Source organism: Ursus americanus, chromosome 32 (genome assembly GCF_024610735.1).
Source record: "Ursus americanus isolate L20-20 chromosome 32, mUrsAme1.1.p, whole genome shotgun sequence".
In the NCBI taxonomy this organism is placed as follows: domain Eukaryota; kingdom Metazoa; phylum Chordata; class Mammalia; order Carnivora; family Ursidae; genus Ursus; species Ursus americanus.
The window spans coordinates 34,723,412-35,011,769 of record NC_142158.1 but is presented as its reverse complement, the minus strand read 5'-3'; the positions used below and the strand labels follow the sequence as shown (position 1 = coordinate 35,011,769).

General features: G+C 46.5%; 2 protein-coding genes across 12 annotated transcripts; one reads left to right on the top strand and one right to left on the bottom strand.

The window, feature by feature from the left end:
- Positions 1-125,988: 125,988 nt before the first annotated feature.
- On the top strand, positions 125,989-163,252 carry MOCS1 (molybdenum cofactor synthesis 1). Of its 4 annotated transcripts, none has more exons than XM_087858220.1 (11): positions 125,989-126,187; positions 133,243-133,369; positions 134,754-134,921; positions 153,131-153,295; positions 155,450-155,511; positions 155,860-155,971; positions 156,387-156,499; positions 156,932-157,042; positions 159,287-159,407; positions 159,909-159,956; positions 161,715-163,252. In XM_087858220.1, exons 1-11 carry the CDS (start codon positions 126,065-126,067, stop codon positions 162,473-162,475), a joined length of 1,911 nt encoding a protein of 636 aa, XP_087714346.1. In that variant the 5' UTR covers positions 125,989-126,064; the 3' UTR covers positions 162,476-163,252. The 4 variants fall into 4 exon arrangements, with proteins under 4 accessions (XP_087714346.1, XP_087714349.1, XP_087714347.1 ...); XM_087858223.1 differs by having other exon boundaries at positions 159,909-159,971; positions 161,715-161,855; XM_087858221.1 differs by lacking the exon at positions 159,909-159,956.
- A 631-nt stretch (positions 163,253-163,883) lies between these two features.
- On the bottom strand, positions 163,884-287,993 carry DAAM2 (dishevelled associated activator of morphogenesis 2). Of its 8 annotated transcripts, XM_087858217.1 has the most exons (29): positions 287,835-287,938; positions 278,846-278,905; positions 277,247-277,489; positions 276,026-276,085; positions 225,450-225,677; positions 218,351-218,440; positions 215,052-215,126; positions 214,504-214,598; positions 211,304-211,637; positions 210,349-210,459; positions 209,097-209,200; positions 207,912-207,978; positions 206,728-206,845; positions 204,559-204,697; positions 196,040-196,098; positions 195,719-195,903; positions 194,831-195,127; positions 188,730-188,837; positions 186,355-186,381; positions 185,219-185,325; positions 183,928-184,012; positions 181,717-181,823; positions 181,540-181,628; positions 170,919-171,087; positions 170,654-170,761; positions 169,687-169,747; positions 168,402-168,533; positions 167,183-167,353; positions 163,884-166,958 (listed from the first exon to the last, which is right to left on the bottom strand). In XM_087858217.1, the coding sequence occupies exons 5-29, from the start codon at positions 225,615-225,617 to the stop codon at positions 166,737-166,739; spliced, it is 3,228 nt and encodes a 1,075-aa protein (XP_087714343.1). In that variant the 5' UTR covers positions 225,618-225,677; positions 276,026-276,085; positions 277,247-277,489; positions 278,846-278,905; positions 287,835-287,938; the 3' UTR covers positions 163,884-166,736. The 8 variants fall into 8 exon arrangements, with proteins under 8 accessions (XP_087714343.1, XP_045642241.2, XP_087714344.1 ...); XM_045786285.2 differs by lacking the exon at positions 276,026-276,085; XM_087858218.1 differs by lacking the exons at positions 278,846-278,905; positions 287,835-287,938 and having other exon boundaries at positions 277,247-278,802.
- Positions 287,994-288,358: the final 365 nt, after the last annotated feature.

Here is a 288,358-nt window from a genome sequence, read left to right as displayed (position 1 = left end):
AAGAAATTCCTAAGTGACTGGACCCAGAGGTGGGCATTCTCCCCCTCGCAGTCCTCAGGGGTGGGGGTGGGGTATGTATGGGGGGGCAGGCAGTGGACATGATCCCTGCTTCTTGGAATGGAAAGCCAGAATTAGAATAAAATACACATATAAATGTGTGTCTGGTGTCTTTGTCTTGGTTGCTGGTACTGAAGTGCAGGGCATAAGGACCCCATTTCTGTGCAACTTTCTGCTGCCTGTAGAATTGAAGGAAGGGAAGGGCACTGATTTCAACCTGTCATCGGTTTCTTTTCCAGAATCCCTCTTGATTAAATTGCCAGTACAGGTGCACGGTTACAGACACAGGCATGCAACTCGAAGGCACCCACTTTAGTGTATCTATTTGGAAAGGTAGCTCAGGGAAATGAAGGAAAATGGCTCTAATTATTTTCCTGTTAGGGGACAAAAATATGAGAATGCCACCCTCTTGCTTAGGAGTCTCCTCATTTACTTAAGGAAAACAGAGCAAACATTCTCACTCAGGACGTGTTGCTTCCTGCATATAGTGATTGCTAGAAATGCCAGGAACCTCAAAATGTCTGTTGGAAAAGAGGTGGAGGCCCAGTGTGATGACTGGGAATAGAGCAGTAGGCAGTCACGTGGGCTCATCCTGAACTTACCTCAAGGGATGTCTTTTGATTTTTTGTTTTTAAAGGAAATCACTTAAAGAGAAAAAATAACAATAATAACAGGAAGAAAATAATTTATGATAATAATAATAAGTATTAGAGGAATACTAACTGGCATATACACATATATAAAAGTACCACACTGCAGTATTTGTGACTGAAGAATTGCGCGAGAGGCAGCGTTAAATGGTGTGAAAATGTGGGAAACCTCATATTTAGCGTATAGACAACAGGAAGAATAGAGGGTTGCTCAGAGCAGCTATAGAGCCATGGGGAACTACTGAAATTAGGATTTTCCCAATAACATTAGCTTTCTGCTGAAGACTTCCAATGGCATCTTAGAGTTACTCTGTCACCAGTGAACCCTCCAGAAACAACAGATAAGGAAGACATGATTTTTGACCTCAAGTTCTGAGGGGAAAGGTATGTAGATAAACAGGAAGATAAAGACAGCTTCTCGTCTAATATGTGTTTTTATTTCCTGGATTTGTACAGTTTAAAATGTTTTCTCCTATTCTTTTTCTCTTTTCTCTCTTATCCTGTGGAATTTGAGGACGCAAATTGCCAACAGTTTTAAATAAATAGGGGTTTTAGAATTTTTGAATGGTTTGAAAATAATCTTTTTTTTTTTTCAGGAAAAAAATGCATTGCTGCCAGGTGTTTTTTAAAGCTCTGTTTAATAAAAACTACGTGAGTATTTAAACACAGGTTTAAACTTTAAATACATAACTTTAATGACAAACTGAGTACAGGAGTCTGAAAGGGAGATCTAAAGTTATTTTTATGTTTAGAAATTGAATTTACTTTTATGAAATAAAAAGAAAACACTTGTAGGGCTGTTTCATGGTATAGCAGTTTCAGAACTGGTAGGAAGGAAATAAGGTATTTGCTAAAATGAAAGGCATTTTTTATTTCTGAAAACATGCTCTGTAGCTACTGAGATTTGATGTGATTTTGGACCCCTTGAAAACTGGTTTTATCATTTCCATAAGCAGTGACCCCTTTCTAATCTTCAAATTAAGTGTTATTTAAGCTATTCATTTGGCCAATGACCAGATTACTTGCCCAGTCCAGCTTCCACAAGGAGTGGGGAACGGTCTATGGTTTTTTGTTTTTGTTTTTTTTCACATCTTGCCTGCGGATATGTACTTTCATTGAGCTCCTTATTTACAAATTTTCAGTAATAAGTGTCTGCGCCGTTTTCAGTAGCACGGTTTTGGAGGAGAGTGATTTGAGGCTTTCATATTAATGGGGTGTAGAATTTCCTCCCCATGTTAAGGGCTGCCCCTAGAGGGCGCGCATCAGCCAGCAGTGGAAGCAAGAAGCCCCCAGTCTCTTGCAACAGGACCAGACTAGTGGTCTCCAGGGGCAGAGCACAACAGGCCTATGAAATGGTTGAAATAGACGCCCTTTACAGTTTTTCTGCATTCTCTCACCTAGTGGTCTCTCAGGTATTAACAATAATAGTTTTTAACAGTGGCAGAGTTCAGTTATTTGATCCTTTGTATTGGCGCTTGCAATCTTTACAATTATGAATTAGGAAGTATTAATTGGGAAAATGAAGGCAAATTACATCTAAATATTCTGTTGGTTTTTAGACATTATGTTTCTGGATTTTCTTCATGTTTGGGTTTTACAGAATCGTTTTTGAATCAGTTTGATTTAATGGGAAGTCTACTTAATACATAGATGACCCTGGGCAAATTTAATAAGATTTTTTTTCTCATCTGTAAAACGGGCGCCTGGAGCCCATTTCACAAGGGTTCTGTGATACTTGAGTGAGGGTGTTTGTGAAGGAATCTGGCCAATAAGAATTGCTAAAGAATATATTAAGTCAGAATTAAACACTTTAATATTTTAATACTTTTTCTTCTCCTTAGGTATTTTATATTATGTATGTCTTGTTTAATCATTTATGTAAAAAAAATAAGTAGAAAAAATTTCTCTCTCTGAAAAGTTTTACAGTTTTCTGCTCATCAAGAATAAAGACATTCTTTTTGAATCTTCTGTGTCCAATGAAATTAAATGTAAGACAGAAAGCAGAAGGTATTTTCTGACATAGGGTGTTTGTAGCTTCGGTTCTAAGGTCAGTAATTTATTGAAGGCTTTTAACACCCACCACTATATACACACCTGTCCAGTGGATCAGCTTCACCAGTTCAAGGAAAAAAACCCTACTCTATTAATTGTGATCATTTTAAATATTAAGCACACTCTTTTATTAACAAGAAAGTAAAAGCTTTGGGGGCACCTGGGTGGCTCAGTCATTAAGCGTCTGCCTTCGGCTCAGGTCATGATCCCAGAGTTCTGGGATCAAGCCCCAGGTCAGGCTCCCTGCTCAGCGGGAAGCCTGCTTCTCCCTCTCCCACTCCCCCTGTTTGTGTTTCCTCTCTCACTGCCAAATAAATAAATAAAAATCTTAAAATAAATACATAAATAAAAGCTTTGTAAATTTTACGTTACTCTTTGCTCCTATTTTGATTTTGGTAGGAAATCAAGTGTTCATCCATAGCTTTTTTTATTTTATTTTAAAGATTTTAATTAATTTATTTGAGAGAGAGCAAGTGAGAGAGAAAGCACAACGGGGGAAGGGGCAGAGGCAAGGAGAGAAGCAGACTCTCTGCTGAGCCAGGCAGATGTGGGGCTCAATCCAAGGGTCCTGGGATCATGACCCAAGCCAAAGATGGTTGCTTAGCCACCTGAGCCACCCAGGCGCCCCTCATCTGTAGCTATTAAGTGCAGGAGAAAGATGCTGTCAAGACACCTAGGACTGATCGCAAAATTGACTCTGGAAAAGTTGAGCTCCTTTTATGAGAGTGTAAACTAAACCCACCTCTCTGTTAGGCTTTGATGATTTGATTGATGATTAATTAGGAGATTTATATCTTGCTGAAGGAATAAAACCTAAAGTTGCCAGGGGCGCCTGGGTAGCGCAGTCGTTAAGCGTCTGCCTTCGACTCAGGGCGTGATCCTGGCGATCTGGGATCGAGCCCCACATCAGGCTCCTCCGCTATGAGCCTGCTTCTTCCTCTCCCACTCCCCCTGCTGTGTTCCCTCTCTTGCTGGCTGTCTCTATCGCTGTCAAATAAATAAATAAAATCTTTAAAAAAAAAAAAAAACTAAAGTTGCCAGATCTCAGTGTGTTCACCCTGTGAAGTCACAGTAATGCAGGCGCTCCTTTTCATACTCAAAGATCGGGAGAAGTCATGTCAGTGGCCGGCAAAATGGAACAGGGCCCAGTGGAACCTCTTCCTGGTTTCTGTGTCCCTTTCCGTGAGGTGGTTATACTCTTTAGTTCTGGGAAAAATTCTTTGCTTGGCCAGACAAACCCAGTGTTCCAGGCTGAGCCCAAGCCAAGACCAAGTCAGCTCATGGTCCGTGAAAGTTCTTTGGTGCTGGCCACCGAAACACTCTCTCTGGGACACCCAGAACAGTGGCTTGTTCTCCTCCAAACTTCTCATTTCAAATGACTGACTCTCTCCAGCCTCCCAGCCAGGTACAACCATCCTTGTCCACTGGTGAATCTGACCCCACCAATCCTGCATGAGTAAAATAAAATAAGAGCTCATTTCTTTGTCTTTCTCATTGCAGTGAGGGCACCCCATAACTCTACAGTATCTGTTCGTGTAAGCCTGGCCATGTGAGTCAGTCCCCCTAGGGACTCCCACATTTATAGCACCAAAAGCCTAGAGCACCTGTGCTGTATTCTCATTTTACATCAAACCACGGGGTTTGAGCTGGTCTCCAACAGCCAAGTACAGTCCTGACCATGTGGCGGATGGGTCAGAGGGAACTAGCCAACAGTTTAGACTTTTTCCCAATATGCTGTTCCTGGACTCTTTTGTTCCCCAGATGGAGGGCCACCTCCATTCTATGAAAGTGGAGGTAGAAGTTGTGACGGGTAGGGTGGGATTTGATGAAGTAGGAACCTACCAGTCCTGCTACCAGCCTCTAAGCCAGAGGTCAGCAGACTTTTTCTGGAAAGGGACTAATAAAAACGATCTTAATCTTGGCAGGCCATATGGTCCTGTCACAGTTCAGCTTGGTCATTGTATTGTGAAAGCAGCCATGGACAACATATAAACGAACGGCAGTGTCTGTGTTCCCAGTGAAAGTGTATTTATGCAGATAGGTGGTGGGCGCTGTGGGCTACCATTGGCTGCCTCTGCTCTAGACCATCCCACCCCCGCTGGCTTCACAGAAACATGGCCAATGAAGCACCCTTCTGACTATACGGACCAAGATCCGGGAATAAAAGAGAACAGATATCTGCTTACCTTGCTCAAATCCTCATTAGGGCCAACTGTTGCCCCTGGAAGCTTCTGAAGTCTTAATAGAGGGCAGGACTGTCATATGCAGGCAGCTCTCTCACAGCGGCAGGGGAAGAAGGCCACCATCCGGAATGGATTAGGAGCCCACTCCTTGCACATTTGTAGACTAACGCTTTGTCCATTTTGGTGGGCCTGTGGGCAGTGGGCTTCTTCATAGAACAGGCGTTTCCCCATAGACTATTGGCAAGAGTGACATTGTTTTTTTTCCTCCTTCCTTAGCTGCACTGCAAAATGTATGCTCAGTGGAAAATTCTCCAATTAACACTTAATCAAGTGGCCCAACAGACCACTTTTCCTCTCAGCTGGCCTCCAGCTTTGAAGATAATCACTGGCACCCAGACAGGAAGTCCCAGGGCTCAGCCATGGGTTGGGGGCTCTCCTGTAAAGCCACAGCAATAGCCCCGGTCACCCTATTCTATACCTCCTGATTTGCCTTGGATGTGGCAGCCTTTAGAACACTGGGCCAAATACTGTAAACCATTGAGGGTTTGCCTTCTTGAATGCTCCTGTGTGGGTACACGATAAGATCCTTGTTGCGATGTCTTTGCTGAGACCAGCATGCCCCAGCGAAGTTAAGCTTGACCAAAACCCGAGAGCATGTTAGCATTTGCCGTGGGATTGACAAGACAGAGCTGCACTTGGTGGTCTGCTGAATCATTCTACATGTTGTCATTAAATGGATCCTTCCAGGATTGTTCAGATGGTTGGACGGTTGTGTTTGAGAATGGTAATTCCTGCTTCAAATCCTGAATGATAACTCGTATGTGTATACATTTCCTTCTAAGAGGGAAGATCTGCCCTGTAGATGTTACTTCTTTACTCTTCATTTTCCTTCTGTCGAACTTTAAATAATGTGGCCTATAAAACTGAAAAAGCAGCAAAAATAAAATGTCTTTTGGTAATGATTTCAATATTACTGTTTCCCCCTTTTTTTTGTTTTTGATAAATTGCAGTTTTTGTGCGTGACCACTAATGTAAGACCGTGGTCTTTTCTTCTATATTAAAATAAGAGAGCTTGTTTCTTTTCAATCCTTCTACTCACTTAACCCAAATTTTGCTCTTTCATGCCTCTTTCATCACATTTCTTTCATCCATTTCTAGAGCTTTCTGATCTAACCTGCTACTCGACTTACCGATCTTCAACATTTGTGATGAAGTGGAGAGGGAAGGTTACCAGCCTACTGCTTCAAGCCCAAACTCCTTTGCTGGCATCTCGCCCCCAACCTCTTCCTTCCCTTTCTCTGCCTCCAGCCCTTGCCTTCAAATAGGTAAAAAAATAAGTCTCCTGCTCCCACCCCAGACTCCCGGCACTGCTCCTCTGAAGCAGCCATGATTAATAGTTTGCTTGGGGTTTTTCAGAAATTCCTCTGTACGTGCAAACATACAGGCCCCTTTCCTTGTTAAAGAAGTGGTATGTGGTGTCCAGTCAACGTTTTGTATTTTGTGCTCTTCATTCACTCCTACCTCTTGAAGATTGTTCTACATCAGCACATGTGGGTTGACCCCAAACCTTTTCATGCCTCATGGGTAGTTTCCAGAGTCTTCCATGCTCAGCTCCACCTTTTCCCAGTAACCATGAATCGTCATTGGTCTCCAGTATCCTCGGATGGTGTCAGGATTGCTTTCTCCCATCCCTCAAGAGGTGTGTCCCTCTCTGCCCTGATGCCACAAGTTTCCTTCCTGTGTGCTTGATGTTTTAATATGGCACATCCTTCAGGGCCCAGCTCATCCTGTGCTTTACTAACATTTCTCGAGATTGTGCTAGTCAGGTTAGCACTTAGTTGTTCCCTTTGTGTCATCTTCTTTCCCTCTGATGGAGCCGATGGTCCCTCTGGGCAGCCCCTCTGACCTTCCTGTTCCTCCAAAGTGCCTAGCACAGTGCCAAGAACTAACTTCATTGGATTCTTCCTCAAAGGCATGGTCACATCCATCGCTTTCCCTTTCCTATTGTGAGCACTTATAGGGAAGGGGAATTCTGGTCTGCTTTTGAGATTGTTCACATCCCATATTGAGTCATTCTGATGCTCCCCCCAAACAGTAAAGGCCAGGGCTAAGTGTTTTTTTTTTTTTTAATTTTTTTAAAGACTTTATTTATTTATTTGAGAGAGAGAGCACAAGTGGGAGAAGAGACGGAGAGGGAGAAGTAGATTCCCCGCTGAGGAGGGAGCCCCATGTGGCGTTCCATACTAGGACCCTAGGATCATGACCTGAGCTGAAGGCACTCGCTTAGCCGACGAACCACCCAGGCACCCCCAGGGCTGAGTTTTATAGTTTTATGGACCTCTATTTATTGTCATTCTATTTTTTAATGATTTTTTATTATGTTAGTCACCATACAGTACATCCCCGGTTTCCGATGTAAAGTTCGACGATTCATTAGTTGCGTATAACACCCAGTGCACCATGCAATATGTGCCCTCCTTACTATCCATCACCAGCCTATCCCATTCCCCCACCCCCTCCACTCTGAAGCCCTCAGTTTGTTTCTCAGAGTCCATAGTCTCTCATGCTTCATTCCCCCTTCTGATTACCCCCCTTTTTTATCCCTTTCTACCCCTACCAATCTTCCTAGTTCTTATCTTCCATAGATGAGAGAAATCGTATGATAATTGTCTTTCTCTGCTTGAATTATTTCACTTAGCATTATATCCTCCAGTGCCGTCCATGTTGCAGCAAATGTTGAGAACTCGTTCCTTCTGATAGCTTAGTAATAGTCCATTGTATATATGGACCACAACTTCTGAATCCAGTCATCTGTTGAAGGGCATCTCGGTTCCTTCCACGATTTAGCTATTGTGGACAATGCTGCTATGAACATTGGGGTGCATATGCCCCTCCTCTTCACTATGTCTGTATCTTTGGGGTAAATACCCAGTAGTGCAATGGCTGGGTCATAGGGTAGCTCACTTTTTAACTTTTTAAGGGACCTCCACACTGTTTTCCAGAGTGGCTGTACCAACTTGCATTCCCACCAACAATGTAAGGGGATCCCTTTCTCCACATCCTCTCCAGCAATTGTTGTTTCTTGCCTTGTCAATCTTTGCCATTCTAACTGGAATAAGGTGGTATCTTAGTGTGGTCTTGATTTGAATTTCCCTGATGGCTAATGATTTTGAACATTTTTTCCTGTGTCTGTTAGTCATTTGTATGTCATCGTTGGAAAAGTGTCTGTTCATATCTTCTGCCCATTTTATGATTTGTTGATTTGTTTCAGCCCCAGGGCACGAGTGATGCAGCACCCGCGTGCAGCCCAGAAGCCCTGCTTTGTGCAGCCTGTGAGCAGAAAGGTCTATTTCTCCGTGAGAGACAGCTTTAAGACTTGCTGGAGCTCCTCCTCCTCCCCTGGAGCCAGAGCTCCCACTCCTCCAGCTCTTTGGCAGACAGCTCCATGGCCAGCTGCGAGTCACTATCAAAACGGCTCCTCTCACTTGAGGCTCCAGGGCACAGGCCTTCTGAGCTGGTGAGCAGGATCTTCTGGATGGCCCTGTGGGGAAAAAGAGGTGGAAAAAAGCAGCCCATTACCAGCAGCATCAGGGCCACAGCAGCACCTGCATTTACCTGTCCCCTGAGAGCACACCATGCGGAGCACTTTATATGCGCCCCACGGCCACGTTGCCATTCAGTCCCCTGTGGCTCTGGAGGTGTGGGTGCCGTGTATAGGTGAGAAATCCGAGGGTCAGGGAGGTGAACAAACCCGCTCAGGGTCTCCTCCCAGCTCCTCCTCCACTGTCTTCCCATTGATGTGTCCTAGGGCTCAGCCCAGGAAACAGGAGCTCTTTAAGGCCTGGCGTCTGTCTTGTCCACCTCTGGTCGATCAGCACCCTACACAGGACCTGGTCTTCTGCAGGTGATGGAGCCCGCGTGAGAGAAGAAACAAACCCCAAATACATCCTGAAGAGGCCCCGCTGCTGCTTCCCCCGTCCAGGTGGCAGTCTCCTCCTCTTAGGAAGGTGCCTATTACAACACTGGGTCCACCCTCTGCTGAGGCCAATGTGCGTGATGTGATCTATTGCTAAGTTTTTGTGTGGTTTTGTTTTGTTTTGGGGGGGTTTTGTTGTTGTTGTTATTGTTGTTGTTGTTGCTGCTGCTTAAAAATGGCCTCAAAATCCACTTAGGAGAGTCTACAGCCACACAAAGGGAACTGCACTTGAGTGACAGACTGTATGAGCCACTGCAAGTTTCAGAACAGCCGGATTAAATGTTGTGACCAATTGAGAAACACTGGTGTCTGTTATGAGTTGTACTCAGTGTGACCACAATACTGTCACTGTCTAGAAAACACACTCAAATCCTTAGATTTCAAATGGTGCTGGGCCCCATGAGAGGCAGGAAACCAGGAGTACAGTAGAGCAGATCAACAGAACTAGAAGCTGGTTCTTTGAAAGAATCAATAAAACTGACAAACCACTGGCAAACTTCTCCAAAAGAATAGAGAAAGGACCCAAATTAATAAAATTATCAATGAAAAAGGAGAGGTCAGAGCCAACGCCAAGGAAATTGGAAGAATTATTAGAAACTTTTACCAACAGCTATATGCCAATAAATTAAGCAATCTGGAAGAGATGGAGGCCTTCCTGGAAACCTATAAACTACCAAGACTGAAACAGGAAGAAATTGATTTCTTAAACAGGCCAATTAATTATGAAGAGATTGAGTCAGTGATAAACAACCTTCCAAATAACAAAACTCCAGGCCCGGATAGTTTTCCTGGGGAATTCTACCAAACATTCAAAGAAGAAATAATACCTATTCTCCTAAAGCTATTACAAAAAATAGAAACAGAAGGTAAGCTACCAAACTCATTCTATGAAGCCAATATTACCTTGATCCCCAAACCAGGCAAAGACCCCATCAAAAAGGAGAATTACAGACTGATTTCCCTAATGAATATGGATGCCAAAATCCTCAACAAGATCCTGGCTAATAGGATCCAAAAGTACATTAAAAGGATTATCCATCCAACATAATAAAAAAATATTATAAAAAAATAAGTGTTCTGTAAGTGTTCAAGCAGCTGCTGCCTCTAGAGAGGGGGCTTCGACGGCCACAGAGCAGGGAGGGTAGAGGTGTACTTGTCCTTTACGTGGGAGGATGCATTACCGCTCCTCAGGAATGCCAGTTCCCTCCTGGTTCTGGTGAGGAGGCAGGACCAGAGACCGGCTTGGGCTCGGGGGGTTGCTGGGGAAGCAAGCCGGCAAACCAACATCCTGGCCTTGGCCTCCCTTCCCTGTGCATGCCCTTCTCTGCCTGTGGAGCTTGTTTCTGCCAGGATAGAAGGGACCAGACTCTGATGCAGATGACAAGATAACATCACGCCTTTATCTCCCCCACCCCCCAGCAGACCCACATGGAGACACACAAAGGCGCTTGGCTGTCTTCCCTAGGAACCCTGCCTGGGGAGCCTTCCTGCTCTCCCACATCTTCTCAGGGGCATGCACCCATCCCTGGAGGAGAGGCATCATTTATTGGAGGGACTTAATTAAAAGGGGCTCAGAACAGGATTGAGGGTCAACCCAGGTCAGAGTGCTCTTGGTTTCAGACTCTGAGGGAGGGAGGCTGACTTCTGGGGGTGGAGGGACAGCTGCATGTTCCGGGCAATGGTGGGGCTCAGCTCGGCTCTCTGGAGGGCCAAGGTCAGTTTGGCTCTGCCATGGCCATGCCCTACACGCTGGAAACTCAGTCCTGCACCATCCGTCTTGTCCCGCGGGCCTCCTCAGACACCCCTTCCCTACCTCTGCTCCCACTGAACCCAAAAGGCATACTGAGTTGGCCCTTGCATGGCTGCCCACTGTAAGATCCTGAGACGGTATATCAAATGTTTGGCAAGAGTCACTGAGTGGAATGACTGAGGCTGTTCTCCCCACCCCATACCCACTTGACTGTCTGAGACTTGGCTTCTTGGTCACCTGCTCTGTGAGTCTCCTCTGCACCTGCCAGGGCACCCAGCACCGGGGACATGGCAGTATCAGCCACACCTGCAACCCCCATCCTGCCTTCTGGGGAGCCCTCTGCTGCATGTTCTCTGGCCTCCTGTTGGTCTGTCTGAAGTCCATGGTAGACCCTTACCCAGCTTTCCGGATCACACTGGATTGATGGCCTCTCAGTATCCCAACCACCATAACAAGAAAATGTTTATCAGCAAACCACCCACACATGGAAAGCCCCCCCGCTGCCCCACCCCAGCCCAGGGCCCCCCAAGCCCCGGAGTCTGTGCAGCTCAGTGACTCTGTGGTTCTGGGGGCAGTACCATGCAAACACAAGGCAGTCAACTGTGAAGAGAAACTGCAAATTTCAAAGGAGGAAGGTAACAGGATAGGTGCATCAAAAGAAAGGATTTAATATCAAAGGATTAGGACAGGCCTTTAGGAACCTGGAGAGGCCCTTGAATGTTTTTGTTTTTGTTTTTGTTTTTTCCAAAACAAGCCAGGTCTGCTGGAGCCTGAGCCTTGTAAGGGCAAAGGGAGTCTTCAGTGTCCTGCTCACTGGCTTGCAATTTCCTCAAAGACTCGCCAACAAAATCAGCTTGCTGTGTTTGCTTCCATGTGCTAAAAATCAGTGCTACTCCCAAACAGAACCCCAGTTGTGTTAAATGTAAGATTAAAGTATGAGCCACAGAGACAACCACAGTTTCTCTAGGGGCCTGTCCTGGCGACAGGCACCTTGCGTGTGCAGAAGGGGAATCTCCGCGTGAGGCGGAGAAGCTGGAAGGGTCCCCCGAACCTCTCTGCTGGTCCCCAGCGCACCCAAGGACTCATGTTAGGACCCATGCTCCCAGGTTATAAAAGAGGAAGATGGAAACGTGTGGAATGAGTACCCAGCGCTGCTGAGGGTTCAGGTTTGCAGCCCGGGATCTAAGCCCCAGCATCTTGAAGCAAGAGCGACCCTCCTCTCCTAAAAGTTGGCCTGCCACTGGGCCTGGCAGGATTGGCACCCAAAAGCACAAGGGATCTTGGGGTCTGCTCCTGAGGTGGGAGACAATGGATAAGAACCACCTGGAGCTTTCAGGGGATCTCAACTCAATCACTTCCCTGTGCTTCTGTCAAACGGCAAAACTGAGGAGTGGTTCGTGAATGAGAAAAACGGGGAAACCTCTCTTTGAGTACAAACTGAGGGCTTCAGAGGGGGGTGGGGGAATGGGGTAGGCTGGTCATGGGTAGTAAGGAGGGCACATATTGCATGGTGCACTGGGTGTTATACACAACTAATGAACCATGGAACTTTACATCGAAAACTAGGGATGTACTGTATGGTGACTAACGTAATATAATAAAAAACTATTCTTATAAAAAAAAAAACACCTGGTTACCCTTTGACCTTATAAATTATTCAAGTTCTAGGATGCTAATGAATCATAGGGGTTTGGAAGCCAATCAAAGGAACCTCTGTTCCACTTGTGAGCCCTTGAAGTAGATTCACAGCGAGAGGCTTTGGAGTGCTCCGAGCTGTCTGCTGCTCACGGAACCCCAGTGCTCAGCAGCCACTGCCCTCTCTCCCCGGGGTGACCCCTTCCTGGCTCGGGATGAAGTGGGGCCTCTCTGTGGGAGCCCATGTCTGCGGGTCCAAAGGCGGCAGCTATGGAAGATGCCCGTGTCTGCGCGCCTGCCTGGGTCCCAGCTGGCTCACCGTCCTGCAGCATGGTCACCTCGTCCATCTTTGCACTAAAGTCACTGTCCCCGATGTCATTGGTGGCTTTCAGGCTCAGCTTGTAGGAAGTAAAGGGCCTCAGCCTGAAACACAGAAGAGCCACGAGGGCCTGAGCCCCTCGCCTTTGTCCTGTTCCCAGCTCTGGCCACAGGGAGCGGGCAGCCAGGAGGAAGAGGCACTCAGTGACCACGGAATCTGTCCTGCCCAGAGAGGGGCCCTCAGGCAGCCGGCGCTGTCCTCACAGCCTGCCCCCAGGAACAGAGGGCTTTCTGGGTGGAGGGGAGTGGGGAATGTCCAGGTGGGCCCAGGCTGGCGGTTCTACTCGGGGCCCCTCCTGTCATTAGAGCTTCTCCTGCAAAGCAAATCACCGCTCTCTGAGGGATGCGAGAATTTCTCAGGAGGAGCTGATTACCACAGCCCTCCCAGGATTCAGAGCCAGAAAAGAGGGCCTACCTAACCACTTCCTTGCTCGCCCAGAAGTGCCCCTTCGTGGGGGTCTCCCCTGGCCAGGCCCACCTGGCTCCAAAGACCATCTCTGCCTGCCCCTCGTTTCTACACTTGTCTGGCCGGCAACAGCGCCACGCCCTGGACAGGCAGTGCCCGGGTTCACTGCACAGCAGTTCTGTCTGCTGGACTTGCTGTGATTCCCATTGCAAGGACGAGAAAATCGAGGCCCAGTCCCATTAAGGCCCTTGCCCCCTACCAGAGGATAGGCCAGAGGCTTGGCAGGGGCTGGAAGAGGATCTTGTGTTGGGGCAACCTCTCTGCCGTACCTGAGACACAGGTAATGCCAGTTGTCCATGGGGGAAAATGTCCCCGCTTGCCTGCTGATGGGGATTTAAGGGGCACGAATACTCTGGGTGCGTGGCTCGTTGCCACCGCTCAGGCCTCCCTCCTTCCCTCCGTTGATGGTCTCCTGTGCTGAGCTCTGTACCACACACACTCCAGACAGACTTCTAAGCAGAGGATGTTCCAGTCTTCCTTGGGTCACTGGCTGGCCTGCTCCTGTGGCTTTCCTTGCCATTACTTCTGAAGGAGCAGATGAGGAGACCCCCCCCCCCACCCCTGCCCCGCTGGCAACAGCTCTGTTTCAGGCAAGGCTCTGCCCCTGTGTCCATCTCCCAGACCAGGAGAGCAGGAGTGGCTCTGGACTCTGCCTGCTTCCTCAGCTACCAGTGGGCAAACCCTCACCGCCTCTATGCTGGGCCTCTGTCCTCCCTCCCAGGCCAACCTGTAAACTCGTGGGTTTCAAACCGAGCACCGTGGAACCCCTGGAGGCTCTGAGGGATCCTCTAGGAGACCAGAGGGTTCCCATGCCTCCCGAGTCAGACAACAGCAGCCCCACTTCCATCTGATTTGCAAATGGGGTCTGGGTAATCCTTTGCCTAGAGGAAGGTTCCTGTGTTTTCAAAGGCTGATAACTATCTTTGGACACTGGATCAGAAGAATCTTCCTCTAACTGTTTCATATGACCTCCTGCCTAAGATGGGAGTACAGTGGTTCTCTGTCGGCCGGCACCTCAAAGGATGCTCTCGTGCCAGCTTGCCCTACTACGGCTGGTCCGTGACCGCAGGTCTGTCTCCTGACCTCTCTGTGCCCCCATTCCACAGCTGGAGAAGGCATGCCAGGCGACCTTGCTTTGGCCCTGGCTTTCCTGGGGGTGCTTCCAAAGTTCCATCCTTAAGAATGCTCTTTGTTCCTGGTTTCTGGGAGAGCTATCCTTTATAAAGTTAAAACAAATTGTTTCCTATCTGTTTCTGGCTTCCTAGGAACTATTTTATCTAATTCTGGTGACAAGCACATGGTTTTCTCCTTGGGTTCCTGCCTCAACCACCTGAGGCCCCATATTTGCATTAGCTTCTCTTTCTTAGATTAGACGGTGGCCCAGGGCGGTTGTCAGGAATGTGCACTCTGAAGCCCAACAGCCTACATGCTAACCCCCACATAGCCTTGGGCAGGTCAGTGAGCCAGAAGCATCTCACCTGGGCTGACAAAAGCACTGAGATCATGAGGCGGTCATGCAGCTTCAGTTCAGAAGCAGCACAGGAAAGAGACTCTAGTACCCAGGGCGCTCTCACTGCATCCTGGCTGCTCTCCTTATCATCAGGACCCTCTGGCAGCAGCTCAAGTGGCTCCAGGAAGAGCCCGTGCCCTGCACACTGTCCTCTAGGCCCATCCATCCCCTCACCAACCCCACCATGATTTGTAAGTAACCGTTCCCCTCCTGGATGACTGTCTGCCTTCCCCCACAGGAACAGGGACCAAAGTGGTCTACTTTACTGCTGTGCCCTCAGCACCAAGAACAAGGCCCCGCACCTAGGAGGCACTTGGTGAGGAAGGGAGGAGGAGAGGAAGGAAGGGGAGGGAGGGAGGGAGGGAGGAAGGAATGGGGTAAGACTCGGGAGGGGTGAATGAGAGGACGCTCGTCACCATCAACATGGTATCTGGCACATGTCAGCGTGCCAGAAACGACCCTCGTCCTTGTATTTAGTGCTCGTGTTCACCTAGCATGTTACCTTGAGGACATGTGTCAGACGTGTCATCGATCCCTCCATGTTTAGCACCTACTGTTCTCTAATGCTTTGTTTTGGAATCTGAGGCAGGGCCGCCTCCTCCATTCTCACCCCAGCACACACAGCAGGGGTGCAGTTCACACACTTCAGACAGCTGGAAGTGTGTCCGCCAGGGTCTGAGGTCAAGGGGAGGGTTCATGGAGAGCAGGAAGCAGAGTTCCCAGCTTTAGGCCTGTTTCCCGGGCTCGTGTCATTTACAGGACTGTTAGCTGTCTCGGGGGCCACAGGGCACACCCAGGGGCTGAGCTGCAGGAGCACCCTCTCCTCGGGGTAGGAAGCCCACTAGGTGCCCTAAAAACAGACCAAGAGGGACCCAGCAGCAGTGAAGGGAGCTCCATGGGAGGTGACAACAGTCCCAGTGTCCCCTCTCCTGGGCCCTGGGCCCCTGCAAGTTCACCCAGCCCTTCCTCCTCATTCCTGCATAGCCAGTCCTTGAGACCCCTGGTCTACCTCCCAGTCCTGAACTGGCCTCCACCCGCCCCCGGGCTCTTGCCGTGCTCCCCCCTGAGGCACAGCAGGACTTCAGGGCTGGTGACCTGTGAAGAAAGGCACAAACCATCCTGGACCCTCTTCCTCAACCCCTCTCACTTCCCCCAGTTCTATTCCCTGTTTTCACGCCAGGCCCACATCAGGGTCGGCCCAACCAGAATCCAGAGTCTGGTCCTGGCATCTAAGCCTGGGGAAGACCTCAAACTTCTCTGAGCCTCCCTTTATTCATCTGTGAGAATGGCGGTACCGGTACCCGGCCCTCCCAGGGCTGCCATGACAGTCACAGGACATGACCCCCTCATGGAATAGGCAATTCCTACATGTGACCTCCTCTTTCTTGTCTTCCCAAAGTCCTCCTCTACCCCTGCCCACAGTGACCTCGTTGTCCCCAGATGCATCTGCCACGCACAGACTCCCTTGGCCTTTCCCACTCAGCACCCTCTACCCACCAGCTTTCTGCCATCCACCCTTGAAACTGGCTGGATTTAGGTAAATGTTTGAGGTAACACCTTTTCCTAAACTCCAGCTGTCTGGGGAGGGAACAGGTCGGTGGCTCAGGACGCTCACTGTCCAAGCTCGCAGGAAGCAAGCACAGTTAGAAACCAAGCTTGTGCTTGACCTGCCTGTTCAGCTCCACAGCCAAAGTACTCGGGTGGGGGTGGCACGGAGGCGGCTTCCTGTCCCTGTCCCTGCCATAGAGCTGGAGGCAGAGTCTCATACACAGAAGGAGCTCCCTACATTCATTTGCCTGGTTTGGTTATGAAAATAAAGCCTGAGTCCTGATCATTTTAGAGGCTACCTACCGCTGCCTTTATGCCTCATCTATTCAGAACTCGTGATTAGCATCACAAAGATCAAAGAATATTAAACCCATGCAGGATATCCCTGGCCATTTAAATTAACCTGACTTTTCACGTGGCTTTATTTTTTAAAATGGCATGGAAGAAGCAAAGAAAGAACCCCGTGGAGATGGGGCCAGCATCCTGACTTGAACTGAATCCCTCTAGTTTCACACAGTAATCCCCTTCTGGCCCTCCTGGTTGGGTCCATCGCATCGCCCTGGGGACACGCAGAGGAACAGCAGGCCCTGTTATCAGTGGATACACGGCTGTCAGCTGAGCTCATACTGCTGCTGTCCCATCCTAGTAACACCCAGAATGCCTGTGCGGCTCTGGGCCCACGGGCCTTCTCCTCCTCTATGGTACTGCATGTCTGAGGGATGCAGCCCCGATATGTCCCTCAACCCACAACCTCCCTACTGCTCCAGACCCACACCCTCTAAATGTGGGGATGGCCACTTGATGTAGATGGCGAAACTTTTTGCTTTGAAACTTTTATGTTTTCTGGTCATTGGCAGATTTCAAGCAATTGGCAAACGTAAAATGTAAAAAGAACGTCAAGAAAGAGGAGGATAAAGTTGCTCTGAGGCTGTTGAACAGGAGGGAGGCCACACCACGGCCACGTGCAAAGCACTGCTTTCCTAGAAACTCGGCCCATGGCTTGCATCTGCTGACGAGTGGAAGAGACCCTGGAGGGGACGGACCACAGCGTCTCCCACACCAAATCAAACTGTCTGCCGGGAAACATGGACCCCTCCTTTCCAACATGACGTCCCCTGCTCACCATTGTCTGTTTGATCTCAGGAAGCTCCAGGACAGAAAAGGCCATTAGAGTTCCTTTTTCTCCTGTCTTTCACATGGCTACCCAAATGGGGTGACTCCCTGTGATGCCCAGTGCTGACCACACCCACGTGTGCATCACGTGGCACCCCAGTCACATGCTTACACCTTGAACCCAGGAGAGGGAGCTCCTTTTCTCTCTAAACTTTGCCTTTGCCCCATGTCAGAGGCAGAGACAGAGCCACATGCCAGCCCCTACTCCTCCCCCACAGCTTGAACTGCACTGGGGGAGAGGGTGCCTGAGGATCAAGGCCGGTGCAGGAACCCCCCCACCCTGGCTGCTCCTTTCCCTTGGCTGAGGTTCAGCAGCATGCAGAAGCTGAGCTGGGCAGCCTTGCAAAGGAGGTGCACCCGTGGGAGGTGCTGGGGCTGCAGGCGAACATGACCTTTGCGATCCTCAGCTCTCCTCTACAGAATGGGGACAATGATCTCCCCCCCACTGGGCTAACATGTGGGCTCGATGAGAAATGTGAGATTTCACAGCACAGTGATCAGAATGGGGGGGGGGATCAGTACATGGTGTTCTATCTGAAAGGTGAGAGGAACATTGGCCAGCCTGGGAATGGGGTATAGGCCTCCTCCATCATCCCAATGAGAGGTGCTGGCCAGGGTCCTGGAACCCTCAGAGCAGGTGGGACACGCTCCTTCGTGGCCCCCTCACAGCCTGACGTGAGCTTCAGGGAATGTGACCACAGTCAGGGCCAGAGGAGGAGGACAGGAAAGATGCGAGGCCAGCTCCCCAGACAGGCCTGCCCACCAGAAAGACCCAGGGGGCTTCTACAGGGTGGCGTGAGCCTGCACAGCCCAGGCCTGCTTGTGGAGACACAAGGCCTGAGGTCACTTCTGAGAATCCTCACCTAGATGGTTCGATAGCCCTGGTCCCCTATGAGCCATCATAAAGGAGAATGCCCTGGTCTCCAACCATAGCGCAGGGGGGGTGCCCTCATCCCCCACTGCAGAGGGGGCTACCTTGGTCCCCCACTGTAGAGGGGGTGCCCTGCTCTTCCACCATAGGAAGGGGGGTGCCCTGGTCCGTTACTGCAGAGGGGAGGGTGTCCTGGTCCCTCACTGCAGAGGGGGTGCTCTGGTCCCTCACTGTAGAAGGGGGTGGGAACATGAGGAGGGGCCCCAATGAGGCTGTAGGTGCCAAGAACTTAGCTGTGGTGGTTGGCACCACTCCCCTCCACCTTTGCTTGGTGGTTCCCTCAGCAGCTGGATAAATGCTGGGTTCTCAAGGTGCAGTGTGGATGCCTCTGCCATTTCCCTCATCAGCCATCCCTAATGGATGACAGAACAAGTCTGCCTTGCTGACTAGGACAGAGAGCACAAAGAGAAGGTGCAACTCTCTCAGCCTGTGACACCCCTTCCCCCCACCTCCCCCTCCTCCACATCTGCCTCTCAGGGGAGAGGGCACTAGAGCCCATACTTCCAGGCTCCCTGGCCCCATCATCTGTGCCTCATCCATCTCTGGAACCTGGGGTATGCACATAACATGCACAGGGCATGCCCAGAGGACAGACCCAGGGCAGAGGCCAGAGCGGCTCCAGGAGGTGGGAGTCCTAGTCCCTGGTACAGGGAGTGTGCACTAGAAGAGAGCTCAGCTGTCCGGGTGCGTCTCTGGCCCACACATATTCCCTGCTCTGTTCCCTGGGGAGGGCGCGCCTGGCTCTGGGTACCTTTCAACAGCACAGGCTTTGGCCTTGTGGCGGATGGGTGAGGAGTAGGTCTGCTGCTCTCCCCGGGGCAGCTGTCACACCTGCACAGTGAAGTAGTGGATGGGGGGGGGGGGCGCCATCGCTGCCCGGGACCCACTGGAGCTGGAGGCTGTGCGCAGTCACTTCTGACTGTGACACCAGGAGTTCTCAGGTGGGGGGGGGGGGCACTGGACGCTCTGCAACCAAAACAGAACAGACCAGGGACACGTGACCGGCTGCTTCTCCAGGAAGGCACCATGTCAGCTCAAGCATAAGGATGCGGGCTGCCCATGAGGACAGAGAACAGGGAGGTCATTCCCAGTTCTGCAGGCACCTGTGGCTCCCTCACAGCCAACTCTGGACCTGCCCCAGCCTGGACCTCACGGGAGACCCTGGCTTGCTCCCAAAGCGCTGCTCTCTCCTGCCGGAGACAGTTGGACAGACAGGAGGATGAGCCCACATGTGCTCCGTGGCAAACACACATCCCTACAACATCTCGAAGTTGACACCTGGGCTCTGCTGAGCACATCCAGGCCCCTGTGGACTCTCCCTGTGATCTCAGGCTCAGTGCATCTGTCATGCTGACTCCTTCTTCCTGGAAGCCAACCCGAGCCTGAAACACAGACGGTGTCCCACTCGGCTCCTCCAGGGCGTGTCACCGCCGCTCTGTCCCCACAGTGCTGGCGACTGGGAGTGCAGAGCGCAGGGAGCGGGGACCTGGCTCCCGAGCACGGATCGTTCCCAGCATGCATCTCCCTGTCCCATCAATTGCAGCAGAGGAACCCCACAGTGGAAGGAATAATTGATTAATTGTTTATCATGAAGAAAGTGCTGAATTTCCCTACGGGGCTGCATCAACTCTGAGGAAGATGGCAAGAGCCTTTGGGAGAGGCACTCAGGGCCCTGAGCATGCCCAGACAAGGGGGAGCCTGAGGACCTGGGCCAAAGCTGCAGGAGGGGTTCTCCTGGCGCCTGTCCCCGGTCTCGTCAACCCCACCCCTGCGCTGGCAGCTGCAGGTCAGACAGCGCTATGTGCCAAAAGCCAGGGGCCAAATATGCATGGCTGTCTCTCCACCCACCTCAAGCTTTGGCGTCTCCAGTGTCTTCAAGGCTTCCTTCCTCCAGTTAGCAGTAGAGGTAACCTTTGTCAGAGGAGGGGCTGTGCATTTCTCTGCATCCTTGGGGGACTGAGGCTCGGCGGTTGAGGTCAGGGGACTCACAGCAGGCTACGGCCTTCCCCTGGAATGTGTGGAGCCCTGGAAGCTCCGAAGCCACAGATGGGGGACACCAGAGTCCCCCCGTTGGCCATCGCAAGGGTCAGCCGTGTGCCTGGGCCAAGCAGCCCTGTCCTGAGCAGCCGGGTCTTCCAGCCGGGGCAGCCTCCGAGCAGGTGCCAGAGCTCAGTGGGCCCTTCCACCTTGTGGGGCTTCAGCTTCCCCAGCTGCTCAGCCTGTTTGTGAGGGAATTTGAGAGAGCAGTAAGCCGCAGTGCCTGGAAGGTGGCCAGAGCGTGGTACAGGCTCAGTGCACGCTAGGCTCCTTTGCCTTCTACCTGTTGTAGGTTTCAGATCGGCCCTTGGGATGGTTTTCCAAGCACTCTGGGCTCAATTCATGCCTCCCTAAGACTGTCTAGATCTTCTCCTAGAGTGATCCCGCAGGCCACGGGGACACTGGCTCACATTCTGAGTGCAGCCATGGCACCAGCTCTGTCCCCAGAGTTCTGCGGACCATGCTGGCCCTCAGGCTTCCCAACAGGCCACCTGGTGAGTGCAGGGAACAGAGAGGGGAAGGGCCTTGCCTAAGGTCACACAGCTCCAGAGCCTGATGCTTGGGGAATCCCAGAGCCCACCCATTTACTCTGTGCGCAAGCACCTTCCTGTCATCCTCTTCCCTGAGACCTCTGGGTCTGGCCCTGATCTCCCAACCTGGAGTTGGGGCGGCCCTGGGGAGGGAGCCTGCTGAGGCAGATTCCAGAGTGAGGCTGGAGGGCATGTCAGGCGCTCACTGAGATGGGAACCCACAGCAGATTTCTGTAGGTGGAGGAGACTGAGTGTCTGTGGAGGGTGTCCACGTCACGGCCTCACAGCTGTGTCCCCGGCAAATGACTGAATCCGTCTGGGCCCCACTTCTGTAGAACTGGGGCTCACAGCACTTTGTTCCCCAGGCCTTTGTGAGGATAAACCAAGACAATGTACAATAAACATCTCACCAGTGCTTGGAACAGAAGCAGTGTCCATGGAGAAAGATCTCCCTATGACTGCTGGGTAGAAAACTTGTTTATTGAGCCCCTGCTGAGCTGGGCACCTGGTTTTGAACATCAGCAATCAAGTGCCTAGCTTCAGGGAGCTGCACTCCAACAGGATGACTCAGAGCCACCCTGGGCCAGTTACACAACCTCGCTGAGCCACGTCTCCAGCTTTAAACCTGGGACACTCCTGTCTTTCTGGTAAATGTCGGGCTGTGCAGACATGCGACAGTGCAGGGCCTGACCCAGGAAGCCATGGACCCAGCAAGTTCATGGCTCCCATTTAGGCCCAGCTCTCCTCCCCACAGCACCACAACAGTGGACTTGGGCCCCGGGGTCGTACGTCTCTTCTCAGTGGTGATGACGGTGGCCACCTGCAGCAGCCCATAGTGGTGTTTCGTCTTGGCCAAAAGCCTGAAGATGTATGCCGACTCCAGGGCCAGCTTGGCTGCTGTGAACTGCCTCACCGTGGTCCCCACCTCCACTGTCGTGAACGTGCTGGGGCTGTTGCTGGCCGGGCGGTAGGGGATCTGGTACCCTGTGGGCAGGGCAGGAGGACCACACATTGGTCATGTCCCCCTCTCAGACCCCGCATTCCTGCCACCCTGCCACCACCGCTCTGCTTTCTTTTCCCGACATTCTTCCTCCTCTGCCAGCATCTGAGAGGGAGGGCACAGCCGTGGTGATGGATGGAGACTCTGAGTGCTGGGCCCCCATGACCCTCGTTCCCCTTCATCCTTCCCGCCACCAAGATGTGGACACAGTTTCATCTTCCCCAGGGCTGTTGGAGCTGAGAGAACATGGCAGGAACCAACCAGTGCTCCTGAGGGGCAGGCCCAGTGCTCCCTGCTTTTTCTCTTCCTCCTCACCCCTCCTGCCACCCCCCCCCCCCTTATCCTCCCAAGGGCCCAGGGCAGTGCCTCCTCCTAGAATGTTCCTTCAAGTGTGCCCTTCTCCCACGGTTACATGTCTTTCCTCTCAGTCATCCTCCCTGTCTGTCCACAGATCCCAGCTTTGGGAATGGGAGCTGGTGCAAGCTCAGCATTGACCCCTGCTGTCGGCCCCTCCTCTGCGACCACCCCCAGGAAACCCCAGCATGGCCCCCATCCTGGGGGTTCCCCTGCAAATAATAACCCCCTGCCAAGGAAGCAGTGGGGTGCATGTTCTCAGTTCTGGGGGGCTTCCGCAGCTCTGAATGGCTCCTAAAACTCCTTGGTTTTCAAGGGATTGCGGTTGATGAGATGTTATGAATGACCAAGCCTCCCAACCAGGCTGTGCCAGACCGCCTCCACGCATGTCTGAAGCGGCAATGCCAACTGTCAGAACCAGCCCGGGACCCAGCTGTGCTCCTGCCCTGATTAAAACCAGAGCTGGTGGGGTGCGGTGGCATCCACAAACACAGAAGACAGCCAACCTGCTCATTGACAGATGACGTGGGCCTCAAAGTCGGGAAGTCGTGGGGTCCAGAAAGAACTTGTGTTTACTCAATAGATGTGTGCCCCACGAACCCAGAAAGCTCTGGATCAGCAGAGGGGCTTCTTGGGTCTGTGACAGCAAGGGCAGAGTGGTGACAACGGTTACTGTCCCCATGGACTGTGCTCAGTCAGCCTCCAGGCCTCCCGGGTCCCTTTCTGCAGCCACCTATCACAGTCAGTCCCTCCCAAATGTCCCCTGGGGGACACACTGCCCCTCCTGAGGACCATGGCTCCACAGTCGGACCCGCAGCAGCTTGCCTCCCCTGGGCCTCTTTGCTCTGAACTGTCCTCCCTTCTGTTCATCAGCAACAGGCAGGAGCCTGTTTGGGTCCATCCAGCCAACTCCTGGTGGACCTGCCATCCCAGAGCCGACCTAGGAAAAATTCCTCAACCCCTCAAACTGTGAGGAGTGCCCTCCACTCTCTGTTCTGCTCACCACCTGCTTGCTTACAGGCCACATGCCTTGATGAGACCCTGGACTCCCTGGATACCTGGAAGGCATCTGTCTTGGCCTCCCCGCAAAGTCTTTGGAGTGGCAGGGTTTCAGGGCCCTGAGGTGGAATTATGCAATATTGGTCTTTCTCTCCGTGCTTTATCTCACAGAGCATAATATGTTTTCAAGGTCCGTCCATGTTGGGGCATATTTCAAAATTGAATTCCTTTATAGACCTCCAGTTAATAAAAGTGTATCGATATTGTTTGCTAATTATAACAAATGCACCACATCCATATAAGATGTTATTAGTGGAGGAATTGGGGTCGGGGGCGTGGGTTATGGGAACTTTCTATGTTATCTGTTCAACTCTTAGATTGTCTAAACCTCCTGTTGTCAATAATGCCTATTAATTTTTTTAAAATCCAAGAACACTCTTTCAGGGAGAGATCTGTGTCAGCCAATATTGGTTCGAACATCAGCTAAAGGTCTGTACGTTAGCTAAAGATGTTGTTTACAGGTAAAGGTGAGCCCATTCTTGAGTTAGAAATGCCCGTTGACTGCTGGAGTTACAGCGATACTGACTGACTTGATCATTTGCCTTTACATACAGAAGAGAAGAATGTGGCTTCACATTTTGATGGTTTTCTCTTACATACGGGTCACTGAATAAAGTAGCATCATTCTTCTTGAATGAACCTAATGAGTCCATTCCCACAGTACCTTCAACTGGGTCATTGGTAGGGTGCCCCCTGTTGTTTGGCCAGAAGCAGAGTTTTCAGAATCATTGCTTCGGGTCAGGTGATACTCTTGACTTCAGGCAGGAGCCGCGAGCACCTGAGAAAGTTACGTACACCCCTCTGTGTCTCATTTGCCTGTTCTGAGATGTTGAAATGTGACTGTGGCCTACTTATTAGAATTATGTTATGAGGCTAAAAGTAATTAAACACAAGGAAAGCCTTAAGAAAAATAAAATAAATGACTGGTGTTTCATAATCACCCTAAGTGTTCAATCACTGAGCAACTGCAAGAATAAGGTAGACACTTGGTGGTGGTGGAATCCAGAGAGGGGACGTGGATGGCTCCACAGCAAGAGAGGATGGACGCTCACTCTTAGCTTTGCATGGGGAGGATGCTTTACTGCTCATGGACAATACCTGTTACCATCTCCTGTAATCCTCAGGTCAGCCCTATTGAGGTGGGTGGGGGCAGAGCAGGGGCTGTAAGCCATATTCTAGTGGGAGGCACTGAAACGTAGAGAGATTAAGTGACATGCCAAGAGTTACCAGTCACTTTTGCCAACATTAGAGATAGATTTCTTACAGGCTTTTTCTATTTATGCACTTCCCACCAAAGGGAACACTGTTCTCATTTGAGGCAGACGTAGCAATTCCTCCAAGTCATGTGCCTGAATCATTACAAGTGGCCTCGGTTTGGAGCTGACACAGGAGTTGGAATGTCCAACCTTGGTGATTAATTTCATTTGATGAAATCGAAGTTCCCAGAGGGACATACCATGGGGGGTCCGCGGACGGATGGCACATCCAGCAGTCAGAAACCCAGGAGTGACGTCAGGGATGTTCTGACCTATCAAGGGTAATAATTAGTAGAATGATTAGAATAAGAAAACGGGAGTAAAGGGGTCATTCTGGGTGAATGGCAACAAGGGTTTATGGAAAATGAGAAGAATTATTTTAACTGAGCAGATACAAAACAGAAAAAGAATTAAATGGGAGTCTTGACCCAATATCTTGTGTGGAAACTGCCCACTAGCCATCACAATTTGTTCTGAAAATCTTGGGGCAGCTGCCTGCTTCTGAAGACTGGCTATTTCCAGAGGATCTCTGAGAAGCCTCAGTTTGAGTAGCCCTCTAATTGTGTGAAATTCTGATTTTTTAAATTATTTTATTTATTTTAGTGGAGACATGTGAAGCCAAGGGTGAACTCCCAGGAGTTACACTGCTTTGTTTTTAAACAGTACCTGAAGGGGTCCCTTCAGGGGATATGTAAGGGCAGTTTTTCTCTGATGTCTCTTCCTGAGGTTGAAGATCATGAAGAGGCTTCCAGGAAGATTTCAGGGATGGAGGCCTGAAGCTGTTGGTGAAAACCTTGGGCACTATTACAAGAGCTCTTTGCAATATGCTGCCATGTCTGCACGTAGTAGGGTAGTGCAATCTAGTCTGGGTAATGAAATTCCTAGAGATAAGGAACTTCCAGCTACTCATTTAGTGGGAGAGCCCGTGTGTTCCCAAGGGAATAGACTGGAGAGCCATCATCACTAGTGTGTATTTGCACCCAGGGAGCTCACAGGTTTCTAAAAGTTTTGCTACTTTTAATGGAAGGATGAAAATGTTTTGCCCACTTGAAACAGTTTATGTCTTAAATAATGAACTGTGTTCCAGCAAAATTGTAATTTCTTGTGAAACTCGATATTTCTTTTTGGCCAAGGTTGAGAGCAAGTAAAGAGAACCCTTTTTAGAGGCTTTTTTGTTTTCTGGACAAAGTCGGAGATCATTCACACGTTATATAAGAACTGAATTATAAGGGAAACTTAGATTTCCTTTTCCAGTCTTGATTGAGCACATGGGAAAAGGAGAGGGGCCTTCAGTGAACTCCTGGGCCATGACTGTCCAGGTATGCCACTGTTCTGTCCAGGAGAGAAAAAAAAGGATATACCCTTCTGGTCTCTTAATGAAACAACTTTATATTCAGAATTTCTTTTGGAGGCCTCAACATAGCATCCAAAATGTGCTGCCCATTGGGCTTCCTCCTTTCCGATGATGCTTCTCAAATGAATGATTTTGCTCCAATCAGGTTGTCTAGAGTTGGCCTTGAAAAGCCAAGTCATCATTGGTGAAGTCGTGGGGAACAAGAATTCGGATTGTGATGAATGTACACATGAGCATCAGACATTTTTTTCTGGAAGAGGAGAGGGGTTAGGTTTAGAGGATTCCCAAGAGAGCTGGTGACAGTTGGTAGAAATAGAACATTTGTGCATCTCATGCCTTGGGCCCCAAAAATGACAGGGCTGAAGAGAGAGATGATAGATTTGAAGATCCAAGAACATCAAGTGCCGGGAGGAGCCCAGGTTCTGCAGGAGGAGGATCATAAAAAGCAGGAAAGAGGAACTTGGCCAAAGCTACAAAAAGGACCTTCTCAATAAGAGAGAGGAGATGGATGCCTGGGTGGCAAAGGCGGGTAAGCATGTGACTCCTGATTTTGGCTCAGGTCATGATCTCTGGGTCCTGGGGTCAAGTCCCATGTCAGGCTCTGCCCTCAGTGGGGATTCTGCTTTGGGGTCTCCCTCTCTCTCTTCCTCTGTCCCTCCCCCACTCGTGCCATCTCAGTCTCTCCCAAAATAAAATAAATAAATCTTTACAAAAAAAAGAGTATAAAAATGAAAGAGGAAATAAATTACATGCGGATGGTGGATCTATGGGTCCGAGTCTTCGCATCCTGAGAAGTCGTCTTCCTTACGGACGACAGTGGGCATTGTCATGGCCTGGTCTTGGGAAAGGAAAGTGGACAATCAGGGTGAAGTGAGGACTCAGGCCACTGCCCCCGGGATTGTGTCCCCGACCCCAAAACTCAATGCTGCCCTCAGCTCCACAGTCCCCCCACTTCACCACCCATGGGGCCGTGATCCCTTTACCTCACTGATGAGAAAGGCGTCCAGGGTCTCTGGGCCCTTCCCAGCCCTCAGATTTCATAACTGGGACCAGGAAGCAGTGCCTGTCAGCCCATTCTTTCAAGAGGCAGCCACGGTGGTGCCCATGACTTTCTGTCCCCATGATTTCCTACCTTCCTCTGCTCCCTCCTGCTACCCTCCCTCCTCTCTCCCTGAATCATTAATTTCTTATTTCCCTTCTCCTGTCACCTCCAACAACCAGACTGTTCTCTGCAATGGGAACAGTGGAGGAACGATGATGGGTTTACTGACATGCTCCCTAGTCAATCAGTTGATCAATGAGCCAATGCAGCTAACATGGAGGTGGCTGCCACGGGTCTGGGGTGATGCTGGGCCATGAGAGTGACCATCAGCTGGGCAATCAAGTAGACTGCCCCATGCCTGGGCTCATCTTGGGCACTTGACACACACTTCCTATTGATGACAGCCCGTAAGTGTCCTAGCCCAGAGAGGAGATGAATGTGACAGTAGAGGTAATGGTACTTGTCCGAATTCCCCTAGTCTGTCAGTGGGGTGATGGGCATTCTCCAGCTGGTGTGGCCACATAAACACCAGTACCTGCAGTGTTCACCAAAGACCCTGAGACCTGGAAGGACTAGGGGAGGCCCCGAGCAGATGGATGGAAGGTCCGAGGGTGGGCCGTGACCACGATGTGGGGACCAGGCCCGTCGCTGTCAGTGGAATCTGACAGGAGCAAAGATCCTGGCCCCGCTTCCCAGAGCCTCTGTCCTGGGCCCAGTCAGTCCCAGGAGACCAGCTCAGAGGGACCGTGAGAGCCAGTGTGTGCTGCCAGCCCAACAGCCTTCACACAGTCCTCTAGAATTCCCGTCAGCCAGGGAGGGTCTGTGGGCAGCTGCATATGAGCCTCTCTCCCATGGAGCCAAGTGAAGGTCTTGCTCTGCTCCCAGTATAAGGGATGTGGTGAGGAGAAGAGAGAAATGTGCTCCAGGATGTGCCTCTCACCTCACCTCTGCAGCAGAATGCCTCGGGGAGTATTGCTCGCTATGAATGGGGTTAGAGCATATGGAGGCATTAGGTTCCCAGGCATGAGCTGAGGGCCACCGCTTGGCCTCCCGCGGTAATAGGGCTATAATGTGTGCTCTGTGACGAGATTTCTTTATCTCGTCTTTTCGTTTCGTTTCTTTTCTTTTAATTTCTTTTCTTTCTTTCTTTCTTTTTTTTTTTTCTTTTTTTTGAGAATGTGGACAATGGCCATTGTGCAGTGGCAGTGGAATACACCTCCTGGAGCAATATGCAATCTCTCTCTCGCTCTTTCCATCTCTCCCTCTCCCTCTCTGCATCCCTCGTTCTGTGTCTGACTCTCCCTGTCTCCCACAAAAAAATACAATCATATCACATAGAGCCACAAAAGACACCCCAAACCCAAGCCTCACACACACACACACACACCACACACAGGGAATACAATGGCTTCCTAGGAGTGTAGACACATGGACACACTTTTTCACCTGGGAAATCTCTGGTGCCCCACACCCCCACAACCCAATCAGGGTGGCTCGCCAGATGGCGGATTGCAAAGATGCCCCACCTGCATTAACATCTAGAGTTTTATCTCAGGAAGACGCTGATTCCAGAATATGTACTGCTCTCTCTGGTGGTGGTTGATGGTGTCACCTGCAGGTACAGAAAAGAGGACACCGTGAGGCTCAGGTCATGTTACACACTGTCTGTCTGCATGAGCTTTATTTCCCTCAATGACTTTAGGAACCCAGATGGAACACAGTGGTTGAGTCCAACGACCCCAAAGTAAGTGAACTGGATGCCTTAGGAAGTTGTTTTTCCTCGGGGACATGTCTGTCCAGTCCATTCAGGACGGTGACTACAAAATGCTTCATCCAAGCAGGAGAAAGTGTTACTGAGGGACAGGATCCTACCACAGCGTTTAGAACCACGTTTGGTGTCGCCAATGCTAAATGTCCTCTCGAATCAGCTAACGGTTGGCAGAGACAACCACTCAACGCTCTCCCCACCAGGGAAATTACATATGTAGAATCTCAAAAGTATATATAGCTTTTTACATAAAATCTGTATATAAAAATAATTTCATTTCCATATACAAGCAGTTGACATTAGGAAAATTATTTTTGTTTTAGTATTATGTTCAATTCGCCAACACAGAGTATACTGTCTGAATTTCATCTGAATTTGATTGGAAAGAAACCCAGAAAGCAACATTTGTTCCTTGGGGATAGACAGGCGAGCTCACCTTGGCAAGAGGCAGGCCCTCCTCCTCTGTGATCCTCTGTAAAAGCCATGACCAGACAGCACCATCATCAGTCACATCTAGAAGGACACAGAGTACCTGTCAGCGTATTGGTGGTGCTGCTCAAGAAAGATGCCGGGAGGGGCGCCTGGGTGGCTCAGTTGGTGAACCATCTGCCTTCAGCTCAAGTCAGGACCGCAGGGTCCTGGGATCGAGTCCCAGATGGGGCTTCTTGCTCAGCAAGGGTCTGCTTTTCTCTCTCCCTCTGCCCCTCTCACCTGTTTGTGCTCTCACTCACTCTCTCTCAAATAAATAAAATCTTAAAAAAAAAAAAAAGAATGCCTCGAGGAGTATTGCTCTCTATGAATGGGGTTAGAGCATATGGAGGCATTTGGTTCCCAGGCATGGGCTGAACGCCCCGCTGGGACTCCCGCGGTAATAGGGCTATAATGTTTGCGCTGTGACAAGATTTCTTTATCTCGTCTTGTCTTTTCCTCTCTTTTCTTTTCTTTCTTTCTTTCTTTCTTTTTTTTTTTTTTTTGAGAATGTGGACAATGGGAATTGTGCAGTGGCAGTGGAATACACCTCCTGGAGACATATGCAATCTCTCTCTCACTCTTTCCATCTCTCCCTCTCCCTCTCTGCATCTCTCTGTCTGTGTCTGTGTCTCCCTGTCTCCCACACAATCACACACTCACAATCACACCACATAGAGCCACAAAAGACACCCCAAACCCAAGCCTCATGCACACACACCCGCACCACACACAGGGAATACAGTGGCTTCCTAGGACTGTAGACACAGGGACACACTTTTTCACCTGGGAAATCTCTGGTACTCCACACCCCCACAACCCAATCAGGGCGGCTCGCCAGACTGAGGATTGCAAAGATGCCCCACCTGCAGTAACATCTAGAGTTTTATCTCAGGAAGACGCTGATTCCAGAATATGTACCGCATTCACCGGATGCTCCTGTCACCTGCAGGTACAGAAAAGAGGACACCGTGAGGCTCAGGTCATGTTACACACTGTCTGTCTGCATGAGCTTTATTTCCCTCAATGACTTTAGGAACCCAGATGGAACACAGTGGTTGAGTCCAACGACCCCAAAGTAAGTGAACTGGATGCCTTAGGAAGTTGTTTTTCCTCGGGGACATGTCTGTCCAGTCCATTCAGGATGGTGACTACAAAATGCTTCATCCAAGCAGGAGAAAGTGTTACTCAGGGACAGGATCCTACCATAGCATTTAGAACCATGTTTGGTGTCACCAATGGTAAATGTCCTCTCGAATCAGCTAACGGTTGGCAGAGACAACCACTTAATGCTCTCCCAAAAAGGAAAATTGTATGAGATCTATATGTATAATCTCAAATATACATTGTCTGATTTTCATCTGAATTTGATTGGAAAGAAACCAAGAAAGCAACATCTGTTCCTCGGACAAAGAACTTCTAGCTCACCACGGTGAGAGGTGTGCCTCCGGCGCTGTCTCCTTTGATGGGATCGATGTCTTCCTCCAAGGCATCTAGGACACAGAGTACCCGTCAGCACATTCCTCTTGTTGCTCAAGAATATTCATGGAATGTTGCTGGATATGGACATGAGGCTGGGGTGTATGGAGCCAGCTGGTTTCCAAGCATGGACTGAAGAGCCCCTGCTGGGCCACCCACCACAGTAAGGCTCTAAAGTGCACAGTGTGATAACATGGCTTTGGAGAAGGATGACATCATGCAGTATCTGTCTGACATATCTCCTGGAGAAACACGTTTCTCTCTCTCTCTGTCTCTCTCTCTCTATGTTTCTGTCTTCTCTCTCTCTGTCTCTGTCTTTGTCTCTCTTTCTCTTGCTCTCTCTCTCTCACACACACACACTCACAATCACACTACACAAGACACCTAACCTCCAAGCCTCATGCACACACACCCACACCACCCAGGGGGAAAAATTGGTTTCCTAGGACTGGAGACACATGCACATAGTTTCTCACCTGGAGTCTGCTTTTCCCCACACTCCCAAGCCTCAGTCCTACCAGGAACCTGGAATCAGATGGCTCTCCAGACTGAGGACAGTGAGGACATCCCCCCAACCTGCCTTACCATCTAGAGTTTTTCCTCAGAAAGGGACTGATTCCAGAATACGTACCACCTCCACATGGTTCTGGGGTCACCTGCATTTACAGAAAAGAACACACCCTGAGAGTCAGGTCATATGCATACTGTGTCATCACCGGTTCTCTTGGTGACTATTGAAAACCAAATGAGAAACAGCAGGAAAGACAAAGGCCCGGAAAGGAAGCACAGTGTGCACCCATGGAAAAGGCATGAGCTTTTCCTGGGGGATGGATCTTTCAAATTCCCTGAAGCACAATTACAAAACTCTTAATTCAGGGAGGAAAAACCGCTTCTGAGTAAAAGGTCCCCTACCACACAGTTTACAACCTCCCCTCCCAACACCCCAAGAAAATGGTACCTCACGTCTAAAAACTACACTGTCATGTTGTCATAGCTGAACTCACTTCAAAAAGACGAAACTCAAGTAAGAAACATTTCTTTCTCAGGCAAAGACAGCCAAGCTTACCCTCGATGTGTTGGGCCATGGTGCTTTCTTGCCAAGGTCCTCCTTGGTAGACTCTGAAAGGACACAGAGTAAGTGTCAGTCCATTGTTGGTCCTACTTGGGAATTACTCTGTGATCACTGTTGATATGGACACGGGACAAGACTGTATGGGAGTGACTGGTTAAGAAGCATGGGCTGAGCTGCTGCTGGGCCATTCTCCTTGGTGGGTGAGGAAAAGCAAACAAGAGGATGAGAAAACGAAGGAGAAACAGACCTTTCTAGCTTAAGGCAACCTGGTCGATGTGAGTCAGTTAGTCTACAAAGAGGTCGCCTGGTTGCACACTGTGGTGTCGTGAAGGAGCCCCACCCCTCCCTCTGCCTGTAGCGAAGTCTCTCTATTTGTTCTGCCAGGACAAAGCTCCTCCAACTGGCCATCCGAATAGGAGACAGACTAGAGGACACACAGTACCTTCCCGCCACGGTGCTCTATCTCATGAATGACTCAGAGTGCTCTGCTTGACCTGAACGACAGAACAGTGGAGATGGATGTGGTTGGTTAAACAGCATGCAGTTGCCAATGGCAAGATTTGATTCCTTCTGATGGTTGAGTAATTTACAGTGTATCTATATTACAAACTGAGGGCTGCTGAAGGGGGGGGTTGGTGAGGGATGTGGTTGGTTTAACAGCATGCACTTGCCAATGACAAGATTTGAGTCCTTCAACAGTTGAGTAATATTCCCGTATATCTAGAGAACACACTGAGGCTGCTGAAGTGGGGGGATGGGGTAATTGGGTGATGGGCCTTAAGGAGGACACTTGATGGAATGACAACTGGCTGTTACCGCAACAGATGAACCACTAAGTTCTACCCCTGAAACTACTAATACAGTATATGTTACCTAATTTGAATTTACATTAAAAAAGAAAAGCCTGCAGTTGGCTATTGGTGAGCCCCCTTCTTCATGGAAGGAGATGCAGAGAACAGAAGCAGCAAAGAAGGGAGAAACAGAGTTCTGGCTTTGCCATTGAAGGCAAAGGTACACCTGAAATGAATGGAATATGGTGTGTCAACTCAACTACTTCCATTAAAAAATAATAATGATGAAAAATAAAGACACCCTAAAGACAGAAGATAGTCCAAAATTAAAAAATATGAAATAAATAAAAATAACATCATTAATCTTATGGTATTTTCCCATCCAGTGTGTGTCTCATGTATGTGTTCACTGAGTTGGGTGGCTCTCCGTGCTAGCAGTAATCATCCACTAATGGGATGGTCCTTTACAGTGGGAAGCCTGGGTTCCTCCTGACGTCCTGTACCCCAGCTCTGTAAGAGAGGTGCAGGAAAAAGAGTGGACCCTGGGTTAGTAACCAAATGTTACTTGGAGTTCTTATTTGTCCTTGTTGCTTGGGTGTGTCATTGCCAGCACTGGAGGCTTTCTGGGGCTCAGGGGGATCATGCAATCAAAGAGCATTAAACTATCTCTTGATTCCCGTTCGGGGCCAGCCGCTGAGAAGTGACCCAACACTGAGAGAGATTTACCAGGTTTTTCAATGTTGTGCCTCCCAGTCTCAAAATCTGTGAGCTGGACAGACAGTTTGGACCTTCTGTGTGCTTTTCACACTAAGAGCTATGCCTAAGTCTGCCCTCCATGTGACCACTGAGGCCACCTCATAATGGTAGACAGTACTTGGGATCTCTGTAGACTCATGCAGTTCAGATATATAGGCCTTGGAAAGATCCTGCATGGTTTCTGTTGAACCCATGGCTCAGAGCTATGCTTGTCAGTGTGGGAAGTGCAGTTCAGTATCTCAGAGTAGCAGCATGGGCCCAGCCATCTGGGTGCACATTTTGGCATTTCCACTTAAGAGCTTGTGTGTTTGGGCGCATTCAGCTCTGTGCCTAGTTTCTCCATCTGAAGAGTGCCCTTAGCAAGCAAAGTACTGCATTGGTGGTGAGGGTTGAATGGTTAGTGTAAGTAAAGCATGCCATGGAAATGCTCAGGAAGGTTCCTTGGAGGTGAAATGTCTCATCTGAGATGCCATAACTCCACAAAACTCAGAGCTGCAGTCAAACTCTGCTGTCCAAGCTCCCAGGCCAGTGCTTTCCCCACGACACACACCTGCTTTGCCTAAAAAGGACTCCTTTATGTTAAGCCAGACCCGGTGTTTAAGGAGTCACATAAAGGTCTCAGAAATGCTTTTGCTGACTGCCTGAGGACACACTAAGTGGCCATCTCCCAAAATAATGTGCATGATGCTTCCAGAATGAATTAGTTGCCTGACCTGACAGCTATCTGGTCCAACACGATGAACACCAGTTGACTGGTGGGAAAGAGAGCTTATGTACCTAACATACTCGTGTTCTACAACGTGTGAAACTCTATCATCTTGTGTGATTTCCTCCTCCTACACATGAGCGCCTCAAGCTAAGACCTGTTGCCCAGCCATGCGAAAGACCAGAGCTTTGCCTTTGCACAGTGCGCTGGATGCAGACTCAGGGGACCTGACCTGTGCATTACCTCACAACCACATGAATAGAGGCTCGTGCTTTTCTAAAGCTGGAGCTCTATGTGCACAAGGATGCAATTGTCTACATACAGAAATTCATACGTCTCTTCATCTCAAAATGTTACCTTTTCTTTTTTCTATGTTACTAACTCCCTATGTACATGCGTATCTATCCATCTCTGTCAATGGGTTTCTTGGTCTGTCATTGTGTATGAAAGGCTGGATACTCAATGGATATATGTAAAAACACATATATTCTATATTTTCACTAGTCCATACCTCTGGGAGGGTAACACATTGAGTGAAAGCATATGGCTGATATTTTGTAAACCTCTAACTTAGGATAACAGCCAATGTAAAAGGTGGAATGTCAAAGAAAACGTGTGTTTTGCTACGTAAGCTGACAACTAGACACAGGCTTCTCGGCTGTTTTTGGAGACCTGGTTATATGAATGGAAGCAGCGTGTGCCCAAATATCTTGAAGTCAAGACACATTTCAGGAGAAGGGAGATTGAAGGCACATGAAGACAAAAGTAGAGGGCTCCACATGCAAGGATCATGGCAATCACTGTCCACCCTATGAACAAGAAAAAGCCTGAAGACACTGAAAAATCAACCACTCTCGGATCCATGGAGAGGGGAGGACACAGGACAAACCATGGCCCTGAGGAGACAGGAAAGGGAACACAGGGAATCCAGGTTTCCTGGAGCACAGACTCTCTAGGAGAATATACTGTTTCTCCAGCTCACCTGGAACATTCAGCAAGAGACCACATGCTGGGCCATAAAACACACCCCAACACATCTCAAAGAGTAGAAGCAATACAACAGCTGCTCTCAGACCTCTATGAAATTAAACTAGAGCTCAACCACAGCAAGAAATCTTGGGAAATCCCCAAATAGCTGGAAATTTTTTAAAAAATGGTCAAAGAGGAAGTTTCAAGAGAAGCTTGAAAAGATTTTGAACTAAACGAAATGAAAACATACGTTGACAAAAATGTATGCAAAGGCAGTGCCTGGGAGAATTTATACTACTGAATGTCATCGTGTTGGAAAGTAAGAAAGATTCAAAGTGAATAGGCTTCCTCCTTAGAAAACAAGGCAAAAAAAGAGTCATGTCATATAAAGCAAGTAAGAGAAAAAAAATCATATAATTGCAGATACCAATGAAATGGAACACAAAAAACTCTCAGACAAAATCAACCAAACCAAGACAAAAGCTGGTTCTTTGTAAATATCAGTAAAATGGATAAAGCTCTAGCCTGACTAACCATGAAGAAAGAGGGAAGACACACATTAACATCAGATGAAAGAGGAGACGTCACGTTGAAAGGATTCTAAAGGAATACATGGAAAAATTCTAGGATTCCTGAAAGGAAAGAGGCCAATTCCTTCAAAGTCACAAAACTACCAAAACCCACTGAAAGGAAATAGATGATCTGAACAGGCATGTATCAAAGACATTTAACCGATAGTTAATACATTTCCCAGAAAGGAAGAGCCGGCCCCAGATGGTTTGACTGGTGAATCCTATCAAATCTTACAAAGCAAAACACAGTCCTCCTGTGTCACCCAGCCATCTCACTCCTAGGTATTTACCCGGTTGAGTTGAAAAATGTGTCCACATGAAAACTGGCCCAGGAGTGCTTCTATCGGCTTGATTTATGAACACCAAATCTAGAGGCGACTAAGCTGTCCTACACTAGGTGAACGGAGAAACAACCGGCAATACACCCTTACGATGCAATACGATTTGGTAATAAACAGAGCTGAGCTACCAGAGCACATAGCTGGCTCACTCAGTTAAGCATCCAACTCTTGATTTGGGCTCAGGTCATGATCTCAGGGGCATGATATCCAGCCCCACATCAGACGGGTTCCCTGCTGAGCGTGGAGGCTGCTGAAGATTCTCTCTCCCTCTTCCTCCGCCCCTCCCCACACACTTTCACTCTCTCTCTCAAACAATAATAAAAAGGAGATTAAAAAAAATAATTGAGCTATCAAGTCACAAAAAGACACCGACGAATGTGAACTGCATAGATAAAAATGAAAGAAGTCAGTCTGGAAAAGCAACATGCTTTACAGTTCCAACTAGATGGCATTCTGGAGAAAAGAAAGCTATAGAGATGACAAAAGGTCAATGGTTGCTCGATTTCTAGAGAAAGTGCAAAGGCATGAATAGGTTGAACACAGGATTTTCAAGGCAGTGAAGTAACTCTGTACATGGTGGATACACGACTTTACGCATTTGTCAAAACCCATACTGCTGCACAACACAGAGCAGACCTTCCTAGCGATGCTGGCCTTCAATGAGTATTAATATCGCTACACTGGTTTGTGATTCGTGACATGTGTTCCACACTGATGAAGCTTATAAGGATTGTGGAAATTGTGCACCAAGGGATAAGGATGATAGGGAAACTTTTTATATTATCTGCTCAATTATTATCTTAATCTAAACTTATTCGAAGTAATAACATCTATTCATTAAAAATAATAAAAGATCTATTTTTCCTAATATTTAATAACAGACTAATGTCCATTCGTTAGCTTCACTATACCTACCGTGAAATGTGAACAGACTTGAGTTGCAAATGCCATTTGACTACTGTGGTTATAAACTAATGAGTGACCAGCTAAATTAAAATTTTCACACGTGAAACAAAAATAATATGGCTTGGCATTTTTGTCTTAAGTATGGGACACTGAAAACTAGTGTAATGATTCTTCTTCTTCTTTTTTCTTTTAGAGACAGAGAGTGTGAGCAGAGGAGGGACATAGGGAAAGGGAGAGAGAATCTGAAGCAGCCTCCATACCCAGCATAAAGCCCAACACGGGGCTCAATCTCATGACCCTGACATCATGACCTGGGCCAAAATCAAGAGTTGGACACCACCCAGGTGCCCCTAGAATAATTATTCTTGAATCAACTTAATGAATGAATTTCCACGGTACCTTTGACAGGGTCAGAAGTGGGGTGAACCTTCGGCTTTATTCTCCCGGCCAGCTTCTGGAGACCTAGAGAAAATATGGATGTTTTTTTCACTTTTGTTTTTTGTTTTCTCAGAGACCGTGGGAAATGCATGACAACAGAAAGAGCTGTTGACATCTTGCTATCAGAAGACCATAGAAAAAGGAGTGATAAGTTCATCAGAGTTCAAACTTTTGATCCCATGGTTCATCATTTGCCTAGCAAAGCCACCTGAGTCAGAGAGGGCTTTAGGAATGTCTTAGGGTTCATATAGCCTTCAAATACCCCACAGAGAATGTAAACTGATGCAGTCACTATGAAAACACAATATGGGACTTCATCAAAAAAAATCACAAAAGAACTACCATTACACCCAGCAATCCCACTCTTGGATAAGAAATCCATTTGAATTCAAGTCTAGATTTCAGAGAAATATCTGCCCGTGTTCGGCAGCACTATTTACCAAAGCCAAGCTATAGAGACAACTTAATGTTGAGTGGGGGAGCGGGGACAGGAATGGAGTTGGTTCCTTGGGGAGAGAGGTCCCAGAACACCTGACACCTGCCCAGACACCTGAGATCAAGCCCTGCAGCCCTGAACCAGGGCTCCCTCATCTCTTTCTCATATCCTCCAGCCCCAAGCTATCTGTGGGAGACAGTGGATGCCCTGGGGGAGGTGCCTGAGCCAACAGCAAAGTCCAAATCCTAGCTCACCTTCGCACATCTAGGTTTCAACCCCTGACCCAGAACACAGTGCAGATGCCCCTTGACAAGCCCTTCTGAAGGGCCAGGGGAAGCCCAACTGTGGCCATCCTCCCACAGCATTCACCCTACTAGCTGCCTGACGTGGAGCCTTCCCTGGGACCAGTTGAGCACCCTCAGGGACCAGTGGCCTGCGGGGCTCCCAAGCTGATTCAGAACCCAGGACTTTCCAAACTAATTGTCACATGACAGCTCTACCAAGAATTAGCTTCCCTTCAACTGACCAACCCTGGCTGAGCAGTTCCTGTGAATTAACTGGGAAAATGGCCACCTGGGCTAGTGCTTTGCTGGTTTAATAAATTAAGCCTATGACCTCTAGTATCTCACTGGTATTGATCTAAGTAAGTCTCCAAACTGCCTGGGCTAAGGCCTGGCTAAGAGTGAACTGGGACTGCACTGGCTCTGAATGGGCACCTTCCCTGTTCCTTCCTTCCTCCCCCAGATTCAGTCTTTATAGACTCCTCATCCTTCTCTAGACCCTGAAGTGGGAGGGGACCAAGCCCCACCTCCTTTGAGAGGGACCCCTCAGGGGCGCCTGTGTGGCTCAGTGGGTCACGTGTCTGACCTGGCTCAGGTCATGATCTCAGGGTCCTGGGATCGAGCCGGGCCTCTGTTTCTGCACTCAGCTTGGTGCCTGCTTGTCCCTCTCCTCCCCCCCCCCCATTTCCCCCTTACTCACCACTTCTGCTCTCTCAGTCTCTCTCAAATAAAATCTTTTTTAAAAAAATCAGGGAATGGGGGCGCCTGGGTGGCACAGCGGTTAAGCGTCTGCCTTCGGCTCAGGGCGTGATCCCGGCATTATGGGATCAAGCCCCACATCAGGCTCCTCCGCTAAGGAGCCTGCTTCTTCCTCTCCCACTCCCCCTGCTTGTGTTCCCTCTCTCGCTGGCTGTCTCTATCTCTGTCGAATAAATAAATAAAATCTTTAAAAAAAAAATCAGGGAATGTACACAGGACACATAGAGAGGGACCCTTCCATACCCACACCCTGGAGAAGCTCCCCCATCACGACTCTCCGTAAGGATCACCCAGACCTGCTTTTGCATTTAAATCTATCATCTGCTGTATACTATTTTGCACGTGATAATAAGCAACCTTTTATTGAGAGACTTAGATTCAGATCTAAGCACGACTTTCTGTTGCATTTCATCTCACATCCTTTGTGAGGAAGCTCATCAATTGTTGACGATTTGTTAATAATGAAGTTCTATCATTGAAAACCAAGCACCATTATTCATTTGATGCTGTTTGACTTCTAGTCTTGCTTTGCAAGGCTATGTGTATATAGTCATGAAGCATGGCCTCTCTCCATGCTTGCACTTACTAGCCAACAATGGGAGAGCTCCGGAAGGAGCAAAGGCCCCCACTGGAGCATGGACACTCCCTGGCCCAGCTGGACAAGCGCGTCCAAACAAGGATGATGGGCAGCAGGCTGTTATGAGTGTTTGAGTTCTTGTTGGTCAAGTGTGTAGTTCATGGCATTTAAGCATTTTTTTAGGGCTCATGGGGAGAATGTTATCAAATCTACAACACTACGTCCCCGATTCTTTTCTCTGTTTTTAAAATAAGCTCCATGCCCAACATGGGGACTGAACTCATGACCCTGAGATCAAGAGTCAAATGCTCCACTGGCGGAGCCAGCCAGGCACAGCCCAGCATGCTCCCTATTCTTATTCTATTTGTGCCATGCCCTGAAGAGTGACCATACCATGACACTGATTGGCCAGGAACTGACCAGCTCTGGACAGAAGGTTAATCATGAACTGGTTCTTTGAGTCTTATTTTTCCTTGTCCCAGGAATGTCCCTAAGCTCACAGGATGTCGACATAACTAGGGCTTACTCATACTGACAATGCCATCAAATACCATGAAAGGGTCTCCTCCATTCTGACCAGATTGAGGTCAGGTGCTGAGAAGTAGCCCAGCGTTCAAACAGAGTTTGACTGGCTTCTCCTAAATGGTGCCTCCAAACCCTCAGAATCTTTGAACTGAACACAATCATGGCTTCAAATGGACCAGGCTTTCTATGTCCTTTTCAGATGAATGACCGTGGCAAGATCTGGACTTCTATGGCTCAAGAGCTTCCCTGGGCTATGTGACCACCAAGCTGACCTCATAATGACAAACAGTGTTTGGGATTCCCCTTGGCTCAGGGAATTCCTGACATCCATGCGGATGCTAAAGCTTCTTTGCACAGTAACTACTGATCCCATGGCTGAGTCATAAGTGCAGTTCGGTTCAGTAGTTAGAGCACAAGCACTGGACTGCAGGCCTGGGTTTACCTCCTGGCTCCTTTACTTAGAGGAGTTCATGAACCTGGTCACATTCATCTCTGTGCCTCCGTTCCTCCTCCTGAGGAATAGGGAGAGGAAACAAATCATCACATAAGTGTGTGATGAGCATTGAATGAATGAACACCTGTCACGTGGTCAGAAAGGTGAATTAGAGGGTCTAGATCTTGTCTGAGATCTCACAATTTCACAAGTTCCAGAGCTGGATTCAAATCTGGGAGTCTGAGTTCCCAGACCATTGCTCTGTGACACACAGCTGCTTTGCCTAAATACAAGCATTGTACCCCAACACGATTTCCTTTGGACAGAATCAGAGGCAAACAACAACAACAACAACAAAAACAACAAAAAGCAAACGAGCAAACCTATTGCTGTCTCCCTGAATCCATTCTCTGGGGCCCTTGTCCACAAATATCCATGACTGTTCTCTAGAATGTTCCAGTTGCCTGTCTTAAGGTCAGCAGATCAAATGAGATGAATCCCAGTGTAAAGGAAGGGAGGGTCACTGTTAAAAGTCTTGTGTTTTCAAACATGTGAAACAATGCCATCTTGCATTATTTATTCCTCACACAAATAGAAGTGCCTCCAAACAAACTAGGAGTTCCTGAGACCCTTGTCAACTCATAGAAAAAAAAAAAACATAGCTTAGCTTTTGGGAAGAGATCTGGATGAAAGTTCAGGAGAACTAAGAAACACATTACATCAAAACCACTTTAATGTAGACACATTCTGTTTTCAAGCTACAATCCTATGTGCAAACGAATGCAATCATCTATATATACATATATACTTATATATATAATGTGTGTGTCTCTGCTCTTGTGTCTACATCACCTATTTCCTTTGTGCATCACTAATAATCTGTGTACTTGGTTATCGATCACTCATTAACTCGATCCATTAACCAGTTACCCATCTTTCACCATACATTAAAGGCCGGCTATTCATTGAGCCACCGAGAAAAAAAGGTCATGCTATTGTCACCATACATATGTCTGGGGTGCTGAATGGGAAGGGTGGTAGCATACCATTGAAATCTCTAGAAAATGTCATTTTGGATAACACCCAAAGTTCTTAGAAATGGAAATGTGTGTTTGGGGGTCATAAATTGAAACGTAGACTCTCATATTCTGAGGATCTCTTTGGGGCAACTATTGATAGTTGTCCCCACATGTCCCCAAAATCCTGAAATCCATACCCCTTTGGGGATGAACGGTACAGGGCAGACATTGTAAGACACTGAGAAAACAATGATAAATGTCCTCCATATCAACCTTTCTGGGTTCACTCTAAATTTCAGAAATGCATAATGTGAATATGGAATTTAGGATGCTTAAAAAAACTTAAACGAACATAGACACTGCTGTATTTTCCCCCCTTGAGAACCTAGGGGTGACAAGTGAGGGGTGCAGGATATCATAGGAAGTAGTCCATTGTTCTCCATGGAGGACAAAAACCAAGGCTGCTAGCTCAGTAGAACCACCAACAGTAGAAATCAAGGGATAAAACAAAACCATAAAACATGTGTAGATGAAATTGGGATAGAGGAAATTTTCAACGATGAGAAAAATAGTTTGAGAAAGAGTGAACTGAGTCATAGCAAACAGCATTCAGAAGATCATTACGAACATACCATCACAGCAGGAACCACAGCAGGAACCACAGCAATTTCCCATTCTGAGTTGGAGCAGCAGAGCAAACACCAATCCCTAGGAATGGGTCAGCTCAAAGAGTCCCAGCTGGAAAGGACAGCAGAGGTGTGGCTCAAGTCACCATGGCGACGGTGTCATCATAGACCTTTCAGAGTCAATGCAGCTGCACAGCGGCCAACTTCTGGTGTTGACAGGGGCCTGTCTTCACAGACAAGGGGGGCATGGGAGAGTAAACGTTTTGTTTCGAAAGTGAACCCCAGTCTCACACATTCTCACTCCTTTTTTTTTTAAATAAATGACATGGGGATGACCTGCCACCCCTCCCCCAAATAGCATCACTAGGCAAACTTCAGGGTGAAGAGGGAAAAGAAAAACAGATAGAGAATAAATAGAGGTCCCACTCTTGATTTAAAACACCATCCCCACCCATTCTATCCTCCGGACTCACCAGACATTTCTAGAACAAAGTTTAAAATGGGTCCCAGATGAAATGAAGAGCAGTGTTCACAGAAATTCCATTCTTCAAATCATATTTCTCTAAGCACATACTAATGAAATTATGTCATTCTCTCACCATCTATGCATACTACCTGATTTTTCTCTGTGTGTAGCTGAGAGGACATACTTAGTTACCTCTCAACCTTTGTGAATTTCTTGGTCAGTATGTGTATGTAAAGCAGACTCTTCCCTGAATAATGAGGGGGGAAATATCACTGTATTTTCACCACTGCATTTCTGTAATAGTGAACGGGTTGAGGGCAATACATACAACTAGTACTTTTCTAAATGAAGTACTTTAAATACTCCCCAAAATGCAGGGTTCAGTGTGTGTTCTGGCTCATGGATGGGCACTCAATAGACACAGGATTTTGATCTGTTCATGAAAAGTAGCAATGGAAACGGAAGGAACCAGCTCCAAATATACATAAAGAAGGAAACCTTTTAGAACAAAACCAAGTGCCATGGACTTAACCAAGCAACTGCAATACATGGTAAAAAAAAAAAAAAGTGTATGTAGTCGGGGAACCTGGTGAATCCTTGGACTCTGAATTTTGGCTCAGGTCATGATCTCAGATTCGTGAGATCAAGCCCCAGGAAATAATGGCATAAAACAACCCCTTTACTTTGGTAAAGTACTACTTTGGTAAACCTGGTCACAAGGTTAGGAATTCATCCAGGACACAATGCTGACGTTAGAAAATGAAAGGTTTCAAATATCCACACTCAGGATGATCCCCACTAGGTAGAACTTGGGGTCCATGAAAAGAGCAGCCCTAGGCCCAGTGCCAATAAATAAACGAGGGCTTTCTATTTCTCAAATCCACAATCCAGAATCCAAGTTTTGCAGGCAGTTGGAACTTCCTGTTAGTGAACAGATTCTTTGCAAATGCCCACATCTATTCTTTGCATGTTCCTTGGATCTACTTCCCAGTAGGGTGGCCAGAGGGCAACCAAGGGGAGTCCATGATGCCAAGTGTGTAGCTGAACCTCTTAGCACCTCTTTCGGATTCTATCTGAACCGAATGCCCACTTTGAACACTCTTCAGGGTAGCAGAAATCATGAGGTTGTCATTGGGTGTATCTACATCTGAGGTCATACCCATTGGAGAGAAAAAACAAATTCAGCCACTGGTCAGAATGCAGAGCCTGGACATAGAAGAGGCCCACGTATTCCTTTTGCATTTCAGTGGCTTATCTCTGCTCTTTCCACAGTCAATAAACCTTCCCACAGAAATCTGTCCTGAACATCGAACTCAGGACTCAATTAATGATGCCTATAAGAGAGACCTTGTCTCACGATCATTAAGCAGTGAATCAGTAAAAATGTTGTTAAGGAGGGAAATAAGCAAGACCAGACATAGGGGGCAGTATGATTTTTGAAGCCTTTGCTTTTTTTTTGCACTCTGGGGTAGCCACATCCTTTTCCATATCAAAAGGTTAAGACACACATTAGTATTATCATTTTTCCCCCACAAAGCCAAGAAAAAGGACGGGACTGTGTTACATGTCTTGCGAGGGAAATCAAGAGTCGAGGCAGGTGCTTTAAATAGGGAATAGATTCCACCTGAGGTTTGGCATGGCAGGGAGACCTTCCACAAGGGCACCAATCAAGAGCCCAAAGGAGGTGGGGAAGCAACGGGAAAGGAAGAGTGTATGAGGCGATCGCTCCTCCAAAGAATAGATGTCTCACAAGAAACCGATCTGTCCTGATAATGGACTCTGTCGGGTGGCTCACTTGTATCCAGAGCAGGACTCAACCATCAGTCTTTATCAGAGACCTACCAGGTCACTCTACTCTGCACTTGGGACTGAGGGGCACAGGCCCATAAAATGCCCAAAGTCAGATAATTCCCACCTTTCGTGGGGAACCAACTGTGATATCACAATCTCTGAGTCCTTAGTGAGGAAGGGGGCAGTGGGGTCATTTCGGCATCCATGGCTTCACCTAGGGAATAGCTCTCAGCTAGGCTCCAGATCTTTGATCTTGGAAACCAACTTCCCCGACTGCCAGTTGAACCTGACTCCATTCTTCCAAGAGACCACAGAGCACAGAGGACCCCCATGGGGGGGCTTTATGCAGTCAATTGGTGCAGTGGAGGGAGGAGATGTGTTCATGTTTCAAGTACACCCATGTGCTCTTATTTCTTGACACCAACCACAACCAACTCGCCAAGTTCTCCAACAATTCAATTCATACTCCACGGATTTCAGGGCTCAGTCCCACAAGTCTGTCCCCACTGCAGAGGCCAGTCACAAATGGGGCGTTCAAGCTACCCACACTTCTGCCCAACCACAAGGTCAGGTACTCCTTCAGAATCCCTCCTTAGGGTTGATAATTTCACTAGAATGACTCACATCCACAAGTGGATGGATAAAGAAGATGGGCTCCATGTATACAAAGGAATATGACTCAGCCATTCGAAAGGATGAATTCTTACCACTTACATCGACCTGGACGGAACTGGAGTGTATTATATGGAGTGAAACACAGCAGTCAGAAAGACAAGTATATGGTTTCACTCATAGGTAGACTCTAAGAAACAGTGCAGAGGATCATAGGGGAAGGGAGGGAAAACTGAACTGGAGGTCATCAGAGAGGGAGAAAAACCATGAGAGACATTTAAGTATACGAAACAAACTGAGGGTTGCTGGAGGTGAGGTGGATGGGGGGATGAGGTAATTGGGTGATGGGCATTAAGGGGGGTGCGTGATGCGATGAGCACTGGGGGGTATACACAAATAATATAATATTGAACACTACATCTGAAACTAATGATGTACTATATGCTGCCTAATTGAATTTAAATTTTAAAAAAGGAAAAAACAATTATAAATACACTGTAATAAAAGTTATGTGAATGAAGGGGAAATAAAGATCGACTCAGAAGTCAGGAAAGCACTTTACTTACATCGACCAGTTTATTATAAAGAATACAACTCAGGAAATGCCCAATGGAAGAGATACCTATAGCAAAGAAGGTCTAAAGGGGGTGGGGAGTAGTGGAGAGCTTCCACGCCCTCTCTGGGGGAAAATCACCTTTCCAGAATATTAATGTGTTCACCAACCTCTTGTTCAAGACTTTTTATAACCCAATCTTCAGCCCCCTCCCCTCACAGAAGGCCAGTGGCTGGGGCTGAAATTTCCAGTCCTTGACTCCCACTTTGGTCCTTCTGGTGACCAGCCCCACTGTGATGCCATTTCTGGGCCCCGCCCTATGTCAGCTCTTTAGCCTAAACTCTGGAGAGGTCTGTTGGAGATTTTATGACTAAGAAAAGGCTCTCCTATACCTCAGGAAACTGCAAGGATTTTAGGAGTCCTGTGCCAGGAACCAGAAATTTATTTATTTATTTATTTGTTTGTTTGTTTGTTTATTATTTATTTATTTATTTATTTATTTATTTATTTATAAATTTTCCACAAAGCACTTCTCCAGAAAGGCTAGGCAGACAGAACATTGGCTTGCCTCTTCAAACTACTTCATGGTGGCTTCCCAGAGGGAGAGCACCTGGACAGCTGAATAGCAGGATCATCTGTGATTTAAATGCTATTGTTTCCTGAAATCCTTTCATCCCTAAAGTGGAAATACCTAGTGGGTCCTAACTAAATGTCCTTTCTAGTGCTAAGGAATGAACACACAAAATCAAGGGCACATAGTCCAAACCGAGAGAGATCTGAAATGCCGATTGGAAACCAAGTCTAGAATCTTCACTGGACTTTGAGCTGAGACGGGAGAAGGATCCGAACTTAGGCGGATCCCCAGCTCTGCCTCCCCGTCCTGCCTGGCCCAGACACTAACCCAGAGCAGGGTTGAGTTTAAGGTGTCGTGACAGAGCAGAATTCTCCACCTTCTAGATCAGGGCTCTCTGATAAAAACCTAATGCAAGACACAGACTAGAAACAAGAGCAATGAAAATGGTGAAGTAAATGTAAATGATGTTTTGGGTTTGGTTTTGTTTTATAAGGAGGCTCCTGCCCAGTGTGGAGCCCAAGGCAGAGATTGAACACACAACCATCAAGACCTGAGCTGAGATCAAGAGATGGTCTTTTAACCAACTGAGCCACCCAGGCACACTAAACAATGTATTTTTAATTCACTATCCCCCAAATGTTCACATTTCCACATGTGACACAAGAAAGGTGGCCACATTTCAAGGGCTCAAGAGCCACTCTGAGCTGGTGCTACCATATTGGACAGGGCAGACAGAGATCGTTTACATCACAGAATCCTATTGGCCAGTGCTGTTCAAGCTGTCTCTGGCTATACTGCACTTTGATTTATGAACGTCCTGAAATAATCCACTTCTTCAGACTGAGTGCTGAGACTCACATCTGTGCCTGGGATTCTCAAACCCAGAGTCAATGTGGGACAAAATTACGTACATGTTGCCAGGCATGGGTGGTAGTGGCTCAGTAACAGTTTAATCAACCTCATCTAAACTCTCCATCTTGCTCTCTCCTTAGCCACCCTCTGGAGAATGTGAGAAACCCATGAATGGAATGAGTGATTATCAATCATTTTAATGAATGAAAATAAATTAATGTAGGGCTCCTCTCTACTCGCCTTGACTCCTGTTCTCCAGGCATTTACACGGTGATGAGGCTTCCATTGGCGTTCTCGCTCTCCCTGTATTCACATCCCATCAATGTTTCTTCGGTCTGAGATTATTTTTACTCCATTAAGGGGTACATAATAGAATATTATACCCAGAGGGTGTATCTTCCCAGTTCTCTGGACACATTACATTGGCTTCCAGTGGTCCCCAAGCAGGTAGTGCTTTGGCCCCGAGGGAACACTTGGCAATGTCTGGGTACATTGAAGGTTCCCAACTGTGGGGCAGGTGCTACTGGCATTTGGTGGGTAGAGGCCGGGGATGCTGCTCCACATGCTACCAGGCTCCCTGCAGCTCCCACAAGAGTTCCCTTGCCCCAAATGTCAACAGAGCCAAGGTTGAGAAGCCCTGTCTTAAGCCATGTCTGCTAACCCCCTTTAAGAAAAATGGGGATTCCTAGGGGAGCCCCGCATTGGGCTCTGCATTCAACATGGAGTCTGCTTGAGATTCTCCCTCTCCCTCTGCTCTTCCAACTCACGCTGTCTCTTTCTCTCTCTAAAATATACAAATAAATCATTAAAAAAAAAAGAATGAAAAATGGGGATTCCTCCTGATCTCTTTTAACCCAATATGAAACGGCCAATATCTATCTCTATGGAATTAGTCACAGACCCCACTGATGTAAAAAGGAATACACCTATTCTTATATTTCAATTTTTTCAAAGTAGAGAAAGTGTTTTGGGAAGTGTTCTCTCAAAGCTCCCTCTCTGGACCCAGTCATTTCTCCCCAACTGTTTTTCTCCATGATTGCAAATATGTATTTTCAAGCATTATTAGACAAACTGGAACGGGCCCCAGACCACCCGAAATTGGACAACAGCCTTTCCTTTTTGAAAATTTTGCAAGAGAGCATAATAGAAACAAGATATCTAAAGCTGCAGTAAATCATATCGTGTCTTTTATCCAAACTAAAATTCATATTCGCAGAACAATTATTACTGATCCATTTCACACAATTTTTCACCGCTTGTTAATGCTAATAAAGTGTATGAGTTTTGAATCTGTGGGTGGCTGACCAAAGTGTGACCCCACAGCATGTATAGCCTGTTAGAAGGTTGTGTGCCTCACAGTCAAATCCAACCACCATTTCTAAGTATTGCAACTCATGAGTTTCATATTTGCTTTCTTTTGTTCACCACAAGTTTGGATACATTTGAAAATGTCCAAGAATAATGAGAATTGTAGACTTTACTTCTGAGATGGGAAATTACAAATAATTTTCATAACATCTTCATATTTCCCTTCTTGACATCGTACCACAACTTAGGTAAATGGCCTTTGGTTTATTCTTTGCATAATGTCCAATCAAGTTTTCTCCCTTCAATTATGTTATATTGTATTACATTACTCTTAGATAAGCAGGAAAGCGTAGGGAGCATGAAAATCAAGAGATAATATAAGGGAAATCAGATTGATTTCAAGTTATAAAATTAAATTCTACATCAATCCAGTAATAGCTATTTGTTGTCTACTTTTTGCTGGATACTCCTTGTAGTTGATATCCAAAATCAAGACCACAGACCCAGCTATTAAATTTGTCTCATTCAAAAAGAATTAAGACCACACCCATCCAAAAAGAAAAGAATAGTAACTGATTCTATTAGAAATGTTTATAAGTTGGGTACCTGGGTGCTTCAGTCGGATGGGCGTTGGATTCTTGGTTTCAGCTCAGGTCATGATCTCAGGGTCCTGGGATCCAGCCCTGTGTCAGTTCCACACTCAGGAAGGAGTATGTTCCTCTCTCTCTCTCTCTCTCTCTCTCTCTCTCTGCTCCTCTCCCTGCTTGTGAGTGCTCTCACTCTAAAATAAATAAATAAAATCTTTTTAAAAAGAGAGAAGGGAGAAAGAAGAAGCAGCAGCATTTATAAGTTGTTCTGGGAGAGCAACATAAAGAAATGATTTGTCTTGGGACAAAAGGAAAGGTTCCTACAGGTAGGAATAATTGAGGGGAGACTGGATTTAGCCGAGTTTTGCCATGTCATTAAGGTTTAATGGGGCGCATGGGTAGCTTAGTCACTTCAATGTCTGACTCTTGATTTTGACTCAGGTCATGATCTCAGGGTGGTGCAGTCATTAAGTGTCTGCCTTTGGCTCAGGGTGTGATCCCAGAGGTCTGGGATCAAGCCCCCCATCAGGCTCCTCCGCTGGGAGCCTGCTTCTTCCTCTCCCACTCCCCCTGCTTGTGTTCCCTCTCTCTCTGGCTGTCTCTTTCTGGGTCAAATAAATAAGTAAAATCTTTAAAATAAAACAAAATAAAAAAAGATTCTCTCTCTCCCTCTTCCTCTGCCACTCTCCTCCCTATAAAAAGGATAAAGGTTTCCAGAAAGAAGGCAGTCTGAACATTTACCTATGAGTTTAAACTGCTCTAATTTTTAGTAGTCTTGTGAGGAGCTGGTGGTGAAGATACCCCTCATTATCAAGAGACAGAAATGTTTACTAAACTGAGCAGTTGTGGAATCAGATGGGTCCTTGCCCTCTGCTGGGCATTTCAGATAGTAGAATGGAGGAGGGGGTAAGCCTGGGTGGGGACAGGGAAGAGGGAAGAGCTGGCATAGTTTCCGATGCAGCACCACCTAGCGGCCGGCTGTGTTTGCGACCACTGGACTCACCAAAAGTTCAGGTGTCACTCAAGCCTGAAAATCCACCAGGGCTTTCTCTATTTGAAGAGAAAAACACAAAATAAGTGAGGCACAACAACAAAAACCCCTCAAATTTCTCTGAGGGTTTGCCAAAAAGGATATTTAAAATATGTATAATTTATGAACCGTTGTTATGACCTTCCCATATTTTGAATCTCACATACATTTGGCTTCATGGTTTTGATACACCTGTATTTTTATATTTCACTGTGCAATAAAACATGGTAGCAATAAGAGATTTCTTTTTTTTCGTCACTGAGTGGCAATAAAATCAACGTGAAGAATCCATCTCAGAGGATGGGAACGAAGCAGAGCCAAATGCCATCCCCCTTGCTTGGTTCCCCATGATTCCTTAGCAAATAGGTTGTATGTCCATCAGTCTGGACCTGCGTGTTCTAAATAGCTGAGCTAAAGTGAAAGAGAATTTGTACCGATATTAGTGATGGGTGACTATTAATTAGTAAAGCTGAAGGCTTTAATCTTAAGAAAATATGAGTCGAGTTGAAATTGGAATTTTACCTTCCATGGTGTGGATTAATGATGAAGCATGAATTTTTACAAGTATATATATGGAGTAATATATATGGAGTAATGTTGATGAAGTTAAATACATGACTGATTTTGTCCAGAAGACAAGAAAAAAATTATACTTATTGGCCACAGGCAATTCTTGAAATTTGTAAATACTCAAATTCAAATTTTCTGAACGTGTAGCTCCCTTTGAAATTTTGGTCAATGTGCCACAAAACCATTTGTGGCACAAGCTTTCTGTCATAAGCAAATCGCTTTTCTCCTAGAATTCAATTAAAATGAATCAGATTCAAGAGATGAATGCTGGTATGGTAGGTGGGAAGAGAACCCTTTCACAGAAAGTGCCCCTTGTGGATCATTCTTGTTCCAGAACCGAGTCACCTTTGGAGGGAGTGGGAAACCCGAGAAGAATCTCACAGAGGACACACCCAATCTTGTGCAATTTTGTTTTAACTTCTGAGGGTTCCACAAAAGGCAAATATGAGAGAGCAAAGTCTGGGGAATGAAGTATTTTACTAATACAGCAAGTGTTTCTGAGCCCAACTCAATTCCAAGCACAGCGTGCGCACCTAGAGACACTGGGGGCACTCGGGCTCTCTGCTCCCGGAGCTGTGGGCAGGACTAGATTTTCAATACCCACGCTGGAGAGATGACCAAGTCTTCCTTTTCCTTAACTAGATCATAGCTTGGACTGTCCCACGAGATCCTGAACTGAGCTCCCCATTGACTGCTTCCACCCCTCGTCTGCTGCTCCGGGTCTGAGTGGCGGCCAGGTGGGACCAGCTCCCCGAGCTGGAGGCTCTCTGAGCCGAGTCTGGCAGCATCTGGCAGACGTCTAATGTGACCCACCTGTGTCAATCATAACTTTTCTAGTAGCCACATTACACACAGTAAAAGGAGAAAAGTCAAAAGAATTGTAATTGGAAAAATGGTATCACTCCAACATGCATTTACGTCAATGAGACAGTGTTTTAAAAATCTCAATAAAATAATTTAAGTTCTCTTTCTTATTCTTGTTTCAGCATCCAGTGTGCATTTTACACTCAGAGCACATCTCAATTCAGGTGAGCTGAATTCCAGGTGCTCGAAGGCCACGGGTAGTTGGTGGCTACGATATCAGACACCGCAGATCTGGTTCATTTCACCAGCTCAGGTCAAAGCTGAATGACCAATTGCACCATTTATCCTAAATAGCATCTCAGATATCAGAAGTTCCGGGCCAAGAGTCATTTATTTATATTTATATTCATATTCATATTCATATTCATATTCATATTCATATTTGTATTATGCTATAGGCCATATCCTTGTAGAGGGATGAGAAATACTAGGTACATGACAGGTCTATGCAAGCAAAGAGGATAAAACCTCAAGCCCTCGTGGTCATTTGGGTCATTAGGAAACTCTAGTATACTTCTTATTCCCGAGAGTGGGTCTGGCCGAACATTGTAAAGAACGAAGCAAATGTCTCATCTGCCTAGGTTATCCAGAAAAAGCTATGTACCTGAACTATGCTTATATCCGCGGCCACTAGTGCATCAATTCATGGCAGAAGGAGCCCCATGGGAAAGGTTTGTCGTGTCCCTTCTGCTCTGTGGTCACTCAGAAGAATGAGATCAAGTCACAGGGTCAGTTGGGGGAGCTGGTGTCCAAGATCAGGGATCTGGAGTCCTGGGTTCTGGAACGCGCATCCAGGGACAAGAGGAAGGAATTGGGCCCTGCTAAGTGAGCTGCTGAAACACAGAGTCCAACCGAACCTTCCAGTCCAGAAACTATCCTGTGGGCAAGGAAGCTTCACCACGGTCCCAGGGGAAGGCAGGGAAGCTCCTCTCTATGCAAAGCTCCCACTGGGGAAGTTAATGTACATAACCCCAGGTGAGAAAGGCTAAGTCCCGCCCTCTGGGCCTGTGAGGAGAGGGAGTCTGATGACAGAGGCTGAGAGTGGGGACCCTGCCCCCACCCCACCTGCAGTACGACCCATCCTGACTCCGGCACCTGCACAATGGACAGAGACCTGAAAGTGCCCTCTTTTCCTTGCTCATATTCCTTCTTCTTCCTCACCCATCATCAAACCCTGCCAGTGACTTTCAGGTAAAAGCCAATCAGTACACCTCATGTTAGCGTCATTACTTTTATGCCTTTATATATTCCCGCAAGAAGAGGGGACAGAAGACACTGCTTTTTCAACTATAATACAAGTTGTATTTGGTTTATTTTTTTACAAAAGTGGAAAGCGAAATGTATGCAATTTTAATCCTAACTGCTTAACATATTATGAATTCGCACTGCATGGAATTTCCTTCCCATCTGAGTGCTTTGTTTGGTTCTCATGTACACGAGTCATCTCCAGAGCCTGAGAAACGCTGCCGCGAGGTGACCCAGGCGCTCCACACGTCTCCACAGAGGCAAGAAAGGAAACTAACTTGTCCAAATTCCTCTCCTCTGTCAGGGGGGTGACAGGGGCTCTACAGCAGGTGCGGCCCCACCAACACCCATGCCTGCCAGCGTTTGCCCCCAGAGCCGAGCCCTGAAAGGACTGGGGAGGCCCCAGGCAGGCCTGAGGGGAGGACCCAGGGTGGGCTGTGACCACGAGGTGGGAAGCAGGCCCATCGCTGTGTATCTGGAGCAGCAGGTTTGACAGGAGCAGGGACTCTGGCTCTGGTGCTCAGAGCCTCTGTCCTGGGCCTGGCCAGTCCCAGGAGCTCAGTGGGACCGTGAGAGCCATTGTGTGCAGCCAACCCAGCAGGCTTTACACAGGCCTCTAGAATTCCCGCCAGCTGGGGAGGGTCTACGGGCCACTGCACCCAGGCCTCTCTCCCACGGAGCCAAGTTCAGGTTTTATTCTGATCCCAGGACCGGGGATGTGGGTGAGGAGAGGAGGAGAGAGATGTGCTCCAGGGTGTGCCACCCACCTCACTTCTGCAGCAGGACCCGGGAGCAGTGTGGGAGCCCCACAGGGAACATTCTCTGTGCTGCCCTCCCTGGCAGTGCCCTTTCCCCCAGGGCAGACCTGAGGGCGGCCCCTGCAGGGGCCGGTCCGAGACCCGAAGGTGCATAGGGAGAGGGTCCCCGGCGCCCCCCACACCTGGCTCGCAGGGAAGTGCTCTGTCTCCAGCTCAAGTGTGCGGGACAGACTGTGTGCCACCAGACCGCCTCTGGCAGGGGTCATACCACACTCGACCCGGTAACTTCCCTGCTCAGTTCCCAACACACAAGATTCAAACATGAGCCAGGTTTGCTGCTTGGCAGACGCAGAGCAGAAAAGAGCAGGTCTCGGGGAAAGAGCATCTTAAATAGCAGAGCACACCTGAAACCCATCCACATAATATCTCCTACTATTTTGTCATTGATATATGAAGAAAACAAGACAAACATCACACATATTTACTTCTCTCTGATTTCACAACCCCAGTTTCCCACCTCAGTCTGCAAAGCAGCCAGTGAGCCAGACTGCTCCCGGAAACCTCCTTCCTGGATTCCTACCTGAATGTAGCTCTCTTCGGGAGGAGGGGGCAGCAAGCAGAGAGAGGAGTTGAAATGGGAGAGCAAGGCAGAGGAGAGGGAGGGAAGAAGGAGAGATGAAGGGAAGGAAGGTCAACCACCAGTTTTGATTTTGTGGTTCCTAGTGTGGATGACACAGAGGCGGTCTGTCAGCCCTTCTCACTTTCCAGAAAGTAAATGGAGACTGGATTGTTTGCCAGAGCTCGCTGACATTACGGTGACCACGTTAACTCCAGTAGGTGTAATCTGAGCGCTGAGCACAGGCGAGGCTCTTTTCACAAATCAGCTCCTTAACCCCCCACAGGCCCTGTGATCTAAGTTCCCATCCTACCCACAAGGAAACTGGGTCTCAGAGAGACGAAGTGACCTGCCCAGAGCTGCACAGCACATAACTGGACAGGCTGTAATTCAAACCCAATTCCCAGATTCCAAATGCCAGAGATTTCACTGCCACACTGTCCCACTCTCCAAGGAAATTGCTATTTATTGAGCTCCTACTATATGCTGGGCTCTGTGTGAGGCATGAGGGATACAGGGATGAATAAGACAGAGCCATTCTATGGGCGGCTTGTCATGTGTCATCTGCACTGGGAACCTCGAGGATAGAGCCAACTTGTTCCCAGCATCTAACATGGAACGTGGCCCACAGTGGGGTCTCAGTTGATGTTGGCTGAAGAAATGCACCCACATGTGCCCTTGGTTGCTTTCACTGATGGAGTCCCATGACTGCTGCCCATTTTAAAGCCAGAAAATGGCACGACCAGACTGAAAACCAGAACTCCAGTGTGTCCACTGGAACCAGACTGAGACTGGGAGCTCCGGGAGCACGTGGAGGCGACTGGTGGCTGGCAGTGTTAGAAACACAAAGGACAGACATGCACTGGCCCTGGAAGTGAGGGCTGGGACGCTGGGTGTGGGGCACACAACCTGGGATGCTGAAGGATTGAGCAGCACCAACAGAATCAGAGTAAAAGTGGCCAGAATATCAGTGGAGAACAGTCCGTGATCCCTCTGTTCTGAGACAGAGGCTGAGATTCGGCAACTGCTGCTCTATCAGAAGAGGCACAGCAAACCACCAGGGAAAGCCACCAGAGAACAAAAGCCTGGAAAGACCGGCTCACAGTGTGCCCATCCCCATACTCCCTCGCAGGGGACACGGAGACTATACACAAACAGGGGTGCCTTAGTATCGGCGCGGCAGTCCCCTCCCCCAGAAGGCAGGCTGAAAAATCAAGAAGCCCACATCCCTAAGATCCCTATAAAACAAGGGCGCACAGCCTGGGTCCCGGCCATTAATTTGGGTTCTGGACAACCCGGCAACCTCTCCTCATCAGAATGATGAGAAGGAAAAATTCCCCCCCCAGCAAAGAAAAGACACTGAGTCTGTGGCCTCTGCCACAGAACTAATGGATATGGATATAACCAAATTATCAGAAATGGAGTTCAGAGTAACAATGGTCAAGATGTTGTGCAGACTTGAAAAAAGTATTAACAAAAATGTTAATGAGAATATAGAATCTCTAAGGGCGGAAATGAGAGTGAATCTGGCAGAATTTAAAATTCTATGAGCCAAATGCAGTCAAAACTAGAGGCTCTGACGGCCAGGGTGAATGAGGCAGAAGAACGCATCAGCAAATTGGAGGATGAGTTGTTAGAAGAGAAAGCTAGAATAGATTCTGGACTCAAAAAAATCCATGCTCAGGAATGTAGATTACGGTAGATAACTGACTCAATGAAACATTCCAATGTCAGAATCATCAGCATCCCCGAGGGGGTGGAGAAAAACAGAGGTCTAGAAGAGATATTTGAACAAATTGTAGCTGAAAAGGTCCCTAATCTAGCAAGGGAAACAAACATTTGTGTCCAAGAGGCAGAGAGGACCTATCCCAAGCTAAACCGTGACAAACCTACGCCACGTCACATCATAGTGCATTTCACAAATATTAGATCAAAGGATACAGTATTGAAAGCAGCCAGAGCAAAGAAATTTCTCACGTACCAAGGCAAAGTTATCAGAATTACATCAGACCTGGAATGAGAGAAAGAGTTGGGGGGGGGCATTTTTAAAGCTCTTTCAGAGAAAAACATGCAGCCAAGTATCCTTTATCCAGCAAAGCTGTCATTCAGAATTGATGGAGAGATAAAGACCTTCCAGAATCGCCAGTCATTGAACAATTTTGTAACCACAAAACCAGCCCTACAGGAGATATTAATGGGGGTTCTATAAAAGTGAAAAGGCCCCAAGAGTGATAAAGAACAGAAAGTCACAATCTATAGAAGCAAAGACTTTACAGGCAACATGGCATCATTAAAATCATATCTTTCAATAATCAGTCTCAATGTAAATGGCCTAAATATTCCCATAAAGTGCCACAGGGTTGCAGATTGGATAAAAAGACATGACCCATCCATTTGCTGTCTACGAGAGACTCATTTTGAACCTAAAGATACATTCAGACTGAAAGTAAAGGGATGGAATACCATCTTTCACACCAATGGACCTCAAAAGAAAGCTGGGGTAGCAATTCTCATATCAGACACACTGGATTTTAAACTAAAGACTATAGTTAGAGACACAGAAGGGCACTATATTATTCTTAAAGGATGTATCCAACAAGTAGATATGACAATTATAAATATATATGCCCCCAACAGGGGAGCAACAAGATAACACAAGCCAACTCTTAACCAGAATAAAGAGACATATAGATAAAAATACGTTAATAGTAGGGGAACTCAACACTCCACTATCAGAAATAGACAGAGCACCTAAGCAGAAAATCGACAAAGAAACAAGAGCTTTGAATGCCATACTCGACGAGTTGGACCTCATAGAGATTTATAGAACACTACACCCCAGAACCAAGGAATACTCATTGTACTCTAATGCCCATGGAACATTCTCAAGAATAGACCATGTTCTGGGACACAAAACAGGTCTCAACCGATACCAAAAGACTGAAATTATTCCCTGTATATTCTCAGACCACAATGCTTTGAAATTGGAACTCAAACAAAACTAAAAATTTGGAAGAAACTCAAGCACTTGGAGACTAAGAACCATCCTGCTCAGGAATGATTTGATAAACCAGGAAATTAAAAATCAATTTAAACAATTTATGGAGACCAACGAGAATGAAAACACAATGGTCCAAAACTTATGGGATACTGTAAAGGCAGTCCTAAGGGTAAAATACATAGCCATCCAAGCCTCACTCAAAAGAAGAGAAAAATCTAAAATGCAGTTTTTATATTCTCACCTCAAGAAGCTGGAACAGCAACAGAGTAACAGGCCTAATCCATGCATGAGAAAGCAGTTGATCAAGATTAGAGCAGAGATCAACGAATTAGAAACCAGGAGCACAGTAGAGCAGAACAACAGAACTAGAAGCTGGTTCTTTGAAAGAGTAAATAAAACTGAGAAACCACTGGCAAGACTTATCCAAAAATTAGAGAAAGGACCCAAATTAATAAAAATATGAATGAAAAGGGAGAGGTCACAACCAACATCAATGAAATTGGAAGGATTATTAGAAACTTTTATCAACAGCTTTATGCCAATAAATTAAGCAATCTGGAAGAGATGAAGGACTTCCTGGAAACCTATAAACTACCAAGACTGAAACAGGAAGAAACTGATTTTTTAAACAGGCCAATTAATTATGAAGAGATTGAAACAGTGATTAAAAAAAACTTTCCAAAAAACAAAACTCCAGGACCGGATGGTTTTCCCAGGGAATTCTACCAAACATTCAAAGAAGAAATAGTACTTATTCTCCCAAAGCTATTTCAAAAAATACAAACAGAAGGAAAGCTACCAAACTCATTCTATGACGCCATATTATCTTGATCCCCAAACCAGGCAAAGACCCCATCAAGAAGGAGAATTACAGACCGATTTCCCTAATGAATATGGACACCAAAATTCTCAACAAGATCCTGGCTAATAGAATCCAACAGTACATTAAAAGGATTATCCATCATGACCAGGTGGGATTCATCCCTGGGATGCAAGGGTGGTTCAACATTTGCAAATCTACCAGCATCATAAATTTTATCAGGAAGATAAAAGCCAAAAATCATATGATTCTCATATGATTCGCAAATCGATCAGTGTGATGGATCATATCAACAAGAAAAGAGTCAAGAACCATATGATCCTCTCAATAGATGCAGAAAAAGCATTTGACAAAATATAGCATCCTTTCCTGATTAAAACCCTGCAGAGTGTAGGGATAGAGGGTACATTCCTCAATCTCATAAAAGCCATCTATGAAAAGCCTACAGCAAATATCATTCTCAATGGGGAAAAGCTGGAAGCCTTTCCCTTAAGATCAGGAACACGACAAGGATGCCCACTCTCGCCACTATTATTCAACATAGTACTAGAAGTCCTTGCAACAGCAATCAGACAACAAAAAGGGATAAAAGGTATCCAAATCAGCAAAGAAGAAGTCAAACTGTCTGTCTTCGCAGATGACATGATACTCTTTACAGAAAACCCAAAAGACTCCACTCCCAAATTACTATAAGTTATAGAGCAATTCAGTAACGTGGCGGGATACAAAATCAATGCTCAGAAATCAGTTGCATTTCTGTACACGAATAACGAGAACGAAGAAAGAGAAATTAGGGAATCCATCCCATTTACAATAGCACAAAAAAATCATACATTACCTTGGATTTAACTTAACCAGAGACATAAAGGATCTATATTCTAGAAACTACAAATCACCCTTGAAAGACATTGAAGTAGACACAAAAAGATGGAAAAATATTCCATGTTCAGGGATCGGAAGAATTATCATATTTAAAATGTCCATGCTACCCAGAGCAATCTACACTTTCAGTGCTACCCCAATCAAAATACCAATGACATTTTCAAAGAACTGGAACAAATTGCCCTTAAATTTATATGGAAACAGAAAAGGCCCTGAATCGCCAAGGAATTGTTGAAAGGAAAAACAAAGCTGGGGGTATCACAATGCTGGATTTCAAGCTGTACTACAAAGCTGAGATCACAAAGACAGCCTGGTACCAGCACAAAAACAGACACATAGACCAATGGAACAGAATAGAGAACCCAGAAATGGACCCTCGGCTCTTTGGCAACTAATCTTTGACAAAGCAGGAAAAAACATCCGGTGGAAAAAAGACAGTCTCTTCAATAAATGGTGCTGGGAAAATTGGACAGCTACATGCAAAAGAATGAAACTTGACCACTCTCTCACACCATACACAAAGATAAACTCCAAATGGATGAAAGACCTCGATGTGAGACAGGAAACCATCAAAATCCTAGAGGAGAGCGTACGCAGCAACCTCTACGGCATCAGCCACAGCAAACTTTTTCATGACTCATCTCCAAAGGCAAAAGAAACAAAAGATAAAATGAGCTTGTGGGACTTCATCAAGATAAAAAGCTTCTGCACAGCCAAGGAAGCAGTCAAAAAAACTAAGAGGCAGCCCACGGAATGGGAGAATATATTTGCAAATGATGCTACAGATAAAAGACTGGTATCCAAGATCTACAAAGAACTTCTCAAACTCAATACACGAGAAACAAATAAACAAATCATAAAATGGGCAGAAGATATGAGCAGACACTTTTCCAATGAAGACATACAAACTGCTAACAGACACATGAAAAAATGTTCAAAATCATTAGCTGTCATGGAAATTCAAATCAAAGCCATACGGAGATACCACCTTATGCCAGTTTGAATGGCAAAAATTGACAAGGCAAGAAACAACAATTGTTGGAGAGGATGTGGAGAAAGGGGATTCCTCCTACATTGTTGGTGGGAATGGAAGTTGGTACAGCCACTCTGGAAAACAGTGTGGAGGTCCCTTAAAAAGTTAAAAATTGAGCTACCCTATGATCCAGCCATTGCACTATTGGGTATTTACCCCAGAGATACAGACGTAGTGAAGAGAAGGGCCATATGCACCCCAATGTTCATAGCAGCTCTGTCCACAATAGCTAAATCGTGGAAGGAGCCAAGATGCCCTTCAACAGATGACTGGATTAAGAAGCTGTGGTCCATATAGACAATGGAATATTACTCAGCTCTCAGAAAGAACGATTTCTCAACATTTGCTGCAACATAGACGGCACTGGAGGAGATAATGCTAAGTGAAATAAGTCAAGCAGAGGAAGACAATTATATGATTTCTCTCATCTATGGAACATAAGAACTAGGAAGATCAGTAGGAGAAGGAAGGGATAAAGAAAGGGGGGTAATCAGAGGGGGGAATGAAGCATGAGAGACTATGGACTCTGAGTAAGAAACTGAGGACTTCAGAGGGGAGGGGGGTGGGGGAATTGGGGTAGGCTGGTGATGGGTAGTAAGGAGGGCACATATTGCATGGTGCACTGGGTGTTATACGCAACTAATGAATCATCGAACTTTACATCAGAAACCAGGGATGTACTTTATGGTGACTAACATAATATAATAAAAAATATTTTAAAAAAGACTTCCTTTGATTAAAGGGATCTATTATTACATTCACCTTCACCATTTGAACATGGACTTTTAATGGTTTCCTTTCCAAGCCTTTCTCTTTGCCTTCTTCTTACCTGTGTGAATCCCTGATCCCACGTCACAACATCCCCCCCTACGAGAACACACACACACACACACACACACACACCCCAATGAAAACTGTTTTCTGTACACCATACATCCTGAGCACTGTGAACGTAAATGAGGAAATGCAGACAAGAGAGAAATCAAGCAAATAGTGTAACTCTGAAGGCTGCACATCTACTGAGTGGAGAGAATTGACCAAACATCAGAAACTTGAAAAGAAGGGTTTCCTTTAAAGTTGATTCTTCCTTAGTGGGCTAAACTACCTACGTTCTTTATGGGTATTTCCTCAACTCAAGAGTGCGACAATCCAAAGGCGGTTTTGTGGTAAAAAGTTTGCAGGTGCTGTCTTCACATTTGTTTTTCAAGTACACATATTTCAGGGCACCAGGCTGGCTTGGTCAGTTGGAGGACCACGCGACTGCAACTCTTGATCTGCGGGGGGTCGTGAGTTCCAGCACCACACTGGATGGGTGTGGAGATTACATAAACGAGCAGACGGGCAAAAGGAATTAGAATCGCTATGGTGATAGGCTGGTGATGGGTAGTAAGGAGGGCACATATTGCATGGTGCACTGGGTGTTATACGCAACTAATGAATCATCGAACTTTACATCAAAAACCAGGGATGTACTGTATGGTGACTAACATCATATAATAAAAAAAACATTAAAAAAAAAGAATCGCTACAGTGATTTCAAACAAAACAAACGAAAACAAAACAAAACTCGGAAATAAAGTCATCCCTGGTTTAATACTAATTTCTAGATGCGAGACAGAGACCCTGTGAGGTTGCCAGACAAAGAAACATGTGGATCAATGACACAGAACAGATACCCAAACAGATACGCCCAAGCCCAACAGAAGTTTGACAAATTCTCAAAGGCCACTCGGAGGAAGGATGACCCACCTTCCTGTGACATCAGAGGATGGTAATCAGACATCCACAGACCAAACACGCAGGCAGGCAGGCAGACAAAGGAACAAAAAAGCTGGGGCGCCCGGGTGGCTCAGTCAGTTAAGCATCTGCTTTTGGCTCAGGTCATGATCGAAGGGTCCTGGGATCAAGCCCCCCCCATCGGGGGCTCCCTGCTCACTAGGGAGTTTGCTTCTCTCTCTCTCTCTCTCTCTCTCTCTCTCTCTGACCCTCCTCCCCACTTGTCCCGCCCCCCAAATTGTTTTAATTAAAGAAAGAAGGAAAGCGAGCAAGCAAGCTTTGACTTAAACGGTCACACTTCATCCCTCAGACAAATGTGAACACAAAATGGATCACACACTGACATGGGAAATATTAAACTGGAACACACCTGGGGGGGCAGGGGGGATGACTAGAAGAGAAAAACTGAGGAACTAGGGCCAGGCAAAGAGAGTTTAAGACTTGACACCAGAGGCGTGATCCATGAAAAAGAAATGGAGAGGTGGGAAGTCATCAAAATTAAAAACCTAGGCTCTGTGAAACACCCTCTCAAGAGGGCCAAATGACAAAGGACACACAGAGGCCTGGGGGATTTGTGTGTGTGGGTGGGTGGGGGGCATGTGGCTCAGAGAGAAACAAAATGAGGAAAGGCTCCCAGAGGTTGGATCAGGGTCACCAGGTGAACACGGTACAATCTGTTCAGATGGGAGGTCTGGCACACGGCCAAGGCAAGGAAGAAGACAAAGATTTTAGGGTTAAGTCCCTTTGAACAGGTCGTGTCCATGAGGCTACCGAGTCAGAAAATCAGCTAGGCAGTTTTATGTCTAATTCCGAATGGACATGAAGTCTGGGGTTTATAAGCAGAAAGTCCATAATCGATCACCCAGAGGTGATTAAACCCAGAGAAAAACCATAGCGACAATAGACTCTGTAGGGCCCAGGGTCGAACTACAGCCAGCGGGGGTGGGGGTGGGGGTGGGGGTGGGGGGACACTTCACATTTTAACACCCAGCCTAAGGAGCCCATGCTGAGGAACACTGCCGCTGCGGAGGAGGACCATCAGGAATGGTAGGAACGACAGGAGCAAGACATCACCGGCTGTCAGGAACCACAGAGGGGATGAAAGAACCAGTGAGCCACTTACCCAGACTGCCCTCAAGGAAACCAGAACGTGTCACCCCTAAAAGGTGCCACTTTGGTACGTGGCTTACTATGAATTCAACTCACTGGAGACACAGCAGCTGCAAGAAGGATATTCTGATGCTTCTTTTCTTTGTGAGAGCAAGAGATCGAACTCCCGTGTGAAAGGTACCTGCCCTGGAACCAGGAAGAAGACAGACATTCTTCATCACCAGAGACAAGGGGAGGGGACCGGGAGAATTAGGGTCTGAACAATCCACATCAATAAACCCTCTTCGACTAGCCCGTCTTCCCGGGGACCTCTTACCATGGCCTACCGGCCTGCCTGCCCCTTGCCCAAACCCCTTTGTCTTCTCCATTCTTCACAAATTGGCTGATGCCTTGTCTTTATTCTCGCGTGAAGGCTCTCCTGCCTGTCCATGTAAACATCCACTGGCTGTCGTATGCCCTTCTCCCATGAATCTCTTGTGTTGGTCGCCATCCTAGGCCCAGCCAGAGACCCCCAAGAGGGTAGAGGAGAATCTCTCCTTCCCCGCCCCCCCCCCAGGGCCTAGAGTGTCCAACTGGAAGGTTGGTGTTGGACTTGATGAGGAGAGCGAAGGCAAGAGAAATGAAGTGACAATGAGGTCTCCTTACAACTTGCAGCCCGCTGATAAATCCCTGAGACATACAGGGTGTAACACCCCTACAACTCTCTCAAGGATTTTTTTTAAACATTTTACCAATGAAGATTTGCTGTAGTGTCACTTCACTCTCATAACCACAGACACCCGGGATATGCTAACACCCCTCTATCAACCTGCAGCCCACTGACACACATCTAAAGGGCCTCATGACTCGTGCTTTGCTAAAACAATAGGGACTGACCTTACCTTGACAAGAGCTAGACCTGCAAGGTCTTGGAGACCTTGCTCTCAGTATACACAAATTCCTTAGAGACTTACCTTAGCCCTAACCCCCACTCACTAGAAACTGTATCACCAGTTAACGCCTCACAGTCCCAGCGTGGCTCTTTCCACCCACAGGTCCTGTCCCCATGCTATAATAAAAGCACCTTGTTGGGGCGCCTGGGTGGCACAGCGGTTGAGCGTCTGCCTTCGGCTCAGGGCGTGATCCCGGCGTTACGGGATCAAGCCCCACGTCAGGCTCCTCCACTGTGAGCCTGCTTCTTCCTCTCCCACTCCCCCTGCTTGTGTTCCCTCTCTCGCTGGCTGTCTCTATCTCTGTCAAATAAATAAATAAAATCTTAAAAAAAAAAAAAAGCACCTTGTTGCACCAGAAACATCTCAAGAATTCTTTTTTGACGGCGTGCTTGGCAGCTCCACATCAGGTCTGCTTGTCTGTCTGTTCTTGTGTTTGTTCCTTCGTTCGTGTGTGTGTGTGTATCTGTCCGTCTGTCTAGTGGGGCTTTATTTATTTTTTTAGAGCGATTTTGGGTTCACCGCAAAACTGGCAAATATGGACGGTACCCATATGCCACCTGCTCTGCCATTGCTCACTGCTCCTCGCCCCACCACCCAACATGCAGAGGTGCAGGTGTGCTCCCTCAGAGCTTCCCACTCCCCCATCTGTGCCAGAGCCAGTGTGTTGATTACAATGGATGAATCCACACTGAGGCATCATCATCACCCACTCAGAGTCCAGAGTTTACGCTAGGGTTCACTCTTGGTGTTGTCCATTGTATGGGTTTTGACAAAGGTATCTTACCATCATAGTAGCATACTCAGTAGTTCCACTGCCTTAAAAATCCTCTGTGTTCTGCTTATTCATCACCCCCCCACCCCCAACCCCGCCAAAACCCCTGGCAGCCTACAGATCTTTTTTTTTTCTTCCCTCCCTCCCTTCATCTTTCTTATCATTAGTTTGAATATCATTCGTTTATTATAAAAAAGAGACACGGAAATTATTTATGTAATGCAGGACTGCACAACTTCAGTGGACTGGGTAGTTTCACATGACGCCATTTCAATAATGATTTATTTCAGGCTACATCTTTTCTGAGAATGTCACAATCCATGTCACCTACAACTACTTCGATGCCTCCATACTCTGGGAGAAGAAATTTCTCGCCAACTTTCATGCCAACTGGTTGAGTCTCTCCACCCTTTTCCTTTAGAGCCTCATCCAATAGCTACTCCTGTCGCTTGCAGTCCTTGTCCTGGAGATTTTTATGGGAGCATAATGCCTCCTTTGGTTACAATTTTGGCTGCACTCCTTTGACCTAAAACCCGGTCAAAGAGGGGGAGAAACCCTCTCTAAACGCCTGTCCGGCCATAACGCCATCCGCTGCAGTTTGTACTCTGCTCTCCAGCCTACTGATTTCAGTTCTGCTTCCTCCACAATGTCCCATTTAGTTGGAACCATGAGTTATGTTCACCATTTCAGATTGGCTTCTCTCAGTCAGGAATACACATGTACGGTTCCCCCACCTGGCTCCCCACAGCTACCCATAGTTCCATAGCTTGCTCATTTCTTTCCAGTGCTCCTGAAAAACATTCCATGGCCTGGATGTACCCCAGCCTCTATATCCATTCACCTCCTGAGGGACTTCTTGGTTGCCTCCAAGGTCAGGCAGTTATGAATGAAGCTACCGTGAACGTCTGTGTGCAGGTTTCTGTGCAGACATCAGTTTTCAACTCATTTGGGCCATTGATAAATACCAAGGAGTGGGATTGCTGGGTCGTATGGTAAGAGTGTGTTTAGCTTGGAAAGGCATCGCCCATATTTGTGGCATTTTGTTGGATGATAGCTGAGAGCAGGGCAGCACACTGAAGGAACAAGGTCATGAAGGAGGTAGAATTCAAAGATGCTGGAAAGGAAGATGTCACCAAGGCACGACCTTTACCTCCATCCTCATAGGGTTTGTGGCTGACCCTGAGGATGACATTGACATGAGACAGTTGACCAGGAAAAGGAGCATACAAATTTGTTTCCTACAAGTGTCACATGAAAAAGCCCTCCTGAGGAAACGAAGATCCTGAGAAGGAACAAACCCTAAATGCTTGTATATTGGGTTGAACAAGGAGAGGCAATTGTGGGAGAGTAATTCAACTATGTGGTGAGGCTAAAGGAATGTTAAGGATTTAAAACAGAAGAAAAAGGGGCGCCTGGGTGGCACAGTGGTTAGGTGTCTGCCTTCAGCTCAGGGCGTGATCCCGGCGTTCTGGGATCGAGCCCCACATCAGGCTCCTCCACTATGAGCCTGCTTCTTCCTCTCCCACTCCCCCTGCTTGTTTGTTCCCTCTCTCGCTGGCTGTCTCTATCTCTGTCAAATAAATAAATAAAATCTTAAAAAAAAACAGAAGAAAAGAAAAGAAAACAAAACAAAACAAACAAAAAAGCAAGATCTGTTTGTCCAGAATTCTCATTCTCATTCTGAACTTCCTGTCCTTGAAGATCAGAATGTTATTCATGGGGCACCGGGGTGGCTCAGTCTGTTAAGGTTAAGTGGCTGCCTTCAGCTCAGGTCAGGTCTCTCAACCCCGGCATCCTGGGATCGAGCCCTGCCTTGGCCTCTTTGCCCAGCGGGGAGTCTGCCTTTCCCTCCCCCTTTGTCCCTCCCCCCTACTCATGCGTGGGCTCTCATGCTCTCTCTCTCCTCTTTCTCTCTCTCTCAAATAAATAAAATCTTTTTAAAAACTTAAAAAAAAAAGAATGTCTCTCACTCCCCTTCTGGCATAGGGAAGACATCTTCCAGGGGGATGGGCGGGGGATGCTTCTGGAGAGAAAAGGGGGAGAGTCAGCGCACCCTCCTTGCACCTGCAGGGGGGGTTGTTTGTGTGTGTGTTTGCTGCTGCCGCCGCTGCTGCTTTTTAGAAGTGTCTATCATTCGAAACAGTACTCTGGTTTCCTTTATATCTAAGGCTTATCTTGGGTTTGGGTTTGGACAGAAGGAGGAAGGGCCACATCTTCTTCTGACAGGGTGGAGAAGGAGAAGAGGGGTGCGGGCTTGTGCATGCTCTCTTCCAACTTGGGGTGAGCGGAGGATTCAGATTCAGCTCTTGCCAGATGGGATCTAATTTCTCCATAAACAATCAGGCAAAATATCAGGCAAACAGAGGGTAAGTAAACGTTAGAAGACCATGGACAAGATGGGTTCCAAAGCAATGATTTTATCAGAGGAACATGAATGTCAAAGATTTCCAGGGACCATGTTTATGGATGACTTGGTGTGTAGGTCATTTCAGATTTATGGTGCTACCATCCAGTCACTTTAGCATACTGTGCCCACCTCACATGAGCAGTGTAGTCATGCAAATATAGGCCTAGGGAAAGGTCCACATAGTTATAGCTAAGAAACAATGGCATCACGATAATGCCCTTCGAGTCACATCAGCCTTCCTGAAGATGGAAGCATGAATCAAGGTGGTTATGGTACCATTAGGTAAGGCCTACGAACATATAGCTGAGAAACAACAGTGTACAGGAACCATCTTACAACGTACAATATCTTTGGTTAATGTGGACTCCCTATCATAAGGGGTTGTGGCAACATAATGAAAATGCCATAAACTTATCTGTGAGAAACAACAGTGTACGGGAATCCACTTAGACCTAACATCATCACTCATGAATATGGAAGCATTAACCAAAGTGGTCGTGGAAGCCTGACAAAAGTGCCAGACACTTATCTCCTGGACACAACACTATACAAGGAAAGACTAAAGAACATCATCGTTCACAAGTAAGGAAGGGTTCGGCAAACTGGTTTGGAAACATGAACAATGTTCTACTTTCTTATATGTAATAGAGAACAGTGTCTAGGAACCGTCCTCCAATTAAAGCAACCTCCTTCATAGGTATCCCTTCTCAAAATTGGGTTTGCAGTCCTAGGGAAATGTCCACAGCCTTATCTCTAGGAAACTAGGGTGTCAAGATAATGTCCACCAGGAACATCATCGATTATGAATAGGGAAGCATGAATCAAAGTGGTTGTGGAAGCATTAGGAAAGGTCTACGTACATATCTGTAAGAAACAACAGTGCATAGGAACCGCCCTCAACTAACATCACCCTCATGATTCTACATGCCTTTAAAAAATAGGGGGGTATGAATCACCATACATATATCTAAGAAACAACAGTGTACAGCAAAGAACCCCATAAAACGGACATCACCATTCACGCATATGGAAAAATGAACCAAGGTGCAGGTGGAATCAGAAGGAAAGGACCATATACCTATCCCTAAACAACACCACTTTACAGAATATCATTAACAATTCACATCATCTTTCATGAATATGGAAGCATTAATGAAAACGTTCTGGAATCTTGAGGACTGTGCCCCATCCTTATTGGTAATGAACCACCGTGTATAGGAAAACACCTTCAACTAACATCTGCCTCCTCGATACTGATCCCTATTCAACATTGGGTGTGTAGGCCTAGGGAAAGGCCCACATACTTATAGCTAAGAAACAATGGTGTCTGGATAATACCATTCAAGTCACATCAGCCTTCCTGAAGATGGGAGCATGAATCAAGGTGGTTATGGTACCATTGGGTAAGGCCTGCGAACATATCACTGGGAAACAACAGTGTACAGGAACCATCTTACAACGTACAATATCTTTGGTTAATGTGGAATCCCTATCGTAAGTGGTTGTATCAACAAAACCAAAGTCCCATAAACTTATCTGTAAGAAACATCAGTGTACAGGAACCCACTTAGCCCTAACATCATCATTTATGAATATGGAAGCATTAACCAAAGTGGTGGTGGAATCCTGATGAAAGTGCCAAACACTTATCTCTGAGAACAATGCTATAAAACTAAAGAGCAACGAACATCATCTTTCATGAGTAAGGAACGTTCACCATAGTGGTATGGAAAGATGAACATTGTGCCACATTGTTATATGTAATAGACAACAGTGTCGAGGAACTGTCCTCCAACTAATGCATCCTGATGCATAGGTATCCCTTCGCAAAATTGGGTTTGCAGACCTAGGAAAAAGTCCACGCCCTTTTCTGTAAGAAACAACGGTGTCAAGATAATATCCACCAGTAACATCATCGATTATGAAGAGGGAAGCATGACTCAAAGTGGTTGTGGAAGCATTAGGAAAGTCTACGTACATATCTGTAAGAAACAACAGTGTATAGCAACCGCCCTCAACTAACACCACCTTCATGATTCTACATCCCTTCAGAAAATAGGGGGTGTATGAATCACCAAAGCACTGCATACATATATCTAAGAAACAACGGTGTACAGCAAAGAACCCCTTACAACGGACATCACCATTCATGCATATGGAAACGTGAACCAATGTGGAGGTGGAATCAGAAGGAAAGGACCACATAACTATCCCTAGAAAATACCATTTTACAGAATAGCATTAACAATTAGCGTCATCTTTCACGAATATGGAAGCATTAATCAAAGGTTCTGGAATCTCGAGGACTGTGCCCCATCCTTATTGGTAATGAATCACCGTGTACAGGAAAACACCTTCAACTAACATCAGCCTCCTCAATACTGATCCCTATTCAACATTGGGTGTGTAGGCCTAGGGAAAGGCCCACATACTTATAGCTAAGAAACAATGGTGTCAGGATAATGCCCTTCAAGTCACATCAGCCTTCCTGAAGATGGGAGCATGAATCAAGGTGGTTATGGTACCACTGGGTAAGGCCTGCGAACATATCACTGGGAAAACAACAGTGTACAGGAACCATCTTACAACATACAATATCTTTGGTTAATGTGGAATCCCTATTGTAAGTGGTTGTGGCAACATAACCAAAGTGCCATAAACGTATCAGTAAGATAGAACAGTGTACAGGAACCCACTTAGCCCTAACATCATCATTCATGAATATGGAAGCATTAACCAAATTGGTTGTGGAAGCCTGACAAAAATGACAAACACTTATCTCTGAGACACAACACTATACAAGGAAAGACACAACACTATACAAGGGTGCCATTTGGGACTCCAGAAAGCACTCTGAGAAGGAGAAACCTCAGTGAACACCTGACCCAAGCCCAGAGAAAACCACTTCCAGTGGATCCCCGGCCCCTAAACACTGTGCCGACAGTCTCTCCAGCCCACTCTCCTCAGCCCCGAGAGGGTGGCAGAGCCAGTCGATTGGGCTTTCCATCCTCCTAGGGCCTGACACTAACATTAGGTTGGGTTCTCAGGGCTCCACTCCTAGAGACATGGCACAAAGTTATAGGGATTGGGGAAGCCTGAGCTGGAATGGAGCCTCAGCATGCCACACAGAAAGAAAGCATGCCATCTGGGATGCCAGAGGCTATTAGGAGCAGGAGAAATCTGCACATCCCACAGAGTCAATCCCATCCAACTCCTGCATTCAGGAGAGGCTTGAACGAAAAGCCTGAGCCTTCCCTTCTTCACAACCCACCTACTCAAATCAGGACATGGGAATGGTGAGCTCAAAACCAGGAGATGGTCCCTCCCAGGCTCCTAAACCCTAACCCCAATGCTCGGGTGGTTTCCCAGAGATCATTCCAGGAGCCAGCACCAAACACACAGGGACTGGGGAAACCTGAGCCACCCTTATGAATCAGCATGCCACACAGAGGGAAAACATACCATTTGGACCTGCAGAGGAATGCAGAGCAAGAGAAATAAGAATGCCCACCTGATCCAATCCCAGCGAGCCCCCACTTCCACAGACCCCCTGTGGGCAACTGCTGTGTCTGACATTCAACCCAAAGCATGCCCTCCTCTTAGGCCCCTGGAATGTTACATCGGCTGACTCATCTGAACAGCCATGCCCCTAGACCCGAGCTCTAACTCCACGTTGAGTAGTGTGAGGTCCATTCCCAGACGTCTGGCTCCAAGGACCAGGGAATGGGGACTGCTGAGCAATGTCAGGACACAAAGCCTGCCACACAGAAGAAAAGGGTGCCATTTGGGGCTCCAGAAAGCACTCTGAGAAGGAGAAACCTCAGGGAACACCTGACCCAAGCCCAGAGAAAACCACTTCCAGCATATCCCTGACCCCTAAACACTGTGCCGACAGTCTCTCCAGCCCACTCTCCTCAGCCCTGAGAGGGTGGCAGAGCCAGTCGATTGGGCTTTGCAACCTCCTAGGGCGTGACACTCACCGTAGCTTGGGTACTCAGGGGTCCACTCCTAGAGACATGGCACAAAGATATAGGGATTGGGGAAACCCAGGCCCTATCTGAGGCCTCAGCACACCACACAGAAAGAAAACGTGCCATCTGGGATGCTGAGGGTATTCAGGGGATGAAAAATCTGCATATCCCACTGAGTCAATTCCAGCCAGCTCCCACATTCAGGGTCCCCTTGGACAAAAACCCTGAGCCTTCCCTTCTCCACAACCCACCTACTCAAATCAGGACATGGGAATGGTGAGCTCAAAACCAGGAGATGGTCCTTCCCATGCTCCTGAGCCCTAAGCCAAATGTTCCGTTGGGTTCTCAGAGGTCATTCCAGGAGGCAAACACACAGCGACTGGGGAAACCTGAGCCATACCTGCGAATCAGCATGCCACACAGATGGAAACTGTGCCATTTGGACCTGCAGAAGGAATGCAGAGCAGAAGAAATATGAATTCCCAGCTGTTCCAATCCCAATGATCCCCCACGTTCAAAGCTCCCCTGCCTGCAACTGCTGTGTTTGAGATTCAACCCAAACCACGCCCCCCTCTTAGGCCCCTGGAAGGTCGCATCTGCTGGCTGATCTGTACAGCCATGCCCCTAGACCCACACCTTAACTTTAGTTTGGGGTCTATTAGGTTTATTCCCATACGTGTGTCTCTGAAGCACAGGGATCGGGTACCACTGAGCAATGTCAAGACAGTAGCCTCCCACACAGAACTAAACTGTGCCATTTGGGACTCCAGAAAGTTTTGCGAGAAGAAACCTAAGTGAACACCTGACCTAAGCCCAGCGAACCCCCACTTTCAGCAGAACTCTGGGCCCTCATCCATGACACTGGCACTCTCCTCAACCCACACCCGCCCTTCAGCCTCCAGGTCAGTGTTAGAGCCGGTCGATCGGGCTTTCCATCCTCCCCTCCATGACACTAATCGTAGGTTGGATTCTGAGTGGTCCACTCCCAGAAGTCTGGCTCCAAAGATATGGAGATGGAGAAGCCTGAGTCATACCTGAGGCCTCAGCATGCCACCCAAAGCGAAACCGTTTCATTTGGGACTCCAGAAAGGAGGTCGAGGGGGAGAAATCCTAATGTCTTCTGTACTTGATTCCCTCCATCCCCCACATTCACTGGCCCCTGTCCACAAACCCACTGCTTGACACTTACCCCAACCCATGCCATCAACCCCCCCAGTGTGGAAATTCTAGACACATCCACCCTATCAGAACTCCCATTCTCCTACGCCTTACCACTAACCCTAGTTTTGGTTTTGAGAGGTCCATTCTGAGAAGGCTGGAATGGGAGACATGGCTCCTGAGGGCGGACCTGTGGCCCCCCTCCAGGGCAGGGCATCATCCTCACCTCACAGGGGATCCATGGAAGTGTTCTATCAGGCGACTGATGGGGCTCCCTCCTGATGAACTCGGACACAGAAAGGCAATTACAGATGCTCTCATGTACATACCACATGGGGGAAAAGATACTGAATGCGTAGATACTGAGAACAGATTGGTGGGTTCCTGATTCAGGGGAAGGGGGTGGAACAGGGAAGGTGGTCAAAGATATAGTGTTTGAGTGTTAAAATCCGACAGCCATGGAATGTTCTGTGCAGCACGGAGACTAAAGCGAACCCTGCAGGATGGGGTACAGGTTCCCCAGCTCTTTGAAAGTGCAGTACTCCTAGGAAACCTTTCACAGCAAACAGGGTGTAAAGAAGGAATGACCATTAATTAATATGGAAAAATTAGTGACCATGCTCAGACTCCTAAATTTACTTATTGTTGGCATTTCTTAGGCCCCAGGACGCAACTCCTAGCAGATGCTGAAAATAAATGGAGATAAAGCACAGCAGACGCTCACAGACACAATTCAAAGTGCTGGTGGCTGGACACGGAGAGTGGTTCCCAGGAAGGAGCTGGTTAGGGTGCACGCCGCCTCTGTTGTGCTTCTCCCCAAAACAGATGCTGAATGCAAAGCTCACCGTTCAGCTTTTTTCATGAGGAAAATCCTCTTCAGGTTTCTTCCCATTAGTGAAACCAGGTGATAACAGAGATCTTTCAAAAAAGCCAAGTGTCTTCCTATGAACTTTTAAAAGGTGGGGACACTTGTACTTGAATGTTGCTGAGGGAGGAGATGTGAAAGGTTCTCCTGGACACAAACCTCAGCAGATCCACCGGGAAAGACACCTTCCTCAGCATGCCGAACACGGACTACCTCCTACCCCCAGAAACCTTCTCCTTCCCCTAGCTCAGGACAACCCACAATAGCTGGGAGTTACCCCATTTCCTCCTTTCTCCCATCCCCGATATCTAAGCCATCGGCAAATCCTGTGAGCTCCATCTTCAAGACGTACCCACAATAGGACTCACCACTCCTTCCAAGGCCACCTGTCTGGTCCACACTGGAGCCCATCTCTTGCCTGAGTTCCTGGAAAAGAGTCATCATTGACCTCCCTTGCCCATCCTTAACCCTCTGTCATCTGTTCTCAACCTTGCAGCCAGGATGGCCCAGTGAAACAGGGTCCCATGGGGTCACAGCCCTGCAATGGCTTTCTGTCACACTCTGTCACCTCGCTGATGTCAAGTCCTAAGCTGTCGCCTGTGGCCACAGGGCCATCTGGCAGCTCATCGATGCACCTGGTATGCTCCTGCCCAGGGCCTTTGCACATGATTTCCCTTCTGTTTAGAATGCTCTTCATGTGATATCACTGACCTTCCCTAGATCTTGACTCAAGTATCACCCTCCTAGTGAAGTACCACCTGACCCCTATGTGAATACCAAACACCACCCCCACCTCCCTTTCAGCACCCCCAGCCCTGTCTCCTGCTTTATATTTCCATAGCACTTACTATACTCTCCAGTTCATCTTAGCAGGGAAGAAACTGAGGCATAAACTGATGGCTTCACCACCTACTGTCCCCAATTTCCTGGTCCAAAGCCCTGGGGGAAAAGGTACCCCAAGACTCTTACACAGCCAGGATGCCTGGGACAAGGGGGTCCACCCACCTCCTGCACCCTGAACACCATCAGGTAAGGGAGCCATACAAGGCATCCACCTGCACACGAAACCTGAAACCAGACACCTTCCTCGATGACAGGTGAGCACACACATTTACTCTTCTTCCCTGAGGTGCTCATCCAAGAAAGCTGAGCAGAGACGCTGCCCAGAGCCCAAATCTCCCTCTGGCCAAAATCTTGGGAAACAGACATCTGATCTGACCACCCTGCCAGGCTTGGAACCGCTCAGTGAGTCCTAAGACCCAGAGACTTCTTTCCACTCCAGCTCAATCCTTCTCACAGAGAAGCAAACTCCAGCCTCACAAATGTGCTCATCATTAGCTCTGGAAATCCCTGGGTTGTGTCTACACAGGGGTCCCGTGCAGACCACTCTGCAAATGCCCTAGGGTTGCAAGCCACTTTCAAGCTACCCTAAGAAAGGCAGAAACTGGCCCGATTAGGCAGACCAGCCAAGTGACTCGTGCTGCAAACTCGGACAACATCCTCCCTGAACACCAACGCTTCCGAGTCCAAGCTTCCAACCTTCGCTCACTGGGCACTGAGCACCATGTCAGCATGAACACTGCTCTTTCGATTCACTGGCCTCCCAGGCCTTCCAATCAGAACGAAGCTCCTGTCACCACTCTATTTTCCCTTCAGAGAGAGAGGTCAAATGATGGAATAAAACACTCCCTGTGTACAGCACATTTCTATCCACATAGAATTCCTTGGTCTTTCTCATTCAGGCAGCCCTACAAGACCCACACCAATGACAGATACCACAAGTTCAATCATCACATGTATATTTGACCTTGTGTTGTTCCTTTCGGTAATTTTATCTCAAAGTCAATGTCTCTCTTGCTTTGTTAAAATAATAGTAGATGATATGGTTACCTAAGGATTTGGATCTCCCTTACCAGACAACATGGCTCTGGTCCAGATAAGGATGAAGACACAGCCTCAGCCCATGAAGCAAAGCCAACACCCTCAGGGATCCCAACATGCCTCACGGGTGAAGAGTTCCGATGTTACACGGAGTTGTCTGAGTCCAAACGATACGGGCAACCTCCAGCATTCATTCTCTTTTCTTCATCAATTCCCCAGCTCAAGTTGCAAGTGACTCACCGGGGCAAGCTTCCGGAGCCCCAGATGGGCCTCCAGGTAAGCACCCCCACCCCAGGAGAGGGGGAAACATGAACACCCACAAAGGATTCTTTTAATATTTCACAAGACTGTTTTCCCATTGTTCAATTAAACCCGGAAATAAAAACGCACAGATAGCGCCTTCTACTAGCAGGTCCGATTCACTTCACTGATCGAAATAAGGGCAGGAAATAAAAGAGTAACAGATTTTCTGGGGACCCATAATGTCCATCACCTCAGGTTTGAAACTTCACACACATGCAAGGAAAGAAGCACCACCAAACATCTCGGCCTGGCAACTCTGACAGTCTGAATTGGAGTGACAGGGACAAACAATGAGGCTGTGTGTGCTGGCTGAGGCTGGTGGCCCTGAAGAAGGGGCTCGGCCAGCTCTCCACCTGTGCCTCACCTATTCTCAGCCAGGAACCAACTCGCAGCCCTCACCTGTCACAATGGTCACACGGGAGACCCACGGCCAATCCGGGACCCCGCCCTGCCCACACCCTGCTGCAGAATGCACTCAGCTCTCCTCTGGGACCTGTCACCTCTACCCAGACCTGGAACTCCCCTGTCTGCCACAAAGCTCCAGGATTCCCCCTCTTCTTCCAAAATTACACTGGCCCAAGGCTTTCCTGAGAAAGGGAGAAGGCTACCTAATGAATGGTTCACACCTTCTTTCCCTTTATCTCATATTTCTCTCCACTTACCTTACTACCTGTGCAAACTGTTAAGTGACATATCCATGGAACATGAACGTGCTCTGAGATCTCAATCTTTCATTGCAGCCTTCTCAGGCCTCCTTATGCAATAAAATACCGTATCCCTAGGACAGGGAGTTTTAAAATTATTATTTATGGAATAATACAGTCCAAATCACCTCGTTTTTAGTTGCTCTTCACTAGGCAGAACAGTTTCTGTGTAAAAAGACTTTCCACAGATATGACCTTCCATCAATTCCTTTCTTTTTCTTTTTAAAAAAATTTTTTATTATGTTATGTTAGTCACCATGCACTACATACTTAGTTTTTGATATAGTGTTCCATGATTCATTGTTTGCGTACAACACCCAGGGCTCCATGCAATATGTGCCCTCCTTAATACCCATCACCGGCCTATCCCAATCCCCCACCCCTCCCCTCTGAGGCCCTCAGTTTTTTTCCCAAAGTCCATAGTCTGTCGTGGTTCATTCCCCCTTCTCTTTACCCCACCCTTCATTCTTCCCTTCCTTCTCCTACTGATCTCCCTGCTACTTCTCCTGTTCCATAAATGAGTGAATCCATATGATAATTGCCTTTCTCTGCTTGACTTATTTCACTTTCCAGCAATCTCATAAGGAGGAAACAGAAACTCTGTGGGATAACCTGACTCACCCAGCGTCAGGCAAGCAGTTCCAGAACTCAGCCCAGGACTCCTGTCTCCAAGCCCCTTGAAGCCACCAGCATGCCTCTATCCAAAGGAATTCCCAAAGACTCTCCTGACTCCACCACCAAAGAAACGACAGAGAGAATATGGCACCTCAAAATATCGAGATGATACATCTAGTAAAGCTAGATAGTCAAGCTCAACTTTTAAACAGGGAAAGGCTGCTTTGAATAATTTTGAATTTTTCCTCGACTCTCATTGTAACTCTTTGGATGAAAAGACTAATCAGTGATGAAACATCACCTTTGACAAATGATAAGACATCATCCATATCTGTATCTGATGACAAAAAGCCATCTAACTCTAAATGGTGGCCACTCACCCATATCTTAGGCCCAACTGAATAAACACTGTTAGATATATATCTTAAAAATACACAAAGAGTAAATCTCACCTTCCCTTTCTAATGAAAGAGTGTTTCTAGGAAACAGCTGTTCAAAATACATTCATAAGCAGTCAATGAACAGAGAAAATGGGATCCCCTGCAAAGTGCTCCAAGCTCAGAAACTAAGTACCTCCTTCACCAAATCCAGAACGCTGACAACTATTACTTAAGTTTTACTTCATGGCTCAACTAGAGAAAAGAGAAAAGCCCAGGAGATGGTGGGTTAATGAGAGGTTTACCTCCAGTCCTGATGTGGATATGACATTTCTCCAAATGGACCTGCAGCTTTCTCTGAACGCTGGCGTCCCGTGTCAAGCTGCCTCACTGACTCAGATGCAGATGTTCAAAACCTCGGGCCTCGTGGAGCCAGAGCAGAGAAGTGTTGTCAGCTGGGGAGAAGGCGGCTCCTTGGACCTAAAGCCTGCACACCTGCTGCGGTTTCTGGGAGAAGGGGAAACACAGACTTGTCTCTTAGTAGTAATTATCTTCCAGCCCATTGCCACCATTCCCAGGGAATAGGGAGCACAATGCTGAAGTTAGGTAACAGCTCTGGGGCTTCCTAGCGCCACACCTGTGCCTGAGGGAACAGGGAACACCCTGCTGAACTCGGGGAACTGCTCAAGGTCCATCACCTGCACTGTATCAGGGGACAGGGGGCACCCCACTGAAGTTGGGGACCGTGTGGTCCTTACTCTCGCTCTTGCTGGGGAACATGGGAAACCCTGGAATGTCTGCAACCCATCCCACAAAAGCTCTGCTGAGCGGGTGCCCTGGAGTTCCTGGGTCTGGGGCGTATGGCCAGTTGATGGAGACTGGGCAAAAGAGACTTTTAAGGGAAAAAGAAAACCCAACTGAGTCTTCACGATGAACTCTCTCCACATGCCCTTCCAGAACCCTGCCTCTCACCCGGGGTGCCCCTACTCCCAGACGCCCCCTCCGTGGGCACACAGCACGCACTCACTCAGCCAGCAACTCCACAGGTCAACTCTCTCAGAGCTCCCCTTCCTTGGCTCCTGGTCTGCATCCTCTGGCTGCTCTGGGTCCGCCCACAGAGATGTAGCTCCACCCCCATGGGGTGATTGGTTGGGGAGCGTGGTGCTTCCAGCCCCTTGATTGCCAGGCAACCGCCCCCATGACTCACAACTCTGGGAGCGCAGGGGGTCCAGGAGGCGCCTCCTTGGCTCAATGCCCTGCGCAGGCGTGACTGGGATCATGGGCAGGGCCCCAAACACACACACACACGGCCCCTTCTGTGGACCCCTCTAGCTGCAGACCACCCTCAGAGCCCTGCCCCTTCCCTTCTGCACCAACCCTCCCTGCAGGGGTGTGCCTGGTTCCTGGCAAGGTCAGCTGCTCTCAGACTGTTCCAGCCTTGGGCTTTAGGAAACACAATGCTTTCATGCATGTCCAAGATAATTTTAAGCCCCAAAAGGAATGCTCCATGCAGGAATAGCTTCGCCTTCTTGTCTCACCCATGGAGTGGATAGTGCTTCTCAGACCTTCAAAGCATCCTTCTAGGATGAGCCCATTTGTGCTGGAATTTATATACACATGCTTGGTTCTGCAGGGAAGGGGCCAGGAGGAACAGCCGGCCTTCTGTGCTGTCGCGGTTGTGAACCAGTAACATTTATTTTTCAATTGAAAAAAAAACATAGTGTTATTGTCGACACTAAATGAAGGAAACTTTTAAAACATTTTAGAGAGAAAGAAAGGGAGTTTTATTCAAACCCAAGTCAGGACAGCTGCCTGGGAGACACAATCTTCACAAAGAAGGGAGTGCTCCAGGGAAGGAACATTTAGGGCAGGGTTATGTATTTGTTCTGTTTTGTGTTATGTACAGTTACACATCACGATGAGGAAGAAGATTCCGGAAACTGACAGACTTTTTCTTATGTTTTCAATATGTACAAGTCAGTATGACTTTAATCTTACTGGAGACAGAGAGGTTCTTTTGTGTTCTCACCTTGATGTTGGCAAACGCATTTTTTTGGTTCTCTTTTTCTTTTTGAAGCAGATGGACAATATGTGCTGGGGGCAGAAATAGGGCCCATGCTTTGAGGGTTTGCCTGGTCATTTTGAGCTGGATAAAATGTTAAAGGAGAGCTTCCTTGGGAGGCCAAGATCAGGGCCTATGGATGGGATGAGATAAAAATTACTCTTATCCTTATGATCACTACCAAATGGAGGAACTTGAGATGAAAGCACCTTTCACATAGTACAGAGAAATCAAAAGGACCCCCACAGAAGCTTACCTGCTCCATGGTCAACACAGGTAACAGAGGCGTTCACGGTCTCTGGACTCCTCCCCTTGTCCTGCCCAAATCTCTGAAGCATAGAAATAATTTACAATCAGAATTTTAGACATCTTAGAGGGGCACCTGGGTGGCAAAGCAGTTAAGCGTCTGCCTTTGGCTCAGGGCGTGATCCCGGCATTATGGGATCGAGCCCCACATCAGGCTCCTCCGCTATGAGCCTGCTTCTTCCTCTCCCACTCTCCCTACTTGTGTTCCCTCTCTCGCTGGCTGTATCTATCTCTGTTGAATAAATAAATAAAATCTTTTTTAAAAAAGAATTTTGGACATCTTAGAGATGTCTGGCACCATTCCCTTGGACTACAGAATACAACAGAATAGCTCACTGTCACAACACGAAAGTGCCCCTGGATACACTAAGTTCTTTCTCTGCAACATTTGACTCATGGAAATCATAATCCTAACATAGAAACACTACAATGGTTGGGAAGTAAATAATCAGAGGTAAGGGAATATTTTAGCAATCTTTAGAAGCATTGTCTCATTCTGTAGAAGAGGCTGAGTGTTTTTAAATACTATTTCTGATCTTACAGCACACTCTGAACAGACCAGAGCCTCCATCAATTAAAAAGAGAGTTCTTTCAGTCACTTTAATATCAGAAAAATATTATAGTATCTCTATTCCTAGGGATCTTTAAGTCTCTAACTCAAAGGTCCTCCACTGAGATAATTATCTTCATGATCATGATGGGCAGAGGAGAAAAAGGGCAGCCCAATTCATTCCAGTTGGCCACACAACAAGAAAATCCTAATACTTCCTAGGTTTCCAGATCAAGAAGACCAGAGGTAAGAGCGAAATGGTACCCTGTATGGAAGAACAAGTGATTTGGAGTCAGTTTGGAGATCCCACTTAGGTTTCTGACACTAAAATCCTCTGTAATTCATATCATCTCTGAGCCCTTGTCTAACCATCTAGAAAATGGGACTCATTCTATCTACACCCTAGTTTAGAAGTTTAAGAGGCAGAATGCTACACAGAGCCAGTATGGAGTCTCCCAAGAGCAGGTGCTCAGGAAGCCATAATTACCATTGGGTCTATTTCTTTTCCAGAGAAAAGAACACATGTTGAACCCATTTTTCTAAAAGCTGACTCACAAGATGATTTTCAAACCTTAAGGAAGGTCAAGAAGCTGCTATTGTGTCATACTTCTCTCAGAAATCATGTTGTTAGACTGGTGGGGACAATAGCACCATCATCACTAGGAGTGGGGAGCTTCCCATTTCCATATGGCAATGTTGACTCCCTTAACTCAGGGCCACCATAAAGGACAGCTGGAGGGAGGTGGGGGGGGGGACACAGGCCAAGGCTGCCAGGTGTGGCTGGGACATGCAGAACTCTGATAGGAGGCTTAACTCCTGTCTATGTTAGGATAGCCAGTGCTCTTCAGACACAAAGGGCCATTGTGCATGAGCCCTGATGTAGAAAAGGTGGAAAATATCCATTGCAATTCCCTCTCTGACCATTAGGATATGCAGCAAAGTTACATTGAATTTTTAAACATGGAGGGACATCCTGGTCTTCTTTTCATGAGGACTAAGGCTCTATTCCTTGGTGGCCTAAGAATAGAATCTAGTTACTTTCAGGATTTTAAAATGTACAGATGATTCATGGCCCAATATATCATTTGTTTGGGTAAATAGTCTATGACCACTGGAAAATGAAGTATTCTGCACTTATTATGGAATGTTCCATAGACGTCAATTAAGTCACATTTATTAACAATGTTTTGTCTGCTTTTCCTATCAGATATTGAGAAAGGCATATTAAAATTTCCAAACAAAATTTCCAAAAAAAAAAAAAAGAAAAAGGAGGAAAGCTGTTCGAAAAGGTTGTGTGAAAATGAAAAGAAAGTGCCATCAGTCAATACAGTGAATCAAGTTTGTGTAGAGAGACGGCAACGTTGATCAGTAAAGACACCGGGGTCTCCCAATACGTGTGTTGAAATTTGAGGAAACTGCCATAGACGTAACTCTCAGAAAGAAGAGGGTATGGAAAGGGTCTTCCAAATCCCATCATCTGTCATGATGATGGAAGCATGTTTCAGAGTGGAATGAAAGCGTAAGGAAAGGGCCACTAACCAATCTTTAAGAAAGAACATTGTATTGAAGCCATCTTTCAACTCACGTCTTCAGTCATGAAGATGAAACCGTTTGCACAGGTGTCTAAGAAAACATAAGGAAAGCGCCATATACTGAAGTCTAAGAAAGAACACCATAGAGAAAGCATCTTGCATCTCACAGTCTTGTGTCATGAAAACGGAAGCATGTGTAAAAGTGTGTGCAAAAACAGAAGCATAAAGTGCGTTGCTTCACTCTATAGAAGAACACTGCACAGACACCATGTCTCAACTCACAACTTCTGTTGAGAAGATGGAAGCCTTGGCAAGAGTGTGTGTGAGCACGTAAAGAAAGTGCCATCTACTTAATTCTGAGAACCAAATCTTGTAGATAGAATACAATATCGATCCCACCTCCTGATGAATGAACCAACCAGGGTTTTCTTCCCTGTGTGTTGAAACTTAAGGAAAGTGCCATAAACTTAATAGTAGGTGAGAGCACTGAGTAGATAGCATCTTACAACACACAACTTCTGTCACGAAGACAGAAACTTTTGCAACATTGTGCTGAAAGCATAAGGAAAGTGGCAGAGACAGCTTCAGGAAAGGACCTTACAGAATCCATCCTTCAAGGCACGTTTTCTTTCATGAAGTTGGAACCATTCTCAGAAGTGTGTTTCTCAGCATAAGGTAATTATCCTATGCTTAACTTTACGAAAGAACTCCGTAGAAAACCCTCTGAAACTCGCATCTTCTCTCATGAAGCTGGAAGCATTTGCTCAAGGGTGAGGGAACGTGTAAAGAAATGCCATTTACGAAACTCTGAGCACCAAGCCTCTGTATAGAGAATGCAACTTCAAACATCCTGACGCATGAAGAGACAAGCTTTTTCAAATATCTGTGTTGAACGGTAAGAGAAGTGCCATATGCTTAACACTAAGAAAGAGCACCATCTAGAGACAACCTTCTAAATCACATCTACCTTCATGAAGATGGATGTATTTTCCAAAAGTGTGTATGAAAACCTAAGGAACATGCTACATGCTCAAGTAAGAACACCCTTTGGAAAAGATCTTCCAACTCACATCTTCTGTAATGAAGATGGAAGTACTTGCAGAAGTGTGAGTGAAAGCATAAGGAGAGGTTCTATCTACGTAGTTGTGTGAACCAAGTCTGTGTTGATAGAAGGCAACATCGAACTAACATCGTGACCCATGAATATACACGCGGTTTCCAATACATGTGTGGAAACTTAAGGAAAGGGCAATATACACAAATCTCAGTCAGAACACGGAATGGACACTATCTTCCAAGTCACATCTTCTGTTAGTAAGATGGCAAGTTTTTCAAAAGTGTCTACAAATGCATAAGGAAAGTGTCACCTACTTCACGCTAGGAGAGAACACTCTATATAAAAGCATCTTGCACCTCACATCTGGTGTCATGAAGTGGGAACATTGTGCAAAACTGTGTCTGCAAGCCTAAAGATAATGCCCTTCATTTAACTACATAAGAACACTACACAGAAAGCATCTCTCAACTCACATCTGTCATGAGGAGGAAAGCCTTTTGAAAAGTTTGTGTGAAAAGGAAAAGAAAGTGCTATCTGTCAATTCAGTGAACCACGTTTTTGCAGAGAGACGGTAACATTGATCAGTGAAGAGACGAGGGTTTCCCAATATGTGTGTTGAACCTTAAGGAAACTGCCATAGACATAACTCTCAGTAAGAAGAGGGTTTGGAAAGGGTCTTCCAACTCCCATCATCTGTCATGATGATGGAAGCATGTTTCAGAGTGGGAACAAAAGCATAAAGAAAGGGCCATTAACCAATCTTTAAGAAAGAACACTATATCAAAGTGATCTTTCAACTCACGTCTTCGGTTGTGAAGATGAAATCGTTTACACAGGCGTCTAAGAAAACACAAGGTAAGTGCCATATAGTGAAGTCTAAGAAAGAACACCATAGAGAAAGCATCTTGCATCGCACATTCTGTCATGAAAATGGAAGCATGTGCAAAAGTGTGTATGAAAACATAAACATAAAGCACTTTGCTAAACTCTATAGAAGAACATTGTATAGACACCATGTCTCAGCTCACAACTTCTGTCGTGAAGATGGAAGCCTTGGCAAGAGTGTGTGCAAGCGCGTAAAGAAAGTGCCATCTACTTAATTCTGGGAAACAAATCTGTGAAGACCGAACGCGACATCGACCTAATGTCCTGATGCTCGATGTAACAAGTGTTTCCTGTGTATGCCTGTGTGTGTGTGTGCATGTGCGTGTGTGTGTTGAACCTTAAAGAAAGCGCCAAATAGTTAATACGCAGTCAGAACACTAGATATACAGCATCTTTCAACTCATGTCCTCCGTCGTAAAGATGGAAGCTTTCTCAAAAAGGGTGCCTGAGAGAAAAAGGAAGTGCCGTATTCTTGAGTCTAAGGAAACCCTGTACCAAAAACATCTTTCGAGGGGCATCTTGGGTCATGAAGGTGTAAGCATTGTGAAGAGTGTGAGTGAACGCTTAAAGAAAAGTGCCATCAACTTAATTCTGAGAAGAACGTCTGCAGATAGGGAAGGAACTTCGGACATCCTGATTCATGAAGATACAAGCTTTTTCAAATTTCTGTGTTATCGATGATGAAAGTGGCTTCATAGATTAGCACTAGGTAAGAACACTTTCTAAAAGCACCCTTCCAAATCACATCTTCTTTCATGAGGATGGATGAATTTTCCAAAAGTGTGGATGAAAGCCATAGGTGATGTGCCATATAGAAAACGTTAAGTAAGAAAACCATATCAAAACCCACTTCCAACTCACACCCTCTGTCATGAAGATGGAGGCATTTGCGCAAGTGTTGGCGAAAGCATGCGGAGAGTTCTATCTAATTAATGCTGAGAACCAAGGTGGTGTAGATAGAATACAATACCTAACTAAAACTGTGACTCCTAAAGATACACGTGTTTCCCCCGTCTGTGTGTTGAACCTTAAGTGAAGTGCCGTACATGTAACTCTCAGTAGGAACATCATATAGAACTCTTCCTCCTCCTATATCTTCTGTCATGAAGATGGAAGGATTCTCAATTGTGTGTATGAAAGCACATGGAAAGAGCCATATATTTAACACACAGAGTCAGAAAAATAGAAAGACAGCATCTCCCAACTCATGTGGGTTCGATATTGTATTTTGTCTACACAGACTTGGTTCTCGGAATTAAGTAGACGGCACTTCCTTCACCCTCTAACACCCCCTTTTGTAAATGCTTCCCTCTTCATGACAGGTGATAGGAGCTGAGGGATAGTTTCTATACAGTTTTCTTACACAGCGTAAGCACAGGGCACTACCTTTAGGCTTTTATACACACTTTTGAAATGCTTCCATGATCAGGAAAGAGGGTGTGAGATGCAAGCTGCTTTCTAGAGTGTTCTTTCTTAGAGTGCAGTATACAGCACCACTTTACTTATGTTTTCTCACATACCTTTGCAAATGCTTCCATCTTCAAGGCAGGTGATGTGGGCTGAAAGATGGATTTGATACAAGGTTCTTTTTTCTTTTAAATTTTTTTATTATATTATGTTAGTCACCATACAGTACATCCCTGGTTTCTGATGTAAAGTTCGATGATTCATTAGTTGCACATAACACCTATTGCACCATGCAATATGAGCCCTCCTTACTACCCATCACCAGCCTATCCCATTCCCACAACCCCCTCCCCTCTGAAGCCCTCAGTTTGTTTCTCAGAGTCCATAGTCTCTCATGCTTCATTCCCACTTCTGATTACCCCCCTTTCTTTATCCCTTTCTTCCCCTACCGATCTTCCTGGTTCTTAGGTTCCATAGATGAGAGAAATCATATGATAATTGTCTTTCTCTGCTTGACTTATTTCACTTAGCATTATCTCCTCCAGTGCCGTCCATGTTGCAGCAAATGTTGAGAACTTGTTCTTTCTGATAGCTGAGTAATATTCCATTGTATATATGGACCACAACTTCTTAATCCATTCATTTGATGAAGGGCATCTCGGTTCTTTACACGATTTGGCTATTGTGGACAATGCTGCTATGAACATTGGGGTGCATATGGCCCTTCTCTTTACTACGTCTGTATCTTTGGGGTAAATACCCAGTAATGCAACGGCTGGGTCATAGGGTAGCTCAATTTTTAAATTTTAAGGGACCTCCACACTGATTTCCAGAGTGGCTGTAACAACTTGCATTCCCACCAACAATGTAGGAGGGATTCCCTTTCTCCACATCCTCTCCAGCAATTGTTGTTTCTTGCCTTGTCAATTTTTGCCATTCAAACTGGTGTAACGTGGTATCTTAGTGTGGTTTTGATTTGAATTTCCCTGATGGCTAATGATTTTGAACATTTTTTCATGTGTCTTTTAGCCATTTGTATGTCTTCATTGGAAAAGTGTTTGTTCATATCTTCTGCCCATTTTATGATTCCTTTATTTTTTTCTCATGTATTGACTTTGAGAAGTTCTTTGTAGATCGTGGATACCAGTCTTTTATCTGTAGTGTCATTTGCAAATATCTTCTCCAATTCTGTGGGCTGCCTCTTAGTTTTTTTGACTGTGTCCTTGGCTGTGCAGAAGCTTTTTATCTTGATGAAGTCCCACAAGTTCATTTTTTCTTTTGTTTCTCTTGCCTTTGGAGATGTGTCATGAAAAAGGTTGCTTGGCCAAAGTCGTAGAGGTTGCTGCCTATGTTCTCCTCTAGGATTTTGATGGATTCCTGTCTCACATTGAGGTCTTTCATCCATTTGGAGTTTACTTTGTGTATGATGTAAGAGAGTGGTCAAGTTTCATTCTTTTGCATGTAGCTGTGCAATTTTCCCAGCACCATTTATTGAAGAGACTGTCTTTTTTCCACCGGATGTTTTTTCCTGCTTTGTCAAAGATTAGTTGCCCAAAGAGCTGAGGGTCCATTTCTGGGTTCTCTATTCTGTTCCATTGGTCTATGTGTCTGTTTTTGTGCCAGTACCATGCTGCCTTTGTGATCACAGCTTTGTAGTACAGCTCGAAATCCGGCATTGTGATGCCCCCAGCTTTGTTTTTCCTTCTCAACAGTCCCTTGGAGATTCGGGGCCTTTTCTGGTTCCATACAAATTTAAGGACTATTTGTTCCAGTTCTTTGAAAAATGTCATCGGTATTTTGATCAGAATAGCACTGAAAGTGTAGATTGCTCTGGGTAGCATGGACATTTTAACTATGTTAATTCTTCCGATCCATGAGCATGGAATATTTTTCCATCTTTTTTTGACTTCCACAATGTCTTTCAAGACTGATTTATACTTTCTAGAATATAGATCCTTTATGTCTCAGGTTAAGTTAATTCCAAAGTAACGTATGGTTTTTGGTGCTATTGTGAATGGGATGGATTCCCTAATTTCTCTTTCTTCAGTCTCATTATTCTTGTATAGGAATGCAACTGATTTCTGAGCATTGATTTTGTATCCCGCCACATTACTGAATTGCTCTATAACTTATTGTAATTTGGGGGTGGAGTCTTTTGGGTTTTCTATATAGAGTGTCATGTCATCTGTGAAGACAGACAGTTTGACTTCTTCTTTGCTGATTTGGATACCTTTTATCCCTTTTTGTTGTCTGATTGCTGTTGCAAGGACTTCTAGTACTATGTTGAATAATAGTGGCGAGAGTGGGCATCCTTGTCGTGTTCCTGATCTTAAGGGAAAGGCTTCCAGCTTTTCCCCATTGAGAATGATATTTGCTGTAGGCTTTTCATAGATGGTTTTTATGAGATTGAGGAATGTACCCTCTATCCCTACACTCTGAAGGGTTTTAATCAGGAAAAGATGCTGTATTTTGTCAAATACTTTTTCTGAATATATTGAGAGAATCATATGATTTTTGAATTTTTCTTTCTGGATAAAATCTAAGACACTGATAGATTTGTGAATGTTGAACCACCCTTGTATTCCAGGGATGAGTCTCATTTGGTCATGATGGATAATCCTTTTAATGTACTGTTGGATCCTATTAGCCAGGTTCTTGTTGAGAATTTTGGCATCCATATTAATCAGGGATATCGGTCTGTAATTCTCCCTTTTGGTGGGGTCTTTTCCTGGTTTAGCGATCAAGGTAATACTGGTCTCATAGAATGAGCTTGGTAGTTTTCCTTCCGTTTCTATTTTTTGAAACAGCTTTAGGAGAATAGGTATTATTTTTCTTCTTTGAATGTTTGGTAGAATTCCCCGGGGAATCCATCAGGCCCTGGATTCTTGGTTTTTTTGAGGTTTTTGATCACTGCTTCAATCTCTTCACAATTAATTGGTCTGTTTAAAAAATTAATTTATTCCTGTTTCAGTCTTGGCAGTTTATAGGTTTCCAGGAAGGGATCCATTTATTCCAGGTTGTTTAATTTATTGGCATAAAGGTGTTGATAAAAGTTTCTAATGATCCTATTTCATTGGTGTTGGTTGTGATCTCTCCCCTTTCATTCATATTTTTTTTAATTTGGGTCCTTTTTTATTCTTTTGAATAAGTCTTTCCAGTGGCTTATCGATCTTATTTATTCTTTCAAAGAACCAGATTCTAGTTCTGTTGATCTGCTCTACTATGCTCCCGGTTTCTAGTTCATTGATCTCTTCTCTAATCTTGACCAACCGCTTTCTTGTGCTTTGGTTAGGCCTGTTCTTCTGTTGCTGTTCCAGCTTCTTGAAGTGAGAATATAAAAATTTATTTTAGATTTTTCTCTTCTTTTTAGTGAGGCTTGGATGGCTATGTAGTTTCCCCTTAGGACTGCCTTTGCAGTTCCATAGGTTTTGGACCATTCTGTTTTCATTCTCGTTGGTCTCCATGAATTGTTTAAATTGATTTTTGATTTCCTGGTTTATCTGATCATTCTTAAGCAGGATGGTTCTTAGTTTCCAAAGTGTTTGAGTTTCCTCCAAATTTTTCCTTGTGTTTGAGTTCCAATTTCAAAGCATTGTGGTCTCAGAATATGCAGGGAATAATCTCAGTCTTTTGGTACCAGTTGAGACCTGTTTTGTGGCCCATCATATGATCTTTCTGGAGAACATTCCATGTGCATTCGAAAAGCATGAGTATAATGTTGTTCTGGGGTGTAGTGTTCTGTACATATCTATGAGGTCCATCTGGTCCAGTATGTCATTCAAAGCTCTTTTTTTGTTGTTGTTGGTTTTATGTTTAGGTGATCTGTCTATTGCTGATAGTGGAGTGTTGAGGTCCCCTACTATGAGCGTATTATTATCTCTATGTCTCTTTTTTCTGGTTAAGAGTTGGGTTGTACATCTTGCTGCTCCCCTGTTGGGGGCATATATACTTATAATTGTCATATCCACTTGTTGGATACATCCTTTAAGAATAATATAGTGTCCTTCTGTATCTCTAACTATAGTCTTTAGTTCAAAATCTAATCTGTCTGATATGAGAATTGCTACCCCAGCTTTCTTTTGAGGTCCATTGGCATGAAAGATGGTATTCCATGCCCTTACTTTCATTCTGGATGTATCTTTAGGTTCAAAATGATTCTCTTGTAGACAGCAAATGGATGGGTCATGTCTTATTATCCAATCTGCAAACCTGTGTCATTTATGGGAGCATTTATGCCATTTACATTAAGACTGATTATTGAGAGATATGATTTTAATGATGCCATGTTGCCAGTAAAGTCTTTGTTTCTATTGAATGTGACGTTCTGTTCTGTATCACTCTTGGGGCCTTTTTGCTTTCATAGAACCCCCCTTAATATCTCCTGTAGGGCTGGTTTCATGGTTACGAAGTTGGTCAGTGACTGGCGATTCTGGAAGGTCTTTATCTCTCCATCAATTCTGAATGACAGCCTTACTGGATAGAGGATCCATGGCTGGATGTTTTTCTCTGAAAGAGCTTTATAAATGCCCCCCTCAACACTTTCTCTCATTCCAGGTCTGTGTAGACAGGTCTGATGTAATTCTGATACCTTTGCCTTGGTACATGAGAAATTTCTTTGCCCTGGCCGCTTTCAATACTGTATCCTTGGATCTAATATTTGTGAATTGCACTATGACATGACATGGCATAGGTTTGCTGTCAGCTGGCCCCCTGAGTCGAGCTGGATAGGTACCAGACCATCCTGAACACCCACAGAATCAATGTGAGCACAGGAAGATACATTTAGATCTCTACAAATGAACATCTCCAGCAATGAGTATTGGGGTATGAAGTGGGGAGCCGTGAATCCACTCACAGGTCCTGGCAGATAAAAAGAAGGGAGAGGGAGCTGCCACATTTGGGCACCGGGAAGCAGTAGCTACCTGCACTGGGGAGCGGGCTGACTCGCAGACCGGCACCCGTGAGAGAGCAGACTGAGACCATGAGCCCAGGAACACGCGCAACCAGACTGAAAACCGGAGCTCCGGAGTGTGCAAACCACACTGAAATGGAGCTCCAGAGTGCGCAGGGGTGGCTGGTGGCTGGCGGTGTTAGAAACACAAAAGACAGAGTTGTGCCAGGCCTGGAAGTGAGGGCTGGGACACCGGGTGTGGGGCGCACATCCAGGGATGCTGCAGGGTTGAGCAGCACCAACAGAAATAGGGTTAAAATCTCCAGAAGACCCCAGTGGAGAGCAGTCTGCGATCCCTCTGTTCTGAGACAGAGGCTGGGATTCAGCTACTGCTGCTCTGACTCTTAGAAGAGGCACAGCAAACCACCAGGGAAAGCCACCAAAGAACAAAAGCCTGGAAATACCGGCTCACAGTGTGCCCATCCCCATCCCCACTCGTAGGGGACAGGGAGACTCTACCCAAACATGGTTGCCTGAGTACTGGCGTGGCAGGCCCCTCCCCCAGAAGGCAGGCTGAAAAATCAAGAAGCCCACATCCCTAAGGTTCAAATAAAACAAGTGCACACTGCCTGGGTCCTGGTCAATAATTTGGGCTCTGGGCAACCCTGCAACCTCTCCTCATCAGAATGACAAGAAGGAGAAATACCCCAGCAAAGAAAAGATAATGAGTCTGTGGCCTCTGCCGCAGAACAGATGGATATGGATATAACCAAATTGTCAGAAATGGAGTTCAGAATAACAATGGTCAAGATGATGTGTAGGCTTGAAAAAACTGTTAATGAAAATATTAATGACACTATAGAATCTCTAAGGGCAAAAATGAGAGTGAGTCTGGCAGAAAATAAAAATGTTATGAATCAAATGCTATGAATCAAAACCAGATGCTCTGACGGCCAGGGTGAATGAGGCAGAAGGACGAATCAGCATATTGTAAGTTTGATTCTTTTCCTTCTTTCCCAAGAACCTGGAATTGGGCAATTTTTCTCAACTGTTGATCAGGTGGGGCAAGGGTAGCAAAATGCCAGTTTTCCCCTGTTGCAAGTGCAGCTTTTTGTTCTTACCTTGGTTACCACAGCTTCTTAAGTGGGTTCTGGGGTTCTTACAAAGGGACTTTGGCCCACATATTGTTTATTTAGTGTGGTACTCCCAATTTCTTTTTACCATTTCTGTACATCCCAGCTTTGAACTTTTGCCTCCAATAGCCTGCATCTTTACCTCTTGTTTGGAGGATTGCCCTCAAATTTGGAACCATCTCACCTGCAGGTACAGGGAGTCAGAGGAACCTGGGAGTTTGTCTCCCTGAAGCAGTCCTTAGCTTATGACCATCCCTACCTGAGGCAAAGGAAGCTGGGTATTCCTATCTTTGTACCCATAAAATTTGGAGACCTAGCTTTTACCCTAGAGTTTCCTTGTAGAACCAGGCTGTAGCCGATCTTCTGTGGGACTTTGTCTGAACCCTATACTTGCTTTGATTTCTTCCCTTTCCTTGTCCTGCTTCCCAAACTACTTTGCTATTCTCCTTGGAACTTTTCTTTAATAAATCACGTGTACATATCCTCATGTCAGGGTCTGTTTCTGGGGATGATCCAAAGTATATATTGCATTTATTCCTCAATAAATAGCAACTTATAGGGTATGAAGATTAAAATCAAAACAAAAACTGCATGCTACTCTACCTTAAATATGTCATTATAGATTTTGAGTAGGTTTTTCCTAAGCTCCTGTGTAATTGCACAGGAATTTGGGACAAGGGAAACTACCATGGAGGAGAAAATCCCTTGATTACTGGTCCAATCAGATCCCTAGCAGAAGGATATTGTACATTTCATGGATTTAACTAAAGAGTAATTAATAAAGGGACAATTTAAGGAGGTAGAAGTAAAGTCAAGAGAAATAACAGAATAGTAAGTCAGCAAGAGACCATCAACAGATTGAGCTGTTACTGTTGCCAGGACCTGGAAGGATATGGGGAGGAAGTTATAACTGGAACTTAGTGCAAGCTGTAGTCATGGGAGAAATCACACAGGAGTCGTGGCTTTTGGTAAAGCAACAAAGCCACTGCTAAACATGGTCTGTAAGGAAGTAAGAATGGGGGAATAAACACTCTATCCTTTCATTCTTCTCACCCTCTGAACTCCTGTGGGTCCTTCCATTAGCTGAGTATTCAAGTCAGAAGGCAAGCGTGGATGGCACATCTGTAATTCATTCCAAGGACCTGCTCATTGCCCAGCTGCAGAAACCCAGTTAAAGTTATGCCTGACTGGACAGCCCACATCCAGTGACTGAGCAAGGTGGGTTATAAAGGCCCAGTTATGCCATCCACTCAAAGGACACTAAAATGGACAAGGCTTCAGAAATTCCAGCCAGGCTGGTCAAAGTCTGTTGAGCCTGTGTTTCAGTTTGGTTTCTTTCTGCTTAATCTTGCTTCGTCCTCTCCCTCTCATAGGTGTTGATACCTAGTAAATATTTTGCATCACAAATTCCATTTTAGGGGCGCCTGGGTGGCACAGCGGTTAAACGTCTGCCTTCGGCTCAGGGCGTGATCCCGGAGTTCTGGGATTGAGCCCCACGTCAGGCTCTTCCTCTATGAGCCTGCTTCTTCCTCTCCCACTCCCCTTGTTTGTGTTCCCTCTCTCGCTGGCTGTCTCTCTCTCTGTCGAATAAATAAATAAAATCTTTAAAAAAAAAACAAATTCCATTTTAGTGTCTCCTAAAGAAATCAACCCATGACAGCAAGGGGGATGGGTGCTGCAATCCACATAGATCAGCCTCCTGTGTACACAGCAAGACAGAGAATAGCTCCAGAGAGGTAAACAGAATAACCAATAAATAACCAATAAACTTACACTTAATTCTACTCCTTTGCTTTCAACTGCTCTATACCTTCCCTTAAAGTGTAGAATTAAAGTGAACTCAGTGCCCTATGATCCGAGGGAGCCTAGGCAGTTTGAGGACATGTGCGGGGACTAGGGAGTTGTAGTAAAGTATACATACCCTCACATCCCATCCCTGTCACATACACACACCGTGTGTGTGAGAATCTGTACGCTTTGTCACCATGTCTCCAGTGGCACGGTGCATGCATGTCAGCCCTGTGTGCCACTCCCCACTGTGTGCTGTAAAAGAAAGCCCTACAATGATGCTAAATGATGCAGCTCTAAGTGAGGTGATTAAGCAGTTCAGTGACAGCATCTGCCAGGGATAGGAGGAGGCTTCTGAGGACATGCCTGAGTGAGTTGGAATGGGGTTCTAGTGAAAGTGGCTGGCTGATAACCCACAGGGGTGGTGAATGCCCCTTGTCCTCGGATTGAGCCATGTGCCTGGGGGCAGTGAGCAGTCTCTAGGATGGAGAGCTGTTGGATTGAAGTAAGCTTAAAGCAGAGTCTGTTCTCACTACTATATCATTTGTTCTTAGCCCCTCTGGCTCCTTTGAGTAATTCTGTATTTCATTGACTTTTTTTTTTTTTTTTGCATTTGAACAGTTGTTTTTGTTCTTGATTCTACTCTGAATCCCATCTCCATCACATGGGGAGCTCCTTTAAGGATGGGATTATACCCTCTTTGTGTCATGTTTCTCCATGTTGCAGGGAGATGCTGAAACAGATCTTGGGTTACCAGGTGTTGATTAGGGATCAACAACTATGAAAGGAAGAGAGAGAAAGCAGGATGGGGCGGAGAAAGAATTGAGATTCAGACTCTGACAAAGTCTGGAGGAACCCTACAGGAAGGTCTGCAACCACTGGAGCCCATCAGTATTGGACAGAAATGACTAGGCCTTTATAACCACACTCCTATTACTGGGCATAAATTCCCCAGAAAGTCAGGGCATCAGGTTCCTTCTTGATGGATGTCTCAGTGGAGCATTTCCATGTCTGACGTTTTCTTAGATGAGCCTGTTTCTTGCCAATTCTGTGTTGACTCCAGACAAGGGAAGGGAAAGATAACAATGCCTGGGTCCCTGAGAAAGAAGCAGGTGGGACCCCATAAGGGATCATGGTAGTCCTATTAGATGTGGGATTCATGTGGTCTGGGTCTATATGCAACTTGAACTATTCTTGAATGTCTGGGCTAGAACTAGACTCACAGCTGCCTCTAGCACCTCCACCTCCTTCTTTCCCTAAGCAGCCATATCAAACTGAGACAGCAGGACAGAGACTCATGGGAATCCTCCTTGGGCAGAGCTAGTGATTACAGAAAAGTAAATGCATTAAGGAGCTAGATAATTAGATAAACACCAGTAATTAATTCAGTTAGCAAAGTCACTGTATTTTCCTGAGGGGAGAATGCTGTTTGGGATAATTTTTCCCCTTTATGATCATCTAGAATAGTAGTTCTGCTGTTCTGGAGCTGGAGGAACTGAAGGGCCTTGTCTGTCCTTCATCCATAAGCCATCTCCCAGCCCCCCATGGATTCTCACTTTTGAGTGTCAAGAGCAGGATAACCATTTCAGGCCACCTGTCTGGTCCAGAAGCTGGGGAATGGCTCTAGAGCAGTTGCAGCCCCCTAAGGTTTCCCATAAATCTACTCTTTCTTCACTTTTGGATAGTTGATTGAAGGCTATGCTGTGGCAGGGCTAGACCCCTGGGCCCATTTGCCTTTATCCCCTACCTGACCCCAGTTGTAGCCATTTGTTTGTCACTTATCTTCCTAAGATGCTGTCTGGAAAAGTGAGTCTTGCCTTGCTTTCTGCCTAGCTGTATCTGGAAAGGCAACTGGAGGAGTGCTGGTGTGACACCCCTCAGGACTGAGCTAAGCCCATTCCTATTGGTACTGGGGTCAAACTTCACCAACTCTCAGTATCCTACCTGGCTGGGGATGCCCAGGCTCTGGCCCCAAGAGCCACTCTTTCCAAAGACCTGAATCTGGCTGTGCCATATGCCACCTTTCAGGGTATGGTCCCTTGTTAGGGGCTCTTTCCATGGCCTAAAATACTGCTTATCAAAATAGGGTTGGTGAAACAGATGCTGGTGAACACTAAAGCTACTCCTCGTTCACTCTAGGCACCTGTCAGTAGAAAAACAACCAATTCCCAAAACCTGCCTCCTGCAACCTCTATCAGAGAAGGGAGCTGCCTGACATGTGGTACTGCTGATGCTGAGGCTAATAGAGCTCTGCAGTGTCTCACCTCTCTGGATCTTTGCCAGTGGGGTCCCAACAAGAAATAGGCAGCTCACTTAAATTTGGATCATTCAGTGAGGGCTTATTTCCAAAAGAACTCCTCAAAGCTGGGAGTGAAGTATAGGGGAAAAACAGAAGTAGTCTATAATAAGCAGCAAACTTGTCCTCCTCACCTTGGGGCCCAAAGAGTGAGAAGGAGGGGAGATTACCAGAAATCAAGGAGCAAGTCCTGAAGAAAAAGATCACCTTGAGACTAGCAGTGTCCTTTGGTAGAGGTAACAACCAGATGGAAGTGACCTCCCAACAGGAATAAATCCTGTCCTTCCTTTGTTCCCCTACCCTATGCTGATATCCTACCTGTCCTCCTCAGGGACTGAACTCAACCAGGGACCAGAGGGCAGCAGAAGAGCCTGTTCATCCAGCTCAGCCTCCCACAGCAGAGAGTAGAACTTATCTGGTAGAGTTTTCCTAATTTTCTTTTCATTTAATAAGTATGTGCCTCCATCAGAGCTCATTTTCAAGAGTTAGCTGAAAGCTATTTCTTTATGTGTTTGTATTTGATATCTGTTGCTGTGCAACAAATTGTTCTAAAAGTTAGCAGCTTAACATTCTATCATAGCTTCTGCCCATCAGGAATCTGAGGGCAGCTAAGCTGGGTGGTTCTGGCTTAGGACGTCTCAGGGGACTGCATCATGTGGTCTAGAGGGTCTGCTCCCAAGGTGGCTGACACACACACCCCTGGCTATGGTGACCAACTCATCCTGGCTCACCCAGGACTGTTTATATATTGTCTGTGGCTTCCATGGAATTCCACAATAGAAGCATTGGATAGTGAAGACAGAGAAAACGTGGCCCTCAAATCCTGAAATATTTAGGATCTGTCGTTTTATAGAAAAGTTTACCGATATTGACCATAAGCCCATGGTGAACATCAACTCCAGAGGAAATACAAAGCCTTTCTTCCTTCCTTCCTTTTCTTTCTTCTTTCTTTCTTTCTTTCTTTCTTTCTTTCTTTCTTTCTTTCTTTCTTTCTTTCTTTCTTTCTTTCTTTCTTTCTTTCTTTCTTCTTAGGATATGTCATTAGTTTTCGATGTAGTGCTCCATGATTCATTGCATATAACACCCAGTGTTCCATGCAATTTGTGTTCTCCTTAATACCCTTCACTGGGCTCGCCCATTCCCCCCCCAAAACCCTCAGTTTGTTTCCCAGAGTCCATAGTCTCCATGGTTCATTCCCCCTCTGTTCACCCCCCTTCATTCTTCCATTCCTTCTTCTACCGATCTCCCTGCTATTTCTTAAGTTCCATAAATGAGTGAAACCATATGATAATTGTCTTTCTCTGCTTGACTTATTTCACTTAGCATAATCTCCTCCAGCTCCATCCATGTTGATGCAAATGTTGCATAATGGCTAATATTCCATTGTATATATGGACCACATATTTTTCCATTCATTTGTTGAAGGGCATCTTGGCTCCTTCCACAGTTTGGCTATTGTGCACAATGCAATACAAAGCCTTTCAACTTCCATATTAGTAGCAGGCAGTGTACCTATGTGGCTAGACACCCCAAATACCCCTCAGGACTACACTTAGTTCATCCCTCCGGATATGGGGGCTGGGGTCTCTGAGAGTCTGAAGTATGTCATCTGGCTAGGGATTCCAAGATTCTGCAGCCTGGATATCTTAACTACATAGTATAAAGACTTAAATAGCTACTACCAAAATTGGAATTCTTTTTTTTTATGTAAAGTTCGATGATTCATTAGTTGCATATAACACCCAGTGCACCATGCAATACGTGCCCTCCTTACTACCCATCACCAGCCTATCCCATTCCCCCACCCCCCTCCCCTCTGAGGCCCTCAGTTTGTTTCTCATAGTCCATAGTCTCTCATGCTTCATTCCACCTTCTGATTACTCCCCCTTTCTTTATCCCTTTCTTCCCCTACCGATCTTCCTTGTTCTTATGTTCCATAGATGTGACTTATTTCACTTAGCATTATCTCCTCCAGTGCCGTCCACGTTGCAGCAAATGTTCAGAACTTATACTTTCTGATAGCTGAGTAATATTCCATTGTATATATGGACCACAACTTCTTTTTTTTTAAGATTTTATTTATTTATTTGACAGAGATAGAGACAGCCAGAGAGAGAGGGAACACAAGCAGGGGGAGTGGGAGAGGAAGAGCAGGCTCCCAGCAGAGGAGCCCGATGTGGGGCTCGATCCCATAACGCCGGGATCATGCCCTGAGCCAAAGGCAGGTGCTTAACCGCTGTGCCACCCAGGTGCCCCTGGACCACAACTTCTTTTTTTTTTTTTAAGATTTTATTTATTTATGTGACAGAGAGACAGGCAGCGAGAGAGGGAACACAGCAGGGGAAGTGGGAGAGGAAGAAGCAGGCTCACAGCGGAGGAGCCCGATGTGGGACTCGATCCCGGTACGCCGGGATCACGCCCTGAGCCGAAGGCAGACGCTTTAACGACTGCGCTACCCAGGCGCCCTGGACCACAACTTCTTAATCCAGTCATCTGTTGAAGGGCATCTCGGTTCCTTCCACGATTTGGCTATTGTGGAGAATGCTGCTATGAACATTGGGGTGCATATGGCCCTTCTCTTCACTATGTCTGAATCTTTGGGGTAAATACCCAGTAGTGCAATGGCTGGGTCATAGGGTAGTTCAATTTTTAACTTTTTAAGGGACCTCCACACTGATTTCCAGAGTGGCTGTACCAACTTGCATTCCCATCAATAATGTAGGAGGGATCCCCTTTCTCCACATCCTCTCCAGCAATTGTTGTTTCTTGCCTTGTCAATTTTTGCCATTCAAAATGGCGTAACATGGTATCTTAGTGTGGTTTTGATTTGAATTTCCCTGATGGCTAATGATTTTGAATATTTTTTCATGTGTCTGTTAGCCAATTGTATGTCATCATTGGAAAAGTGTCTATTCATACCTTCTGCCCATTTTATGATTTATTTATTTGTTTCTCGTGTATTGAGTTTGAGAAGTTCTTTGTAGATCTTGGATACCAGTCTTTTATCTGCAGCATCATTTGCAAATATATTCTCCCATTCCGTGAGCTGCCTCTAACTTAACCAGAGACGTAAAGGATCTATATTCTGGAAACTATAAATCACTCTTGAAAGACATTGAGGAAGACACAAAAAGATGGAAAAATATTCCATGCTCATGGATCAGATGAATTAACATAGTTAAAATGTCCATGCTACCCAGAGCAATCTACACTTTCAATGCTATCCCGATCAAAATACCAATGACATTTTTCAAAGAACTGAAACAAATAGTCCTTAAATTTGTATGGAACCAGAAAAGGCCCAGTTCCAAGGAACTGTTGAAAAGGAAAAACAAAGCTAGGGGCATCACAATGCCCGATTTTGAGCTGTACTACAAAGCGGTGATCACAAAGACAGCATGGTACTGGCACAAAAACAGACACATAGACCAATGGAACAGAATAGAGAACCCAGAAATGTACCCTTGGCTCCTTGGGCACTAATCTTTGACAAAACAGGAAAAAACATCCTGTGGAAAAAAGACAGTCTCTTCAAGAAATGGTGCTGGGAAAATTGGACAGCTACATGCAAAAGAATGAAACATGACCACTCTCTCACACCATACACAAAGTAACCTCCAAATGGATGAATGACCTCGATGTGAGACAGGAATCCATCAAAATCCTGGAGAAGAACATAGGCAACCTCTATGACATCGGCCAAAGCAACCTTTTTCATGACACATCTCCAAAGGCAAGAGAAACAAAAGATAAAATGAACTTGTGGGACTTCATCAAGATAAAAAGCTTCCGCACAGCCAAGGAAACAGTCAAAAAAAAGTAACCGGCAGCCCACGGAATGGGAGAATATATTTGCAAATGATGCTACAGATCTAGGGCATATTCTAAGTCTTCAAACTCATTGGCATGGAACTATTCACAGCATTCTTTCTTTTCAAAGCTCTCTGATATATCTATGGTTACAGTTCTTTTTCTGTTCATCATTTTGGTTGTTTGTTCCCCTCTCTCTCTTCTCCTCCCTGCGCCCGCACCCCCACTCCCACCTCCCTTCATTATGTTTGGCAAAAGTTTGTGATAGTTGTCTTTTCAGAAATTTGGATTTTAGGCTTGGTAATACTCTGCTATACCTTTGTTTTGTGAGTGAATTAGTTATTGCTGCCATAATGCTTTATAACAAACCAAAACTCAGAATTTAAACAAGAAGCATTTACTTCTTACTGAAGAAGGTATGAGTCAGCTGCTCTAAGCTGGACTAGGCTGAAATCCAGTCTCTATGCTCCAAGTTGCAGTTCTGTTCAGGCCATATCTTCCTTGGACCAGACCTGCAGCTGTCCAGGAATGCTCTTCTCATGGTGAATGGCAGGTATACAAGAAACCAAACTAAATTGGGCAAACATATGTAAGTCTCCTGTTCCTATCAAATTTTCTAACATTCCCCTGGCTAAACAAATTTTGATGGTGAAGCCCCTTTTCAATTGGTGCAAGGAAGTATATTCTGCCTGATAACTTTGTAGTATTCTCCCATTGTGGGTAAAGGGTGTGGGTGTATAATCCTATTACAGGAAACTGAAGAACTGAGACCAGAAATTCAACCTACTTCAATTAATTGCTGATTTTATCTTTATTATCCCCCATCTAATTACTTTGGACTCTGTTCTCTTCCTAATTTGTGTTGGATGATTAACTCATAAATTGACTTCTTTGAGAATGAGGCTGTAAGTTTCTCTATAGGTACTACCTTATGCACCACGTGAGTTTTTTACATGTAGATTTTTTAAACTTTATCTTATTAAAAAGAATTGGTATTTTTTTTGCCTTTGGCCATATTTTTTATACTAATTTTTTTTATGTTATGTTAGTCACCATACAGTACATCCCAAGGTTTTGATGTAAAGTTCCATGAATCATTACTGGTGTATAATACCCAGTGCATCATGCAATATGTGCCATCCTTAATACCCATCACTGGCCTAACCTGATCCCCCACCCCCCTCCTCTCTGAAGCCCTGTTTGTTTCCCAGAGTCCAGAGTCTCTAATGGTTCATTCCCCATTCTGTTTACCCCCCCTTTCCTTATCCCTTTCTTCTCCTACTGATCTTCCTACTTCTTATGTTCCATAAATGAGTGAAACCATATGATAATTGTTTTTCTCTGCTTACTTATTTCGCTTACCATTATCTCCTCCAGTCCCATCCATGTTGCTGCAAATGATGTAAAATCATTCTTTTTGATGGCTGAGTAATATTCCATTGTATATATGGACCACATCTTCTTAATCCAGTCATCTGTTGAGGGGCATCTCGGCTCCTTCCACAATTTAGCTATTCTGGACAGAGCTGCTATGAACATTGGGGTGCATATGGCCCTTCTCTTCACTACATCTGTATCATTGGGGTAAATACCCAGCAGTGCAATGGCTGGATCATAGTGTAGCTCAATTTTTAACTTTTTAAGGGACCTCCACACTGTTTTCCAGAGTGGCTGTACCAACTTGCATTCCCACCAACAATGTAGGAGTGATCCCCTTTCTCCACATCCTCTCCAACATTTGTTGTTTCCTGCCTTGTCAATTTTTTTCCATTCTAACTGGCATAAGGTGGTATCTCAGTGTGGTTGTGATTTGAATTTCCCTGATGGCTAATGATTTTGAACATTTTTTCATGTGTCTGTTAGCCATTTGTATGTCTTCATTGGAAAAGTGCTTGTTCATATCTTCTGCCCATTTTATGATGTGTTTCTTTGTTTCTTGTGTATTGAGTTTGAGAAGTTCTTTGTAGATCTTGGATACCAGTCTTTTATCTGTAGTGTAATTTGCAAATATCTTCTCCCATTCCGTGGGCTGCCTCTTAGTTTTTTTGACTCTTTTCTTGGCTGTGCAGAGCTTTTTATCTTGATGACGTCCCACAAGTTCATTTTTTCTTTTGTTTCTCTTGCCTTTGGAGATGTGTCATGAAAAGGGTTGCTGTGGCTGATGCCGTAAAGGTTGCTGCCTATGCTCTCCTCTACGATTTTGATGGATTCCTGTCTCACATCGAGGTCTTTCATCCATTTGGAGTTTATCTTTGTGTAAGGTGTGAGAGAGTGGTCAAATTTCATTCTTTTGCATGTAGCTGTCCAATTTTCCCAGCACCATTTATTGAAGAGACTGTCTTTTTTCCACCGGATGTTTTTTCATGCTTTGTCAAAGATTAGTTGCCCAAAGAGCTGAGGGTCCATTTCTGGGTTCTCTATTTTTTTTCATTTTAATGTTTTTTTTATTTTATTATGTTAGTCACCATACAGTACATCCCTGGTTTCTGATGTAAAGTTCGATGATTCATTAGTTGCGCATAACAACCGGTGCACCATGCAATACGTGCTCTCCATACTACCCATCACCAGTCTATTGCATTCCCCCACCACCCTCCCCTCTGAATCCCTCAGTTTGTTTCTCATAGTCCACAGTATCTCATGCTTCATTCCCCCTTCTGATTACTGTCCCTTTCTTTATCCCTTTCTTCTCCTATGGATCATCCTAGTTCTTATATTCCATAGATGAGGTTCTCTATTCTATTGCATTGGTCTATGTGTCTGTTTTTGTGGCAGTACCGTGCTGTCATTGTGATCACAGTTTTGTAGTATAGCTTGAAATCCGGCATTGTGATGCCCCCAGCTTTGTTTTTTCTTTTCAACAATTCCTTGGTGATTTGGGGCCTTTTCTGCTTCCACACAAATTTAAGGACTCTTTGTTCCAGTTCTTTGAAAAATATCATTGGTATTTTGATCAGGATGGCAACGAAAGTGTAGATTGCTCTGGGGAGCATGGACATTTTAACTATGTTAATTCTTCCAATCCATGAGCATGGAATATTTTTCCATCTTTTTGTGTCTTCTTCAATGTCTTTCAAGAGTGATTTGTAGTTTCTAGAATATAGGTCCTTTACGTCTCTGGTTAAGTTAATTCCGAGGTAACGTATGGTTTTTGGTGCTATTGTAAATGGGATGGATTCCCTAATTTCTCTTTCTTCAATCTCATTATTCGTGTATAGAAATGCAACTGATTTCTGAGCATTGATTTTGTATCCCGCCACATTACCGAATTTCTCTATAACTTCCAGTAGTTTGGGAGTGGATTCATTTGGGTTTTCCATGTAGAGTATCATGTCATCTGCGAAGAGAGACATTTTGACTTCTTCTTTGCCCATTTGGATAACTTTTATCCCTTTTTGTTGTCTGATTGCTGTTGCAAGGACTTCTAGTACTATGTTGAATAATAGTGGCGAGAGTGGGCATCCTTGTTGTGTTCCTGATCTTAAGGGAAAGGCTTCCAGCTTTTCCCCATTGAGAATGATATTTGCTGTAGGCTTTTCATAGATGGTTTTTGAGATTGAGGAATGTACCCTCTATCCCTACACTCTGCAGGGTTTTAATCAGGAAATGATGCTGTATTTTGTCAAATGCTTTTTCTGCATCTATTGAGAGGATCATATGATATTTGGCTTTTTCCTTCTGGATAAAATCTATTACACTGATCGATTTGCAAATGTTGAACCATCTTGCATCCCAGGGGTGAATCCCACTTGGTCATGATGGATAATCCTTTTAATGTACTGTTGGATTCTATTAGCAAGGATCTTGTTGAGAATTTTGGCATTCATATTCATTAGGGAAATCGGTCTGTAATTCTCCTTTTGAGGGGGTCTTTGCCTGGTTTGGGGATCAAGGTAATATTGGCCTCATAGAATGAGTTTGATAGCTTTCCTTCTGTTTCTACTTTTTGAAATAGCTTTAGAAGAATAGGTATTATTTCTTCTTTGACTGTTTGGTAGAATTCCCCGGGAAAACCATCCGGGCCTGGAGTTTTGTTTTTTGGAGGTTTTTAATCACTGTTTCAATCTCTTTATAGTTAATTGGCCTATTTAAAAAAATCAATTTCTTCCTGTTTCAGTCTTGGTAGTTTATAGATTTCCAGGAAGGCCTCCATCTCTTCCAGATAGTTTAATTTATTGGCATAAAGCTGTTGGTAAAAGTTTCTAATAATCTTTCCAATTTCATTTGTGTTGGTTGTGACCTCTCCCTTTTCATTCATAATTTTATTAATTTGGGTCCTTTCTCTATTCTTTTGGATAAACCTTGCCAGTGGTTTGTCAATTTTATTTATTCTTTCAAAGAACCAGCTTCTAGTTCTGTTGATCTGCTCTACTGTGCTCCTGGTTTCTAATTCATTGATCTCTGCTCTAATCTTGATCAACTGCTTTCTCGTGCATGGATTAGGCCTGTTCCTCTCTTACTGCTCCAGCTTCTTGAGGTGAGAATATAAAAACTGCATTTTAGATTTTTCTATTCTTTTGAGTGAAGCTTGGATGGCTTTGTATTTTCCCCTTCGGACTACCTTTGCAGTGTCCCATAGGTCTTGGACCATTGTGTTTTGATTCTCGTTGGTCTCCATAAATTGTTTAAATTGATTTTTGATTTCCTGGTTTATCGAATCATTCTTCAGCAGGATGTTTCTTAAGTCTCCAAGTGTTTGAGTTTCTTCCAAATTTTTCCTTGTGGTTGAGTTCCAATTTCAAAGCATTTTGGTCTGAGAATATGCAGGAAATAATTTCAGTCTTTTGGTATCGGTTGAGACCTGTTTTGTGTCCCAGAACATGGTCTATTCTTGAGAATGTTCCATGGGCATTAGAATAGAATGAGTATTCCTTGGTTCTGGGGTGTAGTGTTCTATATATATCTATGAGGTCCAACTCGTCTAGTATGGCATTCAAAGCTCTTGTTTCTTTGTTGATTTTCTGCTTAGGTGATCTGTCTATTGCTGATAGAGGACTGTTGAGGTCCCCTACTATTAACATATTTTTATCTATATGTCTCTTTATTCTGGTTAAGAGTTGGCTTGTGTAACTTGCTGCTCCCCTGTTGGGGGCATATATATTTATAATCGTCATATCCACTTGTTGGATACATCCTTTAAGAATAATATAGTGCCCTTCTGTGTCTCTAACTATAGTCTTTAGTTTAAAATCCAATCTGTCTGATATGAGAAATGCTACCCCAGCTTTCTTTTGAGGTCCATTGGTGTGAAAGATGGTATTCCGTCCCTTTACTTTCAGTCTTGATGTATCTTTAGGTTCAAAATAATTCTCTTGTAGACAGCAAATGGATGGGTCATGTCTTTTTTTTCCAATCTGTAACCCTGTGGCTTATGGGAGCATTTAGACCATTTACATTGAGACTGATTATTGAGAGATATGATTTTAATGATGCCATGTTGTCTGTAAAGTCTTTGTTTCTATAGATTGTGACTTTCTGTTCTGTATCACTCCTGGGGCCTTTTTACTTTCATAGAACCCCCCTTAATATCTCCTGTAGGGCTGGTTTCATGGTTACGAAATTGGTCAGTGACTGGCAATTCTGGAAGGTTTTTATCTCTCCATCAATTCTGAATGACAGCCTTGCTGGATAAAGGATCCTTGGCTGCATGTTTTTCTCTGAAAGAGCTTTAAAAATGGCCCCCCAACCCTTTCTCTCATTCCAGGTCTGTGTAGACAGGTCTGATTTAATTCTGATACCTTTGTCTTGGTACGTGAGAAATTTCTTTGCCCTGGCCACTTTTAATACTGTATCCTTGGATCTAATATTTGCGAATTGCACTATGACGTGACGTGGTGTAGGTTTGTCGTGGTTGAGCTTGGGAGGGGTCCTCTCTGCCTCTTGGACAGGAATGGTTGTTTCCTTTGCTATATTAGGGAAGTTTTCAGCTACAATTTGTTCAAATATCTCTTCTAGACCTCTGTTTTTCTCCACCCCCTCGGGGATGCCGATGATTCTGACATTGGAACGTTTCATTGGTCAGTAATCTCCCATAACCTACATTCTTGAGATTGGATTTTTTTGAGCTAAGTTTCTACTTTAGCTTTGTCTTCTACTAACCCATCCTCCAATCCACTGATACGTTCTGCCTCATTTACCCTGGCCGTCAGAGCATCTAGTTTTGATTGCATTTGATTCATAGAATTTTTAATTTCTGCCAGATTTGCTCTCATTTCTGCCCTTAGAGATTCTATATTCTCATTAACATTTTCATTAATACTTTTTTTCAATCTACACATCATCTTGACCATTGTTACTCTGAATTCCATTTCTGATAATTTGGTTATATCCATATCCATTAGTTCTGTGGCAGAGGCCACAGACTCATTGTCTTTCCTTTGCTGGGGGGTATTTCTCCTTCTCGTCATTCTGATGAGGAGAGGTTGCGGGGTTGTCCAGAGCCCAAAATATTGACCATAATCCAGGCAGTGTGCACTTGTTTTACAGGGACCTTAGGGATGTGGGCTTCTTGATTTTTCAGCCTGCCTTCTGGGGGACGGGCCTGCCACGCTGATACTCAGGCAACCCTGTTTGGGTAGAGTCTCCATGTCCCCTGCAAGGGGGGATGGGGATAGGCACACTGTGAGCTGGTATTTCCAGGCTTTTGTTCTTTGGCGGCTTTCCCTGGTGTTTTGCTGTGCCTCTTCTGAGAGTCAGAGCAGCAGTAGCTGAATCCCAGCCTCTGTCTTAGAACAGAAGGATTGCAGACTGCTCTCCACTGGTGTTCTGGCCACTTTAACTTTGTTTCTGTTGGTGCTGCTCAACCCTGCAGCATCCTGGGATGTGCGTCCCACAGCCGGTGTCCCAGCCCTCACTTCCAGGCCTGGTGCTTCTCTGTCCTTTGTGTTTCTAACACCGCCAGCCGCCAGCTGCGAGCCGCCAGCCACCCCTGCATGCTCTGGAGCTCCGTTTCAGTGTGGTTCGTGCGCACTCTGGAGCTCCAGTTTTCAGACTGGCTGCATGCGTTCCCTGGCTCACAGTCTCAGTCTGCTTTCTTGTGGGTGCCGGTCCGCGAGTCCGCCCGCTACCACTTCCCGGCGCCCTACCGTGGCGGCTCCCACCCCCTTCCGTTTATTTTCAGGTATCTGTGTGCGGCTTCACGGCTCCCCACTTCATACCTCAATACTCATCGCTGAAGATGTTCATTTGTAGAGATCCAGATGTATCTTCCTGTGTCTAAGGCTGATTCTGTGGATGTTCAGGATGGTCTGGTACCTTTCCAGCTCGTCTCAGGGGACCAGCTGCAAAAGGGGACCCCTACTCCTCCCAAATCCCCCATTTCACTCCACCACCAGCAAATAATCTTGTCTCCTGGTTCAAGGAGGAAACAGAGACCAACTAGCAGGAAGGCCATCAGCTAATTTCTTTGTCACCTGGAAGTGTTTCTGAATCTGAACCTATCTTACTCCTTTCTTCTAATCTTTCTCTCCACCTGCTCAGAAACTCAGTTTCTCCTATATCTCTGACTTATTTCTTTCCACTTGTTCCTTCCACTTGCCTTCCAACCAGTTGAGAGTGCTTCCCATTGTAAAAATGGTCATAACCTTTCTCAACCTCACCTCGTCATGTCCCTGTCTCTCTTCTATCCCTCTTTGCCAAATTTCTTGGGGGGAAAATGTAGCAACTTCAGTTGGGGGCATCCTCAAATAGGGACAGGGTTTCCACCTAGTAGACAGTTTTGCATAGAAGAATGAGAGGTGGCTTAACACAGAAGCCTGTGCAGGAGACATAGATTGGAGGCTCACTGAAGTTGATGGGACCTCCCAGTGAGTATGAAGAGTAAGAACAGGAGGAGAATTGAGGTGGAGCTTTGGGGGACATGGATGCTTTGGGGGGAAGTGGGAGAAGGCATCTGAGATCATGACAAATGCTCAGTAGTAAGAGGAAAATAAGGAAAAAAGGCTGTTCCGGAAGCCAAGAGAAAAGCATACTCCAAGGAGGAAATTGTCAGTCAACTGCTACCAAGAAGTCATGATAGAACAGAATCATGGGATTTGGCAGTATCTAGAGTTTCAAAGTGACTGGAACAGAAGCCAGCTTTCAGTCAGGTAGGAGAATAAATGAGAGGTAAAAGGAGGAAAGAACAACTACATATGATTTTTCCCCCTTTCCAACTGTCTTAGTTCAGATTTCTTCAAGAAAAGACCCTGGATTAGTACTTAGGCACAGTTAGTATATTTGGGAAATGAACCCTGCAAATGCAAGTGAAGTAGGGCAAAGGGGAGACAGGTAAGGGAGAAAAGACAGTAAAAGTGGCACTAATTGGCAAGGAAGGCCTCAGAGTGGTTCTCCTGGATGTGTATTCATGGACTTCCATGCCCTATTAGTTAGGGATGCTTCTGGAGGGATCTTCCCCACCAACACTCACACCCTCACTCTTGTCAAACAAGCTCCTATGGCATCTGAGAAAACCCTCAGACTCCAGGTGGGAAGAATTCACTGTGCTGGACCTGAAAAACCACAGCTGCTATGAAGGCTGAAGGGTTCAGGGAGCGTGGGGTAGGGCATCAGCCCATTGTCTGCCACACCAACCCCACCATGACCCCTTCACCAAGTCACATATCTAAGGTAATAAAAGAGGGGGCCTTTGAAATGTAACTCGAAGCAAGCATGAGAGAGTAGATTTTAAAAAATGCACTATGTGAGCAGGAGAGTGATCCTGGCAGAGGTAGGAGAGGTCCAATTGAGTTGTAGATAAAAATGTTTCCCTGCCGCATGTTCTATTATTGAAATGAGGGCCAGAATTAGGGGCAGGAGTGGGGAAAGGTGCAGCTGGTATCAAAAGACTGCCCTTGGGGGGCGCCTGGGTGGCTCAGTCGTTAAGCGTCTGCCTTTGGCTCAGGGTGTGATCCCAGGGTCCTGGGATCGAGCCCCGCATCAGGCTCCCTGCTCTGCTGCGAGCCTGCTTCTTCCTCTCCCACTCCCCCTGCTTGTGTTCCCTCTCTCACTGGCTATCTCTCTGTGTGTCAAATAAATAAATAAAATCTTAAAAAAAAGACTGCCCTTGGACCCTTTGTTATAGAAGGGTGGAGAGGGATGTAGCCAACCCCTTGTTAGGTCATCTTACTACATTTTTCCTTTCTGACTGAGCTATATATACTCTATATTAAAATGGCCCAATGACTTGACCTTTCTTTTCTTGCATGTACCATCATTGTTCCTCAACAATTACTGATCATGCACTGTGTGCTAGGAGCTGGGGAAATAATTTGCCCTTAAGGTGAGCAATGAACCTTAGACCCAGCCAAGAAATGGCTGGCTACAGGACTGTGACCGGGCAGTCTTGAAGCAAGCATGGACATAAGATGACCCAGTAGGCAATGACTCCTCCTCCTCTCCCCTCCACTCTCAGCCTTTTCTCCAAAGGTCAAGGATGGAAGGAAAGCAAGGTGTCCTGGGGAAAGAATAAAATTGAGAGGGCTGGAAGAGACTGGTGGTGCCAAAGCTGAGCTGAAGTTTGGTGCAGATGTGAGTGATGCCAAGAACCTCCAGCTGCACCACGTTATGTCTCCCTTCCATTGTATTGTAGAGGCAGAATTGTGAGGGCACATCCATGCCTCCTGGACACATGGTCCGGCGGAGGGGGAAACAGCCAATGAATGAAAAGCCAGGTGACCTAAGGGTAAACTTTTAGGAAGAGTGATCCCTATGGGTGGCCACAGGAAGAAAACTGAAAAATTGGACACCTGTGACCTTGGGTCTTTCCTAGATGACCTCAGCTTGGCTATCTTTGACTAATCACTAGCCCCTTACACATTTCTGGGGTCCCTCTTGTGTGCGAAAAAAAGGCCCTATAGATAACAACATATGGGGAAGAAGCATGCATATTTATAAAGTTACAAATGCTGGTAAATAGTAAAGGGGAATCACGAACATTTAGGAGGCCTTAATGGTGGACTTGTTTTAAAAGCAGTGTGGAAGATTATGCCAGGACTGAGGTCTGTGGTTCAAGTTGGAAACAAACATTTTTCTTATTGTCACACTCTCACACCTGTGACTGGGATGGTGCCACTCCCTGCTCAAGGGCACGCTCCTCTCCTCCCTTAAGCTTCCAGCTGAAGCCGCCTTCCTGCCTGCCTTTCTCCAGGGAACAGCCCTGCTCATTTGCTCAGGTGTGGCCTTGCAGCTTTTTCCAGGCTCACAATGTCTGCTCCTTCTAGCTTTCCAATCTCTCTGCCTGTCTGCATGAAGAAACTCAAACTTCAGCTCTGAAATTTTCCTTGATGAGCCAGCAAAAGCAGACAGGAATGTGGGAACTATGTGTTTGTAGGAGAGCAAATCCATTGTCACTTCTCTCCACTTACTATCTTCCAGAATGGCTTCTACCCTCCCTGAGAGCTCTTTTGAGGTCTCTGCGTTATTATTATTATTTTTTACATTCTCTCTGGTTTGTGCATCCCACATGGGAAATGCCCATTTTTATAACTACAGTGATGAGTAGCCCTGCTTAGGCACTGGCGGTGTGTTGCACAGACGTCATGAAGGGTCTGGTGGTACAAGACACAGATGTGATGAGGGGTCGGAAGATAGATGGCAGATAGACCAATGGATGTCAGAGGTAGGTTGGAGTGGCTGAAAGGCCACCCCCACGTGCACTTACTTAGAGAATAGAGAAGAAAGCTAGCAGCCAAGATACACCACAGAGAGGTCAGCAACCAATTCCAACAAAGTAGGTAACAATCCTGACTGTCCAAGTGCCATGCATGACTGTAAGCCCAAGCTCTCTGTACTGACTCGTCTGACCTTCACACATCCCAGGGAAGTCTTGTTTCCTTCTAATGATGAAGAAATGGAGGCATAGACCACTACCTTGCTCAAAGTTAGCTGGCAAGTGGTGGGAACAGATCTGACCAACACCCTGGCTCCAGAGTCCATGCTCATAATCACTGCTTTTCTACCTTGGAAGGGTTGCAAGCTCCCTGTCATACAAAGCCCTGCCAGGAGTAAGGGCCCTCTCAGATAATCTAGAAGAATAAGTTGTTCCATTCCAAGTGCCAGCCTTATACATACCAGGCCAGGCTAGCCCTTACACACTTATAATCTGTACATGTGCTGCAGAACTCTTCCCCTGGCCAAGCGTGCCTTATCTTTCTTGGGGTGATATAAAGTATGTATGATTGTTGGAAATGCTGTATACAGATGGAGCACCACCCTCAGACTCTGTGTGACAGTACAGCCTGGTCTAAACACTACTTTCCTGTAGTAAGAACTTTTGAAGCACAACAAATGTTAGTTTCCCAGATGTCTCCTGGAGCCACCAACAAGCCCTTAGATCACTGTAGGGCTCACGGTACACCATGCTTGTATCCCACCTTGTACCAGAAAGGATTTAAAACAGACCATGCATGGAGTCAATCTATTCTCCCAGGGTAGTCACACAGGGAAGGAACTGAGGGACTAGCACCCAGACTCCACTCTTCTCCCCACCCTGATCGCCAGGGTTTCCCATTGGACAAACCCAGTCAGAAATTTCACCTCCACAGGCAGCCTTCTAAGGCCCAGAGCAAGGTGGAGAAGATAGAGAAGGGGTCTAGAGGAGCAAAGAGAAGACATCCCCCACCAAAAGCAAAAACTCTGATTTCCTTCTTAGGGTCAGTGTTGCATAGTATATGGACTCCCCCAGTCTACCAAACCTCAAGAGGAAAATAATGTCTTTGATCTTAACCAGGGGCGGAAACAGAGCTTAGAACTCTATCCTCTTCCCCAAGGAGGGAACTAGAATTAGAAGGGGAAGTGTGTACTCTTCCCTCTGATGAAACATTGCAAAGATTATTATTAAGTTACCCCTTCCCAATTCTGTATTACCTCAATCCACAATTATTTATCCATAAGTCCAAAATCCAAACTACTTCTGGAAACAAAGTGGTTGTTTTTTTTTTTCATACTTTGTCAGCAAAATGCAACCTACTGACACGAAGTATTTATAACTACTATTCTACTTAGCTAGAATGTCTATTTTCTTGCAGAACAATTGTTTGATTATTGAAGACTTCCCTAGATCCTGTGTTACATAACATATTCATATATTTTTATATACACATGCAATGTATATAATGTATAGTCTATGCCTTTTCAAAACTCTGAAACATTTCTAAATTCCAAAATCTATCTGGCCCCTAGACCTTCAGATAAAAGATTCTGGACTTGTGTTCTCATCCACTTTAGCTCCATAATATTCTTTAGAAAAGAGAGAGGGAATGTTACGTTCTTCATTTATAATTAATAGATTCTTGACTTGGACTTCAACTTGGATAGGATATAAAGTTCTTTTAACTCAAAATTAGTTTATCTCCTTGCCCCTTTTGAATGTTATATACAAATGTGAAAGACAATAGACTATGGTACAGAAACCTAGGAGGACAGAGAGGAGTGAACTAAGGGATGCTCAGATTTTTGGAACAGACTGAGGGGTATGGTTAGCATCAAAGGCACTAATGAAGTTAGTGCTTAAGAGCATAGATTCTAGAGCCAGACTTCCAGAGTTCAAATCCCAGCTTTCTCACTTACTAGCTACATGCTCTTGGACTCCTTACTTAACCTCTTTGTGCTTCATCTTATATTTTAATAATACAATCAAATCCCATTTAACTGATTTTTCACAACCACCATCCTGTGAAGTAGGTAGGACAGGCAAGTTTCCCGTATGAGGAAACCAGAGAAGTTATTTGCCCAAGGTCTGGCAGTAAATTTGTGGCAAGTGAGGACTGGCAGTCAGATCTCCCCACTGCCAAGCAAGGGATCTTTCCAATTCCCCACCTGCTTAATTCACAGAGACTTGTCCCTCCCTGACTGCTCCAGGAGGAGAACATGTCACTTGCTGTTTCTTGGCCCAGCCAATTCTCAAGCAAGCAGGAAGAACTTCTGGGGTGTTTCCAGAAGTATCAGTCTTTTGATATTCTTTGTGTTACATCTCCACCCTGATGATTTAACAAGCAGCAATTGAATAATCCAGACAGTGAAACCCGATTTTGCTTGCAGAGGGATCAAGCTTGAATAGGTGGATTTGATTGTCTTAGGCAAATTAGAGGCCAGTTTCTAGTTTAAAGGAGAAACAAAATGTAAGTTGTTTTTCTTCTAAATGCATGGGCCTTAAAACAGTGAACTTCAACTCCAGAGTTGTGAGTAAAATAAAGTCATGTGTAAAATCATCTTTTGCCTCCCTAGGCCTGTTGGGAAGAAAAGGAGAGTCAGAGGGGTAGGCGTCCAGACCACTCTCTTGTCCTTCCCTCTGCTCCCTATTGTGCTTTCCGTAGATGGGAAGCAAACAGAAACCTGGGCACAAGGGAGGCCACGGAATCAATCTTTTAAAGCATAGCAGAGGGCAGAGAGAGGTAGAAAAGGATCCCCCAGGTAAGAGTAGGGCAAATAGAGAACAAAGAGCCCAGAATTCCACCAATCCCCATATCAAAAGACATCCCTTTCCTGCAGTGGGGACAGATAATATCTTTAAAAGAAATAGTCACAGGAAGAATTCACACACTTATTAATTATCCACCACTGTGTAACAAGTCTACCCCACTAGAAACCAGCTTAAAGTAATACATATCTATTATCTCACACAGTTATGAGAGTCAGGAATCTGGCAGTGACCAGCTGGGTGGCTCTGGCTTGGGTATCACATGAGATTGCAGTCATTTGAAGCATCCCCTGGAATTGGAGGACCTGCCTTCAGGATGCTCCCTCACAAGGCTGTTGGCTGGAGGCCTTAGTTCCTCACGTCTGTCAGCAGGTCTCATCAGTTCTTGGTCATGCTGGCTTCTCCAAAGAGCTGCCAGAACATGGCAACTGGCTTCTCCCAGAGTGAGCGAGTCAAGAGAGAAAGCAAGGAGGGAACCACATTGTCTCTGAACTTTATACCATCACTTTTGCCACATTCCATTTGTTAGAATTCTAAGTTCAGCCCACAGTTAAGAGGTGAAGAACTAGGTCCATCTTTTGAAGTACGAAGTATTTAAGAATTTATGGGCCTATTTAGGGAGTTAAGATGGCGGAGGAGTAGGGGACCCCTTTTTCAGCTGGTCCCCTGAGTCGAGCTGGATAGGTACCAGACCAGCCTAAATAACCACGGAATCAGCCTGAGACGCAGGATGATGTATCTGGATCTCTACAAATGAACATCTCCAGCGCTGAGTATTGAGGTACGAAGAGGGGAGCTGTAAACCGTGCACAGATATCAGAAGATAAACGGAAGGGGGAGGGAGCCGCCGCGTTTGGGCGCTGGGAAGCGGCAGCCACCTGCACGGGGGAGCGGGCGGACTCACAGAGGGCACCCACGGGAGAGCGGACTGAGACCGGTGAGCCGTGAACGCGCACCACCAGGCATCTCCCGGAACACCGGAATCCCGGTGTGCTCACAGGATCCAGATTGAGACCGGGAACTCCCGGAGCGCGCGCGGGGCGGCTGGCGGCTGGCGGGCCACCCGCACGGGGGAGCAGGCGGACTCGCGGTCGACACCCGCGAAACAGCAGACTGAGATCCTGAACCGGGTGCGCGCGCCACCAGGCTTCTCACGAAACTCCGGAATCGAGGTGTGCTCACCGGGCATAGACTGAGACCGGGAGACCCGGGAGCGTGCGGGGCGGCCGGTGGCTGGCGGCATTAGAAACACAAAGGACAGAGACGCCCGGCCCTGGAAGTGAGGGCAGGGACGCCGGGTTGGTGCGCACATCCCGGGACGCTGCAGGGTTGAGCAGCACCAACAGTAATAGGGTTAAAGTGGCCAGAACATCAGTGGAGAACAGGCCGTAATCCCTCTGTTCTGTGACAATGCAGCCTCTGCTGCTCTGACTCTCAGAAGAGGCATAGCTGGCCACCAGGGAAAGCTGTCAGAGAACAAAAGCCTGGGAATACCGGCTCAGAGAGTGCCCATCCCCATCCCCCCTCGCAGGGGACACGGAAACTCTAACCAAACAGGGTTGCCTGAGTATCGGCGCAGCAGGCCCCTCCCCCAGGACACAGAAGGCAGGCTGAAAAATCAAGAAGCCCACAAACCGAGGCTCCTGGGTGGCGCAGTCATTGAGCGCCTGTCTCCGGCTTAGGGCGTGATCCCGGCGTTGCGGAAAGAAGTCCCTCATCGGGCTCCTCCGCTGGGAGCCTGCTTCTTCCTCTCTCACTCCCCTGCTTCTGTTCCGTTCTTGCTGACTGTCTGTCTCCGTCTCTCAGATAAATAAATAAATAAAATCTTTAAAGAAGAAGCCCACATCTCTAAGATCCCTATAAAACAAGAGGCACGGCCTGGGACCCAGTCAATAATTTGGGCTCTGGACAACCCCGCAACCTCTCCTCATTAGAATGACAAGAAGGAGAAGCCCCCCCCCCACCAGCAAAGAAAAGACAGTGAGTCTATGGCCTCTGCCACAGAAATAACGGATATGGATGTAACCAAATTATCAGAAATGGAATTCAGAGTAACAATGGTCAAGATAATGAGTAGACTTGAAAAAAATATTAAGGAAAATGTTACTGAGAATATAGAATCCCTAAGGGCGGAAATGAGAGCGAATTTGACAGAAATTAAAAATTCTATGAGCCAAATGCAGGCAAAACTAGAGGCTCTGATGGCCAGGGTCACCGAAGCAGAAGAAAGGGTTAGTGAATTGGAGGATGGGTTAATAGAGGAAAAAATAAAAATAGAAGAGGGTCTTAAAAAAATCCACGCCCATGAATGTTGGCTACGGGAGATTACTGACTCAATGAAACGATCCAATGTTAGAATCATCGGCATCCCCGAGGGGGTGGAGAAAAACAGAGGTCTAGAAGAGATATTTGAACAAATTGTAGCTGAAAACTTCCCTAATCTAGCAAGGGAAACAAAAATTCGTGTCCACGAGGCAGAGAGGACCCCTCCCAAGCTCAACCATGACAAACCTACACCACGTCACGTCGTAGTACAATTCGCAAATATTAGATCCAAGGATACAGTATTGAAAGCAGCCAGGGCAAAGAAATTTCTCACGTACCAAGGCAAAGGCATCAGAATTACGTCAGACCTGTCTACACAGACCTGGAATGAGAGAAAGGGTTGGGGGAGCATTTTTAAAGCTCTGTCAGAGAAAAACATGCAGCCAAGGATCCTTTATCCAGCAAGGCTGTCATTCAGAATTGATGGAGAAATAAAGACATTTCAGAATCGACAGTCACTAGCCAATTTCGTAACCATGAAACCAGCCCTACAGGAGGTATTACGGGGGGTTCTATAAAAGTAAAAAGGCCCCAAGAGTGATACAAAACAGAAAGTGACAGCCAATACAAACAAAGACTTTACTGACAACATGGCAGAATTAAAAGCATATCTCTCAGTACTCAGTCTTAACATTAATGGTTTAAATTCTTGCTTAAACGCCACAGGGTTGCAGATTGGATAAAAAGAAATGACCCATCCATTTGCTGTCTACAAGAGACTCATTTCGAACCCAAAGATGCATTCAGACTGAGAGTAAGGGGATGGAGTACCATCTTTCATGCAAATGGACCTCAAAAGAAAGCTGGGGTAGCAATTCTCATATCAGATAAATTGGATTTTAAACTACAGACTATAGTTAGAGACGCAGAAGGAAACTATATTATTCTTAAAGGAAGTATTCAACAAGTGGATATGACAATTATAAATATATATGCCCCCAACAGGGGAGCAGCAAGATACACAAGCCAACTCTTAACCAGAATAAAGAGACATATAAATAAAAATACATTAATAGTAGGGGACCTCAACACTCCACTCTCAGAAATAGACAGAACACCCTGGCAAAAACTAAGCAAAGAATCAAAGGCTTTGAATGCCATACTCGACGAGTTGGACCTCTTAGATATATATAGAACACTACACCCCAGAACCAAAGAATACTCATTCTATTCTAATGCCCATGGAACATTTTCAAGAATAGACCATGTTCTGGGACACAAAACAGGTCTCAGCCGATACCAAAAGATTGAAATTATCCCCTGCATATTCTCAGACCACAACGCTCTGAAATTGGAACTCAACCACAAGGAAAAATTGGGAAGAAACTCAAACACTTGGAGACTAAGAACCATCCTGCTCAGGAATGACTCAATAAACCAGGAAACCAAAAATCCATTTAAACAATTTATGGAGACCAATGAGAATGAAAATACAACAGTCTAAAACCTATGGGATACTGCAAAGGCGGCCCTAAGGGGGAAATACATAGCCATCCAAGCCTCACTCAAAAGAATAGAAAAATCTAAAATGCAGTTTTTATATTCTCACCTCAGGAAGCTGGAACAGCAACAGAGGGACAGGCCTAATCCACGCATGAGGAAGCAGTTGACCAAAATTAAAGCTGAAATCAATCAAGCAGAAACCAGAAGTACAGTAGAGCAGATCAACAGGACTAGAAGCTGGTTCTTGGAGAGAATCAATAAAATTGACAGACCACTGGCAAGACTTATTCAAAGAAAAGAGAAAGGACCCAGATTATTAAAATTATGAATGAAAAAGGAGCGGTCACGATGAACACCATTGAAATTGGAAGGATTATTAGAAATTTTTATCAACAGCTATATGCCAATAAACTAAGCAATCTGGAAGAGATGGAATCCTTCCTGGAAACCTATAAACTACCAAGATTGAAACAGGAAGAAATTGATTTCTTAAACAGGCCAATTAATTATGAAGAAATTGAGTCAGTGATAAACAACCTTCCAAATAACAAAACTCCAGGCCCGGACGGTTTTCCTGGGGAATTCTACCAAACATTCAAAGAAGAAATAATACCTATTCTCCTAAAGCTATTTCAAAAAATAGAAACAGGAGGAAAACTACCAAACTCATTCTATGAGGCCAATATTACCTTGATCCCCAAACCAGGCAAAGACTCCCTCAAAAAGGAGAATTACAGACCGATTTCCCTAATGAATATGGACGCCAAAATCCTCAACAAGATACTTGCTAATAGAATCCAACAGTTCATTAAAAGGATTATCCACCACGATCAAGTGGGATTCATACCTGGGATGCAAGCGTGGTTCAATATTCGCAAATCAATCAGCGTGATACATCATATCAACAAGAAAAGGCTCAGGAACCATATGATCCTCTCAATCGATGCCGAAAAAGCATTTGACAAAATACAGCATCCTTTCCTGATTAAAACCCTTCAGAGTGTAGGAATAGAAGGTACATTTCTCAATCTCATAAAAGCCATCTATGAAAAGCCTACTGCAAATATTATTCTCAATGGGGAAAAGCTGGAAGCCTTTCCCTTAAGATCAGGAACACGACAAGGATGCTCACTCTCGCCACTATTATTCAACATAGTACTAGAAGTCCTTGCAACAGCAATCAGACAACAAAAAGGGATCAAAGGTATTCAAATCGGCAAAGAAGAAGTCAAAATGTCTCTCTTCGCAGATGACATGATACTCTATATGGAAAACCCAAAAGAAGCCACTCCCAAACTATTAGAAGTTATAGAGCAATTCAGTAACGTGGCGGGATACAAAATCAATGCTCAGAAATCAGTTGCATTTCTGTACACGAATAACGAGAACGAAGAAAGAGAAATTAGAGAATCCATCCCATTTACAATAGCGACAAAAACCATACGTTACCTTGGAATTAACTTAACCAGAGACGTAAAGGACCTTTATTCTAGAAACTATAAATCACTCTTAAAAGACAATGAGGAAGACATAAAAAGATGGAAAGATATTCCATGCTCATGGATCGGAAGAATTAACATAGTTAAAATGTCCATGCTACCCAGAGCAATCTACACTTTCAATGCTATCCCGATCAAAATACCGAGAACGTTTTTCAAAGAACTGGAACAAATAGTCCTTAAATTTGTATGGAACCAGAAAAGGCCCCGAATCTCCAAGGAACTGTTGAAAAGGAAAAACAAAGCTGGGGGCATCACAATGCCGGATTTCGAGCTGTACTACAAAGCTGTGATCACAAAGACAGCATGGTACTGGCACAAAAACAGACACATAGACCAATGGAACAGAATAGAGAGCCCAGAAATGGACCCTCAGCTCTTTGGGCAACTAATATTTGATAAAGCAGGAAAAAACATCCGGTGGGAAAAAGTCTCTTCAATAAATGGTGCTGGGAAAATTGGACAGCTACATGCAAAAGAATGAAACTTGACCACTATCTCACACCATACACAAAAATAAACTCCAAATGGATGAAAGACCTCGATGTGAGACAGGAATCCATCAAAATTCTAGAGGAGAACATAGGCAACAACCTCTACGACATCAGCCAAAGCAACCTTTTTCATGATACATCCCCAAAGGCAAGAGAAACAAAAGATAAAATGAATTTATGGGACTTCATCAAGATTAAAAGTTTCTGCACAGCCAAGGAAACAGTCAGAAAAACTAAGAGGCAGCCCACGGAATGGGAGAAGATATTTGCAAATGACACTACAGATAAAGGACTGGTATCCAAGATCTACAAAGAACTTCTCAAACTCAACACACGAGAAACAAATAAACAAATCAAAAAATGGCAGAAGATATGAACAGACACTTTTCCAATGAAGACATACAAATGGCTAACAGACGCATGAAAAAATGTTCAAATCATTAGCCATCAAGGAAATTCAAATCAAAACCACACTGAGATACCACCTTACGCCAGTTAGAATGGCAAAAATAGACAAGGCAAGAAACAACAATTGTTGGAGAGGATGTGGAGAAAGGGGATCCCTCCTACATTGTTGGTGGGAATGCAAGTTGGTACAGCCACTCTGGAAAACAGTGTGGAGGTCTCTTAAAAAGTTAAAAATTGAGCTACCCTATGATCCAGCCATTGCACTACTGGGTGTTTACCCCAAAGATACAGACGTAGTGAAGAGAAGGGCCATATGCACACCAATGTTCATAGCAGCAATGTCCACAATAGCTAAATCGTGGAAGGAGCCGAGATGCCCTGCAACAGATGACTGGATTAAGAAGTTGTGGTCCATATATACAATGGAATATTACTCAGCAATCAGAAAGAACGAGTTCTCAACATTTGCTACAACATGGACGGCACTGGAGGAGATAATGCTAAGTGAAATAAGTCAAGCAGAGAAAGACAAATATCATATGATTTCTCTCATCTATGGAACATAAGAACTAGAATGATCAGTAGGGGAAGAAAGGGATAAAGAAATGGGGGGGTAATCAGAAGGGGGAATGAAACATGAGAGACTATGGACTATGAGAAACAAACTGAGGGCTACAGAGGGGAGGGGGGTGGGGAATGGGATAGGTCGGTGATGGGTAGTAAGGAGGGCACATATTGCATGGTGCACTGGGTGTTATACACAACTAATGAATCATCGAGCCTTACATCGAAAACTGGGGATGTACTGTATGGTGACTAACATAATATAATAAAAAAATCATTATAAAAAAAATAAAATAAAACAACATACACTCAGGAGGAGGTTATGAGGAGAAATATTTCAGGATGATTTCAGAATAGTAATGAAGGACCAGTCTAAAAAAGATCTGGGAAGATCTCAGAAAGCTCTTGATGCCCTTCCAGCCCTCCTCTTCCCCACACACCAGGGTCTCAGGGCTCCCTGGGAGTTGGGGCCCTGTCAGGACCCAGCATTCTGGGAATCCTTCTGCCTTCTCAATCTTCCCAACTCATTGTTATACCTACCCCATTCCCCTTTACTGCTCTTGGCTACCCATTCTTAGAAAATAGTTACACTAATTTGAGGTATTCACAGTTTATAATGGACCCACAAATCCTTTACAGGGGTTACCTAATTCTAATAAATGCTCTCCTGGAGGCTTAATAAACCCAAAGGAATCAATCTCTATAATCTATTTCATGTGGGGAAAGGATGGTTTCAGTGACACTATTAAGACTCTCCTTGCTCCCAAACAATCCTATAACACATTATATGACTTAATTATCCCAACAAAAATGAAGACAAGTTTATGACTACTAAGTGACAAGGAACCTAAACCAGTAGAGAGAAAGTGACCAAATGGAAGTGTGGGGTTAGTTCTCAGCGTGGGGCTTCGTTGTTGGACCTGATCTGTTAGGGAGGACCCCTGAAGCCATCATCCTACCACTATCCCCTTAGCAAAATAGGTAGCCCACTCCAGGAGTCCAGGGAAGTAAGGGAGTTGTGATGAATTTCTTTTATTTTCAGTGGTTTGGGGAGGTTGATGTAGACACAGAGCAATTATAAAACACTCTAGGGTGCCTCTGGGTCTGCAAAAGATGAGGGAATATGTATTAAGGCAGCAATTCTCAAACTTTTTGCCAGTAGCTACCTATACTCTTAAAAAGTATCAAAGACCCCAAAGAATTTTTGCTTTTGTGTGTTATATCTATTTAATACTTATTCAGTATATCAATTTAATTTATATTTACCATATTAGAAATTAAAACAGAAAAATTTTAAATATTTAACTCATTTAAAAATAACAAAGTCGGTAAATCATGTTAGCATAACACTTTTAAATAAAATGACCATTTTCAAAAGAAATAGGGAGAAAAGTGGACTTGTGTTTCATTTTTGTAAATCTCTGTAATGTTGGGCTTAGCAAAAGGCAGCTGAATTCACCTGTCTGCTTTTGTGTTCAATCTGATATGAAATCACAATCAGATAGGCAGTAGAAAATTCCTCTGTATAGTCACTAGAATATGAGTGAAAAGGCAGATAATATCTTAGTAGTAGTGTGAAAATAGTTGACCTGTGTAACCCCTACTTTGAGAACCATTGAATTAAAGAGGTATTACAGATTCTTCTCCTACTTTTGTTGATGGCGGACTCTGAACAAGACAGTGCTGGAGTCAGTGCTTCATGGCTCTGGGACTATGGCTGTGCAGACACATAAGACCACCATAGCTGTTTTCAGTATGCAATGGAAGTGACAGGAATGAATAAAAGGAAAAGTCGACTTGGGAATGAAAAAGCCTGGATGATACATCGGAGCACAAGGGGATTTTGTCCCTTGGCGAGATTACTGTTCTGCCAATATACACTTCTCTGGTGGGAGGGCTAAACTTCTTTTCCCTTTGAAATTAGATGTGGCCACATGACTTGCTTGAAGCAGTGTGATGTGTGGCATTTCCAGGAAGAAGCTCTAAGAGTAGTTTGTTCTGTATCACACTCCTTCCTTCTTGGCAATCACGAGTATTCTATGTGAATATTAGCTGCCCCATCAGCCTGGAGCCAAGGATGAGGACAACGCTGATGAGACACAATCTCCAGCTAACCCTGGCTGGATGTGTAGCACAAATGAGAAACATTTGTGGTTTTCAGCCATTGAGATGTTGGGATTGTTTGTTATAACTGCACAATCTAACCCATCCTGACTGACACAGACACTTCACTTGAAAGGCAAGCCAAAGATGTGGAACACACCATTTAATGCTCATTTCTTGGGAATTTTCTGTGCATTAAACACCATCCCAGGTACGATGATTACAGATGATTTATATTTGGCACCAGCCCTCAAAGTGCTCATAGTACAGAAGGCATATAAATAAACAAACTATGTTACTCTGTTGTAATTACACTGTGAAAAAGGTGAATCTAAGGTACTGTGGAAGGGACAAGTCCTTGAATCCTGTATCAGTCATGGAACCAGCAAGAAACACACAGCAGACTTACGTGGAATATTTGTTTGTCTGTTAGTTAGTTAGTTAGTTAATTTAATTTATGAGAGAGAGAATCTGAAGAAGACTCCATGCTGAGCACAGAGCCCAACACAGGGCTTGATCTCACACTGTGAGAACATGACCTGAGCTGAAACCAAGAGTCTGTTGCTTAACCGACTGAGCCACCCAGGTGCTCCCTTAGCTGGAATTTTTGAAGGGACATTTTACTAAAGAGACCATTCTTTAGATGTGGGCAGGGTTAAAGTGGCCAGCAGGGATGTTGAGCATCCATGGCCATCAACAAGAAAGTCAACCCTCCCCCCACCAAGCCTGAAGGAACAAGGGTTAGAAATAGTGTAATTGGGCCTGGTGAGAGCTGGACTCATGGCTGAGGGGCGGTATAACACCAGCTAGAAACACAGCAAAACAGGCAGGGAGTGGGAGAAATACTCTGACCTCTCTCCTGCTTTCCAATCTCCTGCTGTACCTCCTACTGGCCAGATCTGTCTGGAAACTAGAGACAAGGGTGCCTGGGTGATACTGTCAAAGCAGTAGGAAGAGGACAGTCTCCTAGTAGTCAGAGCAGGATGGGGAAGTTCAAGGAGCAGGGCTGAAGAGGCAAATGGAGAATATCCTGATGAGGCCCCCTAAAGAGAAATTGTAGGAATCGCTGAAACAATATTTTCTCAAACATTTTATTTCATTGATTAAATAAAGTACCTAAATTTGCAAAGAATGTCCATGGCTACTGATGGGATAGGGGAGGGATTTGAAGGACTATAGAGGGCTGGATACTGGATACTCCTATTACTAGAGAGAAGCAATGGCCATATGGTCGGAAATCCATCATGGATTTTTGTAAATAAAAACTTAAATTTTGTGGGAACCCCAAACTGCTTTTAAAAAAGAATGAACAGGAGCTTTTTATCTTGATGAAGTCCCACGAGTTCATTTTTTCTTTTGTTTCTCTTGCCTTTGGAGATGTGTCATGAAAAATGTTACTTTGGCCGATGTCGTAGAGGTTGCTGCCTATGCTCTCCTCTCAGATTTTGATGGATTCCTGTCTAACATCGAGGTCTTTCATCCATTTAGAGTTTGTCTTTGTGTACGGTGTGAGAGAGTGGTCAAGTTTCATTCTTTTGCATGCAGCTGTCCAATTTTCCCAGCACCATTTATTGAAGAGACTGTCTTTTTTCCACTGGTTGTTTTTTCCTGCTTTATCAAAGATTAGCTGCCAAAGAGCTGAGGGTCCATTTCTGGGTTCTCTATTCTGTTCCATTGGTCTATGTGTCTGTTTTTGTGCCAGTACCATGGTGTCTTTGTGATCACAGCTTTGTGGTATAGCTTGAAATCCAGCAACGTGATGCCCCCAGCTTTGTTTCTCCTTTTCAACAATTCCTTGGTGATTTGGGGCCTTTTCTGGTTCCACACAAATTTTAAGGGCTGTTTGTTCCAGTTCTTTGAAAAATGTCATCGGTATTTTGATTGGGATAGCATTGAAAGTGTAGATTGCTCTGGGTAGCACAGACATTTTAACTATGTTAATTCTTCTGACCCATGAGCATGGAATCTTTTTCCATCTTTTTGTGTCTTCTTCAATGTCTTTCAAGAGTGATATGTAATTTCTAGAATATAGACCCTTTACATCTCTGGTTAAGTTAATTCTGAGACAACGTATGATTTTTTGTGCTATTGTAAATGGGATGGATTCCCTAATTTCTCTTTCTTCAGTCTCATTATTTGTGTATAGAAATGCAACTGATTTCTGAGCATTGATTTTGTATCAGTGTCATAGACTTTATCAGCAAGAAAAAAGCCAAAAATCATATGATTCTCTCAATAGATGCAGAAAAAGCATTTGACAAAATACAGCATCCTTTCCTGATTAAAACCCTTCAGAGTGTAGGGATAGAGGGTACATTCCTCAATCTCATAAAAACCATCTATGAAAAGCCTACAGCAAATATCATTCTCAATGGGGAAAAGCTGGAAGCCTTTTCCTTAAGATCAGGAACACGACAAGGATGCCTATTCTTGCCATTATTATTCAACATAGTACTAGAAGTCCTTCCAACAGCAATCAGACAACAAAAAGGGATAAAAGGTATCCAAATCGGCAAGGAAGAAGTCAAATTGTCTCTCTTCACAGATGACATGATACTCTATACAGAAAACCCAAAAGAATCCACCCCCAAACTATTAGAAGTTATAGAGCAATTCAGTAATGTGGCGGGATAGAGAAGATTTCAACATACAAGCTAAACTGAATAAGCTGTGAGGTCTTTTAGTGTTGGCATTCCAAGGTTCTAATAAAAGTGACAAGGCCCAAGTGCAGGAACAGTCACCCATAATTTGGAGGAAGAGGGCAGACTCTAGAAATGTTTCATGCAACTAGTGACATTTCAGATGGGCTCAAAGAGTAGGGATACTGGGTAAGGGCACAAGATCATCTTTAGGGAATCACTTAAAAGATTTAATACCCTTCAATCTAATTATCTCTAGGGATCTGGATTCTGACCAACTGTTAAATACTTCTCTCCCTATCCTACCACCCTTCTCTATCTACCTGTTTTCTGTCACTCACCCCCTCCCCCTCCCTAAGAAGAATCCACACTGAAACACTCATCTGGATTATCCAGGTGGTTTCTACATACAATGACAAATATCCTTATAAGAAGGAGGCAGAGGGAAATTTAAGACAGAAGAGAAATAGGCCACGGGATGGAAGCAGAGTCACAGAGAGGATGCTATGCTGCTGGTTTTAAAGATAAAGAAAGGGACCATGAGCCAAGGAATGTAGCTCTGGATGCTGGAAAAGACAAAGGAAACAGATTCTCCCTTAGAGCCTCCAGAGGGAGTGAGTCTGACATTTAGAACTGTAAGAGAATAAATTTTGCTTTAAGGCACCAAGCATATGGCAATTTGTTTCAGCAGTTATAAGAAATTAATAAAGCTGGGGACAGAGCTTATTAAGAATCAACACATATCTCATTGTGGTTTTGATTTGTATTTCCCTGATGCCAAGTGATGTTGAGCATTATTTCATGGGTCTGTTGGCCATTTGCATGTCTTCAGTGGAGAAATGTCTGTTTATGTCTTCTGCCCATTTCTTAACTGGGTTATTTGGTTTTTTGGGTGTTGAGTTTGAGAAGTTCCCTATAGATTTTGGATACTGGCCCTTTATCTGAAAAGACATTTGCAAATATCTTCTCCCAGCTGTATGGCTAAAATTAACAAGTCAGGAAACAACAAATGTTGGCAAGCATGTGGAGAAAGGGGAACCCTCTTATACTGCTAGTGGGAATGCAAGCTGGTGTAGCCACTCTGGAAAACAGTATGGTGATTCATCAAAAAGTTAAAAAGAGAGCTACTGATGACCCAGCAATTGCACTACCAGGTATTTACCCAAAAGATACAAACATAGAGATCCAAAGGGGCACCTGCACCCCAATAGCAGCAATGTCCATGATAGCCAAACTGTGGAAAGAGCCCAGATGTGCATCGACAGACAAATGGACAAAGAAGATGTGGTACACACACACACACACACACACACACACACACACACGTACATGCTGGAATATTACGCAGCCACCAAAAACAATGAAATCTTACCATTTGCAATGATGTGGATGGAATTAGAACATATGCTAATTGAAACAAGTCAATCAGAGAAAGACAATTATGTGATTTCAGTCATATGTGGGATTTAAGAAACAAAACAGAAGATCATAGGGGGAGGGAGGGAAAAATAAAATAAGATGAAATCAGAGAGGGAGACAAGCCATAATTGACTCTTAACTATAGGAAACAAACTGAGGATTGCTGGAGGGGAGGTGGGTGGGGCGAAGGGGTAATTGGGTGATGGGCATTAAAGAGGGCACGGATGTAATGGCACTGGGTGTTATTGCAACTGATGAATCATTGAACTCTACCTCTGAAACTAATAATACACTATATGTTAATTAATTGAATTAAAATAAAATAAAAAAGAACCAACACATAAACTCAGAATCTCTGCTTCCTCCAAATTCTAAAGACTTGTTCCTGGATCAAGTTCATTACGTCAGATGCCCTCTTCCCTGAGGTTGAATTCACTCCTGGAAGCTCTTCAGGCATCATCCTCACCCCTACGCCCAGTTCCCCTGACAAATCCACACATCAAATTTAGCAGTGGACAGAGCTTGAACAGTTCTTAGTGTGCCTTAGGCCCTTTGCAAGTACCCTTCTGTCAAGTCTCTCCCACTAGTTTCAAACATACCCAGACACACCCTTAGCCCTGCAATGTATTGTCTAAACTCTGAATAATGTAAGAAACTCACCCTGAGTCTGAGGCTAGAATTATCCCAGCTTTTTTGACAGTCTCGCTGCATTTATGCAAATCAGTGACAGTTATGCTTTCCTCTCCATTAAACTGTCAATTCTTCCATACCAGGAGATCAAGACCTCCAGTTTCTAATATACACTTGGCATCTAGAATGTTCCAGTCAATGTTTGATTCTATGGGCCATGGGGTTTTGGATACACCAGGTAGGCTAGTTTGAACATCATCATTCTTAGTACCATAAGTTCATTGTTGAGTGTGTTACCATCCAAAATCTTAGAGGCCTATAACTCTTTGTTTTTGATGGGGGAAAAAAAGGGGGAGCTGACCAGACTTCAACCAGGGCCTAGACTACCTCGAAGGGAGTGAGAGAAGTCATAAATGTGCAGGGCCAGAGCTTGTTTTTATATAAAATATTGATCTTTTGTTAATCATAGATTTTTTTTACATTGATTCTGACTTTTTTTTTAAAGATTTTATTTATTATTTGACAGAGATAGAGACAGCCAGCGAGAGAGGGAACACAAGCAGGGGGAGTGGGAGAGGAAGAAGCAGGCTCCTAGCGGAGGAGCCTGATGTGGGGCTCGATCCCATAACGCCGGGATCACGCCCTGAGCCGAAGGCAGACGCTCAACCGCTGTGCCACCCTGGCGCCCCTGATTCTGACTTTTAAAAATACTGCATTAAATATTATTTATCTTGATAACCTACTTTTTTGGCACCCCTTTCAATTTTGTGCCCAAGGCAATGCTTCATTCACCCGGCCCTAGTCTTGCCCTGCCGACAGCACTTTGTGCTAGTCACACCAAGATTTAGGTCCTGGACTAGCGCAGGCAGAGAAGCCTGTAGAAAAGACCCAGAATCTTCAGCCGACTTTGAGCTAGTGCTTGCCAAGCCCTAGAACGCATACTGGCCAGGAAACGAGCAGGAGGAGTGGACTACAACTTCCAGAAGGCCGCGCGGCGCAGCGCCCTCGCCGGATTGGCTGCACGGGCCCCGCCCCCGCCCCGCCCCTACCGCGAGGACGTAGGGCGGCGAGCCCTGGGCTGGTGCGCTTCCGAAGCCGGCTACCCAGGAATCTCGCCCGCCTGCAGGGTTCATGGCGGCTAGGCCGGTGTCCCGGATGCTGCAGCGGGTGCTGAGGTCAAGCGTCCGGAGCTGCAGCTCCGGGGCCCCAGTGACGCAGCATCACCACGGGGAGCCCTCCCGGACTGCTGCGGAGGTGAGCCCGCGCACATCCCCGCCTTCCTCGGGAAGGGGCGGCCGGCTAGCTGTTCCTCACCCCGAGAAGCACCCAGGCCGGGCTGCGATGGCCGCTTCTGGAAGGGACCCCTCAGCGCTTCATTGGGGGTGGGGAGAAGAGTGGAGGGATGCTCTCTAAGCTGCCCAGTCTCACCTGATACCCCGAGGAACGGGCGCTCCTTGGGGTGCTGCTTAACCAACCACCTCCCTTCCCGCGCAGCCGTGCAGCCCCCTTCCAGGTCTGAGTGACGCCCAGACATGGGAGAGCGGGCAGGTCGGACTCTGGGTCCGGTGCATTGTTAACTGTGCCCTGCTCAGCCCTGCCTCCCCCACCCTGTTTCTTGAACATTTTCCTCTCCCCCTGCCCTGTGAAGGTTGTCTGTGTGTGACCAGGTGTTCTTGGGACACCCCGCTTCATAGTGTGACACTGGTTAAAAATGTCACCTTGGTGCCACGGGTAGTCACTGGTCACGTCTGTAGTTACAGGGCTCTGTGGCTTGTCCTTCACTCTGTCAGTTTCGTCTTCATGTCTCTTCGGAGGGCTCAGCCTCATTCTCGAGCAGAAAGGAGCAGGATCCCCGCCCAGATTAGGAATTCCAGTTTTCCTTAAGGTTTGGGATAGACCCCTTCAGTCGTTAACAGCGCCCCACAGAGTTATTCATGTCATAACAAGTGTTAAGTTTGGTGTTCTTTTGCCCATGTGGTCAGGGAATAATTTTGGGAGAAGCATGTCTTTTTCATCTGGTGAAACCTCTTTTCTAAACCCACCCGGTCATTCTTTTCCTATGTCTTAGCACAGGGCTTCACACCCTGGGAATCATCAGATCATGCCCCCTCCCCCCAACTATTTCTCAACCAGGGGGAGGGCCTTGGCCTAACTAGCTTTCCCTGCTCCGATCCCCTCTGGATCTTCACATAATCAGGCCTCATTGCTGGAAGTTTTTCAGTTTCCTTGGACTTCGAACTTCATTGAGGGGAAAAAATAGGAACGCAAGGACTGCTGAGAGAGCTTTAAAGAATTCAGGAAAAGGGAAGTTTCTTCTTCCTCCTGCCCCTAATTTCCTTCGTGCCCTTCAGGAAGGGATCTGTGCCAAGTGGCAGATCTCTTTCTTTCTTTCTTTTAAGATTTTATTTAATTATTTGTCAGAGAGAGAGAGAGAGAGCACAAGCAGGGGGAGCGGCAGGCAGAGGGAGAAGCAGGCTCCCCGCTGAGCAAAGAGCCTGATGCGGGACTCGATCCCAGGATGCCAGGCTGATGACCTGAGCTGAAGGCAGCTGCTTAACCAACTGAGTCACTCAGGTGTCCTCATCTCTGGTCTCTTTTAGTCCTCACAATAAACCACGTGAGGTCAAGAGTTTGTATTTTCAGGTGAGGAGGCTCACTGAAGTTAACTTCCTGGAGTCACAGCTGAAAATAAGGGAGTAGGAACTCAAACTCTAGCACCTGTGCTCCCACTTCCTCCTTTCAGGGAGAGTAAGATGAGAGGCTGTCCTGCCCTTTCCTTTATCCTATTGGGGTGGGGGGGGGCAATGTGATTAGCAGGTGAGAACACAGACTCTGGAGCAGAATGCCGGCAGGCATGGGAAGCCCAGCCCTACCACTGAGTAGGTATGTGAACCTCAGCAAGTCCCTTCGCCTCCCAGTGCCTAAGTCTTCTCATCTGTTAAATGAGAATAAGTGTCTACTTCATAGGGTGGTTCTAGAGATTAAGCGAGTTAGTATATGTTGATATATGTACTTAGAACAAAACTTGACACACGTAGGTGCTGTCATATTTGTTATTGTCAGCCTTGCCACCATTGACACCTGCTATGTGCCATGAGTCCCCTCCCACTGGACACTCAGGATAGCCACTCTGTCAACTCTTTGGTCCTAGACCTCCTATGCTGGGCATTCTCTGCTAGGGTTATCCTCAGTAGGCAGGTTGCTCCTCGAGTGTAGGGTGCCCCCCACCTTTCTAGGTATTTCTACGTGGTGCTGAACATGGTGCTCTGCATGCAGTGGAGTGAGCAGATATTTTTGGCTGTTTGAAACTCAACTAGTGAGGGGCACATGTGGAATGGTAGAGCACTGGACAGGGAGCCCCAGGTTTTCACCTTTACTCTGTCTCCCATTTCACTTGGCTCCTGGGGCTGTCACTTCCCCTCCCTCCAAACGCAGGGTTGGACCACTTTACGCCATGGGGGAGGACACAACGTCTTTTAAGAAAATCTCCGAGGTGAGGCAAGTGTGGATCCGGATCTCCATGGTCAGCCTATTCACAGAACTTGCCAGTTGGCAAGAGCAGGTGTGGGGCATTGGGAATCCTTGTCCCCGCCTCCCTGCCTGCAGGGCACCTTTCCTTCCATCCTGGGAGCGGCTTGGAGAGACAGAGGGAAAAGCCACTGAGTGTTATCTGTTCCTGTGTCAGGGTGTGGGTGTGAGGGAGATGTGAGGTGTGGAATGGGAGCTGGCTGTGAGGACAGTGCAAAGTGGGCCTCGGGCTTGCGCCGAGGACAGGTTGAGCAGCTCCTGCAGGTGGGAAGGGGAGGTGGTAGAGCATGGGTTAAGTGGGGAGGTGGGGAGGGGAGACACAGCTACCTGCTGTCCTGATTGGGGAGGCCCACATAACCTCTGCAGGGCTTACCCCAGCCCAGGAGCATGACACCCCTCTTCTTCCCAGGCTCCATGCAGGCTTTGCTGGGACCATATGCAGGGCAGAGGCACCCAGTATTCAGAGGGTCACAGTGAACAGATGTTGGAGAGAGGGTGTTATGCAGGAAGGAAGTAGGTGTGGGAGAAGGGAGGAGGGCCCAGTAGGCCCTGGCCTGGAACAGTGACACATGAAGGGAAAAACAACTTTCAGGGGGGTATCTTGAATTCCAATCTTTCCTTCAGAATCTTTGCTTCAGTGAAGTGTGACTGTCTGTGCCAGGATCCATAGGTATAAAGACCCCACACTTAGGGAGGGATGGAGGGAGAGGGGGATCCAGACCTGGGGCTAGGCACCTTGCTGGTCTTCTTGTTTAATAGACATTAATTTTGAGGCCCCCCCCCCCCCGGTATATGTCCTCCCAAATGGCCAGGATCCCAAATCAGAGCCACTGATCTCTGGGTTTGGAATGTGTTCTTTTTCTCCTGAATAACCCTCCTTATTATATTCTAGAGCTATTTGGGGTCTGGCCTTTATCATTCAAAACAAATGCCCTGTTAGTGACTACTTGGAGGCAGCATCCCTTCCCTAACTAACTCCTTTGCATCACCCTTCCCCACCCGCACCCCGTGCCCCAGTCTGCCCTGGGCAGGCAGACAAGACACAACCAGTAGCAGATGGTAGGCTGCCTCATGCCTGGTCATCCATGGTCCTGTGGAGCTTAGGCTCTACTTGCCCTGCTTTGGGGGGTGTGACAGCAGGTCTGAAACCCCAGCCTTGGCCCATCTGCCATTAAGTAGGGTTGGGCCTTGTGGGACTGACTGGGGGAGCTGGCGAGAGCGGGAAAACTAGTCACAGCACACACAGCTGGTGCTCCCCCATGAATATATGGAAATAGGAATGCTATTAAGAAAAGGGCAGAGATCACTTATTGAATACCTGCTGTGTGCCAGGAATTCCTCCAACTGGGTCAGGGAGAATTATTTTCCACCCTTTAGGGATGAGGAAACTAAGGCTTAAAGATTTTGGGTGATTTGCTCTCTAGCTAGTTAGTAATAAAGCCGGGCTTGTAATTCAGGTTTACCCACTGCCAGAGCCTGTGCTCTGTACCACAGCTACCCCTGGATTCAAATAGCTCCTGATCCTGGTGTCGCTGGGCCAGTGGTTCTCAGCCAAGCTGCAGAGTGAAGAGTTGAAACATAATTAAAAAAAAGAAAAAAAGAAAAAAAAGAAAAAAAGGCCAGGGCCCCATCATAGAGCAATGGAGTCAGAATCTTTGGAGTGGGGCTCGGGCCTCAGCACTTCTTAGAAGCACTGCTGGCGGTTTTGATGTGCAAACCCTTGAAAGCCACTGTCCTAGGTGAAACTGTTTTGACAGTAGAGACCAGCCGGGAAATGAATGATGACCTCAGTGTGACTGGTTTGGCACTTACCACCTTTCTCTTCCGATTAAGGACCAGTCTATGTAGTTTGACACAGTCAGTGACATACCGTGTAGATGCTGGGATTCTTTTTTTTTTTTTTTTTAAATCCAAGAATTTTTATTTTATTTTATTTTTATAATAATTTTTTTTATTATATTGTGTTAGTCACCATACAGTACAGATGCTGGGATTCTGAATAAGGCAGGAGGGATTCCCACATGGGGAGTGTTGGGCAACAGCCTGGTCCAGGCCAGGCTCTGAGACTATGAGCAGCTTCTGAGATGTCCCAGCCCTTCTTGGGTGAGAGGCGTCGCTGTCCACCCTGCCCGGTCGGTCATGCCCTCTGGGTCCAGGGCTCCTCTGACTGATGCTGGTATTTTTTCCTCCAGGGGGTTTAAAGGAAAGGGAGCGATGGAAGAATGAAAGTAGGACATGCAGTGTTGGAGGAGAGAAGAAGCAGGGATGAAGCTTGTTAACCTCCCAGTGATGAGTCTGCAAGGCTGGCGGGGTATGAGACTGTGTGTGCGTGTGTGTGGGTCTGCCAGTACAGAGTCTGGATGAATCTAGATAAAGTCACTCCAGGCCTCAGCGCTGAAATCCAGCCTGCCACACACCCCCAGCGTCTGATCCGGTTAGGCCTCTTGCTCCCTGGTTTCTGCTGAGTCATGCTCCTTAGTCCTCTCACTTGTTCCCAGTTGGTGCAATTCGACTCCTCCTTCACCCAGCCAACAAACCCCAATATGTTGAGATTAGGGTGAGGGTGACTCCTGAGGGGCTTGTGTCTGGGGTGCCTACCAGATTTCTAAGTTGCAAAGAGCTGTTGATGAAGGATTGGGTGCAACTCTGCTGGAAGTTCAGACTTCCAGGTGTCTGACCTCTTGGACTGTGGTCACCAGGGGAGCTCTTGACTGTTGTGTCCCGTGCCCCACCCCCAAGGCTATGGGTAGAAAGGCAGTGGGGTGAGTAGGGAGGTAGGGAGCACTGTTAGGATTGTAGCAGGCAGCAGTTCATAGAAATGACCGCTGCTTGCTTGTCATGGGACTGCAAGCAGGGTTTTTTGGAGGATGGGGGAACACTGGTCTTTGGGTGAGCAGAGTGAGGTCACTTTCATCCACCCAGGAAAATCCTGGAAGCACCCCCCACATACTTTCACTCCTACCCCTTCTATCTCCTGAGTCAATGGCTCTTGACCTTGGCTATACTTTAGAATCACCTAGACAGACTAAAAACGTGAGTGCTCAGAGATCCAAACTGAGTTGCTCTCCAGTGGAAGTTTTTTCTTAAGCTGCCGCATGGTTCTGACGTGTAGCCAGGTAGAAGAAGTCATTAAAGGAAATGTTCCTGCTGAGCGCAGCCAAAGAGTTACCCTGGGCCTCAGGGGCCCTGAGGCCTTCTGCTCTCTTAGGTTACAAGATCATGATAATCCTAGGTGTTTTCTTGCCGGCTTCCTGGCCCCCTTCCCTTGACTTACCTGAGCCCATAGCTGTGTTCTTATTTTACGACGGGGAAAGCAGGCCTGGAGAAGTTGGGAGCTTTCTCAGGATGTCCGGTCACACGTGGCTGAGAAACCAGTCCAGAGCCCCGTCCGGAGACCTCATGAACAACCTTATGATCAACCTCTTGCCTCTGTTAAAAAGATTCTAAAGAAAGGACTTCCCCCCCACCCCGTGCATCATCCCATATACCTTCTTGGATTCGCTCTTTGCAATTAGAGGGAAGAATTCAGACCTTGGACTCGGAAGACCTAGATTTAAATACTGGTTCTGCCAGTGGTATTCTTGAACCCCATCCAAACTTCAGTTACAGTAATCCCTTATGGGGTAGGTGTGGGAATTGAACAGAGAACATTCTTTGGAAGCTTGAAGATGTTTTATAAATGTTGCTTCTATGGAGGCAGTATCACATTAGCATCTATTGTGATTGAGGATTGTACGCTCAAGGCAGGAGATCAGACTAGATCAGACTGGGAGAAAACGCTGAGGTTGGCCGCCTCCTTCCTCTCCCCAGGAGGAGTTTGGGTGGGCCTTGCAGAGAGGCTCCAGCAATCTCCTTGCTCTGAGACCCCGGACAGTGGGTGCTTAATCCTTCCTTCCAGCAATGGGTGGGGTGAAGGAGGAAGACTAGAGTCATCTGCAGGGGGTTATGGGTGATCATCCTGGCCCTCCCTTCTGCCTTCCTAGAGGCTGGTGGCCTCCTTCCTTCTGCAGGCCTCCCTGGTTGTGCTGTCCTTGCCCCCAAAGCCTTCTGCATGAGGGGAGCCCTCCCCATGAGTGTACCCTCCCCTCCCCAGCTGGGTGTAGCCTTCAGCTGCTTCCGATGACTTGTTGGGTTGTCCTGGGCAGTGCTGATGCCCCAGGGAGCCCAGCTGACAGGGGAATAGCTGTGGAGAGGCAACTTGTGTGACCCTCACGCCCCAGAGTTAGTGAGTTCACTTTGAGCTCCTTCTGTCTCCCATTGTAAAGGGAGGGAATAGGAGGTCTGAGTTGGAGAAGTGGTTCACTGTCTCCTAGGCAGCCACCATCCCACTTAGTTACCCACTTCCTTTCTCCTCCGTTCTGGACTGCTTGCCAGTTGGCATAGTTTCCAGTTGCTGAGTGTGGCATGTTCTCTCCCACTGACCCATCCAAGAAATACTGGAGATGTTTGTTCCTGGACAGGCTTCCTTTGAAGGGGGGGCGGGGCGGTAGGATGGTGATATGGGGAGAAAGGGGGCTGGGGGGGGGCAGCTGTGTCCCTATAGAGGTCCTGCTCCCTGGGGCTGAGTTGGGGCCTTGGGGACAGGTCCTACCCTGCAGGCCTGTTTCGCAGTCTGTAAATGATAGGGAGAATCCCAGCTCCCCCAGGACTGCAGAGATGGGGGGGGGGAGAGGGGATGCCTGATGGGAGGGGGCTTATGTCCCGGAGGTGGGCTCTCCATGCCCCCCTCCCCCAGCCAGGCCTCCCCCAGAGGCCCACATTTCCTCTGCCCGGCATTGCAGGGGCTGTCCAGGAGGAGACAGTTCCTGCGGGAGCACGGGGCCCCCTTCTCTGCCTTCCTCACCGACAGCTTCGGCCGGCAGCACAGCTACCTGAGGATCTCCCTCACCGAGAAGTGCAACCTCAGATGTGAGTCCCCTTCCTGTCCTCCTGCCCCCCTGCCCCCCTGCCCCCTGCTGAGGCAGCTTCAGAAATCTCCCCACGCCAGGCAGCCTCCTCAACCTTCCCCATTCTTCTTCCCAGTGTCTCCTCCCACCCTTCTTCCCTGCTCGCCAGGTGTGGTTGTGGGGCAAGATAAGGGTCAGGGTTGAGTTTTAGGGGCCTGGGAGCTGGGCTCTACTTGGAACAGAATTGCAATGGAGATTGGACCTAAATCTCAGGCTTCAGGGCTCTTCCTCCCTCCCATTTCATATGGTTCCCAGCGTTCAGAATGTGGCCAGGGGCAGGCGTGGGGGTGCTGGACGCTGCAAACACGTGAGGTACACAGCAGTGCCTGAGACACCCCAGACCTGTGACAGAAGTTGCCTGGGGCCAGGCTGATACATAGAGTATTCATTTCATAATCATTCACGGAGTACTGCGGGGGTGTGGCCGCTGCTGGAAGGACTTCCAAAGTTTGCCTCTCTCCCTCTCTCCTGCTTTCCATGGGTGCTCCCAATAAGAAATGTATTTACTTCGTGACCCAATAAATACATGTGCGTATGTAGTAAATGTTTAACCAAACAACACTCGCTGCATGCACTTCTGATGTTCTTTACCTATTCTGTTCTATCTTAAAAGACCAATTCTGGACCCTTCGCTACTTTGACTAAATGACCCTATACTAGATCTTGACCCAGTCCTTGATAAAACTCCCACAGGAGCCGATGGGAGGGGCTGGTGCCCCTTACCCCCCCTCCAGGGCTCCCTGCATTTTTTGCCCCATTCTGCTACCTCCCCCCTGAACAAGTAGTACCTCAGTTTTCCAACCTGTGAAATGGGACTGATGACCTTGAAATAGGCTGGACATGAGAGCACTTGTCACTACAGAGGAGGGTGACTTTTCACAGGTCAGAAAGTATCTCCCGGCTTCAGGACCCAAGCACACAGGGGTCACTCTTTGCCACACTGGATAGAATGAAAGAGGGTGACCAGTGCCAGAAGGAATGGGCCCAAGGCCTGGGCCTGCCAGGCACACCCTGCTTAGCGGCCCCACACGCTGAAAGAATCGACACCTTGGCATCCCCCCACATCAGGCCGCACTCTGCTCCCCCCCTGATTCATCCTCTCTAACCAGTTCCCTCAGCCTCCCCTCTGAGCGGAGGGGTGGTGTTAACATGTCATAGATGAGAAAGGCAAGGCCCGGAGAGAGTCTGTAGCCTTTGTACCAGCTCAGATTTGGTGAGGTCATTTCTCACCATCCAGGTGGGGTTCAGGAGAGACTTCTGGCCTGGTGGGGGAGTGGGGGTCTGGAAGTACCGTGGGCCCCAGTGCTATGGTCATGGCCTACCTCCGTGTCCCCTCCCTTCTTCAGGTCAGTACTGCATGCCCGAGGAGGGCGTCCCACTGACCCCCAAGGCCGACCTGCTGACCACAGAGGAGATTCTGACTCTTGCACGGCTCTTTGTGAAGGAAGGCGTAGACAAGATCCGGCTTACGGGGGGAGAGCCGCTCATCCGGCCGGACGTGGTGGACATTGTGGGTAAGTTTGACAAAAGCCACGGCCACTTCTCCCAACTCCTGCCGCATCCAGCTGGACTTTGGTGTTCGTATTGGCAGCTGACACTCGTTCAGAACATACTGCTCACTTGGCCCTGCCACCCTCTGAGACGGCTGCCGTTATTATTCTCATCTTGTTAGGAAATGAGGCACAGAAGTTCAGTAACTTGCTCAAGGTCGCAAAGCTGGTAAGTGCCAGAGCCCAGTGGCTTGCCGTCACATTTAGACTAAAGTCTTCACTGGGGCCTTGAGGCCCACATGGTCTGGCTCTTGCTGACCTCTGAGACTTTTTGCCTGCCCCTCTGCCTCTGTCCCGCCCCTCCATGCACACCGCCAGGCCTTTGGACTCACTCTTCTCCTAGCCAGGAGCACAGGGCACGCTGCCTGCCTCGTTCAGGTGTCTGCACACATGTCCTCTTCCTGGGGAGGTCTCCTTGACCACTCTCTCCAAAGTATATCTCCACATACACAGCCCAGCCACTCTTTGTCCCGGAAGTTGGCAAGCTAGAGCCCACAGGCTTACTGGGCCACCACCTGTTTTTGTATGGCCTGCAGGCTAAAAATGGTTTTTGGTTTTTTTTAAAGATTTTATTTATTTATTCGACAGAGATAGAGACAGCCAGCGAGAGAGGGAACACAAGCAGGGGGAGTGGGAGAGGAAGAAGCAGGCTCATAGTGGAAGAGCCTGATGTGGGGCTCGATCCCACAACGCCGGGATCACGCCCTGAGCCGAAGGCAAACGCTTAACCGCTGTGCCACCCAGGCGCCCCTAAAAATGGTTTTTATATTGTCAAATGGTTAAAAAAAAATTGAAAGAAAATAACATTTTGTGACGCATGAAAATTACATGAAATCAGAAATTCACTGTTTGTTAATAAAGTTTTATTGGAACATAGCTGCACCCACTCACGTACATATTTCCCAGGGCTGCCTTTGCAGAGTTGAAGACTTGCCACAAAGACCATGTGACTGGCAAAGCCAAAGTAGTTACTCTCTGGCCTTTTGCAGAAAAAGTGTGGCGAGCCCTACTCTGTCCCCTTGTTCTATCTTATTTTTTCTTCATAGCATTTGTGTCTTCTGAGGTTACATTACTTGGTTGTGTGTTTCTGTTTCCTTTATACTGTCTCTTCCTCCCACTAACTGGCATGAAAGCTCTCGGAGCTCAGGCAGCTTTGGTTCCCGGCCGTGTTCCCAGCATGTGAGCGCATGCCTGACCCGTAGCTGGTGTTTGCTTACACTTGTGGGTTGCAATCTCTGAAGTAGGTTATTCCTGCATGTGAATGTTGGCTGTGCCTCTTACTGGCAGCATACCTTTGGGCAGCTTTTTTTTTTAAGATTTCTATTTATTTATTTATTTATTTATTTACGTACTTATTTATTTGAGAGAGAGCGAGGAAGAGAAAGCATGAGCAGGAGTGGCAAGGGAGAGGGAGAAGCAGATTCCCTCCTGAGCGGGGAACCTACAGGGGGCTCGATCCCAGCACCCTCAGATCAGGACCTAAGCTGAAGGCAGACGCTTAACTGACAGCCACCCAGGGGCCCCTGCGCAACTTCTAAAATCCATTCGAAGTCTCCAGCCAGAGATAAAGTTGACCTGGGTAGGAAATGAGCAGGAAACACCCAGCACATGGCAAAGGGGTCTGTAAGGGGTCACCCCGGCGGGCCTTTTGCCATGGCTTGCTTCTAAGAGAGAGACCTTAGCTTCTATAGTTATAGATGATGAAATCAGAGGAAAATAAGGCTCTGTGTTCTTGGTTCTGAGCCCCCACCCCTGCTGCTTTGGGCGGGATCTCCCAGGCCTCCGTCCTCTGCCTCATTCGCTGGTTCAGTGACTGTTCTCTGGAGGCTTCTTACATGCCTGGTACTGTGCTGGGGGCACAAAGGTGAATGAGCTCCAGGCCCTGCCAGTGAGGATCCTCAGCCCCTTGCGGAGCCAGGTGTCTGGTAAGGACTGAGCAAAGGGAGCCCAGCTCCCGTGGAAGCCCAGAGGAGGTGCCCCTGACAGCCTTTTCTTCCCTCCTTCCCCGTGGCCAGCTGACTCCAGCTGCCACTAGTCCCATGACCTGGAATCCTGCCATCATTCCAGTGCTGGATGAGCTGGTCCAGGGGAGCTGACCCCGTGTTCCTGATGGCTCCCCAGAGCTGAAAGCAGCCTGGGTTCCAGGAAGGAGATGCGCCCGCTGAGCCTGGCTGACTGCGAGGCCCAGCCCCCTCGTTCGTGTCACACCATCTGCCTTCTGGCGTGGGTTCCGTCTTAAACCCCTGTATTCCATGCCAAGGCCTATGGGAGAGCAGAGGGGGTGAGGATCACTGCTGGTCAGAGGGATGACTGAGTACAGACACAAGGACACACAGACCTTTCTACAGAAGCCGCTGACCTGCATAGTGGCAGGAACGGAAACCAGGGAAGTTGGCAGCCCTGTTCCCCCTCTGCCGCTGCCCGGCTATGGGGACTTATGCAGATCCCTTCCCCACCCTGAGCCTCAGTGTCCTCTTCTGTGCACTGGCCACTTCAAGGGCCTGTCCTGCTGTGTCGGCCCAAGGGTATGGGTCCTGGCTGACTACTAAGAGTTGATCACCACATGGGTGTGAGGTAGGACAAGACCCCAACCGCAGGTGACCTGCTGAGGAGGGTTTACCTCCCGCCCCCAAGGGTGCCAGTTGACTGGGAAAGACAGCCCTCCCCCGCCCCTGCCCCCAGTGCTGCAAAAGATGACAGCTGCTAGGCCATGGATTGCTGTGGCACTGTGCTTGCTAACACTCTGACATCTCTCAGCCTAGCTTCTTTGGTGTTCCCCAGAGGGACTTCCTCAGAGCAAAGCTGCCCTGAACGGCAGGGCAGGTGGGTGCTGGTGGGGAAGCAGGGCTGAGGGGAGGGGAGGGAATAAATAATGCCCAGAGCTGGGATGTTCACCAACACTTGTCCCCACTCTCCCAGGTGGGAGTAGCGAGGGACCCTACCCAGGGGTGCAGAGCGAAAGGATTATAGGTTTGTCAGAGCCTGCTGTCCCGATCACTTTGGATCCCCTGCCCGAAGCACTGTCAGTCTTGGGCCTGGTGCTGCAGAACTCTCCAGGGGAAGACCGCCCGGCCCGCCCTGGCTCCCCATCTGCGATTACTGTGATCCCCCTGCGCCAACCCAGACTCACCAGCGCTTCTCCCACCTGGCTTGTGCGTGGACGAGTTCCTCTACCCCTTCTTTTTCAGCAGAGCTGTCTGGAGCAGGACTGCCCACCAGAACTCTCTGGCTGTTGGCAGTGTTCGCTATGGGTGCTGTGTGACGCCGTTGCTAGTACGCACGTGTGGCCTTGGGCATTGTGGCCTGACAGAGGAACTGAACCGTAACTGAATTGGTGTAACTTCAGTACATCTTAATTAATTGAAATTGCCACATGTGGCCAACGGCTGTCATGTCGGCCAGTGAAGTTTTGGGATTTTTGTATTTATCATTCCATATCTCATTTTAAAAAATGAGAGACAGTATTTTTGAACTTAATGAAGATCGTGCCATGTGTCTTTCAGGGCTTCCTCTTTCGATGCAACTGAACTTGGTACGCATCCTCCCGAGTTGCATTTCGTTCCTTTTCTCTGCTGTTCCGTTATGTGAATGTAGCCCCCTTTATCCTGCTAGTGAGCGTTTGGGCTGTTTCCAGTGTTTTGACGTTTCAAGTAGCACTGTTTAGAACATTTTTATTCTCATTTGTGTGTCCTGGAGTGCACTTCCTGTAGGAGTGGAATCGTTGCCTGGTAGAATGGTGAATGTTTAACTTTGGAAACATTATCTTACAAAGCGTTTGTTCCAGCTTCCTCTGACCCACGTCCTCCTCAGAGCTTGGTAGTCCCGTTCCAGATTTTTGCCAGTTGAACGAGGATAGAATGGTATTTTATTTGGTCTTAATTTGTATTTCTCTGTTGAAGAATGAGGTCAAGCATCTCTCAACATGTTTATCAGCCCCAAATATCCTTTTTTCCTGTGTAATACCACCTCGTGTCTTCTGCCCTTGTTTCTCTTCTTTCTGTTTTTATTCTTTCATATTGGTTGGGTAAAGTTCTTCTTTTTTTTTTTTTTTTAAAGATTTTTATTTATGTACTTGACAGAGAGAGAGAGAGACAGCCAGCGAGAGAGGGAACACAAGCAGGGGGAGTGGGAGAGGAAGAAGCAGGCTCCCAGCGGAGGACCCCAATGTGGGGCTTGATCCCAGGACTCTGAGATCACGCCCCGAGCCGAAGACAGACGCTTAACGACTGAGCCACCCAGGCACCCCTGTTAAAGTTCTGTACTTATGTTGCAATGTCTCTTCCCAGTTTGAAAAAATAAGCAACATTTTGTATTATAATTCTTTTGATCAGCAGTGGTTCTTCAGTGGATCATTTTTGTCCTTTATGGTTGGTGCTTTTTATGTCTTTTTAGGGAAACACCTCACCCAAGGTCAGAACAGCTCCCTCTGTTTCCACTAAAACAGTTACAATTTTGCCTTTTGCATATTTAAGTCCTTAGTTCATCTGTGGCTGGTTTTTGGGGTTCTAATTTCATTTTTTTCCTCCATGTGATAGTCATTTTCTCTAGTTCCTTCTTATTGAAGCCTCTGCTTCCTCGATAAATCTGCCCTGTGTGCATTTGTGTGTTGGGGGCCATGGTGTCGGCTAGCTTGTCTGTGTCAGTGCCAGTGTCATGCAGCCTGAAATCACTGCAGCTTCACAGGCCACTCTCAGGTTGAGCAGGTTTTTTATTCTTAGCAGTGCCTTGTCCGTGACAGTTTAGAATCAGCCTAGCAAGTTCCGTGGAAAATTCAGCTTGGATTCTTTTTTTCTTTCTTTTCTTTTTTTTATTGTGTTAAAATATGCATAACATGAAATTTACCATATTAACCATTTTTTTTCTTTTTTTAGAGGGAGCAAGAGCACGCCCGTGCACGTGCGCACATGGACAGGCAGGGTGGGGCAAAGGGAGAGGGGGAGAGAACCTTAAGCAGACTCCACATCCAGCGTGGAGCCCCATGCAGGGTTCAATCTCATGACCCTGAGATCGTGACATGAGCCGAAATCAAGAGTCAGACACTTAACCGACTGAGCCACTCAGGCACCCCTGTCTTAACCATTTTTAAGTAAACAGTTCAGTGGTATTAAGTACATTCATGCTGTTGTGCACTCTCCCCACCATCCCTACCCATTATTTTTTATCTTGCAAATCTGAAACTCTGTACCCCTTAAAAAATAACTCCCCATTCTCCACTCTCCCCAGCCCCTGTCAAACACCGTCATGCTTTGTCTTTATGACTTGGGCTACCCTAAGAATTTTTTGTGGTGGAATCATGCAGTATTTGTCTTTTTGTGTCTGGCTTATTTCATTTAGCATAATGCCCTCAAGGTTCATCTATAATGCTGCTATCCATTAACATGGATGTAGAAATATTTCTTTGAAACTCTGCTTTCAAAGAGATTGTGGAAGTGGAATTGCTGGGTCATATGGTAAATCTGTTTTTAATTTTGGGGAACACCCATACTGTTTTCCACAGCAGCTGTACCATTTTACATTCCCACCAACAGTGCACAGGGTTCTACTTTCTCCACATTCTCACCAACACTTCTTTTTGTTTTTTGTTTTGTTTCTTTGTTTTGATAGTAGCCATCCTAATGGGTATAGGGTGGTATTTCGCTGTAATTTCAATTTGCATTTCTCTGATAATTAGTGATGTTGACCATCTTTTCATGTGCTTATTGGCCATTCATATATCTTCTTTGGAAAAATGTCTATTTAAATCCTTTACCCGTTTTTGAATTGGGTTGTTTTGTTTTTGCTGAATTTTAGGAATTCTCTAATATTCCGGATATTAGCCCCTTATCAGATCCATGATTTAGAAATATTTTCTCCCATTCTGCGGCTGCTCTGTAAATAGTGTCTTTTGACACACAAAATTTTTAAATATTCCTGAAGTCCAGTTTGTCTATTTTTTTGTTGCCTCTGCCTTTGGTGGCACATCCAAGAAACCAGGGCCAAATCCAGTGTCACAAAGCTTTTATGCTATGATTTCTTTTAAGAGTTTTATTGTTTTAGGACTTACATTTCGGTCCTTGAGCCATTTCAAGTTGATTTTTGAACATGATGTTTGATAAGGGTCCAACTTCATTCTTTGGCATGTAAGTACCCAATTTTCCTAGTACCATTTGTTGGAAACACTGTCCTTCCCCCATTGAATGGTTTAGGGACCCTTAAAACCATTTGGCCAGATCCTCAGGGGTTTATTTCTGGACTCCAGTCCTTTGGTGTATATGTATAGGCCAATACCACCCTGTTTTGATTACTGTAGCTTCATAATAGGTTTTGAAACCAGGGAATGTGTGAGTCTTCCCTTTGTTCTTCTTTTTTAAGATTGTTTTGGCTATTTGGACTTCCTTGGGATTCCATATGAATTTTAGGGTGGTTTTTCCTATTTCCATAAAAAATGTCATTGGCTTTTGTTAGAGATTGCATTGAATCCTTAGATTTCTTGAGGTAGTATTGTCATGTTAACAACATTAAGTCTTCCAATCCATGATGCATGTCCATTTAACTTTCATTTCTTTTGGCAATGTTTTATAGTTGTCATTGTAGAAACCTTTCACTTCCTTGGTTAAGTTAATTCCTGTATCTTTTATTCTTTTTGATATTGTAAATGGAATTGTTTTTGTAATTTTCTTTTTTAAGAGGGTTCATTGCTTGTGTATCTGTTGGAATTTTAATGCCATAAAACCTATATATCAAATTGGGGAGAATTAACATCTTTTTTGTTCATGCCCCCACCCTCCCACAGCCATCTCCTTCCTTTGCTCTTCTCTTTGCTCTGGGTGGCTGACCCCTAGGGTCTCCTTGCCTGTTGGGTTTCTGAAGCATTTGGGTTTCTGCACTGGGTTTTTGACAGTAGCTGAATTCTCTCCAGGACTAAAACTCCCACAGGGCTTTCTTGCCTCCATGGTGACTTAGTTGGACTCCTGACTTAATTTCTTCTCCATGTGCCTTTGGCCCTAGGCTTGGTAACTAATCCCCAGTGTTGCTAGTCTGAATGCTATACTATTCATTGTTGGAGCCCTTAATTCTGTCCATACCATGGCAAGTAGTCCTTTCATTAAAGTTTTCATTTTAACCATCTGGGATTAATTCTGTTTTATGCTAGGATCCTGATGGATAGTGTCATTTTTTAAAAAAAAAAATTATATTTTCTAATTGTGTTTGATTTATAATAGCATTGATAGGAAAGTTAAGAAAATATGTCTATTTCAATTCTTTGGAGTTTTCTATACCAGCAGTCATATCAGCGGTAACTAAGGGAATTTTTTTCCCTTATCTATTGCCTTTAATTTCCTTTTCTTGTCCTATTGCAATATCTAAGATCGCAAATATAATTTTGAATAGTAGTAGTAGTAGTACGAGAATGCTCCTAATGTTTCCCCATTTAGAATGATATTTCTTTTTTTTCCTCCACAAGTAACTTTAATCAAGTAATGAAGTTCCCGTCCTAGTTTAAGTTTTTTTTTTTTTTAAATTATATACGTTTTTATGTATGTTAGGGTGATCTATGATTTTTGTTTTCTGTAAGCTATTACTCTAAATGACATTATGGCTTTTCTTACATCACTCCTGTACTACACCCAACCTAGTCATGGTAAACTGTGCTTTTATCATCTACTATTAGGTTCAGTTTGTTGATACTCTAAGTTTTTGCATCTATATGTATGAGTGAAATGGGCATGTAATTTGCCTTCCTCATGCCTGCCTTAAATGATTGTGATATTAGGTTTCAAAGAATGAGTTGGGTAGCGTATTAGTCCATTCAGGCTGTTCTAACAAAATATAGATTAGGTAGCTTATAAACAGCAAACATTTATTTCTCACAGTTCTGGAGGCTGGAAATCCAAGATCAGGTGCCAGCATGGTCAGGTGAAAGCTCTCTTATCTTATCGTTGTATCGTCACATGGCAGAAGGAGGTCTGTGGGATCTCTCTTACCAGAGCACTACTCCCTCCACCCTCAAGACCTAGTCACCTCCCAAAGGCCCTACCTTCTAACACCATCACATTGAGCATTAGGATTCAACATGTGAATTTGGGGGGAGGGGCAGGGGACAAACATATAACCATAGCACTCATACTTCCGTCTGCAGGAGTTTGTGTTAATCCATGATAATCACTTCTTTGAAAATTTGATCTCACCTGTAAAATTGTGCTTGGTATATTCTTTGCAGGGAGATTTTTAACTGATGCTTCAATTCTTTTAATAGTTATTGCACTAGTCAAATTTTTGACTTCTTTTAGAGTCAGTTTTGGTAATTCTTTTTTTTAAGACATTTGTAATTATTTCTGATTTCAAATACATTGATATGAAATTGCTGATAGTATTTTCTTATTTTTTAATCTGTTTTATTTGTAGGTTTTTTTTTTTAATCTTAATATGTTTTATTTGTACCTTCTCTCTTTTCTGTTTCTTGATCGATCTTGCCAGAGGTTTGTCTATTGTGCTAGTCTTCAACAAACCAACTTCTGGATTTGTGGAATCTTATTGTATATTTGTATTCTGTTTTATTATTTCTGCCTTCCATCCTGGTGTAGCCTATTGCTTTCATAACATTTGGTTATAAGTAACTTTTATTCTGATTTGTTCTTTGGTCTATGACATATTTATGTACTGTTTTTAATTCTAAATATATGAGGATTTTTCATGTATATTTTATTAAATTATAATTTAATTATGTAGTAGTCAGATCTTATCTGTATGATAATTCTTTAAAATTTATTGAGGCTTTCTTTATGACCTAGTGTATTGACATTTTTTATAAATGTTCTTTGTGGGCTTACAGAGAATGGTTATTTAATTTTTGGATGGAGACATCTATATTTGTTCATTGGATCCAGCTTGTTATTATTGTTCAAACCTTTGGTTATCTCCATTTGCTGGCTTTCTACCTGTTTGGCCTGCCAGTAATAAACAAGTGGGTAGATTTGTTAATTTCTCCCAGAGGTCACCATTTCTTTTTATTTTATATATGGTAGAGGTGATTTTATTAGATTCATATGTGGTTAGAACTGTTATGTCTTCTTCATGAACTGGATCTTTTTTCACTATGTAGTAGCTCTCTCTATAATGATACTTTGGGTCTTTAAGTTGTATGTATTTTATTTTACTAAAGTTATATCAGCTTGCTTTTGGCTTTAGTAAGACCATTGTATCTGGTTTCACCTTTTTACTTTAAACCTTTTTATGTTCTTATGCTTTAGATCTGTTTATTATAACAGCCCATAGCTATTACTTGTGTTTCTTTTAGCAAATTTGACAATCTCTCCCTCAACAAGTGAGTTGATTCTAGGTAACTGTATTGTAACTATTGAAATATTTGGACTTGTTTCTATAATCTTTTATCTGTCATACTTTTTCGATGTTTCTTTTTCCTCTCTTTTGGCTTTTAAATAAAAGCCTCCTTCTTCCTCCCTCCTAACAAGACAAGAACTGTAGCACAGTCTCAGGTCCTTGATTTTGTCACCCCTCGCTCCACCCTTACTGTTGATATTTTCTAGCATTTTATCTTTAGGTTATTAGGACTAGGCTGCCCATCTGTGTCTCTCTCTTTTTTAAAGATTTTATTTATTTATTTTTGAGAGAAAGAGAGAGAGCAAGCATGAGTTGGGGGTAAGGACAGAGGGAGAAGCAGACTCCCCGCTGAGCAGGGAGCCTGACATGGGGCTCGATCCCGGGATTCCAGGATCATGACCTGAGCTAAAGGCAGATGCTTAATTGACTGAGCCACCCGAGGGGCGCCTGGGTGGCTCAGTCAATTAAGCGTCTGCCTTCGGCCCAGGGCATGATCCTGGCGTTCCGGGATTGAGCCCCACATCAGGCTCCTCCGCTATGAGCCTGCTTCTTCCTCTCCCACTCCCCCTGCTTGTGTTCCCTCTCTCGCTGGCTGTCTCTCTCTCTGTTGAATGAATAAATAAAATCTTAAAAAAAAAAAATAATTGAGCCACCCAGGCATCCCTTCTTTAAAAAAAATTTTTTTAATGATTTTATGTATTTGGGGGAGAGAGAGAGCAAGTGGGAAGAATAGAGGGAGAGGGACAACCTGACTCCACGCTGAGCATGAAGCCTGATGTGGAGCTCGAGCCCATGACCCTGAGATCATGACTTGAGCTGAAATCAAGAGTCGGATGCTTCATCGACTGAGCCACCCAGGCGCCCCCCTCTGTGTCTCTTGTAAGCACTCTCTGTTCTTTAAGATAACAGCAAACCAAGTGGATGCTGACACTCACAGGGGCCTGAGGAAGTTGTGTAATACAGTTTAGTAAAATCCTTGCATCGCTTCCTGACTCTGTGTTGTGGTTTGCCTGTTTCTCTTTTTCCCCTAATGCACAGTCCCTAGGAGATGGGAGGCTGTGGCCTGTGCCAGCCGTAGCTGGAACCCCAGTGACCTGGCTCTCCCCAATCCTCCCCTACTGATCCCACAAGGTCTCACACTGGTCTATCCCAGCAGTTACTACTCTGCTCCCTCAGTCCTGGCCACCCTAATCAAGAGCAGATTTCCCCTGTGGGTGGTCTGAGCAGGATCCCTTCCCTTTGGTTTTTCTTAAAACAAAACAAAACAAAAAAACCAAGAAAGAAAGAGATAAAGAAAGAAAGTGTTTTTCTTGTTTTTTGTTTTTTAAGGAATTACCAAGGCATTTGCTCATCCCATAGTCCCATAATTCCTGCAGCATCTGCTGAATTTGTTTCTCATCTTATTTGAGTATTCTCTCTACAAGTTGTTTGATGTGTGTCTAATGGTGAATCTAATTTTGGTGGTGGATCTAATTAAATCTGGCAAGTAGTTTTTATAATGTTTTAAATTAGTAGAGTAGTAGTTTTGTAATGTTATTTGAATGTATATAAAATTTTAGGTTCAAGTTTCATTTGTTTGTTCTGTTAAGAATGTCACTACATTGTCCCCTGACAGCCAGTATTGCTGTTAGGAAAAGTCTGGTTCTTGCTCTTGCTAGATGCTATATTCTTTCTCTCTGGAAGTTATTAGAGTGTTTTCTTTGTATCTGATTTTCTTAAATTTTACTATAACATCCCTAGAATAGGTTTTTCCTCATTTGTCCTGTTGACATTCAGTGAAATTGCTCTTTCAGTACTAAGCCATTTGTTTTAAATTTGGGGAAATTCTCTCCACTATTTCTTCAGATAGTTCCTCCTTGCCAGCTTAATTTTTTTCCTGGGACCTCTGTTATCTGGATGTTGTCCCTTCTACTTACAGCCTCCACAGTTTTTAAATTATATTGCGATTTCTTATTCTCATCCTCTTTTCTTTTTTTCAAAGATTTTATTTATTTTATTTTGGAGAGAGAGAGCAAGCAAGCAGGGCTAGGGGCAGAGGGAGAGGGAGAGAATATCAAGCAGACTCCCGTTGAGCACAGAGCCTGACTCAGGGTTCAGTCTCACGACCCTGAGATCCACTGGATCTAGAGTCAGATGCTTAACCCACCAAGCTACCCAGGCACCCCTCTTTTCCATATTTTCCTGGGAGAGCCCTAAATCTTGGCTTCTAGCTCACCATATTACTGTATATCTTATTTCTTGTGTTTTTTATTTCATGATTATGCTTTTACCTACTATTTCTTTACCCTTGTTTTTTATGATGAAAATTTTTTCACATGTTTAATATCCTTCATTACTTCTTTTACTGTATTATGTTTCTCTTACATCATTCTATTTTAATCATTTTCCTTCTATTGGTATATATTTTATAGTTTTTGGGGGGGGGTGGAACTCAGGGAGCCTAGCTGTCCTTCTCAAAAGTCTCCTTAGTTTGGCTGGTGAATTTGGTCTCCTGAGGATATTCGCTATTCTGTATGGCACTTCTGAATGGAAAAAGATTTAAGGCCAGATCTTAGTCTCTGATAGGCCCACAGGGCTAAAGAACTGAGAATATCACAGTTACCCACTCGTGTTTGTAATCTCCACACCAACTGGCCCTGCCATGAATGACTGCATGAATGGTAGACTACCCGACTCCGGGACTTAGTATTCATTCAGATGATGGTGATAACAGCACCCCTACCATTCTGTAATATGGCAACCCCGCAGGGAGAAGCAGATTTGGAAGGAGGCAGTTACCCTTGATTTTAATCCACCAGTTCTGGGGCTTTGGAGGGGGTAGATGGAGGAATGAATGCCTAAGGCTGTCGTCTTCCACTCCTCTTCCTGAAGGGTCCTGGCAGATTCCCTGAGTTTACCTCCAGTGGATTCCCCAGCAGTGCTCTGGGGTGGTTGACACCGATTTCTTCAGTGAAGGGACACACGATGATTGTTCTGAGGCATTAGTGCGTGAGGCAAGAACCGAGCTTGAACGGCCTTGTTTTTCCCTAACCTGCTTGCTTTCTCTGCCAGTTGCCTTCAACCCCAGGCTACAAACACCCTCCCCCACACCCCTTCAAAAGCACTCTCTTTTGGTGTTCCTTGAGATTTTCATTTTGTAAAGTTCCTAGATTCTGTGTTTCTTCGGAGCTGATTTGCTAAAGGGAGCCAACTACTGCTAATTTGCCATATTTTACTTTCCCATAGTAAAGCTCTTCTCTCTCTTTTTTTAACATTAAAAATAAAAACTGCTAGTTATTTTACCAGCAGAAATGGGTTTACTCGGGGATGAAAGAGAATTGCAATGTGGGACAGACAAGCTGTGGCAAAACCAGAGGCGAGTCTGGAGAACAAAGTGAGAGGTAGGCTAATTTTTATGGAGAAAAGGGTTAAGTCAGGAAGGCTGCTATAAACCGAAAAGTCCATTGGAATCAACAGGGAGTTGGAAGTATAGTGGCTTCTCATTGGCTGAGCTGTTGCCAGGGGGAAAAGGAAGGTGTTTCTCTAGCTGGCAAAGTAAAGTATCCATTTGCAAGGTCAAGTCCCTCTTCCTGTTAGGTCTGCAAGTGACTCTGAGTGGTAGAGCTTGAGAGCTCCCCTGCGGAAACCTCCCAACTTCACTGTAGTGGGGCTTCCCATGATTAATTTTCACACTTTAAAACAACTCTTATTTTTAAACTTTTATTTTCTTGTTACAAGAATAGTGCATGTTTATTTCAAATAAGAAAAAAGAATATCACTGCTGCCCCATTACAACAACTGTCAACATTTTGGTTTGACCTGCCTGTCATTTTGCTTTGCATCTGGTTTCTAACTACTGTTTTCAACCTGGACTATAATTCCACATGTCTATTTCCCAACATCCCTAACCTGATTTTACAGTCATTTTTGGTGATATAATATTCCATCATCCAGACGAAGCATAATTTAAGCGGTTTTCTGTTGTTGGCTATATGAATGGTTTCCCTCTTCCTTTTATTATGTATTGTTCTCTAATAAACATTCTTGTGGATAAATATTGTTCACGTCCTTAATTATCTCCTTCGGTTAAATTCTCAGAAGTGAAATTTCAGGTCACAGGCTTTATAAGGTTCCACACACTACTCTCCAGTTATAGAACTTATCTTCAGAAAAGTTATATAATTATAGTATTTCATCATGAGCGCGTGCATTTCCACACACCCCTGCCTAAACTGGATGTTAACTTTGTTGTCTTTTTCTCAAGCCAGCTTGTCTTGGGCACTTTACTTCTGGTTTCTGCACTCCATGTAGAGCTAAGCTGCTTGTTCACCAAGATTCATGCATTCAAGTAGTTTGAAATAAATTTTACCTTTAGATAAGTGAATATAAAAATCACCTGTAATCTTCCTTATTGAAGATAACTACCGTGGACATTTTTACACAGTATCTTTTTTCTACATCTAAATAAAAGCTCTTTGGTTTTTTGTTTTGTTTTAGTTCCATTCCGTTGGTATTTTACTATTGTATACAACTATGGGAGAATTCCTTTGCTCAATTCCAGCTTGCTCATTTGTTCTTCACAGGTGTCCATTCTGTTTTTCTACCTGTTTTTTTTTTCTTTTTAAAGATTTATTTATTTATTCGAGAGGGGGAGAGAATACAAGCGGGGGGGGGGAGGCAGAGGGAGAGGGAGAGAGAGAATCTCAAGCAGACAGCCCACTGAGCACAGGGTCCAACTTGGGGCTCGATCCCAGGACCCTCAGATCATGACTGAGCTGAAATCAAGAGTTGGAGGCTCAACTGACTGAGCCACCCAGGCACCCTAATTTTTTTTTTCTTTCTATAACTATACCTTTATTATTATTTTTTTGAGATATATACTTTTATTTTCAAGAGTTCTAATTCTTTTCTTGTTTCCAGGATGCAATAGTTATTCTCCTAAGGATCTTAACTTTGATTTTTGTGACCTATAATTCACATATAACATTGTTAATTTCGGGTGTACAACACAGTGATTCAATATTTGTATGTATTGCAAAATGAACACGACAAATCTGGTTAATATCTATCACTACACATAATTATAATTATTTTCCTTATTATGAGAACCTTTAAGATCTACTGTCTTAGCACCTTTCAAATATACAATACAGTATTATTAACTATAGTCACCATGGTGTACATTACATTCCCGTGACTTATTTATTTTATAAATGATGAGTGTGCCTTTTGACCCCCTTTACCCATTTCACTCACCCCCTATTCCTCACCTCTGGCAACCACCATTCTGTTCTCTTTATCTGTGAATTCCATTTTCTTTGGTTTTAGATTCCCCATATAAGTGAGCTCACATGGTATTTGTCTTTCTCTGTCTGAATTATTCCATTTAGCATATGCCTTCAAGGTCCATCCATGTTGTTACAGATGGCAAGTCTTCCTTTTTTATGGTGAAATAACATCCTACTGTGTGTATATATATATATATATATATATATATATATATATACACCACATTATTTTTTATCCATTCGTCATCAGTGGACATTTAGGTTGTTTCCATGTCTTAGTTTTTGTAAATAATGCAGTGAACAATGGGGGTGCATATATCTTTTCGAGTTAGTGTTTTTGTTGTGGGTTTTTTTTTTCCCCAGATAAATACCTGGAAGTAGAATTGTTGGATCATATGGTAGTTCTGATTTTAAGTTTTTGAGGAAACTCTGTACTGTTTTCCATAGTGGCTGCATCAGTTTACATTTCCACCAACATTGTACAAGGGTTCTCTTTTCTCCATGTCCTTACCAACACTTGTTATTTCTTGTCTTTTTGATTATAGCCATCCCTAAGAGGTGTGAGGTGATTTCTCATTGTGGTTTCAATTTGCATTTGCCTGATGATGAGTGATTTTGAGCATTTTTTCATATACCTGTTGGCCATCATGTATATCTCTTTTAGAAAAAATGTTCAGATCCTCTGCCTATTGTAAATTAGATTGTTGGGTTTTTGTTGTCAAGTTGTATGAGTTCCTTATGTATTTTGGGTATTAACCCCTTACCAGATATATGATCTACAAGTATCTCCCTTCATACAGTAGGTTGCCTTTTTGTTTTGTTGATGGTTTCCTTTGTAAACGGAAGCTTTTTAGTTTGATGTTTTTCTACTTGTTTATTTTTGCCTTTGTTGCCTTTGCTTTTGGTGTCAACTCCAAAAAATCATCACCAACACTGATGTCAAGGAGCTTACCACCGTGTTTTCTTCTTGGAGTTTTACAGTTTCAGATCATATTTTGAGTTAATTTTTGCGCATGGTGTAAGGTAGTGGTCCAGTTTCAATTCTGCATGTGGCTGTCCAGTTTTCCCAACACCATGTACTGAAAAGATTCTCCTTTCCCCATTGCATATTCTTGGCTCCTTTGTCATAAATTCATTAGCTATATATGCATGGATTTACGCAAGGGCTCTGTATTCAGTTCCATCGAGCTATGTGTCTGTTTTTATCCAATACCATACTGTTTTGATTACTATAGCTTTATAATACAGTTTGAAATCAAGGGGTATGATGCCTTCAACTTTGTTCTTTTTTTCAAGATGGCTTTGCCTACTTAGAGTTTTTTGTGGTTCTATACATATTTTGGGTTTGTTTTATTTCTGTGAAAAATGCCAGAATTTTGGTGGAGGTTGCATTGATTCTGTAGATTGCTTTGGGTAGTATGAACATTTTAATGATATTAATTCTTCCAGTTCATGAGCACAGAATATCTTTCCATTTATTTGTGTCTTCTTCAATTTCTTTCATTAATGTCTTAGAGTTTTCAGTGTAGAGGTCTTTCACCTCCTTGGTTAAATTAATTTCTAGGTATTTTATTCTTTTGGATACAATTATAAATGGGATTGTTTTCTTTATTTCTCTTTCTGATAAGTTGGTATTACTATATAGAAATGCAACAAATTTCTGTATATTGATTTTTGTATCCTGTAACTATTCTAAATTCGTTTATTAGTTCTAACGTTTTTTTGGTACTTCTTTAGGGTTTTCTCTGTATACTTCCCTTCCAGTCTGATGCCTTGTATCTCTTTTTCCCCCACTAAGGTCTAGCTAAGACCTCCAATGCTATGTTGAATAAAAGTGGCAGGAACAGATATCCTTGTCTCGTTCCTGATCTTAGAGGAAGAGCTTTCAGCTTTTCACCATTGACTAAGATGTTAGTTGTAGGTTTGTCATATATGGCTTCTATTATGTTAAGGAATGTTCCTTCTACACCCACTTTAAAAAAAAATTTTTTTTAGAGTTTTCATCATGAAAGGATGTCAGATTTTTGTCATGTGTTTTTCTGCATCTTTTGAGATGGTCGTCTGATTTTTATCCTTCCTTTTGTTTATGTGACATATGTCACATTGATTTTGTGAATGTTGAACCATCCTTGCATCCCTGGAATAAATTCCATTTGATCATAATGTGTGATCCTTTTAGTATGTTGTTGAATATGATTTGCTAGTATGTTGTTGAGAATTTTGCATCTATATTCATTTAACCCTGATTTTTTTTTAATTCAATGAGCCAACTGATAGCACATCATTCATTTCAGATGTACTGTTCAATAAATTACGGTCATGGGCACTAACTGATTTTTAAAAGAATCCTCTAGTTATCTCTGTCACTTTTCCTTCCTCTTTAATTCTGTTTGTGGAATTTATCTTTCTTTTGCAACATTCTCCTTAAATGTGTGCTGACTCTTGGCTCTATACTCACGTCAGTGCCCAAGGCTTCTGTTGGCCTGGCTGCCGGTGCTGTTTCTGTTCATGCTGGTTTCCCCCACCCCCTCCAGCTAGCTTAAGTACTCTAGCCTTGGGGTAGAAGCTCAGCCTTCCCCCTGCATGCAGGGATGGAGGGAGACCAACTTACCCAGCTCAGGCAAATACAGTTCCCCAGACTGGTAATCTCCTTGACATGCCCAGGGTCCTTCCTACGCCCTACGTAGGTGACTGGTAAGTTTGGGGCACACTAGTCCCCCTCCTACTTTGTACAGAACCTTCTGTATGTGCTTTGGGCTATGGTTTCTTCAATCCACATGAGCCCATCTGCTTTCTATCTTTCAGGATTTCGCCACTTGTCTGGGCCATTGAAGGCATTCTGTCTTGCTTTCTGATGCTATTGTGGACTCTTTTTTTTCATCCTTCTGTTATGTCTAGGGACTTGGGGTAGAATGGAGGAGGCGGTTTAGCAAAAATTCCAAACTCTTCTTTGTTTCTCCTGCGCAGAGAATGAGCACCTGTGAGTTGGTTAACTGAGAGCATAGTCTTGGAGTCAAGTACGCAGGGATTTGAATCTAAGCTGTTCTTACTAGTTGTGTGACTTTAAAGCAATTTTCTTCCTCTCTCCAAGTCTCTCTTGCCTTGTGTAGTAAATGGGGATAATCCTTGTTGTGAGGCTTCAGTGAGCTAAGGCATGCAAAACCTTTGGCAGGGCCTCTGGCAGAGTGAGCACTCAGTGTTTATTCTTTTGGTTATTTTTTTTTAAGATTTTATTTATTTATTTGACAGAGAGAGACAGCCAGTGAGAGAGGGAACACAAGCAGGAAGAAGCAGGCTCCCAGTGGAGGAGCCTGATGTGGGGCTCGATCCCAGAACACCGGGATCATGCCCTGAGCTGAAGGCAGACGCTTAACGACTGCGCCACCCAGGCGCCCCAATCATTTGGTTATTTTTATCAGAGTTTTTATTTTTCTGTTTTTTATTAAGCTAAGCCCAGTTAATAGAGGAGTGCTGAGAACCCCTTTTCCATCCATCTTATTTGAACTTGGAGTTTCTTCTTCCAGCCCTTCTCCTGGCCTCACCAGGAATAAACAGACTGACTGTCCCCTCCTGTTCTCTCTACAGCTCAGCTCCACCAGCTGGAAGGGCTGAGGACCATTGGCATCACCACCAATGGCATCAACCTAGCCCGGCTGCTCCCTCAGCTTCAGAAAGCTGGTCTCAGTGCCATCAACATCAGCCTGGATACGCTGGTGCCAGCCAAATTTGAGTTCATTGTTCGCAGGAAAGGTGAGCCAGTGTGGTTTGCAGTGGAGGGTAGCCCTCCAAGGGCCCACATAGTGGTGGAGCCCTGGCAAGGGGCCTGGTTGCTCCCTTTTGGTGTCTGAGCCTCAGATAAACATGGGCATTTATTCCTCACCCCTCACCTTCACCAAATGTCTTCTGTCTCTATCACCACACCCTTGGGAGATTTGGGGGATCAAATGCTAAGACCTGTGGTGACCAATCTCCTTCTGCCCTTCCCCCAGTGTCCCCATGAATGAGAGGGTTGCTAGTGTGCAGGCCTTTGCATCTTAAAACCAAGGTAGTCCCTGGCAGATGGGACAAGTTGGTTACTCTATAATGAACTCTGAGGAAATGTGGGGTAGCCCAGGGTGGAAGCAGCTGCTTTGGGGTACCAGGGTCAAGATCAACACTGCCATGGCCTCCCCTACCAGGCTTCATCAGGGAGGGCACAGGCGGGGAGGTAGAGCAGCCCTGAGCACTAGGTCTCATTAGACCAGCCCCCGATGTGTCTCGGGCCATGGGCTTCAGTTTGGGGTAGGAAGCATCCAGGATCAGATACCCTTTGATTTGGGGAGGGTGGTCCATAACTGAGACTTCTCTGCAGGATCAGAGACTCAGCAATCCTTCCCCTTCTCTGGAAACAGCTTCTAGCTTGCAGCCCCACTGTTTCCCCTGCTCCATGTGGTAACTCCCTGTTTATACCAACCATGTGCTGAGGACGAGCTCATGGATTCCTTGCCCTCTGTAAAGAACCGTTCCAGGTGCTGTGGGGAAAGACACACCCGACATTGCTCTGCCTTACAGGCCAAATGTGTGATGCCATTAGACCATCTTTGTCTGTCTTGTAGTGTCGATAAAGTGCTACAGAGAAGGAGAGAGAACTCCTACCAGGGAAGACCTAGAGGGCTCCATGGGGGAGGCATGGGCCTTGAGTAATGGGGAGTGGGGAGAAGAGTCGGATCAAAGGAGCTTACTTGGAAAGGAAATGTCAGTCGGGAACCTGCAAGGGCTCTGAGGCGGGAAAGTGGAAACTGTATTGTGGGTTTCACCTCCCTGCCTGACATCCACATCTCCCCTGCCTCCTTGTCTCATTTCCTGGAACGAGGATTGGAGACAGTAGATCTTGACGTCAGATCTGCCTTCCTGTTTATACTCTTGTGTCCACCACCTCCTTTTGGAGGTAGAGTGATTTAGAAAGGAAGAAACTTCTAGATTATCATAACAGCATTTTCTATGAAAGCCGCACTTTCCTCCCTTTTCCCTCCCTCACTGGGCAATCTAACAATGCCGCAGGGAAACCATGGAGGCCATCATGTGGTCACCCTCTCCCAGGATGCTGGCCTAGCTGTGAATCACCACAACCACCAGGCTGTGCGGGGTGGGTGTGGGCCAGCGCATGGAAGGCGCTCAAGTGTTTGGGCGTACGAGTGAGGGGAGAGTGAGCCGGACAGTGAGGGGAAGCCGACCTGGGATCACAGGTACTATGGGTTAACCACAGAGATGGGAGAACCACATGTGTTCTAATCGCTCACTGGCACTGCACATAGTAAGTGCATGGTGAGCGTGGACAGAGGGAGTGACTGGACTGAGTCTAGAAACCTGCATTCTAAGGCCCACGGCACGAGGCCTCCAGCTGGGGACTGCCTCTCCTTAGGGCCCCGGTTTCCCCATCTGAACAATGAGAGGGGTCATCTAGGTCAGGGTTGGCACACTACAGTCCAGCAGCCAAATGCAGCCCCCTGCTTATTTTTTTGTTTGTTTTTTGTTTTTTGTTCTATAGCCTGGGAGCCAAGAATGAATTTTACAGATAGTATTTATAATCAACGTAATGATAGGAAACTTTAACTATGAACCCTCGGTTAAGCAAAATATTATCCCAGCAAAAAGAGCTGTATTCTATTCTATTTGTAGAGCTGTGTTATTAAAAAAAATGTACTCAATTATCAGATTCTGAAATTAGTCAATACAGTCTTTACAGGATATACTTAATAATGTCCTCATTTTCACCTCTTAGCCTACAAAGCCTAAAATATTTACTATCTGGTCCCTGGACTTGGTGGTCCCTGAGGCTCTCTATTGCTCTGGTGTTTCCCTCTGGGTGTAAGGGAGACAGGGGAGAGGGAAAAAGTTTCCAGACCTATCTCTCCCTCCTTGTAGGCTTCCACAAGGTCATGGAGGGCATCTACAAGGCCATCGAGCTGGGCTATAGCCCTGTGAAGGTGAGCACATGCTACTGCTTTTGACCTCTGACTTCTGCCCCTCTACCCTGGCTAGGCCATTCGCTGACAGTGTCTGGGCCCATGGCAGCCCCCTGCCCTGGCCAGTGCAGCTAACTGTACTGTACCCCCACCCTTCCTTGCCCCCTGCATCCAGTGTGCCCCTGACCCCCCTACAAGGGAGGGGAGAAAACCAGTGATCCCGTTGGAATCCCCAACTTAAGAACGGGGAGAGAGATCAGGAATGGGCCCTCCAGTGAAGAGCCTAGGCAGGCGCCAGACCCCCCAAAGGTCATTGCTGAAAAAGAATGCAGGGAGATCAGCCCTTGTGGTCCTCTTGTCCCTGGCCAGGTAAACTGTGTGGTGATGCGAGGTCTGAACGAGGACGAGCTCCTGGACTTCGTGGCCTTGACTGAGGGCCTCCCTCTGGACGTGCGCTTCATAGAGTACATGCCCTTTGATGGTCAGTGACCTGAGACAGGGAGGGAAGAGAAGTTTGGGCCTAGAGGCAGAGCTGGTTCAGCACCATGCTGAGAGCATGGTGTGGGGATGCTGAGGATCCTGGGAAGGGTTGAGTGGGGTGGACAAGGTCTGGCTGACCCTGTGGGTGCTGCTGACCCCGGGAGCTGCTGTGTGTGTAGGAATTTCTCCAAGGATGATGGGGAGGGGCCTGGGCAGGCGCCAGGGCTAGGGCTATGATGGGGAATCAGAGGCACCTCCAAGTCGAGCATTGGTGCGGTTTGACCCACCTGTGTTAGGCCAGGCCTCCTGACCTCCCATCCAAGGGATGGAACTGATTCCTGGGTTCTGTGGGAGAATGGACCTGAAGACCCCCGGCCCCTGCAACTCTGACGCAGTGGCTTCCAACCCCGATACAGGTAACAGGTGGAATTTCAAGAAGCTGGTGAGCTACAAGGAGATGCTGGACACCCTCCGGCAGCGGTGGCCAGAGCTGGAGAAGCTGCCTGAGGAGGAATCCAGTACAGCCAAGGTTGGGGGCGGGTGGGTGGGGCCAAGCTGGGAGGAGGAGCGTGGGAGAGTGGGCACTGAGGTTAGAACGCAGTGAGCCAGGGTGGTGCCTTCACAGCTGCCTCCCTGCTCACGGGCAGAGCAGCAGGCTGGGCATGGGGCGACCGTTTGTACCTCGTCCTAGGCCGCGCTTCAGTGAGCGGTGGACAGGTGCTCTGGCCATAGGGCCCGCAGGCCTCCGAGTCCATAGCAGGTTTGCTGTCGGGCAGGCCAGGTGCAGGCAGAGAGCTTGTAGGTCATGCGTCGTGTCCGTCTTCTGGTGGCTGGGGGCCGGGGGTCCTCCCTTCGGCGGGGCTCCTCCTGAGAGGGCTGTGGGGTGGGGGCTCCAGTGCCCTCGGTGGCCCATGCAGCACCATCCCCTCTGCTGCCCTTCTTTTCCGCCCCCCCCCCCCAGACCTTTAAAATCCCTGGCTTCCGAGGCCAGCTCAGCTTTATTACGTCCATGTCTGAGCATTTCTGCGGCACCTGTAACCGACTGCGAATCACGGCGGACGGGAACCTCAAGGTAAGCGTCCCTTCCCTGCAAGGGCCCCCTTGCCACTTCCGTGTTGTGAATCTCTCTTCCCACTTGTGCCCCCAGTTCGGGGGGGGAGACTAGGGGGACACCTGGCGTGGTTGGCAAAATAGGGTCTGTTGTGGGGGGAGCGTGGGGGCAGAAGGTGAAAGTGGGGTTCATGGCCTTCCTTCCTGGGGCCCCTGAAGTAGCTTTGGTGGATGGGAGCCACTTGCCGGGACTCGGTGTTACCAGGATGGGCAGGGGAGAGTGAAGGGTCAGCGCGCACTGGGCCCCAGCCCCCACCGGATGGGCCCCTTTCCAGGCCAGTGGCTCAGCTCTGAAAGCAGCGTCCATTACTCATACCTGGTCAGCCCTGTGGGGAATGACTGTGAGGCGCTGACATACCCACTCCCTTTAGAGGTGAAGTCTCACGGATAAGACCGAACAGAGAGCTGATGTGTGGCCATGTGTTGTTCTGTGTCAGATGCATGGCCAGACAGCCTGTGAGGGTGGTGGGCCTTGAGGGAGCACATTGTGGACCCTAGTGAACTTGAAGGGTGGAGGAGGGAGGGTGACACTTGTCTGGAGTTCATACTAACGTGGCTGGGGCAGATTAATGCCAGACACAGGGGGACCATGTGGTCAGGGGCCTGAATGCCCAGGTAAAAGGTACAGCGTGTGTACTGTGGACAGTAGGGTGCTGTGCGGTTTCTGCACAAGGGGAGACATGACTCCTGTTCATGTTTGAGGAAGAATAACCCACTGGTTGAATTTGGAAACAGGAAGACTAGTCAGCTGGCCCTTTAACAGTATTCCGTGCAGGTAAGAGTATGAGGTAATAAGGTTAGGAAGGAGGAATGAAGGAGATTGGAAAGGCATGTGGGGGCCCCGAGAAGGCGTCCAGGGGGAACCAGTCGGCTTTGGGAGCTGTTTAGCATTGGGGAGGAGGGAGATAGGAGATCAGAGGCATAAGCTGGACATCCAGAAGGGACCATCCTGCTCTTGTTCAAAAGCCGGCGATCTTTCTGGGCCGGAGATGTGGAATTGCCATGAAATATGGGTGGCATCAGTCTAGTCAGGGCTCCTGCAGGACATGGAAGGTGGGGCTCTGAAGAGAGGCTATCTCTAGTGTGGGGTGAAGGGGACTTAGAGGGATACCGAGACCCTGGGGAAGGGGAGGAAGCAGCGTCCCCGGGGTGCCCAGAGAACTGTAGCCCGGCGGAGCGGACACCTGCTTGGAGCTGCAGCTGTGGGGGGAGCAGTCACCCCCTCAGATGGCAGAGCCTGGAAGAAGCAGGGCAGAAATGGCCGATCTTTCTTTCCCCTTACTCTCCAATCTCCCACCAGCCAACTGAGGCAGGAGCCAGCTAGAGGGGCTCTCAGAAGGTGGAGCCCCTGGGAGCAGAGGGTGGGCCCTGTGGGCCTGTGGGGGAGCGAGGGATGGGGAATGGCCAGTAGCGTGAAGTAGGTGTACCTTCCACTTAGATTCTGTGACTCCTCTAGAGCTCTCTGCCCTCAGAGGGTTCTCAGACAGCCCTCTGTCCTCTGTGTCCACAGTGCCTTCTACAGGCTGGCACGTAGTAGGTGCTTTATAAAGTTTTGTGGGAGAAGGGTGGGTATCTCGCGTGCTGGGACCATCTCATCCAGCCCTGAGCCCCCAGAGCAGCCAGCCTCTCTCAGAAGCCGGGATGGGTGGAGTTTGAATGGCCTCAGGATGCCCCCTCCACCGGGCCTGTGCTGTTCAGCCATCAGTCCAGGTCACAAACTGGAGAGGGTGCAGAGGCAGGTGGGTAATGTCCGTGAGTGCAGGGACCAAGGGGGAACAGGTGAAATGGGACGTTCATGCCGCATCTGGGGAGACTGCCGAGACTCAGCTGATGGGGTCTGTTCTCAAGGTACCAAAGAGGATACTCTGTGGAATGTCTCAGGAGAAGGTATGGAGCTGGATTTTTATGTGCTGTCTCTGTTGGCAGCTGTTTAATTTTTGATGGTGTGCTCTATAAGCTGAGGGGAGCATGACCGTAAATCCAACACAGGCTTTGGGATGTCTGAGTTTGCTTCCTGCCCTTCCGGCCTCTCTGGCTTCACTGCCTGGCTCCTGTCCCTCACTGTCCAGGAAGTCCTGCCTTGAGTGTGGCCCAGCCACAGGAGGCCTGGGTGCTGGTGCTCAGCCCACAGGAATGGTAGGGACGGGGGCCAAGGCTCGGGGCCAAGGGATGAATGTTCTCCTCTCCCCCACGGGGACCGTCCCAGGTCTGCCTCTTCGGGAACTCGGAGGTGTCTCTACGGGATCACCTGCGGGCAGGGGCCTCCGAGGAGGAGCTGCTGAGGATCGTCGGAGCCGCTGTGGGCAGGAAGAAGCGGCAGCATGCAGGTAAGGAGTGGGCACAGGGAAGGCCGGGCTGGCTCCTGAGTGGCCCCGAGGGGCGGAGGGGACAGAGCAAAGCTTGGCAGGAAGCCAGCAGGACTCTGGCCCGTCCTGGCGCCCAGGCCCTCCCATGGTGCCTGTAGACCAGGGTGTGGCAATGGGTCTCCTCCCTGGGGGCGTGGGCCCAGCAGAGCCTATGCAGGAGAGGGTGCCCTGGATTCTCTCGGCTGTTTTAGCGGGTAGAGGGGAAGAGGGGGGCACTGCACCTCTCTCATCCCACACATTGCCTTCTGTCGGGAGGGTGGGGTCCTGGGCATCCACTGTGTCCCCCAAGGGCACCCATTCTGGCTCTGTCGTGAGTGACCTTCCAGTGTGCAGTGGGGGCTTTTTGTCGGGGGTGCGTCTAGGTGAGTGCATGTCCCCGGGTTGTCATACCACTGTGTCCACCGTGGTTTCAGTGCACTCTCCTTTCCCCGCCCCTCCCTCCCCATCTTTCCCTTGCCCCAGGCATGTTCAGTATTGCCCAGATGAAGAACCGGCCCATGATCCTCATCGGTGGGTGACCCATCTGTACGTAACCGCTCACCCTTGTCCCTGGGGGATCCCGCCGGGTGGGCCCTGCTCCAAGGCTCCCCCCAGATCCTGCATTTCATCCTGATGGTCGCCTCCTTGTGTTTCTTCTGCTCATCCTCCACCTTCTCTCGCCCCTCCAGCTTTCCTGTCTTCTCCTCCCGGCCATTGCTCCCCCTCACTCTACGTACCACAGAAACCATCATTCTGTCTTATCACTAAGGTGGTTGTACCCTAAAAATGCAACTCCTGGTTAAGATGGACACCCTTCCTTGGCTCTGGGACCTCCCAGCCTAGATGCCATTACAGGAGCTGGGCAGAGCTTAGGGCGGCCAGCTAAGCATGTTCGTGCTTTTCAGGGAGGAGGCAGCCAGGATCTCAACTGCCTAACTCCTTAACTCCTGGGAACTTACATGCATAAAGCCTTGTGTGTTCTCTGGGAAACTGGCTGGTCCACGTGGAGCTTTAGGGCTGCTGCTACCCCTCCACCAGATATCCCAACTAGATCAGGGGGCACCTTGCCCCTCTTGGCCATAGCCATGTCTGGGCTTCGAAGTGTACCAGCAGGCAAGAGAAAGCAGTGAGAAAAACTAGGGGAAGGGATTCTCTTCTCCAGGGATTGGAGCCAAGTGAGTGCAGGTGCCCAGAGGAAGGCAGGTTGATGTGGGCCAGAGACAGCCCAAGGACTACCTCCCTTACCAGCCTCCCCAAGAAGGGAAGGAAGCTTCTCCACTGGGAAGAAAACATCTCTCTTCTTCCCTCCTTTCCAGTATCATAGTCCTACAGTTGGGCCTTGATCCATGCTGACACACCTTGATGGCAAGGAGTGGGGATGCCTTCCTGGGCGCCCTAGGAGGGAGGTTGTGCCTCTGACATTGGCCAGATGGGGGCCCAGAGCTGGGAAGCTGGAATTTGGGAGGGTTATTTGCTTCATAAGGTATAATATTCCTCTCAAGGACATAGAGTAATAAGCTGGTTTGGTTTCTATAAAACTAGGAGTTGCCTAGAACAGGGCCTCTGACTTTCATGTGCACATGAATCACTTGGGGATCTTGTCATTTCAGAGTCAGGTTTGGGAGGTCTGGGCTGGGGCTCTGCATCGGACCACCCTTTGGTTAACAAGAAAGCCTGCAAGACTCCCAAGGCCCTTGGCACCATTTGGATCAGCCTGTCGCTCTGCGGGTACTTCTGATGTCCTTGAGGGGGCTTCAAAGACATTGTTGAAATAGATACAATATTTCCCTTACTATCTTCACTGTATACTCGGTAATTACTATTAACTCTTCATAGGGGATGTGAAGAGGAGTTTGGTAGTGATTGGTAGTTCAGACTGAGACCTCACTGTAGCTTCCAGAAAAATGCAGGGACAGGGAGAGGTCATGTGATTGGGCTGCAGTCTTCGGACCGTTGGTGTTTCTGAAGAGAACTTTGGCGACAAGGAAGTTGGTGAGGAGGGGAGCCCAGGAGTGCCCCCGCCCCCCCCCCCGCGGGCCCAGAGATGCTGGTGGGGCTGTGCCCTGAGCACCACCTGCCGTGAGGGGTGGCACTCCTGTATCCTGGGACCCTCTGTCTGCATACCTCCTGCTTTTTCTCTTCTTGCTGTGCTCTTTGCCCTTCACCCCTCTCTCTCCCCAGTGCAGAAGTGAGAACTTGAGGTGGGCAGGGAAGGGGTGGGAGAAGAGGTGGGGAAAAAAACTCCCCTTTTGGGCTTAGTCTTTTTTCTCTTTCCTTCTTGCTTTCCAGAGTTACTTTTGATGCTGCAAGATTCCCCACCAGCCATTCCAAGCATTTCCTCCCAGGACCCCTTTCAAATTCAGGGTATAAGACACAGAGTGAGTTTCTCCAACCAGATGGGAACTTTGTGGAAAGGAGGCTGGCTCCTCCGGACCCCTGTCCTTGCCCAGTGGCGGCTGGGGTCCGGCTGCCCTCAGAGACACTGCAGTTCCCACCTAGACTCAAATGCCAACCCGAAGTGCCTTAGCTCAGTGTCCCAGGCTCCTGCCACCCCCTCAGGACCCCTGCCACCCTCGGACCAATTAACCCATGTGGACACGGAAGGACGGGCAGCTATGGTAGATGTGGGCAGGAAGCCAGACACGGAGCGGGTGGCTGTGGCCTCAGCTGTGGTCCTGCTGGGGCCCGTGGCCTTCAGACTCGTCCGGGAGAACCAGCTAAAGAAGGGTGACGCCCTGGTGGTAGCCCAGCTTGCCGGAGTCCAGGCGGCCAAGCTGACCAGCCAGCTGATTCCTCTCTGCCACCACGTGGCCCTGAGCCACGTCCACGTGCGGCTGGAGCTGGACAGCACACGCCATGCTGTGGGGATCCAGGCATCTTGCCGGGCTCGGGGCCCCACTGGGGTGGAGATGGAAGCCCTGACCGCGGCTGCCGTGGCCGCCCTCACCGTGTACGACATGTGCAAGGGTGTCAGCAGAGACATTGTGTTGGGGGAGATCAAGCTCCTGAGCAAGACCGGCGGTCAGCGGGGGGACTTCCAGCGGACCTAGAGCTCTTGCCCCTCACCCCCGGCCCAGCCAGCCAGGTCAAGATGGGATGCAGTTCCGGCAAGTTCCTGTAACCCTGTCCCTGTTTACCTCCGCCAGTAGGAGCCTGAGGTCAGCCCTCCCCCCCTTTACCGCTACACTATCTCTAATGAGCTGCACAGTCTCCTGTCAGCCTTCCTGGACACTCCAGTCGTGGGAGGGGGTCACCAGGAGCAGCGCTGCAGAACCGAAAAATCCCATTGTGTGAAATAGTCCCCAGAGAACACATGCAGTTTCAAACGGCCTGGTCCATAACTTCTACTCCTTGTTTTGGGTTTCCTCTTCTGCCTTGGGAGAGAATAAGGGCTCATGAAGCAGAGGGAACCCACTTTGAGGAGGGAAGAGCATGGTTTGCATTAAGAATGTTCCACTACTTCTCTAAAGCAGTTTTGCCTTCCCGGGGTTGGGGAACCACCCCCCTGCCACCCTTCTGAAAGGGCCAGTCCTCCCCTCCTTTTGCCTGAGTCTGGGTCCCACCAAACTTGCAGGGATTTGGCTTCACCATTGCTCTTGTCCTGCTAGCAGCTCCCTTTCCTGAGCCTTTTCCTTTTGAATGGGACACACACAGGCAGCAGCCCTTAGGACTCCTTCCCCAAGCACACATCCCACACCTGGCCCTGTGCATTGCTGTCCAACCCACTGCCCACACCCCTTTATTCCGGAACATGTCAGGGAAAGAAGAGAGTTGAAGATTGCCTTCACCCTCACAGCGCACAAAATAAAGCCACGATGCCAACTTTGGAGATGCAGAAATGAGGACTGTCTGTGCAGAGGGCACTGAGCTGCCATGAATTCATGCCCACGCCCTCACCCCCGGGGAAAGAGGAGCAGGAAGGATGCTATAAAAGCCAAAGGGGCACATTCTCTGTAGCTCCCCCATCCTCCCTGTGGGAGAAGGTAGGACTGGAGTGGGAGGCCTAGAAATGCACCACCTGCTGTGAGTATCCATTGGGGGTGTCCCAAGCTCATCACGGGTTTTGCTGGCTATTAGAGGTCAAGGGGGTGCACGCACTTGATGGTTCCTGGTCTGCACATCCCCAAACCCTGGGCTGGTTGGCTGGGTTTGCCCCTGTGGATAGGCGTCTTTGGGTCTATCCTCAGTGGTACCCCCTGCCTGCCTGCCTCCCCTCTGCCCTACACCCATGGGTTGGCGAATGTTTGGCAACCAGCTCTTGGGAAAAGAAAAAGCCAAATTCCGTGGCCAGTTTCAAGCTACCCGTACAATGTGAACTGGCTGGCAAAACTTTTGAAAATGTGACGATTGGTACTCTCAGGGTAGACGTGAGCTGGCTCCACCCCCCACTAGCTGTGACTGCTCCCAAGCACACCTCAAGTCCCCGCACGGAAAGGAGGCACAGGTTTCAAGGCAGGCTGGATGGGGATGGTATGGATTTAATAGTTTTTAGTAGTACAATATACTCTTAGAAAAACGGTGCAGGTAAAAAGGACGCTGCAGACTTCGTAAGTCAGCATCACGCCATCTGAGACAGCTTGGTGAACGCAGCCGTGGCATGGAGACGTCCCTGGTAGAGGTTGGAGGAACAGTCATGGCACCCCAGTTGGTAAAAGTGGGATGGGGGTGGGAGAGCCTGGACTAGACCCTTCCCTCTCCACCTGGAGCATTTTTTTTCCCTCCTGCTGCCCCAAACACACCTGACTTCCCTCACCGGGGAGGAGTGGGTGCTGCTGCTGAGAAGGGGACAGGTTAGATTAACTGAATTTTACACTGGACACAAAATTAGACAGCTGGAGAAATTTACCTGAAGGAAGCAGGAGGGGTGAGGACACTGGGGAAAGACTAAGGAACAAATATAATAGGCGTAAACATTTAGCATATCCAGGACCAACTTCACCATCTCCACAGGGCACCAGCCCTTCTTGCTGAAGCAACTGTGATGGCGCATGGTCCAAGGCACTGTTGTAGATCTGGCTATTCTACTGGCCAGAGCTAGAAAATAATAAATAGAGAAGGAAAAAATCTTTCAGGGTGAGAAGGCTGAGACCTGGAACAAGGTATGTGTCCTCTGTAAACAGTTAAACCAAAGTGTGCTTTTCTGTGGATCCCAAATGTCTTGAACAACTTCTGTATTCCTTGTCTTTCCTGGTGCCTATCCAGTCTTCCATGGCGAGTGGGAATGCCACAATTTGGACATGCTGGTTATAGAAGTGGAGCCCTCCCCTGACCCCTGCAGGGGAGGTTGACCTCAGCCCAGCCAGTCTGGGAGAGGACCTTCAGAGACCTCACCCACGACCTTCCTATCATCCCAATGCCAGCGTCTGGCAGTGGGGGCTGTCGGGTAGACAGATGAGTATAACAAAGCCCTCTGCAGTTGTTCTTCCTCGAAGCCTTCATCTTGCCTTCACCTGGACTCCAGGATGGTCTCTTCCCCTCTAGCCTGGCCAGGCTTGCATTTACGCACATCCCTCCCCCCGCAAACCAACACACATGCTGGGCTCACCAACCCTATGTGTCGTCCACCCCCCCCCCCACAGCTACTCTGGCCCTACCCCAGGAATCTGATGTAGGGAAAAGATAAGCAGCTGAAGAGTGGGCCTAGCCCACCAGTGTGGCCACTGGCAATAACCCTGAGCTGGAGGAGTAGGTTGGAAGGTGAGAAACGACGAGAAGGGCCGGAAGATAGAATGACAAAGAGCTGGTTGATGGAGGGTCAGGCAGGCTGAAATCCGAGGATGATAGGTCAACTCTAGTGGGAAGAAATGGACTGAAAGAAGAGCCTTGATGGAGTTGACCTCTCCTTCCTTCTTTTAGAAGACAGAAGTTTTGTTCAGACACAGCCATTTCCCCCCCCCCACCCCCACCCCCTTCAAGGACAGCTCAAGATGGACAGAATGGAAGGTGGGAGTGGATGGAAGGACCAGAATGGACCCCTTGGAAGTCAGATTGAAGAAATGAATTGAGGGGTGGGTCCCAGCCCCCATCTCTGATACCCAGCCTTCGGCCCTTGGTTCCTTCAGGCAGTGCACCCCCAGGGAAACTGGACTTTCTCCACCATATTCCATCTCTCTAGCTTCCCCCGCCTGTTCTGGTGCCCAGTCTGAATGCCTCAGAGATCGCATGTAAATGCAGAGGGCAGCTCTGGCCCTTAGGACCATCTCAGGAATGGACACCCCAGGCCAGCCTTAGCCAGGTCCACTTGGTTTAAAGTGGTCTTCTGCAGCTGGATAGAGGGGGACGTCCCTGTGGCGTCTGCCCTGAGGCAGACCTTAGAGAGTGGGGAAGCGGTCAACCAGGGAAGCACCGGAGTGGAGCTAGGCGTTCAAGTGCTGCCCTCTAGTGAGGGGCTATCAGAATTCCCAGCCAACGCGTGTGGTCACTGTCTCACTTCAAAACAATGGTTGGGTTGTACAGAGGAGGTATGAGGAGAGTTTTGTTCCAGGGTACCTAGGCCCAAGGCACGAGGTGTGGTGATGATCGGGGTCTTTCTTGAACCCCTTCCCTTACCAGATTCATCAAGTACCTGATCATGAGCCATAGTTGTGGGAGCCCAAAGGTGAGTTCTGAGATTCAGGATTAGTAGATAGGAGGGAGATGGCAGGAGGGAAGGAAGAGAGAGGGACTTAAAACATGCGAGAGAGGGGCCAAAGGACTTGTGACGTAGGAAACAGGCACTGCTACTCTGTGTCCTGATGACTTGGTCCCTGCATCGTCCTCCTAGCACTTTTTCTGAAACCTATCTAGCTAGACTAATGCCTCTTCTTTTTCCATCCAAGAAGAAAGTTTGCCGCCAGATCCATGTTCCATTAAGCCTCCTCTTGGGGAATGGGGGCCTGCATTCTGTCACCCTGTCTCTCAGGGCGCCCACCCCACCATGAACTCCCTACTGCACCTGAAATCTGGAGAAGGCCCATGAGCCTGTCCAGTCTAGATCTGGAACAGTTGCGTGCCGACATGTAGGTGCCCTTGCTGGGGGTGGGGGGAGTGGGGGGCAGGGCTCCTTCAGCAGGGCCTGCCAGGGATGTCCAAGTCCACCTTGAAGTGACCCCGGGGGGCCAGGATGCAGAAAGGATAACGGAACAGGAGATGTGAGGAGCCCCTTTAGGTAAGTGTGGGGACCCCTGGTCCTCCCACACACTGCCCCCACCCCAGGGCCCAGCCCAGGGCTCGTTTAAACCGAGCACCAAATTGTCTAGGGATCGCGGTTACCGCCGCTCAGCCCCTTGGCCCACCCCCATCTCCCGCTTCCTGCTGTGGCCGGTCCCCAGGTCAATAATTTAGCCTGCTTATTGCCCGTTCCCGGGTGACTTCCAGGGCCTGGCTCCCCGACCGCTTGCGGCTGCGCTTCAGCTTGCATAAGTCCTTGTCAAACACTTCCCCTGAGCGCAGGGCTGACACCAGGTCATCAAACTCGCCGCCTTCCTCCAGCGCGCTGCCCGCGTGGGCCTTCCGCTGCCGCTGCCACCGCTCCCGCTCCCTTTGCTCCTTCAGCTGGAGGAGGAGGAAGAGTGAGAGGTGGGCTCAGGCCACAGCAGCCACCCACAGGCCAACTGTCAAACGAATGGCCTCCCAACTGGGCACTAACACCAAGGCTGTGCACCTTGATGCCTGTGTTGACCAGCTGGCCCCATTTTCCTCCTTCCTAAGACACCCTGTGTCTCCCCGCCTCCTCCCGCTCTCCCCTGGTAGCACCTCACTCAGCCCAGCCCACTCACCATGGCTTCCATGCGTGCCCGCCGTTCCTCCTCCTCTTTCCTCTTCCTCATGGCCTCCAGGTCCTGCCGGGCCTCTGAGAAGGCCTGCAGGAAGGTGTCGAAGATTCCAAAGAATTCGTCTGGCTGCATCTTGCTGTCCTGCTCCCCAAAGTGCATCAGGGCCTTGGAGAACTGTTAGGGGGAAAGGGGTGGTGAGATTCTGCCTCCCCCTCCACAAGAATGGTGAGTTTGGCCCATGTAGTGAGCTGGGTTCCAGTCAGAGCAGAGTCTGGTCCAAGACCGGGGACCTTTGACAGAGGGGAGCAGGGCTGGAGAGAGGGAGACGCCTGCTATCATCAGGGCAGGCACAAAGCTGAAGGAAAACCTTGAGGCTGACACCATGGGGAGGTAGGGGATCCAAGCTGGCTGACAGAGGCTGCCCAGAGCGACCATTGGGTCTGTTAAGGAATCAGGAGCTGCAGACCTTGGGAAGTACTTCCTAAGGTCACAAACTCAAAAGGACCCTGAGGTCACATAGTTATTGGGCTAATTTAACTCCTCTGTGCCTCAGTTTCCTCAGCTGTAAAATGGGGAAAATAGACTCTACCTCATGGTGTTGTGAGGGTGAGGTGAGTTAATAGATGTAAAGCCTTAATTCTAATTATATGTGTCAGGCACTGTTCTGACTTTTATTGACAGCTACCATCTCTAATTCAATCTAGAGTGTGCTGCCTGGACCAGCATGGGCATCTCGGGCCCACCCAAGACCTCCTGAGTGAGGACCCCTCCCACTGGGGTCCATGGGGATGTTAGTGTGAGGAGCCAGGAAGAAGCGTAGCTTCTGTGACCAAAACTGAGCTCTGGAGTCAGGAATCTAACCCAGCTCTGCCTATGACAGCTGGGAAACCTTGGGCAAGTTTCTTAACCTCTCTGGATCTCAGTGTACATACTTGTACAGTGGGGTAATAACCTATAAGATGCCCAGAAGGTAGGTCATGAGATAAATAATATCAAACACTACATGTACCTATACCTGGTAAATGGATTATGGTCTTTGCAACAGACTTGCTACTGCTTTTCTTAAGGGAATGAGGAAATTATTTTTCCTCAAAGCTCCATGACTCTGAGTTTATCCCTTTGGACCATCTGGGATAGGAATGGGTGAAGGAACTGTGTCTATGTAAAAAGTGGGGGGTGGGGTTAGGATGGGGATCAGACTGGGACCTTGGGCCACACTTACCTTATCCCTGGCCTCATTCAGCTGGTCTTCCAGCTCTGAGAAGCTAAAGCTGGAGACAGTGATGAAGTCACTCATGACTGGGACAAACTTGTCATTTGGTTCCCGTGCCTGGCGCTTCTGATATTCCAGCTCCTGAGGAGGGAGAGTGATGTGCTGGTTAGACGGGCACCAGCATAAAAGTCAGGACTTCTGAGGGTCACCACATCTCCCACCCTTACCTGCCTAGTCTCATACAATTCTAAGGGCGGCAAAGATTTGAGAGCTATCCCTCATGTACCACTGCCATCTTTCTTTCTCTAGATCCTTGCTTCCCAGTGTGGTCTGGGACCAGCAACAGCATCACCTGGGACATCTGAAGAAACACAGACTCTCAGGCTCTAGCCCAGACCTAGGGAATTAGAATCTGCATTTTAGTAAGACCTGCAGGTAATGCATGTGCAGATTCGAGTGTGGGATGCATTGCTAAATCTCCTAGCCGATATGGATGCTGCTAGTCATGGGCCATTCTTTGCGTAGCACTTTAAAGGGCTATAAATTGGAAATTGCCCCCACCCCACCCCCACCATAGCGGCAATGAAAAGTTCTTTCTCATACTTACCTTCATTCTCTAACTCATTCTCCCTTTAGCTGCCTACCTCCCCTTTCCCCCAGTGAAGATGGGAAGGGTCTTGAGTTCCCAAATGTGGAGGACAAAGGATTGGGGCCATTGCCATATGGGACTAGTCTAGCCTAGGGCCAGAGACCATATCATCTGAGAAGCCATCAGAGCAGGAATGGTGATGACTAGACACCTGGGTGCAGCCCCTGGGTCCTCTACTGACCCAGGGAGAAGAGACATAAGGCAGGAATTTCTGGGGATAGCTGTGCCCAGTGTCACATACTATGTGCTACCTGTGCCTAACTGGCTTCCAAGGGATGTGGATACTCTTTCCTATCCACTTGAATTAGACTTAAGCATGGGACCAATTTATGATTCGTTCTCCTCTGGTACCCAGTAGACATGCTGGACAGTGACCTGGCTAGTCTCAGATGTCCCTTCATTGAGAGTCTAAGCCTAAGTAATCCAGTCACCCTTTCCTGAGGGCTAGCTCTGTTGCTGCCTATCACTTGGTCAAATGATAGACCCCCAGATAGCAGGCCTGCAGGTGGCAGACCCTGTCTGATTCATTTCTGTGTCCCAAAGTTCCTGTCTGGGGTGCTAGAATAACTGGCACAGGGTATGGCCTACAGCACAGACACAGGCAGCACCCCCTCAAACCCAGGCAGGCACAGATGATGTACTTACCACCTCAACTGCTCTGAGGCCCCTCCTGAGGTTGCCCACCTCCTTCTCCAGCTCTGCCAGGCTGTGGGGAGACACACAGGAAGGGAGAATTGCTGAGGGTGGTTCAGGCAGATGGCAGTGCAAAGCACAATGGCTTTGGAGTCAGTGTACCCATGCTCCAGCCCTGCTAAATCACCTCCCCTCTGTGCTCTGTCTGTGTTTCTATAAAATAACAGGGATAAAACTTATGTTCTGAAGATCCTTCCAGATCAGAAATGTTATGTTGAATATTGGGTTTCTAACACATGGCTTCTGACTTGAATTATTTTTAATACCAGCAAGTAACACTTAAAACTCTTAACATGGTGTCCCGCATACAGTAAGCATATGTTGCATATTAACCATTTTCCACTGCATTTCTGCTTCTATTGGAGATGCTTCTATCAGCCTATGGCTGTTCAGGTCTGACTTCTTGCCTGAGGCAGATATCATTGGTGCCACATCCTTATCTCCTTGGACCACCCATTGTAGTGTACAATCCTGACTTCCAATGACGTGAGCACTTTCTCTGGAGCCCAGAGCTCCCTCTGCCTGTACCTATGGCCAGAGTTATGCCCTGCCCAGAGACACTCAGCCAATGACTGACAGGAGATGGGGTATGATATCCTAGCTCCCTCACTTCTCAGTTGGGATAAGTTGAATACATGTCCTATGCTGTCTCACAGACCTCCCTGGAGGGATGTCCCAGGGGTAGCTGGTCCTCTGTTATTGGTATTCTTCCCACCCCTGGCTTACTTCCCCACTGCGTTTCCTAGGAGCATCTCTGAAATAAGGATTTGAGATCAAGTAGCCAGTCTTCATTTGGTTCTCCTAAAAGCAGACCCTGAGACACTGCCCATTCCTAGTCATCCTATAGTAGCGATGAAAGGAAATTTAGACAAGAGTGCTGTGATCACAGGGAGAAAGAAGACTTGGAAGGGCCCCTCACTTGACTTTGGCAGCTTCTGGAAGATGCTGTAGCTCTGAGGGCATGTTCAGGATGTCAGGGAAGTGCTTCTCCAGGATCATGATCAGGTAATGGAGCAGAGAAATGTTTCTGTGGATGAAAGGTCAGGGGTAAAGGAATGAGGGCCAAGAGGAAACTAGGGGGAGGGGCAGGGGAAAAGGCAAGGAGTTAGGGTTGGAAATGGGAGGAGGAGGGGAGAGGCCAGGGTGGGGTGAGATGGAAGATAAGGAAGCAGACAGGTTCCCACCTGTCAATGCTGGACTTGGTATCTGCAATCTTGTTGAGGCTGGCCACCCGGAACCCATAGGCACCCCCACGCTGCCCTTTGTTCATGAAGTTGCCAATGGCCAGGACAACCTCAAGCATTTGCCTTAGACGCTTGCTGCGGATCAGTTCTCTGGAGGCCAGCAGGATGGCTAAGAGAGGAAGGACAGGTCAGAACCCCACAGAAACTGGGCCAGGGCAGCTGGTCCCCTTGAATGCCAGGATGATGCCACCACAAAGTCCAGTCTTCAACTCTCAGAGGGGCAGAGACTATACCCAAACCTCATGATCTACTCCATACCCACCCACTTCCAGGCAAAGCAGGTAAACTTGCCAAAAGCCAATTCAACAAATAATCCATTCTCAGAAGGTGCCAATTCTTCTTAATATATGTAAGAATATCTTTTCTTGCGTATATCCAAAGATTATTAATAATTCTTTCTATGGATATACGCAAGAATATAATACTTTCACTCTTTTAACAATTAAAATTTTAAATTTCAGCATTTTACATATTATGGGACTGTTTCTGCCTCTTTCGAAATGCTGTTTTATTTTCTTGAAAGAAAAAATCCCTATCAATTAAATTATAACATGTCACCAATATTCCTATATTTTTGTTCTATAAGATGATGGTATGCCTTGTAGTTGATGATATCTTTGATTTAATAGTTTACTTGACATCTTGTTGAATATCATTACATTTCCCCCCAACTTTTGGGCATTTAAACAATTTCCCCCCAATGCCTTAAATGATACATTTGCTAGAAATATAAACTAAGGTTAACAGTAATTGAAACTTCAGTATTGCATTCCAATGTGGATGCTCTGGCCCATCTCCAGGTATTATGCACTTATGGCAGATGCACAAAATTGGGATACATATCCTACACTGAAATTTTGGCTACTAAGTATGGAATATGCTATTTGATTATTAGTGTGGTGATAGGAACACCAAACCATCCCATGATTTTCAGCTTATGCCAAATTGAACATTCCTTAAGATGCTATTATGGATCTAAAACGAGAACCATCAGACCAAAAGTTTGCATAAATCCTAAAAGCAGTTAAAAGTAAGTAATTTTTAAAAAAGCAGCTGTAATGTGGAGATTCCCCAGGACCTCCCAGCTTGTACCCACTTCAGTGTCAGCTGTCCTTCCAGGACACTCTCTGTGCAGAGAGCCCCATGACCACCCTGGCCTGCAACCACTTCAGCTCCGGCCATCCCACCAGGGTGACCCCAGCCCACACAGCAACAGCCCCAGCCAGCCAAAGTCACCAGACACACATAGCCTACACAGGGGATGACCATACACAAGACCATTCCTTCAAGGTTTAGAGAAGTAGCTGTTCTGCCTATTCATAGAAATAAAGACTAAAAGTCAAGCAAAATGGGGAGACAGAGGAATATGCTCTAAACAAAACTAAACCTCAGAAAAAGAGCAAAATGAAATGGAGATAAGCAATATGCCTAATAAAGAGTTTAACAAAGAGAGAATAGGAAAAAAAATCAAAGTTAAAGAACGTAAATGAAAAATACACTAGAGGGAGGAGAGGAGATGAAGAAGAAGAGATCAGCAATCAAAACAGGGTAATGGAAAACAACCAAGCTGAACAGCAAAAAGAAAAAGGTTTTAAATTAGGACAGGTTATGGGATCTCTTGGACAACATCAAGTGAACAAACATTCACATTATAGGGGTTCCAGAAAAAGAGGAAAAGGGGTAGAAAACTTACTTGAAGAAATAATAGCTGAAACTTCCCTAACCTAGGGAAGGAAACAGACATCTGGTTCAGGAAGAACAGAGAGTTCCAAATAAGATGAACCCAAGGAGGTCTACACCATGACATATAACAACTAAAATGTCAAAGATTAAAGATAGAGAAGTTTAAAGCAGCGAGACAGAAGGAAAGTTACATACAAGGGAAACCCCCATAAGACTGTCAGCTGATTTTTCAGCAGCAACTTTGCAGGCCAGAAGGAAGTGGCAGGATATATTTAAAGTGCTGAAAGGGAAAAATCTATAACCAAGAATAATTTACCCAACAAGATTATCATTCAGGATAGAAAGAGAAAAGAGTTTCCCAGGCAAACAAAAACCAAAGGTGTTTATCACCACTAAACCATCCTTACAAGAAATGTTAAAGGGACTTCTTTAACTGGAAAAGAAAAGGCCATAACTAGAAGCTATATATATATCAAACACAAACACATAGAAGCTATCTATATCTATCTATATCTATATCTATATCTATATATATCTAGAAGATATGGATAGATAGATATAGATGAATGAAAAGATGTAAAATATGACACCATATACATAAGATGTGGAGGGGGGAGTAAAAATTATTTTAGAATATGTTCAAACTTAAGTGACCATCAGCTTAATACAGACTGCTATATACTTAGGATGTTATATATGAACCTCACGGTAACCACAAATGCAAAATCTATAATAGGTACACACACAAAAAAACAAAGATAAAGCTGATATTAACATTAAAGGAAGTCACTAATCACAAGGAAAGAGAGCAAGAGAAGAAGAAAGGAACAGAGAAAAACTACAGAAACAACCAGAAAACAAATAACAAAATGGCAATAAGTATATAATTTTTGATAATTACTTTAAAGGCAAATGGTCTAAATGCTCTAATCAAAAGACATAGAGTGGCATGATGGATTTAAAAAAATTATATGCTGCTTATAAGAGATTCACTTCAGACATAAAGACATACAGACTAAAAATGAAAGGATAGAAAAAGATATTCCATGAAATGGAAGAAAAAGAAAGCCAGGGTAGCAATACTTACACAAAATGACTTTAAACCAAAGACTGCAATACGAGACAAAGAAGGGCATTACATAATGATAAAGGGATCAATCCAACAAGAGGATATAACAATTGTAAATATCTAGGCACCCAACATTGGAGCACCTAAATACATAAAGCAAATATTAACAGACATAAAAGGAGAAATTGACAATAATACAATAATAGCAGGGACTTTAACATCACACATCAACGGATAGATAATCTAGGCAGAAAAATCAATAAGGAAATAGTGTTGCTCAGTGACACATCAGACCAGATGGACTTAGATATACACAGAACATTCCATCCCCAAATGACAGAATACACTTTACAAGTGCACATAGGACATTTTCCAGGATAGATCACGTTAGGCCACAAAACAGTCTTAATAATTTCAAGATTGAAATCATATCATGCATCTTTTCTGAACACAATGGTATGAAACTGGAAATCAATCACAAGAAGAAAACTGGAAAAACAAACACATGGAAGCTAACCCATGTACTGAACAGCGAATGGGTCAATAAGAAATGACAGGAAATAACAAAAATACATGCAGACAAGTGAAAATGAAACCACAGTTATCCAAAATCTTTGGGACTCAGCAAAAGCAGGTCAAAAAGGGAAATTTATAGCAGTACAGTTATACTTCAAATTTAAAAAAAAAAATCTCAACCTAACCTTATACCTAAAAGAACTAGAAAAAAAAGTCCAAGGTGAATAGAAGGAAGGAAATAAAAGAGCAGAAATAAATGAAATAGAGCCTTTAAAAGAATGGAAAGTATCAATGAAACTGAGAGCTGATTTTTTGAAAAGACGGGCAAAATTGATAAGCTTTTAGTCCTATTCATCAAGAAAAAAAGGACACAAATGAATAAAATCAGAAAGAAGTGACAACTGACACCACAGAAATGCCAAAGATTATGAGAGTACTATGAAAAATTATATGCCAACAAATTGCACAACCTAAAAGACATGCATTAAGCCCTAGCAACATATAATCTTCCAAAATTGAATCAAAAGGAAATAGAAAATCTGAACAGACCACCTACTAGTAACAAAATTGAATAAGTAATCCAAATACTCCCCAATAAACAAAAGTCCAGGACCAGACTGATCCACAGGTAAATTCTACCAACCATTTAAAGAAGGGTTAATAACTATTCTCAAGCTCCTTCGAAATATAGAAGAGGGAGGCAATCTTCCAAATATATTCTATGAAGACAGCATTACCCTGATACCAAAAGCAGACAAAGACACTACAAAAACAAAAACCAAACTAAACCAAAACCAAAACCAAAACAAAACACCCTACAGGCCCATATCCCTGATGAACATAGATGTAAAAATCCTCAACAAAATATTAGCAAACTGCATTCAACAATACATTTTAAAAAATCATTCACAAACAAGTGGTTTCATTCCAGGGAGGCAATGGTTCAATATTTATAAATCAACATGATACATCACATCAACAAGAGAAAGGATAAAAACCATATGTTCATTTCAGTAGATGTAGAAAAAGCATTTGACAAAATTCAACATCTGTTCATGATAAAAACTCACAACAAAGTAGTTTTAGAGGGAACATACCTCAACATAATAAAGATCATATATGAAAAACCCACAGCTATCATCATACTCTATGGTGAAAAACAAAGCTTTTCCTTTAAGATCAGGAATAAGACAAGGATGTGCACTCTCACCCCTTTTATTTAACATAGTAGTGGAAGTCCTAGCCATAGCAATCAGACAAGAAATAAGAGGAATCCAAATTGATAAGGAAGAAGTTAAACTACCACTATTTGCAGATGACATGATATTATACAGAGAAAACCCTAAAGACTCCACTAAAGATCTATTAGAATAATTGAATTCAATAAAGTAGCAGGATTCAAATTAATACACAGAAATTGGTTGCATTTCTATATGCTAATGATGAAGCAGGAAGAGAAATTAAGAAAATAATTCCATTTACAATTGTACCAAAAAGACCTGGGAATAAACTAATGAGGTAAAATATCTGTACGCTGAAAACTATAAAATATTGATGAAAGAAATTGAAAGTGACTAACATAATATAATAAAAAATATTATTAAAAAAATCTAATCAACATTCTTGATTTGTACAAACAAACAAAAAGAAAGAAAGACATTGAAAGTAAAACAAATGGAAAGATATTCCACACTTGTGGACTGGAAGAATTAATATTATTCAAATGTCCATAATACCCAAAGCAATCTACAGATTCAGTGCAATCCCTATCAAAATACCAATAGCATTTTTCACAGAACTAGAACAAATAACCCTAAAATTTGTATGGAAGCACAAAAGACTCCAAGTAGCCAAAACAATCTTGGGAAAGAAGAACACAGATGGAAGTATCACAACTGCAGATTTCAAGATATCCTGCAAAGCTGTAGTAATCAAAACAGTATGATACTGGCACAAAAATAGACACATAGGTCAATAGAATTGTCTAGAGAGCCCAAATATAAACCCACAATTATATGGTCAATCTATGACAAAGGAGGCAAGAATTTACAATGGGGAAAAGATTATAAATGGTGCTGGGGAAACTGGACCATTTCTTCCATCAGACACAAAAATAAACTCAAAATGGATTAAACACCTAAATGTAAGACTTGTGATGGGTAGTAAGGAGGGCACGTATTGCATGGTGCACTGGGTGTTATACTCAACTAATGAATCATAGAGCTTTACATCAAAAATAAAAAAGATTATAACAGAAAAAAAAGAGAAAGAAACCATAAAACTCCTAGAAGAAAACATGGACAGTAATCTCTTTGACATTGGCCTTTGCAACATTTTTTTTAGATATGTCTCCTTAGGTAAGAGGAACAAAAACAAAAATAAACTATTGGGACTACACCAAAACAAAAATCTTTCGCAAGCAGATGAAACCATCAACAGAACAACAAGGCAACCTACTGAATAGAAGGTATTAGCAAATGATATCTGATAACGGGTTAATATCCAAAATATATAAAGAGCTTATATAACTCAACATCAAAAAACAATCCAATTTAAAAATGGGCAGAAGACCTGAACAGACATTTCACCAAAGAGGACATACAGATGGTTAACAGACACATCTGCTCAACATCACTGATTATGAAGGAAATGCAAATCAAAACCACAATGAGATATCACCTTACACATGTCAGAATGGCTAAAATCAAAAAAATAATATTAACTGTTTTCAAGGATGTGGAGAAAAAGGAACTCTTGTGCACTGTTGGTGGGAATGTAAATTGGTATCGCCACTGTGGATAACAATATGGAGGTTGCTCAAAAATTAAAAATAGAAATACTACATGATCCAATAATTCCACTGAGTATTTACCCAAAGAAAATGTAAACAGTTATTCAAAAAGGTATCTACACCCCTATGTTTACTGCAGCATTATTTACAATAGCCAAGATATGGAAGCAACCTAAGTGTCCACTAGGGGATGAATGGATAAAGAAGACACAGTTGTGCAAATGTGGTTTTTATTTTGGTATAGTTGCAATAGCTTATTTTTGCTTTTGTTCCCACTGCCAAAGGAGACATATCTAGGAAAATGTTGTTTAAGGCTGATGTTAAAGATATTACTGACTATGTTTTCTTCTCTTACTTTCATGGTTTCAGGTCTCACATTTAGGTATTTAATCCATTTTGAGTTTATTTTTGTGTATGATGTAAGAAAGTTGTCCAGTTTCACTCTTTTGCATGTAGCTGTCTAGTTTTCTCAGCACCATTTGTTGAAGAGACTTTTTTCTCATTGTATATTCTTGACCCCCTTGTAGATTAATTGACCATATAATTGTGGGTTTGTTTCTGGGCTCTCTATCGTGTTCCATTGATCTATGTGTCTATTTCTGTGCCAGTACCATATGAACAAAGAAAAAAAGAGACAAACAAAAAAACAGACTCTTAAATATAAAGAACAAACTGGTGGTTGCCAGAGGGGAGGTGGGGTGGGTGGGTGAAATGGGTAATGGGAATTAAGAGTACACTTATTGTGAATAGCACTGAGTAATGTATAGAATTGTTGAATCCCTATACTGTACACTTAAAACTGAATATAACACTGTATGTTAATTATACTGGAATTTAGAAAATAAAAAGCCACTGCCTTAAATATATACAATTGTGAATCTTAAGTATACACACTTGTACACCTTAAATATAGACAATATTTATTTGTCAATCATAGCTCAATAAAGCTGTGGAAATTCTTCAGTACACAACAAAGAAAGAAGATACATACAATGGAATATTATTCATCCATGAAAATGAATGAGATCTTACCATTTGTGACAGCATGGATGGATCTAGAGAGTATAATGCTAAAGTAAAATAAGTCAGACAGAGAAAGACAAACACCATATGATTTTTCTTATATGTGGAACCTAAAAAACAAAATGACTGAGGGTTGCAGAAAGGGAGGTGGGCGAGAGGTGGGGTAACTTGGTGATGGGCATTCAGGAGGGCACGTGATGGGATGAGCACTGGGTGTTCCATGCAACTAATGAATCATTGAACATTGTATCAAAAACTAATGATGTACTATACGTTGGCTAATTAAATTTAAATTTAAAAAGACTTAAAAAATAAAAACAAAACAAAATGAACAAAAACCAGACACAGACTCATAAAAACAGAGAACAAACTGATGGTTGCCATAAGGGAGAGAGGTGAGGGGATGGGCAAAATTAGTGAAGGGAAGTGATAGATACAGGCTTCCAGTAATGATTCCATTAAATAAATCATGGAGATAAAATGGACAGCATGGGGAATATAGTCAATGGTATTATAATAGTCTTATATAGTGTAGCTACACTTGTGGTGGACATAGCATAATATTCAGACTTGTCTAATCTCTATATTGTACATCTGAAACTGATAACATTGTGTGTCAACTATACTTTATATATCCGTCATGAAATTAGCAACAAAATAAAAGTATAAGTTTCAATTGAAAAAAAAGGAGCTATAAAAATGAATAAGTAAGTTTTGTCAGTACAGATTCTATGACCTAATAGCGGCATTACTTTTGATGGGTATTAGAGTGGTTTCTAGTCATTTTTTCCCCTTAAATTACAAACAGATTGGTTAAATAAATTATGGTATTCATACAATGGAATAAAATGCAGAACTGAAAATGAATAACTCACTGCTACATGTAACAATAGGGTAACTTATAAGCATAATGCTGAGCAAAAGGAACCAGCATAAAATTATCCATACTATAGTATACTGTTTATATAAAGTTCAAGACAGACAAAACCTTTAGAGAAGATGGATGGAGCAATGGTTGCAGGGGGAAAAGTTTGAGAGAGGACATGAGGAAGGGCTGTTCGGGGCTGGCAACATTCCAGTTCTTGACGTGGGTGTTGATTTCACAGGTGAGTTCAGTTTATGATAATTCATCAAGTAGGACGCTTGTGATTTATGTACATGTCTATATGCATATTTGAATAGAAAGTTTACTTTTATAAGTAGTTTTTAAAAGTTTTTGGCAATTCATATTGGTTGGGATAGTTTTTCTAAGGTTGATATGCTATTTGAGAAGTTTGCAAAAGAATCCTTCTAAAAATGCTAAAATGTTGGCAAAAACAGAAATTGACAAGAGTTCAAAGGAAATCAGTATAAATGGGAAAACTCCCATTGCAATGCAGACATTCTAGATAAAGTCATAAGAATAATATATTTGTGAATATATTCATAAGAATGTTTATATTTGAAACCATATTCATCTTGACTATATTCAGTAAATGTATTCAAAATGAGAATCAGTAAATTTGGTATATTCAGCAATGAACATATTCGTAAGAATATATTCAAGAAAAATATGTTTCATGAATATATTCATAGAATTGGTAAGTCTGTCAAATTTGGTGAATTGGCTTTTGGCAAATTGGCCCAGAGGCCGTGCTGGAAAGTGGGGAGGGGAGGGTGTCAATAGCTAATCACCAGCTGGGACAGGCCAAATATTAGCTTATCAGGAATATTTCCCAGAACTGGAAGGAAAAATATGAATTCTGACTCCTGCACAATCCTCTCGTCTCCACCCCTAGTCAAGCCACTGACCCGATTCTGTAGGATACAATTTCAGCCACCTCCTTCTGACTCTCAGAAGGAGACATCCAACCCATTCTAGAATAGCTAGTAGCCATTGCTATGGCAGAGCAATCATTACCTCCCCAGCAGATTTCGCCATGCAAAACATGACTCGCTCTGCATAGCTTGATATTAAAGGGAGACTCTCCTGAGCATTCAGTGACTAACTCTTAGGGAGAGTTTTGGAGTGGGCTGAGATTATCTGAGATTTTTTTCAATAATAATTTTTTTATTATATTATAAGATTATCTGAGATTAACCCTACCCAGTGACTAAGCTACTCTGGTTCCACAACTCCAAATGGCAATTGCTCACATTTGCTCCACTGACCCAAGACACACAAATGGTTGAGCAAATGTCTTGGCCGATCCCTTTATCTGTGCCTCATGCCCCAAAGGCAGTCTGCAGGAGGACAAAGAAGGTTGTATGAAGGTAGGGATTCACCCATCACCAGCACAGAAGGTACTGCCAGACCTCAGACCTATAGAGTCACTGCTGATCTTGACCCTTCTCCCTCAGAACAATTAATATTTATGATTACACCCAGCCTGCAGTTCCCTTGTGTATGTGAATGCGTATGTGTGTGAGGGGGGCCCAGATTGCAGAAAATGTCTGCCTCCAGCTCTGTCACACACCACCTACCCCCACCCCCAAACCTCCCTGAAACCACTCCAGGAAGGGCCATTCTCTGGACTGGGCATCCCAGGGAGTGCTGGCCATCCCTGGTGTCCAGCAGAGGGGGCCCATGCTCTGCCCTGCCCCCAGCCTGCCCTGCCCCCAGCCTGTCCCCCTCCTGGACTCAGGCTCTCCTGTTCCACTCTGCTGTCCTGTCCTCCCCACAAATGAGCCTCACAGCCTCTCCTGCTTCTCTGCTCGTGGGTCTTCATGGACCAGCCTGCCTTTTCCCCCGATTGCCTGCCTCTCTGTCTTCTGCCATCATCTAAGAAATACTACAGGACAAGAATGAGGGATGAATTCTGAAGAACAACATCTGTGTTCCAATCCTGGCTCCACCACTCCCTAAAACATGGCCTGAGGCAGCATGTCCCCATTTTAGACATGAGAGAATGGATGCACCCACAGGGGTGTTGTGAAAACCAATGAGACCATCCATGAGGAACGTTTCATGCACTGCTTGCTACATGGTTCTCACTGAAATACAAAGTACCCATCTATAAAAGGCCTGAATAGGAAGAGTTCCCTAACCCAGAAAACCAGATGTGTCCAGGGATTACCTTGCTAATTTCCTACTTTTCTGAATAGCTCACACTTAAAATAATGTGCCCAGAGATCTTCTATGAACTTAGTCCTGCTTGGGCAGGGTAAAGATTGATGAGCTCAACACATGCCAGACCCCATTCTAGGTATTTGCTCTTATCATCATCTGTTCAGCATTTCTGTCCCATGCTGGGACAAATGTCAACAGACACCCCGCCCTGGAGAGTATACAGGCTGAGGCATAGGAAACATGTGCTAATATAAACAAGTGCATATATCTACAATAATCATAGCTTTAAATTTGTCCTTGGCTTTGGGTTTGGGGGGGGTGCGGGGATTGAGAATGAGAAAGTTTTCCTCCAACCCTGTTCATTGATTTCTCCCTCTGGGTTCTCCCAGATGCCTCTTCACTCTAGGCCTCCCCACACCCGCAACCATACCTTCCACTTTGGGCTTGGCCTCAGCCAGCCGCTCCTGGAACTTCTTCTTGAAGAACAGAGCCTGCAGTCGCTGCTGGTAGTGGTCAATCCTGTGGACAGGGCAAGCTCCATGGTGAGGCAGCTCCCTCCAGCCCCAGGCGCTAGCTCCAGCCCCTCCTCCATGCCCATTGCCCTGACCTGCTCATTTCATAGAGGAAGCGGTCAGCGCGGGCCATCCGCTCTATCTCATGCTTGTGCTCCTCGAGGAGGTCGATGTCACTTTTCTCTGGGATGAACTTGAGGAGCTGCAAGGAGCAGATGAAGGTCAGATAGGAAACTGGTGAGAAGCTGATATGGTGGTGCAATACATGGATGCCCATACACTGACCGTGCTCCAGATGGGGAGGGGTCCTTAAAAGAGAGAGGCATTCTCAGGTGGTGGGTTTATGCTTCATCTGCCTAAAGGGGGCCACAGGGCACCCAGCTCTAGACTTTTTTCACTTGTTAAAACTGAGATGCACCTAATACATAGTGAAGTATTCTGTTCTTAAGTGCACAACTCAATGACTTTTTTTTTTGAGAGCTTCCAACCATATATTGAAATGGGACTTAATGTAAGAAATAGATTAAATTCCTTATCAAAATCTAAGCTCCCAGCAGGTGGAATTTCCTTTGATTCTTTTTTTATATAATAATATTTTTTATTATATTATGTTAGTCACCATACAGTGCATCCCTAGTTTTTGATGTAAAGTTCCATGATTCATTACTTGCATATAACACCCAGTGCACCATGCAATACGTGCCCTCCTTACTACCCATCACCAGCCTTTTTTCTTTTAAACCCAAGTTTGTTGAGGTATAATTTACATAAAATGCATCCATCTTTTTTTAAAAGATTTTATTTATTTTAGAGAGAGAGCATACACACAAGCATGGGGAGGGGCAGAGGGAGAGGAAGAATCCCAAGTAGACTCCACGTTGAGTACAGAGCCCCACACGGGGCTCAATCCCAGGACCCTCAGATCATGACCTGAGCCAAAATCAAGAGTCAGATGCTTAACTGACTAAGCCACCAAGGTGCCCCAAAATGCATCATCTTAAGTGTGCAATTCAATGAGTTTTGACAAAACCACCCACTGAATCCTCATCCAGATTAAGATACATATTTCCAGTCCCTAGAAAGTTCTGTGGTGACTAACATAATAAAAATAATGAAAAATAATCTAAAAAAAAAGAAAAGAAAAAGAAAGTTCTCTTGTATTGCTTCAATAAGCCAACCCATTTCCCTCCCCATTATAGCCTCTCAACTGAATTCTACTACCTTAGATTAGATTTGCCTGTTCTTGAACTTTATATAAATGGATTTGTGCTGTATGTTTTCTTTGGTGTCTGGTTTCTTTTGCACAACATAATGGCTGAGATTCATCCGTGCTGTTAAGTATCGGTAGTTTGCTTTTTATACATTGAACAGTATTCTATTGTAGGAATATACCACAGTATATTTATTCACTTCCTTATTGATGGACAGTTGGGTTGTTCCATGAATAAAACTGTTACAAATATTCTTGCATATATCTTTTATAGTCAATGTTTGCACTCATTTTTCTGTATCTAGCAGTGGGACTGCTAGACAGTAGGGTAGGTTTAGCTTTTGTGTGTACTGCCAAATTGTTTTCCAAATTATTGTCCCCAATGAGAATTCCAGTTGCTTCAAGTCCTTGCCAACATTTGGCATTGTCAGTCTTTTCAACTTTAGCTATTCTTGCGGGTGTGTGGTTCTGCCTCACTGTGATTTACTGTATTTCTCTGATGACTAAGAGTGTCAAGCCACTTGGAAATTCTCTTTCATGAAGTACCCGTTCAAGGCTTCTGCTCATTTTCCAGTGGAGCTGTTTGTCATTTTCTCTCTTGGATTTGTAGAGCTCTTTATTCTGAATAGGAGATCTATACTAGATGTACATCAAGCAAATGTCTTCTAAGGTTTGGCTTGTCTTTTCTCTCTAGTAATGGTACCCTTTGATGAACAGACTTTTTAATTCTAATGAGGTCCAACTGATGGTGGTTTGTTTGGTGTCTTCTAGGTTTCTCTTGAAGGACCCAATAAATTGAGGTGGAAGAGACTGGGGGAATATACGACTATGGGTCACTCTGACTTTGCCTTGAGACCCAGGGAGGGATCATAGCTCGTATCTCCTGTCAAGGACCTCAATCCCCTGGAAAAGATGCAGCCTTTCTTAGCCTCCCCTCAGAAAGGCTGGTCCAGGGAGTATCTATAAATCTCTCCCCAACTCTTCATCCTCCAGCCTGATTTCTCCTTGACCTAAGAGTCTTGGCCTCTCTGGGGGCAGGAAGGGGTACAGCTTCCCCTAGTTTCAGCTCCCATCCCCTCCCCAGTAGGGGCCTCACCTGCTCCAGCATGTCCTTAGCGAGGTCCTCCTGTTCATCCATCTTCAAGATGGCCTGCCGGATCTCCTCATTAGAAAGCTTCAACCTAAGGCAAAACCCTGCCCCTTGAGCAGCCGGCCTGGCTCCTCTGCTCAGGACAGACCCCAGCCATTCTCCTCCCCTGCAGTCTCTCCCTCACATGGACATGGGAATATATTCCTTAGTGCTCCCCCCTTACCTCTTCTGCAAAGCCTTCTCTAACTTAACTCATATGGTTCACTCCATAAACTCAACAGTGAGATATTTTATCTCTAAGTATAGACTTGAATCTGGTATCTTGCTTGAGTCTGTCATAACTGATAGGAACATTTGGGAGTAAAAGGGCCATCTTTAGTGTAGATAAAGATGCAGAGTGAAAGGTTTCTGATCCTTCTCCTCGTGCCTAAAATATTTACTGCATCTCCATGGGAGGATGGGAATATCAGCAGGCCCTGAAGGGGGTTGTTTCCTGCTTCCTTCATTGTCAGAAGACAGAATAGCTCTCAGTCTTCTGACAGTGCCTCAGCTCCCACACAGCTGTTCCCATACGTCTTGCTGTCTGGGTGAGGGACAAGCCATCCCCCTCCACACACACACACACACACACACACACACACACACACACACACACATGGCCCTTCCCTTTCCCATCCAGATGCACACCATTTGGAGCCCTGGAGGTACAGAACTCTCCCTCACCTTCAAGAGAGAGAAACTGAGGCCTGGGGCCTATTGGAAGAAAGGGGAATGGATGTCCCAGAGATGGCTGGGACAGCACTAAGAATAGTAATGGGTAGCAGTGCCCTCTGACCCTGGCTCAGATGGGAGGCCCCGCATAGAAGCTGTGTTGTTAGTGCAGATACTGCCCTGTTTGTTCTGCAGCCGCGGGAAATACTTGGGGGCTGAGATCATGTTGCTCTGTGGCCTAAGCCTAGCGGGGCCCTCCATGGGCTTAGAGTAATTCTGCTGCCAGACGATGACCAGGCTGGTCAGGGACCTCATGACTGGGGCAGTTTCCTGTCTGCAAAGCCCCACACTGCTGCTGCACATGGACTCCCAAGAGAGGGTTCTAGATCAGTGGTCTCCTACCATTCCCAAGGGACAGCGGGGGCAGGGGAAGCAGAGACAGAGCTGTCACCCCATTCCCCTGCCACCCCTGTCCCCCAGGCATTCAGTTCCACTGTAGGCTTTTGCTCTAGCCCTCTCAGGGCTCTACTTCCTTGGGGGATCCATCCCTCCCACCAGGGTCTGAAAAGGCAGGACAAGCACATACTTGGAGAGAAGGATGATGCAGTTCTGTGCCCTTCGGCCGTCAATGACTGACAGCTCTTTGACCTTGCGGGAGGCCAGGTAGATGTCCTCTGTGGAGCCCAGCTCTTTCTGAAACCACGCAAACCAAGTAAAAATGTTGAAGTATGCGTATGTTCCCTAATCCTCTCCTTGCCCACCCCCAGGAGCCACTCCCACACCAACTAGGGGATGCTCCTGGTGTGAGAGGAAGAAAGGGAAAGAAAAAGACAGGAGAGAGAGAGGAAGGTGGTTAATAACCATCTCTACTAGGAGGCATCTGAGACTTTACCATGAGCTAGAATGGGTTGGGGAAAATGAACAGCCCCCCTTTTTAAAGACTGCTCTTTCTGGGAAAACTAGAGAAGGAACTGTTCCAGTGGAGGGAGAGTGACAGATCCCTATGGCTTTGGGCAATGTTACATGATCCCCAGCATCCCAGAGAATCAGCCCCCACTCCACCACGCTGCCCGGGGAGCTTCCCCAAGCTTATGATGAGAAGCTGGTTCCAAATCCCCATCAGGCTACAATTCCTGGGCTCCTGGGGACTTCAGGCACAGCCCAATGTGCCCAAAGTAGAGGGCATCCACAAGTTCAGAGGCGGGGAAACTGAAGCAGAATTCCATGAAGAATTCTTTCCACTGGGGTTCCAGCAGCAGATTCCCCAAAAATCAGATTCCCTCCCTTCTGTTGGGTTTTTGGTGAGGTAGACAGGAAACTAGTTTTTACTCTGGGAGGTCCCTCCAAGCACATGCTCCATATTGCACAATTCCAGAGGCTGACACTCACATCATTATCCTTGTGAATTGTACCCTTGGGATTATGCAGTACAGCTTAGGGGATGGCCTTGCCTTGGGCCAGGTAGGTAAGATAATAGACCTGGAAGTTTCTCCTTACTCCAGTAGATATTCACCTCCATTGCTGGTAGGGGGGTCTGCTTGAATTACTTCCCTCCCCTACATTTCTGCTTTCTCTTTGGGAACCCTTTCCTGTGTTGCTTATAGGGATGGGTCATAAAGATAGAAGGCAGAATGAATAAGCCCTCTCTTTTGACCAGTACAGGGCAGCAGCCCAGGACAGTGGTTAGAAGTTAGAGTGTCCAGAGCCCCAAGAGTGACTCACCTGCTGAGAAGGATTAGTTATCAGCTCCTAGGCAGGTAGCAGCCACAGCCAACAGAGAATTAAACATGCACAATATTAGCCAAGAGGTTCAGGGACCCCAGGGACAGTAGGAGAGACATGGGGACCCCTGAGCATTTACTCTGTCCACCCCATCCCAGTGAGACCCACATGGTTGGATATGGAGACTAACAATTAGCCCTGGACAGGAGGTGCTTCTAGCAGACATGCACTCACAGAGAAGCCACAAAGTGGCGAGAAGGCCCTGGGCCCAGTGGGGCCACTACTCCCCAGCTGGGGCAGGCCAGGCCCCCAAGCTTCCCAACCCCAGGCCTTGGCTGCTATTCTCCCCTCTTCCCTGTTGGGAAACAGCCCAGAGAGCAGAGAGCATTTCTCTACTGTTGGATGAATTTATCTTTCTAAATAGGAGAGAAGATACAACCAGAAGGGGCCAGAAGCATGCAGAAGTTACATTCATTGAGGCAGAGGAAAGCAGGTGTCCCTGAATTTCACCCCATTCCCTTTGTCTTTTGATTTCCAAGGGAGCTAAGGGGGAAGGGCCCATACCCAGTTCTCCCTTCTGGACCCTGATGGAGATGAAGTCACTAACTCAGGAGCTGCATAGGACACAGAGGGAAGACCACAGCTCATAGGACCACCCCCTCCCCACCAACACATGCACCCTGGGACCCAAGATAGGAAGAGGAGGCCTCCAGGGACCAGGGCCACACAGCCTCTGGGATCTTTCCAGCTCTGCTGCTGTGAATTCAGCCCAAGTCTAGGTGACCCACCAAGTGAAAATAGTCTGGGTGAGACCAGCCCTGAAATAGGGGGTTAAGAGAGGTAACAGGGTACAAAGGAGGACTTTCCACCTTAACTTTTCTCCAGTCACCAAACTGAGAGGCCCCAAACCCAGTTTGTTCTAAACCCCATAGCCCCTTTTTCCCCACTGGTCCCCCTCCTAGCCCTACCTCAGGGCCCAGAGACTGGGTGGGATGGCCTGGAACCCCGGCCAAGAGGAAGACTCTCCAACAAGGGGGAGGTGTGTGATTGACCATGCCTGATACACCCCTTGCACATGCTCCTTCCATCCCACATGGGAGCACCGGTGCACAGGAGTACCAAGGGCTTAGAAGAACTCCTTCCCACTCCAGTTAGGCCAAAGCTGCTGCCTGTGGTCATGCCAGCCTGATATGGGCAGAGGTTAAAATTGTTGCCTGGAATTAGGGTAAAGAATCAGATACCTTGAACACCTACATTTAAATTAAATAACCATCTGTTTTTTCTAGAATCCCAAGTCAGGGTCAGAGCTCCACCCCAACTCTGTCCCTTTGGCAAGGCTCCTAAGAGGAGTCTCATGTACCCTCAGGAAGGATTGTCCACAGGTCTGAACTTGGCAGAAAGCAGTGGGGAGCTTATAACATGCAGCTGCTACCCAGGGTCCAGGAAGACACAGACCCCACTCACTGGCACTTGCAGTGTCCTCAGGGCTGGCACCCTGGGCTCAGCAGAGGAGACTGGAGAAAGTGGCACAGCATGGAGAGGAAACAACCCTCAGAGGGAGGCCAGAGAAAATGCACTCTAAACCCTCGAGGCTGGGAATGCTCAAACTGGACTTGGGGGGATGGCCCCCAGATGTGCCAGCTAAAGTGCAGATTCCTCGGCCCCAACTCATCTCCCGACTCACATTCATATGAGGACGAGGTGTGAGAATCAGCACATTTGGCAATCCTCACCACATCGCCTTAGGAATGCCCTGCATTCTGCCACCCTCCCACTCCGCCTACTGCTGTTAGAAGAGCAGGCTGACTGGCCAGCCATTTGTAAGCAGTGTCTGCAGAGCAAAGCCCAGGGCTCTCCCAGCCCTGCCCAGGCCCAGACCCAACCTTAACGCCCTAACATGACCTGGAGCAGTTCCATCTTCCTGGAAACATTGACATCCTTAGCTAACTGATTCGCGGGGGTGTTGGGATAGTATCGTGGAGAAAGCAGTTATCATGCCTGCTAGGTGTAGTCTCTAGATTCTGGGGTCATAGAGAGAACAGGGGTCAACAGTGGCCAGGGCCTGTGACTCCATCTCCAGTGCTCCAAGATGAAAGAGAAATGGACAAAATACTACTTCATCACCCAGTGTGTAAAGACAGACAATTGTGTGCCAGAACTGTAATACAACAGGATATTTCCCTACTGCACTGCATACCTCTAATTTTGATCTATGTATCTAACAAGCATGGTACCTAAGAAGGAATAAAATCATACAGTATATGTGGGAGGAAGGGAGGGGTAGAGGAGAGGTTGAGGATTGGGTTCAAGGGGCATAGGTAAAGTCAAAACTAGAAGTCAAGACCCAAGAAGATGGGGGTAGGGAAGGGTCTTACCTGGTGCCTCTGATAAGCTGAAAACATTTTTTCAAAGTCCTCTAGGTCCAGAATCTGAAATACCTGCATGTCATCAATCTCATTCCATACGGTGCCAGAGACACGTTCCTAAGATTCAGGGCAGGGAGAAGACCCAATGGTTGACTCGACTCCTCCATGATGGAGAGATCCAATGCCTCCCTAACTCTACCTGTTCCCAGCTGCACAAACTACAATAGTCAGGCTTTCAGGCCTTCAGAAAAGGGTAAATTCATCTCCCCAAATCTTCGATACACTCTTCCAGGGCAGAGGCCAAAGACAACCTCCTTGTTCTCCCTTTCTCACGGGGCCACATAGACATGTGTTCCAGAAATCAAATGGAAGGAGAAGTGATGGACAGGCAAGTATGAAAGAGGATATGAACATTAGGGTGCATACGGCCCTTCTCTTCACTACGTCTGCGTCTTTGGGGTAAATACCCAGTAGTGCAATTGCTGGATCATAGGGTAGCTCTATTTTTAACTTTTTGAGGGACCTCCACGCTGTTTTCCAAAGTGGTTGTACCAACTTGCATTCCCACCAACAGTGGAAGAGGGTTCCCCTTTCTCCACATCCTCTCCAACATTTGTTGTTTCTTGCCTTGTCAGTTTTTGCCATTCTAACTGGTGTAAGGTGGTATCTCAACAATAGCTAAATTGTGGAAGGAGCCGAGATGCCCTTCAACAGACGAGAGGATTAAGAAGATGTGGTCCATATATACAATGGAATATTACTCAGCCATCAGAAAGAACGATTACCCAACATTTGCAGCAACATGGACGGAACTGGAGGAGATAATGCTAAGTGAAATAAGTCAAGCAGAGAAAGACAATTATCATATGGTTTCACTCATTTATGGAACATAAGAAATAGCAGGGAGATCGGTAGGAGAAGGAAGGGAAGAATGAAGGGGGAGTAAACAGAAGGGGGAATGAACCACGAGAGACTATGGACTCTGGGAAACAAACTGAGGGCTTTGGAGTGGAGGGGGGTGGGGGATTGGGATTGGCCGGTGATGGGTAGTAAGGAGGGCACGTATTGCATGGAGCACTGGGTGTTATACGCAATGAATCATGGAACACTACATCAAAAACTAAGGATGTACTGTATGGTGACTAACATAACATAATAAAAAATTGAAAAAAAAAAGAAATGTAGATTTACAATGACAAAAAAAAAGAGGGTATGAAACTCCTTCCAGAAAAACAAAACCAAACCAGTGTTCTCAGGGCATACTTCCTGAAGGTCAGGGTTGGCTAGATTCACTGCAAGGAATAGTGCCCACACATATTTGAGGTCCTCAAATCCTCAGTGCGCACTATATTTCCCGTATCTGAGATGGTTATTTTCTCTCCCAGGGGGTCTTCCTCCCACTTTCCCAGATTCCCAGAAAGTGGACAAATGCCAAAGCCTGGGACACTCTGGTCCCTAGAGTGACTGCTCAGGCCAGCAGACTGCCACAAGTTCCTGTTGGTCAGACCCAGGGAAAGTGGCCAAGCATTGGGATGGTTGGGATGCGCCCAAGAGTTTACAGTCCAAGGTCTCTCCACCTAAGCACTGCCCCACTTCTCTGTGGGACCCTGGCACTGAACCCCCACCCCGTGGAGAGGCTCCTTCAGCAAAGCTGAGAACACCCCAATGTTCTCACAGCACCCTGACAATGGCTCAGAGGGCAGAGAGCACAGCCCTTCCAGGGTGCTCACTTCTGTCCTCCCAGGAGTCCTTGCCTCATTCCAAGCTTTGCTGTCCTTTAAAATGGAATCTCCTACCTTCCTGTGCTTGGGGGGCAGCGGGGGAACCTTCCTAAGGCCACCACCCCCTCCTCCCTCTATCTCCCCCTCAGCAAGGCTTAGAGAGAGAAACATACCTTTCACTCACTTTTATTTTCTTAAACTCTGGAAAGGCAAGGCTAGGCCAGAGTAGGAGGGGAGGGGACATTCCTGTGGCCTTCCTAAGGCCAGGGACCCTCTTGTGGAATGCCGGGCTGGGAAGCTCAGAGCAGCAAGGGATACAGGCAACTGGCCAAACCCAACACAGACACATTCTTTTCATGGCAGAAACAACCACTCTGTGTGTGTGTGTGTACACACGGGAGCACGTGTGGAGTAGGGGAAGGGGACTGGGGAAAAGAGCCAGGCTCCTGGAATGGCGTATGTGGGAGGCAGAGAGAAGATGGGAGGGGGAACTGAATCAGGAAAGCAGGGAAGGAAAAGCTCTCCATGGTTGCCACCTGAGTCTAGGCATGGGGTGGAGGTGGGGTCCACGGGAAATCCCAAACAGGTACGTCTTGCCACTGTTCTTTACTCCCAGTGACGCCTGGCTAAGAAAGGGCTGGAATGCGAGAGCTGGATGGTGAACACCGGGGAGAGTTTCCCCTGAGAGAACAGACTGAGTGCCCAGCTCTCCCACCCTTCTTGACAAATGTCACCCCATCCCATATGCAGCCCTTCTGGAGGTGTAGCCGAGCTCTAGAGCCAGCTGAGCTCTGGAGCCATAATCCATTTCCTAGTATTCTCCACATCCCACACTTCACTAAGTCACCCTGATGTGCCCACCGTGTAGAATCATCCCTGACTTTAATTTTTGCATCACTCTGGCCAAAACTCCATTACCTCCAGTCTAGATCCTTGGGGCTTCTGCCCCTCTAGAGACACCCTTTATATGCCAGAGAAATCTTTTTCCAGAAACACTTTTCGTTGTGTTTCTCTGAGCACTTGCGGTCCAACAGAGCACGCTAGCTTGCACTCCCAACCTCATCACTATGTGGGACCGTTGGCAAGTAGAGGGGTACTACTCTCTGCTCATTTCACATGAACAGAAGCAGGTTTCAGTGATGCTTGCTTACAGAGTTGAAGGGCTGGGTGAGATAACACACTTAAAGGCATGCATGGTTGCACCACTAATAACTCACCTAATATTATCATGAATTTCTGTGTCAGGCACTGTTCCAAGTACTTTATATGTCAATTAATCCTCACAACAATCCTTTGATATAGATGTCATAATTACCCCCATTTAATAGATCAGGAACCTAAAGCCCAAATGTTTAATTAACTCCTGGTCACATGATTAAAAGCTTGGGAGTGGGCTAATAGGTCCACAAATATTATTCAATCCCCTCCACCCACCCCTGCTGAGAAATGACTATAACTCCTGTGAATCCTTCCCACTACCCATTCCATCAGACCCATACTTTGCAGTCCAGGAATGAAACTCTGGCCTGCTTTAGGTCCCTGAGGAATTTATATAGATTTTATTATTACTGGACCTCAGAGAAAATCCTAAGTACGAAGCTCTATTTGATGAAAATGTTGCAAAAATATTAGTTGCCTTGTCTATTTTTATATAATATTTTTATTATATTATGTTAATCACCATACAATACATTCCTAGTTTTTGATGTAAAGTTCCATGATTCATTACTTGCGTATTATAATACGCAAGTTGCCTTGTCTATTTTCCTTAATTGCTGAGGTGCCTAATCAACTTTTCATTACCTTTTAAAAATTTTAAATTATGCAAAAAGGCAACCTACTGAATGGGAGAAGATATCTGCAAATGATATATTCAGTAAAGGCTTAATATCTAAAATATATAAAGAACTTACATAACTCAACACCAAAAAACCCCCAAATAATCCAATTAAAAAATAGGCAGAGGACCTAACCAGACATTTTTCTTTTATTATTATTATTATTATTATTATTATTATTATTTATTTTTAATTTTTTTATTATATTATGTTAGTCACCATACAGTACATCCCCGGTTTCCGATGTAAGGCTCGATGATTCATTAGTTGCATATAACACCCAGTGCACCATGCAATATGTGCCCTCCTTACTACCCATCACCAGCCTATCCCATTCCCCCACCCCCCTCCCCTCTGTAGCCCTCAGTTTGTTTCTCAGAGTCCATAGTCTCTCATGGTTCATTCCCCCTTCTGATTACCCCCCCTTTCTTTATCCCTTTCTTCCCCTAACGATCTTCTTCGTTCTTATGTTCCATAGATGAGAGAAATCATATAATAATTATATACAGATGGTCAACACGTATATGAAAAGATGCCCAACATCACTCATCATCAGGAAAATACAAATTAAAACCACAATGAGATATCACCTTACACCTGTCAGAATGGCTAAAATCAAAAAGACCAGAAATAACAAGTGTTGGTGAGGATGTGGAGAAAAGGGAACACTTGTGCGCCGTTGGCAGGAATGCAAACTGGTGCAGCCACTTGGAAGACAGCATAGAGATTTCTCAAAAAAATAAAAATAGAAATACTACCATAGCAGAACCTATAGAGTTGCAAAATCACTATGTTGTACACCTGAAAATAATGTAACATTTTGTGTCAAATATAATAAAATTTAAACATTTTTTAAAAGCAAGCAAGCAAACAAACAAACAAAAAACCACAACCCTTTAAGTTTTAAGTTGTAAGTACAGGAGATAATGTTTTTTACCACAAAGAAGTATATATATTATTTCTGATAGTGAACAGCGAACATTCCCACACAGCCTGTGGCCTTTGGTTCTGCAGAGCGATTTGTCCACTTGCCTCATAACCGTGGAGAAGGACCCACAGGCTGCAGCTGTGCAGTGCAGTTGTCACAAATGTCAACCATGTGGCTTCAGAATTCTGCTAACAGGTGGCTCTAAAATTTTACCAACTTAGCTTGGAGATGTTATCAGAGGCCCAGGAGACTATGGGCTATAATTATAAAACTAGAGGTAGAAGGAATCTTAGAAATCTCACAGATGAGCAAACTGCGGTACAAAATGGGTGATTTATGCAGGATGCACAGTTAAGTAGAGTCAAACCTGGTTTAATTGGAGGTTAAAACCTCCCCTTCAAACTCTCCCTAGGATCTCTAGGTGTTTCCTTGAACAAAATCCCTAATTTGTCAGATTCAAAGCTCTTACAGGGCAATGGTTTGTCTCACCTTTTATAATTTTCCATCACGACCCCCAGCAAAAACTTTACACAAAGCAGCCCTCGGACTGACTGGCTAGCTGGTCTACTATTAGGAGAGACAGTTAACACAGAGCTGGCCGCCTACTTCACAATCCCACGCTTCTTCCCACTTGAGTCTCCATCTGAGCTCATTTGAGCTCGCATAGAATGGTACAGTTATGAATTCCCCAGGAGCTAGACCACGAGGTTCATACAACAAAGTCAGAGGGCTCCTTTAGCCCAGCTCCAAAATGATACCTGCATGGCTGCTGCTGATGTGTGTGGGTTAGGCTGACTGAACTCGGTTACCATGTATGTTACACCTCAAGGACAAAGCCACAGGCCCTAATAGGATTCAGTACAGACCAGAGGCAGGGCTAGGCCCAGGCTGGAACTGGTCTTAAATTACTAACAGTCTAATGCAACCCAGGGCATCTCTACTCCGTGCTTATGAGAGTTCAACAGAGGAATCAACACCTACACGTGCACCTGGGATTGGTGATTATTAGTGGATAATATTCATGAGGGCCTCTCACTGCTGAGCAGTCTAGAAAAGTACCCAGTGTGTCTACCTTCCCCCAGGAGGATGCCAAAATGGCATCTTGACATCAAACTCTTCATGGCAAGGGTGCTGTCCTGTCCGCTGCCATGGCCTCATCATTTCAGTCCTTTGAACACACTGCCCTGATCTTTACCATTTTTAGACCTTAGCCCAAGTTCTTTGCCTATATCCTCCACCCTTTTCCTCAAAGACACCCTATTCTTAAAATTCTAGCCCAGCCATTGTATTGTTTAGAAAGTGACCCTGCTTGGCCCATGCTCTAGTATTGACATCTTTCCATTAACCCCTCAGCACATACAAATTCCATCTGCCAGTGGCTTTGCCAATGTAGGCCTTAGCATATGCCAAGCTATCTCTTCCCAGTATAGATGTTCTTCTCAGTGGACAGTGAGGTGTCTGGCATCAGCAGTCCCATCTTCTGCATCTACTGTGCCCTCCTTTACTCCCACCAAAGAAAGACCCCAGAAGGGCAGATCTACAAACAATGGGCAGGCAATCCATGGGGCTGACTAGCACTGGCTATAGGAGAATGGACCCAGTGATCTTTTCTTTGTTACTCACCTCATTCAGCTTGACCCAGTTGAAGGACTTCAGTGGATGGGAAGGCTGGGGGACACACTTCTTCCTGAGTGGGATGTCACTGGTAGGGCAGGGGTCTGGAGGGAGAGTCAGGCCCATGCTGAAGCACGGTGGGGCACCGGGGGGAGTGGGAGGCCCACCAGGTGGAAGAGGTGGTGGAGGTGGGGGACAGCAGGCAAATGGGAGAGGGGGCGGAGGTGGAGGCAGGTCATTGGTTGTCATTGAGGAAGACAAGGTAAGTGGGCCCCCAGGGGGAGGTGGGGAAGATACAGGTCCTGTCTGTGGGAAGACAGAAAAATCACAAAGACAAAGCCATCAGCAATGATGCCTTTCAGGTCCCCACCACACTATTCCTTTCCTTATCCTTATTCTTCATCTACACTAGAACCCCAATCCTGCTCTCACCTCCCACACACAATTTGCCCCCCATTTCCTCTTTGTATCCCAAACATCCAACATACACATAGACACAAAAACAGACACTACACCTAGGTAAAACACACACACATAACACTGGACAAAGCCATAGCTATCACAATGCAATAGCAGGAATGTTACATATAGTTGTGTAGGATACTGCCTGCTCAAGGGCATCCACCTGCACAGGGGCAGGGGACAAAATGATATATGCATTCTGTTTCCCCAGGTGTGCTTCCTGGGACAGTGTCACCCAGGGGAAAGAACACTGTTTTTCTAATTAACACAAAGGTAGCCACTCTTACAGCCTCAGAGTTCCCCTCTATCCTGGCCTGAGGTCTTCCTCTAATTTCTCCTTCACCTGGGGTCCTTAGCCCTTCCCCACACCTGTTCTCCCCACCTTATTCTGAAGGTCTCAGCTCAATATGTAAAGAGAGGAGGGTGTCCACATACTGAGATTTCACTGAGTTGGGCTACCAGCTCTGCCACTTGTTCTCGAGCCTGGCGCAGCTCCTGGGATTCTCGGGCCAGTTTGTCCTTCATCTTGTTCAGTGTCCGCATCATTTCTTCCTTCTCTAATGTCTTTGTCTCACATTCTCGCTCCTTCCTCTCCAGCTTGCTCACCAGCTCCATGTGTTCTGGGATGGGGGTGGGATAGGAGAGAAAATGGGAAGAGACAATATGAATATGTGTCTGTCTACCTCTAACGGGTCCTGGACTGGGCAGGGGAGGGGTTATGCAGAGCATGCAGTGGCTTTAGGCAGAGCCCCTTACCTTTCCGGAACTTCTCTGCCTGGTCTCGCCACTGTTTCACTTCGTTCTCATTGATGAGCCTGGTGGGGAGTACAGGGAAGGGTCTGTTGATTATTGGTTCATAACTTCCCAGAAGACATATCTTCCCCCTTTTCCCCACATTGCTTCTGTGATCTCCAATCTGTTCAGCCACATCAAGGAGGCTAGGATTTTGACTCTCTAGATGTCTTTCCAGGTCCCCAGCCCTGCCCAGTTCTCATGTGTCCCTCTGTGCACTGTGAAAACTGAAAAGACCCTTACATAACTTATGATTCAACCCCTTGTGGTATAGTTGAAGCTCTTGAGACCAGAGATGAAGACAACAGCTTAACTAATGGTAGAACTAGGACTAAATCTCAGGCTTCCTTTAGTTGTCTGATGACTTGTGCTCCTTTGTAAAAATAAGTTTTTTGCACTGAGAGAGATCAAAATGTTGGCCCTACCATGGTACAGGCTTCCAAAGACCAATGTGTAAGAGCAAGAGAAATTGCCCACCAATGCAGAATGAATATGTTGAGGGAAAAGAGGGGATGTATCTAAATCACAGGAAGTCCTCACTCATGTCAAACTCTTGTAATGGGGATTAAGCTATTACCTAGACACCAAAGTTTAATAGAAATGAAATCCCAAAGTAAGATCCCAATAATCGGGTTTTTTGTTTGTTCGCTTGCTTTTGTAACTCTGAAACGTGGAAGAGTTAGATCCATGGATCTTAGCCTCCTCAATCAGATCAAGGATATAAAGAGGGGACAGAGTATGGAAGGGGACATAATTTGTGAAGACTGTTCTTTGGAGAGAGCCAATGCTGTCCTTCTTGGAGGTGCTACCTCCTTCACCATCATCCACTGGCTTCTTTGGACACATTCAGAGAGTTCTGACCCACATTCCATGAAGTCAGGAGGGAGGCATGGTGGACTGGGGTCCAACTTGGGGTCAGGCAGGTCCAAAGAGTGAAGAAACATTAACCAGAAGAGTGGTGCTGTTTGTTGGCACAGAGTTTGCATGAGGGTTTCTCATGGACTGGATGTAAGCATCATGGAGAAATCGGGCTGATGCCATTTTAAGTCCTATCCAAAATGTCCACCTAGCAGAAAATAGGACACTTGAACATTGTGCCATTGTGTACTAGATTGCTAGTGAATCAGGAGCTGATGGAAGGGATGGTACCAACCAGTCCCAGGGGATAAAAAGGCCTAAATGGCCACTGACCAGGGTCTTATAGCGAGAGGCATGCAGCAAAGAGCTTCAGAAGATCCCAGAAATAATTCATGTCTTTACTCATGTGCCAAGGCCAGAGAATAGGAAGAAGCCTGTTTACTAAGTTACCTGATCAAGTAAGGTCTTTTCCACTTCTCCTTCCTGCCCCTGCACTGCCTCTGATAGGGGGTTAAAAACTGGTTAGCTAATAGAAGGGGGTATGTTTGTAGAATGTGTTAGAAGAAAAACAGAACAGAGAAAGAAAGCCAATCATCACACATGCCCTTCCCACTGCACCTTCCAGCCCCAGTCCAGGGAAGAGAGAGATTTAAGACTAAATCAAATCTAGAATTCACATGGTTCACATCTGGGACTAGTCCTTCTAGTTGCAGATTTAAGACTATGTTGGTGGCTTAAAATGATCTTAGGACTTCCATTGCCCAAGAGGAAGGAAAAACTTCATTGGACCTGAGGCATTTTCATCCTCTGGCAGAGGAAAAGCTTCCCCACTAAATAGTCTAAAGAATTGGTAGAAAACAAAAATAAAGATCAGAAATAAAGTTACATTTGATTACTTTGCTAGTTGCACTCGTCCAGCATACCAGATAAGATTAACTACATCAATACCCAACTACTTCTGCAAACGAAAACAGTAGCACAAATAGTTCAAAAATCATTTTCTATCTGGCTTTGGAAAGTGACACCACGAATCCTTGAGAGCCAATTTATCTCCTCAAAGGGCAACTGGATCAGACTTTCATTCACAGCAGCATTATTTACAAAAGCCAAGGTATGGAAGCAGCCCAAGTGTCCATCAATTGGTGATTGGATAAAGAAAATGTGGTATATTTAAACGATGGACTATTATGCAGTTATAAGAAGGATGAAATCTTGCCATATGCAATGACATGGATGGAGCTACAGAGTATAATGCTAAATAAAATAAGTCAGAGAAAGACAAATATCATATGATTTCACTCATAGATGGAATTTAAGAAACAAATCAAATGAGCAAAGGGAAAAAAGAGAAAGAGAAAGGGACAAATCAAGAAACAGACTCTTAACTATAGAGGAGAAACTGCCAGAGGGGAGGGGACAGAGGGATGGATGAAATAGGTGATGGGGATTACGGAGTGCACTTGTCATGATGAGCACCGGGTGATGTAGGAATTGCTGAATCACGACACTGCGCACCTGAAACTAACGTAACACTCTATGTTAACTAACTGAAAATTAAAACTAAAACTCAGGAGAGAGAGTTAAGATGGCGGAGCAGTAGGGGACCCCTTTTTCAGCCGGTCCCCTGAGTCGAGCTGGATAGGTACCAGACCAGCCTAAATAACCACGGAATCAGCCTGAGACGCAGGATGATGCATCTGGATCTCTACAAATGAACATCTCCAGCGCTGAGTATTGAGGTACGAAGAGGGGAGCTGTAAACCGCGCACAGATATCGGAAGATATATGGAAGGGGGAGGGAGCCGCTGCATTTGGGCACCGGGAAGCGGCAGCCACCTGCACGGGGGAGCAGGCGGACTCATGGACCGGCACCGTGAGAGAGCGGACAGAGACCGTGAGCCGGGAACGTGCGCCACCAGGCATCTCGTGGAACACCGGAATCCTGGTGCACTCACTGGATCCAGACTGAGACCGGGAGCCCCGGAGTGCGCGCAGGGCGGCTGGCGGCTGGTGGGCCACCTGCACAGGGGAGCGGGTGGACTCGCGGTCGGCACCCACGAAACAGCAGACTGAGACCCTGAACCAGGTGCACGCGCCACCAGGCTTCTCACGGAACTCCGGAATCCCGGTGTGCTCACTGGGCATAGACTGAGACCGGGAGATCCGGGAGCGCGGGGGCAGCTGGCGGCGTTAGAAACACAAAGGACAGAGACGCGCCAGCCCTGGAAGTGAGGGCAGGGACGCCGGGTGTGGGGCACACATCCCGGGACACTGCAGGGTTGAGCAGCACCAACAGTAACGGAGTTAAAGTGGCCAGACCATCAGTGGAGAATGGGCCATAATCCCTCTGTTCTGTGACAATTCAGCCTCTGCTGCTCTGACTCTCAGAAGAGGCACAGCAGACCGCGAGGGAAAGCCACCAGAGAACAAAAGCCTGGAAATACTGGCTCACAGCGTGCCCGTCCCCATCCCCCCTCGCAGGTGACACGGAGACTCTACCCAAACAGGGTTGCCTGAGTATCGGCGCAGCAGGCCCCTCCCCCAGAACACAGAAGGCAGGCTGAAAAATCAAGAAGCCCACAACCCGGGGTGCCTGGGTGGCGCAGTCATTGAGCGCCTATCTCCGGCTTAGGGCGTGATCCCGGCGTTCCGGAAAGGAGTCCCTCATTGGGCTCCTCCGCTGGGAGCCTGCTTCTTCCTCTCCCACTCCCCTGCTTCTGTTCCCGTTCTTGCTGACTGTATGTCTCTCTCTCTCAGATAAATAAATAAATAAAATCTTTAAAGAAGAAGCCCACATCCCTAAGATCCCTATAAAACAAGGGGCACGGCCTGGGACCCAGGCAATAATTTGGGCTCTGGACAACCCCGCAACCTCTCCTCATCAGAATGACAAGAAGGAGAAGCCCCCCCCCCCCCCACCCAGCAAAGAAAAGACAGTGAGTCTGTGGCCTCTGCCACAGAAATAATGGATATGGATGTAACAAAATTATCAGAAATGGAATTCAGAGTAACGATGGTCAAAATGATGAGTAGAATTGAAAAAAGTATTAACGAAAAGGTTACTGAGAATATAGAATCCCTAAGGACAGAAATGAGAGCGAATCTGACAGAAATTAAAAATTCTATGAGCCAAATGCAGGCAAAACTAGAGGCTCTGACAGCCAGGGTCACAGAAGCAGAGGAACGGGTTAGTGAATTGGAGGATGGGTTAATAGAGGAAAAAATAAAAATAGAAGAGGGTCTTAAAAAAATCCACGCCCATGAATGTTGGCTACGGGAGATTACTGACTCAACGAAACGATCCAATGTTAGAATCATCGGCATCCCCGAGGGGGTGGAGAAAAACAGAGGTCTAGAAGAGATATTTGAACAAATTGTAGCTGAAAACTTCCCTAATCTAGCAAGGGAAACAAAAATTCGTGTCCACGAGGCAGAGAGGACCCCTCCCAAGCTCAACCATGACAGACCTACACCATGTCACGTCGTAGTACAATTCGCAAATATTAGATCCAAGGATACAGTATTGAAAGCAGCCAGGGCAAAGAAATTTCTCACGTACCAAGGCAAAGGCATCAGAATTACGTCAGACCTGTCTACACAGACCTGGAATGAGAGAAAGGGTTGGGGGAGCATTTTTAAAGCTCTTTCAGAGAAAAACATGCAGCCAAGGATCCTTTATCCAGCAAGGCTGTCATTCAGAATTGATGGAGAAATAAAGACATTTCAGAATCGACAGTCACTAGCCAATTTCGTAACCACGAAACCAGCCCTACAGGAGGTATTAGGGGGGTTCTATAAAAGTAAAAAGGCCCCAAGAGTGATACAAAACAGAAAGTCACAGCCAATACAAACAAAGACTTTACTGACAACATGGCAGAATTAAAAGCATATCTCCCTCAAAAAGGAGAATTACAGACCGATTTCCCTAATGAATATGGACGCCAAAATCCTCAACAAGATACTTGCTAATAGAATCCAACAGTACATTAAAAGGATTATCCATCACGATCAAGTGGGATTCATACCTGGGATGCAAGCGTGGTTCAATATTCGCAAATCAATCAGCGTGATACATCATATCCACAAGAAAAGACTCAGGAACCATATGATCCTCTCAATCGATGCCGAAAAAGCATTTGACAAAATACAGCATCCTTTCCTGATTAAAACCCTTCAGAGTGTAGGAATAGAAGGTACATTTCTCAATCTCATAAAAGCCATCTATGAAAAGCCTACTGCAAATATTATTCTCAATGGGGAAAAGCTGGAAGCCTTTCCCTTAAGATCAGGAACTCAACAAGGATGCCCACTCTTGCCACTATTATTCAAAATAGTACTAGAAGTCCTTGCAACAGCAATCAGACGACAAAAAGGGATCAAAGGTATTCAAATCGGCAAAGAAGAAGTCAAAATGTCTCTCTTCGCAGATGACATGATACTCTATACGGAAAACCCAAAAGAAGCCACTCCCAAACTATTAGAAGTTATAGAGCAATTCAGTAACGTGGCGGGATACAAAATCAATGCTCAGAAATCAGTTGCATTTCTATACACGAATAATGAGACCGAAGAAAGAGAAATTAGAGAATCCATCCCATTTACAATAGCACCAAAAACCATATGTTACCTTGGAATTAACTTAACCAGAGATGTAAAGGACCTATATTCTAGAAACTATAAATCACTCTTGAAAGACATTGAGGAAGACATAAAAAGATGGAAAGATATTCCATGCTCATGGATCGGAAGAATTAACATAGTTAAAATGTCCATGCTACCCAGAGCAATCTACACTTTCAATGCTATCCCGATCAAAATACCAAGGACATTTTTCAAAGAACTGGAACAAATAGTCCTTAAATTTGTATGGAAACAGAAAAGGCCCCGAATCTCCAAGGAACTGTTGAAAAGGAAAAACAAAGCTGGGGGCATCACAATGCCGGATTTCGAGCTGTACTACAAAGCTGTGATCACAAAGACAGCATGGTACTGGCACAAAAACAGACACATAGACCAATGGAACAGAATAGAGAACCCAGAAATGGACCCTCGGCTCTTTGGGCAACTGATCTTTGATAAAGCAGGAAAAAACATTCGGTGGGAAAAAGACAGTCTCTTCAATAAATGGTGCTGGGAAAATTGGACAGCTACATGCAAAAGAATGAAACTTGACCACTCTCTCACACCATACACAAAAATAAACTCCAAATGGATGAAAGACCTCGATGTGAGACAGGAATCCATCAAAATTCTAGAGGAGAACATAGGCAGCAACCTCTATGACATTGGCCAAAGCAACCTTTTTCATGATACATCCCCAAAGGCAAGAGAAACAAAAGATAAAATGAATTTATGGGACTTCATCAAGATTAAAAGTTTCTGCACAGCCAAGGAAACAGTCAGAAAAACTAAGAGGCAGCCCACGGAATGGGAGAAGATATTTGCAAATGACACTACAGATAAAGGACTGGTATCCAAGATCTACAAAGAACTTCTCAAACTCAACACACGAGAAACAAATAAACAAATCAAAAAATGGCAGAAGATATGAACAGACACTTTTCCAATGAAGACATACAAATGGCTAACAGACACATGAAAAAATGTTCAAAATCATTAGCCATCAGGGAAATTCAAATCAAAACCACACTGAGATACCACCTTATGCCAGTTAGAATGGCAAAAATAGACAAGGCAAGAAACAACAATTGTTGGAGAGGATGTAGAGAAAGGGGATCCCTCCTACATTGTTGGTGGGAATGCAAGTTGGTACAGCCACTCTGGAAAACAGTGTGGAGGTCCCTTAAAAAGTTAAAAATTGAGCTACCCTATGATCCAGCCATTGCACTACTGGGTGTTTACCCCAAAGATACAGACGTAGTAAAGAGAAGGGCCATATACACCCCAATGTTCATAGCAGCAATGTCCACAATAGCTAAATCGCGGAAAGAGCCGAGATGCCCTTCAACAGATGACTGGATTAAGAAGATGTGGTCCATATATACAATGGAATATTACTCAGCTATCAGAAAGAACGAGTTCTCAACATTTGCTACAACATGGACGGCACTGGAGGAGATAATGCTAAGTGAAATAAGTCTAGCAGAGAAAGACAACTATCATATGATTTCTCTCATCTATGGAACATAAAAACTAGGAAGATCGGTAGGAGAAGAAAGGGATAAAGAAAGGGGGGGTAATCAGAAGGGGGAATGAAGCATGAGAGACTATGGACTATGAGAAACAAACTGAGGGCCTCAGAGGGGAGGGGGCTGGGGGAACGGGATAGACTGGTGATGGGTAGTAAGGAGGGCACATATTGCATGGTGCACTGGGTGTTATACACAACTAATGAATCATCGAGCCTTACATCAGAAACCGGGGATGTACTGTATGGTGACTAACATAATATAATAAAAAATCATTTAAAAAAATAAAAATAAATAAATAAAACTAAAACTCAAAAAAAAAATAAAGTTAATTAAAAGTTTAAAATTAAAAATTAGTGTGTTAACATAACATCTGATTACTAGTTGATGTGACTTTAAACTTGGTTCTCTGTGTTTCTCAGTACACAGGGTCAAGGATAAGCCAGAAGACCTTAGGCTCTGACATCTTTATCTAACAGCTTTAGTTAAATTGCCATGCTCTATTTCAGTGATCAGCAAACTTACTCTAAAGGGGTAGAATAAATATTTTGGGTTTTATATATGAGGTACAGTTTCTGTCACATATTCTCATTTGTTTTTATTTTTTATTTTTTAAATATTTTTTATTATATTATGATAGTCACCATACAGTACATCCCTGGTTTTTGATGTAAAGTTCGATGATTCATTAGTTGCGTATAACACCCAGCGCACCATGCAATACGTGCCCTCCTTACTACCCATCACCAGCCTATCCCATTCCCTCACCCCTCTCCCTCTGAAGCCCTCAGTTTGTTTCTCAGACTAAAAACTCTTTTAAAATGCAAAAACTATTCTTAGCTCATGGGTCATGCAAAATCAAGCTGGAGGACTGGTTAGCACACAGACTGTTGTTAATAAGTTTAAATTCTTCCTCTACCCACTCCATTCAATGGATCATTAAAAGCTGAGTTCAGGGGCACCTGGGTGGTCAGTCCATTAAATGTCTGCCTTTGGCTCAGTTCATGATCCTGGGATGGAGCTCCACGTCAGACTCCCTGCTCAGTGGGGAGTCTACTTCTCCCTCTGCCTCTCCTCCCAACCCCCAGCTTGTGTGTTCATTCTCTCTCTCTCTCAAATAAGTAAATAAAAAATTTTTTTAAAAAGCTGAGTACACCCCCTATAAACCTGTGCTGTTCAATATGGTAGTCACTAGCCACGTCATATGGCTATCTGAATTTTATTAAAATGAAATAAAATTTTAAATTCAGTTCCTTAGTTACACTATCCACATGTCAAGTGTTCAGTAGCCGCATTTGAATAGGGCAGATATGGAACATTTCCACTATCTCAGAGGACTCTATTGGACATGTTACTTAAGGTGCATTTGGAGGCATCTGGTTTATAAGAGGGAACAGAGGTTTCACTGGTGAGAGTCCACGCAGGAGACAGACAGGGAAAGAGGAGGAAGGCGGGTAAGAGCTGGCCACTGCTCACATGTTGACGATGTTCTTGACGTTGAAGTTCTCCAAGGGAGCCAGGTCAGGGTCCACACCCCTCTCGTCCTGGAGGACAATCTGCTGAAGGATGCGGTCCAGGAGCTGCCACTGCTGGAAGTAGCCACCGTTGCGCTTGTCTGTGAGGACAACAGGCATCATAAGTTTAGTGATCCCTTGAACCCCCTGGGGCCCTGCCCTAGAGTCACTGCCTGGGCCCAAGCTGGTGCAGCATGCCCTCTTCCTCCCTTGGCAAGCTCCCAGTGTGATGGGGGAGGCAATGATGCTACTGATGCTGATGCTGATGCTGGAGATTCGCAAATGAGGTCATTTCTTGGTGATCTGCAACTGACTTCCTATGAATGTGTCAATCCTCTAGACACATTCTCTACTCCCTGAAGTGCTTCCTGGCTGCCTTTCTTCCCTGTAGGTACCCTGAGTAGCCTATGCCTTGCAAATGTAAATTGCCTTTTCCATTATCTAAAAAAAATCACCTTTCAGAAAGTAAATCTGCTCCAAAATATTACCTGCTAAATAATGAAGTCTCCAGGGAAATTTAAAAAAAGAAAAGGTTTTAGGAATATCTATGCTATTGTTCTATAGTGAAAGATGAATGGAAACTCATTACAGGTATGCACTAAGAGAGAGTCTGAATGGGTTGGAGAAGTGCTAATGGAATCCAGGCAGATTTCTCAGTGAAGGTGACCCTGAACTGTGAAGGCAAAAGCTTGTGTGTAGTGTCTGACCTCATGGGGTCCCACTTCCATCCTCTGTAACCATGGTTTGGTGGGATGTGGACTTTCTTTGCATGTGCTAGCCACAAGCCCCTCTTCCTCAGTTCTTGATCCCAAGTACTTTGTCTCAACTGACCACCACACAAGGTCAACCAGCATGGTGCTGACCTCAAAGCCAAACCACACGCTTACAAGGTGGAAGGTCATGTCTGCAAAGCCCCGTTTTGAGGCAGAAGAGACCTGTTGACATTGCCCATGGAGCACCGCACACAAGAACTTGAGAGAGGAGAAGTCGGGTTTCTCAGGGACTTCCTAGGTCTTCCATGAAGATCTCTGGACTGAGCTTTGGAGAACTGATAGCTTCCTGGTGTAGGTTAGTGTGTCCGTTTTCCTTTCCAACATCATTTCACTGACACAGGCATTGCAACGTGGCATAGTTTTCCATTTACCTTTCACCCAGGAAAACAGGTTAAAGCCAGGTCACTGGCTCACAGAAGTAGAGTATGTTTCATCTAAGGCTGTGACCCCAAAGAAACAAAAATTCCTTCATATGTACAGACTCATCCAGCCTCAAGTTCACCCACTATAAATCGATGTAATAATGCACAATCCTTAAGTCATTTTGAGGTTTGGAGACACTGTGCCCAAGGGTCTTGCATCAAGCATGGCCCAGAGTTGGTACATAGTAAACTGTAGTTATTACCACCATCACCATGAATACCAATGTCCCCATCACCACCACTAGAGAGTCTGCCTAGATTGACCATGATGGCTGGCCATACTAATCTTCCAAATATTCAGTTTTGTGAGGAGCTTAAATATCAAATGTTACAGTTACAGCTCATTTCAAATTGTATGTTGGGGTGGCTATTAGTGATTATATGTAATTTATTCAGTCACTGTGCACACCTGGATCTTAAGAGCTTAGCATCTGCTAAGCTTGGATACTGACATCTGATATTTGCAAAGAGAGGCAGGGGCAAGTGTGTTAAAGTGGCGCTCACAAGGCCTAGATGGAAGAGTTGATAAAACCTTGAAAAAAGGTGTGCTCAGTCTACATCTGTGCTACTCCCCCAAACATAAATCTTCTTTTTTGGAGCTTCCCAAGAGGACTGATCACTCCCCTGTCATAGGCTGACAGCCAGGGCTCTTTGGATTTTCAGTGACCATGCTACTGCTTGGTAGGCCAGGACATTAGCATTCTTCAGGGCTAAGTCCCCAGCTTGGGTGTCACCCCTGGATGACATTGGAAGTCCTGACCCAAAAGAAATAGGGAAGAACAAGGGCCTGAGTCCTGTGGCCAGGGCTCCTGGGGACAGAGGCAGAGGGAGACCCAGTCAGACTCACCAATCCAGGGAAGTCCTGACACCTTGTCTCAACCTGCCCCAGGCCAAGTCTCAGACTGGGTGAGGAAGTGGCAAGTGCGGGCTACTCACAGGGCATCTGCAGGCAGTGGTGTAGGACAGACAATAAGCAGGGGTAGGCCTCGGTGTGCTTTAGCTTCTTGTGGATCAGTTCAAACATCTGGGAAGCACTCTTGGTGTCGATGTGGACCTGAGGGAGTGGAGGGCACAGTGGATGGGGAGGGGGCAAGCCATGAAAGAAAAGGGGAGAAAACCCTACTTCTATCCACTGAGCCCCATTCCCCCAGATGACGTTCCTTCTTCTGCTTCTGGCCCAGGCTTAAAAAGAGAGGTACAGAGAAAAGGAGGAAGGATATGTCCTAATCATATGAAGTAGGATTTCTCAATCTCAGCACTATTGGGGTCTTGGACCAGACCATTCTTTGTCACTGGGAGCTGTCCTGTTCACTGTAAGCTGTTCCACAGCATCCTTGGACCATATCTATCAGATGCCAGTGGCATTCTCCCTGCACCAGTTGTGACAACAAAAAATGTCTCCAAGTATTGGAAATTGTCTACAGGGGAAGGAGGAAGCAAAGTCACTCCTGGTTGAGAACTACTGATTCAAACTAAGGGAAGGGGACAAGGGCATAGATGATTCAAGGACCACGTAGCATAGTTCCACACAACCTGGGTTTAAACCCCAGATCTACTCTCTCACTGTGTGACCACAGGCAAGCTAATCTCAATCTCCTTACTATAAATCCAGGGCTTGTGTGACAATATAAAGGGATGGTGCTCGGTGACTGCAACACCACCAGAAGTAGGTTTCTATTTGAATAGAGATTTTATAATACAATATTTAAGCAGCAAAATTGTGTATTTTCAGGGTTATTGAGGCTGGAATGAAAAGACAGTCCTGTTTGCAAAGCATGATCTGGTTGGTAACAGGAGAGGGCACTCAGGAAATTGCTGGAAGGCAGGAAGAGAGCAGCTCAGGAGAGGCATTTGACACTAATCCTGTGTGAGAGATGGCCCTCTTTCCTTTGGGGGCTACGATCTCCCAGCAGAGGAGATGCACTACCAGGTAAGGCCTGCCAGCTGAGGCCCCCGCAGAGCCAACACACTGCCAGGCTGCAGAAGTAGGACCTGGTTATAGGGCCACTCACCAGGGAAACCAGCCAACACTGGACCTACCACAACACGGGATCTGGAGAAGAGGCAGTGGGGCCACCTGGGACCCCACTGCAGTCGCCCCATCCCTGTAGACTTCTCACCATGTCAAACCTCCTGGCTAGCTCCAGGTCATCCTCATTCCGGACCATCTCGAAGAAGTCTAAATGCCTAGATAGGATGGGGGATAGAGAAAGTAGATATTAATTCTATGATGTCCTTGTTTGAGGGTTAGCCCCTTCAACTCCCCAGTGAACTAAATCTGAAAGCCTCATTCAGGTGAGGCCAAGGCAAAACCGAAAAGAAGCCACCTGTCTGAAGGCCAACACTTTCCTCCTTTATATAATCCCATGTCCCTTCCTCAGGGAGGCCAGCCTGGAGTCCCATCACATTATATCAGGCTTTCTCAATTTTGGCACTATTGCTATCTGGTGCTAGATTGTCCTTGGTTGTGGGAGGCAGAAGGTTCAATGGCATTTCTGATCTCTACCCACTAGATACCAGTAGCAGCCCCCACCTTTCAAGTCGTGACAACAAAAATGTCTCCAGGCTTAGCCAAATGTTCCCTGGGGGTAAAATCACCCAGTCAAGGACTAGTGCTTTGCCTTCACCAGGGTTCTCGTACTGTCCCCATGTCAAACTTCAAAGCCAATCTCTCTCATTTTTTACCCCATCCACTCCCCAACTCCACTTCAAAAGGACCCATCCTGTCTCCCTTAAGACCCAGTGCAATAAAATAGTCTGTACCAATGGGACAGAACCAGGGGGGACAGACAGGAACTTAATTTGAATTAAGGAATACATAGGAATTTAATTGTGCCCTTTAATTAACAAAGGCCTTTATGGCTTCCATTTGGAGTATGGCAATTTCCTTGTTCAGCAAGAGTGCCCTTCAGGATGGTTAGTATTCCTGGTTTCCAACAACTAATACCAGTTAGTGTCCCCCAAGCAGCCAGTCTGAAAACCAAAGAACACCCCCATATGTTTCCAAATGCCCCCCACCCTGGGGAAGTACTGCCACGGTTGAGGACTACTGGGGCCACCCGCCTATAACATCAGAGATGAGAAAGCAGGTCAGCAAAGAGAGCAGGCAGGGACATGAGTAGGATGTGGGACAAGAGGGTGGGAGAGCGGTCCACCTCCCCGCCGCCAGAGCTGATTCTGAGTTGATACTGGGTATGGCAGGTGGTCTCCAGTGGGAAGGGCAGCCTCCTTGAAAGTCCTGATCATCCCCTGATGAGGCACTGTCCCCATACATCCACAGCAGGGATGGGTGTCTTTGGTCTTACTTGTCCAGGATGGCATTCTCGTGCTGCCGGAGTTTGTCAATCACAGGTTGGATCCCCAGCATCAGGAACTCGTACCGTAGATGAAGACGGAACTCTAGGTTATCCTGGGGGTCACCAAGGGAAGGCCAGACTTATTGGCTAGTGGCTCTTCCACAAGAGTCCCCAGTGGACCCACTCCAGTCATGGTCCCACTACATCCCCTGCAGCAACCCCTCTGGAACTGCCTCAAGTCCAGAGTTCCAAGAAAGGGCAGGAGGAGACACACTTGACCTTGTTATTTATTCCCATTAGGTCTCCTGCCTCACTTCCTTCAAGTCCCTTACCAGTTTTCTCAGCCTTTGGCATCAAAGAATGGCAGCGTAGAGTAATGTAAAACGTAGCTTTGATTTCAGGCAGATCTTGGTTCAAATCCCTGCTCTGACACTCACTAGTTTTGTGATTTGGGGAAAGCCTTAGTTTTCTCTTCTGTAAAATGGGAATGATATTACTTACTGACAGGGGTGATATTACATTAAGAATTACCTGATGAAGTATGGTTACCAACTAATCACAATAGATTAGTATGGCTAGTATTGACAAGGGTGATGTCAGCATCTCCGGGACAGATAGCTCTCCCAACCCACCTCTCCTAACTTAACTCATCAGGACTGGTTGCAAGAAAAGTGTGCTAGCAGATAAGAGGGAGAAAATAGAGATCATTAAATTGCCCCTTTTGACCTTGAACAAAGTGAATTTGATTGAGGCATCTGATTCCCTTAGAATTTGGGGAGTTCATCTGCTCTTCAAGCTCTTCTTCAACTGTTGCTATTTTTACAGTCTGAGAATCCCATTCTGACCCCACAGTAAGGAAAATCAGAAGCCATACCTCCTCACAGAAGGTGCTAGAGGGCATGACCAGCCAACTCAGAAACCAGTCCAGAAGCAGGTCTTTAGAAAACTCTAGAGAGAAGGGCCTACACTTGCCCTCCTCCCACCACCCTAAGCCAGCACATAATGCACAATGCTACCCATGCAAGAAACTCCACAAGAACCCCTCCTGACAGCAAGATTCGTGACAATCTATTCTTTCTCAGCCCCCAGGGATGGAGGCAAGAGTTGATAAAGTTATTCTGAAGACAATGATGGCAGTGGCAGTAGCGCCAACCAGAAGTCTTGGCCCCTTCCCTCTGCTACATCCCCAGGAGGCACTTGCACACACTCCCCCATGGGCAGAAAGTCCAGGAATGGTAAGAGCAAAGAGAAGATGCCTCACCTCTCCAGCTCCAGCATTGAGGACGGCGTTGATGAAGGACATGATGGCTGTTTTCAGATTCACTTCATCCCGGTACCGGCCCAAACTTCGGTCTAGCTCATTCAGCAGTGTCTGGATGAAAAGGCAGGACAAGAGAGGAAAGGCGGGCTCAGGATTCTACAAGTCCAGCCTCTGTGCCTGTGCTCCCACCATTCCAACTGCCTAGCGTGCCCCCACGTGCTTACTCTCCCCAATCTATCCAGTTTACCCTGCACCCTCCTGAAAGCTCAGCTTTTCCAAGGAGCGTCCTTTGCCTCTCCACACCTCAGTCTCAGTCCTGCCACTCACCTCCAGGGCTTAAGTTTATTTTGTAGGGCAGTGCCAAAATGCTGCTTCAGCACTTCAGAGCTGTTTACAGCTCCAGCTGCTTATAGCTCATAAATCTTCCTGCCCCACTCCTTGACAGCATGGACACTGCCTTTTATGCATGTTCCGCAAAGGGTCAGGGGCCACTTTCTGCACAGAGTAAGTGCTTACAAATGTTTGATGACAGAATATACAAATACCCTATACTGGTGGATGAACCATAGCATTTGTAGTGACCGTTTAGATCTATTGATACTTTCTCTACATAAGACAGTTTATACTTACTATCTCATTACTTTTCTGGGGTAGTTCAGGGAGAAGAAAGGAGAATAGCATGGCCAAGTATCCAGCACTGTTCTCGGGGTCCCCATAGTAAGCGCTGGCCCAGGCATAGGGCTAAAATCTTGGCCCCAGCAACGTCCTTCAATTTAATTTTTGACTGAGCCGCTGTGATTTGCCAGGCACTGGGCTCAGAGATGTAAAGCCATAGACTGATAATCCAGCCTCAAGGAACCCATGGTCTAGTGAGGAGTCCATTTTCCCAGGCAAACCCATATCTCTTAAGGTCCCGTACATCTTTTCTATGTAAGCCCTCAGCTAGACCCCTCACCTGAAAGCGTGTCCGCTCAGCTGCGTACACCTGGTAGTGGAGCATGGCCTGCAGCACCTTCTTGTGGCCGCCAGGCACCAGGCACACGGCGCCCAGGATCTCCAGCACGGCCACCTTGGTCTTGCTGTTCTCTGTGCGCAGACTCTGTGCAATGGTGCTGATGGCCTCGGGCTGTGCCAGCACATGAGCCCGCCCCTGGGAGTTGTTCATCAGAGCCTTGATGCAACCGATGAGGGAGGTGTGGATGCGACTTTCGCAGGTGGCGTGGTCCATGCTCCGGAGGAAATTCAGCAGACAGGTCAAACCGTCCAGCTCAATGAAGCGTGTCACAAACCTGTCCAGGCCAATGCCATTAGCACAACAGGTATCCCGAATTTGCATATTATTCTGTATACACTTCGCAAATAGTTACCCCAGCACCTGTGTAACGCTGTGTCCCAGCTCAGCAGACGCTCGGTTCATTCAGTGAGTTTATCTAAGGCATTGAAATCCTATCACCCTCACAGGAGACTCGTGCCTTATTTGAACCTCAAATACTGTGCATTTGCAGGTCATTGACTGTCAGTTGCATAACTGTGATGCTGTACACGTGAAGGGAATGATCGTAGTAATTATTACTATAATTATCATGGCTGTTAAACCTGAACATTCATCTCCAGAGAGGATGGGAATTAAGAGAATTACAGTCAGAAGACAAAGAGACTTCCAGACAGGGGGACCATCAGAGTCACTGAGTCATGGGACCAAGGCTGGGGAATGCGCTCTTCAAGAGACCCTTAAGAAAATAGCTAAGTCATCTTGAATATTAACAGAAAGCATTAAAAACCATTTAGTTCAGGGGTTCTTAACCTAGAGTCTGTGTTCCCCTAAGGAGTCAATGGCTAACTTGCAGGGGTCCATAAACTTGGATGGGAAAAAGAAGTCACACTTTTATTTTTGGTAACGTCTACCTGAAATGTATCATTTGCTCCTATGATGAATGTGGGCAATAAACTACAGTGGTATTAGCAGAACCTGTGACTTTGTCACCCAAAGAAATCAGCTATTTTAATATGAAATTGTAGTTGTTGCAGGTGTCTCAGACTATCATTTCCACTCATCAGCACTTCAAAATCATGGTGGTTGCTAGTTCTTGCTGCTTAAGGCATAAAGAAACACATTAATAGCTATCTCACAATGCTTCATATTTGGTAACTATATTTCAGTTTGGTTGGTTCTTTCTTTTCATCTTATCTATTTTATTATTTTAAAACATCATTCTGATAAGCAGTCAATAGGTTTCATCTGGTGCCAAAGTCATCCATGGCACATGGGCTTTCACACACGCATACACACAAAGAGGCTTAGAACATTTGATTTTGTAAACAGTAATGACCTAAGGAAATGTCATAAATGGAGCTGAGGGAACTGTTGCATATAGTTAATGCATTTGGTCCCAAGTGTATTTGTGTATTTCCATATTATTATACAAATATGTCTACAAAATGGAATATACTCTCAAGTTGTTAAAATAGGTATTATTTGTTTCTATTACATGCTTTTCTGTATTCTGCAGAATTTCCACCATGACTATGTGTAACTTTTGTAATCAGAACTTTGTTAAGGGAAAGAAAAGTAAATTGAAGTGGGAGACAAACCTGGCAAACCTCCCTCAATCCCTCTCCTTCTCGATGTCCTCATCCTTCCTGCACCCCATTCCCATAAGCGCCCCAGCCCCTGAACCACAACTGGAATTAAGGTGCTCCCATTCTCCTGAGACTCTAGTCCCAGGCTCCCAAAGTAGCAGCTCAGCCCAGACCACACACACACACACACACACACACACACACACACACACACACAGACCGGTATGCTGGTAAACATTTAACAACTGGTTCTCTGGAGAAAGAAAAAAAGGATTGATTGTAGTGTTTGCCAATTTCCACAGTATAAATATTCCCAGCATAGCTGATTTCAAGCTATCAAAGTGACATCATTGAACTTGGAGTTGGGAAGAGACCCAACATTCATAGTGCAGTTGATCCTTGAATAAAACAGGTTTGAACTGTGTAGGTCCACTTACATGGAAATGTTTCAATCAACACAGTACAATACTGTGAGCAGATTTTCCTTATGATTTTCTTACCAGTTTCTTTTCTCTAGCTTATGTTGTTGTAAGAATACAGTATATAATACATATCACATATAAAATATGTGTTAATCAACTGTTTATGTTATTGGTAAGGCTGCTGGTCAATGGTAGACTGTTAGTAGTTAGGTTTTGGGGGAGTCAAAAGTTATATGTATATTTTTGACTGCATGGGGGTTGGCATCCCAAACACCCACCTTGTTCAGGGTCAGCTGTGTATCCACCGTGCATATACAGTGAATATAAACTCAAGAGCATATATAACAGTCAAGAGCATACATAAAACTAAAGTGTAGTAAGACCATTAGGTAATTAGGGAGTGAAAAGTTTCAAGTATTTATTACTTTTGGTTTTGGTATGATTTATTTCGTTTTAAGTTTATATAACTTATATTCTAATCATAGCTACGTTTAACAAGCAGCTTGCAAAACTGCTGATAATTTAATAGTCAACTCCCACAAGCAGCTACAAGCCAGCTCCCAGGCACGAGGAGAACTTGTGGTTCTTGGTCCACTTTGGACGTTTGCGCAGTGTGGTCGGGGAAGGGGGAAGGGTCCCTCTTCTCAAAATCATTCCCTTTTCCTGGCCTGCATCACTCCTGCACGTGGTGGAATCACCTCCACAGACACCACATCTCCCCCTAGTGGTTGGAGTATCTCTCTCCCACACCGCTCTCCTTCATGGCCGGGGCAGTCATCAGAGCTCTTTCTTACACACCTCGTCCATAAGGCCACCTTCTCTCCCATTTTGTTCTCCCAAGAAGAACAAGTACCTGCCTTCAATTTCTGCCCAGATAGCTCTTCAGGACCTGAGGTTTATGCCACATTCCTCTGCTCTCTGCCCTGGTCCCTCACGTGCCCAACCTCTGGCAGCCTCCCACCTCCTCAGAGAAAAGAGTTGTAGGAGGCAGGAAGTGGAGCAGAGTGCAGGGAATTCTAGGGGATGCTGGAGGGTGGAGCCGGCAAGGGGACTGGGATGGGAGCAGAGCATTGAGTGAAGCTTCAGGAAGTTGAGGGGGACCACCAAGTGAAGGGATGTGGAAGGAAGTGGGAGGGGAAACACAATGAGTCACCTCATGGGCTGTGTCCGGAGAGCAGTCTTCAGGTCTTCCACAACTTGGTTCCTCATCTCTGTCTCTTCCTCATCAAAGGCATACAGACTCTGCATCTGAGGTAGGTGGAAAGGGGCGGAGGTCCTGCTGGGCTGCCTGAGCCCCAGCTCCCTGCACCCCCCAGCCCAGGTGTGACTCAGGAGCCACCCTTGACTCAGGAAGGGTGGGGCCTCAAGGAATGGTTCACTAAGAAGGTCAGATTCTGAGAAGACCCAGATTCCAGTGCCAGACTTCACTTTCCTCATCTGTGGAATGGGTAGAATTATTAGCTCAGCCTGTTTCCCAAGACTGTGTGATATACAAATGGTTAATAAATGTTTAAAAGGTTGGGGACCTCTAGAGTCACACAGAGAAGGGAGGGATTATGATTTAAAAATCTCGGGTATAACTGGAAAGCTGCTGATCCCCACTGAGGGGGGTGTGAAGTGCAGTGAAAGATGTGGGAGGACCACTCTTCCCCATGGCTTTTCCGGGGAGGGGGTGAGGGCAGGGGAGGAGCCATTGCTCACAGCAGCCATAGAGTTGATGCGGTCGATGTAATAATCAGGCCAGCTGGTTGCCAGCTTGTTGGGGTCCTCCTGCTCCTGGAACAAGAAGAAAGACTGTATGGACCAACTGGCAAGATAGGCCCATGGCCTGAGGTCCTGAGGCTCATTTCATGTTAGCAGATTCACTTTCCAGCCCCACCCAGACAGGGATAACTTTGAGGAAATTACAAAATCTGTCCAGGCTTCCATTTCTTCCTTGGTGAAATGCAGATAATGAGCACTGAATGAGCACCGACCAGCCAATGACACGGGCAGAAATCACACTGCTATATGCACTTTCAATGAACAACATATATAATTAAAAATAAATTCTTTCTTCCCCCTATTATACCTGTTCTCTCTTTATTTGTTTGCTTCTTAAGAAAATATAATTTTGTGCCTGTGGAACCTATTAAAAATCTGTGCTTATATCTTATACTTCTGGTTGTTCAAATTTTACTTTCTAAAACCATTCTCATTGTATTTTACAGAAGTGTTGGCTTTTGACAGTTTGGAATTTTAAAAACTTGTTTTCTTCTCTCAGATTGTTTATGTCAGAAGCACTGATATAAAGCATTTTGTGCAGTTCCTTGGCACATGGTAGGCGCTCAGTGAATAGTAACTTTACTAAACGAGGGAAAGAGACTCCCAAAGCCCTGGGTTTTGGAGAGACTCAGGAGGGCTCTGTGTAGCTGGGAGGCAGAGCCCAGAGCACAGGGCCTTTGGCTCAGTCCTCAGCTTCCAAGGGAAATGCTCAATTCCTTCCCAAGGATGGGCAAGAAAATGAGAGTCAAATAAATATTAATGTTGATTGAAGATCTAGCCCTCTCCTCCAGCCGACGAATCTGCTTCTGGGCATTACACACACCCTACTCCCTCCTGTCCCCATCCCATTTGGACGTTCCCCTTCACCTGCCTTCTTCTAATCTCCTGCTTTCAAATCTGCACAAAAACTTACCTCCTCTTCCAGAAGCTCGCTGACAAACCACCTGTCTGCCTGCTGAGCTGGACTTTGCCCTGCATCCCTCAGCTATATCTACTCAAGCTTCACAATTTTGTTTTGTTATACACAACTAATGAATCATCGAGCCTTACATCGGAAACCGGGGATGTACTGTATGGTGACTAACATAATATAATAAAAAATCATTAAAAAAATGCAAAATCCAAATTTCAGACCAGTGGGAAAGCTTCCTTGATTTGGTCTTTGTGATTTCACATGGCTGTGTATTAACTCTTCATGACTGAAGCTCCCAAATTCTATCTTCTGACCTTGGGGAAGGGATCATAGAACCGAAAACAAATGCACCATCAAATATATACTTTCCTGCCTTTGCCAGCTCATCGTTTATCCATTCCATGTGCATTAAATGAGCACCTACTACATGCCAATCACTGTACTGAGCCCTGGAAGTACTGAGCAACCAGTCAGCCTCTGTCTTCCATAGAAAAGTCTAGTGCCAGAGGCAGGGTGAAATATGCCCTATGGTAGAACTGTCCATAGTGGGCTGTGGAAGCCCAGGGCGGAGGCATCTAACACAGAAGACTCTTGAGGGGGGCTCTGAGAGGACAGAGTTTTAAAGATTACTGAAGCTAAGACAGGTAGGGAGGGTGCTACAGACAGAGGAAGCACCACATGGCAAGAGAGGGGCATGTGAAAATGTGAGGGGAGATAACATTTAATTTAGTTTGGAAGGCAGAACAGGCTGTCCTTACATTTCAGTAAATTTTTTTATTTTAGTTGTGTAAGAGATCAGCTTATAGGAACTCCATAGTAAACCCATTTGCAAAGTGGAGAAGCATGAGACATGATCAACTACTCCTGAAGTTAATTTTGTCCTCCCTCCTATGACTTGAACTTTTTTTTAAAAGATTTTATTTATTTGACAGAGATAGAGATAGCCAGCGAGAGAGGGAACACAAGCAGGGGGAGTGGGAGAGGGAGAAGCAGGCTCCTAGCGGAGGAGCCTGATGTGGGGCTCGATCCCAGAACGCCGGGATCACGCCCTGAGCCGAAGGCAGACGCTTAACCACTGCGCTACCCAGGCACCCCATATGACTTGAACTTTTTAAAGGTCTTTCTCACAACGAGAGTCCTGGACACAGTACAGAGTATTCTTCAGGTACACAAACCCCGCATCTTGCCACAGAGTCTTGGACTCATGTTCTAGCGATGGTGCAGCCACCAGCCATGGGATTTTTGGGCGAGTCTGCTGCCTCCCTAGGCTGTCCTTGCTCCATATGCAGAAGAAAGGACTAGACTGAATTGCTTCTCAGCTCCTTCCAAATCTAGAATGGTATAGCATCTAATCCTCTGATTTTATAAGGCCATGGAGCCCCAGATGAGACAAATATCCTGGGTGAGGAGAAGAAGAAAAGAGCCATGAACAAATAGGCTCAGGGAACATGAAGGAGCCATGGCTCAGAACTGCCCCAAACCTGTCTGTCTTCTCCCCATGGAGAACAGGGCCTAGCCTCAGGTGCAAGAATAACTGGGTCCGAACTCCCAAACTCCTATACTCTGAGGTCAAAGGAATAAGCTACTAGCCTGAAAAATGAAAGGGTGGAGGGTAGACAAGGAAGATGGGCGGGCCAAGAAAGAGAGAGGCTAAAATAGAAGGTGGGCAAGAGAGATATAGACAGAAAGATGTGTAAGAGAGACACTGATATGGAGAAAGACCAAGGGAAGCAGAGGGGAGGTGGTAAGATCTAATGAAATCCCCAACTGGAGCCTGGCACACCCCTTCCTCAGGAGGACCATAATTGGGAGGCTGATGACATCTCTTAATGAAGGAGAAGAGAGGGAGGAGAGGGTGGGGAGAATGGGGACTAATGTGTCACCTTGATATACCTGCTACCTTGTGACACTGAGCTGGGGATGGGTAGGGGCCAAAGATCCGGAAGAGGCCACTCCTGCCCCAAACTGAGTCATTGCAACAAAGCTGCCCCTAGGTATGGCACAGGGCAACATGCCCTCCAGGCTGGCATGGGAAGAGGATATAGACTTGTAATCCTGGTATCTCCTTGACCCAGCTCCACTCTTGGAACCCAGTGGGCACCTGCATCAAGGGTTTTTGAAAAACAGAATCCCATTTCCTTGAGTGTCAGCTCCATGAAAGCAGGGAATTTTTTGTCCTAATTTATTCATGATCATGCCTCTGACACCTAGAACAATGCTGGTATATAACAAATATCTGTTGAATGAGCGAGCAAGCATAGAGGCAAGAGCTGCCCCATGCTGGGGACCCTGAAGTGGCAGTGGAAGGGGTCAGACATGGCACCTTCTTCTTGCTGCAGTAGATCTGCCATTTCTTCTCCGGAGGTAGTGCAAACACAGCCTCTCGGTTTTTGTCGGTGAGATCCAATTCATCCTGCAAAGACAAGAAATATGTCTGAAACCTAGAGATGGTTGACAGAATATTCAGTGCTACAGGAAATTGCAATTCCCCCAAACCTATCCCTCAGCCTACTGTCTCCCTCCAGAGAGTAGCAAGGTATGATAGGGCAATTCTTCTTCTGCTAGAAATACAGCCCTACACCCCTACTCCAATTCCCTTATATCCACCCAAGACTGAGCGGCTTCTATCCATGCTTCCCTGACTTCCTGTCCACCCCCCACTTGTCTCTACAAATCCACCCTCCTCTTCCAGGCTCCCTGTTCCCTTCCTTCATTGCTTTGCTAGTGCCTAACCCTCTTGCTCCGGGTCCCTGGTCTTCCTTCCCTTATCCTTCTTAAGCTTGTTAACATCATAAGTCAAAGCCAGACAAAGCACTCAGTCTACAGATCTAGTTTTTGCCCCCATCCTGCAAATCTCCCTGCACTTTGAGTTTCTCCCTGAGAAATTCTCTGGCTCCCCCTAACCTTAGCATGGTCTCAGCACAGGCTGAGAAGAGCTGGTGAGGACAAGAAGCTGTGCAACTTTCCTGGCAAGAAGAGTGTGCCATGCCATTCTGATCTGCTTCCCATGGAGGTGTGCCTGTCAGAAGCAGCCTCTCCACCCACACAAGGCTGGGGGCTCCATCAGGCTAACCCACACTTCCCAAGGAGTAGAATTGGGTAGTTCTGATGTCATCAAATTTAAGGTTGTTCTATAGGTAGCTTGGAGAGACACTATAGGTTGGGCTGTGCTAGATGGCCTCTAAAAAGCTCTCTTATTGAAGATTTTTCTCCTGTGATTCATGAGCTATGCCAAGGCTCAAAGAAATAGTTAATGGGCCACAGGAAACATAGCCTGCTTTTTGACTCGATTATTGTGAGAGTTTTCTTTTTTTAAATCAAAAGCAATAGTTGCATTAAGACAATAAAGAATACTATTAATAATCTTTATATTTTCAAAAATAAGAAACAGTGAAAGTAATATCTAAGAAAATATAAGGGTCTTAAATATCAATATCTCTTTTCCCTATACTTTTATTTAAGGGAGAACATTGAGGACTTTCTTTTACATAGATCAGAACTGTCCAATAGAAATATAATGTGAGCCAAATATATTTTTAAAAAACTTATAGTCATAGTAAAAATTGAGAAGGAATTGGTGAAGTTAAATTTAATAATATATTTCATTTAACCCAAAATATATAAAATATAATCATTTCGACATGTAATCAATAGATAAAATTGTCAGTGAGTTTGAAAAATAAGGAATATAAAGTATATAAGTCATCAAAATCTGGTGTATATTTCACCCTTATAGCTCCTCTTAGTTCAGACCAGCTGCAACTCAAATATGCAGCAGCCATCTCGGACAGCACATACAACGATAATTTGAAACAATACCCATTGGAACCAAAGACTCCTACAAATCTAATGCTAAATAAAAGTTCTTCCTTAGAATCATTCTCTACTTATCCTAGTAACATACTTAGTCAAGATTCCCAGAGCCCTGCTAAAGTTTCTAGAGTATTTCTTTTTCATGGTCAGAATCAGAAATCAAAAAAATAATAGAGATAAATGCATCTTACGCTTCCCAGTGCAAACTGGATCTCTTCTTTTGCTTACACAGTTCTACCTGGACTGCCCTCCCTGACCATCCACCCATGGACCCTGGCCTAATTTACCTAGGCTCAAGGTAAGCCTCTTCCAGCAAGACTTTTATAGCCATTCCCAGGTAAGACCATCTTTCCCTTCCTGAACTTCAGAACAGTTACATTCAAACTTGGATTCTGGTTACTTATGCACCCGTCTTTTCTCACCAGTGACCTCTGTCACTAAATCAATGGGGATTTCTTGGTGATTTGGCTCAGCCCAGGTAGCCTATGACTGACAGCAGACCATTCACTCCTTATTGAATCTCCCCTGGTTTCTGCGACAACCACACTCTCTGGCAATCCCTCCTGCTTTGCTTTATGCTTGTCTTGGGCTGCCTTGATGTCTTCATGTCTTCTTCTCTTCTCTCCTACCATCAAATGTTGAGGTCCCTCAGGGAACCATCCTGGGTCCTAGGGTCTCCTTTCTGTATGCTTCCCTAGTAAAGACTTCTCAGCCATTCTCAAGGACTGTTACTATCCTAAACTCTCAAACCTGTGCCTCTAGCCCACCAGCTTCCTGAACTCCAGACCCTGGGACCCAATTGCCTCCTGTGCCTATCTATTTTGATGTCCCTCAGGTACGTCACACATTTATGTAGTATCACTATGTGCAGGGTCTAAGTGTTTAATGTTCTAAGTGCTTAATGTTGACTTATTAAACTTACAACAACCCATTTTACAGATGTGGAAAGTGATGCACAGAGACAATATGCAAACTAAGTTCATCGTCCTAGTCCCCTAAACCTGAGTTTCCTCTGGCATGTCCTGTCTTTTACAGGGCCCCAATATCTACCCAGTTCCTCACAGCAGAAACTTGGGTGTTTCCTGATTCCTACTCATTCCCCAAGCCCAACAAGTCTTATATTTCCTCCTAAATAGCTCTTCAATCTGTCCTCTCCATCCTCACTAATGACATTTAGTCTAAGCCACCATTATTCCTAGCTTGGATTGCACTAAAACCCTCTTCACATCCTACCCATAACCCTTCTTCAATACAGTACCCTGAATAGTCTTTTAGAAGACCATCCTGCTTTGGTGACTTTCTATCACCCTTAAGGGTGAGTAAGAAATCCAGTTATTCTCATCTTCCATGGTGAACCCCTAACGGCCCAGCTCTTTTCTGACTGGAGATTTTCACATATGCTGCTTCTCCTATTGGGGACAACCCTCTGTCATTGCTATGCAACCCCATTCACTTCTTGAGCCATCACTCTGCTTTTGGATCTCAGTGGAAATGTCACTCTTCAGGGCAACCATCGTGACCCTCAGTTGAAAATTAGGGTAGATACTGCTGCAGGCCCATGAATGTTGCCTTTCCAAATACTCGCTACACTTGTCATTACTGCTCAAGATCAGTCTTTCCTTTTAGACTTTACGTCCTTGGAGGCAAGGACTGTGACTTCTGGTTCATCACTAAATCCCTGGGACCCCCAAAGGGCCCAGAACACAGCAGGCTCCCAAGCAATATTTTTCGTTTGTTTACTCAATGCTAGTCTCAATGCTAGCTCAATACTCAAAACTGGATCAATGTTAGTTTGCTCAGTTTGTTTCAGTCTCCTTGCAGACAAGACTTGTGTGACTCATCCTTGCTTGTGTCAAAGTACTTTGTAAGGTGCTGGGAAAATTGGACAGCTACATGCAAAAGAATGAAATGTGACCACTCTCTCACACCATACACAAAGATAAACTCCAAATGGATGAAAGACCTCGATGTGAGACAGGAATCCATCAAAATCCTAGAGGAGAACATAGGCTGCAACCTCTTTGACATCGGCCACAGCAACATTTTCATGACACATCTCCAAAGGCAAGAGAAACAAAAGAAAAAATGAACTTGTGGGACTTTATCAAGATAAAAAGCTTCTGCACAGCCACAGAAACAGTCAAAAAAACTAAGGGGCAGCCCACAGAATGGGAGAAGATATTTGCAAATGACACTATAGATAAAAGACTGGTATCCAAGATCCACAAAGAACTTCTCAAACTCAATACACGGGAAACAAATAATCAAATCAAAAAATGGGCAGAAGATATGAACAGACACTTTTCCAATGAAGACATACAAATGGCTAACAGACACAGGAAAAAATGTTCAAAATCAGTAGCCATCAGGGAAATTCAAATCAAAACTGCACTGAGATACCACCTTACGCCAGTTAGAATGGGAAAAATTGACAAGGCAGGAAACAACAAATGTTGGAGAGGATGTGGAGAAAGGGGATCCGTTCTACATTGTTGGTGGGAATGCAAGTTGGTACAGCCACTCTGGAAAACAGTGTGGAGGTCCCTTAAAAAGTTAAAAACTGAGCTACCCTATGATCCAGCCATTGCACTACTGGGTATTTACCCGAAAGATACAGACGTAGTGAAGAGAAGGGCCATATGCACCCCAATGTTCATAGCAGCATTGTCCACAATAGCTAAATCGTGGAAGGAGCCGATATGCCCTTCAACAGATGACTGGATTAAGAAGATGTGGTCCATATATACAATGGAATATTACTTAGCCATCAAAAAGAATGAATTCTCAACATTTGCTGCAACATGGACGACACTGGAGGAGATAATGCTAAGCGAAATAAGTCCAGCAGAGAAAGACAATTATCATATGGTTTCACTCATTTATGGAACATAAGAAGTAGGAAGATCAGTAGGAGAAGAAAGGGAAGAAGAAAGGGGGATAATCAGAAGGGGGAATGAAGCACGAGAGACCATGGACTCTGAGAAACAAACTGAGGGCTTCAGAGGGGAGGGGGGTGGGGGAATGGGATAGGCTGGTGATGGGTAGTAAGGAGGGCACATATTGCATGGTGCACTGGGTGTTATACGCAAGTAATGAATCATGGAACTTTACATCAAAAACTAGGGATGTACTGTATGGTGACTGACATAATATAATAAAAATTATTATAAAAACTGTTTATATAGTAAAAAATCAGAAAGATGGGAGACTATTAATTGAAGTAGAAAGATGTTTATGATGTGTTTTTAAGTGAATAAGGCCTGTTAGCATATAGCATATGCAGTATAGGGCCATTTATGTTTGTATATTCATATGTATATGTAAGTACATTTTATTGCAAATTATATCTGGATGCTGGGATTCAAAAAAACAAAAACAAAAAAAGTACTTTGTAAGGAGTCCTGCTCACTACAGATGCTCAATAAGTACTTGCTCAATAAAAGGGCCAAGGAGAGGAACATTTTTCATCCTGTCCTTCTTTCAAAACTCATGTGCTCTGTTGAAGAAAATGTCTGTGCTGTGATAATATAGGAAATATAGTTTTTATCTTTGTTCCCAGTTCATGGCATAAAGTTCCCAAATCCCTTGGAATTTTATGAGTGATAAAACCGACAGGAGCATCTTTCGTTCCTGAGACAGAGCTCCTAAATCGCTTGCAATTTCCTGGATGGCAGGAGCCTCTGTTCTTTTAGTGAAGCAACTCTTGGTGGGACCCTAAATACCTTCACAGGGCTGGTCACCAGAAAGATCAAGCCTTGATTAGAAGCCTAAAATTTTCAGCCCCACTTCTCAAACTGGAGAGAGGAGAGACTGAAGGTGAAGTTAAAAACCTATCATACCTACCTGATGAAACCTCTATAAAAATCCCTAAATGACAAGGCTCAGAGGGTCTCTGGGTTGGTGACCACTTTCACATGCCAGAGGGATGGTGCACACAAATTCCACAGGACAGAAGCACCTGTGCTCGGGCAGGAGCCTTACCCTTCTGGGCCTTACCTAATGTACCCCTTCATCTGGCTGTTCATTTGTGTTCTTTGTAATATCCTTTATAATGCACTGGTGGCAGTAAGTGACGTCTTTACCCACATTCTGTGAGCCATTCTAGCAAATTATCCAACCTGAGGAGAGGATCATGGGAAGTTCCGACTTGTAGCCAAGTCTCTCTGAAGTGTGGGTGACACGGGGACCTACTACTTCTGACTGGTGTCTGGGTGGGGGGCCGTCTTGTGGATCTAGCCTTCCATCTGTGGGGTCTGTGTTAACTCTGGGTAGTTAGTGTCAGCATGGAGTTAATTTGTAGGACACCAGTTGGTGCCCACAGCAAACTAGGGAATTGCTTGGTGTGGAAAACCCACACATTTGGTGTCAGTAGTATTCGGAGTAAAAAAACAAAACCAAAAACAAAACAAAAAAGACAAAACAGAACAAAACAAAACAGATCTTAGTGGTTCTAACACCGATTAGGTTCCAAATGTCATTCTATACTAGTAAACGGTTTGTTCTCTCCCATCCATGCTCCATCCTGAGGAAAGGATGAGGGTTTCCTGAACCTGAATTCAGGAACAGCAATGAGTTTCCCTGAGCCTGACGTGATGAGGAAGGTGGATAACATTTTCGCATAACCTGCATGGTCTTATCTTATAGTGGTCCAGTTATCTGAAGAGCTAGATTGCCGTAATCAAATACATTCATTATCAATTTCAAGTATGAAATCCCATTTCAAACGACATAGCATTGTTTCTCTGCTGGCTTGACTACTGGCCAACCACGAGAATGAATGACCAAGAGCTAATGGTAGAAGCACTTGTGCTTATTGCTCTATGCAGGGTTCAGCCCTGAGTCCTGGCTGTGGGCCCTGCATCCCTGATCTGGGAGTCTCCTTGGCTTTGTCTCACTACCAGACCTCCTAGAAGAAGAATCACACTTCTTCCCTATTCTCTTTGTGGTCAGAGTATAGAGTTTCACACACTCACTTTGTGAGTGGTTCTCACAAAGGTGTAGTGCTGCTCTAGTCTGAACGGGCATCACAGAGTCAGGAAGAGCTGCTATCAGTGTCAAAGACAGAGCTTCCAACTGCCATAAGCTAGACATGGGATCTAATCACCCAGCCCCGAACCAGGTGCACTGTAGGCACCTCTACCTCCCTATTTCTAGTCAATCATCCCCTTCTTTGAGGACCTGGTATCTATCTGCCTGCAGAATCCCACTTTGTCGCTTGTTCCTGTATGAGTTGAAAGAATCCCAGGGAAGTTCCAGAGAGAAGGTGTCAAGTGTTCTGGTATTCTTTGAAGCTCCTCACTGCCTTATTTCACAAAAGCCTGGACCTGCTCCTTTCATGATGGCCTAATTGCTGTACTGTGAGGTCTAGAATCCCTTGGAGACGTGAGGTAAGTCCATTCTTCTGGGGACATATTTCATGGTATCCTCACCAGTAAATGACTTGTTTCTCCCTCACAGCTGAGGTGTCCTGGGGTACCGACCCTCATCCCAAGCAGCGTTTCATAGGTAGAGATCCCGGCACATGGATCCCCGCCCTCTGTCCTGCTCTGCCTGTTCCAGAATCCCCCTCCCCATTGTCAACACCCTCCCTTCCCTGTCCCCTCACTGACCACCAGCTCTGCGAAGCGGACGTTGAGCTCCTCTGGGTTCGGGATAGGACTTGAAAACTCCATATACTGCAGAGGGTGGTTGTCCCGGAGGTTGATCTCAGGGAGGCCGCTGCCGCCAAAGCAGCACAGGAAGCCCAGGCCATGGCGGCTCCTCTTGCGGGGGGCCATGGTCACTCCAGGCGAGGGTGGGATAGTCAGGAGGCAGATGCCCTAGGTCCTCATCGTGATCTGAGCAGGAGAACAGGGAGCACAGAGGGGTCAGGCGATGGCAACCAGGTAGGCAGAGACAGTGGTCTCTGAGCCACTATAACTTCTTTGCCCAAATGTTAGGAGCACTCAACCCAACAATCAGGCCCACCCTCCCTTCTCTCACAGCTTCTTTCTGTTCCCTCCAGCTCCTTCCACCTGGAGGTGTTCCCTCCCCATCATGCCCTCCAGTGTTTCCTGCCACAAACACTTTCAGATTCTCCCTCCATGCCCCCAGAGAACAGAGGAGGGCGGTAGTCACAGAACATGAATTGTACCTTCTCCGTGACTGTACAGATGGGTATCTATTCCCTGTCCTCTAGCAGAGCCATTTTCAGCAGGGCCAACTTAATCACTAGATTCATTTTAAGGTTTACAGATGCCTGGTTTAAAGGTTTCATCCAGTGGGGAGGGAAGGGTTGAAGTAGGCTGGCAGGAGAGATAGCAAGCTTATTTTATGGCATGGCTCCTGGGGAGTAGAGAAGTCTTCAGAGACTTGCAGAGTTTTCTGTCTTGTCTGTTGTCCCCAAGCATGTTTGAATAAATGTGAAATATCAGTAGGGCATGGGTTCACCACCCATCTATCCAGAAGGAGAGGTAACCTGGGCAAGTCATCACAGTGAACCCTGAGTAAGGAAATGGGGCTGATCATTGGAACAGTGTTCAGCCAATACTGAAGGAAATCTGGTCAGATTTGTTTTCTATACCAACCAAGAACAGAGGACACCACTTTGGCCAGAGACCAAAACTCATGAACATGCAACAGTTGAGTGGTCATTGTAACAGAAAGGGTTAAGTTTTTAGCTTGCCACTAGGAGAGCCTCGTTCAATGGTGCCCCAGCCTGGGGAGAAACACTGGCCAGCCCTAGTCGTTGATGCCACATAGCATCTATATAGATTAAGCCCAACTACCCGCACATAGGCTTCCCAAAATGGTTAAAACCACCCTTGATCTCTACTGGTTCCTCAACATGCTTTCAGATAACCTGGGTGGGTTCAGGAGAACTTACCCACAACACTGCTGCCCAGCCATGTTCTCCTCATCCAGTATTTGTATATCTTAATTTTTTTTAACATAAAAAGGATTCTGCCTTTTCCCCTATTATTATCAAAGTCTGGGGTCATGATTTTTTTTTAATTATAAAATACACAAAACACAAAATTTATCATTTTAACCATTTTTATGTGTACAGTTCAGTGGCACTATGTGCATTCACACTGCTGTGCAACCATCCCTACCATATATCTCCATAATTTTTTCATCTTGCAAAACAGAAACTCTGTACTCATATAAGCAATAATTTCTCATTTTCCTCTCCCCCGAGCCCCTGGCAACCACCACTTTACTTTCTGTCTCTATGAATTTGACTACTCTAGTAGTAGTATGAGTAGAATCATAGGAGTAGAATCATACAGTATTTGCCCTTTTGTGACTGGCTTATTTCACTTAAAATAATGTCTTCAAGGTTCGTGTTATACCACGTGTCAGAATTTCCTTTCTTTTTAAGGCTGAATAATATTTCTCTGTATTTATATACATTTTGTTTACCCGTTCACCTATCAATGGACACTTGGGTTGCTTCCTCCTTTCGGTTATTATGAATAATGCCACTATGAACATGGGTATATAAATATCTCTTTATGTTTCCTCTTTCAGTGCTTTGGTATGCATACCCACAAGGGGTCGAGATATTTTTGAGTCTTGACTCTAAGCTATTTCTCCTCGATTTGGTCATTAACAGAAATGATCAGAATATACGCATGGTCTTTACCCATACCATTGCTAAAAATGTTTACCACAACAAAGATATAGACAGACCCAGATGACATAGCCACCTCATCTGGAAATGCCAAAGAACTAGTCATCAACACTTTCAGGGAACAGTCCTTCCACCAGCTTGGAATCTATGAACCCATGCTCTTATCTAGCCCTCTTTTCTATAAAGATATCATATGAGATTTTTCCTGAAGCCTTGTGGAATTTGAAATATGCTAAATCTAAGGCATTCCTTAGAATAGAGCTCTAGAACCTTATCAGAAAAGGATACGGATCATAACTTGTTCTTAGTGAACCCAAGGTAACTTCTAGAGAACATTGCTTTATTTCCTAAACCCTAACAATCTAGCTAGTAACAGTCTAGTCTGATCAGACCTCTCCGTAAATCATAATGATTTTCATTGTCATTCTAGAGCTTTTTATTGGCTCCATTCTATCTTTCTTTATAAACGTTGTGATGGGCTTTTTAATAGACCCAGGAGAGCCTCAAATAACACACTGAGGTGGCCTTTTATTACTGGTTATCTTTTTTGTGTGTGTGTTTATATATTGGCTCTCCACAGCTATAGTGAAGATTTCTTGAGGGCAGAGGCCATGCTTCCTGCTTCTTTGATCCCCCTCCCATTTCTGTAGCTAATAAAATGCTTTGTACTTTGTGGTGCTCAGTAAGTGTTTCTAGATCAATTGGAAAATGGCCTGTGCTTATAGAAAAGACAAGCCCTCATCAATCAGTCAAGAAATATTAATTGAAATCTCTGACTCCTAGCAGTTGATAAGCAATCAGGAACATTTATAAGGGATAAGGTGACAACCCTGAGGCTGGAGATAGGGGAAGAAGCCAGTGGGCTAACTCAGCAATCCTGGTACATGGTGGTAAAGACCTAAAATAGGCTGGCAGCTGAGAAAAATGAAAGAGGAAAGGAGGCTTTGGGGGTTTTCCATGGGACTTGATAGCCAGTAGCCAAGAGTAGGTGAGACAAAGCTCTGGTCTCTATCAGGCTTAGTAAAGCACGAATTCTGCAGGCAGATTGGGGTCAATCATCCTGGGGTCATCTGCCCATTGTCAAGTTTCGGATAATGCTGCAGAGTACAAACCAAGTCCCCTTTGTTTCTTCAGCCTCCAATATACAGCTGCAGCTGGTGGAGAGGCTGTTTTTTCAGGGGACAAAGCATGAAAAGGACACTCCCAGAGGCCACAGTGAGGCTGAGTTAAAAGTATGATGGGGTTCAGGGGAGGGATGGGCTGATGTCTGGGAGGACTTGTGAACTTGCTTCCTGCCTTCACCTCCTCAACTTTTTGCTCCCTAGTCTCCCTCTTTGTCTGTCTTTGCTCTTGAGCCAGACGTTCCTAGGAACAATCAGGAGCAGGGGGCAGGATGGGCATACAGTTGGCACACCCTATTACAGTCTCACACCAGCTGTTTACAACCATGACTTCTCTGATTAGTTGATGCCATGCAATACTTGTCATTATATACTCTTTAAACATCTTCCCTGGGTATGGAGAGTGAGATGGTGTGGCCTCAGGAGGATGGGAGATGGAGATCCTGACTTTCCGAATAGGGAGTACCATCCCCACAGAGAAGGGCCTGACCACCAGGGATACTGCTGCATATTTGCCCTTTTAAGGGACAGCTTCTCTGACCGCTCCCCATTATGCTGATGCTCCTGAGGATGCCCTACTCCCAATGACCCTTTCTTAAGTCTGTCAGGGCCCCACTTGAACATCCAAGACTAAAACCACAGGCTCTCAGCTGGAACACATGCTGCTTTAGAGCATAGATCAGAAAATTGAGGTCAAAAGAGGAAAAGTCTTATCTGAGGTCATACAGCTAGGGACAGAGCTAGGATTGAAACTCAAAATGCCAGTGTTCAGGCTGCAGTCTAGGGCTCATCTTCTCATGTCAGCGGCCCCTTTCCGGAACCATCTTCTCCCAGTCCCCCTATTATTTCACTCCACCAGAGAAGACCAATCTCTACAGCTTCGTTTAGAAATATCTCCAGTCCTGAAGATGCTGTCTGGGCCAGAAGAGGGTTACAGAGATCCTGAAGGCTTCCTTCTTCTCCACTGTGAGGAGAAGGGCTTCCACCTCCCACTGTCCCCATTTCTTGCACATCCCATTCTAAGGCCTCCTTCACCCCAGCAATCTTCCAAGTCAGATGACTGGGATTTGACTTCTGGCTTTGACTTCCCAGCTGGGTGACCCTAAGCACATTTCATAAGGTCTTAACCTCTCAGAGCCTCAGGTTCTATGACACCAAGATAATCACAGCACCTTCCTCAGTGGGTTGTGGTGAAGATTCAGTGCAGTAATGTAGATAGGATGTCTAGAGCACACTGGGCACTCTCTAAAGGAGGCCAGCACTGATGCTGTGATTTTGTTATCATTACTGCCAGCCAGACAATGCTTGCCTTGCCCAGACAGAGCCTGTAACTATAAGCCCTCTCTAGGCACAGCTGGGACCACAGAGGCCTGGCATTGTAGGAATCTGCCCCGCCTGATTTAAGAAGCCACCCAGTTTTGCCTTTGGCCACTAGTGAGTCTGGACCTGAGGGGCTGGGTTTTTCCTCAGGCTCTAAGCTAGCTCTTGTTGGAAGGGGAAACCCTTGTCCCTGACCCTGGGCAGGGAGTGGAAAGGTGAAGGGGGCCAGAGTGTTCCTTTCTGCAGCATCACTTCACAAAGAGAAGCAATGGAGGCACCCACCTCAACAACAATTGAGGAGCAATATGGAAAAATGAGAAGCAACCAGAGAACAAAACCCAGTGGACTTAAACTCCAGCAGAAGGCTTTAACCCACCCCTACCACCACCCACTTTCTCTCCATGAAAATTCACTGAACACCAACACCTCCGTGCACTCCACATCCTGTCTCCTTGCCCCTTCCTCTTCTCCCTGTGGGATCAAGGTCTTTCCAGGCCTGTGAATCCCTAAACATGGACTAACTGGCTTAAAAGAGCAAACCATCAGTGAGGAAATAGCCCAGCTGTGAGGACTGTAAGGCCCTCTTCAAGGGTCTCCTCCAGTCCTCTGGCTCCTGCCAGACTTCATCTCCTTATTCTTACATTCTTCCACATCATGGAGAACACATACCTAACTCAGGAGACCGGGGCTAGTCCCAGCTCTGGCACAATGTAGATGTGGATTGGGGGGCCATGGTTTTAGCCTGTCTGGGACGCAGTTTCCTCTCTGTGCGATGGCAGGGCTGGGTCAGCCATACTGTTTGGCTTGATCCCAATCCCAAAGATTTCCCCAGGGGCTCTCCTCATCTGCACTGAGCGCCCCTCCCACATTCCACCCCAAGCCAGGAAGTACTTCCTATCACGTGAGTGCAGTACTCCCATTTGGTTTGTAAGGATGAAAAACTAACACTTAGCCCCAAACTGTGGCCCTCTATACACAAGTTTTTATACTAACTAGGACTTCAAAAATGCTATATCATCAATGCTTGTTCCTAAGTCATAAGTAAAAGCAGAATAATTTTAATTCTTGAGATTTGGTGTCGACCAGAGACTGGGTTCTATTCACATTTCATCCCCATTACAACTCCCGTGATAGGTGGCATCATCTTAAAGAAGTCATTAAAAGACAATGTGTGGTTCAGAAAGGTTAAGTAACTTGCCTAAGGACACACAGCTAGTCAGTACCATGGATAGGACTCAAGCCCATGACTGCATGACTCTAAAGCTGTAAACCACTAAGCCACATGGCACATGCCCAAGGAACACAAGTTTAGCCCTGTTCAGAGCTTTCTCAAGTGTTCTATAGATCCAGACTCAGTAATTCATGATTGAGCATTCCCTTGGAGCTGAGCCAAGTGTTTTCATAGCTCTGCAATCTCATGTCAGCCTCACAAGGACTTTGTGAGGTCACTATTACTATCCCCCCTGACAGATAATAATATTGAGGTTTATAATGACATTACCAGCAGTTACATGGCTTGTCAATGGCGCCCATCACTGCTAAGAGGCAGAGCAGGAACTCACAACTAAATATTCTGACTCCAAGCTCAGTTCTCTTGTTGCAGAACCAAAGCTGATTCATAAACCCTGCCTTTAGCACCTTGGGCCAATGCTGTGACTTTGAAGTATTCAAACTGTCTTTTCCTGTCCCCTTCCCCTACCTCCATGCATGGGGGTAATGGGGACAAGGATATGCTACGGCCACTTCTAAAGTGCCTCCTAGGAGCCAGTCACTGTGCTGGCAACATTCTGCTTTATGTTTTATTCCCCCCAACCCTCAAATCACATCACCGTCCCTTCCTGGTGATGACATTAAGACTCCCAAAGTTCAGGCAAATTGCCCAAGGGCCACGTCTTACAGGGGAAGGGACAGGCCCTTGTGGATCATGATGTTGCATTCAAACAACATGCTTTGAACCAGCTTCTAGCCTGTGGAGGCCATGCTGGACAGTGGGGTCACTCTGGTGGCGAGGACATAAGAGCAAATAAGGCTTTGGCAGCACGAAGAAGGGGGACCTGGTGTAGCCTGGGTTGTGAAGAGATCAGAAAAGGCTTCCAGGAGGTGGCACTGAGCCAGTCTTGAAAGAGGTGAGAGAACTAAGGCAAGGTACAGAGGCAAGAAAAGCCTTTCTGGGCAAGCGGAACAGCATAATGAGAAAAAGCATGGTGTGTACAAGGCCAGGGCCCTGACCAGTGGCCTATTCATTTGTGGCTAAACTAATAGGCAAAGGGAGCCAACAAGGAATATAAGGACCTTGGCGTGACAGCAGAGCTCAGGCATTCTGGGGAGCCTGCTCCTTTGCCCCCTCTCTCTACCAGGTCCCCTGGGGCCCAGGTCTGGGAATGGGGCCCAGGACTCCCCAGAGATACTGCATGGAACATAAGGAATGTGAACAATTCCCTGCTCCACAGGCCAGAGAGTCCTCCCTATACACTGACCCTTCGTGCGTCCCTGCAGATCACCGAGGAAACAGCCCAGACACAGGGCCGTGACCCAGGGCTTAGCTCCCCAAAGAAGAGTCTGTGCTTTTCCATCCCAGGCCCTCTGCCCACCCATCTCTCCCCTGCCCACCTCTACCATGCCTGTTGCCCCTTTAAGGCCCTAATGACCATTTTTCGTGGGCAGCAAACAGGCTTGATAACCCTATCTCCTCCTGCTTCCATCCTGAATTGTGGACATCCAACTTGACCCTACAAACTCGGTTGGGTTCTTTTCAAATGCTATGTGCTCTGACTACGGAACTCCAAACAAGTCACTCAGCCTCTCTGAGCCTCATTTTCCTCATCCATAAAATGGGGCAATAACAACATCACATACCTCAAAGAACTGTCATGAGAATTAAATTAGCTCCTATTTGTAAAGTGCTTGGAACAGTGTCTGGTAATAATAAACACCAGCAAGAACTCTACAGATAAGCTACTGTAACAATTAGGAAGACCCCTGAACACTGACTGTATGTATCACAGAAAATTCACTCTACAGAAGAATGAATCTGGCATATTCTGACAGGGGTTGGCAAATAATTTAGGGGCCAAATTCAGCTCATTTTTGTAAATATGGTTTTCCTAGAACACATCCACACCCATTCATGTAAGCATTGTCTACAGCACCTGGCCCTTTACAGAAAATTGGCTGATTTCTGTGTTATTAGCTTGAATCATATGTAAGTGACCGTATTCAATTATGCTTAGTCTACAAAATAATCAATTTCATGTGGTTCAATTTAGCGAACGATACTGGCTTATTATGTGTCCTACTGCCTTGCCTGTTAAAATAGAAGGCTGTGGTCTAAATCCAGTGATTCTAATCATAATGAAGTTACAGTCATCATCCATTGAGCGCCTACCATGGTCAAGGGTTATCTCAGACTTTCACCACACCCCTGCAAGGTAAATATGACCACTGCACCCCCCTTGTACAGGCAAGGAAATCTGAGGCTCGGAAAGTTACGATGTGTGAACCTCGGACTTGACTCAGGTCTATAGACCCCACATCTGGCACACTGTCCCTACACAGTGCTCCCCAAGAAGCTGCTGGGAATGAGACCCATCTAATTAGGAGAGGACACGGAGAGCACAAAGGCCCTCTCTTCCTCCCTTCTCTGCTGGTCCATTTCCCAGTGCTCAGACTCCATGGTTAACGGGGCCCTGTCCCCTGTCCTGTGACTTCCCTGCCAGCCTCAGGACAGTGCTCAGAAGCATCTGACTTGTAATGAGAGCCTCTGGCAGGGCTGGGGAGGGGGCAGGGAGCACTTTCAAAAATAAGCAAGCTCTCTTTCCAGGACTGGGGGAGCTATTTTTAGCAGTTGCCTAAATTACGGTTTTCCCCTTTGCTCTGGGAAAGGCAAAGAAAGCAAAAGTAAACTGTCTCAGCCCTAGGGTCCCCTCCGTGCAGGCTGAGGAGTGGGAGATACAGAGATGGGGAGAAGGGGATGAAGAGAAAAGGGGTCTTTCTGGGAAAGCAAAACTGAAAATTCCCCAGCGTGACATTTCTCTGACTTGGGGGTGTTGTGGGACAGTTGTGGATTTTCCAATCACTTTTCTTATTTTGAGAAATGATAAAGAGAACATAGGTTTCTTTGTCTCACCAGGGTAGAAAACAGGGAATTCATTGCTCTCCTTTGTCCCAGTCAAGCCTGTGTTCATTCATTCATCCATCTATACCCTGACTGGCCATCATGTACAAAGCAATTTTCTGGGTGCTTTGGATGAACCAACATCAAATCCTAGCCCCACTGGGTCTACAGTCTTGCCGGGGAGGCGTGGGCATAAACAGGCCCCGGGCCTAAGCACCCAGGATACCAGGGAGGGGAGGAGGAGGAGGCCTGGGACAGCAGGGAGGGAAAAGGGACTTCTGGCTAGCGTAATCTGCAACGTTCACCAGTGGCAGTGAACCTGAGTCTCGGAAGAAGGAAGGATGTTGGTGCATCTCATGGGGGTCCAAAAAGTCATTCACAATGAATGGTGTGTTAGAGTGTCCAGAAAAACCCCAGGTGAGCAAGAGGTGAAGGAAGTACAACTGACCTTTGAACCACACGGGCTTTAGGGACATGGACTCCTCCCCCTCCCCCCAGTAGAAAATCCACATACAACTTTCGACTCCCCCAAACGTCATTCCTAATAGTGAGAACCACGAGAGATCACTTCTTGCTGCTCTTCACCATTTACCGAGGAGAGGAATTGCTCACGCAGAGATTAGTGTCGCAGTGTTTTCAGCAGACACAACACTTGAGCTCAGCGCAACGGCAACAGGAGGTGGCTTTGAAATGATTGCAGCAGTACAACGCGCACGACCGTTAATTCTATGAGGTTCTGATTTAATATGGGATCTTTCATTTGTTCACATTTCTCTCAACTGTGAATGGCGCCACGAATGGTCTGTGTTTGTGCAAGCTTTGGTACATTTTAACTTTTTATGATAGATTTGTGTCTATTTTATGGCAGCATATGATAAAACAGACTAGCAACTTCAAAACTTATGCACTCCTGACCTACCTAACTTTTTAATGTTTTTCGAGATTTCCAGGTTGTGTAGTTCATCTGCAAGTTTTTTTAAATGGCAACAAATCTCCAAAAAATTTTCCAATCGATTTATTGAAAAACATCCACGTTTAAGTGGACCCTCGAAGTTCACGTGTGTTGTTCAAGGGTTAACCATTGTTTTCCATGGCTGAAATGTAGGACTTAGAGAGGTGCAGTGGGAAACTAGATCGGGGCCAGATAAAGGAAGGCCTTGAATGCTGGGTTAAGGAGGGGGAAGCTGCTGAAGGATGGTGGCTGGCTGATAGGAAGGAGAGCTTGAGCTGGGATTCAGATCAGAGCTGGGATTTATACAGGCAATTCCTGGTGGTCTGGATGGAGGGCATTATAGGAAAGAAGGACATCAGAGAGAAGATGTAGACAGCAGCTCTGTCTGAGTAAGAGTTAATGAGGCCCTGGACTGCCAAGAATGGAGGGGAGGGGATGGATGCTGGAGATGTCACAGAGGGGTGTGCACGCCAGCACGTGTGTGAGCTGATGAGGGGGCTTTGGCAAGACATGTACTGGGCACAGAAAACAAGGACTTGGGCTGAGATTGAGTGGGAGTGATGGGGAGCTCTTTGGGCAACAGCTGTGAAGTAAAGGAGAAAAAGGAATTTCAACACCAAGTCTCTGCTACCCATTAGAGCCAGAGGTCTGGGGCTCCCAGCCAAAGGGAAACCACCCTACACGTGACACGGGTCACCTTCCCCCTCCCACTTCCGGGAAGCCAAGCCCCTCCTCTGGTTCACACAGATGGTGCTGTCCTTACTGAGAGGGTGCAGGGGAAAACGGCCTACAGATCCTGCCTGCGCACTCCTGCACCAGAGCACCTCCACATGCTGAGAAGCCACACCACCCGAGGCAGCCCAGGGCGGGGAGAAGCTCCCCACTGTCCACTCCTTCTGGTCCTCTTCTCCTGGGGTCCCGGCACAGAAGCATTCTGTCCCTCGTGAAGGCAGAACCCCGAGGTGTTGCCAGGGCCAGTCAGCCCTGGGACCCCAGCTGGGCTGTGCACATGGTCACACTCTGGACCCTGGGCTGAGTCTTCCTCAGACGTGGTGCCCCCTTGTCATCCTGCTAGGCCCTCTCAGGGTCCTGCCCTGTGCGTGCTTCAGGGCTTCGCTGCACATAAATCCTGGACCATAGGACCATTCCATCTCTCCAGGGTAGGAGGCAGGGGGCGGGGAACAGGGCCTGGGGAAGGGGAGAATAGGAACTGAGCCGACACCTAGAGGGCAAGTGTGATTGAAAATGTACACCCAGGTGACCCCTCACCTGCCCTCACTCTTGTTTATACAATTTCCTCTTTGCCTTCATTTATTCTAATAAATACTCGTTGTGCACCTAAGTACCTTGCTAAGGGCTGGAAAAATGCCATGGTAAACGAGAGCTCGGTTTGGTGGGGACGGGAGACAATCAAGCAAGTCAACATAACAAAGCGTGGACATGGTTAGAAGTACAAATGCATGAGTGTGAGGAATATTGGTGGAACTCCTTCCCAATGGGCATTCTACTCCACCCTGAGCCCTCTGCTCATCCTAGCGGTTTAGCGGGGACATCCTATAGGAGAGTAAATGCTGGGAATAATCAGGGAGCATCCAAGATTCAGGGCCGGATGCCCATCCCAGGGCTCATAATATAATAAAAGACTGAAGGCACCCAAACTACTGAAACATAAAGGATTGATTAGATAGACAGATGGACATAGAGACATATCCAAACATGTGCACGCACACACACACACACACACACCCAGACACACACACACCCAGACACACACACACACCCAGAGACACACAGACACACACACACACACACACACACACACACCCAGAGACACACACACACACACAGACGCACACACACACAGAGACACACACACATGCACACGCACACACACAGAGACACACAGACACAGCAGCCTAAAATGATTATACTTGGGTTGCTGGAGTTTGGGGTTATTTTTCTTACTTTTCTGGATTTTTCCAAATTTCCTATAATGAGCATTTCTCCTTTTCATCAGAAAAAAAAATGATGTTATTTTTTAAAGAAGATAAACCCTAGACTGCAGAAGAGGAGGCTTACATAATATAATAAAAAGATATTATTATATTTTTTTAAAAAAGGATGTATCCAGACTGGGTACCTTGAAAGAATGTGCTGTGATCTGAACTGCACCTATGTTTTGATAGAAGATTCCTCTTGTGAACCCCAAAGAATAGAAATAAAGGCATGCAGTGAGATGATGTAAGTAAAAAAAAAAAAAAAGATTGAATCCGGTCTCTGCCCTTGCAGGCTACCTGGGACAAGAGACCGTAGTTTCTCCGAACCTTGTCGGTAAATGAGCAGGGCAAACCACATGCTCTCCAGAGCTTCTTCTGCCCCTGACACTAGGCTCTGTGCCACAGACTACATGAAGAGCTAAATGATGCTAGTTCAACTGGATCCTCTCCCCTGAGCTCCCATTAGTTCATCAGTCACTCATGTGCTCATTCCTTCAACCACCACTGTTGTCAGCCTCCCCCCCCCCCATGCCTGGCACTGCTTTTGGTGCTGAGGGTGCAGGGTCAACTAACAAGACAGACACAGCTTCTCCCCTCATAGAGCTAGGTCTCCCAAGCTCAGGGTCTCCTTCCACTGATCTTCTCTTCCATCCCTTATGCCCTATCTGTTAATGATGCTTGCCACCACTTTTCCAAAATGCCTTGGGTATGTGTGTTTCATTCCCAAACACCACACTCCAGACCTGATCCAATCCCATGTAGTCTCATGCTGGGCCCAGTGCTGACCCCACATGTCTCCCCCCTTCTCAGCACCCTGCAAACAGTTTTGGACTAATGCCTCCAGGAGCACCTGATTCTGCATCTCTCGGTTCGGCATCCCTCAGAGTCCCCAGTCCAAACTGAAAGCCACCTGCTTTAATTATTAGGTTTGGCCATTTGGTGGGACTCACAAATTCCATACCAACCAAGCCTTGAAATCAGATCTACACCCTACACGCCAGTGAGGGCATGGAAGAACTGGAACCCTCTTGCACCTGCTGGTGGGAATGTAAACTGGCATAGCTATTATGGAAAACAGTTTGACCATGTCTTAAATGTTAAACATACACCTCCATATGATTTGGTTATTCCAATCCTGGGTATTCACCCAAGAGATATGAAAGCATATGCCCCTATAAAGTCTTATTCATGGATGTTCATAGCAGCTTTATTTGTAATAGCTCCACACTGGAGGCACCCAAAGGCCCATCAACAGGTGAATCCATAAAGAAGTTGTCTAGCTATCCATATAATACAATACTATACTATTCATCATTAAAAAGGAACTATTGATACTACGTGAGGATGGAGCACAAAATAATTATGCTAAGTAAAAAAAAAGCTAGAGGAAAAAAGGATTCATATTGTACAATTCTGTTTATCTAAAGCTTGAGAAAACGTAAACTAATCCATAGTGACTAAACGCAGGTGGGTGGTTGCCTAAGGAGACAGTGGAAGGTAGGCAGGGAGGGGTGATTTTTAGGGCATAAGGGAACTTTTGGGGTTGACGAACACGTCCACAGTCTTGATTGTGGTAGGGTATTCAGAGGTATATACATAGGTTAAAAGTTCATAACAAATGATGAACTTCAATTACATAAGATTATTGTACGTCAATTAGACCTCAATAAAGTTATGAAAAACAAACAAAACAGGTCCATTTATAGCCTCAGATCATCAAACCACCAACGGCTCTGGCCACTACAGCTGGGTACTCTCTAGAACGTTACTAATATTATATGCTACTGTAAAGATTCTAGGAAAAACCCAAGACCTGGGGTTGGGGACAAGGAATCCCCCACCCCAGACCCAAACCTCAGCTGGTCTGGTCTCATCTTTTAGGAGGCAGGGTAGGGGTACACTGTAAAGAGTATATGCTCTCAGTAAGCCTGTGGCTATATTACTTAGTCCCTAAGAGGCTCATTGCCCTGTGGGCACACGGATGCTGAAACCCACTGTGAGCACCAAATGGGGGGTACATATCATGTGCTCAGCACAGCACTCAGCACATCCCAAGCCCTCAAATTCTGTTCCCTCCTCATCTCCCAGCCCCAGGCTGCCCATAGTGGCGGCTAAGGTTCAGCACTCAGACCATGAAAGCAGGAGAAGCTGAGGGGCTCCCAGGAGTTGAGCGAGGAGGGGTTAGAAGCCCAGTGAAATGCAAACAGGCGCAAACCTGATTCCATGTGGAAGTCTCTGGGGGGGAGGGCTGAGTTGATAGCAGCCCAGGACCTCTGGGTGGGTAAAAATAGGGCACTCAAAGCCTTGGTTACAGTCCTGGAATTTGTTAGAAGCAGAAGAGATGCTGAGGGGGGTTGAGAACAGTGGCGAAGACATGGAGTTTTCAGGACAAGGGATTAGGAGGGATGTGGATTGAGTAGGGTGGGAAGAGGGAGATACTTGACCCTTGTACACTACACAAGCAGGGATAGGAAAGGCCCAGAACTGACCAAAGAAGAAAAGGAGAGAAGACATTAATGTGTGTGAGTGTGTGAGAGGGTTTGACTCTGTGATGCGGAGGTGGCCGTGTGGGCTGGTTATGTGCAATATGTGTGGTGTATGTCTTTGTGTATGTGTATTTTTGGTGTGTATATATATGTGCTCATCTCCAGGAAACAAATACATGGGAATCTACTGACTTTCAAGAGTCAGCAGAAAGAAGACCCAATTAGCTTCCCAAAGTACAAAGCAAAGGAAAGAGCAATACCACTGAAAATCAGCGCCCTTAGTTTATAAGGAGCTCCCCAAGCCTACTAGTCAGGAAGTGTTACCGTGGGGAATGCAGCATCCTGCCTTCTGTTCCCCGTGCACCACACTGCGCCCTGGGGGGAGAGACCCCTTCCAAAGATGCCTGTACCTGCCAGGGACCAGAGACCAAACATTCACATTCATCATCTCATTTCATCTCAAGACTAGCCAGTGTGGTCAGGATTTTTGACTGAAGAGGACACTGAGGTTCAAGGCCAAGAGGGGATGACACCCAAACTGGGGTTCTTTCCTGTGACACACCATCTCATTCCAACCCAGTTTCAGTTCCACTCCAGGTGTGTGCACATACGCATACACGTGGATGCACGTATACGTGTATCTGTGTTTGTGTGCATATATATGTACGTCTAGCAGATATAACTGGGTTTCCTTTAGGGATATATTATAATAGGGCATACACCCCCTCTGCCTCTGCTATTTGACATGTATCCCCAAACTGTTCCATGCGCCACACTTTTATAAGATAGATATCCAATACATTTCTAGAAAGAAGGATACTAACATTCACTAACAAAAACTAGGTTGGGCTCAAGCTTTCACATTTATTTTTACTTAATTATCCTGCAAAGATGATATTGTGATCTGCATTTTTACATATAGGGAAATTGGGGCTTGGAGATGGTAAGCAAGCTGCCCAAGTTAGTAAAGCTCATAAACACGTGAGTCTCAGTGTGATTGATTCTGAAACCCAGATATAGCCTTCCTGTGGCACTGAGATGGCAGGGTGTGTAAACAGTCAGCACCCCCACAGCCACGGCAGCCTCCTGCGGTGCCGTCTCTTCCCCATCACCCCATGCCAAGTCTCAGGGGACAACGCAGCACTACTAGTACAGAGAAACCCTGTCCCCAGCCACAGACAGCAACCCGGCCCATTCTCTTACCACATACACTGAGTCACAGAAGGATCCAGGCGGCCCCTCCTCTGCGCGTGAGCTGGGCACCCTCAGAAGGGCCCCCTTCTTGCCTTAAGGCTCTCCTGTTGTTGTCCTGAATCTTTGATAAGTTTTGAACAAGGAGCCTTGGATTTCCATTTTGCACTGGGCCCCGCAAATCATGCAGCTGGCCCTGCCCATCTTCTCCGGCAGCCAGCTCAGGGACTCTTTCCCAGGAAGAGCAGCCCAGCCAGCCACTCCCTGTGTGTTTCCAAAAATGTTACCCACAGTCCCTGAATGGTCAGGACGGAACAGAGACAAGTTACTTTAATCGGGAGTGGCTTCCTGCCCAAATGGCCTTGATGGGCAACTCAGTAACTGCTAGACTGCTCCTCACCCCACCTCTCCTCTGTATCCCGCTTCACCCCTTCATGACACCACGTCCCCTGGTTTCCAACCACGTTGTCCTTCTCCTCTGAAATGCACCATGGCTCACTGGTGCTCACTGAAATTCCCAGAGAGCATGGACATTTCCACTCATATCCCCAATTCCCCCCACGGGGCTCTTTGAGCACGCGCAGCAGGAACATGATAAGAGTGAATGGGTTTAAATAAATTGCAGTGTTTCCTGAATTCTTGACCCTATCATAAGACATATCAGTGTGATATCACATTACACATACACAAAGATTGTATGTCTTTCTGCAATGGGATAGATACTAAACGCAAGAGACTTGTGTTAGTTCCAAGTCTGCTCCTTCTACATCTGGGCTCACAGTATTTCCCCCATCCCATTGTCCCCAAGCCGGTCTCTGCATCCTCACCCTCCTCTCCTCCCCCTGCAGGTCCCATCCTCTTCGGGAAGCGTTCCTGATCATCCTGACCTTCTTGAGCTCTCCGAAACGCACTGAGCACTCTTTGCTCTGTTGGGAGGACACTTCATCATATACCACTTCGTGGCACCCCATGTTATTTGATTTCTTGTGTTAACTTAAATTTTTTACACCAGTGAGCTTTTCCCCTTATCTAGGCTCTGAGCTCCACAGGAATGGTTCTCGGCACAGAGCCATGTATGCCGAAGGTCCTCTCCCCGATGGAAAGACATTGAATGACAGCGAGTGGAAGTAGGGTAGAAAAAGAACAGAAAGTTATTAATTCACCCAGAAGTAAATCCTCATGGCAAACCCAATAAACTCAGATACTTCGATCCTTTCTCTTCTGGAGTCTACTGGAGGTCAAAGGCATCCAGACCTTGGCCAGACACCCTCAAGAGGTGTCTCAAGTGGCACTCAACAAGAGGCAAAGGCATGCGCCTTTATAAACCCGCGTGGTTAAATCCCATCTTGGCATTCCCAGACAAAACACAGGACATTTTCATTTCTGTTTGTGTCTATTCGCCATCTCCTTCCTGCAAACGAAAGGCATCTTGCATAAAAGGCGTAAGAGATGTTTTTCCCCTCTATGCTTTGAGGAATGGGATGGTAATCTTCCAGGGGAATGGAGACCCTGGCTCCAGGACTTGAGGCTCTAGAAGCCAAGCCACCCCTCCCAACAGCTACAAGCCCCGGGAGCAGTCTTTGTGTGGACTCTCCCATTTCTAAACTCCCTTTGTTTGACCTTAATGTCCCTGCAAGCTCTGCCCTGATTCTCTCCACCAAAGGGGCTTTATTGACTCGGCAGGGCACCTCATCTGCCCCCTTAGTGCCCAGGAATGGAGGCCCATGACCCACCTCTCCCTGGAACCACACTTCTGGGTACCCTTCCAGAGGCCCTCTAACCCGTTCGCCCTCCTCCTGGGGTTTCAGAACACTGAAATGCTGACACCAGGCCCCACACTCCAGGCTGCTCTCTTGCCTCTGATTTCAACCAGCTGCTTCTCTCTGTCTGGAGCAGCTTGTCTCTGGCCCTCCTCAGGCTCCTGGCCACTCACAGGGCAAGCCCCACTCCCTTCCCCACAGGTGTGGCTTAGGCACCCCTCCCTGGCATCCTGCATCTCTCCCACCATCAAACATCAGACAGAGCTGCTCTTGCTTCCTGAGCTACAGTCACTGTCATGGGGCTGTGACCTCTTGGGGTTGGGGACAGTGCCACACAGTTTATCAGGAATGTGCACCGAGCCTGGCACACAGCAAAAGTGCCCAGACTTTGCCAAGGTTCATATCTCAGATCTCTGTCCTTCTCTCTCAGCCTTCCTCCCTCCAGACAAACCTTCCGTGTCCCTATTGCAGACTAGTTCTGTGACGGTCACCCCCAGATCCACCTCCCTGCCGTCTCCGCCTCCATATGCCCAGCTCCCCACATCTCTGTTTGGCTGTGCTCACACAATCCCACCAACTTCCTCTCAGAGGGACTTCATCTCCCTTCAGACCACCCTGGCTTTTTTCTGTGCAAGATGCCACAGTCCTGAGGTTCAAAACTACAGAATCATCCTTAACTCTTCCTTTGTCTGCAGCACTGCTGCCTGCCGGCATTTTATAGGCTTATCTCAGTTCTCACAACAAACCCTTAGAAGTGGATATTCGCATCCTGATTTTACAGAGGAGGCAAGGGGGGGGGGTCTCCAAGAAGTCAAGGGACCTGCCCAAGGTCAAGGGACCTGCGCAAGGTCGAGAGCACATAATCCACTGAGCTGGGATCAAAGGCAGATTTTGACCATTTGTCCAGAGCCCCTGCTCTTCCCCACAGCACATGCGTGCACACCTCTCTTCTCTACTTGATACATTACCCAATCACTCTCGACACCCAGTCAAGTCTACCCAGAAATGCTTCCTGTATGAGCCCTTTGCTCTGCTATGGGGACGCTCAGGCCCCACTCAGACACACAGGGTGCAGCTGTGTGGTCACAGAGTCTGGCTGGCAGCTCCGACCTCGCCTCGCGCTCACTCAGTAAGCAGGTACACGCTCTAAGCTCGGAACGGGTTCTTCGAGGCACCACCCTCTCTTACAGGTGTGGTTGATCCCCAGGCCAGGCTGAGGCTGAGCCTGAACCTTTTCTTTGGGATTCCACCTGCGCCCTGCTCACACCCTCTGCTTGGCCTCAGGCCCAAACCGCCAATAAGCTCCCTGCTAGGAGCACATCTGGGTTCTCATCCATCTTCCCTCAATTTAGCTCTTGGTTCGCCCACTCCCAGCAGATCTCCAATGGCAGCGCATACTAAGGGGCTTAGCAAAGATGCAAGTTCCAGGGCCCTGGTCTCAGAGTTTGAGTCAGCAAGGACCCAGGAATCTGCATTCTAACAAGCTCCCCGAGTGACCCAGGATGCAAGTAGTTTAAGTCTCTCTAGGTTCTCGTACCTCCTCTTACAACAGCATCTGTATCAACTTTCTTCACAATTCACCCCTTCTTTCCCAACTTGTGATCAAATCCTCCAGGTCTCCCCACACCTCATTGTCCTGTAGAATCACAGGGTACACTGGAAAACATCAACGCCTGATCCCAGACAGAACCAACTAAAACAGAATCTCTGGGTGGATGTCAGGGAGCCAGCAGGGTGAGCAGCTCATCCCGCTTTACCCCAGATTATCCTGGTTTTAATAATGAAAGTTCTACATCACAGGGGACCTCTCAGTCCTGCAAAATTGAAACAATAGGAACCCCAAGGGTTCTGGCATTTGTAAGTCTCCCTAGGTGATTCTAATTTGCAAAACACTGGACTACATCTGGGTTGAGAGATGTCTCTCCCACTCAGCCAACTGCCTGGGGGCATTCCCTAAAGCCAGAGTTCACCTGCCTTTTGTTTTCATTTAACTTGGGTCATTTTAGGATGTGTCTCTAGACCAGCAGCATCCCATTACCTGGGAACTGGTTAATGAAAAAATGGAGCCAATCCTAACTCATTTGCTCTTCTCTCAGCAACAGTAGATCCTTGGCAAGCCCCTACAGAGAGCCAGTGGCACTGACCGATTTGAGTGAAGTGGGGTTTAAGGAGTTAACTGTCAGGCAAGAGAGGGCTTGGTGGTGGAGGTGGTTTGACTCTGGGAGGTCAGTCCCCAGGGAGCTGCAGTGGTGCTCAGAGGGGGCTTGGCTTTGATTCAGATGCAACAAGTGTTTACTGACCACTAACTAACCAGCTGGCTTGTTCATGCCAGTTCATTAAATTCAATACTAACTGTCAAATACATGGTGTTGGGTAAAACCTGCCTCATCTTGCTGGAGCTCAGGACCATTTGAGAAACTAAAGCACGAAGCTGAGAGATGGAGGTCACAGTATCAGCCATGCTCTGATAAAGCCGTCCAAGTATGTGGCTTTACACCTCTGGCCCAATGGACTGCCTGATATTCCACCCAATGAGGCCAGCTCCCAGGTCCTGTCACTGGAATAGGAGGGTTGTCCGTGGACCTCCCGTAGGAGACGGTTCCTGACCTCATCTCCCAGAACCGGCCAGATGCACCCACCCTGCAGAAGATCCCAGAAAGGGGTGAAGTGTTGGCAGGCCCAGCTCATAACTTCTTCTAGAGTCACTGGTTAGGGATGCCTCGCCTCCTCCCTTGAGGAAGTGATTGAGAGGATGAGGTCTGAGAGCAAACAGCCAGGGCTGTCCCCTGCCTTCTGTCCCTGCATGTTAGAGTCACTCCTGTCCTCACCCCCACCCCCCAGAGATGCTGGCCTGGTCTGGGGAGGGGCCAGGCACTGAGGTTTTGTCAAAGTCTCACAGGTGATGCTAAGGTGCCATTAGGACTGCATAACCACCCAAGGGAGATTCTCTTGTGGAAACGAGAAGCCAGGGATGTCCTCTCTAAGGGTCGGAGCGTTCCTATCTCACAACCAGGGAAACCAGTGCTCAGGAATATCTCACCTATGCCCAGAGCCAGCAGACGGAACTGTAAGGAGGAGTAATGGCAGTGAATGGATCTGCTTCCTCCAAATATCGGTAGACTTGGGGGTTTTCAGCCGGTTGGGAGCCAGATCAGCTAAAGCAGCAGCTCTAGAATCTCCTGGGGGGGCTTCTTAAAATGCAGCTCACTGAGCCCCACCCCCTGAGAGTCTGATTCAGAAGGAGGGCTGTGTAGCTGTGGGAAGAAAAGACATAGGCCGATTTGGTCTCCAGCCACGGCTCAGCTTTGCCGCCAACTAGCAGGATGACCTTGCCTGACTCACTCAACCTTTCCGAGGTTGTTTCTTCGTTTGTTAAATGGACATCCCAGCAGCAATGGCCACATGTGTTTCTCAGGAACTGACAGAGGATATGGAAAGCTCCTCGGGTGGTACACGGCCCATGGTAGGAATGGGGATAAACTGTAGATGTTAATTATTATTTATAGATATTGTTATTTAGGGATGGCTCCTTTGAAAAGACTGGGAGGAGGTTTTGAGTGCAGGCAAGAATACCAAGAGGCAGAACACCAAGGAGAGAGTGCGCCAAGTCTTAGAGGATGCAGGGAGGGGAGCCAGAAACGGAGCATAAGCCCATGCACAGAAGTGGCAGAGGGTGGGGCCGGCTGGAGATCTGGCTGAGAGAGGGGCTGGTATTCAAAGGCACCCAAAATATAACTTCCTTCTCTTCAAGCTCATAATTTACTCCACCCCCCACCCCCATCTCTGGGCCATACTCCACATGCCCCTGTCCAGGCTCATTTGTTAGAACTACCCCCCCACCCCTGCCCTAGGGACTCAAGGAATCTTAGCAATGTGTCCAATTCTCATTCTGGAGGAAAAGAAGCAAAATAAAAGGGGGGAAATGCTCTCTGTCGGCCTGCCTCATTGTAGGACTTCCCACAGCCCCCCAGTCCTCCTCTCCCTCAAGAGATGGCCATCTTGAGTCAGCGTCTGGTTGGAAGTATCCAAACCAACAGGGACCCCAATGGCCGGCTTTCCCTCATCCAACCATGAAGCCGCCTCCGCCGTCTCCGCCAACACATGCCCCTTCCCTTTCTCACAACTAGACTCAGGGCTCATCTCCCCAAACTTCATGGGATAACAAGAATTGCTCCCTCCAAGTGTACACCCATTCCTTCCATCCATTCCACAAGTGTTCGCCGCCCACCTATTCCATGACCAGGCACCGTGCCGGGCAGTGGGGATTCCAACATGAAGAAGGCACAGTTCCTGCCCCCCTGTGGGCCGAGGAAGAGAGCACGAGATCTGGAGCGCGTGTGGTCAGAAGGAGAAAACGGGGCCTCTTGTCATGCTCTTCAAGTCGCGCTCATGCTCTTCGACCCCCTCTTCTAACGTGAGAGGAGGTCTCCCAGCCACTAGCGGGGTGTGCCAAATCTTCCTCTTCTCTCTCTCTCGCACACACAGAACACACCAAAGAAAACACACCCATATCAGACACAGATAACACACTTCATGGTTCCATGTTGCTGTCCATCCTATAGACTTTAGAAATTTGTCTGAGCCTCAGTGAAGGTCTTCTTCAGTAACAGCCCTGACCCTCTATCTGGCAACTTAACTTCTTTGACCTGCTTGGATGTCCCAGGCACTGGAGATACAGAGAAGAATAAGATATATTCCTGAACACCTAGAGATCCAAGTCTAGTGGGAGAGGCAGGCACTTCAACAGTCATGACACAATATGGACACGCAATCAGGACATTGTGATGTGAGGGGCGCCTGGGTGGCTCAGTCATTAACCGTCTGCCTTTGGCTCAGGGCGTGATCCTGGAGTTCTGGAATCAAGCCCCACGTCAGGCTCTTCCACGGGAGCCTGCTTCTTACTCTCCCACTCCCCCTGCTTGTGTTCCCTCTCTCGCTGGCTCTCTCTCTGTCAAATGAATAAATAAAATCTTAAAAAAAAAAAAAAGACATTGTGATGTGAGTATATGGAGGCATCTAACACATCCCAGTTGTTGACAAGGAGGATACCAAGGGAGGCTTCCTGGAGGAGGCAATCAAGAGAAGCAGTAAGTCTAAAATCAAGCCTGTGCATTGGCTTAGTGCCTGCCATTTCTGGCCACCTTAATCATTTCCCACTGACTTTGCTCCCATCCCTTCCTTGCCCCTCCATCTCTGAATGCCCAGGACACTGGGGCTTTTGGAAAAACAAATTCATGTGCAAATGGTGTGATTGTGGGTGGATTTTCTCCCTCCTTTTTTTTTTTTTTTTAAAGATTTTATTTATTCATTTGACAGAGAGAGAGATAGCCAGTGAGAGAGGGAACACAAGCAGGGGGAGTGGGAGAGGAAGAAGCAGGCTCATAGCAGAGGAGCGTGATGTGGGGCTCGATCCCATAACACCGGGATCACGCCCTGAGCCAAAGGCAGACGCTTAACTGCTGTGCCACCCAGGCGCCCCTTTCTCCCTCCTTTTATTTAGACTTAATGTTACAATACCAAGAACTACTTATGTAATAAAAGCCAAATTTATACAGCAAGAAGCTATTTCCCCTGGCTATTTTTAGGTGGTACCCAGATACCCGCCTTGGCCTTTCAACTCCAGTGCAAACGAAGGACAGAACGGAGTTTTCAAATGTGGCACTACCGTCTTTTGTAGCGGGAACCGGCTCCTGTTAGCCCAAAAGGGGTAGGGCTGAGAGCCAGAGCTGGACCAGGCCCTGCAAAGAAGGAGCTGGGCTGCAAGTCAAAGGCCTCTTTAACTTAGGAAGCAGAGTGGGGAGGAAGGTGTCACCCCCCACTTTGGTCAAGCACAGGGATCCAAAGAGGTAGCGAAAATCACTGTTCTTGTCAAGACTGAAGAAGAACAGGGGCGTCTGGGTGGCTCAGCCGTTAAGTGTCTGCCTTCGGCTCAGGGCGTGATCCCGGCATTCCGGGATTGAGCCCCACATCAGGCTCCTCCACTGGGAGCCTGCTTCTTCCTCTCCCACTCCCCCTGCTTGTGTTCCCTCTCTCACTGGCTATCTCTCTCTCTGTCAAATGAATAAATAAAATCTTTAAAAAAAAAAAAAAAGACTGAAGAAGAACAGAAAGATGTAGGTTTTCGTGTGCATAGGAACAGCAGAGAACCAGAAGCCCAAATAGCCCTTGCTAACATGAATCAAGATTTCCTCTGACGCGAGCGGTCTGCCCTGATATTTACCCCTGGTTGAGTTGACTGAGGCCAATCCCTGTTTCTCTGGGGTTTTTATCAATTATTCAAGGGACGATATTTTATTTCACTGAGCGCTGGCTGAAGAACCTTGGCCCAGAGACTCCTTTCTGAGACGTAGCAAAAACCTCAGGGATAGGATGGGGCTGAGAATCTAGAATTTTACCTTCTAAACTTGGCTCTGCTGCTAACTAGCTGAAGACCCTGGGAAAGTTAACTTCTCTGAGTCTCACCTTTTTCATCTGTACAAAGAGAATATGACAGGACGTGTGCCGTAACACAGTCATGAGGAGTAACTGACAATTCAGGAATAACACTGCATGTCTGACCCACAGTTTTACAAGGAAAATATTTAAAATATTTCCTAATACATTTTGTCCCTGGGAAATCCAGGTGTTTCATTTTTTTTCCCTTTCCTTTCTCTTGTACCGTTTTAATATCAGAGCTAAGGCATGCCCTTCTTTCCCCCAGGCAAAGAACACACAGAGAGCCCCCAGAACACAAAGGTCAACAGAATTGGAAATGGCTGCCAAAAGGTAATGCTCTTTTCTCTAGTCGGGAATTGAGGAGGAACCTTTCTAGGACTGGGAGGGAAATGAAGTCAATGGCCAGGATTTCACTACTCCCATCCCCACCAGGGGTTGGGGAGAGGGACATCGTTAGAAACGACCCAGTGTCTCAGAGAATCCCAGGACAGGGAAATACCATGCCCCTTGGACAAGCCCAGCCTTCAGAGGGGCCCAGAGCCACACAGCTCTGCCACGGGAAGGTTCACAAGGACCAGGGGCTGCCCTCAGGCCCACCCGTCTAGAGTCTTCACCTCCAGAGAAGAGCTGGACACTCAAGCCCTCCAGGGACAGGTGGGGGTCCCAGGAGAGCCAGGGGGCCTGGGGAAGCCAACGCTTCAGCAACAGGTTCCAGGTCTGCCTTCAAAAGCCCTGGTAACAACACCAGAAGTGGCCCCTTCAGCAGGGTTCAGCACAGGAGCAGACACAGAGGGGAACACAGAACACATCAGTGAAGAACGGCAGGGACCCTGTGGCCCCATGGGGAGACACCCTCCCAGGGAGTCTGAATTGGGACCTCACTGGACCGTGAGCCATGGTCTCGCATCGGAACAGGTTAAAGCACCTTTATTAATCGAGCTAAGATTTTTATGGCAGGTGACCGATTACAGGAAATAACTGGTTTTCCCTGCACGTGGGAGTTGTATATATTTTTGCCTCCCATTTCAGTACGACTTCGGCCAATATTAGCTGCTATCATCATCACCATCATCATCAACAAAATGTTATTCTCAGATTGACACAAAGGGAGGGAAGATGAGAGCAAGGACAAAAACAGCTCTGCTTGTGTCAGATCTGAGTGCTCGCAGGACTGAGGGCGGCTGGCTGGAGGCAAGGGGCAGGGAAGGGAAGAGAAGGGCAAGGGACCGCCTTTGGGCCTTACCCCTCACCCGAGTATTTCCCCTCTCCTGTTCTCATTCCCTGCAAATGAGTCAACCCTCCCCTCGCACCCAGGTTTACTGCTAACAAATCTGTCCACTCTTCTGCCCTAGCCTCTGTACCCGCCTGTGAGGTAGGGGCTACAGGGCCCCTCCACTCCCGCCAACCCCCTGGCCATGGTCACAAGCCTGAGCTGTGGTGTCAGGCGGCCTGAGCACAGGTCCCAGCACTGCTTCTCATCGGCTGTCATCTCTGGTGAGTTCCTGTGCCTCCCTGTGCCTCAGTGTCCCCGTCTGAGAATGAGAATCACAGCAACATGCTTTATAAGGTTTATGGGGGTTACATAGGGGGCTCGTGTACAGTGACGAGGGAGCACTGTGCCAGCATCGACAACGGCATGCTTTCTCAAGGATGTTTTCCATGACCGTTTGAATAAACTGTCTCCCTCCCATTTTCCATGTAGACTTAGTACCGTGTGAGACAGTACTACTTTTTTATTCTCTCTCCTTGAGATGTTTTTGTTCATCATCCCTTGCTGTATGCACAGGGCCTAGAATCACTGCCTAGCACAGAGTAGGTCTTTGTAATAAAGAAGGAATTCCTATGAAACTTTATAACTTATAACCTTAGGCAGATTATGGAACTTTACATGCCTCAGTTTACTCATCTGGAAAATGGGGTTTGGTGCCCATATCCCCAAATTGATGTGAGGATTAAATGAGATACCATTTGTGACTATGCCCACTCCAGCCCTGGATACATGACAGATGGGTGCTGGCCGATCTCGGAGGACAGGCTCGGCCTGACTTGGGCAGAGCCTGCAATGGTTAATTCCAGGCTCTCTTCCCCCCATGGGAGGCAAGGCTGGCCGGCAGGACCACTGGCAGCTGTCCAGGTGGAGGATGAATGTCAGAGGTGGGTGCCTGCGGGGCTGCCCTGGTCCTGATACAGGGTCTTGACCCAGGCAGCTGGAGTCTCTCCCCACCCCCTGCTGCTGAGAGGCACTGCCTGGGCCTGCAGCATTTGGGAGCCAGTGCAGGAGCTGAGCGGTGGGAACCTCCACCCGCCTGGGTCCCACGCCACATCCTGGCCTTGGAGGAGGTGGGTCCGAGGCCTGGACTCGCTTCCCATCCATTCCCGGGTGGCCTGCTCTCCCGCCGGCCCAGCTGGGCCCACTGAACCCAAGGGCTGTAGGGGCAGGTCTGTCTCTCAGCACTGCCCCGCCCCCACACACACGAAGAGGAGGACACAGGCCTCAGCATAAGGAGGGTGTGGAATTTAGAGCCCAGCTCTGTGAGCACTGAAGCTGACCTGCCTGCCCAGCCTGCGGGAGGGAGTGTGTTCAAAGACAAAGCCATGGAGGGGACACAGAGAAGAGCTGGTTTCAACCAGCAGTTTCCTGCTTTTCCCATTTCTCACAATTCCCCAACTTCCCAGCAACTTTGCCTAGTGTCCATCCCTCTGACAACTGACCCAGGAAGAAATGAAAACAGATAGACACACAAGCTTAGCATGGATGGTGAAAATGAGTTAAGTGAAAACTAGTGTCCGTCCTGTGAATTCATTCATTCCACAATCACATACAGAGATTCCACCCTGTGCCAAGCACGGCCCCGAGGGATATGGTGGTGAATACAACAGACCTGCTCATCAAAAGTGCTCTCTGTTGGGGAAGCAGGTGCAAGTGGCGAGCAGGTCGGGGAGGGGTAGAGTGCAGGGTAGAGCTGCACGGGGCATGGTGGGTGAATAGGTGAGGGGTCTCTAACCCAGCCTGGGGAAGGAGGCAGAGCCAGGAATCTGGGAAGGATGATACCACAGAGGTCTAGCAGGCAGCATCTTGGGGGGAAATACAGGAGCTGATGAATGAAGAAATGATATCCCTCACAAGGGCACTGGCTTGGAATCTGCAGGGGACACTGTCTCCAGGGTGACAGTGGTCTTCACTCCCATCTCCTCACTCTCCAGGGATTTTCACTAGAAAATAAGCCCTCCAAGGGATGCCTGGGTGCCTTGGTTGGTTAAGTGTTTGACTCTTGATTTCAGCTCAGGTCATGAACTCAGGGTGGTAGGATTGAGTCCTGCCTCAGACTCTGCTCTCAGTGTCCCTCTCCCTCTGCTCCTCCCCCTGCTCTCTCTCTCTCTCAAATAAATAAATAAATAAATAAATAAATAAATAAATAAATAAAATCTTGCAGCCACTCTGGAAAACAATATGGAGGTTCCTTGAGAAGTTAAAAATAGAACTACCCTATGACCCAGCAATTTACCCAAAGGATACAAACATAGTGATTTGAAAGGGCACCTGCACCCTAATGTTTATAGCAGCAATGTCCACAACAGCCAAGTATGGAAAGAGTCCAGATGTCTATAGACAGATGGATGAATAGAGAAGATGGGGGGGGGGGGGGTATACATGTTCCAATAGTGGAATATTACTCAACCATCAAAAAGAACGAAATCTTGCCATTTACAATGACATGGATGGAACTAAAGGGTATCATGCTAAGTGAAATAAGTCAGTCAGAAAGACAATTATCATATGATTTCACTCATATGTGGAATTTAAGAAACAAAACAGAGAAACATGGGGAAGGGAAGGAAAAATAAAATAAGATAAAAACAGAGAGGGAGGCAAACCATAAGAGATTCTTAACTCTAGGAAACAAACTGACGATTGCTGGAGGGGAGAGGGTGGGGGAATGGGGTAACTGGGTGATGGCCATTAAGGAGGGCATGTGATGTAATGAGCACTGGGTGTTATATAAGACGGATGAATCACTGACCTCTACCCCTGAAACTAATAATACACTGTATGTTAACTAAATTGAATTTAAATTAAGGGGAAGGAAGGGAGGGAGGGAAGCCCTCCGAGACATGGACATGGTCAGTCGGCATCCCAGAGCTTGGAGCAGTGGTGCACATGCATGTGGGAGGCACTCGGCAAATGTACCTGACTGCCCCAGCGAGTAAATAAACTCCCTGAAGGTGAGATCGCTACTGACCCAGAAAAGCCCTTGCTCCCTTCTTATCTCACTGGAATTCACAAAAATTCTGTTGTTGGATCTCTCACATGCTGCAACTCTCTAGCTGGTGCAAACAAGGTACCATCTTAGTCTCCAACATAGGTGTCGTTCCCAGGCATGGACAGTGGGGTCTGTCTGTTTCCCAAAGTGCCACCAGCTTCCCCACATGGCCATACCCCTCCAAAAGCCCTGGGCACAGCTATGAGAATCACATGCCAATGTGGACAAAAGCCAGAAAGGGCAGGCAACTGGCACCAATGTCCACACCTAGGTCTCTACAGAAAAACACGGTGCTGCCACCCATACCCAGCCATGGGCACATTGCAGGCCAGTGTACACACTGCTCCCCAGCCCCGCCTTGGAAGGCATACACAGAGAAGACACCAATTAGAGCACTTGGTTCAGATACCACCAAGGAGCTGGCCCCTGGGCCAATGGCCCAAACACCAGCCATCTTGTTTCCTTCTCAGTGGGAGATGATGAAGAGCACAGGCTCCCCTCATTTTTCGCTTGACCAATATTTAATGAGGACTTACTATGTGCTAGACCCTGTTGCTGGGACTAGGAATGCACAGTTGGTCCTATCAGAATCCCTGTGTTCTGAAGCTCAGAGTCTAGGGAGAGACAGGGAGAAGAGTGGTTTTCACACTCCGTGCTAAGTGCTACATGAGGGTAGGTCTTCAGGGCCAGAGATGAGGGAGAACCTCATTTCCCTGAAAGTGGGGGGAAGAGGGGTTGAAGAAACACAGGAGTGGTGGGGCTTGAACTAAGTTTTGAAGGATGCTAGATATTCACCAGGTACCAACCTCCAGACAGAGGGAAGGGCAAGAGTTTAAACACAGGCTGTGAGAGGTGGGGTGTGCAGACGTGGTCCGGCACTTAGTCGTAACGGGACTACCCTCCCTGGATGCTGAAACTGAGTTTGGGATTTTCCAAATTTCCCTTTGATCCATTAAGAGAATCTATCTTCAGAGCAAGGACGTCAAGGGGGATCACACTACACCCAGAGACAGAGGCAACTCAGCAGCCTCTCCCAAGCCCCACATCCCATCAGGCGCAGGGCTGCTTTGACAGACACCCACTCAGAGAGCCAAAGTGAGAGGGCCACTGCTCTCTGGAGCGACCAAGGGCCATTCCACAAGCTCAGGTACAAACACCTGACTCTGGGGCAGACCACCCTGCTCTGCTCCTGAATGGCCACACTTCCACTGCCTGGTGTCAATGAACTCAGCCCCAACTTTTCTCTGATGTACCCCATCGGTGTCTCCCACACAGCAGTTGGGAGGCACAGGATGTTGGCCGTGGGGGTAGCTATCCTCACCAAGACCATGTTACAGGGCAGAAGACTGAGGCTTGAGAAGCAAGGCCACTTGCCCCAGGACAAACTCATGACAGAGCGTGTCTAGAACCCCAACCCCCAATTTTCAGCACAGAACTCTCCTTTCCTGCTAGAGGACAGTTATACAGGCTTACCCTGCTTTGGTTCTTGGCTTCCCCTTAAGTGCTTTCTCCTGAAGGTAGTGTCCATAGTAGAAACAACAACTACAAAAGTGTAATTAAAAACAAACCAAAACCTCCAAAATTCTTAGCCAAGATGCATCAGTGAACATTTTGAGAGTCCTGCAAGGGCCCAAGCTATACCACCCCTTTCTTTGGATGGTGTTCCCTAATATTCCAGAAGCAAATTCACAATTTCTGGTCTTTACCTCAAATTTTCCCTCTGAAGCCTGGAGAATACTTAGAAATGCTATTTAAATAAGGGAAGGCGCTCGCAACGGTCCATCAAAAAGTTTTGGATCTGCCAAGTTGAAGTTCTGGAAACTGCAAGTGTGTGTGCGAAAATCGCTATCGGCCTGCCATCGGTATGCTCCTTCCTAAGCCCCAGGGAGAGAAATCAGCAGCAGCAGAAAGCAAACAAACCTGCCTGGTGCCCAGGGATTTGGGAATTTTAGGAGGATCAGATGGTATTTTGGTTTTCCAGAAAAGAAGAGCTATCGGTCATGCCAGCTATACAACTCGAGGATTTGGGTAGAAATGCAAAAAGACAGAGAGAGAGACAGTGATTTGAGACTCACCCCAAATGACTTCTCTCCAGCTTGTGAGTGCCACAGAGATGCTCACTTTTTGAGAGACTTGCTTTCCCAACATGGTCCTAATGGCTCACAGAATATGTCCTGTCTTGGGAGTGATGAAGCAATGACTTTCAGAAGGCAGGGAGCCCAGAAATTCCCAAGGGCACAAGGGCAAGGCTCTCAAAAGCCAAAAAACATCTCTACCAACTGTTGGTTCTTCAGACCAGTTACACTGGATCCCGGGAGCTGGCCCTACAACCACTTTCTCCCCAGGCCTTTCTTCCTACCACTGACCAGACACCTGGCCAGCAGGCAGAAGCTGAACCACGGCAGACGTTGAGCCAGGCCCAGTATATGCCTTATCTCATAGGGACCCAAGACACCTACCCTTTAGGACACACATACGATGTGAGCCTCGTCCCTATTTCCCACTAGAAATTGGAGGTTCACAAAGGCCAGATTATTTGGTACCAGTAGAGCAGGACTAGGTCTCTCTCTTACCGCAATCTGCCCAAGAGGGGTTGGGACCACTGCATGTGGTGCTCAGGCTGTGACCTGCGAGGGGTGCGTGGCCTGTGAGGGAACGCACAGGCTGGACACTTAGCACCCACACCATGCGCACCTGTGCTCTTGCAACGCCCAGAGGCCCAGGTCCAAGTCCACCTGCCCAATAACACCCACATCAGGGAACGGCGTCGGTGGAGCCCCAGCACCTCCTGATGCCACATGGAGAGTGTGGACGGGAACAGGTGAGCTGGCTGTTTCTACAGCAGGTTTACTTTCCCCGCTGAGGAACAACACTCTTTAACTTCCCATCAAGCCTCTGCGTGGGGAAGCAGCATCCCTGACCAGAACTTCCCCTTTGCAGGTTAGCCACCTGGGCTCCACCTGAACCCATGCCCAGGTCACCTCTCGCCACTGTTCCCCGCTAGCCAGGCAGTTGGAATAACCTGGTTCTGGAGAACCCGCTTCTTCACTCTCTTGGATCCTCCTCTCTGATTCTGACCCAGCTGGCCTCACTCCATAGGGGAAGGGGAAGGAGGAGCAGAGATTTGTGTCTGGGCCCCGACTGGAGCTGGCTCCCCATGACACGACTTCCGTGGCACCTTCTCTCGAGGAGAAGGCACGAGCAGGTCCTCTCTGGCTCATGATTTCCCCTCTTCCAGCTCATCCTGCCTGCAGGAGCTGGGAGGCCTCTCCTGCACGCTGACGTGAACCCTATGTCCTGAATCTGCAAAACCATCTCTGTCAGGGATTTGGGGCTTGTTTTCTTATTTAACTGAAAATGCTAACATGGGAGCCCAGGCGCTGGCAGGGGCCTGCCCTTCAGCGGCTGCTAGAGAAAATTCTTGCTTTGAAATTTGGATCTCTCACATCTCCCCTCATGCCCCGCACGGGATGTCAAAACAAAGTGGGACACCAATCGTGGGGCACAGGGAGTGGGCAGGCTCAGGTTTCAGGGCCAGTGACGGATTTAGCTCCAGGCGGCTTCATTGTCCTACTCACAAGGAGATCTTGATTTCCCAAAATGGCTCAGCTAAACCCCAAAAAGCCACCTGCTGTGGCTGGGGCTCTTTGCGGGGGTGGGGGGGGGTGGGGGGAGGGGAAGGTCATGGGGTTTATGCCCAGGCAGTTTCCTGAATGTCTGCTGCCTGGCAGGCCTGGCGTTGGGGCTGGGGGAGATGGCCAAGTCCTACTGATTCCTGTCGTTGAGGAGATAAGCCAGGAACAAATTACTGACGTGTAGCACACGGAAAGTCACTCCCGAGGTAAGCACAAAGTGACAGGGTCACAGAGGAGGAACTCAGCATGTTGGAGAGGACTGAGGGGTAGAGGGTCATGGCAGGACAGAAAGAAGAACATCTGATCTGCATAAGGAGTCAACCTCTCAGGAGTAGATAGGCTGCATGAGTGGGAGGAGGAGGGCACACCAGGGGGTGGGGACAGCGGAGGCAAAGGCCGGGAGGCATAAAGACAGAGCATGTTCGAGGCAGGGCACGCAGGGCAGGGGGGCTGCAGAGTGGGGCTTCTGGGGGCTTAGGAAGGACTCAGTGCAGAAGATGCCCCTGGAGATGAAGAACGGGGTGGGCCCATTATGAGAAGGGGTCCAGCAGGCCGTGGGGAACTAGCAAATGTCTTTCAGCAGACGCTACCTCCATCTGGGCCAGGGTGGCCCCGTCTAGCCCACTGTCAGTGTCACTGGCACATCTATTCATTCACATATTGTCGGGGCTGCTTTGGTACCAGAGTCAAGTGATGACAACAGAGACTGGGGGGCCACCAAAGCCAAAATATTTGCTCTCAGGACCCTCACAGAAAACGTTTGATGGCTTCTAACGCAGAAGATGGACAGGCCACAGAAGTCTGGAGAAAGGACGACCAGACGACTGTCCAGGACCCAAGTGAGGGACAGTAATCAGAGAGTGACGATACACGGGGGCATGACTTAAAAGTAGGCGCAACCACAAGCTACCTTACGGCCAGACCCAAAATCTCAGCAGTAGGAGGAAGAGGAGATGGAAGAAGAAGAGGAGGTCTGGGTCCCAGGTCTCTTGTCTCCAGCCACCCGCACTGGTGGGATGTGTGATCCTTGCAGGGGGCTGGTTACCCAGCCCTATCCGAGAGCCAAGGCACAAGCCAGCATGGTGTGCCTACAAGTCACAGGGATGCTGCTTCAGCCTTCTCACCTAACAGCTGGATCCTGGGAAAGGTCTGCAATTCTAGAAAGAACCAAGAAGACCTCTCTCTGAGAGGAGACCACACAGTGCCCCCGGGAAGCCCCACACACACTCTTCCTCGCCTTAGCCCAACCTGTCCCATCTGCCAAGGCTGAGAGGGGGCATCCTTGCACTGCAGGTCAGAGCCACTGTGTCGGAAGTGGGGGTCCCAATTCCCAATTCAGGGTCTTCCCACTCTCCTGACTTGCATGCTCCTCTCTGAGTCTCTGCCCTGGGTCCACCCTGATCCTGTGTGGACTGGAACCCCCTGGGCTGCCGCCGCTGAGCCCGGCTTGCCCCGCCCCGAGGAGGGCGGATGGCAGACCCATCTCCCCCTGCTCACACTGACCGCACCTCTCCCTTCTTGCACTAGATCAATGGAGCCTTTCTTTCTCTCAGCTCTCTTCTGTCCAAGCTCATGGTGCGGAGCCCAGCTTCAGAAACAAAGCAGTAAAAGTTAAACACTATCATTTTAGGAAACCGCTTGGTGCCAACTCGCACAGAAACAAACTCAGAACTAAAATCGCAGGCCAGTGGCAGGTTATGTGATAGCCATTCAGGCAAGGCGGAATGAAAGCATTCCGTTTTTAGATTACTATTAAAATGAAAACAAAAGGAAACATTTCTCAAGAAAAAGAAGTCTCTCAAGCGGAGTTCTCAACACACTCCTGTCCAGGGTCTCTGGGCCCATCTGAAAGACAAGAGGAGGACCCAGGCTGTGCAGCCAGGTGGGCCGGGGCCTCCCCCAGTCTTATGCCCGTCCATGTCTCCAGTGCCACCAGAAGAGGGGACGAACAGGGACCATTGGCTCAACTTTGCTGAACAAACGCATGAAGGAATGATTGAATGAAGACATCCTGGTTCCAAAATCTACCAGCCCTGTGTCCCCAGGCAAGGCCCTGCACCTCTCTGAGCCTCTGTTTCTTCATTTGTAAAAATCCCTCCAATTACACAACTCAGAAATATCACCAGTTGGGTCCCAGACCACTGCCACAAAGCAAGTACGGCCATACAGCGAGTCAAGCAGATCCTGCGGCTTCCCAGCGCCTACAAAAGCTATGCTTGCACTATACTGCAGTCCGTTAAGCGTACGATAGCATTATGTCTAAAAAAACAATGTACAGACCTTAATTAAAAAATATTTTATTGCTAAAAACTGCCATCCATCCTCTGAGCTTTCCGCAAGTCATAATCACTGCTTGCAGGTCACCGTAACAAATATAATAATAAAAGTTTGAAGTATTGTGACAATTAAATGTGAATTGTTTTTAAATGTGACACAGAGACACAGAGTGAGCAAATGCTGTTGGAGAAATGCACCAATCGATCTGCCCCGCACAGGGCTGCCACAGCCTGCAATTTGTAAAAAAAAAAAAAAAAAGCCACTAACCGCAAAGTGCAATACAATGAAGTAGGCTTATATTCATGACTCAAAAAATGACTGCACGAACCAAATGAGACGTGCTCATGAAGCCCCTGGCACAGTGACAGGCACAGTCACGGCCCAGGATAAATGGCAGCTGTTATTGTTACTTTTCAAAGACGGCTTTAACCCCACATTGAAAACCTCTTTCCCGACCCTCACACCCTCCTGACTCCATCCTTCCATTTTTGTTTCAGCAACCCCCCAGCTAGAGCCTGGCACAAGTGGGGGCACAGGAAATAGTTGCCAGGGCAGAATTCAGCACAGAGCTACTCTGATCCTGAGCTCACTCACACTCTTGGGTGAGCACAGGAGTGAAGGCTGCTGCTACATCCGGCCTCCTCCGTGGGAGGCCACCCTTGGGCCCGGAGCCCAGCCCTCCAAACTCTACCTGCCATTCAAGGCCAGGGAGCTCACCTGTGCCCATGCGGGGGCTGGCTGGTCATTTGGCTCTGCAGAGGCAGGGTGCCCGCTCAGACCCGTTCTGCCCGCTGCACAGATCTCTCTCCCCATTCCTTCTCGCCCTGAGCACAGGGCATCGTAAGCCTCCCCCCAGGACGGTCTTCCCAGGCTGCAGAACAACAGGCATTCTTCCCTGCCCTTTGCAGACCTGCCCCCTCCCACTCCAGCACGGCCTGCTGCTGCTCCTGACAGCTGCCCCAGTCCAACAGACCTCTTTGGAGCCTGGAGAACACGCTCAGAGCCTGGTGTGTTCCCTCTACCCCAGGAGGAAGAGGAATTGGCTTGAGTTCCCTGCTGAGACAGAATCCCAGGGTCGCTCCCTTCACTCTCAGGCTGCAAGAGTCATTTGGCCTCGGGCATCTTTGCAAACAGCCTTCATTGGCCACTCTTTGTTTTCCCCAAATGAGAGAAATCTGACATCAGCCCCAGCCCCTCCTTGATCTTCACTGCTTCCCCCTTGCCCCCCCCCCCAACCACCAGGCTCCAGATACTCCAGATACTTCCAGACGTCAACCCTCAGCTCCCTGCCTCAAGGGTGACAAGCAGTGGGAGGAGGGGGCGGAGGCTATCCCCAATCCAAAACTCACTACCCACCAGGAATCCCAAACCCCACTTCTGTCTCCTCCTTCCCACATTTGCCCATCAGATTCCATCCAGCAAGAATCACCAAACTCAAACCCAAATCTGTAATCCACAGAAAGGAGGAGGATGCAACGTGGGTTTCTTTCACTTACCAAGTTTATCCAGCTAGTTTCCAACTTTCTTTTTAGGGATCCTGAGCTCAGTCTTCAAGAATGATCCTTGTGTGTCCCAGAGCCAGGGCTGGGGAGTGGGAGGCAGGGGCCACAATGGGGGCTGATGACAGGGAGTTCTTCCTCGGGCATGGATTCCTGGGAGATGTGCGCTTGATTCAAAGCAGCCCCCCTCTTCCTCTTCCGGAGGGTCCAGCGCTCAAATCCAGCCCAGGAGGGTCCCAGCTGCCGCCCAGTGAGGCACCCAGCAGGGGAGGCAGCCTTAAAGGGACAGCCTGCCCAGAGAGCCCATGGGGAAAAGCTAGACAGGAAGGAGTGAGCAAGGACGAGCCAGCTTCCTCCAGGGAAAAGCTGTGAACAAGCACCAGGATCCTGGCTCACTGCTTGCCTAATTCTGAGGATCGACAGACTTGTCCCCTCTCCTGATGTGTGGGACACTTATGCAGAAAGACCCTTCTCCAGGGGAAGGTTCCCTGCATGTGGCTCCTCCCTCAGGGCTGAACTGACCCATAGGACAGGACAATAACCAATAACAAATATTAATCACTTACTATGCACAAGGCAGTGTCCTAAGTACTTTACCCAAAGGAGCTCTGGTCCCCAAATTTGAGGACGTAGGTATTGTTATTGTTTAGGATGTTAGGACTGTTCCCATTTTACAGATGAGGAAACTGTAGAGAGACTAAATCGCTGAGGTCTCACAGGTAATGGATGGAAACGTTAGGTTCTGAATAGAAGTGGTTCTACCCGCACTCAACCACCAACCTTTCTCTAGAAGGATTATGGGAGCATCATGACAGTAACCAATTTCAGGTGGAGCACTTGCCAAAGTCAGGTTCATGCCATAGAAAAGGCAACATGGGAGACAAGGTGTCTGCCCTCTCAACGCTCGCTAAAAGGAATTCCCCAAACAGTAACACGAGACTTGTCTGGAGGGCGGTATCGCTGAGCTTTTTCTCATCTTTATAGATTTCTTTATTTTCCACACTTTCCTTTTATAAAGAGGAAAACATAATAAAGATCCCACTTTGTACTTCCTGCTCAAATATTTCAAATGACCAAGATAGAGCAGGACGATTTAAGCGCTCCACACGGATTCTAGGAGGAAGGAGAACCGCGACATTAGCAGGTCAGCGCAGCAATACTGGGAGTAAATCTATCAGAGTTCGGTTTTGCCCATTATAAATCTACAAGCTGGTTTTGGATCAAATTAAAGCCATCGCTTCTTCTTTCAGCCAAAACTAAAATAAAAAGTGTTTTCAAACCTGGTAATTTCCAAAACTCCGTTAAGAACCAACAGCTCATATGTTATTCCAGAACTTTCCTAATTTGATCACCCCCCTCCTCGGCAGTTTCCTCTCACTTTATCCCCCCGACCCCCAGCAGCCAGGCCAGTCTTCCAGGGCTTTCCTTAAGCCTACCCAGCACTCTGACGCTTGCTTAGGCAATGCCTTCCCTGCCTGGCACTTCCTTTTCTTCCCATAAAGTCCCAGCTTACTTGTCACTGCTCCCATGGAGCCTGCCACCCCCACGAGCAGAATTAATTGCTTCTTTCTGAGCTCCCACAAGCTTTGCTCATCTGGAACATGCTGTTAGAGCGGGCACCACACTGGATTCTAATTAAGTTAGTGTCTTCGCTCACTTTTCTATCCCTAGCACCTAGCACCAAAATATCCATGGGATACGGCAATACATGATGATAATAATAATACGGTCTGAAGAGCAAGTATAGTTTTCCAGGTACTTCCTTCAACATTAGCTCATTTGAGCTTCAAAACAGGTTTGAGATGGGAAGGAAGGAAGTGAGTAATGCCTGGGGTCCTTGAAACTCTACCTTTTGAAGGTTAAGTTTGCCCAGATGGCCTTGAAGGGCTGGCCTGACTCCTGCACCTCACTCTCAGCTAAGCCAGACCGTTCCCATCTCCTGCTCCGCCCTCCCCATGCTTACCAGCACTCCATCCCAACATCTCCTTGCCCCAGGCTCCTCCATCAGCCAGGCAGTGGGGCACCCGAGGGCCAGTGGGCCTGGAGATAATGCTTCCCAGCTGGTGAGTAGCACGCATGCTCTCTGGACGAGTGAATGCAGCATCACCAGGATACTCATGAGGCCATAGCTTCTAGTGAGAATCCAGAATGATCTTGCCACTTTTATGGAAGAAAACTCTGTCATGCAGTCCTGGCTATACCCAACCAGGCAGCCAGTCCACAAACTGGCTTTGGGGTCACTGGGACAGGGCGTGGACCGAAAGTGCCCAGAGTGTTAGAGCCAGAAGGCAACTTAGAGATTCCATTGCCCAACCCCCTTCCAGACAGCCTGGAAAATTGGGCACAGACTGGGGAGGGACTTGTCAGAGGCACAGAGAGAAACGGTGGCAAAGGGAGGGCTGGCACTTGAGCCCTCTCTGATCCAACCAAGGAAAACACAACTTTGTATTAAAAGGAAGCCACAAAGGCCAAATTATTTTGTAGGACATTCTTCAAGTACACAACATACAAATGGTATTTGAACGCAATACCACACACAGAAAACACTTAATGAAGGAAAAACAGAGGAAAGTAATGAGCAAAAGAGGGCCCATGGGTCAAAGTCTAAAACTATTTCTGGGTTGACTTTAGCAGAATGCATTGAAGTGAGGATACCATGAAGTGATAACTTTCTTTTATCCTCAAGTAACATTATTTATAGTTGTGATAGTTATTGGTACTTAGTCAAATATCACTGGCCCCCGCCCCTCACTGCAGGCATGAAGCAGATTGTACTTCCTGGCCACTTGTGTTTGAGTGCAGCCACGTCTCTAATTCTGGCCAATGAGCTGCAAGCAGAAGCTGAGTGTCGTGACGGTTAATTGTACGGGTCAACTTGGTTAGGCCAGGGTACCAGATACTTGGTCAAACTTGATGTCACTGTGAAGGTATTTTTCAGATGAGAGAAACATTGAAGTCAATAGACTTTGGGTAAAGCAGATTACCATCCATAATGTCGGTGGGCCGCATCTAATCATTTGAAGGTCTTAAAGAAAAGACTGTCATCCGCAAGGAAGAGAGAATTCTCCCTCCAGACTGACTTTGAACTAGAGCTGCAGCATGCACTCTTCTCTGGGTCTCCAGCCTACAGGGCTGCCCTGCAGATTTTGGATGTGTCAGCCCCACAGTCAAGTGAGCAAATTCCTTAAAGTAAATCTAGATAGATAGGTAGGGTAGATGATAGATAGAAAGATAGATAGATAGATAGATAGATAGATAGATAGATAGATAGATAGATAGATGATAGATAGATGATAGATAGATAGATAGATAGATGATAGATGATAGATGATAGATAGATAGATGATAGATAGATAGATAGATAGATAGATAGATAGATGATAGATAGATAGATAGATAGATGATAGATGATAGATAGATAGATAGATAGATAGATAGATAGATAGATAGAAAGATAGAAAGATAGATGATAGATAGATAGATGATAGATAGATATAGAGATATATATACATTCCTCTGGTTCCGTTTCTCTGGAGAACCCTGACTAACACAGTCACTAATTAGTGGTCTAGAATGTTGAATCAGCAGGACACAACCCCCTTTCTTGTTGGCACAACAATCATTAACATTTAAGGAAGTGCCTGTTCTGCAGCCCGGGTTCCTGAATGACTATAATGTGTAGAGATCTGTGTTGACCCACCACAAACAATAGAATGAGTAGGAAATAAGCCTCTCTTATTTGAAGTCACTGAAATTTGGGGACTGTGTGTTACCACAGCATAATTTAACTTATACTGTTTGTCTTAGATTTGAGGTGCTGGAGTGTGAGGAAAGACATCCAAAAAAGTAATGGAATCATAAAAGGGTTTTGCTCCTGGCTGGCCACCGAGTCCCAGACACATGGCTCCCCCCCAGCTACACAGCTTCCTTCACAGTCTATGCTGGGGTCCTGGGACATCTTAACGCACAATCCAAGCACAGTTGTATAAATGCATCAAAGGTACAATCTCACTGGTGAAAGAAACTTCCCTAGAAAATGTTCAGAGTTCGGCTGAGGAATCTGACCCTGGGCCTTGAATGGGAAATTCTCCAAAGAACAAAAGTTTCCACTACGGCAACAAGAATGTTAAACATGATTTAAAAAAAAAAAAAATCTTTTCTCAGTAAGAAAAATGAGACCATGAGTATTTATAAGCCAAAACCCAAAGGCCATTCCCTGGTTCCTGTGAGGTTTCCTGCTGTATGGGGAGAGTCAAGCGCATTAGAGAAGGTATTAGAAGGGAGCAGGATGTCCTTGGCTCGAATGCAGATGGGTCAGTGGGGGACCTTTGAGGAAAGCTATCACAGCGTGCTGGTGATTCTCCTCAGGGTGACCCAGAGGCTCCTGGGACTCTGCATCTCCTTCTCAATGGATAAACCCAGTCTCCTAACTTCAAATATGCTACAGAGATGAACTCAGGGACACAGTAAGATATAACAGACCTGGGGCACCTGGGTGGCTCAGTCAGTTAAGCCTGTGACTTGATTTCCGCTCAAGTTATGACACCGGGGTCCTGGGATCAAGCCCTGCATTGGGCTCCCTGCTCAGTGGGGAGTCTGCTTCCCCCCTCTCTCTCCCCTCTGCCCCTCTCCGCTCTCTCTCTCAAATAAATAAATAAATAAATAAATAAATAAATAATCTAAAAAAAAAAAAAGGCTATAACAGACCTAAACTCTTCAAGGAAGAATTTAGCTTAGGCTAGTGGCGCTCAGCAGGGACATTTCCCAGGGACTTGAGGCAACGTCGGGAGACCTTTTCGGTGGTCAGGATGAGGCAATGCTACTGGTATCAAATGCGTAGAGGCCAGTGATGCTGCTAAATATCTTCTGACACACAGGATGGCCCCTCACCCCCAACAGAGAATTATCAGGCTAGTATGAAGGTTGAGAAACCCTGCCTGAGACGAAGTCCCTAGTTATTAGCGTGTGAAGGTTTATTTATTTATTTTTAAAGATTTTAGTTATTTATTTGAGAGAGAGAGAGCAAGAAGAAAGTATGAGCGGGGTGTGGGGAGAGGGAGAAACAGACCCCCCACTGAGCAGAGAGCCCAACCCGGGGCTCGATCCCAGGACCCTAAAGATCAAGACCCGAGCCAAAGGCAGATGCTTAACTGACTGAGCCACCCAGGCGCCCCGTGGGGTGTGAGGGTTAAGAACAAAGAGCATGAATACACGCTCTGGAGTGAAACGCTCCAAGGCGAGGGGAGATGTACAGAGTCATATACATGTGCATCTACGTAAATACCCATATCCACATACAGATCCACGTAAACTGACTAGACCACGAAGCTTTCTGAGAGGTAGCACAGTTCCCATCAGTAGGGAAATAAGGTTTGCTGCTCTCTCTCCTCTGATGAGGGAGGAAGCCAGCATGAGGGTCAGAGTAGAGATCTGCAAAGTGAGGTTAGGGGCAAAAGTTCAGAGCGAGGCTGGGGAATAAAGCCAGCATCGTGAACAGAGGGGTGAGCTGCAGTGAGCACCAAGAGGAAGGAGAGAAGCCAGGCCAAACAACAGGACCTCTGGCCAAGCAATCAACCGCTTCTAGCACAAGGCTGTCCAATATCCAATCTCAAATCATTTGTGTGGCTGTGATGTGAACACCGTTGGCCTAGGAAACGTGCTTCAGATCTCCTGTGTGCCAGTAAGCGGCGTGTGGTCTCACTGGAGGCTCCCAGCTGCCCTGTGGGGTAAGAAGTCTCCGGCAGGGGAATTTAAGCCACTCACTCAGGGACACACAATGAGCAATCAGTAGAGACAGAACCCAGATGTAAGTGGTTTAGCTCCACAGTCCATGTTCTTCACTTCTGGGCTCCTCTGTTTGTGACCAGCAATAATTAATACTCATAACTCATTAGATGGAAATAGGAACTCAGAGCGGGAGGTAACAAGAAATGTATGAGCCTCTTACTCTGGAATCTCTGGATCAGAGGTTCCCAGACTTGAGTGTGACCAGTCTTGATACAACACTAACAGCAGGGCTGCACTCCCCAGGGTTTGCTTTAGTGGGTCTGGGGTGTGGGCCCAAGGATTTGCATTCCTAACAAGTTCCAGGTGATGCTGATTCTGCTGGTCCGAGGACCCCTCCTCGAGAACCACTGCTCCTTTGGAGAGACGTGGGGCTTACTCTGCTTGTGGAGACTGGAGTCACCTAATTTATGCTGAATCTCAAAGACAGGGAGACGTCTGGTCACAATATCAACTACTAAGTAGCTATGAATTGAAGAAGGCTAGTACTGAGAGAAGGGAGGGAAAGAAAGAGTGTCAAGTGGAATTCAACCTGGAAGGCTTCCTGGAGGAAGAGCCATGAGGCAAGAGGAAGTGACACTGGCATCACCATTTGATACACACTCCAGATAGCAGGGGTCAAGGTTTTGAGCTCTTCTCTAGGGGAAACTCAATTAATTCCAATTAGCTGCATCCCCTCTAACTGCTGAGAGGATACCCCCTTGTTCTTTGGTGAGTCCTTCCAGAAAGTCTGAGCAGCAAACTGTAACTGGCAGGCAACCTATTTCACAGAATGGGAAGCCGTGCAGGACGGCGGTTAGAAGAAAGATGAACAGGTTCAAATTCCAGCGCTACTGCTATGCGGTATGGACCCTCCTCAAAGATCTTAACTATTCTAAGCCTTAGTTTCCAAATCTGCAAAATGGAGCAATTCATAACTAAAATTCAGAGTTGCAAAAAACTGATAGTATGTGACATGCTCATGACAGTGCCCACTCTACACCAAGCCCCAATAATGGCATTAGAGCTCTATCTGTGGCCAGGGAATCAGCCACAGTCAAAGGTAGACTTGCTCTGGGCTGCTCACAAGCTGAGAGGTTGAACTTTGGATCCCCCTCACTGTCCATTGTTTAAAAGATCTTCCATCCCAGTGGACACCCTCCAGTGTTTTAGGGCCTTTCCCTCCTTCTGAGCTTGCTCTCTATCAAATCATGTCTAATGACCCCTTTCCACACCTTGGTCAACACTTCTTTCATTTACAAAGTTAGTAACACTAAGGAAAGGGGATGAAATCGAAATATAAACTTCTCTGACATCTGCACGTACAATATGGACTCAACTTTGCTTTGAAATGTTCGCAGAGAGAATTGACTGGCATGTGAATTACCAAATGTCAACTCAACTGGGAAAGCAAGCTCCCCACGTGTGGTTTGTAAGCAGGTGGGAAGTTGGGAGGCATGGGTGGAAGGGCAGAAAATTCCTGCTTTTTATATATTTTCCACATTTTCTGTAATGAACCTGCATCTCTTTTATAATCAAGGAGGGAAAGTTATTTTGTTTGTTTTTTGCCTTTATATCCTTCCAAAGCTTTTTAAAATTACAACCCACTCCACAGCCACTCTGTCCACTCTGCTCACATGCTGCCTCTTGGCTCTCGTCCTCTGTTTCTAGCCCGTAAGTTTGCACTTGTACTCATGAGAGGGCTCCTTCTCCGTGTTCTTCAGCGGATTGCCTATGCGTTGGCCTGAGATCCTCTGGTAGGTGGAGCTGCCCCAAAGTGGGAGGAGATGTTTCCTCCTTGGAAGAGCAGCAGGCTCACTGCCTGCCATTCCCTATGCTGGCGTCCACTCCCAGCCTTAACAAGCTCACTAGATGCTTCTTCTTGAAGCAAATGGTTCATGCCAAGAGGAGCAACAAAGGACACCTGCAGGTGAGAACTGTGCACATGTGCACACATGCACACACGCTTGCATGCACACGTGCACACACACGCACCCATGCACCCCAATCTGCCTTGTGTTCCTTCTGTATCTGGAGGAAAATGTCATGCGGTTAGTGCCCTCAGATGAACTGGGAAGGCAAATCCCCCAGTTGTGGTTTGTGAGAGGGTGGGCAGCTGGGAGGGGGGCGTCACAGCCAATCCGCTTCAACCTGGCTCTGAAATCCAACCTTATTTTCCCGGACTGGACTAGGATCCCGTTTCTCAATGTGAGGAGCCTTGCTCTCTCTTGGTGACACACACTTTCCCCAGGAATGCTGGACTTCTCAATGAGCAATTCTTGTATATTTGGGATTCTTGGAATCCGGACAAAGACTAATGAATTTCTGGCTCTACCCGAGATTTGGAAACCCTCTAGAACTCACAGGCAAGGGGGAAGAAGGGAGGCAGGGAGAGAGGCTGTGGGTGTGTTCGCAGCAGAGAGAAGGACGCAGGGCGGAGAAATAGGATCACAGGGTCCAAGCTGCAGCTACCCACCGACTCCCAAGTCAGAAGCCACCTTCCACCCTACGACTAGAAGGCTGGCACAGGCTGGCTGGGGGGTGGGGACACTGAATAATGTTTGTTGGGGCTCAAGTGTTATAGCAGGTGGAAGTCAGGGAGTTGCTTGTTTGGTTATCACAGTGGGAGGTGGTTGTGACTTATCGGGGTGCAGTACAGAGAATGTGGATCTTAGAGTCAGGCACACCTTATTCAGAATGCCCTCTGTGCCTCTAACTAGTCATGTGACTTCAGGCAAGGCACCTACACGCTCAGAACCTTGGTTTTCTCTTCTGTAAAATGGGGTAACAGCCACTTTGCAGATCTACCATGAGACAGGCATGTGCCGAAGTGTGCAAGTGCTGAGCCCCATGCCTGGCACATAGTAGGCCTTCAGAATGGTAGGTATTGTTTGGCGAGTTTGGAGAGCAGATATTCATAAAGCTGTCTGTGTAGTGGGCTGGCTGCGGAAGGTCTGACAGACCTGGGGACAACCAGGCAGTGAAAAGACCTAGCTCCCTAGGATAATGGCAGGTAAGCTTATGTTCCTTCCTTCACAGGCTCCTCAGGAGCCTTCATGGGTTCTGGTGGGTTTGGGCCATGCCACCTGACCCCACACCCCACCTGCAGAGGGTCTGCTTGAATCCAAAGTGTGAATGTGTGCGTTCCAGATCACCAGAATGAAATGGTAGAGGGTCCACAGGGGTCCTGGGGCAGGAAGCATACTGGCCTGTCAGTAAAGATCAGGAAACCACCCCAACCTTGCTGTCTAGAGAACTCCATGAGTTCTTAAGGCATCCTGAAGAACGCAGCAGCTGAGTTCCTGCCACCCCCACCCCGACCTCCACCTCCCCACACGCCCCCTGCCAAGAGCTCTGGTAACCTGGGCAAACAGATCAGGCCCCCAGGGTGTTCTCAGTCTAACTGAGAAGGCAAAACACAGACATAAAAGACTTAAGAATACAGAAAAACAAGGGGTAAAGAAAATAATTTTCTTTCAAAGGAGCTCATATATGCACAGGGATCATGAGGTGGTCTAAGGAATCCACATTCCATGGGGTTAATCCAGGGAGACTTTCTAGAGAGGGTGATGATGGGTATGGCTGCCACTTAGTGTCACCACAAGTTCTCCCCAAAAGCTCCCCCCTCCGACCCTGTGGCCTGACTGACGGAGAACAGTCACTTTTGCCTGAAATAGTAAATTTACATAACCTCACCATCGTAGCGACGCTCAGCGAGGCTCTAGTTACAACAACAAGGGTAAGATTGGAGAGTTTGCAATGGCAAAGGCAGAGCGGGAAAACAAAACAGAATCCACAGGAGGTTTTAATTTTCTTTAGCCACGTGAGAATGGCCCTGCAGACCCAGCTATAAATACCCAGCTGCCATTGCCACAAGATGGAAAATCACACACACACACACACACACGCACGCACGTCCCTTCAAACAGTTTGTACAAATCAATGTTTCTAAGACTATCTGTCTTGAGAAGATGCAGTCCTGGACTCCCCTTGCTCAGTGTCTTGCACTGAGGGTTGTCTCCCCAAATATACCTGACAGGACTTGGAAGGAGTTATCCTGCAGCCATCACCAGAGTGGAACACGGAGCTGTCCCAACAACACCCAGGCCAAGTCAGAGCTCACCAGTGGCCATGAACAGGACTGAGGGGAAGGGTTTTAGATGGAACCCCTTAGAAGGAAATAGAGAGCACCCTGCTTGACCCTGTACATCTTGCGTTGAGTTCCCTAGAAGCAGAGTCTGAGACAGAGATTTGTATAGATGTCATATATGGAGGCTATGCTCTTGGGAGAAACCAGGAAGGGAATAAGGAAAAGAGAAGAGGGCAGAGGAATGATCTGTCAAGGATGTGGCATTTGGAGAGCTCTAGGCTTCAGTTCAGTCCTGTGGGGAGCTCTGGAGGGGAACTGCATTGCCACATTGCACCCTATCTTCAGGTGAGGGAGTGGGGCTTTTGTACCTTTCTCCCTGTTAGTCATTAGCCACAGAATTCAGGGGAAGGGCAGGGCAAGCATGGTGCAGCTCCAGGCACTTCTGCACAAGAAGCTTCAAGAAGCCCAGGACAATCCACATGGGTGAAAGCCATTACCTAGCTGGATCACCCACAGCAGCCAGGGATCCAGGCAGGACACCAACAGCATCTTCTATATAGAGTCTGTGAGCCCAAGGGCTTCTTGCTTAGAATTCGTATTTTCTATTGATTACAATGGCTCCTTCAACAGATGACTGGATTAAGAAGATGTAGTCCATATATACAATGGAATATTACTCAGCCATCAAAAAGAACTATTTCACAACATTTGCTGCAACATGGATGGGACTGGAGGAGATTATGCTAAGCGAAATAAGTCAAGCAGAGAAAGACAACTATCATATGGTTTCACTCATTCATGGAACTTAAGAAGTAGGAAGGAGAATAAAGGGATAAAGAAAGGGGGGGTAAACAGAAGGGGGAATGAACCATGAGAGACTATGGACTCTGGGAAACAAACTGAGGGCTTCAGAGGGGAGGGGGGTAGGGGATGGGATAGGCTGGTGATGGGTAGTAAGGAGGGCACGTATTGCATGGAGCGCTGGGTGTTATACGCAAGTAATGAATCATCAAACTTTACATCAAAAACTAGGGATGTACTGTATGGTGACTAACATAATATAATAAAAAATTATTATTAAAAAAATGAAAGCTAAAAAAACCCACAAAGGTTTATTGGTTTGTTTGGTTTTGTTTTCTTTTGCATGGGATGCTTTTAGAATCATCCTGCTGGAGAAGCAAAGGTGTGACCAATGCAGCGTTCAGTGTGCACTAGCCCCCTAATGTCTGTTCTCGCCTTCTCCCATACTAACAGGTCCCTGCTTTTGTGTAAGGCAGCAACTGCCTAATTAAAAAGTGTTCTGCTTCCCCCTAGACTCCATTGCAGTTTGAGGTCACTACATAACATGGTTTTATCCAGTTTCCGGAGGGAGCTTTCAGAAAACTTGTTGGAGCTTTTCTGGAGACCAGAGGGTAGAAGGAGAGAGACCTCAGGTGTTTATTCCCCCATTCCGTCTCTGCTTAGCCATGGGTCTGACAGTGGTGATGTTCTTCGAGAGCCAGAGCTCCAGCCAAGAGGCCCTCACTTCTCAGCTTCAGCTGCCACAAGGCTCTGATAAAACATTTCTCCCCCTTGCCCCTTCAGGTGCAGGCGTGTTAATGTCTTCCTGCTGTTGCTCATCCCTGCATGTCTCACATCTCCTCTAGGATCTTGTCTCTCTGCAAATAGTCCTTTCTTTACATTCCTATCAATTAAACCCTTTTGGGAGTGCCAACTGTTTCCTGCCCAGAGCCTGACTGACATAGGATTGCAATGTACGTCCTCAGAGCAACCATCCACCCAGGATTTGCTCCAAAGAGTCCCAATTTTGTGTGATTTTCTTCCTTTTAATTAAAGTGAATTATTATGATGTATAAATCAACAGGAGGTGCAGAGGAAAGCCACCCCCAGGTTTAGGCCCCAGTGCAAGCACCATACCAGCCAGATGAGGGGCTCACTGTTGCAGAACTGACCACTGAGGCTCATGAGCTTGGTCAAGGACAGAGGCTGCATAATAAAGGATGGGGCACTCAAGGCCAACACAGTTTGTGTGACTTGGATTGGGTCTGGACCAGATTCCAAGGGAGAGGGAGCTGTAACAAAGAGTAAGGCTGAAATCAACTGGATTTCAATAAGCACCCAAAGAAGAAGCCAGCATGGCTTCATTGTCCAGTATAAGAAAGTGAAGGAATTCCTGGCGTGCACACTTTCCCACTTTGGGGCAGGATGTTTGCAAGAGGAACAGAGAAGTGGCTGTGTTAACGAAAGTCAGAAGGATGGCAAACTTCATCGAAACCAGGCAGTTATGGGGAGAGAGGGAGAGTTTTTCACCCTGGGGCAATGAGAAGTACTTGAGATTGTGGGTCCCATGTCCTTATCAAAAGGATGTCAGGATGATGGTTGTGGCCACTTGCCAGCACTTGCAAGAAATCCCAGGAACTCCCAAGGAAGGGGTGGGAGGAGAGAAGGCTCCAGCAATCTGCGATATGGAAAATGAGCCAGAGAGTTGGTGTTTGGTTTCTATTAGTATGACCCTATTTTGCATTTTTCTAATATGTCAAAATATGATCCCAACAAAGCCACATATCAGAGGAAAATAGGTCAGGATTTTTTGCTCAAAAACAGGGATTACCACAGGGCCCACTGTAGATGTCTAGAGAACAGCTCATTTGAAGATGATCGTATCTACCTAAAATTTCCCAGAAGAACCTGGTGCAAAGAGGAAGTGCCTTCCTATTCGGTTTTCAGCATGCCTACTTGCCAATGGGTGGAGGAGACACATTAGGGGTTTGTGCCCATTTGTAAAAACTACCTTTTTTCAAATGAAATAGTATTTTAGCTATCTAAATATATAGAGAGTAATAAAACAAACATTTGTGTAGCTATTACTCAGTATAATAAATGAAATCTTACAAGTCTAAACAGAGTCTCTTTGTACCCCTCCCTGGTCTTCCTGCCTGCCTTCCCTAGAGGGAGACACTGTTCTGAATTTACTGGTTATTCCAAACATGTTTTCACACTTTACTTGTATATGTAAATATTTGTAAATAAAAGAATGTTATTTGGTAGGATTTTAAATTCAATATTAACGACATCCTTCTACAGTTTGTTTTTCTACTCAACATTATTTCCACTTAATATTATTTTACCTCAACAGAAAGTCTATCAATTTTTTTTTCTCTGTAATCCATAGTATTCCATTGTATGCACATATCAAATTATTTAGCCGGTCTTCTGGGTAACAGAAATTGGGGTGGCTTTCTAACTCTTAAAAGCCATGCTATAACGAATATTCCTGAACACAGCTCCTTTTCATAGGTGTTAGATTTACCTAGGAATGAAACTGCTGGGTCATAGGGTAAGTCATCTTCAATTTTACTAGATAGTACCAAATTACTCTCCAAAGAGTGCAGCCAATTAAACTCCCACCATTAGTGAATAGGAGTTATTTGGGGCTCTACAACCAATGTGTGGAGTATCATTTTGGGGGCCAATCTGATGAGTGTAAAATTATGTCTCCTTGTGGTTTCAATGTATAGTATTCCCCCAATTCCAAGTTGAACATCTTTTCCTATGTTTATTATTCCAAAGCATCATTTCACTGTTAGAATTACATTTGCATCCTCTGAAAACCCAAAAGATTCATTCTTGTAATTTATCAAAGTCTGAACAACTTGGGTATTTCATCACTTCCTCACTGGAAAACTGGGATAGGGAGAAAGACCTGTGGATACAGGCACAGGGAAGACATCCTTTTGCATACTGGCTTTGAGTCAGGGATTTTTCAGATGAGCCCTAACTTTAGAGATCAAGCACGAGAAGCAGGAATTCCAACAATCCCTGGGCAATGTGGGGAATACATCTTTTTAGATCTCGTCAACACTGTCCAGGAAAAGTTCAGAATGTTTTCACTGTGCTCTTGGCCTCTTTAAGACACACACTAGGTGGACACCACGAATGGACTGAAGGAACCATAGGAACCATCTGTCCATCTTCCTGTTGCAGGAAACACCATGTATTTACCATTCCAACGTATAAAATCACTCCTCTAATAACACAAGCCTGGAAGGAGATTTCACAACTTCCTCACATTCCCAAACACTCTTCAATGGCAGCTAAGTTTCTCCACTTTGAACACCTCCCTCTCATAGCATTGATGTCATGGAATAGTACTCTTTACTTCTAGATCTTTCCTTGACAATGCTGTTAGTACTTTGAGGACTCATCTGAATGCCTCCTGTCCCTGACACAAGGATGGATGAACTAGTTTGGAAATGCATAAGGGCCAGGACTGTATCTTATTCAGCATTGAAATTCCAGGACATGTTCAATTTATATTTTTTAAGGGACGGCATTTCTTCCATACTAAATCTTCTTTTCCAAGCCTGAAGACCGGAATAATCATGGAAATAAACCTTCTTGCTCAGAGGTAGAACTCTAGAAAATACCTTGGAAATCTTCTTCTCTATGAACCATTCCTTGGCTTCTCCCACCTCAAAACGATCTTGCCTCCTCTATCTATTACATCAGTACCACATAGTCCTTAGTATTCTGATGGAAAGAAACTTATTTGGCAAACAGCAATTATAAAGATTTACAAAGTGCATGCCATGTTCCAGGCACAATTTTAAGTGCAAGTATTAATTTTGTCCTCCTTTGGAGGTAACTATTATTAATGTCCCCATTTGATAGTTGAGGAAACGTAGTGTCAGGGAGGATACAGTTCCAGAAGTGGTGGGATTTAAAGTTGGATTCTAGAAGTTTAACCCAGGATCTGTACCAGAAGCTATATGCTACCAAAGCTACCACTAGCTAGACACACAGAAGCACTTCACATGCTTCTCGCTGTTGTTCTAGTGAGAATGCAGCTGTGCACTCAATGAGAAATTAATTATCCTTGGATCCTTATCTCTGACACCCACATCAATTCCCAAGGGCCTGAAGAATTTGCTGATCCCTTCCTTATTTATTAATGAAAGTTCCCAGTCACATGGACTGGCCACATACGCACCAGGTCCGCCTCACTTGAGGCCAAGGAGGCCTGGAGGCAGAGCGAATGTGGCTCACAGAGCACCGCTCCCCCACGCAGCGCCTTGCACCAGTGCTTCTCAGATAATCCTTGAGCCACCACCACTGGTAACTACACAGCACTTTGTACTTTTCGTAGACCCTACAGCAGACTCACTTCATTGCTATGCCACAGGTACTGCTGACATTTTCGTTTTACACATGACAAAAATTCCAGGCTCAGAAATACCAAATCCCTGACCTAAGGAAGTTCAGCTACTTAGCAGATGCTGATATTCAAACCTAGATCCTGACTTCGATTCCCATGACACAACATCGCTTGTTACTTATTTAGTTTTTGTCCTTGGTGTGTATGCACGCCCGCACACAAAACTGACTTCTCTTTCTGGACCAGTGGAATAGGAGTCAGATCAAAAAAAAAAAAAAAAAAAGAGGAAAGCAATCTAAACTAAGCTCTTGTTCTATGAACCGTGAATGAATGAGCACATGGATAAATGATACATAGAGTTAATCCAATTCCCTGGGTGCTAACTCTGTGTCTGTCACCCAGCTAGGGGCCACAAATACTACAGGGACTAAAGCACAGCCCTAGCCTTCTAGGAGCTTCTAGTCTGTTACATATGCGTCTTGATGATAACTGGATCTGTCAAAGGAAGCTCACCTTGTCAGAGTCTCTTCTGAGCAGGAAATGGTGTGCAGAGGGGAAGAAGAAAGCCAGACCCTGTTTTAAAATAAACAGGAGACTAGAACTAGTGTACATCGTGTCAGGGCAAACTCCAAACAGACAGTGTTCAGAAAGAGTTAAAAAGCACCTGTAGACCCCACTGACCAGGGGAGCAATGCTCAGTCAGCCTCCCAGTTGACCTGGGACAGTGCCAAAGGATGCCTGCTTCCCCAGTGTCCCATCCAGTGACCCTTTCACTCTTGAAAGAGTCCTGGTTTAGACAGTAAATTACATGGTCGCCCTTGCCTTCCAGGAAATTTATGACCTTTTCCAACAGCCCCTGGGCAGGAAAACAATTTGGCTTCTCAAGGTCATTGAGTTGCCTTCCTTCTGCTCCTTTTTACAGAGCTTCTCCTCATAGCCATCAACCAGCAACCGGCACAGGCTCAAGGGGGACAGCCCCCACATTGGTGTCTGCGTTTCCACTCAGTGTTAGCACTGAAGCCAAAACCATTCCCCATCAGATCCCCAAATGCATGAGCTGTAGATTCAAGCATATCTGTCTTATAGCCTGATTCTGAAAGTTTCTTGCTGCGTGATCTTAGGCAAGCCCCTCAACCCCTCTGAGCCTCAGTCACCTCATCTATAAGAGAGGGCAGTGACACCCAGCTCACCTCATGGGACTGTTGTGGGAAGCAGTAGCAGTGAAAACACCCAGCACAGTGCCTGGTCTACAGGACCTACCTACCTGCAGCAGGCTTCCTGGAACACGTGAGCTCTCAGACGTAAAGGGCATGGAGGATATGAACATCTCGGGAACCCCAGTATATTACTGGGACTCAGGCCACTGTCCTACCAAAGTGGGAGCTACTTCTTCATCTTTATAGATAATGGAACACATGGCATGATCACTTCATAAACCTGACGGTAGCTCCTGAAGCTGACCACACGCATTCCCTGGATCCGGCATTCCCACTCCGGGGACACACCAACAGGAATGCATTCATAGGTTCACCAAGGACAAGTGCACAAACGCTCCTAGCAACACTGTTCACAGCAACCCCAAACTTGGAAACCAACCCATGCCCATCCACAGAAGGGTGGACGCATCAAGTGTGTTACGGTCACATAACAGAATACTATGCAACAGTGAGAACGAGTGCTCCACGCAATAACACTATGCTGAGCAGAAGGAGCCAGACAAAAATGAGTACACACCGCATGATCCATGTATAGGACATTCAAGAATCGGCGAAGCTCTCCCACGGTGTTGGAAGTCAGGATTATGGAAGGGTAGTAGCCAGAAGAGGGCATGCAGGCTTCTCAGTGCAGAGACAGTGGAGGGAGCTTTAGAATATTCTGTTTCTTGATCTGGACACTGGTTACGCAGGTGTGTTCAGTGGGCGAAAATCCAGTGAGCTATATCCTTATAAGCTGTGTATTTTTCTGAATCATCTTGAACTTCAATAAAAAGTTTTTAAAACTTGAAAACGCAAAATATATTTCCTTTTGCAGTAGAGAATTGATCAAAGTAGGCAGTAGACCCTTAGCAGAAAGCAGTGGGATATTTCATTGAATAAATGTGTTGCCACCCCTGCCCGTTCTGTGCCAGGCACTGTGCAGGATGCTGGGCAAACAGAGCTAATGAGACTGGGTCCCTGTTCTCCGTCATCATCATCGCTAACATTTCATAGTGTTCTCTATGTGCCAGCCATGGCTTCAAGCCGTTCTTTCTACTTTTTCTCTTTTTATCAAATCATTCATGAACTTTGTCTTCATCACAACCCATTTTACAGATAAGGAAACTAAGGCACAGAGAGGTGAAGTAACTCGGGCATGGACACACAGCTAGTAAGAGCTGGAACCTGAATCTGAACCCAGGGCCGGTGCTCTGACCCATGGCAGTCTCCTCAGAAATCCGGTCTCTTGGCTCTGTTAGCCCCAGCTCCCATTTAGACAGCTGCACACATCGATAATGTGATCCCTGTTCAGGGCGGCAGCGATGGAAAACCATCAACTGTGTGTCTTGGAAAGGCAGTTCCTAACTCTGGGCAGCTGCCAGCCCCCTGCCACATGACAGGTGACAGACTGATAAATATATTGACAGAGATTAAAAAAAGAAGGGGAAGGTTAAAATGGCTTGGCCTTTCCACCGCCCCAAGTCCACAGAAAATCTGAATTTGCTTCAAACTAACTTCAAAGCCGCCTCGGGCAGTTTGGAAATACTGACCCATCTTCCTGCTGACCTGGAGTCACTCCCTTCCCTCCCAGCCTGGTCCTGGGACCTTGAGGCTGGTGAGTCCCGGGACTGTGGTGTCTGGGAGGAAGTGAGGGAGGGTTGATGCGGCCCCCCAGGAATGTGGTCAGACTTCGAGCTGTGAGGCTAGGTCCCTGAGTCTGGTACATCGAGCATCCATCTCGCAGGCAAGCTTTGCTCTGGCGCTCGGGCAGGCTGTCAGTGTATGTGACCCGAAGGACAGAAGGTTCAACACAGCACCAAAGCCTGCCCGTGCTTAGGACAAAGCAGAGTGAAACAAACACCCCTAAGGGCGAAGCGGATTGGGCAGAGATCACGCAGGCATGATGTGAATACCTCTGCAGGGGGGAAGGAAGCCCCCAGTGAGCCAGCAGGGCTCTCTGAGACTGCACCCCGCCCTCTGTATTACAGAAGCACTGGTAATATGGAAAGGAATTCCCAAAGGTCAACTTGTCCAACCCCCTTTTTCCATCTGGTCCTGCTTCTGCCCACATACACCTACACCCACGTGGGTAGGGGGACAGGGGCAAATGCGAGTTTGGCAATAAAAGTCAACATACTTGTTCCTTCTGTCCAGTTATGATACAATGCTATGTGTAGGGAAATCAGTTGGGCCTCACCTAGAAAACACACAAAATAGAGAAAAAGAAAAAAAAAATGCACTTTTTCGTGTTCCAACACAGCCACCCATGATTACCTAGAAAATAACAGGCTGCTCCAAAACAATTTCATGTGAAAGAGTCGAAATTTCTGGAGCAGGCATGGGGTTCTTCAGAAGGCCTCTTAGAATCCGCTCCTCCCACCCCGTGGGACAGAGGGACGGACAGGAGGGAGCACTAGGCAGAGGGAGAAGGGCAGCTGCTGGGCTCTCAGTGAAGGCCTTGATCAACCCCACATGGAGCCCTGAAGCTGGGATGCCTTTAGAAGCTCCCTGAATTGGTATAGAGGGGCCAGGCCTTCATCACTCCCACCAATCACTGGATGCAGTTGACCCAGGAGGGGAGCGTGGGCAGGAGTGATGATGGGCAGGGCAACTCTCTTCAGCTGAGGCAGGTCCAAAGTGGGCTGGCCACCGGCGTCAGTCCAGAGCGAGGGTCAGGGTGGCACAACATACGTCCACTACACAGGGATCTGGGCCCCGTCCCATGATCTGAGTGCAGCATCCGCACACCTGACTGTTACACTATACTGTCTGATGGGTTTCCATCAGGACGATTCTCCCATCTAATGCATCAGTCTTTAATTTTTCCTGCTTCATCTTGCGCAGTCAGTGATGGAGGAGAACCAAGCAGGGAAGGCTAAATCTGATGAGAACAGCGGTGGGGCCACCACAGGGCCTGATGCTCAATAGCTTCCCCAGGGCACAAAGGAGGACCACACAAAACATGCAGCCCTATCGCAGATGGTCGCCAGGCTAGGTACATCAATCACTCTGCCTGAGTGCCAGAATGCAGCGGTCCTGGGTGATGGATGCTTGCTAGGTCAGAAGCAGGGACCCACATTGGTGACCATCCAGGATGAAACCATGCTTAATAACTGACTGATGGAAAAATAAATATCCCTACAAGAAAGGCATGATCTCAAATATATAGAGCGATGTGTGTCTCGGCCTAAAGAAATCAGAAAAAATAAAAAGGAGCTTGATGCCGGGGGTAACCTGATGGATGATGAAGGGGAAGAAAAGTATGCTGCCGAGTAACGTGTAAGATCAGATTCAGTTTCTTGAAAAACAAACATTCAGACAACAGGTACCGCTACGCCTGCAAATGCACCAGTAGGTATTTGTAAGAACAAAGTATAAGATAAGATGGCTATAATTCTAGGCTACTAACATGAATGATGAGGGTGTGGAGGGGGGTAATGTTATTCATTTTCCACTTGTCTTTTTGTTTTCTGCATGATATTGATTCACTTGTTTAAGTAAGAATTACTCAGAACCAGGAAAAATCAAAGAATATGCATTTTAAAATGATCAGCGTAGGGGCGCCTGGGTGGCACAGCGGTTAAGCATCTGCCTTCGGCTCAGGGCATGATCCCGGCATTCCGGGATCGAGCCCCGCATCAGGCTCCTCCGCTAGGAGCCTGCTTCTTCCTCTCCCACTCCCCCTGCTTGTGTTCCCTCTCTCGCTGGCTGTCTCTATCTCTGTCGAATAAATAAATAAAATCTTTAAAAATAAATAAATAAAATGATCAGCGTAGTGCCAGGTGCAGAGTGGGGTCCTATATAAAAGTATTATTTCATTCCCTCTCCCCATCCCCACCTCAATTAGGCTGCTCTGAATGGTTCACTGGGGGTTGATCAAAAGGCCATGATTTTCCTGTGCCCTCCTCTTATTCATTAGAAGACAACTTTAATATTCTTCCATGCACAATATGTATCTGCCATCAAAATAAATCTGCCGTTAAAATCTCTAAAAAAACTATGCAACACGTTCTGCAGTCAAATTGACAATGCTGTCAATTACCGCTGTTTGCTATTATCCACGACCAGGCTTCTCTCTAGGATCGTGCTAGCGAAAGCTAACCATACCAAGCCAACTCTCAATTATCCTGGCGCATACACATGCAGAGCCCAGAGAAGCCAAAAACCAACTTTTCACCACATCTGGTGACAAGAAGCCAAAGGGTTGGTTTTATGTTTCTTCCATCTTTCCCTGTTCCTGGCTACCCCTTAGGAGAGGTGTTCCAGAGAGCACAGCAGAGAGCACAGGGATGAGGACATAAAGGGTCCCCATAGTCTATAAACTGGGTGGTTCTTCTCTATGTGGTTGGCTTTGGGGATTTGCTCTTGCAATCTCATTAGCGCCTGGGTAAGCCCTACTCACTCCTCAAGAGTTAATTCAGATATCACTGGGTTGAATCAAGGGTCTAATTGACATTTTTTGGCTACCAGGTGTGGAGTCAATGATGCAAATTGACTTTTATGAGCTCCACAAATGGAGAAGGCATGACGGAGACTCAGTTCTTGTCTGCTAATGCAATGTGTTAGACGTTCTGACAGAGCTGGGTGCCATGCTTGTGGGAGTCAAGAGGAAACAGTAATTGGGGGAAGCCTTGCAGAGGGCATTTGAAAGAGAGAAGCAGACAACTGAGTGAGCCCGGCAGGGAGATTAGGACTGGGGAAGGGCCTCTCAGGTAGACAGAACTATGAACAAGGGTGCAGAGATGGGATATGCTCACGACCAGATTAGGTGGAATTAAACTAAGTGAATCCAGGAGGAGTGATGGGGATTGCTGGTCGACACAACAGACATTTAGGAGCACCGCACTCACACACCCGGGGGTCTGACCTTTGTTGTCTTGAAAGGACATCCGTTACCTCAGAAACCTCAGAAACTCGTTTTTCTGAAGAATCTGAAGAATTTTGAAGAATCACCAATGATTCTTTTTGCCCACCACAACCTTCTTTTCTGTCCAAAATACTGGATTTGGATTTTTACTTTAATCTAGTTCCTTTTCCTTTCACTTGGTTAATTGCCAGTAACTACAACCATGATAGCAACAGCTAACATTGGTTGAGTTCTTCCTCTAGGCCGGGGCTGACAATCCTCTCAACCATCCTTCAAAGGACGTGTGATTTATTATTGTTCCCATTTTTCAGGCGAGAAAACTGAGACTCAGAGATGTAAATAATACGCACGTTCTGGGGCGCCTGGGTGGCACAGCGGTTAAGCGTCTGCCTTCGGCTCAGGGCGTGATCCCGGCGTTGTGGGATCGAGCCCCACATCAGGCTCCTCCGCTAGGAGCCTGCTTCTTCCTCTCCCACTCCCCCTGCTTGTGTTCCCTCTCTCGCTGGCTGTCTCTATCTCTGTCGAATAAATAAATAAAATCTTAAAAAAAAAATACGCACGTTCTTACAACAGGTAAGTGGGGTGCCAGGAGGCAAGCACAGGTTTGCCTGATTCTAGAACCCCTATTCTTGACCACCACGCTGTCCTGTCCCTCCGCAAGATATACCCTCTGTCCCCGTCTGAGATCCAGAGCAGGAGCCATCAAACCTTTTCTGTTAAAGGTTCAGACAGTAAATATTCTCAACTCTGCAACCTTATAGTCTCTGTCACAACACTGAACTCTTGCCCTTTTAGTGTGAAAGCAGCCATAGAGAATATATCAACAAACGTCATGGCTATGTTCCAATAAAACTTTACTTATAAAACAAGGTGACAGGCTGGATTTGGTTGTTGAAATTGCTGGCTCCTAATCTATAGTAGTTTGGTCATTCATTCATTCACGTAGCCAACATTCACGGAGTGACTTACCTTGTGCCTGGCACAGCTCCATGTTACGCGTCTACAGGAAACACCACCCAAGTGCCCGCCCTCTTGAAGCTTAAATCCAGGCAAAGTGTTGGCTGTTTGTTTGTTTGTCTGTTTGAACCATGCCTGACACCCTGAATCTTAAGGTTGGTAGTCCCCACTCTTCACTTAGACCTTAGGCTCTCACCTATACTTCAGATCACTTGGGGAACTATCAAGGCAAAACTATCCATGCCTGAGCCCCCACTCTCCGGAGTTTCTAATTTAATTGGTCTGGGGTGGGCCCAGGTTTTGATACTTTTACAAACTTCCCGGGTGATTCGAATGGGCAGCCAGGGTTGTGCCGCCTGCCTGGGGGCTGTTCCCTTCCTCTTTCCCCCACTTACGTACCCTGGGAAATAGGGTAAATCTTTTAAGCCCTCAGAGTTTGAGCTGTAAAATACGGTTAATGCCAATCTCATAGGATTGTCCTAAGGATGAAATGAGGCCACGTGCTTTTCATACTGTAGGCGGTTACGCAAATGTAAGGTACTGTTGTCATTGGGCCATTATTATTCAGTTTCAATGCTAGGCACTGCCTCAATGACTTCTCTCCCCAGTGTTGACTTTGATTCTTTGAACCAAGACCACACTCTATGGAGTGTTCACCAATAGCCCATGTTCGTGGGTCAGTGAGTTGGTGGACTTTCCTTTCTTCCCGTAGAGGGTCACATGGGGCTGCCATTTGTTCGGCAAGGGCAACACTGACCTGTGCCGCCCCACTCTTGTATTAAAGGTCTCCATCTCCAGCCTGAGATTAGCTGATCTTTGAGCACTGCTGTTAAGCCTTGAATAAGTAGCTTATTTGCTTTGACTCGGGGACAAATATCCAAACCCACGTACTTTCTTAAGTTTAGAACCAGAGGGGGAAAAGTCACTAGCATTTTGCTAAGCACTGGGCAGTTTGCTAGATCCTAGCCATATATTATTTCATCTCATCTTCAGAACGAGCCTGGGAAGTAAGAAGAGTCATTGTTTTCATTTGACAGATGAAGAAGGATCAGAAAGGACGAATAGCTTGTTACCTGCTGGTGCTGAACTCAAACTGAATCTACTTGATTCTGAGCCTCCTTCCACAGAACCGCAAGGCAGCCTACAGATAACTCAGCTCCTCTCTGGCTAAGACCCAAAGAGACACCAAACTGCCTAAAGTTTATATTTTCCGGGTTCTTTTTGTTCTTTGATTTGCTTTTTTTTTTTCCTTTGGATGGGAGCCCCAGAAAGAACCCCACAACACCTGCTAACACCCTTAGTCTGATAAGCCTTGCACATTACTGGCAGAATGGCATACACGAGTCCAAAGAAAAGGCCTTCTGTCTCTGTACGGCATCTTGACAGTGCAGTTTTATAACCTCATAATGAAAGGGAAAAAAAAACCCAAAAAATGTGAGAAGGGAGCTGGAGAACTAGATACTGCCAGGAGTGAGGAATTCACTGACCCCCAATCTGGGCCATCTCAAGAGAAGCTGGCCACTGGCTGAGCCTCTTAAAAGCTGAAAAGTCATCCCAGGCCATGGTTAAACAGAGAGCTTGAACAAAACAGAAACAAACGTGATCTTCAACATCTTAACTGTCAACTTGACGGATAACTTAGAAGCTCTGAGATGGGCCAGGAGAGACTGCAGCTGCTCTCTCCAGCGTCCGATGCTCCTTCTGTCTGTTGGACTACCCACTCCCCGAGACATGGTGTCCGTCGGGGGCCGTCAGCCCACCCCATAACACGCTGGAGATGCTTATAGATGGCGAAAACTTCCATGGTTCACAACCCATCAGTCTCCCCTTACTCTGACCCGAGCACCCTGAGGAGCGGTGGCTGCCTAACCGACCTTGGACCTCAGGCTGGTTCTTCGAGACACACCTGGCTCTCGATCTTCCAGTCCCACTCCCACCAGACACATACGATCTGCTCCACTGCCATCCTCCCTCCTGAGAGATCTCCAGACCAGAAGTGGTTTCCAGGCCAGATACCCAGGATGCCTGTCGCCGCCCCCCCAACCCCAGGGCAACAGACCAGGCATGCTCACGGATCATCCCCCACTGGTCACCTTCTCTAGAGGGAGGAAATAAGGGTGACCGGAGCCCTGGGACTGCCACGCACTGGCCTTTAATAATGGAAAACGTGTAGCCAGATTTGGGGAGAGGTCCTTTCCAAAACACATGGACTCCTGGCGGCTGAAAAATGAAAAAATAAAATTACGCTATTCCCTTCATTAAGGACCTACAACATCGCTAGCTCTGTTCTTAGTCTTTTGCATAAATGTCATTTTTGTAATAACCTTGTGAGGTCATTATCTCCATTTCACAGATGAGGAAGCTGAGGCTCAGAAGGAATAAGTACTGAATACCCCAGGTTCCGAATTCTCTCCCAGGGCAGTCTGTTCTGAGGTCTGAGGTCTGCACTCTCTCTGCCATGCAGGGTGTATCTGAAGTCCAGACCTGAGGGACACCGGATCCCCAAACACAGACACTCTGTCTGTGGAGACACCTCTGCTATCAAAGCCAGTTGTTCTTCCTGCCAGGTGCGTCTGCCCTTCGGACCTTCGGGAGAGAGCCTGAGGGTGTATCCTCTCTAAGTATGCTGATCTCAGGGATGACCCAAGAGCAGGCCAGAAGCCAGAGCTGACAGAAGAGGCAATGAGATCCCCATAAGCGTCCGTGGCCTGGGAACTTGACCTGGGTCTAAGTTGGTGAAACGTCTCCCAGAGCAAACTCAGAAAGGTAAGAATGCCATGGACCCTCCAGAGAAACCCCACGTGATTAAAGAGTTGCAAGCCCAGTTCTTGCCCCCAGCTCTCCCTGGGGAGTATTTCTCAGCGCTCGCCTCCTCTGGGTCCTCCGTGGCCTGGAGTCCTCAGCCTTCTATTTGCCCCTTGCAGGAATGAGTAGGAACATTTAACATTGGTATTTCCATGGGCTCCCCTAAAATCCAAGCGAGCTCTGCCTCACTGATTATCTTTGTAGCCTCCCGACCACCTGCCCTTAGGCTCGCCCTCTCCTTTACCCCTGCATCCAAAGCGCTCCCCCGTGAGAGGCAGAGTTTAACCTGTTTAGTTCCGAAAACTCTGAGGGCAGGGGGTTGGGAACGCAGACTGGGGAGAGAACATGTTCCCACAGAAAGCAGTAGGCTTTCAACCTCCCCCACACTCACCGAAAAAAAACACATTCACAGGCCTTCCTACTGGTCCTGCCCTCTCCGCCTCCCGCTTCCTGAACTCATGACTTTCTTCTGAGTGCTAAGGCCCAGGAGAAGTTTCTCTCCTCTTTCTGTCCTGATGGGGGCACGAGTATTCACTCAGCATCCCAGGATCTGGAGGCAAAGCTCTGAAAACTCGGGAGTTTGGAGTCAGAGCATGCAGCAGGAGCAGGCAGCAAGACAGTAACAGCACAGTTGTTTTTCGTAAAGGAAGAAATGGGAGAGAACTGGGCTGTTTGTCTTTTCATGCCTGAGGCCTGGACCATTCCCGCACAGTCACGAAGGCACAAACGTGTGCCTGCACGTGCACCTCGTGGTGCCCAGCTAGCCTTGTTTACACGCACTTTTGTTTACCCTGCCCTTGGGATGGTTTCCCTCTTCTTCATAACATTTAAGTTGAAGACAGAAGTTCTGAAGTGAAAGAAGTCTTTCTGACATCACTGTCTGCTCAGTCCTTTACAGCACTTCCCCGGGGGGGTCAATTAGTATCATTTCTAAAATCCACCCCAAATCTCGAACTTCCTGTGGGTCCGTTCTTATATCCAGATGTCCTCCCTGTCCCTTCAGTTCTTCATTGTTCGAGGACTCAGGGAGAGTCCGGCAATCTTCCTCCCACCCCAGCTTTGTAGGTTGGCTCTATTGCAAAATATAAAAGCAGAGACACAGCGAGGGCAAAGTGGAAAGGGCTCTCTCTGTGGTCCCTTGTTCTTGGGGCACCGTACATGGGGCAATCTGGGGCTAGCCAAGCCCTACAGCCCGCACCCCCTTGTGCCCCCCTCTAAGAGCACAATCCCCCTCTGCTTCCTAGGGAAAATCCACACCCTCCAGCAGCCCACTTTTCAGAGAAATCCAAGAAACTGACACCAAACCCGGAAGAGGGGAAACACAAAACAAAACTCTTGAAAGATGGAAAGTTGCTTTCATTGCCATGTAGACTTCAAGGAAAACCTCCAGGGACTCTTTCCTGGAGAGGTGTGATTTTCCTTCCTACCTTCCCAGGAACTTGCAAATCCACCACAGAGCTGTGGAAAAGTGGCCAAGGCAGAGAGAGAAGAGTTAAATCAAGCCCAGACCTCAGCAATCTGTGTTCAATTTTGATAAAAATCTCTCTCCCTCTCCCCCACCACCCCCCTTCCTCCACCCCACAGTTCAGACATGTCTCTTTATGTTAGGAGCTTGCATCGTGTTTGGGGCACCGCCGCGCTCCCCCAAAATCTGGCACGTGCGCCCATGTGGCAGACGCATCCCTCCCACTCCTGGGGCAGGGCTGGCCACCGCACCTCAGTGTCCTGGCCACCAACGCCTTCTCTTCCTCATCCTCCTTACAATTACCTGCCTCCAGACCGGATCCTTCCTTCCTCAGTTAAGTCAAAGCCCCATTGCCTGGCGATGTCAGGGCCACAGCAGGAGGCTGGGCAGCCGCCACAGGTGCTGAGGTCCCCAGAGTCAGGACCCCCTTGCTGGGATGCTCCTTCCCTCGCCCGAGGTCCCACCGGGGCTGAGAGCAAGAACCTCCCGCTCCCTCTGCCCTGCCTGCTGGCCAGAGGCCAGGCTTGCAAGTGGGACCTGGGGCTGGGGAAGAGTTAAATCACCCGAATGAAGGCACAAGCTGAGCCGGGAAAAGACACTACCAAAAAGTTGTCAGTTGGGGGGCACCGGCTACTTTCGTCCACTTGTGACAACAAGGAATCGATTTCAAAGCCACACACACACACACAAAAAAAAAAACCCACAAAAAACATTTTCCCCTAAGTTTTCCAAAGACATTTCCTGTGTCCAGATGTGCCCATACAGACAGACGCAGACCCACACGCAAATCACACCCCTCCGCGCACAGACACGCACACAGGCCCCGGGAGCCCACTCAAGGACCGGTGGCTCCTGCAAACCCTCGGCGGAAACAAAACAGGCAGCCTGCGCAGCGGCCGCCGCTCCCGTCCCCTTTCAGCACTGCAAAGAAAGCGGGGGGAGAAGAAGAGTGGAGGTGCCGGCAGAAAGCGCCCGCCGCCCCGCCCGGCCCGCCCGGCCCGGCGCGGAGCAGACGCAGGGCCGCGCACTTACTCCGAGGACCCCATGGCGCGGCCGCCGCTCCCCGCAGCCCCGAAGCCGCCGCCGCCGGCCGCCGCTCGCCCTGGCTCCTCTGGGCGCCCCCGGGCTCCGAGAGCGGGCGGCGCGGCTCCCCGCCCGGCCGGCCCGCGCCCCCGCCCGCCCCGCTCTGACGTCAGGCGTCTTGGAGCGGGATATTTATGGCAAGGATACTCTGAATGTTCCCTAGGTAGAGTTCTGATTGCAGTTCCTTGGGATTTGTAATTTTCACACTTTCAGACAGAAAGGAGGGGAGGGAGGAAGGGCGAGCGCGGCCGGCAGGGCGAGGCAGACAATGAGGGTAGCTGTTCCCAGCTTTGGCAAGGAGCCTTCTCAGGGCTCCCCTGTTTGGGAAACAAGTGAGGGTCAAGGGGGCAAGAGTGGCGACCTGGGCAGCGTGTTTCGGCCCGATCCTCCCCTGGGGAAGGGGCGAGAAGACCCGGTGTGAGCCGGCTGGGCTGCGGGGGTCAGGTGCCCGGGGATGCCTCTGGTTCCCCAAA

Coding starts and splice junctions, on each gene's coding strand:
- MOCS1 (XM_087858220.1), top strand. CDS start 126,065: ATGGCGGCTAGGCCGGTGTCCCGGATGCTGCAGCGGGTGCTGAGGTCA. Junction 156,500..156,931: donor AGGAATCCAGTACAGCCAAG/GTTGGGGGCGGG, acceptor CCCCCCCCCCAG/ACCTTTAAAATCCCTGGCTT. Junction 159,957..161,714: donor CCGGCCCATGATCCTCATCG/GTGGGTGACCCA, acceptor CTTGCTTTCCAG/AGTTACTTTTGATGCTGCAA.
- DAAM2 (XM_045786282.2), bottom strand. CDS start 225,617: ATGGCCCCCCGCAAGAGGAGCCGCCATGGCCTGGGCTTCCTGTGCTGC. Junction 206,846..207,911: donor TAGCCAGGAGGTTTGACATG/GTGAGAAGTCTA, acceptor CCACTCCCTCAG/GTCCACATCGACACCAAGAG. Junction 168,534..169,686: donor GCCTCAGAGCAGTTGAGGTG/GTAAGTACATCA, acceptor CTCCCTCCTCAG/GAGCTGGAATATCAGAAGCG.